At 41.2% G+C, this 288,358-nt stretch overlaps 3 protein-coding genes and 2 long non-coding RNA genes across 12 annotated transcripts in view; 2 read left to right on the forward strand and 3 right to left on the reverse strand.

Annotated features, from left to right (window-relative positions):
- The first annotated feature begins 39,677 nt into the window (after positions 1–39,677).
- On the forward strand, positions 39,678–42,454 carry gsc (goosecoid). The gene is made up of 3 exons (XM_088433651.1): positions 39,678–40,184; positions 40,868–41,091; positions 41,719–42,454. The coding sequence occupies exons 1-3, from the start codon at positions 39,875–39,877 to the stop codon at positions 41,863–41,865; spliced, it is 681 nt and encodes a 226-aa protein (XP_088289777.1). The 5' UTR covers positions 39,678–39,874; the 3' UTR covers positions 41,866–42,454.
- Positions 42,455–45,461: 3,007 nt separating this feature from the next.
- On the reverse strand, positions 45,462–47,818 carry LOC148413272 (uncharacterized). Its single transcript, XR_015867822.1, has 3 exons — positions 47,307–47,818; positions 46,148–46,256; positions 45,462–46,003 (listed from the first exon to the last, which is right to left on the reverse strand). It is a non-coding gene; the product is annotated as an uncharacterized LOC148413272 (long non-coding RNA).
- A 4,121-nt stretch (positions 47,819–51,939) lies between these two features.
- ak7b (adenylate kinase 7b) lies at positions 51,940–206,088 on the forward strand. 7 transcript variants are annotated; one of them, XM_088432441.1, is made up of 19 exons: positions 51,940–52,182; positions 52,310–52,418; positions 52,488–52,640; positions 52,713–52,821; positions 65,506–65,600; positions 94,178–94,288; positions 105,553–105,636; positions 111,766–111,854; positions 125,930–126,020; positions 130,779–130,856; positions 131,061–131,210; positions 134,765–134,893; positions 135,064–135,175; positions 195,190–195,318; positions 195,481–195,546; positions 200,091–200,288; positions 203,020–203,222; positions 205,356–205,514; positions 205,595–206,088. In XM_088432441.1, the coding sequence occupies exons 2-19, from the start codon at positions 52,341–52,343 to the stop codon at positions 205,622–205,624; spliced, it is 2,064 nt and encodes a 687-aa protein (XP_088288567.1). In that variant the 5' UTR covers positions 51,940–52,182; positions 52,310–52,340; the 3' UTR covers positions 205,625–206,088. The 7 variants fall into 7 exon arrangements, with proteins under 7 accessions (XP_088288567.1, XP_088288565.1, XP_088288566.1 ...); XM_088432445.1 differs by having other exon boundaries at positions 52,090–52,116; XM_088432439.1 differs by lacking the exon at positions 205,595–206,088 and having other exon boundaries at positions 205,162–205,508.
- A 34,964-nt stretch (positions 206,089–241,052) lies between these two features.
- Positions 241,053–250,387, reverse strand: LOC148413274 (gap junction alpha-10 protein-like). The gene is made up of 2 exons (XM_088433229.1): positions 248,981–250,387; positions 241,053–243,583 (listed from the first exon to the last, which is right to left on the reverse strand). Exons 1-2 carry the CDS (start codon positions 250,385–250,387, stop codon positions 243,545–243,547), a joined length of 1,446 nt encoding a protein of 481 aa, XP_088289355.1. The 3' UTR covers positions 241,053–243,544.
- A 24,266-nt stretch (positions 250,388–274,653) lies between these two features.
- LOC148413275 (uncharacterized) overlaps positions 274,654–288,358 on the reverse strand; it is a 77,426-nt gene continuing 63,721 nt past the window's right edge. Inside the window, exons 1-3 of one of the 2 annotated variants that reach the window (XR_015867779.1) lie at positions 286,336–286,771; positions 274,939–275,194; positions 274,654–274,832 (exon numbers count right to left, since the gene is read on the reverse strand). This is a non-coding gene — a long non-coding RNA (uncharacterized LOC148413275). Of the gene's footprint in view, positions 274,833–274,938; positions 275,195–286,335; positions 286,772–288,358 lie in introns of those variants that run through there. The other variant, XR_015867780.1, reaches the window with a different exon arrangement.

The raw sequence follows: 288,358 nt of genomic DNA on the forward strand, positions 1-288,358 counted from the left end.
AATGGGGAGTTCATATGAATATCGCTTTGTTGTGTCGGATCGCGTCATATCGCTCTGTGACAGAGGTGACTGGGTGCACACTCTATGAGCTGATGTTCGGAAGATCTCCACGTCTCCCAGTCGACTTGGCTTTTGGGTTACCGGTGCGTGAAGACCCGTCTCTTTCACACTCGCAGTATGTTAGCAGTCTTAAAGCCCGTCTCAAGGAGAGTTACAATCTTGCTTCGCGGAACGCTCAAAGGTCAGCCCAAAGAAACAAATGCCGCTTCGATCAGTGTGTTAAACCTGCAAGCTTGGAAGTTGGCAGAAGAGTCCTTGTCCGTAATGTTCGAAGCCGTGGGACGCACAAGCTTGGGGACAAGTGGGAGCAAGAGGTTAATGTGGTCATTCAATGCGCTAGTGACCTCCCAGTCTATGTTGTGAAGCCAGAGAGCCGAGATAGACCTTCCTGCACTCTCCATTGTGACCTTCTCTTGCAATGTGGGTTCCTACCCGCGTCGGTCGTCGAAGATTCTCCAGAGCCCGCTTCAACTCACAGACCACTTACTTGTAGCCGAAGTCGCCAGGCGGATGCTGCCCCTCCTGTCCAGGAGGAGGAAGCTGAAGACGACACTGCCTGGGCTGTCTCTGGCTTTTCTCCTCCACTGCCAGTAACATTTCATGTGGATGTGGCCTTTGACCCAGAATCCGATGTTGCTGATCCGAGTCATTTATCCCATGAAGTGCCTTCAACTGTGATGCCACCTGAAAACTGCTTACCTACGGATGAATTGGCTAATTAGTCAACATTCAATGATGAGTCAGAAACTCCTGTGCAAGCAGTCAAAGGTAGACAGACAGACAGCAAACAGCAAAATGAGTGCATCTTTTTTAATTGTCGTGTGGTTCTCACTCATTTATATTTTGTAAAACTGCAAAGAATATACACCAAACATCAGTATACATATGTGAAAATCACATCTTACCAAATGTAGACAACTGTGCAAATCAAATCAACCATACAACAAATGATATTCTCTTCAATCTGAAGATGCTAATGAGCTAACACGAAAATGCTAATACGAAAATGCTAACAAGCCAACACATACAAAGGCAGCACTGTATAACATGCTGATATAAACTAGCATTAGCCATTATCTATGATGACACAAACGACCAAACATGGGCATATAAACGTAAATAATATTCCACTAAAGAAAACGAATCACAGACACTTGTGTGCCAGCTCTCGTAAGGACAGACAACAAACGTGTGGCATCCACATAACTGCTTGGAAGCTGGAACACCTCCTCCTCCCCTTCAGAAATGCACTGCCGACAGCGGCCAGAAACGGCGGCAAAAAACAAAAACCAGGCACAAGTCTAACTGTTAGAACATTTATAGAACACTCATCCTGAAGACATCGACAATGTATTTTTACTGCAATGCGAGTACCAAATAGTGGCAGCAAATAAATAAATAAATGAATAAATACATTTTTATGTACTGTGCTAAGCCTGTACAAAAAGCTGCTGCAACGCAGGTGATGATTGCCAGCATCCAGGTCAGCGCTGCTGCTCCAGCTCCTGCGGAACCTCAGAACATCCATTTGGCAATGCCACCTCGTGGTCTTCAAACTGAGTGTCTGACCCTTACTTCTGTTGCACCTGGTCCCCCTGGTGTCACATACACCGCCCAGGATCGGACTGTATACTCAAGGTGTCAGACTGGTGAATACTCTGTAGGGTTTTTGTTTTGCCTTTTTGGGTGTTTGGCAAGGGATCTGGGTGGCGGGCACTAGGACCATGTCTCTCAAAGTAGGCATATTGCAATGAACCTTTGATGCTTAGAACCTGTTGGCTTTGTCTTTAATGATTTGGACAATTTTGTGCAGTTTTGTGTTGGCATGCGAAGATTAAAGATGCACACTAGTACAGTAACATATGGTTTCTTCATCTTGCCACATTTGTGGCGGGCACTAAGACCATGTCTTTCACCCAGTAAGCATGTTGCAAAGAACCTTTGATGGTTTGAACCTGTTGGCTGTCTGGTTTCTTCGTCTTGCCACATTGGTGACCCCAGACGTTAGAATGGGTGACTCCGGATGTTAGAATGTTTCAGCAACCTATTGAAAAGGTGTCTTCCTCGGCCACATTGCCCCAACACTCGCAATCAGCAGCCGTTGTGACATTCGCGAAAGTGCCTGAGTTCTGGCAGAGCGAGCCGGCTACGTGATTTCAGCTTATTGAGGCGCTGGTCCACTTGTGAGGAATCACCGCAGATGACCCGCGTAGTCATGGCGTCCCTCGACCAGACTACTACATGTTGGGTAATGCAACAGGTTGGTACCAGGTTAGCCTGCTTCCGGAGAATCTGGTGGTCCCGGCCAGCACCCCGCCAAGGGTCCTGTCGCCCAGTCCCTCGGTGCCCCCAGGATCAAGCCAGCCAGCAACAAGCTAGTACAGGTGCTGGTGAGAACGGCTGGTGCAGTCCAGTTCCGGAGTCCCAGGCCGTCGCCCAGGATCGTCCAGCCGGGCAGCCTCATCCGCCACTGATGTCCGTTTTTCCTCAGCAGTAGGCTTCAAGCCAGCATCATCCAGCTGCCACTCGGATTCACCATGCCTGCAGGTATGGTCCTGGTATACATTGGAGCGGATCAGCTGGCCCTGGTGCCACAGCAGGTTCTGGCTCACTCACAGACTGGGACACAGCAGGGACCTGCCGTCTCTCAGAAACCCACTGTGCCCGCCAGCATGCAGGTCTGCCTTCTTTGAACCTGTTGGCTTTGTCTTTACTCTTCGCATGCCATCACAAAACTTGTACTGAGATTTCAGGACTGACAACATTAATAAAATTAATTTTTTACAGTCGTGCTGGCACGAAATATTCACAAATTTATTTTTCATCTCAGTGTCAGCCTTGTGTCAGCAAAACAAGTGTCATTGTTGACGTTTTTATGTCCTGTTTAGCCCGTTATACAAATGCACCTGAAAACTTTGTAGTAAGCTTCGAGAAAACGCTTTATGCAATAACAAAACATTGCATCTCAAAGTTGCTGCATATTGATCGATATGAGATCATTCTAAGTAATATCTGTCTTCCCTGCAATTGGCTGGCAACCAATTGAGGGTGTCCCCCGCCTACTGCTCAAAGCCAGCTGTGATAGGCACCAGCAAGCTTGCGATGCTTGTGAGGATAAGCGGCACTAGAAAATGGATGGATGGATCTAAATAATAAATTTATGAGCCCGTTCAATTGTTATGGCTGAAAATTTGTCAAGAAAACCTTGTGACATGACTTATGCCCTACACTGAAAGCTGTTTATATTCGGTTTCATTTTTAAATATGTACCATATACAGTGGACCCCCGGGTTAGGACGTCATTGGCTTGCGTATTTTTCACCTCACGATTTGTTTTGTCCCCTCTTTACGCCATTTTTTCCGCGTTATGACTAAAACTCCTCCTCAAACATGGCAGTCAGTGTGCGTGCATGACACTGCGAGTCACTCCGCGCATGTATGTATATACACACATCACTGCTTTCGGCACTAGAATGCTGGTCTACTATTGGTCGGTGTCACGGTTTTCAAAATGGCAGAACGTTGAAGCTTTGTTCGCCTGCGAGTGCTTACAAAAACGTATTTATAGTCCATTTTAGTGCTTAATTCAAATCTGAATTGGTGAGGCATTGGTCCCAAGATTGCTAGTGATGTTGAAGAGAGAAGTAAGAAGGTGATTTATTTGGAAACAATGCTGGAGGTAATCAAGAAATACGAAGAAGGCTAAGCTAGGCTAGGCTACACTTAGTATGGAATATGGCCATATCAAGCCCTCACGTCACCTCAAAGGTGATGTTATGACCTAGTGTTATACGCGCATTTGCTATACTGTATAACATTGGTTTGGATTGCCTGCCATACAGCCAGTTCTTGTTACGATCCCAACCACTGAACGAATTAATCTGGTAAACCGGGGGCCCACTCTATTTCAATGTGCAGTTAATCCAACATGACAATAAAGTGTCTCGGGTTGGGAGGCTCGCAGCTCTAATTATTATTATTATTATTCGTATTACAGTGGGCCCCCGTGTTACGAGATTAATCCGTTCCGCGGTTGGGTCTTAAGGCGAATTTGTCGTATGACGGGCAATCCAAATTGTACATACATATTAAAAACTGGGACCAAAATACTATAGTAAGTGCTGCGTATATATAATAAACATGTGTACAATCAGAAAACATCATAAATAAAAATTATACAAAGGATTTATTTACCTTTGAGTGCCGCTTGTTATGCCCATATTGCCTAATAAGGGTTATCTCCAGTATTGTTTCCATATATATCATCTGTCTAATATCACTAGGAATCTTGGGACCCATGGCTAACCCTTTCAACTTTGAATTAAGCAGTAAAATGCACTATAAATACTATTTTGTAACCACTCGCAATCGAACAATGGTTTACCGTTCCGCCCTTTTGAAACAAGTGAGGCCGGCCAATAGCAGGTCACCATCTCCGTGAGGAGACACCGACTAATAGCAGAACTGTAGTGACGCGTTACAGGGACAGAAACTGAAAATAAGTGTAATTATCTAAAAACGCCTGCAGATGGAGACAAAATGGCACACACAGCCAAGCCTCTAGGGCAGGGGTGGGCAACTCCAGCCCTCGAGGGCCGGTGTCCTGCATGTTTTCCAGTTTTCTCTCCCTAACACACCTGATTTAAACCATTAGCTCATCAACAAGCTCTGCTGGAGCTTGAGAATAATCCTAATCATTTGAATCAGGTGTGTTTGAGAGAGAAAACAGGAAAACATGCAGGACACCAGCCCCCGAGGCCTGGAATTGCCCACCCCTGCTCTAGGGTCATGACAGTTGCAAAACTGGGAAAATGTCATAAAGAGGGAATGAAAAAAAACGCAATAGTCCACGTCGCAACATGAACATAATGTAAGTCAGGGACATTGTAACACGGGGATCCACTGTATTATTCTTAATATTATTATTATTACTACTACTACAAACTCATCTCAGCTATATAAGCTATATAAGAAGAAATCATTTCTAAAAGTGACCCGTTCAATCATTTTCACTCAAAAGAATTAGTCTTTTCAAAGAATCACCCATTCTCGACAAGAACACTTTGAGAAGTCAGTAGACCAAAAGCAAGAGTAAAAAATATTCATTGAAAATGGTTGCTTTTGCTTGGAGTCAAAGTTCTCTGTTTAAATGATTGCCTTATCACTGTTTTATGTTTTTATTTAGAGATGTATTTCAGTAAAAGGGCATTATAAAGTAGTTTGCACTATTACTTATACTATACTTTTTTGAATGCAAGTAATATTTAGCATATAATATTTAGCAATAAAAATATGTGTAACTAATACACAGAAATTTGGTGGGATTAATTTAAAGCTGTTTTTAATCTCAAACTGATTCAAATGTGACTGTTTTAAAGGTACTACTATAATTTCAAATCCTAATTTAATTAATCAAGATTTGGGGTAGTATTTTTCCATATCAGTCCAGGCCACTTGATAGTTGTTGAACAGGGAGATACCAAAATAGTATAGTAAGTACTACGTATATATAATACACATGTATAAAATCAGAAAACATCATAAATAATTGTTATAATAATTGTAAATATAGTGATTATACATTTGCTACAAAATATAAATGCTTGCCCTTGAGGGCCGGGACCTTCATGTAGTTAGGGATCGCTGTATCAAATAAAAGTGAGAGGGGTTGGAGAGACTGGCAGAGCGCAGTAGAATTGTCCTTGGCCAGTTCCTCTTCGCTCCCCTCATGCATGAGTTGGGAAGATTGCCTTGTCTCCTTTTTGTGTACAGTTTCTTACAAATGTCTGACAAATGAACCTGACAATAATAAATATAGAAAGGATTTATTTACCTTTGAGTGACGCTTGTTATGCCCATATTTCCTAATAAGGGTAATCTCCAGCATAATTTCCGTACAAATCATCTTCTTACTTCTCTCTTTCACATCACTAGCACTCTTGGGACCCATGGCTAACCCTTTCAACTTTGAAGTAAGCAGTAAAATGCACTATAAATAGGGTTTTGCAACCACTCACAATTGAACGAAGCTTTACCGTTCTGCCATTTTGAAACAAGTGAGGCTGACAAATAGCAGACCACCATCTCCATGAGGAGACGCCAACCAATAGCAGAATTGTAGCTATGCATTGCAGAGATGGCAACTGAAAATAAGTGTAATTTCCTCAAAACGCCTGCAGATAGAGACAAAACAACACAAATATAGCCAAGCCCCTAGGGCCCTGACAGTTGCAAAACCGGGAAAATGTCATAAGAGGGGATGAAAAAACTCAGTAGTCCACGTCGCAACATGAAAATAACGTAAGTCAGGGACGTAGTAGCATGGGGGTCCACTGTATTAGCAATCAATTCTTTGAGGTGAGACGCAAATCTCCCCAACCATTTTTGAATAAAGTTTGTGAGTGAGCTCACTCGTTGCATAAGTCTGGGTGTTGATCCCCTGTTCCCCTCTCTCCAAAGAGAGCTGCATCTTGTTCTCCAATCCAGCTGCACCCCTCTGGCGAATCTTTTGATACACCAGTAGCCTACCAATTCCAAGAAGAAGTATCCTTGTAACCAGTCGGGTTGGCCACCGATAGTCAAGTGGTACTGGGACTAGCACGTTGGTTCTCCTGGAACCGTTCAGATTTGAAAATGTCGGTGCTACATTGTCTGCCACTGCGTGGCTTAATAGACAGAGACATCACGCAAGGGAAGTCGAACCAATAGGAAAATGCGTGCTATGCGCCAGCACACAACAATTACTCTGCTTGCAAGTTTGTGCCAATGGTGGAAGATTGACAGAAATCAATGTGGCTACAGTTTGTAAAAAAGAATTTAAAAAAACCCGTCTGCGAAGTGCATCAAATGTCTCTATATCAGGGGTGCTCAATACGTCGATTGCAGTCTACCGGTCAATCGTGGTCGATCGTGAAAGTAGTATTGGTAGAGCATTAGAAAATTGTCATGACTGCGTTTCCATTGCACTAACCTCAGACCTGCCATAGGCTGGTTGATCTGGGATCTGATGTGATAACTGGCTGATGATGATAGGCTGACGGTCTCTCACCCTATCATCCATCATGTCACTTGAGATCATGGATGTGTCAACGAAGATTGCCTGTTCTATACAATCTCTTCAAAGACTCTTATCCCGTGCACATCCGGAGAAGGCTGAAAGGGACCACTCTGAGTTGTTTCTACATACTGATGTACAATGGCTCAGCCGAGGAAAATTCCTGCATAGATTTTGAGAGCTCTGTCCAGACAGAGATTGAGTTTTTGCATGAAAGTGGACATGCAGAATACAAGGAACTAAAGGCTGAGGAGTGGCTGTTAGACTTGGCATTTTTAACTGATCTGTCAAACAGGGTGAATGATTTAAATCGAGAGCTGCAGGGAAAAGGCATTACAATGATCAATATGATCAGCTTAGTTAATGCTTTTAAGCGAAAGATGAAACATGTCTCCTCAAAGCTGCAGCAATTCCAGAACCTTCAGTCAGAGCTGGAGACACAAGGGAAGGCCGTTGTGCAACTTGACAGTGCACGTGACATAGAGCAGGTTGACAATTGTCTGTCAGAGTTTGACAGGCACTTTCAAGACTTTTTGTTGCTCGAGCCAGTTGCTCCATTCATGTGCTATCCTTTTCAGGAGGATGCTGACATTGATTCACTCGCATCAAAAATTGCAACACTGTTTCACTTGAACTCTTCTAGAGAGGAAGTTGACATTTTGACTCTATGAGGCGGCATTGAGCTGAAGTCCAGAGCTCATGGACCTTTGTGAAACTATCTCTCTAGAACCATCTCTGAGGAATTGCGTTACCTGTTTGACTAAATTATTCAGTTCCATTTGGTGTGAGTCAGCCTTTTCTTACTGTACATGAAAATCATCAAGTCCAAGTACCGTACCAGCTTGACTGATGAACGTATGGAGGTGTGCTTGAGGCTGGCTGTGAGCAGCTACTGTCGAGACTACTGTGCCACTGGACTATATTTGGCATTGCCATCAACAATACTTACCTTAGTATAGCACTAGATTTGCTGTTTTGACTGGTTCCTGAGAAGCATTCTGACAGGGCCTCGATTTTGATAACATCAATAAAGTTTGAATCACTGGTAGCACTCATTTCAAATCTAGCAAAATACTAAGGTATGTAAGTATTATTGAGAATTATTGATATTGATGTAGTTGTACATCATTGGCTCAGTTTGTTTAGTGTTTTTCTTTGAACACACTGTACTGGATTCGAGTACTCATTCGTTTACAGACTACAGAACATTCAGACCCTAACTTATTGATGAACAGAAGAGTGGACACAGAAGAAAGTCTGCACACTAAGGAGCAAAATAGTAACTCAGACCAACCAAGATTGACCTTTCTTTGCTGGCAAGGGAGGACTCGGCTTCCACTCTCGTGTTTGCCCCAGAGCCGTCAGAGCCCAGCTGTCCCTGCCTGCTTTTTATTCATTCAGCAAAGCATTACACAATATAAGACCGGGACTGTATAGATGGATGCATGGTATTCTAGACAATAAATAAACACATAATGATAACAACCTAATATATATTTCCGTCACACATCATCAGTTATTGAAAATGGCAGACACATCTACCTCTAACATTACTTCTGTAAAGAGAATGTATGTGAAAGGTTTAGATTAATTGTCCCTGGAGCGATAAACAACACTACTCTATAACAGAGGTAGAGAATACGATTCAAATGATCTAAACAGTCAATTCAAATGATCTAAACGGACTCCTCATTTTTCCCCAACGTGGTGCTCGCCAGGAGTTGGTTTACACTATTTAGATCATGGTAGGGCTGCACGGTTAATTGAATTTTAATCGTGATTGCGATATTAGCTCCCATGATTATTTAAGATGATAATCGGCAATATTAACATTTAAAAAGTCGGCGATGTAGTACTGTACAGTATATGTCAAATCAAGCATTTTCAGTCATCCTACCACCAGAGACTTGGAAGAATTATGATCATTTGAATCTACTAGTGTCATTTGTATGATGTAGAGTCCATTTACCTGCGAGATTCTGTGCATCTTCTTTCACATCAAGCTTAAGACGTGATGGCAACGCTGAATTTGGTTTTGCTGGTGCTATGGCGATATCAGGTTTCAATCCCACCTTAAGAAATTTTAGATGACAATGTTTTCCACATGTTTGCATGCAAAAATCCTCTGCTTGTCTCAGCCCCTAATATACTGTACTAGCTGTCAATTGATACCCATTTTAAAAAAGCCAATCCCTCCATACCCACTTTGAATGATTCTGATACTTTTGGCAGCCTCTCATACACACCAATGTGAGAATGATTGGATAAAATTGGAATAAATTGGGTTTGAAATGACCAAAAATGACATTTTGACTGCAAAGTCCATACTCACTTCGAGTGATTCTGGTACTTTTGTACTGTTTTTTTATTTTTATTTTTTTTCTTGCAAAAAAAAAAAAATAAGGCTGTTGTAGGTGTTGTTACAGGTTTTAGTATGTGCTTGGTTTTAAGTAGGCTTCATATTTTTCATTGGTTTGCACTCAGCAAGTAAGTTAGTTGTGTTACCCTGTGTGCAAAGTTTTTGCCATAATTATTAATGACTTTATTTTAGTTTATGATTATTATTTTTCAATATCAAGTCTTGAAGCTATGTTTATATATACTGCTTGTTTTAAAAAAAGTGCAATAAATGGACATGTTTGACCAAACATGATGAATAATCGTGATCGCAAAATTAACCAAAATAATCAAAATTATTATTTTGGCCAAAATCGTGCTGCCCTGAATCACGGTATTCCTTTTCAGACACATCACAAATGTGTTTTTATCGGTAAACTTCCATAAGCAATAGTTCGTCCGTCATGTTGTCCGTTCGGAAAAATTCCGAAAGATACGCGTTGCGTAAAATCTTTTTCACGCGTACTCCGTGCGGAAGGGCAATGTTTGCTGAAATAACGTCATTTTGAGGCTAGCACCCGTGTGGAGGCTGAACCAAACCAACACTTGAAGACAAGATAAAAATAATTAAGAAGAAAGATGATGAAGCAAAGTGAAAGACATTATGCAAGAAATTGATGTGAGTATGAAAATGAATGCTTAAAGTAGATTTGGCAATTTCTTTCTTTTTTCTTTTTTTAAATGTTGGATTATTTTATTTTAACTTCAGTGAGATTGTAGTCAAGTCAAGTCAAGTCAATTTTATTTATAAAGCACGTTTAAAAAGACCATAGTCCACCGAAGTGCTGTTCAGTAAAAATAAAAATATACAAGAAAAATATTGTAGAGTGCACATCACGTGTTTTTGTGTTTACGTTATAGATATAGATTTGCTATAGTGAAAAGTCCCCTGTTGTGAACAATAATTTATGGATACACATATCATTTCGTTGTAGAGGAGTTCTACTGTATCCCAATTTAGTCAATTATTTAGTGAACGCTGTATGTGTATACTCATTAAAAGACATGAAAGCTTACAAATTACTTGAGTCCTACAACTATTTCATGTGTGAATGGAGGAAAGATGTCTAGCTTCTCTCCGTCGATGATCGGATTGTCATCATTGATAAGGTAAGCCTGACAAGGATATCGTGATAACCCTCCCTGCACACTTAAGTTAAAAGTGAATATGTAGATCTACTGATAGTAGTAATGATAAGATATTGAATTTGTATGGTGAAATATGAATGGGAACTTGCAAATTCAATATCCTTATAATTATTTACATACATGACCCTATTTAAACTAAAATTTCTATCCCAAATAGATAAATGAGATACTGTATTTTGTTAAAAGGTCATCTTACAATAACAGTGAATATTGTACTAATACAGTACTACAGTACAATACAATGTCAGCCGGTCACACCTATAGGGATTAATGCGTGAGTAAAAGACAATAACAATTGATCATTTAAATTACTCTGTGTGGACATAAAAATATGTTTTTAAGGTTGCATTTTAAAACACTTAAGTCTAAACTGTAGCAGTAGATTTTATGTATATATATATATATATATATATATATATATATATATATATATATATGGTTGGGATCGTAACACGAATTCGCCGTATGGCGGGCAATCCAAACCTATGTTAATTAGCTACTGCATATAAAACCTCAGGTAAAAAAAAAACAAAGTTGTATATACACAGGAAAAATTTATCAAATTAGTATAGTGAGTGCTACTTATATATAATATACATGTATACAATTAAATGACATCATAAATAAAAAATATAAAAAGGATTTATTTATCTTTGAGTGGCGTGACAAGCTCGTTATGGCCATATTCATAGTGAGGCTAGCCTATCTTCTTCGTATCTCTTGATTATCTCCAAAGTTGCTCCAGTGTTATCACTAGCAATCTTGGGAAACATGACAATTCAAGTTTGGGAAACAATTCAAGTTTGAATTAAGCACTAAAATTGCACTATAAATACGTTTTTGTAAGCACTCATAGGAGAACAAAGTTTTAACGGTCCACCATTTTGGAACAAGTGACGCCAACCAATAGCAGACCAGCATCTTAGTGCCTCTGGGACGCCGGCCATTGGTAGACCAGTATCTTAGGAAGTCGTGAAGGTGACCAATAGCGGGGACCAGTAATGCAGTGAATATAGACATATGAGCGCTGAGTGACTCGCAGTCACCCACGCCATGTTTGAGGTGTCGTAAGGCAAAAAAAATATATAAAAAGGGGACTAAAAAAACGTTGCGGTCCACATCGTAAGGTGAAAAAAAGACGTAAGGCAGAGACGTCGGTGTTCCCAGGGCAGCCAAGAGACATCGTGTCTACAGCATTTCGTGGGTCATCCTGGTTGGTATTAATTCTGGACACCTTCCAGGAGGAATATTAACCAGATGCCCGAGCCACCTAAACTGGCTCCTTTAAAGAAGGAGGAGCAATGGCCTGAGACTGATGTAAACCCAGTAAGTATAAATATAAATAGAACAAAAAGGGAAAAGAAATAAAACCAAACTGCCCCTCCCCCATGGAGGAAGTGGCAACACCACACCCTAATAGACAGCCTAATTGAACCAAGGCACACCTGTCCCCTGATTGCAGTCAGTAAATAGATAGATAGATAGATAGATAGATAGATAGATAGATAGATAGATAGATAGATAGATAGATAGATAGATAGATAGATAGATATAGATAGATACTTTATTCATCCCCGTAGGGAAATTCACATTTCCAGCAGTATCCTCAAGTCGAGATATAAAATATGAGAAATAAAATACACAAGATACACATAAGTCCAGTACAGAAGTATACTTAAGGTGCTTGTTAACAGTGTAAACAGAATAGTGTGAATCGTGGAGTCACAAGACAGTCAACAGCTCTGAAAGCTAACACAATTCTTTCACCGGAACAGTGTAAATTCAGATGAGATAAGACAATATTTTGGGGGGAGGGGCTTCATATTATGCCTTTGATGTTTACTTCGCCACATGTGACACAAACCTTTATAACTCAGCTTTATAAGCTTGGAAAAATCTGAAACTTCACAGACACATGAAGACTCAAGCCCTTCACACAGGTGTAAAAAAATCTTCAATTACTTATAAGGCCAAACAAAAGTGGCAAACAAAAATGTCAGTCTGATGTCTCGCCAAAACGAACAAAGTTGCTGTATTTGGACCCAGATAGTCTTATCTTTTCTAAACTTCATATATTTGATGGGTTTCCAAAGCGGAATACACCTATCAACGTATTTTTTGTGATAGGGCGAGCGCCACCTAGTGGCAGCCAAAAACATAGCATTTTTTAAACGTTTTCATGTGTTTAGCTGAGCCCTTTAAAGGAATATCGCTGAAATTAAATCTGACAAGCCTCTAGACAGCCCTGCTGACCTCCACCAAATTTTACGAAGTTTCGATAATGGGCGTGGCCTCTACATCTATTTTCATTCCGAAGCTTTATCGGTCCACTAAAAGCTGCTGTAATTTGACCCAGATGATCTGATCTTCTCACAATTTCATACAATGGATGAAAATATTCTCCTAAACACATCGACAAAAATATATTCCAGTTTAAAGCTAGCGCCACCTAGTGGCTGCAAAAAAAGTAATTCGTCGAAAGATTGCAGTCAATCCTGTTCGGTTTGACCTTTAGATATGAAACTATTTAGGCATATGTAGGATTGTAAGACCTCCAAAAAAGTCATAGGAGAGATGTGCTAGGATGTACAGAAAAATTGTTTTGAATTTTTTTAATGTGCAATTTTGCCCCATTCTTAGACATTAGCTGGTCTAAAAGTGTCTTTTTCTCTTAAACGGTTCACCCGATTAACTTCTTCTGGCATGGACTATTAGCAGATATAGCGGCACAAATATGCCAAAAATTGTGAAGATCCCATGACTTCTTCGCCAAGAGTGACAAAAACCTTAATAACTCAGCTGTTTCAGCTTCAAACCATGTGAAACTCTGCAGGGACTTTAAAAGTCATGCCCTAATACAGCTATGTGATGAACTATCAAATCATTTATAGCGCCACCTGTTAGTGGTGGACAAAAATCTCATTTTTTACACTTTCATGTACTGTGCAATGCCTGTTTGACTAAATGAACTCAAAAGTGGTCAGAAAAGCTATGACACAGTGGAAAATGAAGGTTCTCAACTTTTATGACTTTTCAATAAGTGGCCTGTATGCCAACTCAAAGTCCGATGTCTCGCGAAAACGGTAAAAGTTGCTGTAATTGGACCTAGATGATCTGATATTTGCAAAACTTCGCATATGGGAAGGGAATCTAATGTGAAACACACCTACAAGCCTATTTTTAATCATAGTACGAGCGCCACCTAGTGGCAGCAAAAAATATAGCAATTCCTTAACGTTTTTATGTACTCTGCTGAGCCCCTTGAAGTGATATCCCTTAAATAATGTCTGAAAAGCCATTGGCCACACCTAATGCCCCCCACCGAATAATACGATGTTTGGATAATGGTCGTGGCCTATACGACAGCGCAAAGTCACACAACTGTAACAATAAAAGCTGTAGTTACTACACCCACATTATCCCACCTTCTCTAAATTTTACAAATTTGATATGAGTGCTGCACTGAAGTCATTTAAAACTAATTTTTCATCCTTCATAGTCCTTGTTCATACTCCGAACTGCTCATACCCCAACATGCACAGGTCTGCGAGGGCCCTTTATAGCTGCTTGCAGCTCTAGTTTTATTTTTGTAACCTATGTTGATTTATTTGACTGTTGAATGTTGTATGGTTTGGTGATATATCAGCATTGGTACCTAATTCTTAAAGGGGCGCTATACTCACATTTCAAATTATAGTAGCCAATAGTGTATTACCTTAAAACACATAAATAACTGTTAAAAGCGATAAAATAGGACTAAAATAGGAAAATTATATATATACATTGCTGTTTACAGTGTACACTGTCTTTTGTTTGTTGATCATTTGTTGATGATTTGGATTGTTTATTAAACTGGTGGCTCTTTATTTTAACCTTTACTCCTCTGGTGTCTCACTGCCACTCCGCGAACCTGGAACTGGCCCAGTAGCTTTCCTAGCCCTGCCTGACAGCAGAGGCGCTAACACTGAGCACCTCCCTTATGACAGAGCTCCTCGCCCAAATATAAAGCATCATCCTGCAGGGGAAACCCATTTTAGCTGCTCGTATCCATGATTTCGTTCTTTCAGGTGTGATGCACAGCTCATGACCATAGGTGAGGGCAGGAATGTAGATCAACTGATAGATCGAGGGCGTAGCCTTTGGGCTTGGCTCCTTCTTTAACACACTTTAAGAGCCATGATATTAACTCAACCACAGCTGCACTTTCTGAACTACTGCCTTTCGCAACAGCTGCCTTTCCGTCTTTCATTGGTTCAGTCGATAAACTCACAAACGATTTTAATACGGTTCTTTTAAAATCCCGAAACTCTATAGCACCGTTAAGACTTAAAACTCGTCCGAAGTGGCACACGCCGTGGTTTATGGATGAAACGTGTACGTTTAAATAGTCAAGTAGAAAACGTAAATGAGCGAAAATGGCAGAGTATTTTACGATTTTTTTTTTGGTTCATTTTTATCAATAAATCTCACCATCAGAGGAAAAACTTGTGTGTTGCTCTCTCAGCAAAATAAAATTGTGTTGCAACGTCAGCCTTTCTCATCTTGAATGAAGTTTTCAAAAGATGGGTCTGTGCAAGCTCTTCCACCCCCACATAATGACCACAATTGCCTGTCTGATTCTCCCCCAACAAGATAAAGTGAGTGTGCAACTTCTCTTTTGTTCAATTTACATAACACAGTCAGCCATTCACAGGTGATTTTTATAGGTAACACATAAAGTTTTGGATAACAAAATATGGTTTTACTGGCCAGCTTAATACACACAAAAATTGTAAACCTGCAGGATAAAATAAGAACAACGAAATAAAAAGCAGCACAAGACGTTTACTCAAGTAACAACTTGAATAACAAAATCAGGAAGTTCTAGAAGGTTAAGACAGGAAAAGGCTTGAGTGCTGTGTATATAAATAGACTAATAATAGTTAGGTATAACTGTTGTGATATGATAGCCGACTTCTGAGACTGTAATATGAAAGTGAGAAGTGATTGTGTGTGTGTACAACAAGTCCACCAGACTGGAAAAACGGTGTCATCACAACACAAGGTTGTCTAATTTAAGTTTTTTTTTTTTTTTTTTTGTACATTTAGTAAGATATATTATTTTTTCTTATGGGACTTACCTGTATTATGTTTGGTGTATTTTCTTTTCTTTAATAGTTTTTCAATATGAATGAGTGAGAGCTGTTCTACTGACACAACTAAATGAAAAGAATAGTTACACTTTCTGTTTACCTAGTTAGAAGTTATTGCAACATCTAAGAAAGGACTGAACATTGGGTTTTTCATAAAAACATATATGTGGTGGATGGTCAGGGCCACCACGGCCTTCTCTGCTGGCTTAATATAACCTCACATTATCAATGATTATAATAACTATAAAAAAGTCTATTTCATTTCAAATAAATTTTTACTAGATATATATATATATATATATATATATATATATATATATATATATATATATATATATATATATATATATATAATTATAATTATTTTCCATATATAAATAGTATGTAAATATTTTCCATATTCTGCTCTTTTCGTGTCATATCATATCCATATGGTTACACTTCTCCTTAGTGCTGTAGTTTTAGTGTAGAGTTTTTAGCCAATTACAATTTAGCTAATGCGTGTAACCAGGCAGACTTCATGGCAGACTTCAGTGTGCAATTACATATTATGTACAGGCCCATATTTTGGTTAGATAGCTGCAATAGCTAATCGACCCATAGAAATGCCTTCAAGACCGTTGGAAATCTCATACCTAGGTTTCTTGTATCATAAAATGGTATTCCAAGCGTAAACACTCCATTGTTATTATGTTTGATCATGTACAGATTTGATTTTAATCAAACGTCCGGGCCAATGCTAATATGACCGCAGCTGCGCGAGACTTAAAAAGAAAGGAACCAAAAGACCAAAAGGAAAGACAGTCTGGTTGTTTGAAACGTCGGTATCCAACTATATAGCTGGGGAAAAACCCGACGCTTCGGAGTGAGGATGGCATAAAGAGCTTGTATGAAAGTTTGTGTTTGATACACAGTATACAGCATATATGACTGTACTTATAATATGATTGTATATATTATTTATGTGCAGTTTGTGCAATGTTCACTAAAATAATCTAAATTAATCTAAATTAATCAGAATGCTGTTAAAGAGAGGATGTTGCAGTTGGTAGATGATTAAAAAAAATATATATATAATTATATATATATATATATAATATATATATAAAAAAAAAAAAAAAAAAATATATATATATATATATATATATATATATATATAAATATATAATATATAATATAATTTTATACATGATATATATATATATATATATATATATATATATATATATATATATATATATATATATATATATATATATATATATATATATATATATTTTGTTGGAATTTATTTCTAAATCAACATAAACTCAAGTTAGTAATCTGACTCCCATTTGTGACCTTACCCAACTGCCACTCATCCAACAATTTGCGCGCTCATTCTGCAATAGAAAGGTATCAGGAAGCCGGCATTTTCTTACACGAGTGGATTTATTCCTAACACACAGATCTAATACAAGCACCTGGGTCTCAGGTCCCTCTCTATACAGCTCTGTACGCCTCTGTTGCCACCAGCAGACGTACTCTACATCCGAGTTGCCCTGCAATGAGTTATACTACACAATATGCAAATGGCACAGCAACAAAGGTATCATGGCATTATTCTATTGGCTATGTGTATACTGCAGTTAACTTTAGCTTGCTCTCATTGGTCTTTCTTCCCCTGCAGAATCGCTTGCTTGCTCCTCCTGGTTGTAGTTTTCCTCACAGTTGTTTTCCACCAGGTGCCTCTGTGTTAACTCGTCTCTGCATCTTCCTTGCGACCAGCACCGTTTGTTCTGCAACATTCCACTCTTGCACCCTCTTGCAAAACACATCCTGTCTTGCTCCACCAGTCACACGCCCAGCACTTTACAGTCTCACACTCTCATACACAGGATGTAGCAACATCTAATGAACTACTTTATGCTCAAACTCTTATGTTCCTTTATTCCCTCTCATGAACTCAGACGACTGAGGTCATCACTCGAATACCTTGTTTTATTGTTAAACACAAGCTAAAAATCAATAGCCATAAACTAAAAATCAGTAAACAATTAAAAATTAGTAGAAAATTAAAAATCAGTAAAATATTTCATTCTAGTAGAAAATAGGTAGAAAATTTCATTCCCTCCTCATGGCCTCAGGTCCCTGAGGCCGCCTTCACATACTCACATCCCGGACTCCCGGAGGGCCACAGCTGTCTCCTCCTCCTGGGGGTCCTTCTGAGGGATCATCATGTACTGGCCACCCGGAGGGAGTGGCCCCAACGTGCGTTCAATTGTCTTAACAGTTAATGATCTGACACATGGAATACAGCAACATCCGCATAACACCATAATAACGGCAAACACAGCGATAGAAATCAGTACTGATGCAATCAAGTTTTTGTATTTGCCAAAGACGTTTAACCAGTCAGTATACCAACTGGTGTCCACACCTGAGTGCGCCTTCATTTTGTTACTTAGCGTGTGCAGACCTTCCAATGCCTTAGTAAGGCGACCGTCAGGAGACGTATTGTTGGGAATCAGAGTACATCCGCATAACACCATAATAACGGCAAACACAGCGATAGAAATCAGTACTGATGCAATCAAGTTTTTGTATTTGCCAAAGACGTTTAACCAGTCAGTATACCAACTGGTGTCCACACCTGAGTGCGCCTTCATAACACCATAATAACACCATAATAACGGCAAACACAGCGATAGAAATCAGTACTGATGCAATCAAGTTTTTGTATTTGCCAAAGACGTTTAACCAGTCAGTATACCAACTGGTGTCCACACCTGAGTGCGCCTTCATTTTGTTACTTAGCGTGTGCAGACCTTCCAATGCCTTAGTAAGGCGACCGTCAGGAGACGTATTGTTGGGAATCAGAGTACAGCACTGGTCCCCAAAAATACCACACACTCCTCCTCTTTCAGCTAACACCATATCTAAACTCATTCTATTTTGGAATGCCATAAGAGACGTGGCTGCTAATTGCTTATGCACTGCCTGGAGTGCCGAGGTGGGGAAGTTCGCCAATCGTTGGACATTGTAGTGGACATAATTAATCCGGTCCACATTTTAGTTTACTGTATTGAACAGGAGAATACCCTCCCATCCTGCCGCCACTTGATCCACCAATTGGTATTGATCAGGGACCCCTCTCGGAACTCCAATTGGATCTATGTACGTGGGGTCTCCTTCATTCAACCATTCTTGCATGTCCCTTTTCTTCCGGGGGGATTCTTTCCCACCGTCCAACGCCTTCCCAATTTATTCTGGCCATGTCTAATGCTGTCACACTAATTGGCATGATCAGCGTTACTAGGGCACACTTACCTGAGGCATTGGTGGGAAGCCTATCGTACAACACTTTCGCTCCACACCACATCCAAACATCAGCACGAGCGAGAGGGATTCCTGCTGGCAAAGACACATTTTGCAAAGACAGGTTTTGGCAAAGACAGGTTTTGGATACAGCAGTTTCTGCTATGATTTTCAAAACTGGTCTTGCACCTAAACATACCAAACAATTCTCGTTAGTATTGTTAGTGGCCTGTTCAGCCATCAGGAGCCAATTATTAGTGACTATAGAAATACCTGTGTGAATCATAAACCAGTCATCCACTGTCTTGGCCGTGGTACCCGTTTGACGGGTATAATTATTTAACACTAGTGCTTCCCCTTTTGTCATAGTCCCATTCTCACAAATGATAATTGGAAAATATGGATCTTTTCCAGATGAATATGCCCACAACTAACTAACACTTTTTGGTGTGGTGGCGCAATTGACTTATTACCCATTGCAAATGTCAATTTCAATATCTCCCCTTCTTTTCTTAGGAGAATCTTATTATGGAAATACTTAGCAATATTATTCTTTGACAGTGTCTGATAATCACTCGCCTGTGTGGTAACCAGGGAATCCCATCCCCACATTGTCACATGTCCTGTTATATACCACCAATAACCAGGGAACATGTCTCCAGTTACTACTGACATGTCTGCCACCACTGATGTATACCACGCTTCCTGAAACCCTCTCAGTGCCTTTATTGGTATATTTACTTGGGTAGTTGTATTAGGGGCCACTGTTACGCTCACCGAATTATTGTATGCCCAGCCTATTATCCAAGGCTGGTAGCCCTTTTTCTCCCACTCATTTTCTGACTTTACCTCTCTTCTCCTTCTAGGTTCCTGTGGGCGTACCAAGGGCCAGTCCTGGTACCGTGGTTGATAAATGTCGAATTTATCTAACAAATCAAGCCATTGTTGAGTCCAGTTGAAAATTGTCACCCAAGCGTTCACCTGTGTCGGTTGTTTACACCTCAGATTTAGCAGTAGTTGTTGGGTCTGTGTCAGCGTCTTACCACCATCTTGCTCTGCTTCATACCATACCGTTCCATTACAGGAATGATACACCATCACTCGTTCTCCTCATCACTTTCCACTTCCTCCTCGCGGTGATCAGCGTCGCTGGGCGTTGCCTGCCCATGTCTCCGTGTCCCTGTCCTCACTTTCTCTAACATCTCTCTTTCCTCACTCTGCACCCTATGTCCATCAAACAACTTCCGCGATGCCTCCTCCCTCATCAGCTTCGGAGTCCTCTTACTCCCTGCACTAGTGGTGCCCCCGTCTCCTGCTAGCGCGGCCCCTGGCGTCCGCAAGGGGCGACTCCACATTCCCCTGCTGCTCTCCACGCACTCTCTTTCTCTCATTATTCACAGCCTGTTCAATCAACTCGCTGGCGTCATCCCAATGCAGTCATGTCAAAAATTGCACTTGTTGTCAGCATCACTGTAACCTGTTCACCATTCCAATTCACCAAGTCAAGTAAGATATAAAGGAGTAGTTGTTAAACAGATTTAAGCCAACTCACCAATTAATAAGTTGTCAACATATTGGATCAAATAGCGCCCTCCAGTACCTCTTACGTTTGTTGCACTTTGCGCAAAAACTTATTTCGAAAATCCCAGGGCTTAGCCTCCTGCCTTGGGAGACGTGTGTATTGTAATGTACAGCCGTTAAAACTAAAAGCAAAATATTGTCTGTACTCTTTTGCCAGTAGCAGGCAGAAAAATGTATTAGCCAAATCAATCACAGTGAACTATTGCATTGTCGGGCTCAACCTGCTCAAACAGCGATGTTTGATAGCGGCACAAGAAAGCAAGGCGTTTTCAGTAATTTTGTTAATTTTCCTAAAGTCATATGCCATATGGTAATTTACACAATCCGCTTTCAAAACTGGGAGAATGGGAGTGTTGAAGGAGGAGTCCGATAACTCAAGGACTCCGACCTCCCACAGTCCCTAAAGAGTGTTAGTAATGCGACCTGCCGACTTAGGTTTGCATGTGCATTGGAGCACGCCAAAATGATGATGTGTCACTTTGAATGGTACCGAAAGAACGGGGTGGCAAAAACTTATGTCAGCGGGGCCCCCGGACCACAACAAGTCTGGCAACTTGTCCAAAAGCGGAGCGGCGTCCTTGTGGTCCGCGGGCTCCCTGCCGTGAAATCGAGAGCATGTGACATGCTCCAGCGTCAACCTGGATACAAAAACATTCAGTGCTCTGGGAATACATTACCAAGGAAATTTCACTTTGTGTTCAATCACTGGCCAATTGGAATGACCACACCATGGGTCCCAGTTCACGTGCCTCCCAGCCTGCTCCTACAGCCAGTTATGTGTGGTGTGAATGACTCACCTATCATGAACAATTGAGATCCCTTATCTGTCAGTGATGTGTACGTCGCAATGCCTCCTCTCTCCACAACAATTTGGTGACTAGTCAAGTTCCACTCATTGCCTTTGATTGTTTTAAATGCTTCCTAATAATTAAATCATTGTTGCAGGCATACAACAGTGTGAGATGGAGAGGGTCGGCTGAGGCAGGAGGAGAACAAGTCGATTCAGGGTTTTCACCGCAGGAACGTCAAGTAGACACTCCCTCCCTCCTTTAGTTCATGTAGATGGCTGCTTGTGTCTTTGTTCATAGGTCTTGCCACATGCGATGAATAGATGTTTGATTTTCAGTCAACACCAAGCGGTGGGTGAGAGTTTGTCCAGCAATAGAAGTCATTTTGTGGTGTGGAGACAGGTGGAGTTGTGGGAAGACCAACAAAACCCATCTTTGGCCCAGTCATCGTCATCTGCATAGAGGTGGCTGATGACCGCCTGTTGGTGTGGCTTGCTCAGTTATTGCTGTCGCCAGGGTGCAGGGCCATGCTGCCCAAGTCCTTGCTTCGTGGAGGTTGTGCTGGCTTTGTTCTGGCCAAGGAAACGTGCACTGTCTCCACCAATGGTCCATACCGTCACACCTGAAGCAGCCTTGATTTGGAGATTGGCGAGAGCCGCCTTGACCTCCATTTGTGTTCCCCCTTCCATGACACGCCCCTCTGCCTCTCGCCAGCCGTCCCTCAACCATCCACATCCGTTGATCTGCCCCCCCCTTTTTGGACTTTGTGTCCTTTGCTTTTTTGCGCGCTTGTGCTAATTGAAGTCTCAGAAGCCGTTCCTGCATTTCTTTCACTCCCTCATCCGATTTGTTTTGCCTGTGAACATATAATTTTACGTGGTGAGTCACATGTTGATTAAAATAACCATCATTACCTTCCAGCAGATCAGGGTCTTCAGAAAGCTTCTCCCTGACCTCCATGGAAAGTGTGTCTAGATGCACATGTCTACAAATCACGCAAAGCAGCTTGTTGCAAGATGGATGTGAACTGGTCTTATCTGTCAATGCGGTCTGGCAGGCATTGAGGTGTGCAGCGGGATCCATGGTGGGTTTCAAGTCTGGAAGTTTTGCTACGGCTGATGCGGAAGAAGGAAAGAGATCCTGGAGCACAGCAAACAGTCGCATGGTGAAAGGAGCAAACAACCAATCGAGTACAACCATATTAAGGCTCCCGGAACGCCTCAGGACTTCGTCAGATTGGTAAATTGAGGAACAACATGCCTGGATTAATTTTACCATGTCACTGCAAGCCAAATTCATACCATCAGTGTGTCTCCTGAAAGCTTGGATCCAGGGCTTGGCACCGCCCATTAATGCGGGGAGCCTCTTCTACAAAAAATCTAAATTTTTCAACGTGTTGGAATTTTATTTCTAATTCAACATAAACTCAAGTTAGTAATCTGACTCCAATTTGTGACCTTACCCAACTGCCACTCATCCAACAATTTGCGCGCTCGTTCTGCAATAGAAAGGTATCAGGAAGCCGGCATTTTCACACACACGAGTGGATTTATTCCTAACACACAGATCTAATACAAGCACCTGGGTCTCGGGTCCCTCTCAATACAGCCCTGTACGCCGCTGTTGCCACCAGCAGACATACTCTCATCCGAGTTGCCCAGCAATGAGTTATACTACACAATATGCAAATGGCACATCAACAAAGGCATCCTGGCATTATTTTATTGGCTATGTGTATACTGCAGTTAACTTTAGCTTCCTTTCATTGGTCTTTCTTCCCTTGCAGAATCGCTTGCTTACTCCTCCTGGTTGTAGTTTTCCTCAAAGTTGTTTTTCACCAGGTGCCAAGGTCATCTCGTCCCCGCGACTAGCACCGTTTGCTCTGAAACATTCCATTCTTACACTCCCGTGCACCCCATATTGTTTTGTTCACTTTACAGTCTCACACTCTCATACACAGAATGTAGCAACATCTAATGAACTACTTTAAGCTCAAACTCTTATATTCCTTTAAACGTCATTTCTTGATAAACTAACCCACGAGGGGCTGGTATCATGGGGTAGTTTCTCATTGGTCAGGTATATCTATCAGATGGTCTAGTTTGAAATCCAGATTGTGGTCTGATCTGACTCTTTTCATAATTAGGGGTCAAACAGCAGTTGTCATTTGTTGCTTGTCTTCTCCAGTCATCCTCTGTTGAGTGCGCACGTCGCATGTATGTGGCAAAAGGTGAGTAGTCAGTTGGAGGGGGGGGGGTGTGAAATCAAACAATGGGTTCCCTCCCTCTCCTGTCTCAATGTCTGTGTCTACCCCATCCTGCTGCTGCGTGCGATCTTTTGCCATACTGGCTCTTAATTTGTCCTCTAAGGACAACCACTCTGGACCTTGGGATACACATTGTCCACAGTTTGCTTGTCTAACTGCGCCGTCAAGTTGTATGTCTTTGGGTTGGGGGGTTGTCTGGTCAGTCACCACGATTTCCTGTCGATTTCCCCCGCCTATGTCCTCTACAAGTTTTAGTCTGTCAGTCCTTTCAGTATTGGCAGTCCCTACAAAAATCTCCATCTTCTCCCTCAACTCTTTTTCCACTGCAATGACTTCCCTTTCTGCCATTTGAAAATCCTTAGCCAAATGTGCAAATGTACATTTATCTCTATTAACCTTTTTATCCTCCTTCCATTTCACCCACACTTTTTTCCACTTTGCTTGTTTTACTTTTTGCTTCTCCTTTTCCACACATGCTAACAACTGACTTTCTAGTTCCCTTCATAACTCATCCATTGTTTTATGCCATCTTCCACCATAACTTTCACAACCAAATTTACAACATTCTGCTTTCCTTTTTCTGTAACTGCCGCTCTAACTTCGACATGTCCCATGTTCCAGGTTCTCCGCGAAACAATTCATCTTTAATTTCAGAAACAACTTCTGACACCGTTCTTTTCCTTCTTAATTTTCTTACTTTCTATTCCACTAATCAACTGTGATTCCATTTTAGCGTAATGACCATTAATCTCCGACCAGACTTCAGTCCGTTCGTCTGAAGTGCCACACCCGAGACCACTATCACACTTCCTCTTATTCGCCATCTCGAAATCCACCCGTGCGTGTTCCAACCACTTTTTACGCAGAACAATTTTAGTTTTCACACTCACACCGCTTCCACACTGATACGTAAATCCCAGATTTTAAACCGTATCGTAACCACGAATAGTTCCAAACTATTCTAGTAGGTAAATCCCAGATTTTATACCCTACTAACGTCCACACTATTACACTTTTACGCCGTTCCGCTCCTCCTTCCTCTTATAATTTAGCGTTGCCAATGTGCAGAATTTGAAAAGGAATCTGCCTACCTTGTTTCACTGGGGGCCCAAGAGGAAAGACGGTCGGACGTGTGGCTTCTTTATCAGGTCGTCACCTGGTGTGGACGTGGGTCCCTGACCCGAGTCCCAGACTCTTCTGGTTTTTCTCAAAGTCCCAGACTTCTTTTACCTCTCTTGCATCACGTCGGGGTCACCATAAATTGTTGGAATTTATTTCTTCAATTTGTGACCTTACCCAACTGCCACTCATCCAACAATTTGCGCGCTCGTTCTGCAACAGAAAGGTATCAGGAAGCCGGCATTTTTTCACACAAGTGGATTTATTCCTAACACACAGATCTAATACAAGCACCTGGGTCTCGGGTCCTTCTCAATACAGCTCTGTACGCCTCTTTTGCCACCAGCAGACGTACTCTACATCCGAGTTGCCCAGCAATGAGTTATACTACACAATATGCAAATGGCACAGCAACAAAGGTATCATGGCATTATTCTATTGGCTATGTGTATACTGCAGTTAACTTTAGCTTGCTCTCATTGGTCTTTCTTCCCCTGCAGAATCGCTTGCTTGCTCCTCCTGGTTGTAGTTTTCCTCACAGTTGTTTTCCACCAGGTGCCTCTGTGTTAACTCGTCTCTGCATTTTCCTTGCGACCAGCACCGCTTGTTCTGCAACATTCCACTCTTGCACCCCCTTGCAACACACATCCTGTCTTGCTCCACCAGTCACACGCCCAGCACTTTACAGTCTCACACTCTCATACACAGGATGTAGCAACATATAATGAAATACTTTAAACTCAAACTCTTATGTTCCTTTAATATATATATATATATATATATATATATATATATATATATATATATATATATATATATATATATATATATATATATAAATATATATCCATAATAGAAGAAGCATCTCCATTTTGTTGTTGACCGAGGTCCGTCCCCTGGCAAGGTAAGTAATGCCCTTAAATGACTTGCTTATCTTTAATAGCTTCCTTGTTCTTGAGAATTGTACCGATTGTTGAGGGGTTACGGTCATACTCACTAGCAAGGTTAACTATGCGTGCGCCTCCTTCGTATTTTTTTTTATTATCTCCTGCTTCGTTTCTCTTGTCATCATCCTCTTACTTCTTCCTTTACCGCCACTTGCAATTTTAGAAGCTGTGTCTAACAGATAAAAGTTTTGCAAAGTCTTCACAACACACAGCTCATGTCATCAAGCAAGATAGGGAGTTCGGCCAATAGCATATCGGCATTTCTGTGAATGACGTGACGCCGGCCAATAGCATATCGGCATCTCCGTGACTGCCTTCATCGACCAATAGCATATCAGCATTTCCGTGACATGCGAGAAAAGTTGTTTTTGTTGATGCAGCAAAGCGAAAAAAAATAGTGCGGACACACTGTTGGATGGTTCATAAGACGAAAGGTTTGTGCGTAAGAGGGGGACAAAAAAACGCGTAAGATGAAAAATATGTGAAACAGGGGGTTCGTAAACCGTGGGCCCACTGTACCATCTTCTTATCTAAATATCTGATAATACAACCTGTGGCCTATCGTCCAGTGCGGTTTATCCATGTTTTTTTTTTGTGGTTAATTTTTGCTGCTGCAGTTTATATGCCAGTGCAGTTTATAGTCTGGAAAAAAAAAAAAAAAAAAGCCTTGTCAGTAAGACAGATATTGTACTCCGGGTTCCAGCCATAATGTTTTTTTTAGGGTGGGAACCTTCATGTAAATTAGAGACTTCTAAAATCAAATAAAAAGAGACGATTCAGAGAGACTGCTTTAGAGCACAGTAGAACTGTACTCATGCTGTCCTTCTCCATTCTCCTCGAGAAAGAATAAAATGCCTTTTCTCCTTCTTTGCGTATAGTTTCTTACAAATGTCTAACAGGTGAATCTGACAACATCACATATGTCAAAGTCATGGCCTGTAAGATGTTTTTTTATGGCCCGCAGGATGACATTAATTTCTGATTAGAATTAGCCCACATATGGACCGCAAGTATTTTACACGGATGTGACGAAATCATATATTAGGTTGTTATCATTATGTGCTTATTTCATTGTTACCCATTTATGCAATCCTAGTTTATTTTGACCCTGTCTTTAGATAGAGCTGTTGATGCACGAAAGTGTGAGCCGGGACCTTGGCCCAAGCTGTCGGTGGTGCCCAGCTGGCTCCTTTGTTGTGTCTTGTAATCTGCTATGCTTTTGCTCAATAAAAGCCAGGGGGGGGGGCGGCTGGGCGGTTGAAATTAGCGTTGGAAAACCCACGAGTTCATTTGCCCAAGCTTTTTCCCTATGCCCGGCATAGAACAGTCAATCTTGGCTGGTCTGAGTTACTCTTTTTGCAGTTTAGCAGCTAGGCTTGTCCTAGTCTTCTTTAAGAGATTTCTCTGACAACGGACCAATATGACAATTGCCACACTGCAATGGTGATGTGCCAGGATGCAGCTTCTTTTCATTAATCATCAGATGTCATCGAGGAAAACAGCAAAAGTCAACTTTCAGATATCCATAATAAAACGGAAAATCAAAGGTGAACATTGAGAACTGGGGTTTCAAACAATCGGAATCGGATTACATGTTCACCAAAATTTCTGGAAAACCTATGCATCTTCTGAGTGGAGAAAGTGTGGCTGTAATGAAAGAGTATAATCTGAGATGGCATTATGAAATGAAACATGCGAAACAAAGACAAAAATTTGGACATGAAACAAAGGCTACAGAAGGTGGAAGGATTAAAAAAAAGTTCTTATATATTGGCAGGTTCTGTTGGGAAAAGGAGCTGCTGTCAAGGTTTCGTTGTGGCAAAACATCTCATGCTGTGTGTGTATATATATATATATATATATATATATATATATATATATATATATATATATATATATATATATATATATATATATATTACACATGTATAAATACAATGTATTTGCATTATATTTTAAATATTATGTAATATAATATCATTGTTATGATCCAAAATGCTACATTATGCCTCCAATAAGTTCCCTTAATAAAATACAAATAATGCGCAACAGTCAGCTCTGTCAATTTTCTTTACCAGCACTCTATCTGTCTATCTAATTTATTTTACCAATACTCCCCGTTTATTGTGTTGTAGATATAATGTTATCACTTTTCAGTGTCTTTATAAAATATTGTTTTTCTTCTAGCACTAGTTTCACCACATTTGTGGCTGCCATGGAAACTATAACTGACGTCTGCGTTGTTGTTAGGCCAATTAGGCAGAGTGGGAGGCAGCAGAGATAAAGATGCTGAGGTTTTCTTTTGGAGTGGCCCAGATGGATCCTTGTGAACTAGCTCGCAGTGGTTACTCACTGACTTAAATATTGTAACATAAGATGGCCACCGGTGGCTGAACTTTTACTTCTCTGTATGAAAGGTCAGAGGAAAGAACATGAAGGATGGTCATTTTTCAAGAAGATAGGTTTGAATTACTTCTGGAATCTGTAGTAACAATTAGCAAGCCCCCACCTAACAGCAGAATGTCTGATATTAAGTCTAAAAGATTTTACTGTATAAAGCCATTAATGATGCAGACAGTCGAGAAATTCTAAGTAAGCCAATATGGATATAAATATGACACGTTATATAAAATGCATTACATACGGTCTTTTTAGGAAAGTAACAGAGATATAACCAAATTAGCCCATTAAGACAACCACTTTATTATAATATAAGACAAATATTTTTCTTCAATCATTGAGGCACACGTGTCAAGATGTGATCCCTGTAGCTTGAAAAATATTCGGAGCAATCCGTATTCTGCTGTGAGCCAAGATGTCATTAATTATCATAAGGCTCTATGCACAGGGTCACTACAGAGTAATCAGCACATTTTCAACTGCTAAAACATACAGCATTCTTTGATACTTCCACCTATCAGTCTCCAGTGACTGATGTCTACTGTGTTTGTTTACTGTACTGAAAAATAACTTATTGAAATAACTTTACAAATCTAATAGGCTGACTTGGAGTTCAAGTATAGTATTCTCAGTTGTCACGAGCTGCTCGTAAAATGTTCTGCTCATGCGTTGAAATTGTTCACAGTACATATCCTGAGGCCTCAACACTCCCTGTCCAAAAAACCTAGTGGACACACATCAAAATAATTGGTTACATGAAGGTCAGATAAAACAAAAAGAATACATGTAACCATCAATCCATATTCTAGAGCCGCTTATCCTCACAAGGGTCGCAGGCTTGCTGGTGCCTTTCCCAGTTGGCTTTGGGCAGTAGGTGGGGACACCCTGAACTGGTTGCCAGCCAATTGCAGGGCATATAGAGACAAACAAGTATTTACGCACCCAATCACACCTAAAGACAATTTAGTATGTCCAATACGCCTGCCATGTATGTTTTTAGAGTATGTGAGGAAGCCGAAGTGCCCAGAGAGAACCCATGTGGACTCAGGGAGAACATGCAAATTCCACACAGGAAGACCAGAGCAAGATGGATTTGACCTTGGGTCCCTTTAAACTGTGAGGCGGACGTGCTTTTCACTGCGCCACTGACCTGAGCACTCACAGAAAATTAAACCTTAGCATTTCTGCTTTGATTAATTTTGTACTTAACCATTGCATATTGCCAAGAGTAAAGACTAAATGAGATTTTTTTGGTAGTTACTAAGATCAAGATTAACTGCAAATCTTTCTATGATTATTTGTAACCAATTTTGGAATAAATGGAAGATACTTTATCATTTTTATATAAATTTAGGGTTGAGTGTATTGCAAAATGTTTGAGACTAAAAGAAATTATAAAATACATACTACAATGTTGTATGATTATGTAAATTGGGGGCTTATTTATACTGTTTAGGAATCATCCAGGTTTATTGTGATTCAATTAAGCTCTTGGTGCAACTGCAAGCTCAATTGAATCAATTGAAATTCTGAATAGTGCTAAGTATTAACTTTGCGAAAACATGGCATGTTTCAGTCCTTGTAATGTAAACGTGTTTCTGTTTCATGACATGACACACAGTCGGATGACTGGCAATATGTATGGTTGTGTTTTGTTGATCCCAACCAATGACCTGCAGTGATCTGTACTTACCAGAATTGCCTGATGGTTGCTGAGTAAAATGAGTGATTGATGAAAACTAAACAAAACCAGTGATTCATTCCAGCCACGTGACTGTACATTAACATTGGACGAAAATATATTAAGTCGATTCGACAAAGGGAGTGTGTCATCTTGTGGCAGGAGGCAGGGGAATCAACATTATAAATGTAATGGTAGATGACTGTTTGCCCCCACGTGGATATTCACACCCTGATTAATATAATAGTTTGGCCCTATTTTTTGAGGTATCTGTTATGTCTGTCCAGACCTTCTGTCTGTATTGGCTCTTGACAGTATGACACTTTTTCTGGAAATAATAGTTATCAAAAATGCTGCTCCATGGACTAAATGGTCAAGATGTCACTGTGAGTGCATTTAAAAACCTCTGTGGCTTCTCATTTTGCAATTTATTACTTGGATACTGTCTGAAAAGTGTCAAAACGGACGAGGACAATCCCTTTAAAAACCTCCCCTAATGTTTTTGTGGATTTGTGGATATTAGCTGGCTTTTGGAAACATTGATTGAGATGCTTTAATTTTAAAAACAGAATGTTGGAAGATGCCAGGTGTCACGTTCTGTCTGGGGTTTTCGGGTTTTGGATTTATTTTAAGTAGTTCCTGGTTCATTTCGTCATTCATTCGTGTTGTTTTTCCCTGCATCTGCCTTTCTCAGTCTCGTTAGTTTTATCAATCAATCAATCAATCAAATTTTATTTATATAGCCCTAAATCACCGAAGTCTCAAAGGGCTTCACAGAATGAAAAGAGGTCATACAGAGACATCTTTTCAATGTAAGGTACACAACAGCATCCCCTGTCAAAGCTCCCAGAAGGGGAAGGAAAAACTCAAAAACCCCAATTTGGGGAAAATCAGAAACCTCCAGAAGGGACCACAGGTGGGAGGAGCCCCCTTCCAGGCCCACAGGTTGAAGTGGATGCTGCATGTACCGAACACAGAAACAATATAAATTACAGAAAACATATTGTGCTATATAGTGCAGTGATGTCTTGACAGCAGGCAAAGCCATTGGGCAGGAACCATCCCGCATTCCAGCCAGGTGGACCGCAGACGGCTAGACTCCTAACCCGTGATGGTCGACCAGCGCAGGACCCAATGGAGGCGGTCAAGTCAACCCTCACCATCTAGCTAGCCCCCTCTCCCGGCCGGAAGAGGGGGGCAGGAAAAAAGAAGAAGGCTGCAGACAGGCTAATTTAACTAAATGCTTTTGAGTATAGATGTGTTTTTAGTCGGGATTTAAAGATTTCTACCGAGGTGGCTGCGCGAACTTCCATAGGTAGGGCATTCCATAGTACTGGCGCGCGAATGGAAAATGCCCTTGATCCCGCAGACTTCTTTTTAGCCCGTGGGGTCGATAGCAAACCGGCATTTTGTGATCGAAGTTGTCGGGACGGAACATAAGGTGATACTAAGTCGACGAGATAGGAAGGAGCTAAACCGTGTAAAATTTTATAAGTAATTAACAACACCTTAAAATCACATCTCACGTGTATTGGAAGCCAATGCAGGTCAGCTAGAATCGGAGTAATATGATCAAACTTTCTCGTCCTTGTCAATAGTCTCGCCGCTGCATTCTGTACACACTGCAGGCTTTTAATGTGAGACATGGGAAGGCCAGAAAACAAAATGTTGCAATAGTCTAAGCGCGACGTAACAAATGCATGAATTAATGTTTCTGCATCGCTAAGAGAAAGAATAGGGCGAATTTTAGCTATATTGCGGAGGTGAAAAAACGCCGTTCTTGTCATGTTATTAATATGTGTTCGAAAGGAGAGAGTTGAGTCAAATATCACGCCGAGATTTTTTGCAGAACTACTTTGGGAAATAATACAGTTTTCTAGGTTCAGCGTGGTATTCTTAAGCAGGTGCTGATGATGAGCAGGGCCAATAAATAACATCTCAGTTTTATTAGGGTTGAGAAGCAGAAAATTGGAAGACATCCATTGTTTAATCTCGGCAAGGCAAGCCTCCAGTTTACTGCACTTGCACGGATCCGTTATTTCTAAGGGCATATAGAGTTGGGTATCATCAGCATAGCAATGAAAACTAATAGCATGTTTACGTATAATATCGCCGAGAGGAATCATGTAGATGTTGAACAGTAAGGGGCCAAGTACTGACCCCTGCGGGACACCACATGAGACGGAGAAAGACTCAGAGATCGCGTCGCCATAAGAGACACTATGCGTCCTTCCCAGGATGTAAGATCTGAACCAAGAAAGTGCTGATCCCGAGATACCAACACATGATCTAAGACGTTCTATAAGAATATGATGATCAATAGTGTCAAATGCGGCACTAAGATCAAGCAGTAATAATATTGATGAGATGTTGGAATCCGAGGCTAAGAGAAGATCATTCGTCACTTTTACTAGGGCTGTCTCAGTTGAGTGGTTGGCCCTAAAACCTGACTGAAGGAGTTCAAATCTATTGTTGTCTATCATAAAATCACTAAGCTGTTGTGTTACAACTTTCTCAAGAATTTTGGCGATAAACGGAAGGTGTGACACTGGCCTATAGTTAGCGAGATCTTCAGGATCTAGGTGTGGTTTCTTAAGTAATGGTTGAATGACGGCCGTCTTAAAAGCTTCAGGTACAATGCCAGAGGAGAGTGACAGGTTGATAATATTCAAGACAGACGACCCCAAGATCGGGAACAACTCTTTGACGAGTTTGCCTGGAAGCGGGTCGAGCATGCAGGACGTCGGCTTTGCTGCATTAACCAGTTGTGTAAGACACTCCAGGGATACTAAATCAAACTGGGACAGGGTAGCCAGACTTTCATGAACCTGATTGTCCGAACTAGCATCAACAATCACAGTTGAGGTGGTGAGCGGCGCTGCCTTTTTTATTTCTTCCCTTATTAGCTGAATCCGCTGAGTAAAGGATTGCATGAAATCGTGTGCTGAATGGAGGGAATTTTGATTAACCTGCTGCTGCTGTGTTAGCTGCGCTACCGTCTCAAATAAATACTTTGGGTTGTTTTTATTAAGACTAATCATTTTGGAAAAGTGATTAGTTTTTGCTAGCCTAAGAGCCTCTTTATATTTCAGCAAGCTATCGCACCAGGCCTGACGGAAAACCTCAAGTTTAGTTGTTCGCCATTTACGCTCAAGTTGTCTACTTAACAGTTTACACGTACGCGTTTCCTCCGTAAACCACGGAGTGCGCCGCTTCGGACGAGTTTTAAGTTTCAGCGGCGCAATAGAGTTTAGGGAATTTAGAAGAACCGAATTAAAATCATTCGCGAGCTTATCGACTGAGCCAGTGAAGGACGGAAAGGCAGCTGTTGCGGAAGGCAGTAATTCAGAAAGTGCAGCAGTCGTTGAAGAATTAATATCACGGCTCTTAAAGCCTTGGTTGTGGACAACAAGACCACACTGAGCTAGGACTTCAAATGTTATAAGATAATGATCAGACATAACGTTAGTATGTGGCAGAATTATGACGTTTGAGGCAGTTAGGCCACGGGTTAGCACTAAGTCTAAGATATTACCATTCCGGTGTGTTGCTGCTTTTATTATTTGTGTAAAACCAAATGCATCGATTATTGCTTGAAAAGCTACAGTAAGTGGCTCTGATGGGGAGTTCATATGAATATTGAAGTCACCCATAATTAATATATTATCTGTGTGAGTTATTAAGTCAGCCATAAGTTCAGGGAATTCATCTAAGAATCCAGAGTATGGGCCAGGAGGACGGTAAATAACTACCACATAAAATGGTGGTGAGGAGCTCGATCGCATAACGAGAGCCTCAAATGTCTTGAAAGTGTGACTCGTGCTCGTGCTAAGCCTAAAATCAGATTCCGAAATTAGGGCGACACCCCCCCCTTTTTTACAAGGACGGGCAACATGTGAGCCCACAAAGTTTGCGGGTGAGGCCTCATTTAATGGTAAGAATTCATTTGGTTTTAGCCAGGTTTCGCAGAGACCAAGCACGTTAAGATTTTGATCTGTAATAAGATCATTTACAAGAAGGGCTTTTGAAGCGAGTGACCTAATATTTATGACGCCGAATTTAAACTGGGACATTTTTCCCGGACTATTCTGAGTCCTCGTGTTGGTAGTACTAATACCAACAAGATTTTTATGGCTGGGGCTTGCTCTATATTTTGAGTAATTAAAACCTCGTCGCGATGTTAGTAAAGTAGGAATTCGATTGTCGACGACTACAGCGCGCATATTGATATTAATATTTCGCCTAGGCACTTTGTCACTAGTCTTACTGATTAAAGAGGCAGGGCTGTTTTCCTTAATCAACACCACCTCAGCAGAAATCTTATCATTGGGGCATTCAGCATTAGGTATTGAAACAGTGTGTGGATTGCAGTGACCTAGACTAAGTATGCTATGTGTGTTGTAACAGTCCAGCCTAGTGCCGGTTAACTCTAGCCTTAACCTTATCTTAACCTTTATCTCGTCCACCTGTTGTCCGTGTGCCTCTGCTCCTCTCGTGTTAGCCTATCCGGTTCCCCTGCCTCCTGTCCCCGTCCAGCTGTAGTGTGTTTTCAGTATTTAGTCTCCTTGTATTTAAACCACCGTCCCTTTGTTGCTTTTGTCGGATTATTGCACATATCGTCGATTCGTGTTCCCTGTCCCGCTGTGCTCGCCCTCCACTCTTCTCCGTCGTCCGAATTTGTTTCGTGAGTTATTCCGTTCCTCATTTTATTTTGCGACTTTGTCTAGTTTTTTGTCCACCGCTTTACCTGCCTTGTTTTATTATTAAAAGTGCATTTTTGTTTGAGCACACCCTCTCCGTCCTCCTGCGTTTTTTGAGTCCCTTTCCCTCCTCCGCCTCACGTCACCATGCCACGACGTGACAGAATAATCCGACCAAAAATGGAACCAGCAGGACGCCCGCGCCGTCGTACAAAGCGCCGCCACACTGCTGGCCCCGGTCCTCAGCCTGCCGCCTGTCCTCGTTACCCCCGTGTAAGTCACAAGTCTCCTCTCTCCGCGTCGTTATCCTCCGCGTTCCCTGTTGATCCTTCCGAGCTTCCGTATTCCACCATTTTGCCCCCGCATGTTTTTCGTGATTCTGATTTCTCTGATTGTGAAGATTATTCACCTCCCTCGTTCCCGTCTGAGCAACCACCGTCACCTACACGCCCCCCTCATTACACGTTAGATTCGGACTATTCAGACTTAGATAACTGTCCCTTTGTTAAATTTCGCTCGAGCTCCAGCCCTAATTTTGTTTATCCCAGTCCAGCTCACTATGAAAATTTCGGTTTTGAAACAGGATATCCTTATTTCAGCATTGCATTTCGGAGTCAGATCGTGAGGAGTTAGATGCCGATCTGCTCTATTCTAGCGCAAGTCCCGCTGAGTCGGACTATGATGATTCTGATTTTGTTTCCGATAGTTCCTTCTTCCATGACCGAGAACCCTACTGCGGCACCCGTCTGGCCTTCTGCCCCTCCCGGGGTGGCCGGCGGGGGCGCCACAGCAAGGTTCATCACTCGCCTCGTCATCCAGCTCCTGTCCCAGTAAACCAAAATCTTGAGCCACACCCTTCACATGCACTTTCCCCCTTTCCGGTCGTTTCCCTTCCTGATGCTGTCGATAGTCACCAACCTTCCAGGCAGCAGGCAGGCTGACGCAGTTAGTTCCCCAGTTCCGGCGCCACGGCGTTTGCACGCCCCTGTTCCGGCGCCACGGCGTTTGCACGCCCCCGTCCCGGCGCCACGGCGTTTGCAAGCCCCCGCCTCTGCGCCCAAGCAATTGGAGCCTTCCGAGCTTCCCAGGCTGCGCGAGCCCTCCGAGCTTCCCAGGCTGCGCGAGCCCTCCGAGCTTCCCAGGCTGCGCGAGCCCTCCGAGCTTCCCAGTCCGCGCGAGCCCTCCGAGCTTCCCAGTCCGCGCGAGCCCTCCGAGCTTCCCAGTCCGCGCGAGCCCTCCGAGCTTCCCAGTCCGCCAGAGCCCTCCGAGTTCCCCAGTTCGCCAGAGCCGCCTCGGCCGCGTTTAGAGACTCAATCTCTGGCGCAGCCAGCACCTCCCAAACCCTCGCTCATGGTGCTGCCGCTGCTCGTTGAGTTCCTAGCCACGGCATTGCAGTCTGCCTCAGAGTCTCAGGCCGGGCTGTGGCAGCCCCCAGAGCCTCTCGTCACGCCGCATTCGGCGATCCCCGAGCCTCTCGTCACGCCGCAGTCGGCGATCCCCGAGCCTCTCGTCACGCCGCAGTCGGCGATCCCCGAGCCTCTCGTCACGCCGCAGTCGGCGTTCCCCGAGCCTCACGTCACGCCGCAGTCGGCGTTCCCCGAGCCTCACGTCACGCCGCAGTCGGCGTTCCCCGAGCCTCACGTCACGCCGCAGTCGGCGCCTCCCGAGCCTCACGTCACGCCGCAGTCGGCGCCTCCCGAGCCTCACGTCTCGGCGCCTCCCGAGCCTCACGTCACGCCGCAGTGTGCGCCTCCCGAGTCCCCATCCTTTCGGCTGCCACACCTTTCTGGAGTTGTAGTTTGCTCGCTGTTTTCACCCTCAGATTCTCCAGCAAAGCCGCTGGGGTTGCTTTCAGAATCCCGAGTCACGGCGCTGCAGCAGTCGTCGCCTGAGCTGCCGGCCGCAGCTTCACCCCCCGAGCGGCCGGGCACGGCGCCGCAGCCGCCGCCCCCCGAGCAGCCGGACACTGCGCCCCAGCAGCTGCGCCTTGAGCGGCCGGACACGGCGCCGCCGCAGCCACCTCCCGAGCGGCCCGCTGACAACCCTTGGCAGCCGACTCCACGACCGACAGTCGATGCCTCCTGGCGACTGGTGCCAGAACTGGCAGCTGGTCGCAGAGTGTCACCCCAGTCTCAGGTCAGTCCCTCAAACTCACTGCTGTCTGTGAAATGCTTCCAGTGGCCATTCCCAGTGTTCAACCTGCCGACTTCGCCCAAGTCTCTGCTCGTCTGCGTCCAGCCGACGCTGCCCGGGTCTTCCTCTGTTGGCGTCCAACAGGGGCTGCCCGAGTCTTCTTCCGCAGGCGCCCAGCCGGCGCCGCCCGGGCCTTCTTCCGCCGGCGCCCAGCCAATGTCACCCGGGTCCTGCTCTACCCGTGTTCAGCTGATGCCGCCCGAGTCCCTGCCAGTCGCGCTCCGAAAGCTGACATCGGGTGGTCTACAGCGATGCCTTGGCCGGGGTCACCTGTTGCATCTCACCTGGGGTCAAAGATGCCCTCCTGACTCGCCCCGCCAGGCTCTCCTCATCATGCGTCTAGGACGCCTGCCTGACTCGCCCCGCCGAGCTCGCCTCGTTTGGCATCCAGGTCGTCCTCCGGCCTCACACCGTCGGATCTGCTGCTTCTGGCGCCGAGGACGCCCTCCAGACTCATGCCGCCGAGTTCGCCGCATCTGGCGTCCCGGACGCCCACCTGACTTTCACCGCCGGGTCGGCCTCGTCTGGTATCCCGGACGTCCTCCGGACGCTCGCCGCCGGGCCTGCATCGTCTGGCGTCCCGGACGCCCACCTGACTCTCACCGCCGGGTCTGCCTCGTCTGGCATCCCGGACACCCTCCGGACGCTCGCCGCCGGGTCAGCTTCATTCTGATTGTTCTTCCGGCCTGGCTCGTTGAGGCTAGCGCCCGGTCCTCAGGGTCCTGCATCTCAGGGAATGCCCTGACTTGCAACAACAGCGTTTTGGACTGTTTCTTTTCGTTTTGGGTCGTTTTTGCCCTCCTCCGGTCCCCCTTCCGCCCGCCCTGCGTGGCATTTTCGACTGGTTTCTTTTTTCTGGGTCGTCTGGGATCTGACCCTTGAGGGGGGGGTTATGTCACGTTCTGTCTGGGGTTTTCGGGTTTTTGGATTTATTTTAAGTAGTTCCTGGTTCATTTCGTCATTCATTCGTGTTGTTTTTCCCTGCATCTGCCTTTCTCAGTCTCGTTAGTTTTATCTCGTCCACCTGTTGTCCGTGTGCCTCTGCTCCTCTCGTGTTAGCCTATCCGGTTCCCCTGCCTCCTGTCCCCGTCCAGCTGTAGTGTGTTTTCAGTAATTAGTCTCCTTGTATTTAAACCACCGTCCCTTTGTTGCTTTTGTCGGATTATTGCACATATCGTCGATTCGTGTTCCCTGTCCCGCTGTGCTCGCCCTCCACTCTTCTCCGTCGTCCGAATTTGTTTCATGAGTTATTCCGTTCCTCATTTTATTTTGCTACTTTGTCTAGTTTTTTGTCCACCGCTTTACCTGCCTTGTTTTATTATTAAAAGTGCATTTTTGTTTGAGCACACCCTCTCCGTCCTCCTGCGTTTTTTGAGTCCCTTTCCCTCCTCCGCCTCACGTCACCATGCCACGACGTGACACCAGGTAGTAGTTCGATACTTACCCTGAAAATATTTATTATTTATCGAAATTTATCACTCATTAAATTATTCACACATTTTAACACAGCTACAATTCCGATATAATAATCCCAATAGCGGTCGTGGTCATTTCTAAAGCATGTGGAAAATGTGTTGTCTGTAAAAACGTTTGCAAAAGTACAAAATAAAGTATGTTAATTCTAAAAACAGCGACAATGACGACCCAGGGTGTTGATCCAAAGTCAAATGGGAGGGAATCCAATTTCACACACGATTCTTATGGGGCTAAGCAAAATAGAAAATGAATGAATGTTATTTTCTGTGGCTTTGGCCCTTACATATAAATTGACTCACCAAACCACTCGCACTAACCTTATTATCGAATGTGTCGTTTAAACACGTTGTGTGACAACCACCAATTTCAACATCACTCCGAGGATTGAAAATGTTTGAATTGTCAAAATATTTGCGAGTCTGCAGTGTGTGTAAAGACTCCGTGTAGTGCCAATCAGTTATTGATTTTTAAGAATTGAACTTGGAATCTGTGTTTATGCGTACCCAAGCACGCAAATGCGCTCTCTAACTAGCACCTCTCCGTCTATGTTGATTAGAGTAGATCGCTTTCTTTCCCACTGAATAGAGGCGATAATGGGCCGTTATATTAGCACAGCCAGGGGGAAATGTTTTGCCTTGTTGACATACGGAGTAAAGCTGCCGTTTGGAAGAAATGTTCTGATATGCTCCCTGCAGAGAGGCAAGAGCAGGAAGGATAATGATATGAACCTTCGGTATTATGCACTCTTCTAACGTGATCAGATGACCATAAAGTGATGATCATGGAGAAAAGCAAATTGGCTCGTTTTATTATGTGGAGATGCTGAATTGTTCGAGGTAGGCCTATTCCTTTTTGATCTTCCAATTAATAATACATTACTCAACTCGGTAATAACAAATGAACACTGTTTACTCGATGTTCTCCAGGAGCAGTCAATGCCGCATGAAAATGTTCCTTCCAGTATAGGTGCAATTTTGTGAATGCGAAAGTCTTCTGCCGAAAGTAGCTACAAAGTGTTTAATCAGGTTTTATGAATATGTTGACGAAGATTTTAGCAAATGCTGCAGAATATGTACTATAACTACGAACTTATTTTGTCAGCTTTTAAAAATTTCATTTTTTTAAGATAACTCCAAATACGCAGGGGGTTAAACTCCTATTTAAAATCCAACTTGATTTGCGTTAACATTTGCAATTCTGGATGTGTTCCAGTAAATTTGTTTTCCAAAGGGAAAATGATGGGATTACTGCATTGTATTTACCACATCCGCACAATAGTTTCGAAAGTCTGCAAATCTATACGACTAATCTTAATTGAATTACTTCTCAATACACAGGCCTTTCACACCACTAACTCCAGTGCTGATCTTGGTGCAGCGTCTCTCACTCGTGACGTCACAAGATTATAACGTCTGCCCTTCTTACAGATGGTCCGGTTCAAAGCAACTGACTGCATTCCACAGGTCGCAGAGCCTCGCGAACACAAGGGAAAAAAGTTTCTTCCAGGGACAACATGAGGCAGTTTTTGTTATTTTTCTCAGCCGCTTGAAACCGGAAACATCGTACCCTAGTCATATCTTTTATTCCACTTGAAACATCACCGTCGTAAAGCCACTTCCCTGATCACCAGCGTGATGCCGGCCGGGATGTTCAGCATCGATAGTATCCTGTCCGGGCGGCCGAAATGCAGTGAGCCATTGCTGCTCCACCGGAGCGGCCAAATGATGCTGCCCGGGGGCCTGAATGACACAGTTTATACAGACTATAGCGGATTATACAGCGCCACATGCGCGCCCTCTGGTCCCGGAGTTCAGTCTGTTAATGGAATAAGGGCCGGATTTAACGGCTATTACTACGGGCAACTACACGTTCAAGGTGGAGGACTTCCTTGTTGTAGTGCAATGCATAGCCTGAGCTCACAGCAATGCCCCTGTATCGTTACAGGTAAGACACTCGCGCCTTTGCTTTCTTGATATGGTGCCGTTTTAAAGATCCTTTTGTCATCGTGAAAATACAACGTTGGTTTTAGGGTACTTCGGAATGTATTTTGGGGCACATCTTCCTAAAAAGTCAACTCCCAAAGTTCTTTTGGTCACTATAAAATGCTGTATTGAAACCAAACATCTTCAAGTCACTCTTTAACGGACCTGTAGATTTTCTAAATCCAGAATCGCCTCCCTTGATTGAAATAAAAAATTAAATACCTAAGGCATACGAGTTTTTTTTAAACAATAAATTGCGGAGGTGGATGGTTTGCAATTGGGCCAGAAGATTACGGAGACATTTGAAATAACAATAAGAGCATTACCACTGCTTGACGATAAATGCATGTTACAAATAAAGACCACCTCAAACTAAGGCAATGGCACGGCAGTAGCTCTCTAGGTTTCAAGGTTTCCAAGATTAGTGAACATTGCTTGAAACGGTTTGGTGCGCTAGTTAAATGATATAGTTATAAATATTATTATAATATTATCGCGTTTGTCCGTCATAAAAATATAGTCACTTTTCTTCAATAGCCCCTTTGTCCAAAATATGTCTTAATTGCACTACAAGTACAAATACCGTCGGTCAGTGTGTCGCTGTTGCAGGCTATGACAATCCGGGGTCGTTATTGGTCTCTCCAGTGCCACACCACATGATCCCCTACGTGAACATGGGCGACTTTTCACGGAGTGAGCTGCAACTCCTCAACCAGCTGCACTGCCGCAGGAAGCGACGGCACAGAACCATCTTCACCGACGAGCAGCTGGAAGCTCTGGAGGGCCTCTTCCAAGAGACCAAATACCCTGACGTAGGCACCAGGGAACAACTTGCTCGGAAGGTTCACCTCCGGGAGGAGAAGGTCGAGGTCAGAACAATCGCATTTTTCTACAATTTCCACGTGTAGTTCTACCATTCATATTATTATTTATATACTCTTTCATGCGCTTATATTGCAATATATAAACCCCGAACAGAAAAGTTCGTTTAATGTCACGATTATTACATTTAAATTCACTACATTAGACGATCATTTATGTTGTAAATAGACCAAAATTAAAGGCGCACACGGGAAAGGCAGTTCAAACACAGGTTGGTTGAGTTTTGAATCTATTCATTTTAAGGGTAAATACTGACTTGAAAATACATTTTGGGTCTATTTTTTCTAGTTTTGCCTAAAAACCTTTGCATAAGTTCGCGTATATATATATATATATATATATATATATATATATATATATATATATATATATATATATATATATATATATATATATATATATATATATATTTATATATATATATATATATATATATATATATATATATATATATATTTATATATATATATATATATATATATATATATATATATATATATATATATATATATATATATATATACACACACACAAAGGAAACACGTTTAAGAAAATAGAATCCACAAGTAATGCAAATGACAAAAGAGAATTTTAACGTTTTGCTCTCTTGTCAGGTTTGGTTCAAAAACAGAAGGGCCAAATGGAGGAGGCAGAAAAGGTCGTCATCCGAGGAATCAGAGAACACTAAATGGAACAAACCAAAAAAATCTTCCGCAGGGAAAACCGAGGAGAGCAAAAGTGAAATAGACTCGGACTCATGAACGAACCACGCACGTTTGCTTGGTTGGGCTAAGAGGATATATATTTGTGTTACCGTGTGGTACAGATGTACACATCCCAGTTGTTTTATGCGTTGTCTATTTATATTTTATTTAATGTTGAATGTGATGAGAGTCAAGAGATACAAAGCCCAGGTACTTGCATTGCTACATACGACACTGTCGTTATATTGTTGTAGGCAAACTAATTGTCAGAGAAGGCAAAACCAGGTTCAGAAAGTAAAAACCTGCCACATTATGGTTTTAGCCACAGGTACTTCTATTTAACCTGCAATCAAATGAGTTCATTAACCTGCCAGTTAATTGGAAGCACCTGTGACCAAAGCCAAACTGTGACAGGGTTTTTACTTTCTGTTCCTGAAATTCCCATGCCTAATTGTCCGTGTCTGTTGCAGATGTGTTTATTTCACTCAGAATACCAAGAAAGGAATTTGTCTTCTTCTTTAGAGTCTGTGAGGGAAAATAAGCTTTGAACAGTGTGACAATCCAGCCGGGGGGTGATATATGCCTGCAGCCGAATTAATGTTCAAAGAAAAAAAAATACTCATTGCAACGAATAAATATTAAAATATAAGTGAAGTACAAACCATGGTTGGTGCAATTTGCATTTAGATTTGGTGAACACTGTTTTGTGTTAAGATTTTTTCCCTTTTTAATTTTGAATTTAAAATATAAACGTGTACATTTTCTCTCTCTCTCTCTCTCTCTCTTTTTCTCCCCCTCTCTCTCACACACACACACTCGATTTATGTATTTAATTATTCAGAATTAAAATAATTCTCATTTGCTGTTGTTTTACCGTGTAATCAGGAGAGAACTATTGCATTTGTGCTCATCGAAAGTTTGGGTGTTTGGCTGATACATGATTGTGCAGCAAACACTTAGTGGGCTCGGTGCTCATCGTTTCCTACCGCGGCCCAAACAATTTAAATTAATTGAAAAACTGCCAATGCACGTGAGTGGATTGGTTGCTAGTTGCAGCTGCTTGTAACCCCACTCTGGGCCAAAATAAACATCCCAATAAGGACAGGCGGGAGGATAGGTTTTGGATACAAGCGCGCCCAGGCTCATCAGTCCCTCTTTTTAAAACTATAATTCGATCAGCAATTAGTGCGATTTAGGTCACAAATTTAAATCATTATTTTTTGTATATAATATGACTAAGATTTAAGAATTGATCCTCACAGATAGCTTGCAGTGCAGAGAGCATTGATAAATATCGAGTTCCATCATAAAAATATTAAAAGAAACGTGTGACCAATTATCTTAAAACGAGCTACAAAAATAAAAGAGGCAATTGTCAAATCAAGGCGCAAAGGGTACAGAAAATTGCAATGGCCGACTGACTGAACGTGCAAGGGTTATATAAATAAATACTGCAGCTATATTATATTATAAATTGTTTAGTAACTGGGTGGCTAACGCGCAAGGAGGACTGACAGGTTTCAAAAATCACAAATATCAGAAAATATGCCGAAGCCGCGTCATCCCAACAGTGACATGAAACACATTTACCATTAAAACGTAAACAATGTTTTCCAGTAGAACACACATTCCTTGAAAAACCTAATGGAACTGATCCGTCATTATTGTTCAAATCTTCCTTTAATTTTCAGTCGTTCCGTATCTCGTGACGAACTCGGCTCCTTTCAGAGTAATTCGGGGGGATCTGGCTCCCACTAATTCAAACGTCTGTAATTGCTTACTCGATTTTCCCCACTGCTGATAAATGTTATTGTTGATTGGTCACACAATGAAAAATAAACAAAAAACAAAGTATGCGGTATTTTGTTTTAACTGATATTTTTAATAATGATAATTTGCTTCGTTCAAGTGGAACTTCTATTTGTGGTTGAGTGGGTTTTTTTTTTTGGTTTTGTTTTTTGTTTCGTCTCTACTCACCAACGAGGAATGAAGCGCTGTAAGGGACATAATTCAGGATTTGAAATGCTCTCATTCACATTGGTGAAATGTTTGTTGCTTATATACACATTTGAAATGCTCACTAAATGTTTGCTGCTCACAAACACATCTCATAAATGAGAAAATGAAACGTTTGTTGCTCACAAAAACATGAAATGTGCTCACGCATCTGAAACGCTAAAAGAAATGCTCTCATAGCTGAAATGCCATCACGCATCATACTTAAACGCTTTAGATATTTATAATTTGCAGGAAATTAAAGTGTTAAAGCAGCAGTGTTGAAGTACTCCTTCCAGTCCAAATACACGTAAGTGAAATGTTCTTATACATGGGTGAAATGTTTGTCGCTTAAAAACCCATATGAAATGTACTCAGACATCCATACTGAAATCCTTTCGTATAAGTGAAATGGTCTTATGCATTTAAAGGAAATGTTTGTTGCTCAAAAACACATACAAAATGCGATTACGCATCGCACTGAAACACTTTCATAATTGTAATATTCTCATAGATAATTATAGGTGAAATGTTTGTTTTTCATATATACACATATGCGCTTACGCGTCATATTGAAATGCTTTCATACATCTCGGTGAAGAGCTCTCATACATATAGGAGAAATGTTTGTTGATCATAGTCGTAGTAGTTTCACGGAGTGAAAGTAAGTAGTATTAATTGTTTGGGCAAAAGCAACGGACGTGGGTTCGACCGACTCTGGGAATTTGGTGAGTCCGTCTTGGGCAGGGGTGTAGTGGGCATGGTACGCGGGGGTACGCCGTCCACCCACTTCTCCCGACGCCACGTTCAATTTTTATTTCGGTTCGAGTTATGCTTAGTAACGTTGGCCTGTGATTATTTTAGGAGTAGTAAAACATTAAATTTAACGTTAGTTCAACTGGCGTTGTAGCCTATGATTGATGTTCTTCTGTATGTATATATAGAACATCCCAGAATCGCGTACACCCACTTAAAAAAATCCCCACACACCACTGGGACTCTTGGGGGCTCAACAGAGCCTCCACTGCACAGGTCGAGCAAGACACACCCAACTAGCTTCAATTTGTGATGACTTCCCGCTTTGCCATAGCTGACTGCAGATGATCGTGTAACATTGCTTGTCTCTTCAGTGCAGTGGTTTTTGTGCACTAGTTAAAAAAAATTAATAAAAAGAAAAACCTAACCCTTCAATGGAATGATATACAACCCACTAACAAAGAGCTCAGTAAATGCTCGGATGAAACTGGTGGGGTCCAGTACTTATAACAATAAACCATTGGTCAAATGTATACAGTATTCCTCATAACAATTTGCACTAACTGTTTTCAAGTCAATTTTACTGCTGCAATATCAAGTGCAATTTGCCTGCCACTATCAAGTAAATGTTACTTAACCTTTATTTTAAGGTTTATGAAAATATCAAGTTAATATTTTCTTACGGGTAAATTCTAATCAAATAAATTAAGTAGAACCAATCATTCTTTAATAGTAGGTTTATATTCTATTTGAAAACATTAATTAAATCTAATATTTAAACATTTACTGTCATCAATTAAATAGATTTTAACATTTTTTTAACTTAAAATTTAATCATTGTATCAAGTCATAGAACTTGTTATTCCAATACTAGATTTTATACATCATAACCAAACAGTAAATGCAGTCCAAATATCTATTTATTTTCAAAAATCATTCAGCAAGAACAGGATGTAACAATTGATTTCAGTAGTACAGTAATTTACAAACAAATACAAAATAATTTACAAACATTTTATTCTTCATGAGGGCCCACACTCTTTCTGTACCGTTTTCAAAGTGCTTTCTAATATTGCGCAACTGCAAACAATAGAGAGTGAGCGTGTCTGTCTAACAGTGAGCAGGAAAATATGTAAATTGTCAACTGCAACATCCATCCATTCAATACACATCTTCATTCAAGACAATTTCAGTTTTAATGAACCAACGTATGGGGACAGTTTAAGGCCATTAAGGTCCAAAAGCAGTTTTTGAAACACCTCAAAAGTGTAGCGCAGCCCCGGAGGATACGCAAGTTGAAGGTATATACAAGTCTCATTAGCAGTGCACACGCCCATGCAATATTACTGCATGTAGGCCTTCAAGCAGAAGTGAAGCGTCCTTCAGTCCCATCAACACCCGGAGTCTTGAGGATGTGCTGAGGGAGCTCACTGTGACTGCCTTCCTGCATAAAAAGCACAAAAGGTCCAAGGTTCAAAAGCAGTTATTGAAACACCTCAAACGTGTAGCGCAGCCCTGGAAGATACGCAAGGTTGAAGGTATATACAAGTCCCATTAGCAGTGCACACGCCTTTGCAACATTACACACATTTAGGCCTTCAAGCAGACGTGAAGCATCACACGCAGCCTTTTCCTTCAGTCCCATCAACCCCCAGAGTCTTGAGGATGTGCTGAGGGAGGTCGCTGTGACTGCCTTCCTGCATAAAAAGCACAGAAATGACAATTCTGTTGAGAACAGATCGCGCAAATTTTGCCCTGTCGACCCAAGTTAAAAATAGATAAATAAATACATAAAACTTGGGTCGCGCATCGCTTCGCAACAGCCAATCAGCTTCGGGAACGTTCAACGTCTACGCAAAGGCTAGAATAAATTATGGCAGGCGGTTTGCTACACTCACTATTAGGCTTGCAAGCTTCCAGGAGCTATCCAAGACGGTCAGCTGAGCTTTCAGTACAAAAACGGAGCCAAGCAAGAGCACTCACCCAGCTTGTAGAATGGCGGAGGGGGGAACTTAGGATAACAGCTACAGTATGTGCAGCACTTAATTTATTTTGGTGACCTCTAGTTACTGTGCCAAGACATCTATAGTGCAGCATTGACAGCACAGTATCCGCCACTTAATTGCAAAGTTGAAACTTTGTTTTGTCAGAAGAGTGAAGCCGCTAAGCGGGGGACACGTGACATAAAAAAAGAAGAATAGACGTGCGTGCTATCAGAGAAAACATCGGCTCTGCTAAATGACAGAAAAGTGATTCCGGATCCACTGTAAAATGCACACCGTTTCACCAAAACTCACTCCCCGCCTCTCGCGCGAATATTTGAACAAGCTAAATGCCAGTATACAGTTTTCAAATGTGTATACACATGCACCGAACCGAAAGCCTACCGAATGAGCATAGCGACGAGATATTTCACATTCGGTGCAAACATAGCATTAAACATTCAAAATCATGTTGCCAGCAATAGGTAGTAATTTATGTTGGGGTGGCGGGGAAACGACATTAGATAATTCTAGCTGGACTAACTGACAAGACCTACAATGTAACATTTGAACTGCGGGTTCCTCGCTGAGACACACAGAAAATCTGTTGTTCTCGCATCTCACCAGGTGCCCCAGCGCCATGTCTCGAGTCGATGCGTTTGATTTTACGCGATGCATTTGCGTCAACCGTTGTCCAAACTACACCCGACAGACAAAGTATAACACATTTGCAGGCCAAAGGACAAAATACACGGAATGACTTACCTTTCTTTTAGCGTTTCCTGGGGAAAAGATGCTCCTGCCGATGTATCGTCTCTTCTATCCGCACTCACCATCGATTCCACCATGTCTGCCCGCTCAGCTCCGTTGTTGCACAACCGCAGTAACAGAAGCACTCCGGCGCCGACTGCTTGCGTCTGCGATCTGTAGCGATGCCGCAGCGTCACGCATTCCTAACATTCCTTGGGATGTCAAACTACACGTGTGCGGGGATCATCAACTCAGTCGTTTGTGTTAAGTTTGCTTGGACCACTTAATTGTATAAGCAAAGGGGTTTTCAGGGCTCAGAAGATGACTCTACACGGGTCCCAAGCCTTGAAGAAGACTTAAGTAAAGTTACCTAGGTAAAGTTGGCAAGATATTGGCAGATTCGGACTTTCGCGATCAATACCTCTCAGATAAAACGTCGTCGAAACACCAAAGTCGCCTTTATGCCTCCTTCGTAACACAGACTACCAGCTACAATGTCAAAAAAAAGACATTTGTAAAATATTTAAACCGTTTCTTTCGGTGAAAAGACGCAATTGATCTCTATGAGCAGCAGAGGCTGGGCGAGCGCGCAAGGGACCGTCTGCAAACTACTAGATGAGGAGGGGGGAAAAAAAACAATAACGCCACAATTTGTGATTATAAATTCAACGAACAAATCAAAGACATTAACATAATCATATTGGGACAGTGCTTTTGAATAAAAAAAAGCGTTTGTTTAATTTTGGATAATTTTTGTACTTAAAAATCATTAATAAACTGTATATTCATCTATAGCTCCAATATTGTTTAATATAAGGAGTCCAAAATCACTGGGCATTCATGACATTTTCATGATCGCACTACAACACTCGTTTTTTAAATAAATTATTTTGATAAATTTTGGGGATTTATTTTAAATGCTTGTTAATCATTTATACCCTCAAAAAGAATCAGTGGCTCCCCTTTTTGAGTTGGGGTAAACCCTCCTAAATCACTACAACCATCAATGAAGCACTCCCAATTATGCAACAACTGCTGGTTTTCTAATAAATTCCTTTGCCTAATTTTAAGGATTTTTTAAATGCATATTGACCATAATTTACCAATATATTGATTAATAGCTCTGCTGTTGGTTGAGTTAGGGACTCCAAAATCACCACAGACAACAGTGACACCCCTCGCCTTATGCTACATTCTTTGGTTTTCAAATAAATCCCTCTGCAAAATTTTAAGGATTTTTTTATGATTACTGATCAATATTTACCAATATATTGATCAATAGCTCTGAGTTTGGTTGGGTTAAAGACTCCAAAGTCACCCCACACATCAGTGACATCCCTCCCCTTATGCTACATCCTCTGGTTTTCAAAAAAATCCCTCTGCCTAATTTTAAGGATTTTATTTATGATTATTGGTCAATATTTAACCATATATTGATCAATAGCTCTGCTGTTGGTTGTGTTAGGGACTCCAAAATCACCACACACATCCGTGGCATCCCTCCCCTTAGGCTACATTTACTGATTTTGAAATAAAGCCCTCTTCCTATTTTTAAGAATTTTTTTTAAGTTTATTGATCAATATGTATCAATATAGTGATCAATAGCTCTGCTGTTGGTTGGGTTAGGGACTCCAAAATCACCACACACATCAGTGGCATCTTTACCCTTAGGCTACATTCTCTGGTTTTCAAATAAATCCCTTTGCCTAATTTTAAGGAATATTTTGTCATTATTGATCAATATTTACCCATATATTGATCAATAGCTCTGCTGTTGATTGGGTTAGGGACTCCAAAGTCACCCCACACATCAGTGACATCCCTTCCCTTATGCTACATCCTCTGGTTTACAAATAAATCCCTCTGCCTAATTTTAAGGATTTTTTTATGATTATTGATCAATAATTACCCATATATTGATCAATAGCTCTGCTGTTGGTTGGGTTAGAGATTCCAAAAACACCACACAATTCGGTGACAACCTTCCCCTTATGCTACATTCTCTGGTTTTCAAATAAATCTCTTTTCCAAGTTTTAAGGATTTTTTTATGGTTATTGATCAATATTTACCCATATATTGATCAATAGCTCTGTTGTTGATTGGGTTAGGTACTCAAAACTCACCTAACACATTAGTGACATCACTTCTCTTATGCTACATCCTCTGGTTTTCAAATAAATCCCTTTGCCTAATTTTAAGGAATATTTTATCATTATTGGTCAATATTTACCCATATATTGATCAATAGCTCTGCTGTTGGTTGGGTTAGGGACTCCAAAATCACCAAACACATCGGTGGTATCCCACCCCTTATACTACATTCCCTGGTTTTCAGATTAATCTCTTTGCCTAATTTTAAGAAAATTTTTACTATTATTGATCAATATTTACAAATATATTGATCAATAGCTCTGAGTTTGGTTGAGTTAGGGACCCCAAAATCACCACACACATCGATGACATCCCTCTCCTTATGCTACATCCTCTGGTTTTCAAATATGTCCCTCTGCCTAATTTTAAGATATTTTTTATCATTATTGATCAATATTTACCCATATATTGATCAATAGCTCTGCTGTTGATTAGGTTAGGGACTCCAAACTCACCAAACACATTAGTGACATCCCTCCCCCTATGCTACATTCGCTGGTTTTAAAAAAAAAAACCCTCTGTCATATTTTAAGGATTTTTTTATGATTACTGATCAATATTTACCAATATATTGATCAATAGCTCTGAGTTTAGTTGGGTTAGGGACTCCAAAATCACCACACACATCAGTGGCATCCCTCCCATTAGGCTACATTCTCTGGTTTTCAAATAAATCTCTTTGCCAAATTTTAAGGATTTTTTTTATATTATTGATTAATATTTACCCATATATTGATCAATAGCTCTGCTGTTGGTTGGGTTAGAGACTCCAAAATCAACACACACATCAGTGGCATCCCTACCCTTATGCTACATTCTCTGGTTTTCAAATAATTCCCTCTGCCTATTTTTAAAGAATCATTATTAATCAATATTTACACATATATTGATCAATAGCTCGGCTGTTGGTTGGGTTAGGGACTACAAAATCACCACACACATCAGTGGCATCCCTCCCATTAGGCTACATTCTCTGGTTTTAGAATACTTCCCTCTGCCAAATTTTAAGGATTTTTTTATGATTATTGATCAATATGTATCAATATATTGATCAATAACTCTGCTGTTATTTGAGTTAGAGACTCCAAATTCCCCAAACACATCAGTGACATTCCTCCCTTCATGCTACATTCTTTGGTTTTCAAATAAATCCCTCTGCCTATTTTTAAGGATTTTTTTATTATTATTATTGAGCAATATTTACACATATACTGATCAATAGCTTTGCTGTTGGTTGGGTTAGGAACTCCAAAATCACCAAACACATCGGTGGTATCCCACCCCTTATGCTACATTTCCTGGTTTTCAGATTAATCTCTTTGTCTAATTTTAAGGAATTATTTACTATTATTGATCAATATTTACTAATATATTGATCAATAGCTCTGAGTTTGGTGGGGTAAGGGACCCCAAAATCATCACACACATCAGTGACACCCCTCCCCTTATGCTACATTCTTTGGTTTTCAAATAAATCCCTCTGCCTAATTTTAAGAGTTTTATTTATGATTATTGATCAATATTTACCCATCCTTAAAATCCTTAAAATTAGGCAGAGGGATTTATTTGAAAACCAGAGGTTGTAGCACAAGGGTAGGGATGTCACTAATGTGTTTTGTGATTTTGGAGTCCCTAACCCAACCAACAGCAGAGCTATTGATCAATATATGGGTAATTATTGATCAATAATCATAAAAAACATCCTTAAAATTAGGCAGAGGGATTTTTTTGAAAACCAGAGGATGTAGCATAAGGGGAGGGGTGTCACTGATGTGTGGGGTGACTTTGGAGTCTTTAACCCAACCAAACTCAGAGCTATTGATCAATATATTGGTAAATATTGATCAGTAATCATAAAAAAATCCTTAAAATTTTGCAGAGGGATTTATTTGAAAACCAAAGAATGTAGCATAAGGCGAGGGGTGTCACTGTTGTCTGTGGTGATTTTGGAGTCCCTAACTCAACCAACAGCAGAGCTATTAATCAATATATTGGTAAATTATGGTCAATATGCATTTAAAAAATCCTTAAAATTAGGCAAAGGAATTTATTAGAAAACCAGCAGTTGTTGCATAATTGGGAGTACTTCATTGATGGTTGTAGTGATTTAGGAGGGTTTACCCCAACTCAAAAAGGGGAGCCACTGATTCTTTTTGAGGGCATAAATGATTAACAAGCATTTAAAATAAAGCCCCAAAATTTATCAAAATAATTCATTTAAAAAACGAGTGTTGTAGTGCGATCATGAAAATGTCATGAATGCCCAGTGATTTTGGACTCTTTATATTAAACAATATTGGAGCTATAGATGAATATACAGTTTATTAATGATTTTTAAGTACACAAATTATCCAAAATTAAACAAACGCTTTTTTTATTCAAAAGCACTGTCCCAATATGATTATGTTAATGTCTTTGATTTGTTCGTTGAATTCATAATCACAAATTGTGGCGTTATTGTTTTTTTCCCCCTCCTCATCTAGTAATTTGCAGACTGTCCCTTGCGCGCTCGCCCAGCCTCTGCTGCTCATAGAGCTCAATTGCGTCTTTTCACCGAAAGAAACGGTTTAAATATTTTACAAATGTCTTTTTTTGACATTGTAGCTGGTAGTCTGTGTTACGAAGGAGGCATAAAGGCGACTTTGGTGTTTCGACGACGTTTTATCTGAGAGGTATTGATCGCGAAAGTCCGAATCTGCCAATATCTTGCCAACTTTACTTAAGTCGTTTTCACCAAGGTATTAATCTGCCTTTGTCCAACTTTATTAAGTTCTCTTTGTGGAGGCGGGGATTCTCGTATCAATCGGAAACGTCACAAAAATGCTTCTTTGTTTGTTTTTTCCACCCATGGTAACGCTAAATAAGATACACTTTTGAGCGTGTGGTAGACGGGAAGATGGAGGAACTTGCAGAGACACAGAAAAGAGTTTTTATCAACGACATCGACTCATTCACATCTAAATGTATTGCGAAGGTAAAATCTTTGGCATAAGAAATTAAAACGAACGTGAAATGTGCCGTGACATGTTTTTCTTGTTGCCAGTGTCTTTCTAAACATGCAATTGAAGCTGGTTCGGCTCAGAAAGAGGGTCGGACATTGAACTCAAGTGCCTCTGGGTCACAACATTATGAGATCGTTGGAACAATTTCTGAGGTTTCAGGGGAGATCACGCCTTATGTGTCGGAAGCATACATTGTAAGTAACACTTGTCTCAACACAAAATAACGAATTAAAAAAGTGACTACAACTATTTGTATTGTTTGCAAGCGACCAAAAAAAGAAATCATTCTTCAAAAACTGATGGACTGTGACATCATCATCTACAACATTACTCAGCATCCCGACCAAGTAGATGAAGCTCACTGGGCAGTCACAGGTAGGTAATATGGCAACAAAAAACATGATTTTCAAGGAAATTTGATAAACAATTATACATATATGATGTTTAAATGGCATTTTACAATTGAATTACAATGGCTGTTTTTAAGTTTTGAGAGAAATCCTTAACATGATTGGTGCCTTTACATAAAAGGATAACATTAATCAACCCACAATAATAGCTTTACGACAGATACTTTGAGAAAGTTTGTCATTTCAGAAGTGTGAATCAAACTGGCAGCCCGTCATATTACTTAGTACCAAAGAAGTAGCTCTCAGTTTCAAAACGGTTGGTGATCCCTTTTTTTTACACTTACTTTAGAGATCATACTTTGTCCAGGAGGACAATTATAAGACTCTAGAGATTCCCCCGATATGAAACAAGCACCCTGTGAACACATTCATATTCTTAACTTGCATTCTCCATCCATCTTCCTGAAACCATGTTTTATTCATTTGCTTAGTTGCTTTCTCCATTTTTTTCTCTCAGCAAGGTAGCAAAGTTAATTACATTCCAGTTTAACACGAGACACCATTCGAAAGGCCAGGAATTTCTCTTCTGAGCACACTAAAATGTTGTAGATAGATATAGACGGATGCAGACCAAAAAGCGAAACAAATGAATAGACTTGAACTTGTGTGTGTGTGTGTGTGTGTGTGTGTGTGTGTGTGTGTGTGTGTGTGTGTGTGTGTGTGTGTGTGTGTGTGTATGTTTATGCATTTATACACACAGTGCTAATTTTACCTCTGGAAAGTGGACTCACAATACTAAAAAATGTGTCTCGACAGAAATTTATAGCGTTATGGTGTCCCAAAAATTGCAAGAAAAGGACAAAATTTAAGGTTAAAATTGTATTTACAAGATGTGAGTAAAAACCAACAACAGATATTAACAAATAAAACAGTAAAATATATTGAAATAATAAAATAAAGTTACATGTGCATCTGTCATCATCTTCTCCATCTCACAACCACTGATATAACTTAGTCGATTCATTGTTTCTACATTTGTTCCTCATCTCAATCTTCTGCCGCATTTTCCTTTCACTTTTTAATTTCTGGCTCATTGTTACCTGATTGTGTTTTGCTTGTCACTGATACTAAAAAAATATTGCACTAAAAAAATATTGCAGAGTTGATGTTGTTTCAGGCTTAAATATAGCACTGTTTGGATGCTTTTTTTCTATCATGAGATCTTGTTGTCAAAATCTAAAAAAAAAAACCAAAAACAAGATCTCATGCAAAAACAAGAAAACCTGACCTGCGAGATCAAAAACATGGTGACCAAAGTTGTAAAAAATGTAAATAAGTGGTCAAATTTTGCTGAATAAAAGAGTAAGTGGACGATGATTAATATTTTGGTATCCAAAACCGAGGAACAGGAATCTTTGACTGTCTCGTGATGGGAGACTGGTTTTCAAATGTCGAAAAAATCCCCGAGCCGAATTTGTTTATTTGGAAGTTGGCCTTCTTGACCCACAGTTTAGCTCGATGTACTGCTAGCTTCCTACCAACACCAATATCAAAAATACTACAGGAAAGTAGCATAAATATAGATGCGGTAATTTACAGTGGTAACTCAAACTGACAAACCAGGAAGTGAACGTGAGAACGTGATTTGCTAAAGCAGCCAAAGAGTATGAGTTCAAGGTCGTTCATTGAGAGCAGGCTCCAGCTGCACGCTGTCATTTCTTTGTCTGAAACAAATTTTTTCGCTACACCCCTACAAAAAAAGGTCCAGACGATAGCACTGTGTTGGTGTTTAGGACCTCTGTCCTAAACAGAGGTCTGGATCATTCCTGTGTCACAGTGTGACTGATGCTGGTTTGTCTTCTGGTCCCATCTTTTGTATTCGCTGGTCTACCAAAATGGGTGGTGCCATGGCCAGGTCAGCATGTTGTTTCCGGTCCGCTGCTGCCCCCTTTCGGGTAGAGGGTTTGAATCTAGCCACCTCAGCACCTTGGCAAATACTCTTGGAGATGTATTGGAGTTCCCCACAGTCCGACCTGCGGGCGTCAGTTGACTGAATGTCAGAGAAATCTCAGAAAAGAAGACTAGGACAAGCCTAGCTGCTTAAACAGCAAAAAGAGTAACTCAGACCAGCCAAGATTGACTTTTCTATGCCGGACATAGGGAAAAACCGCTTGGGCAAATGTAACTCGTGGGTCTTCCAACGCGTTTTCCACTTGCCCAGCCGTTCCCCCCGGCTTTTATTGAATAGAAGCATAGCAGATTACAAGACACAACAAAAGAGCCAGCCGGGCGCCACCGGCAGCTGGGCCAAGGTCCCGGCTCACACTTTCGTGCGTCAACAGTTCTATCTAAGGACAGGGTCAAGATGAACTAGGATTGCATAGATGGGTAACAATGAACTAAGAACATAATGATAACAACCTAATATATGATTCCCTTCACATATCCCCCCTGATTATCATTATGAAAACACATCAAACGATGTCAAAAGCTATTGCTTGAGTGGGAAGAAAACTACCCAAAAACCCAGTGGGAAAAAGGTAGAAACCCTTCCCAAGCAAGAGCTTGTTATAAGGAAAAAAGAAAAAGAAAAAGCAAAAGCTAAAGCTGTTTTTGGTCCAATACATGTATATACATATTGCAAACCATGGCACATCAACATCCTACGTCTGAAACCTTTTCCGTAGGTGCATCATAAATGGTTCACACAGAAGTTGAGTCGTTATCAGAGTCGGAGTCGTTGTCGGAGTCGGAGTTGGAGTCAGAGTCTGAGTCAACAGGTTGATAGCCAGTCATGGCCACGGTCACTTGCGCCGCTATTTTGAATTCGATAGCATCCATGATTTTGGTGGCACAGATCTTACACAAGGGCACACCGCAGATTATGCAGAGACATGACAGCACGAAAATCCAGGCGATGACAGAGGCAATGGCCACAGCTACCCCCTTCCAGTCGCCAAAGGAGTCTTGCAACCACTGCAGGAAGGGGTTGAGCTCAACTCCCTCCATACTTTGAGTCCTCAGTCTGTACTCCCTGAGCAATGTCAGTGTCTCCGACAACGAGCCATTGGACAAAGTGTGTAAAGGAATAAATGCACAACATTCACCTGATGGTAAAAGCTTGCACACACCATTTCAAATGGCATCACTCCTTTGGCTTCATGTCAACCCTCAGTACTCAGATGTGGAGCTGAGACCCAGTCCCGAAAAGGGTCTTACTGCCGTGGCCACGGTCTTGCCTGGTTGTCAACTCCGCCTCTGAAAACCTCAGGTGTCTGGGTTTAAGAATATGGTGGTAAACTCAGGTACAAATTGTTGGTGTCTGTTTTCCACCGTTAATTTGGGTTTACTGTCTGGCTGTGTTAGTTGCCGACAGGTTAGTGGCTGCGGTCAAATCATCATCTGCTTTCCTTTTTTTCTCGGCCACCTTCCATGGTCGTTTCGGTTTGGCTCTATCAACTAAAGCCTTGCATTTAAACCACTGTTAACCATCACTGTTTTCAATCCTTTCCCTGTCCTTCAATGACAACTTCCGCAACACTTTCTCCAATCCACCACAATCATCCACGTCTCCTGAAAAGCCGTATTGGTTTTTCCATTTTTCCACATACTTAGTACTTCCTTTACTATCTATCTCTGCCCAACGTACTTTTTCCTTCAATTCATCCACAAAACAACAACATTCCTTTTCCCATTTTGCCTCCTTGGGCCGAGTTGCGGCCTCGGAGGACTTATTTTTTTTACTCATGATTAACTATGTTTCCTTCGTCACGGGAGAAATGCTACGTGCCTGGTGTCGTGTCGGATACCGAGCTTCTACCTCGAAAGGCGGATATCCCCATGTTTGTACTCACGACCGTTTCACCAGTTTTAGATTTCCCGTCACTCAGGACAGCCACTCCACATTCATTCCACACTCATACATCACAAAAATGATCAGCAACTGTGCACCGGATGTTAAACTTTCTCTTTTTTAAGTCAGGCCGTTTGTTTAAAGTCCAATTGACTATACGTTTAAGGTCCAATGGACCAGCCAGTCTCGTCAGACTGAACCCGTCTAGACGGTCGTTTAAGGTCCGATGGACCGCACGTTTAAGGTCCGATGGACCGCCCGTTTAAGGTCCGATGGACCGCTCGTTTAAGGTCCGATGGACCGCACGTTTAAGGTCCGATGGACCGCACTTTTAAGGTCCGATGGACCACACGTTTAAGGTCCGATGGACCGCCCGTTTAAGGTCCGATGGACCACTCGTTTAAGGTCCGATGGACCGCCCGTTTAAGGTCCGATGGACCGCCCGTTTAAGGTCCGATGGACCGCACGTTTAACATCCGGTGGACAATTCAGACTCGTCAGACTGACCTTTTGTTCTTGCAATCTCTCCGCTGGTCGAGTCACTCTGGTTCGTTGGATGGTGTTTGCGTTCCTCCGGTGAGCGGTGTCCGACGTCTGGCCTCGTGGAAAGGAGGGCTTCCAGAATCCAACGGATTCCGACGGTATACCGATTGGTTCAGCTGTCGTCGATCGTCCACCGAAGAGAAGGCTTCTTAACCATCCGGCTCGAACGGACCAAGTTAGAATGTCAGAGAAATCTCAGAAAAGAAGACTAGGACAAGCCTAGCTGCTTAAACAGCAAAAAGAGTAACTCAGACCAGCCAAGATTGACTTTTCTATGCCGGACATAGGGAAAAACCGCTTGGGCAAATGTAACTCGTGGGTCTTCCAACGCGTTTTCCACTTGCCCAGCCGTTCCCCCCGGCTTTTATTGAATAGAAGCATAGCAGATTACAAGACACAACAAAAGAGCCAGCCGGGCGCCACCGGCAGCTGGGCCAAGGTCCCGGCTCACACTTTCGTGCGTCAACAGTTCTATCTAAGGACAGGGTCAAGATGAACTAGGATTGCATAGATGGGTAACAATGAACTAAGAACATAATGATAACAACCTAATATATGATTCCCTTCACACTGAAGTGTATATTCGAGATTGAGAATGGAACAATGTATATATATATATATATATATATATATATATATATATATATATATATATATATATATATATATATATAGCATATATTAGCAAATATATATATATATATATATATATATATATATATATATATATATATATATATATATATATATATATATATATATATATATATATATATTGACTGATCTGCTCTTACCGCAGTCCTGTCAGCTATCTGAGGACAACTAACAGTCCTGACCGACTCTCCGTGTAAAGGGTTAAGACGTCCCGTTAGTCCAGCACAGCTCTAACGCTGTATCGCCAGGCGACGGACATCTGCGTAAGCCGGTGTCGAGGAGGATACGTTCTGGTGCTCACAGCCTTTAAGTTTTTAAGCGTCTACCCATTTTACTTTAATCCGCCGACTCGTCGAGTAACCGTTGAGACGAGAAGGTAGAAAAAACACGCAAATTATATATTTGGCTGCTCCTCACTCTAAAAGATCATTTGCACTTGTTAAGACCAGAATAGGGTTTAGCAGTCTTATACGACCACTCGGGTACGTTTGTTTTAACTTCAACCAACTCTGAGTAACTAAACTTTAATCAAGAATGGCACTGCCGATGTAAAGGCAATATCATTATTTCACTTACAAAAGACTAGGAGGTTCTCTAATTTTGGTCTATAAAAATGACAGAGATAGAATAAAGATTGAAATTTTGAAGTATTTATTTAGCGAAAGCAAAGCGAATAATTATTCACAGTATCAAAAAGTACATGGCTGGGCCTACCAAGTACCCTTGATACATAAAACACAAAAACACATTCAATACATTTTGTCTTTCAGCTAATAAATGATTAAGATAAAACTTCGTCCAAGGCTATGAAAAACCATGCACAAAAACAAGTATAATGAAATAAAGAATTTAAAACATAATGAAAGGAGTGGAAAGTTTCTAAAAAGTCTAATACCAATTTTGGAAGAAAATCAAAGTGATCAGTTTCAATTCTCCTACATTGCGAATTAATGACATTATTAGTTGGGCTATCGGATGGATTTAGAATTTAGAATGACTTCCTTACCGGTTTGCTGCTTGAAATCCTCCGAAGGCTAACAACGTCGCAAGAATTTAAAAAGTGTCCAATTCTAAGAGTGACAGAGTCCTACTCCGACTTGGTGGTTTACACCCGAAGTCTGGAGAGGATCCTCACGCTTTTGGCAGGCAAAGGCAAAAAAGGAAGCTACGAGTTTTGGGTGTTGGCCTTTTTATAGGACCCCAATCCCATGACTCGATGTACGCGTAATGGAACATACTTTGAACGATCTTAGCCTTAAATGGAGGACTTTGAACGATCTTAGCCTTAAATGGAGGAAGTGAAAGTGTCACTGTGACACTTTGAGCACTTTTAATCGAACGATCGGACATGACTAATATCAACTCAAGGCCAGGCAGCAGCCTTTCCACCAAAAATAAGCATACATGGGCATTTGTTCCTCTTTTGGTATGCTGACCTGGCAGCTCAGTGTCTGTGCTGGCCGTTTAGTAACTTTCCACTTGAACACACGAACATTCCAATATGATTCAGCTGTATCTTGATCAAAGATACAGTTTAAAATGGCAATAACAAGTTGCATATTTCAAATCAGGCTAAAAAAGGCAATAACATATCATATGTGCACATTTACAGAATAAACATGAACATAGGTCTTAAAATTTGTGATCAACTGACACTTTTTCCAATGGCAGTTACAGAATAATATTGAGCATGACTTATTGCTAAAAGCTTGCTTTGATCTTATGGCCTCACAATGTGTCTTCATTGTGAGTTAACTTCATGGACTTCTTTAATGTTGGTTGTCTTCAGAGATGATTTGGTGTCTGCTGTCTATAATATATTTATTCATAATATATTTATATTTATATTATATTTATTCATTTACTTGTTTTATTCCAGTCGAGGTCAATTCTGACTGGTATCTTAAGCCAATAATTTACATGGTAATTTTACATCAATTTGGCTCAATGTTACATCAACATGGCGCATTATTCCATCACATCGCTGCACTACCTGCGTTCACCACTATGTGTCGCCATTGCCCTCCTCACATTACCTGACAATATATATATTAAAAAATGTGTTCAGTTATCTGATCTAATCAATTGTGGGAAGTTACGTGTTGGGATGTAATGATTTATGCCTTGGTGGAGTCATCGCCTCTGGTATGCCTCTGGCCACTTTGAGAAGGAGTCCACTATATCAATAAGAACCTCTTACCTTGTATTCGTTCACTCATGTCTGTGTTGTCAATGGTGCTTCCTTCTCTGGAAATGATGCAACATTGGTCCATTAGCAAAATGCACGGGCCCATTTGCTTCCAGTAGTCGCGCCTTGCTGAGAGGGCCCAACGGAAGTGCCACCCTTTTACTGGCTCTTCTCCACAGGCCCTCACTACCCCTTTTGGTGTGAAACGCCAACCAAAAGGACAGCTCCTCCGGTGAAACTGATACCCGTGCCTTGATGTCTCCTAGGATTAGGGCCGACAGCAAATCCAAAGCTGACCATTGAGGTTGCCTCGCGTGGGAGTCCACCCATTTACCACATGCCAAATTAAAATAATTGGTGATAACCTGTACCCAAGCATAGTGCATGCATCGTAATTTCCAATTTGGCAGTCTGTGCAGAAGTGCTCTTAACCAATAATTTGAGTACCCTGGTTTTCCAAATAATTCCCACTCGCTCGACTACCTCAAAACCCACACAAAAAGGGACCCATCAGTCAGTGAAGTGGATCAAGCTTTCCTTTAGAAGAAGAATATGCTAGTCTGGTTTGGCCCACAGCCCCTGAGAAACACGCATTTCACAGCAATGAGATTCACCTTTATCTGATACCGAATCAGCCATGTTTACGTTGCTTATGTTATGTGTGGTATTGTCAACAAGATGAACAATCAATTTTGACAGTGGAACATTGTGAATGATGATGGCGTATTGAATGAAGTCACTGAGTGTGTTGTTAAAATATACATTTTCCATAAGACGGCCACCACAGTGGCAGGATGAGCAGTTCATGATGGTTGTGTAGTTCCAATTGCATCTAATGGCATTATAGCATATGTTAGCAAATGTCTTTATCCATTTTGCTCTTAAAATGAAATGCCATTAGAGACCGTTTCGACTACTCGCATATTAAGATAGAATGGTTAATCATCACCAGGTGAGGCAGGTGTGCGGTGGTTGAGAAGGAGGGCCACAATCAAGTGAACCACTCCTTTTTTTTGCTACCAGGGTCCACTCCAACACTGCACCAAAATCCTGCCGTAGCCACACAAATCAAAAGGAGTGCATGTGTTTGAAATATGTGATTCAAGACGGACTTTCTGTGTTCAGCAGACTTAATGGTGCCAACCGCGGTGGTGTCATGCCTCAGCAAGACTACTTCTGCGCGACACATGTCTTTTCTTATTCAAGGTCTTGAAGCCTCCCCTGAGCAGTAGGAGGAGGACTAAGTGTGTCATGATGTGACAATAGACAGTGTTTTTCCCCCTGCACACAGGATGTCCTCCAAGCACTGCACCAGGAGGGCACCAATCAGTATGTGCAGTATAACTAAAGTGGTATCAGGGACTTGAGTGCACAGCCTCAAGCTGAATTTGAACCCCTGTTGTTAATGGTGTCAATTTCAATTTGAATTTTGTGTGTGTGAATGTGTAATAATTTCAACACTTCTCGGTTGGTGGCAGACAGACAAACGTTTGCCAAATGTATCATTGTGAACCTCTTAAACCTTGGATGTAAGGCTGACAGCAGTCTGAGTAGCAAGCAAGGTGTGGTGTTTACATTGACTTTGTGTTCAGATTGATTTTGCATATACCATTTGTCAGGGTTTGTAATTCACAGCACAAGCAAAGGGCATGTGATTTAGCTCTGAGCTCATTCAGTACCGCTGAAACTGTTTGTGAAGAAAAGTCACATTTGGCGGGAATGCTTAGTTATATAGTATACATCGATGGCTGAACACTGTAGAGTCCACAAATTGCCTTCAATGTCATCAAAAGCTTTTGCATCCATGCCGTCATGATTTCTATTATATAGGAGGGTGCAGTGGAAAGGGTCAAGAGGCCGAGCGAAAGATCGACGTGTCAGGACCTAGGGCTTTCAGATAAAGAAGAAAGAGTGAATTCAGGTATGTTCAGAAATTTTTGGTTTCAGGTTTGCAAAGTGGAGCGCCAAAACATGGGTCGAGTCTCAGAAGGAGTTTATCCCCCCCTTGGTTTGTGCAGAAGTGGGAGGCTCTGTTTTTTGTGAGCAAGGTCTTTCCTTATTAAATTTATTGGGTTTGCGGAACATGGGCAAACTGATGTTGCATTGACTGTCCCAGCACCTGTATTTGAAGTTGTTACGTCCATAGCAGTCTTGTGGGTGACTCAGCGAAGCCCATGAAAGTCATTGTGTTTGTAATTAGTCTATACCCCTATATATCTGTCTATATATCTGTCTGGTTGTGCAGGTATTGTTGTCCGCTGTTCATCCAGCACTTTTGCCTGGAACCGTGGCATCCTCTGGCCGTCCAAAACATGTCCAGGATACAGTGTGTCCAGTGACAGTTGCATACACACCGTTCTCCCATGATCAGTGGCAACACTCCCATGGCATCCACTCCTTCCCCTTCTCGTTCCACTCCTTCTCTATCCAGGTCCTTTCCAGCCACGCTCATGGCTACCTCCATTGGGCTGTTCAGCCACCACATCATTTTATCTTTAGCTTTTTCTCTTGTTTGGCCCTTGTAGTCTCTCCAAGTGTTCTCTTCTTTTTGAGCTTCAGCAGCTGGTTTTTCCCATTTGAAATGGTCCAGCTTTATTTTCTTATACCTTTTTTACATACCAGCTTCACTAAATGAATGACGTCGTAAATGAACTGCCGTGTCAGTAAGGTAATTGTCCCATCAGTGCTTGTGTGTCCCGGCTCATACTGCCCACATCTTTATCATTCATGTAATTCTAAATTTGGTGTAGGGACTACCCCTCTAAATTTGGACTATGATGTATCATGAAAATCCATTTTAATAGATTTAAAAATCAAATTTAGTTCTAATTGACTCAAGTGGTCTTAATGAGTCCCAAAAAGCCCACCACTTGCAAAAAACATTTTTTGTTCAACCTTTTGTTCTAATAGTAGTTTCTCCCTACATTGTCTCCTCATGCAAATCTCAATTCCCATTTGGTCTTAACGTAACTCACAATTGCCCTAGTTTACAACCTGTTAACATACTTTAGCCAGCCATTAAAGTTTGTTTCTCAAATAATCTAGTTGATTCCATTTAATAATAAACTTGTACATTTCATCTATCAATTAATCTACTTCTATTTATAATTTGCAACCCCTTAATTATCTATTTAGCTTTAATCCATCTAAAACAGCCTCTGCATGTTTTCCTGAGGGCTAGGCCCTAAACCGTTTTAAGGGGACCAGTGTTGGTCCGTGACCCCCCAGGTTTGACACCAGGCAAAATTTCTCATTTTTGTCTTTTAAGGGTGTAGATGTGATTGGGATTCTTGAGGAATTCACCCAATGTCTCCCTTTCCCTTTTTGTCCACTTGCTGTTTGGCTTTCTTTACTTCCCATTTTGCCTATACTTTTACATACATCTGTATTTTGCTTCATACTTCTAGATGCCTTTTTCATGACACAATTCCTCATCCACCTGACTCCATGTTACCACCATTTCCTCTAACTTACTGACTCCATGTTACTGCCAGTTCTTTTAACTTACTGTTTTCTTTTCACACAATTCCTCCATTTTACAGTCTTTCTTTTTCAGAGCACACAAAACATTTGACCAAATATCTGCCAGCTTCTCCTCTGCATTAGCCATTATGAAACAATTCAAAGAGAGTGTAGTTCAATCATAGTCTAGTTCACACAATTGACAACAAATCAACACACAAACAATACAATGTATGACGCACACACAAATAAGCTAACCTCACCACTAATCTAGCCGGTTTTGGGGGGCCCCAATACTCCCCAATGTATACCGAAACAATGCAATGACGCCCCCACCCCCCTGCATCTGGGGTTGCGCCAGTCTACAGTGAGGCATGTATCGAATCAGACTTCCCAGGCACATTCAAACTTTGCGCTGAATCTTCCTTCCCAGGCACAAAGCCGGTACGACGATTTCACTCCTCAATCATACCATTGTACGTCGAATCTAACTTCCCAGACGTACTTTGGTACGCCGAATCTAACTTCCCAGATGCACCCCCCTCCCACATATCGAATCTGACTTCCCAGACACTGCATACAGTGCAACCCCTGCCATATGAAATTAATCCTTTCCGGAGTTGGGATCGTAAGGCAAAGTCATTGTATGGCAGACAATAGAAACCTATGGTAATTAGCTAATGTGTTTAAAACCCCAGGTAAAAATATCAAAATTGTATATACATATAAAAAATTTGTAACAAAATAGTAAGTGCTACTTATACATAATATACATGTATACAATTAAACAATATCATAAATTAAAAAAAAGATGATGAAAAAATTAAACTTTATTTCCATACTAGTCATTGTCTTACTTCTCCTTTAACATCACTCGCAATCTTGGGACCCATAGCTAACCAATTAAAGTTTGAATTAAGCACTAAAAGTCACAAATAATATGATATTGTAAGCACTCACACAAGACCAAGTCTTTAGCATTTTGGCATCTTAGTGACACCGTGACGCTGACCAGTAGCTGTCCAGCATCAGTGACGTTGTGTGACACCTATCAATAGCAGACCAGGACCATAAGATGTCATGACACTGACCAATAGTAGACCAGCATCTTAGTGACATTGTGACAACGACTAATAGCAGACCAATATTTTAGTGATACTGAAATACGTGTGTAGTGATGTATGAGCGTGGTGCGACTCGCAGACTCATTGACCGCGTGAACACCGACTGCTAAGTGTAAATGTTATAATTGTTGATCTTGTAAAGCAGGAAAAATGTTTTAAAAAGGGTATGAACAAACTCAGTATTCCACTTTGTAACGTGAAAAAAAACGTAAGCCAGGGACGCCGTAACCCGGGGGTCCACTGTACTAAATTATTCTTAAGTGTGATTGGGTGCTGAATGGTTGTTTGTCTCTGTGTACCCTGCAATTGGCTGGCAACCAGTTGAGGGTGTCCCTGAAGCCAGCTGGGATAGACACCAGCAAGTCTTGACCCTTGTGAGGATAAATGGCTCTAAACGATAGACGTTAAAGACAAACGGCTGGATGGATAATAACAGGGTGACAGATGGAAGGCAGGTCTGCCTAATAGTTCAGAGTCCCGAGTTTAATTCCATCTTGCTCCGGCCTTAATGTGTTCTCAGGGCACTCCGGCTTTATTCGACACTCCAAAATCATGCATGGTAGGTGTATTGGACAACCTAAATTGTCCTTGGTTATGATTGGGTGTGTGAATGGGTGTCCGTCCCTGTGTGCCCTGCTGGTTGGTTGGTTGGCAACCAGTTCAGTGTGTCCCTCACCTACTGTGAAAAGACAGCTGGGAAAGGCAACAGCAAGCCTAGTGAGGATAAGTGGCTATAGAAAATGAATGGATAATAATATTACATTACATGACAGAAATTTGCAGCAGTGGTCGCTGCCTGGCCAAAAAATGTTGTTGACAAATTTATTGAACGGCACCATTCAGAGTATAGTTTTACAAGCGATAATTTCTGTTGTCTACTTGCAGCCCTCCATGATAAAAAGACACAATTTACGCGACCAAAATGGTTTATCCTCATCTCCACAGTGATGACTTGGGCATGCAGTGAGCCATTCCGTTCTGTAAGTATTTTGTGAAGTTTTTAGGATACCAAATTTTAGGATACCAAATTATTGGCACCAAAAAAAAATCGTCCAAAGTAATGCATTTTCTGTTTTTTGTCAAAGGACAAATAAAACCAAAACAATACAGCCAAAAACAAGTTGGGATGATGTCAGAAGTGTGGTGGGGTGGCAGCAAAGCTGTAAAAACTACCCTTCTCCATCATCCCTTGGTCTTTTGAATCGCGAGGGAGAGCAGTGCTTGAATAACCAAACGAGGGGTCACTTAAAATAGTTTATTAGTTGGTCACCAAATTGTCCAACCCTAAATACTAACATCCACTGCTAAAATGCATGCAAATGTCTTTTTAAAAGATTAAACGTCCAAATTAAAACACGACATGCTGTCGGCAGTTCATTTGGCGCCAAAGCATCCTTCACCATCATTCCAGGTCAGGGGGCCACACACCATTAACACCTGTTCGTGGAACAAAAAGGCAAACAGCCAGAAGGGAAAGCATGTTCCACTGGCCCAGAAAAACTCACAACGTTGTGGCAGAAACTCCAGCCTCTGCCACTTGTGTTGAAAGGTATTCAAAACATCGTTGTCAAGTCAAGGATCAGTAAAGCCCTCCACCACTCGCACCTCAGGCTTAGATAGCAACCAACTCCGATGCAGTCCTTTGTCAGGGCAAAGGTCCAGCCCAGGAAGCAGCCATCCACCACCAACCTTTTCCCATAGCCACTGTCCTTTTAAATGGGAGATTAGATCCACCCCTGCTTGTGATAGGTCCATTTGGCCAGCATGCCAAACTTTATTGGCTCTCGTGTGAGTACCTGTCCATTGTCAATTAAGCACAGGTGTAGACATGTAATCAAGGGCATGCACATAACACAATGACCAAGTCACACCACAAAGTTCAATCACTTACATTGACACAACAACCAACAAGCGACTGTCTGAGGCCTTGTCTACATTTAGCCGGGGTTCTTGCAGATGAGCAGTAAATGTCTCTGTTTTGCCCTTTTTTGCTATATGTGGCCGGGCTTTTTTTCCCATCAAAATCTATTGTCTCAATACCTCCGGCCAAAGTGGAAATTTGCCCAAGCCTCCGGTTTCGTGGTTGCGTGTGACCAGCTTCAACGGGGATTTGCGTCATCACGCTACCCTTTTTGGACACGTCAGAGGTGGAACTTCTTTCTGATTGGACAGAATTTGTGACATTACTGCCACCTAGCTACTTGGCATGTTTGTACACGAATTTGAAAGCGCACTATGCGGTTTCATATAGCCGCGACTATTTTAAATAAACACACAATGACAACAGGGGGATGTATGCAGATTTAAGTTAGCCTGGCTAAGGCTTGAATTTTATGTACGTACACAGGAGTAGAGGACACCATCTGGTAGGAAATTATTGTAAAGCACTTCAGTAGTTGAGAAAAAAAGCATTGCCACAGCTTCATCCCTTTTCCAGCAAAATAAAAAAATAAAAGACAATGCCGTGTTGTGGAAGTTACCTTCAAAAGATACTGTTTATATCAATGAAGTTGGCCCTCGTAACTGTAAGAGCAGCATGGCTAGCGTTCACTAGTTGCCACTTTACAGAGCAACCAACATCAACACACTGCGAGTGTTTCTTCAAAAAATTTTATCAGTAGTGGGGGCAGACATTCAGGAGAACTGTGGAGTGTTCCACAATAAAAATTAAATATATAAAACAAAAAGTGGTAGCAAAGGAAAACCTGAGGGGCATAGATCTGAACGATTGCAGGAAAACATTTACAAATTGAGCTTCAGTGCAATCATCACAATGTGTATTGAAAACAACATGACAGAAAATTACATTTTACTGTCAAAACAAATCGAACAAATCGAACAAATCAAACAAACGACTAGTCTAATAAATCAAGGACACTAAAGAGGTTTTGTGGGCGGGGCAGTCCTTTTCAATGGTTTATAAAAATTATCATGTGAGGCAAGAACTACTGTTTTTTTTTTTTTTAATGGGCTAGTGGCTAGTGGAGTCATGAGTGCTACACACATGCATAGATAGAAATCATATCTACACCTGCTCCATTCACACTGCAGCTGAAGTATATTGTTTGAAGCAAAAGCGACACAAACAGTGTGAAAATGTTCAATGTAGGCTAAAAGATACTAAAATCTCTGAAATGTCCCTTGCTCGTTCCCTATCATCAGCTGCCAAGGGCATAGCCTGAGTTAAGAGACAGACAGTTTAGCAATTGATGTATGACTAGTCACATGGTAACTTACTTTTTTTTTTTTAGACATGCAGTTTCCAGTTTCCAATCAACTTTTTATTACCCACTGACAACAAATAATCTTTATTTCATTCATCATGGAGAGTCTAATAAATTCTGCAAGTTATTCCTATTCTTTATTATTATAGTTATCATTAGCAGTTTTTCACATGCTTATCCGTTTCACTGGTCATCTAATTGACCTCATTCTGTCATGATGAGGCACTGTGGGGAAAATTGCGGAAGGTGTCTACCCAAACTCGGGGAGGCATGGTGTGTTTAAAAAAAAAAGATTTAATAAGAGGAGGGCAAAAAAAAAAAACTATGGACAAAAACTGCAACCAAAGTAACTAAGAAAACCCCAGAAGTAAACATATTAAAAAAAAAAAAATACACACTTTACTAGACTCGGAGGATGGCAGGAATAAACTCATGGAATCTTACACTGCTATAAAAGCAACAAACCTACATCTATATTAAAAGTGACCCAGCAGGAACTGAAGGGTTACACGAAACTGATGACTGGCAGACATGAGGTAAGCAGGTTAAGGAGTGTTCCAGTCGCTCTCCGGTGGACCCCGCTCCCTCGTTTGCCAGGTACCCCACTTTTTGGACTCTTGACACAGACACGTTTGTCTCGCTTCATTTTGTACTTTGTGATTTCTGTTGTACTTTGTCTTTTTGGGTCCATTTGTCCCATGTTTGGCATGCACTTTTTGTTAATAAACTGACTTGATAACATTCACCTGTGCATGGGCTGGGGTCCTCGCTCGCGGTTATTTGTGACACTTCAGAAACATTCCAATTTCAAAATGTTCTAAATATTCTTGCGGTTGAGACCTTTTTTTTTTAATTTGAAACATTTATGACAAGCTCAATATTTAGTACCTGCATATTTCTCATTTCAGGTTCAAAACCTTCAGCTCATTCATTTCACCTTGGAAAAGATTTTCAACATTCCAGAAATTCACGCATGACAAATATTTAAAGTTTTCAATCATTCAATTACCCAATAGATAAAATATCCGTTTTACGTTAACATCTTTACCATTTGCAATTCAAAACATTCAGCTCAGTCAATTCACATAGGATTTTTCAGATTCCTAAAATCTACACAATAAAAATATTTTCACCATTAACTTAGCTACGATAAGTCTCATCCTTCATTTGCAGTGAGACATTCAAATATGCATAAACATCTTTACAATTTGAAATTTAAAGATTCAGCTCATTCCATTAAACTTTGGAAAGGTTTTCAACATTCTTCAAATTCTTAAATACTGAAAAATCATGACATTATTCAATTACTCCCCCCAAAATTTGAATTGTCATTCCCAATGTGTCATTCCACATTGCATAGAAACTGCTTTTCTAATGTGAATTTTTAAAACATTAATTTCATTCAATTTACCTCAGGAAGGATTTTCATCCCTCCATTTTCTATAGCCAGTTAACCTTTCTGATGTTGCTGGCTAGCTGGTGCCTATCCCCACTGTTGTTCAGTAGGCTGGGTTTGCCAGCCAGCAGGACACACAAAGACAAACAACCATTCTCACAACTTAGGTCCGATACACGTATCATACATGTTTTTGAAATGTGGGAGGAAGTCGGAGTGCCCAGAGGGAACACACAGACTCAACGCAGGAAGGCAAGCTGGAATTTAACTCAGGACTCTGAACTGTGAGGCTAACCACTCATACACCAAGGCATTTAGGATGTTTCTAAAATTCACACATTAACAAAAAAAAAACAAAAAAAAAAAACTATTTGTAATGTCCCTGAGGCATGGTGGTGAGGGGTGTGGGAAAGGTGGCTCCCAAAACGCTGGACGACACGTGGAACGAATCATAAAATGCATGGGAAACTGAACAAAATCCCAAAACAGAAATAAACTGAAACCACAAACATGAATCCACAACAGAAAAGAACTGACAGAACGTGACATGAACCCCTCTCATGGGACGGATTCCAGACGCCCTAGAAGAGTGACCAACCCATAAACAAAAAACCAAGCAGGGTGGATGGAGGGGGCCTGGAGGAGGGAACAAAATCCCACAAACAAAAATAGTCCAAAAAACGTTTCTGGCGCAAGAAACGACATGCATCCAATAAGGAAAGTCAGGGGGGGTGCCCAAGGCACCAGATGAGGTGAGCACAGCGGGGTGCATCAGGAAGGCACCCGGAACGCCAGACGAGGTAAGCTCGGTGGGGTGAGTCAGCAGGACATCTGGAATGCCAGACAGGGTGAGCCAGAGAAGGCGAGTGATTAGGGCATTCAGAACTCCAACAAAGATGAACCCGACAAACCCAGGCGGGCTTGTGGCCCAGGCACTGCTGCAGGCCGGCCAATGTTATCGGCTGCCGGTGACCAGCAGAAGACCGCAGGAGACTGAAAGGCAGAGACTTGGGACGCATCGACTGGAGATCGACAAACGGAAAGTCAGGAGGCCCACTGGGAACGCCCACTGGGAATGCCCACTGCGAATGCCCACTGGGGCCATGTCGCAGACAGCGATGAGTTTGGGAGACTGACCTGAGACAAGAGCGACCGTTGGTGACTGACTGCCGGTTCTGGTGTGAGTTGCCAGGGAGTGTTGACTGCCGGCTCTGGTGACGGCTGCCAAGGAGCGCAGACAGCCAACTCTGATGTCGGCTGCCAAGGGACATTGACTGCCGGCTGAGGAGACTGTGGCATAGCCTTGACTGGCAGCCTGGAAGACTGAGGCAGATCCTTGACTGGCAGCTTGGGAAGTGGTAGGGCCTTGACAGGCGGCTCGGGAGATGGCTGAATGCGACCGCAACGTCAGTTAGGGACTCTGAACACAGCTGCTGCGTCTTGACTGGTAACTTAAAGAGTGGCTGCAGAAGACTAAACAGAGATGGCCACTGGGAACTGACCAAAGATTGAGGTGAATTCAGGAGAGTGACCTGAGACAAGGGTGATTTTTCAAAAGCTAACCTGAAGCGTTGGCTTTTGCCTCTGGAAGCTTGTGCGATGACTTCCTGCTACCGCCTGACGAGGACTGAGACTTGACAGGACTCTCTGTAAAGCTGCTTGACCGGATACAGCCCCTTCAGGGGCGTACACAGCCACGCCTTGGTGGAGGACTTGAGAGGTGGAAGCTGGACATCGATGGAAGACAGGGACCTAGATGACGAATGCTTGGCACTGATCTGAGACTGAGGCAATGCCTGAGCCTTGACTGCAGAGTATGCACAGCCCTGGTCAGGACTGTGGGCGGCTTCTGCATTTGTGCTGACTTTGCAGTCTCCGGCGCTGGGTGCCGGCTTGACGCTGAGTTGGGGGCCCGGTGGAGGCTTGACGCTGAGACGGGGACCGGGCGCCAGCTTGACACTGAGATGGGGACCAGACGCCTCCTTGATGCTGAGAGGGAGACTTGGCGCCAGCTTGACACTGAGATGGGGGCCGGAGTACTGGTATTGGAATGGTTAATCACCGGGGTGCAGGAACAGGAACCTCTCGCCTGCTAGGCTCAGAACTTGGGACAGTGGCTTTCAACCTCCAGGATGCAGGTACTTGGATGCTTAATGGGGCTGCAGGAACCTCCTAGGAACGACTTGGGACGTGAAAACTTGCCATATATTCTTGCCGCCGGGGAACTCGGGGAAAACAGGAGACACCAGGGACAGAATTGATCGAAATGGGAGGGGGTGCATGTGAAGAGTTTGACTTAAAACAAGATGAGAAAGACGACTCACAATGTGACATGGGAACCACAACAGGAGGGTGTGGCTTATGACTGGGGTGTGCCGGGACAGGTCCATTGTGACAAGATAATGGGAGGGATAGAAAGTCAAGCGTAAGACGAGCAGAAAAAAAAAACTATCCGAATCAAAATCAATGATCATGATCGGACGCGGAAGAGCAAGAGCTGGAAGAAAGAAAGTCTCTGTCAAAGTAAAAATTCTGAAAAGGAACTGCCTTGGGATAAACAAAATCAGAACCGAAACTAGAACGAAATTTAACAAAAGGCGGACAATACTCTGAGTCTGAATATACAGTATAGTTGGAGGGAATGTAGGTGAATGGAGCTGCTGGAACGGAAATACTGCGGTTGAATATTCTTCGAGGTCAGAAAAATTCTCTAGAGATGTCAGCAGGCAGGATAATGGGTTACGGGTGCTCGGACAAACACAAGGGGAACACAGAAGAGGGAAGCGCAGAAGAAGAGTACATGGCAGACAAAGAGGAAGGCTCAGACAAAAGGAAAAAAGGAATAACAGATAATGAGGGGAGCTTACACAAGTAAACAGGGTTGGCAGACAAGCTGATGGCTTTCTCAGGTGGAGCAAGAGTGTCTTCCACTATCCTGTGAGCTTCCTGCGGAATTCATTGTTGGTTGGGTCATTCTGTTACCTCTCTGAGGCATGGAGGTGAGGGGTGTGGGAAAGGTAGATCCAAAAACGCAGGAAGGGTAGGAGATAACATGTTCAGTAAAAGGAAAGATTTACTACACACAGGGAAAAGGCAACCACAAACAATGTGATCCAAAAAAACAATAAAAAACTTGAAAAACATACAAAAATCCAATCAAGGTTGCTTATGCCAATGAGCCAATACCCAGAGCCAGAGATGAGGATTAGGGTTGTCACTGCATGTGACAAACTAAAGACAAATGACCTGTATGACACACCCGTACATAAAGCCCTGCCCCAGGTTTTAGTTCTGTTCTGTTTTGTTTCAAATAATAACAGCTTTTTTTGTTTTTTGTTTTTTCTTTACAAAGCCATTCTCACTTATTTTCTGCTCCAGCATGTAGCATCTAACAAAGAGGAAGTTAAGGCTGTGTAATGCATCCCTTTTTCAGGGATTTTAAAAAGTGAAAAGCTGCTCCTGCATGTGCTTAAAGTGGTAGAAATGCTGCTGCTGCTGCTAGTACATCAGAGACAGCAGCTAGCACTGCACCTTCAGCATCTGCTAGCTCTGATACTCGTACTCCTCCCTACATCCCACCCAACAATTGCTGCCCCAAAGCAGCCTCCTCTGCTATCCAGTGACTTAAATAGGAATGCACCATCTCAGCCAATACTGGATAACTACCCAAAGCGTGCATTTGGTACAACATTGAGATTATTCAATCCTGCCTGCTACCACACATAGCCATGGCTAGAGTATTCTGTGGTGCGAGACGCCTGATTCTGTTTCCCTTGTCGAAAATATGGCAGCACTGTTAATGACACGGATGTTGATTTTACCTTAAATGATTTTAACAACTGGAGAGCAGTGCTTGATTAAGACAAGGGGCTACGAGGCATGTGTCCAGCCACAACCTTGTGCATGCTTCAACTGTATGGACTCAGCACAAAAGCATAGAGGCTAGAGGGGAAACTGTTGGTTGGTAGGACACAACTTGAAAAAAAAAAAAAACCACGTTACTATGTCAAGAGTGTGGACACTGCTGTTAAGTTTCTCTGTATAAATGAGTTGGGCTCTGTGGGACTGCAGAAACTTTAAAGCATGATGCAGCTGATGACAACATTGCTTTATGTCTCTTTCTAAAAGTGATAGAGTATACCTTAGAGAAGGATGAGAAGCTAGCAAGCATTGCTAAGGGTATCCCAAAGAATGCAACAATACACATCTAAGGATATCCATCCATTCATTTTCTATAGCCGCTTATCCCCACAGGGGTTGCAGGCTTGCTGGCACCTATCTCAGCTGGCTTCGGATAGTAGGAGGGGGACACCCTGAACTGGTTGCCAGCCAATTGCAGGGCACACAGCGACGACCAATTATGCGCCCAATCACACCTAAGCACAATTTAGTATGTCCAAATCACCTGCCATGCATGTTTTTAGGCTCGGGGAGAACATGCAAACTCCACAGAAGAAGGCCGGAGCCAGGTGGATTTGAACCGGGACCTTTGAACTGTGAGGCGAACGTGTTATTCACTGCGCCACCGAGCCGCCCTACATCTAAGGATATCCAAAATGAAATTATTGAAACACTGGCAGACATGGTGCATGGAAAGATCAAGAAAAAAAATATGAAAATGCAGATTCTGCCTCAAAAGTGATGGGACCAGAGACAGGTGCAATATAGTAAATGTGTCTGTGATGATTCACTTTGTTAGGAATTCCATGCCAGAGGAGCATCTTATTGGGTTGCTTGACTTGCATCAACTTGATGAAGAGTACATCACCTCTGAGATAATGACACACCTTTCTGATTCTGGCTACAGTGCCGAGAACATACTTAGTCAGTGTTATGATGGAGCTTCTGTGATGAGTGGGCTAAGAGGAGGTCTACAACTTATGGTCCAAAAGAAGCTTGCTAGATATGTCCCATATATAAACCGCTACAACCATTAACTGCACTTAGTCGTTGTGCATGCCATGCAGAGTGAACCATGTGCAAAAAGATTTTTTTTACCTGTGTAGTTCACTCTACAAGTTTTTTTCAGCACCACCATGTGTCCAAAACATATGATGCACCTAATCTTGAAAGGCTGCTTGAAATCCGATGGACAAGCCACTCTGAGGTGACAAGGTGCATTGTTGAAAATCAAGACCATATTCTCAGTATCCTATCTGAGATGATAGAGGAAAATGATGGTGCTTGGTTTCTTGAAACCAGCAAATGCAATTCTACAGTCTGAGTCTGTGGATATGTGCAGTGCTTCTGAGGTTGTTGGTGCAGCACTGGAGTCCCTAAAAAATATTCGTGAGGTCGAGTATTGAGCAGAGTTATCCCAGGTGGTGATGATTCACATACTCCAAAGAGAAGGAGAACATTCATCTTGGTCAAAGTGTTGTACTCTCAACTGTGGGTCACAAAGACTCTGATGATCCTGACCTTAATCCCCATCAGTCTCTGAAAAGATCTCTGCTCAGCATCCTTGACAGGGCCAATTTAGATGGAAACTATATTTTCACAGAAAAATGTTGATGTGATGAAAACCCTATGTAGTCTTGCCCCCGAATCTAGTGCATTTCTAGATTAGACCCATTTGCACCCTCTGGTTGTGCTGGCTGGCAAAGCAGCAGACAATGCAAGTCTCAAAAATGAAATTCTTGTGGCAAAACAGTTGCTGCTCAAGAAATGTCCTAATGAAACAGATCTGTCCATTGTATGTTAACACCCCCAGGAGTACAAGGAAGCCTTTTCTGAGTTGCATAAATTGTATGTAACAGCCCTGGTAATTGGTGTATCCTCGGCAGCTTCTTAGACTTCCCCACATTGTCACAGGTTTTAACCACCTATCACCGCACTACGTTTCAAAAGAAGAAAATAAATCTGGTGATCTTGGCCCATGAGAAGTCCATTACAAATAACTTGGGCATGAATGAATTTGTGAACATTTTTGCAACGGGAAACATGAGACTGTTGTTGTAGAGTGAAGAAAAAAAAAGAGCGGAGAGGAGTGAGAGAAATGAGAGGAGTGGACAGGAGTGAGAGGAATGAAAGAGAAATGACAAAGTGGAGAGAAATGATATTTTTTGAGTTGTTAAGTTGCCAAAAAAAAACAGCCAAAAGAAAAAAGAAAATAGAAATAAAATATAACATGTTCTGCTCTATATCTTCTGTGTTATATAAATTAGTTTGAGAAGATTTTTTATCAATATCATTCATAAGACTTCCTTAATACTACCTTTTAATTTTGTAAATATTTTTGTTGTATATTGTTAAATCCTACTTAAGGTTAAATGTATTTGATACTTAGGCTATCCAGTAAAGATAACTGTTATGTTGTTGGTTGTTGGCTGTTACTACAGTATAACATAAGTACAATATTGTACTGTTACTATAAATGATGCCCCCTTCACATTTCTGACTGCCCCCTTGCCCACTTTCACTGGCTGTTCTTCTATTTGCATGTACTTCAACAGCCATCCATCCATTTTCTTCCACTTATCCGGGGTCGGGTCGTGGGGGGCAGGCAACCTCAGCAGGGAAGCCCAGACTTCCCTCGCCCCGGCCACTTTATCCAGCTCCGCTGGGAGGATCCCAAGGCATTTCCAGGCCAGCCGAGAGACATAGTCCCTCCAGCGTATCCTGAGTTGTCCCCGGGGCCTCCTCCAAGTGGGACATGCCCAAAACACCTCACCAGGGAGGCGTCCGGGAGGCATCCTAACCAGATGCCCGAACCCTCTCAACACCGAGCAGCAGGGGCTCGACAACAAGTCCCTCCCTGATGACTGAGCTGCTCACCCTATCTCTGAGAGCCTAGACACCCTGTGGAGGAAACTCCTTTCGGCAGCTTGTATTTGGGATCTTGTTCTTTCGGTCAAGACCCACAGTTCGTGACCATAGGTGAGAATAGGAACATAGATCGACCAGTAAAAAGAGAGCTTTGTCTTTCGGCTCAGCTCTCTCTTCACCACGACAGACCGGTACAGAGTCCGCATAACCGCAGACACTGCACCAATCCGCCTGTCGATGTCACGTTCCATCCTATTTTCACTCGTGAACAAGACCCCAAGATACTCAAACTCCTCCACTTGGGGCAGGACCTCCTCCCCGACCCGGAGAGGGCACTCCACTGTTTTCTGACTGAGGACTGTGGTCTCAGAATTGCAGGTGCTGATCTTCATCCCAGCCGCTTCACAGTCGGCTGCGAACTGCTCCAGCGAGAGTTGGAGGTCACGGCCTGAAGAAGCCAGCAGCACCACATTGTCTACAAATAGCAGAGATCCAGTGCTGAAACTCCCAAATCGCACTCCCTCAACGCTTCGGCTGGGCCTAGAAATTCTGTCTATAAAGGTAATCAACAGAATCAATGATAAAGGGCAGCCTTGGCAGAGTCCAACCCCCACTTGAAACGGATTCGGCTTACTGCCGGCAATACCGACCAAACTCTGAAATCAGTGGCACAAAGAGCAAACAGCCCATATCAGAGCGTTCGGTACCTCGCACTCCCGAAGCACCATCCACAGAACTCCCAGAGGGACACGGTCAAACGCCTTCTCCACGTCCACAAAACACATGTAAACAGAATAAGCAAACTCCCATGCACCCTCTAGGATCCTGCCGAGGGTCTAGAGCTGGTCCGCTGTTCCACGGCCGGGATGAAAACCAAATTTTTTTACCTCAGTGACTTCAGTTCCAAAAATGGGATATCCCAACTCGGAGCCCGAAGACTCTGCTTCCTCAGAGGAAGACATGTCGGTGGGAATGTGGAGGTCTTCGAAATATTCTGCCCACCGGTTCACAACGTCTCGAGTTCAGCAGCACCCCACCCCTACTATACCAGTGTTGATGGTGCACTGCTTTCCCCTCCTGAGATGCCGGATGGTGACCAGAATTTCCTCAAAGCCATCCGGAAGTTGTTTTCGATAGCCTCACCAAGCTCCTTATGCTTGTGCCTCAGCGACAGCCAAAGCCACACATCGCTTGGCCAGTCGGTACCTGTCAGCTGCCTCTGGAGTCCCACAGGCCACAAATGCCTGATAGGACTCCTTCTTCAGCTTGACGGCATCCATTTCCACTGGTGTTCACCGGCAGGTTCAGGGATTGCCGCCACGACAGGCACCGACCACCTTACAGCCGCAACTCCAATCAGCGGCCTCGACAATGGAGGCGCGGAACATGATCCACTTGGCCTCAATGTCCCCGCCTCCCCTGGGGCGCGGGAGAAATTCTGCCGAAGATGGGTGTTGAAAATCCTTATGACAGGGGACGTTCCCAGCAGACCGTCACGATATGTTTGGACCTGTGTCAGAGAAATCTCAGAAAAGAAGACTAGGACAAGCCTAGCTGCTTAAACAGCAAAAAGAGTAACTCAGACCAGCCAAGATTGACTTTTCTATGCTGGGCATAGGGAAAAAAGCTTGGGCAAATGAACTCGTGGGTCTTCCAACGCTAGTTTTCACTGCCCAGCCGTCCCCCCCTGGGTTTTATTGAGCAAAAGCATAGCAGATTACAAGACACAACAAGAGAGCCAGCCGGGTGCCACCGGCAGCTGGGCCAAGGTCCCGGCTCACACTTTCGTGCGTCAACAGCTCTATCTAAGAACAGGGTCAAGATGAACTAGGATTGCATAAATGGGTAACAATGAATAAGCACATAATGATAACCTAATATATGATTCCCTTCACAACCTGCCAGGTCTGACCGGCATCGTCCTCCACCATCGGAGCCAACACACCATCAGGTGGTGATCAGTTGACAGCTCGGCCCGTCTTTTCACCCGAGTGTCCAAAACATGTGGCCACAAGTCCGGTGATACAATCACAAAGTCGATCATCGAACTGCAGCCTAGGGTCTCCTGGTGCCAAGTACACATATGGGCACCCCTGTGTTTGAACATGGTGTTCGTTATTGACGATCCATGATGAGCACAAGTTCAATAACAAAACACCACTCGGGTTCAGATCGGGGGAGCCATTTCTCCCAATCACACCCCTCCATGTCTCAGTCTCATTGTCATTGTCCATATGAGAAGGGAGGCAGGGAGGCCCCCCCCCCAGAACCCCGGCAGAACCAGGGAGTCCCTGGAGGGAGCGATCTCCAAGGACTCCAAACTCTTAACTGTTGTTTGGTGCATAAGCACAAACGGTCAGGACCCGTGCCCCCTACCCGAAGGCGGAGCGAGGCTACCCTCTTGTCCATTGGGGTAAACTCCAATGTACAGGCGCTGAGCTGGGGGGCAAAAATTATGCCCACCCTTGCTTTACACCTCTCACTGTGGGCAGCTCCAGAGTAGAAAAGAGTCCAACCCCTCGAGGACTGATACCAGAGCCAAAGCTGTGTGCGGAGGCGAGTCCGACTATACCCAGTCAGAACTTCTCTGCCGCACACACCAGCTCAGGCTCCTTCCCTCCCAAGAGGTGATATTCCATGTCCCAAGAGCTAGGTTCTGTAGCCGGGGATCGGAGCGCCAAGGCTCCCAACTCTGGCTGCCGCCCAGCTCACACTGCACCCGACCTCTATGGTCCTTCCCACAGGTAGTTAGCCCATGGGAAGGGGGACCCATGCTTCCTCTTTGGGCTGAGCCCGGCCAAGCCCAATGGGTGTGGGCCCGGCCACCAGATGCTCGCCAGTGAGCCCCACCTCCAGGCCAGGCTCTAGAAGGGTGAGGGAAACGTAAATCAATTATTTTTAATCATCATTAAGGTTCGCTGGACCGTGCTTAGTCTGGTCCCTCACCTAGGACCTGTTTGCCATGGGTGAACCTGCCAGAGGCATAAAGCTCCAGATAACTTAGCTCCTAAGCTCATTGGAACTCGCAAACCCCTCCACCATGACAAGGTGACAGCCCACAGAGGGGCAGCCATTCCATCTTAAAAGAAGTGCATTTCTTTTTTACTTTGGCTTGGTAAGTGGACGTGTCCCAGCTTGTTCGTTTCATGAGGAAAAGGGGTTAGCATTTGCGTCTCTTGACTCTACACTGTTGTTAGCAAGCTAACCTGCATGTTGTGTATATGCAGGGAATATTTCTGTCAGTGCGTTTAATTGGATGAGTAATGTAAGTGAAACTTATTGTATCATTGGCTGGACACTTGTCATTCGCTACCATAATGCAAAATGATACAGAAAACAATATTATTGGTGTAATTAATTAAATAAAATGAGGTCTAATATTAGATAATATTTAATATGTTTGTATTGCATTTTGTTTTATGCACAGCATAGACTTCTTGCGCGCTGAATGTGTGCGAGCAGTACGCAATTGCGCATACACGCATTTTAGAGCGTTTGGTGTATATGGTTTGTGGGAACATCCACAACAAAACTGACTTGGGAGTTAATGGCAAGAACCAGCGCATAGCCATCAAAGCTGCTTCAGAGGATGCCGTCAAAAGCAGCTCTGGCTAAAGAGGAACAACCCCATTTGGGCCCCCTAGTAGTTTGACTGGAGGTATGTGGTTGTCTTAAGCTTGACTCAGGGAATAGTATGCCCCTGAAATATATAGTCCTTTGTGATGTCCACCACAGCCCTACGTTAAAAAGTGGCTTGTAGTCCCGCGGGGCCTCACCACCATAGGCCTCTACGGCGCAGGAGCATCTGTGGTATGCCGACTTTGCCGACCAAGCAAGGCAGCATGGCTAAACCACTCAAGTCCGCCCAGTTGAGGTTGGGTATAGAGGGTTTGTGGGAACATCAACCACAAAACTGACTTGGGAATTAAGGGCAAGAACCAGCGCATCGCTGTCAAAGCTGCTTCAGAGGCTTCCGTAAAAAGCAGCTCTGGCTCAAGAAAAACCCCATTTGGGCCCCCAAGTAGTTTGATAGGAGGTATCTGCTCGTCTTACGCTTGACTCAGGGAATAGGATGCCCTTGACATGCATAGTCCCCTGAGATGTGCACCACTCATCAACAAGGTGACTAATGGCTAATTGGGCTTGGGATGCAAGCTGAGGTCTGACCAGCCTACAGCTGACTGCCTCTGGGGAGAGTGTACAGTGTAAAACTGTCATTCTCAACCTTGTTTCAGTGAAGTACCCCCTGTGAAATATGTTTTCATCCAAGTAGTCAACTAACCAGTGCAAAGCATTTTTGGGTAAAAAAAAAAAAAAAAAAAAAAGACTTAAAACATATTTTCAGTGTTTGGTTAAACTTTAGAACTCTTCAAACTTTTTTTGTATTGGTCCACAAGAAATACTCTGCATGAAGAGATCTGTTATCAAAAAGAAATAAGTTAAATATTGGTAAACATATGTCCACAAAAAAAAATCAAAGTAAAATGTCCGACCTGTTTTCAAAAATAGATAATTATGAATAAATATTTACTTAAACAACCTTCTTTCTGTCTTTAGTTTAAAATCAACTGTTGTTTTCTTCTTTGTCAGACTTAAAAAGACTTAAAAACAAAGACTTAAAAAATAAATAAATAAATACAATGTTTCCACTAACTGGAGTAGTATCCTGGAGGAGGCAAATAGACAGCAGTAGGCGTGACATTTCTGTCAAAATCTGACAGATCAGTCAGACGTGACCTTTCTGTCAAAATCTGACAGGTGAGTCACGCCTCCATGAAATATTAGCTGACAAAAAGATGAGTCACAGACCATCATGTGACAATCTGAAGAAGGCAAAAGATAACGCCGAAACATGTCGGGTAAAATCTGTTTGGGTTAGTTTTTTTAAGAATTATTAAGATTTTGAAGTTTTTATTTTTGAATTTTAAAATTTTGGTCTTGTCACTGTCTGATAAAGAGGAAAACGATAGTTGAATAAATATTTGTCTATTGAAATATATTAAACATAGTGTTATATTTTGTGATTACAGTATAGATCTGTTCACAAAAATAAATCATTAATTTAATTAATGAATCTCTGCCCACAAAAAAAATTAGTGTGAGAATTTGTCCCCCAAAAATAATTATTTTTCCATTGAAAAATATGAAACAAAGTTTCATCTTTTGGGATTACAGTAGAAATCTGTTGTCAAAAATGAAATCATTAATTTAATTATTCATAAATATTTGAGGATTAACAACAGGCACCAACACAATGCATTCAGTGGGTCCGCAATCGAAGGACGCCACAGGCTCAAGTAAATTCTTGTTGTATCATGATGTCTTTGCTGTCGTTTTCTTTTGTGTTCTGTGGGTGAACTCAAATGTGTAGAATAACTACCCATCCTAACTCCCAAACCAATTATCATGCATTGTCATGAAACTTGCTACGTGGAGCGCTCCCCCTTCTTCTTTTCCTTTAGTTTTTCCTTGAAAGACGGTGAACGTTTTCCTTCTTTTGGTTTCCATAGCTAAAAGATAAATGACTGCCCCCTTCTGAGTGGCACGCTCCATGTAATTTAAGTGGCAATTACAAGACCTACAATTACATATTCAAAATATGATGGTTGGATAGAACACACTTATTTACACCTTGTTGAAATGTATTGTGGGTTTTCAAAAGTAATAAGGGTCTAAATACTTCACTGTGCCACGTTAAGAGTTTGTCGCTTGGGGTGAAATCAGAGTGTTTAGGTCTTGAATTTCCAATTATTGACGAAAACTGTTCGGATTACGAAGGATAATTTTTTTTAAATAGTCAACTCCTCACCATAATTCAGAGAGGGATCCTTCTTAGCTTATTTAATCATCGAAGGCAAAACCGTCCTTTCAACTTGGCATCTAACACCAGAGTTGAATCTTGAATCTTTTAGTTCGGTTTTCTTTTCTTAAAACCAAGGGCATGGCACATTGTGTAATCTGACATGAGATACAGGTTTAAAAAAAATAACAAAATAACCCCAATAATAACATAGTCTTTGAAACTTTGATAGTGTAAAATCTATGTCAAACTGAGGTTGATTACATAGGCTATATGAGTAACTATTGTGGAAAAGCAAGCATTGGTTAACCACTGAGTTTTCGGAACTACTGCTTGTGTTAGATATTTAAAAAAAATACTATTTAAATTGGTTCCTACTAAGGCTGCATTTTATTAAGTTTGGCAAGTCCATGGGACTTCCAGTTGACTATGACACGGTGAGGATGTGTGTGCATGTGGCTCTCAAAGCCAGGGTTGGGAAATTACGACAATCGTCACAGTGAGATCATATTTAGACCAAATAGCACTAGGTAACATTATTGTGACTTGCGAGCGCCAAACCTTGCCAAGAAAAAGTCACAGAAAAAGGCTAATTTGAAGCCAACAATGCAAGAGGCGGTGGGCCCTGCTCGCGTTTTCAATGAATTTGATGAAGCTAACCAAGCTATTAGCAACACTAGAGAGGATCCCCCGCAAGGCAACCAACAAGCGCTGACCGCGATTTCGTCTTTGAATTCCAAATTGACCCGGATTAAGTTGGAGATATGTAACACTATGTGGGGGGAGATTGCGGCACTAAGGGCTGAAAATGAAGTGGCCGTCCCGAGACTGGAGATAGAGCAGCATAATTTGCAACAATGAACAAGGCGGCCACAAACGCTGCAAGCTCTGTGGGGGAACTGGAGAGGAAAGTAACACAATTCACGGGACAAGTGGAACAGCTATAACCGAGAAATCTGCTCCACAGGTGCGTTGTGAGGTCTTGATCACACGCTGGAGAGCCTTCCTGTCTTGTGCTGTACAGTTGCCTTGGAGGTGGAGAGGACACTTTGGATTGTACATCTGTAGAAGTTGTGGAAAGTCTTTGCTGGCATGCCAAATTTCTTCAATTTCCGCAGAAAGTACAGTCTCTGTTGGGACTTCTTGGTGGTCTGTCAGGTGTTGTGAGACCAGGTGAGATCCTTGCTGATGAAGGTGCAGAGGAATTTGAAGGTTTTCACCCTCTCCACCTCTGTCCCTTTGTTGAATAGTGGTGGTTTGTGCGGCTCTCATTGCTGCCTTGGGTCTATGATCACTTCTTTGGTCTTGTCTTGAGGTGGAGACTTTTGCGACTACACCAGGCCACAAGGTCTGCCACCTCTTTCCTATATGCTGTCTCAACCCCACCAGTGATCAGCCGATAACTGTAGTGTCATCTGCGTACTTAATTATGCTGGTGTTGTTTTAGGAGGTGACAGTCATAGGTGAAGAGTGTGTAAAGCAAGGGGCTCAGCACACAGCCCTGGGCTTTGCTGTGCTTACAGTTCTGGTGTTGGATTGTGATTGTGGACTCTGAGTAATTGGGGTCTGCCTGTGAGAAAGTTCAGCAGCCAGCTGCAGGGTTGTGGCTCCAGTGTAAGGAGTTTATCTGTCAGTTTTTCAGGGATGACTGTGTTGAATGCTCAGCTCTAATTGACGAAGAGCATTCTTACATATGTGTCCTTGCCATCTAAGTGTGTGAGCACTGTGTGGATGGCGCTGTTGACCTCCATGGACTGGTTCTGGCGATGCGCAAATTGGAGAGGGTCCATGGTGTTTGAAATGGTCTTTTTGATATGAGTCATTACAATCCTCTCAAAGCAATTCATTGTGATTGGGTGAGGGCTATGGGACGGTAGTCATTCAGGCAGGTCACGGTGCATTGCTTGGGAACAGGTGCTATGGTGGTGGCCTTGAAGCCAGTGATGACAGAGGCTTGTGCAAGGGACAGGTCAGAGATGTCCGCAAACACATCAACTAGCTCTGACGATCAACCCCTAAGTGCACGGCCGGGATGGTATCTACTGTAGACTGGCTGCTTTCCGTCAGTTTGTTTGGCTCAGAACCTTGACCACATCTGCTTGTGTCACCATGAGAGTAGCGTCTCTACGCTCAGCATCCTTTAAGTATTTGGCTGGCATAATTTTTGCCAATGTTTCAGGGTTTTTTTTTAGGATTTGTTATTTTGTAGTGTTGTTTGTGTGTTAGAATTCATATTGTACTTGTTTGGTGTGTATGTTTTGTGATTGGATTCAACCTGGGGTGGAGGCTACAATTCGTGACTGTCTAGATATTGAGAGCAACGGGTGCATTCCGTAATAAATTGGATACATACACGATACGTACACGATGAGGCAAATACGGACTGGTTAGGCTTAACCCTTTGTATGTGGAATTTCAAGGGAGTAAACAAGCCTGTCAAAAGAGGAAAGGTGTTAGCACACAAAGTCTCTCTAAGTAGACATCGTCTTTTTGCAAGAGAATCCTTTGTAGAATGAGTTTCATAATACATTTAAAGGTAAATGGGTGAGCCAAATACACCGCTCGGGGTTTTCTGCAAAGGCCAGAGGAGTGGCCATACTTATGAGGGTATGATTATTATGATGGACTATTAATTACGGTAAAGTACTCTCAAAACCATGACACTCACCGAAAGAAGTCACTTATCTACAATTGAAGACAATGAAAACATAACTCAAAGGATTAATGAAGATGTCAAATCTGGAACTCCAATCATTTAAATTTTTTGACTACAGTTCACAGGACGTGGAACATAATATAGACCCAGATAACAACTTCTTTTACTCAATAAACAATAACTGCAGCAACTATGCTGATGAAGATTTCAACGAAATAAAAAAAGATGGAAAACTTTCAATTCTACATATTATAAGTAAGAGTCTGTATGCTAACTTCACAATCATTAAGGATTATCTGAATCCGTTTACTTGCCCAGTTAACATTATTGCAATAACGAAAACTTGGATCAATACTGCAAAAGGGGCGAACTTTTGAGTTAGAGGGATATGACTTCCAGGGGTGGCCAAGTTCGGTCCTCAAGAGCCACAATCCAGACTGTTTTCAATGTATCTCTTCAACCAACACACCTGAGTCAAATCAGCGTCGTTATCAGGATTGTGCAAAGCATGCTGATGAGCTAATCATTTGAATCAGGTGTATTAGTTGAAGAGACACAATGAAAACAGGCTGGATTGTGGCTCTTGAGGACCGAACAGTGGCAAAACAAAGGTGTAGGAGGAGTTGTGATCTTTGTGGAAAAGGCTTTGAACATAAAGGTAATAAAGGACATGTCTTTGGTTGTTGACAACATATTGGAATGTGTAACAATTGAAATATGCAAAGAAAAATGTTATTGTTAGCTGCATATATTGGCACCAGCTTCTAGGATAGAACTGTTCACAGAACGGATGAAGGTATTTTCACAAATTTGACACAAAACAGCTTTCATCTGTGGAGATTTTAATATTGATTTACTCAGTACTTGGTCCCTTACTGTTCAACATCTACATGATTCCTCTCTGCGATATTATACGCAAACATGCTATTAGTTTTCATTGCTATGCTGATGATACCCAACTCTATATGCCCTTAGAAATAACGGATCCGTGCAAGTGCAGTAAACTGGAGGCTTGCCTTGCCGAGATTAAACAATGGATGTCTTCCAATTTTCTGCTTCTCAACCCTAATAAAACTGAGATGTTATTTATTGGCCCTGCTCATCATCAGCACTTGCTTAAGAATACCACGCTGAACCTAGAAAACTGTATTATTTCCCAAAGTAGTTCTGCAAAAAATCTTGGCGTGATATTTGACTCCACTCTCTCCTTTCGAACACATATTAATAACATGACAAGAACGGCATTTTTTCACCTTCGCAATATAGCTAAAATTTGCCCTATTCTTTCTCTTAGCGATGCAGAAACATTAATTCATGCATTTGTTACGTCGCGCCTAGACTATTGCAACATTTTGTTTTCTGGACTTCCCATGTCCTACATTAAAAGCCTGCAGTGTGTACAGAATGCAGCAGCGAGACTATTGACAAGGATGAGAAAGTTTGATCATATTACTCCGATTCTAGCTGACCTGCATTGGCTTCCAATACACGTGAGATGTGATTTTAAGGTGCTGTTAATTACTTATAAAATTTTACACGGTTTAGCTCCTTCCTATCTCGTCGACTTAGTATCACCTTATGTTCCGTCCCGACAACTTCGATCGCAAAATGCCGGTTTGCTATCGACCCCACGGGCTAAAAAGAAGTCTGCGGGATCAAGGGCATTTTCCATTCGCGCGCCAGTACTATGGAATGCCCTACCTATGGAAGTTTGCGCAGCCACCTCAGTAGAAATCTTTAAATCCCGACTAAAAACACATTTATATTCAAAAGCATTTAGTTAATTTAGCCTGTCTGTAGCCTTCTTCTTTTTTCTTTTTTCCTGCCCCCCTCTTCCGGCTGGGAGAGGGGGCTAGCTAGATGGTGAGGGTTGACTTGACCGCCTCCATTGGGTCCTGCGCTGGTCGACCATCACGGGTTAGGAGTTTGGCCGTCTGCAGTCCATCTGGCTGGAATGTGGGATGGTTCCTGCCCAATGGCTTTGCCTGCTGTCAAGACATCACTGCACTATATAGCACAATATGTTTTCTGTAATCTATGTTGTTTCTGTGTCTGGTACATGCAGCATCCACTTCAACCTGTGGGCCTGGAAGGGGGCTCCTCCCACCTGTGGTCCCTTCTGGAGGTTTCTGATTTTCCCCAAATTGGGGTTTTTGAGTTTTTCCTTCCCCTTCTGGGAGCTTTGACAGGGGATGCTGTTGTGTACCCTATACTGAAAAGATGTCTCTGTACGACCTCTTTTCATTCTGTGAAGCCCTTTGAGACTTCGGTGATTTAGGGCTATATAAATAAAATTTGATTGATTGATTGATTGATTTGCTCAACCCAAACAAGCATACACTGACTGAAGATTTTGTTAATACAGTGTGAACCTACTTCCAAAAAACACAAGGCCCACTAGAATAACTTCTCACAGCACTACACTTATTGATTATATATTTAAGAATTATATTATAAATAGTACAGTAAGTGACTTAATGGTCACTGATAACAGTGACCATATGCCAGAATTTGTAGTTTATGGGGACAGCTATAAAATTACTCAACCTGCTAAAATACAGAAATACAGAAGAATGAAATTAGAAGAAACAGTAAATGCATTTAAAAATGAGTTAGTCACAGAATTTTGATAAAATATACAATAGAAATGATATTAGTGCATATGAGGAATTCTTAAACATTTTCAAAAGATTATATGATAAACACTGTCCTGTAAAAATAATAAGAAATTAAAACGTGGGGATCATCCATGTATCACAAAAGGTTTACATATGCCTGCAAAAAAGAAAAATACACTTTATAGAGATTTTAGAAAATTGGGAACTAAAGAGTCAGAAAAAAATATAAGACATATAAGAATAAACTGACTATTTTAAAAGAGCCACTAGGAAAGAATACTATCATAAAATATTATAACAAAAATTATGTCAAAGATATATGGAACATAATGAACACCGTGATAAAAAATTATTTAAAAAAAATCTACTATCCTAGTTATTTTATGATTGATAACGTATAGAAATATGATATGCAAGAAGTAGCCAACAACTTTAATGCATTCTTTGTGTGTACGGGACCAAATGTAGCTGACCAAATCCCAGATCCTGCAATAGCTAGGGAGCAGTACAATAAATTAATAGACAGCAACTTAAGTTCAATGTTTCTTTCACCTGTGGATGAGACAGAAATTATGAATATTTTTTCTCAATTCAAGAACAAGACCTCAAAAGACTGTGATGATATTGATATGACTCTTATAAAAAGAGTGATTAAGGGGATTTCCAAACCATTAATGTATATCTCTGACCTTTCATTTCACACCGGCACATTTCCAGACAAAATGAAAATAGCTCAAGTCATACCCTTATATAAAGCTGGGGACAAACACCAACTCACAAACTGCAGACCTGTACCCTTAGTATCACAATTTTCCAAAATACTAGAAAAACCTTTTAATAACAGACTAGATAAATTCATAGATAAACATCAAGTACTCACTGAAGAACAGTATGGATTTAGATCCAAAAGATCGACATCACTGGCACTAATTGATTCAGTCGAGGAAATTACAAATGCAATAGATTTACATTATATTGTTGGAATATTTATTGATCTAAGAAAGGCATGCGACACGAAACATCATGAAATATTATTCAATAAACTAGAAAGGTATGGTATTAGGGGAAAAGCACTAGAATGGATCAAAAGCTACTTATGGAAAAGGAAGCAATTTGTGAAGTTGGGTGACGCCTGCTCAAAGTGTTTGGACCTTACCTGCAGTGTCCCGCAGGGATCAGTATTGGAACCTAAACTCTTTATATTATACATCAATGAAATATGCATGTTGTGACTAACTTTTAAGATGCTTTTGTTTGCAGATGATACTAATATTTTTTGTTCTGGGAATGACTTATCCACAGTAATACGACTAATAAATAATGAATTAAGTAAATTAAAGGTGTGGTTGGACAGGAAAAAATTTCCTTGAATTTGAGCAAAACAAAAATGATACTTTTTGTCAATCATAGAAAAAATATAACTAATTTAGAACTAGATACACAGCTCGAGGTGGTGCATATTGAAAGAGTAAATGAGGTTTGATTTTTAATGGTGATGATAGATGAAAAGATCAGCTGGAAATCACATGTTAAATATGTACAAGTAAAAACTTCAAGATGCAATGCAGTATTAAATAAAGCTAAACAGGTACTTGATCAGAAATCTCTCCACATTCTATATAATACTCAAGTTCTTCCATATCTCATTTGCTGTATTGAAATTTGGGGCAAAAATTACACAAGCACAATATATCCACTTCTTATATTACTAAAGAAAGCAATATGGATCAGTCATTGGGCAGGATACAAGGACCACACAAATCTATTATTCTTTCAGTCAAAACTCATCAAACTCAAAGATTTAGTGGAATTTCGGACAGCACAAATACATTTCAAAGCAAAAAACAATCTGTTGCCGATGGATATTCAGAAGCTTTTCACTGGAGGAGAAGGGGGGTATAATCTGAGGAAAGCACTTAATTTTTGGATAATGAAGGCTCGCACAAAAAAAAAAAGTTCTTTATTTTAATTTGTGGTGTTAAACTGTGGAATGGTTTAGGAGGGACGCTCAGGGAATGTTCAAACATCAACCAGTTTAAAATAAGATATAAAGAAATTATTTATACAAGGTACCTGAATGGGGATGCTTGGCATTTATTTATTTATATATTTTCAAGGATTTGCTTGTTGGTGTTTGTTATGTTGTTTTGTTTTAATTCATCATTCTTAACGATGTGGTACTTTGTGTTGTATTTGGGGTAGGCGTGTTTGTTAAGTGTTTCTTCTGAGCGTTCAGATATCAGAAGGGGGAATATGTTAGAGTATTGGTTGGTACAAGCCAGGGTAATTGGTCTTATGGCTAGGGTATTTTGGTGTTAAAAGGAGATGGGGTTAATTAAGTTTTACTTCTTCCCACTCTTTTTCAGACATGGGGACAGGACGTGAGGTTTCCTTTTTTGTTTTACTCATTTTGATGGTGTCTGCCTTGCGACTATATATATATATATATATATATATATATATATATATATATATATATATATATATATATATATATATATATATATATATATTGTGTGTGTGTGTGTTCATGTTTATTTTCCTACATGTTTGAAATAAAGATCTTAATTGATTGATTGATTGATTGATTGATGGAAGAACTTTACCACAAGTGGATACCATCATATCTGGTCACTGTCCTCTTACTTGTTTTTTTGCGGTTTCTAATTTAGACAAGGCGCAGAGGCATTGGAGGTTCAATGCACAATTACTAAATAATGTTAAGTTCCAACAATAGTTAAACTCACAAACCACTTTATTTTCTGAGGTGAATGATACCAGCGATACATTACCTGCAATATTAAGGGAAACATACAAAGCCTTTATGAAGGGATGTATAATATCATTCCAAGCCTCACAGAATAAATCAGATTCTGCGGTTAGGCTCATAAAACAAATTCACCGTATGGCGGGCAATCCAAACCTATGTTAAATAGCTAATACATTTAGAACCCCAAGAAAAAACATCAAAATTGTACTTACATATTTAAAATTGGTATCAAAATAGTATAGTAAGTGCTACGTATATATAACATACATGTATACAATCAAAAAACATCATAAATAAAAAATATAGAAAGGATTTATTTACCTTTGAGTGGCGCTTGTTATGCCCATATTCCGGCGTAAGGGTAGCGTACTTCATATTTCTTGATTAACTCCAGCTTCGTTTCTTTATGAATCATCTTCTTACTTCTTTCTTTAACATAAATAGTAATCTTGGGACCCATGGCTAACCCTTTCAAGTTTGAATTAAGCAGTAAAACGCACCGTTGGAGCCAAAAAGCTTTTTGTGTATTTTAATTTGTTTATCTTAAGAGAGTTAAACAGATTGTCAGAAGACATGCCAATCTATTATGGTGGGTGGAACCATGGTTGCCATGGTTACATAAATATGTGCCGGTTGGTGATTGCACTGCGACAGAGCAAGAGGCAAACAGTTTTCGACCGTGCGTGGTCATTAAGGTAGATTTTTGGTTTGGTTTGTTACTCGAATTATTGTTTTATCAGGATATTGAAAAGAATGTTGACAAAAATAAACGGATTGGCATATCCAACGCAATGCAAGAGACTATTGAAATTATTTGATCGACGCACGCGTCCAAACAAAACCTTACCCAGTTGCCCTGCTGTTCAGCCTATAGGCAAAGGCTGTACATGCACTATAAATAGGGTTTTGTAACCGCTCACAATCGAACAAAGCTTTACCGCTCCGCCATTTAGAAATGAGTGAGGCCGACCAACAGCAGACCAGCATCTTCGCGAGGAGACGCTAACAAATTCAAGACCAGCATTGTAGTCATGAGTACCATGGAAGCAGTTTGACTGCATTAGTAAATAAGTGCAAATACCTAAAAACGCCAGCAGATGGAGACAAAATAACACGAATACAGCCAACCCCCTAGGGTCCATAAAGAGGGGATGGAAAACCTCAGTATTCCCAATCGCAACATGAAAATAACGTAAGCTAGGGACACTAACACGGGGGTCCACTGTACATGAAAATCAGATACATGACCTGGAATTTGACAGTGCAAAAGTTTCTACTAATGATACGTATCACACTGTATGTGCTTTGAAGTATAAACTTAATGAGATACAGTGGGCCCCCGGTTTACGAACCCCGTTTTATATATTTTTCATCTTACGACGTGGACCATGGCATTTTTTGCCCCCCTCTTACGCACAAACCTTTTGTCTTACGAACCGTCCAACATGCCGGTCAGTGTGTCCGCACTATTTTTTTCGCTTTGCTGGGTCAACAAAAACAACTTTTCTCGCATGTCATGGAAATGCCGATATGCTATTGGTCGATTAAGGTCACAGTCACGGTCTCAGTCACAGAGATGCCGATATGCTATTGGCTGTCGTCACGTCAATCACAGAAATGCCGATATGCTATTGGCCGAACACCCTCATCTAGCTTGATGGCACGTGCTGGTCGGTGTGTTGTGAAGACTTTGCAAACTTTATCTGTTAGACATGGCTTCTAAAATTGCGAGTGGCGGTAAAGGAAGAAGTAAGAGGATGATGTCAATAGAAAAGAAGCAGGAGATAATAAAAAAAATACGAAGGAGGCGCACGCATAAGTTAACCTTGCTAGTGAGTATGGCCGTAACTGCTCGACAATCGGTACAATTCTCAAGCACAAGGAAGCTATTAAAGCAAGCAAGTCTTCTAAGGGCATGACTTTCCTTACCAGGGGACAGACCTCGGTCAACAACAAAATGGAGAGGCTTCTTCTATTATGGATTAAAGAGAAGGAAATCGCCGTGATATGTTCTCGTTTAAGAAAAGTTCTTGTTTAAGAAAAAAAAAAATTCTGCTGGTTCGTTTCTGCTCCCCTCCACCTCCACCCACCACCAGCTCAAGTCACGTCGCCCCAAAGGTAAATGTCATTTTTAAATGTCATTAAATGTCATTTTTCCTTTGTATTTTTATGTTATTTAATAGATAATTTAGTAGATTGTGTTACTAATTTTTAATATGTGTGTAAAGTCGTGATGGTTTTACCTAAGGTTTTTGCACGCGTTGCACGCAATTCACTAATTAACATAGGTTTGGATTGCCCGTCATACGGCGAATTCGAGTTACGAGCCTAGCCGCTGAACGGATTAAGTTCGTAACACGGGGGCTCACTGTACTATCTCACAATATTAATAGGGCATTCATATTTGTGAGACAAAAGCACATTGAATTTGGAGACAAACCACAGACGTTGCTAGCAAGACAATTGAAGAAACTGGAAAATGATAAAGCAATTCATAAGATCAAAGCTGCAAATGGGAACCTCCTAACCACACACAATGACATAAATGATAGTTTTTAGGAATTTTATGAAGGTCTCTACTCCTCCCAATTTCAAACTTGATCTAATGATATGCAGGATTTCCTAGACAATTGAAAATTGCCTACATTGGATCAAGTGGATCGTTGAACCCCCAATGCAAATGAAATTATAGAATATAGGCCTGCTGAAACGCGGAAAGAGTCCAGTCAGAGCTGGACTGGGGAGTGAGTTCTATAAGCATCTAAAGGTCAAACTTGCTCCAAATTTATTTAGACTATACAATCATGCTTACAATGTAAAGCATTTGCCACGGACATTAAATGAAGCTATTATTCCCATACTTCCTAAAAGGGCAACGATTTGGAGGAGGTGGCCTCTTACAGACCTACAGTATTTTATTATTAAACTTGATCCAGAAAATACTGACTAAAATATTTGTGCAACGCCTTAGCCTGGTAATATACAAACTGGTGCATCTTGACCAAACTGACTTTGTGCCGGGCAGAAACTCTTTTCACAGGCAATTCTGTAACGTGGTTTACTCTCTTAAAATAGAGAAGGTACTAGTAATACTGAGTTTTGATGCCAAAAAGGCAATCGACCGAGTTGAATGGCCATATATTTTTGCTGTTTTGCAGAAATTTCAGATGACATGAGATTTCATATCTAAGACTTTGTCTAAAAACCCCTCAGCCAGAATTCTAACAAACCAAACAATGTCTGCTCAGTTTAAACTATGCAGGGGAACAAGACAAGGATGTGTTCTTCGGCTGCTACTGTTGGCATATGCTCTGGAGCCTTTGGCGAAAACAAACCACACACATCCGGATATTCATGGTTACAACAAGGTCTACACTAGGAATATTATATTGCTCTATCCTGATGACAGTTTGTTTTATGTAGCAGAGCTCCAAACATCTATACCCGCAATTTTGTCGGTCATTGATACATTTGGAACCTTTTCAAGGTTCTAGAATTAACTGGTGAATTATTTCCCATAAAATTGGATGATTGGATGTAGGGTGCATCTCTCCCGTTCAGTGGTTTTTGATAAAATAACATACTTAAGCATAATTTTCTTGGTGACACGAAAATAAAACTCCCTTGCGAATGCAAACTTTCTCCCTCTCTTAGAGGGACTGAAAAGCAATATTCAATTCTGGAGGGCATTGCTACTATCATTGGTATGGAGGATGGGCATGATAAGCATGGTTTTTCTCCCGTAATACTTACACAAAGTCCAGAACATTTCAGTTGTTTTTCCATATCTCTTTTATTAATATAGATGGCATTGTCATGTCATTCATATTGAACTACAAGTTGCACAAAATAAAAAGAGATCATCTTTGCATCTATCAGGAGCCCGGCACTACGGAACTTCATACATTACTGCTGGGCTGCAAATTTTAGTGCTTTAGCTCTCGTGCATTACCAAATTTGTATTTATTTGTGTTTTCAATGTTTATACACAGTGCTGAAGAATATTCAATAATATTTAATTCTGTACATACTTGTAGTATAAATACAAATAAATTATTTATTACTTCACCTAGCATTAGCTCAGCTGACTTGCAGCCAGCCGTGGTACGATCGACATTAGTCATTCACGACAACATATTTAGACACTCCAAGTCTCACTCTCAGACACTTCTTAATCTCCAGATATTGCCCCCTCCCCCAAAGGAAATGATAAGTAAAAACATCCAAGCATCGGGAGATTTAAAGTCCAGTGTATTTGCGCATATCATCTGTGGTATGTTGTGCATGCTGTCAAAATGTCTCTAAGTGTTTAATTTTCTGTCCAGGATGAACTGGAGCTCCCTTTCACTGATGATGATTTTAGAAGAAGAAAACCTCATCCAAACTTTAAAAAGCACCTTGAGGTGGAGAAAGTGGTTGCCAAACTGGGCAAGATGGTGAGTTTTTAAAATCGTTTTTTTCCTTTTTTTTTTATTAAAATGGGCAGTAACTGTATATCCAGACTAGTGCTAGTCGATAATGGAAAAAAAAATCTCACCACGAAAAAGGCCATTTTATTTTACATCAACTGTATATCATAATATGTTTTTACTTTTAATCAGGTTTCTTTTACTTTTAACACTAGAAGGTCCAGCATTTGGCTCCACTACCTATAAAGACCACCGGGTGCCGAATGGCACCAAGGAACGGCTGTGAACGGCTAACTGTGTTATGTAAATTGAACAAAAGAAAAGTTGCAAACTAACTTTATCTTGTTGGGGGAGCTTCAGACATGAAAATGTGGTCATTACGTGGGGTGGAAGAGCTTGCACAGATCCATCTCTTGGAAACTTCATTCAAGATAAGAAAGGCTGACTTTGCAACATTTATCTTGCTCAGAGAGCAACACACACATTTTTCCTCTGTTGTTGAGATTAGTGATAAAAATAGACCAAAAGTAAAAATCATAAAAATATATACAGTATATGCGTCATCAGGGTGCAGTCGGTATTTGTGAGTACCGTATTTTCCGGACTATAAGCCGCACCGGTATATTAGCCGCAGCAGCAAAAAATGACCAAAAAAACGTGTATTGCCACGGATAAGCCACACTGGACTATAAGCCGCGGGTCATAACGTCAGATATTTATGCAAAAAGATGGTATATGAAAGTTTTTTTTTTTTAAATCATCTACTAACTGCAACATTCTCTCTTTAACAGCATTCTGTCTCCCATTGTTTAATTGATAGATTAATTTAATGCACATTGCACATACGGCACATAAATAATATATATCTATACAGTAATCCCTCGTTAATCGCGGGGGTTACGTTCCAAAAATAACACGCGCAGAGTGAAATCCGTGAAGTAGCCAGCTTTATTTTTTTACTATTTTACAATGCAATACTAAACTACAAAATAAAACCAAAAATCAAAACCTGTTTTAAAGCCCCAAATTTGTTTAAATCAATCACTTTAATATAGTGCTGTAAATTCCGAACTGTAAGCCGCTACTTTTTTCCCAAACTTTCAACCCTGCGGCTTATTCAGTGATGCGGCCAATTTATGTAATTTTTCTAACGGCCGCCAAGGGGCGCTCGAGTAGAAAAGGTAAGATTAAGACTGGTGGAATATATGCGTCGAGGAAGACTGCAACTTCTTGTCTTGTGCATAAATTAAATTAGCGTGAACATACCCTCATCATGGAAAATGCAAAAAGAAAGGCATATGACGCAGCTTTTAAGGTGAAAGCGATCGAGCTGTCCGATAAAGAAGGGCACAGAGCTGCTGCTCATAAACTTGGCATAAACGAATCGATGGTGAGACGCTGGAAACGGCAGCGGGAAGAACTGGAGCAATGTAAAAAGACAAAAAAAGCTTTCAGAGGTAATAAAAGCAGGTGGCCCGAACTGGAAAACATTCCAGCTGTGATTCCTGGGGGCACACCGAGGTATTTGCAGCCGCTTGACATTAGTGTGAATCGTGCATTTAAAGTGGCGCTCCGTGTTAAATGGGAGAATTGGATGACTAGCGGCGAGAAATCTTTCACTAAAGCTGGCCGCATGCGAAAGGCAACTTTTTCACAAGTCTACCAGTGGATCCTGACAGCGTGGGGCAGCGTAAAAAAAAATCACCAACAGGTCCCGAAAAGCCGGTCTGCTGCGTGACGGAGAGGAGGGCACAAAATCAGGATGAGAGTGCCAGCGACAGTGACAGCGAGAGAGAGGCTGAGGGAGTGTGTGACGACGTCTATATGACACTGTTTCATTCCGACACTGAGGAAGATGACTTCGATGGCTTCAGTTCAAAGGAGGAAGATGAAGACGGCTTACCGTGATTTTTACCAGTATGTTCTTTTACCAGACCTGTTTTACCAGACCTGTTAAACTGTGTTGCTAGCGTGTTGCTACCATGTTGCTACCGTTTTACTGCCCTGTCACAGGCACCGTTTGGGAAGAAAGTTATATTATTATTATTAAGTTATATTATTAAAACTTTGAAAACTCTCTCTGTGTACCGTCTTTCTTTGTAAATATGTTTACATGTTTTAATGTAGGCACATGCGGCTTATATACAGGTGCGGGTTGTGTATGTACAAAATCGGTTTTCCTCTCAAATGTAGTGGGTTGCGGCTTATACTCAGGTGCTCTCTATAGTCCGGAAATTACGGCAATACACATTTGGAAACTTTGTCACTCGAGTATTTCACAGTCCCAGCTATTCCTCTTAGTCTTGAACCCACACATTGTTTTGAGTATTTGTTTGAGTTATTTTTCTGAGCAAGAAGATTTTTATAAAATAAATATACCCGGACATCAAATTAAAGTGAAGCCTCTCACATCATAACAATACACTTGAAATTTCAATTTATTACAAAAGAAATCTAGGTAAAAGTCAGATTTCCAAAGCTGCGCATTTCTCCCTTGCTGTCTGTGTCTACATAGTGTGTGCGTTTCCTCTAGGCACGCCTACGAGTCACATGATCGGCTCCCAGAGACCAAGCTGTCAATCAATGTGCTTACTAGCACGTTCGCACACGGCAGTTGCAGGAAAGACACAGGAGAGACAAAAGCAAGCTTTTGGATCCTCTTGCCTTTTGTAATGAATTGACAAGTGAACAACCAATACAGTACAGCGTCAATATTTTATTTCGAGACAACAGTAAAGCCCCTAAGCCAATCAGGATTCAGAGCACAATGCACTGTAGTAACTATCCACGCTGTAAAAAATCTGAACAAATCAGCGAACTCGTGAAAGGTGAAATGCAATACAGCGAGGGATTACTGTAATCATAATATTATAAATACAATCCTATACTGAATACAGTTTATCAAACACAAACTTTTATACAAGATCTTTATGCCATCCTCACTCCAAAGCGTCGAATTTTTTGCCAGCTAGACGGCTGGATAACGACGTTTCAAACAACCAGACTGTCTTTCCTTTTGCTCTGCTTTATTTGAACAATGGCCATTGACCATTACCCTCTTTAGGTCCTCGTAAAACTAGAAAAATAAAACACGTAATCAGCTAATGATACATAGCACCTCTCGAGCTAACAAACAAGTTGCACAACCAAAAAATACTCTTATTTCCATGTCTCTAACGATAAACAAACAGATGAATAGCGTCATCATTTTGACAACTTGTGTACTTACAAAAAATTCTCGTCCAAGGCAAAACAAAATAAGATCAGCAATCCTGAACATTAACCTGTCATGTTTGTGTGCTGCTACATTGGAGAACTGACGTCTACTGAGAAAAACAACATTTTAAAGGAACCAGAAGAAGGTGCTCTCAGTCTATGTACAAATCTAAAACATCAAAGGTGGAACTGCACTTCTGAAGGGCAGAATAATCTTATTCGATTTAGACATTTTTTAAAAATATTTTTAATATATTTTAAAACTCTTTTTGAGCACAGCCATTGATTCACATTTTTGTAGTTCTATTTCATAGTTGTTCCATAAACTGACTTCTTGAGCAGATACACACAATTGCTTGATCGGTGGGAAAAAAAACAGCCTATGGACTATAAGCCACAGGGCTCAAATCATGAGGAAAAAGTTGCGGCTTATAGTCCAAAAAAATACGGTATATACATTTCAACATTCACAATCCAGTTGACCAGGGAAGTGCGATGTGATGCAGTTGGTGACAAATGACCATCACACATCAGAATTTGCAGCAAACATCCGTTTTGCTCATTCACTGCGGGTGGACATGTCATCAAATCGTAGTGTTGCATGAAATCTTTGAAGCGGGTTCGGGACATTATTCAAATGATCTGTGGATTTCCCAGGTTTGCTGACCAACTGTCTTTTAGTGATGGTATCCTGGTGACTCGGCGAAAGAATCCACCCCCAGAAACAAATTGGAGGCTGCAACAAGGCCCAAAACTCTTTACATGGGGCTAAGTGGACAAATAGTAAAAAAACAAAACAAAACTGAAAAACGCTCCACTTTTCCTTTTTTGCATTTTTCATCTTTTTCAAAGAAATATGAAAAAGGGAATAATATGAAACAGAATTTTACCTGAAGACAGTGGAAGGTTTATGTCTTTTCCATTTGAGTCATTGTAATTTACTTCACTCAAGATAATTTACGATGCCTGTTGAGCATTGAGTCTTCTCTGCATTTTAGTTCTTTAGGGGTTTGCACACCACAGAATTCTAGAGAATTCCTAATAGTAATGCAATCTGCATCCTTCAGGCCGTTTCAATAGATAGATCAATTTGCATGTGTTTACACCTGGTTGCAAATGCGAACAAGTCGTCTGCTTTCTACATGAACAACCCCCAACAATCTTGTTTTTATGTCTCTTACTGTGCCACAGTTAGTCTCAAGCAAGGGAAATCTGCATTTTTACAAACCTGTGGAATGATAATGTGAATCATTAAAACATCATTGAAAGGCAACCTTATCCGGATGCAAACATGACCTAAAACAAAAGTCACTAAGAGATTATTGCCTGGGTGTGTGGAAATGAAAAAGCCTCATTGGCTTCTGACACACCCATGCACATTTTTGACTGTTCTTATTTTGTGTTTTTCTACATATGCTGTATTTCATTTCTTGTGTGTTTGGCTGTATTTGTAACAAACTGTATGTTTTGTGTACAATAAACTAAACAAATCTTATCTTGAATGCAGTTTTCAAAAGAGGGGTCTGTGCAAGCTCTTCAACCTCAACTCAAAAACCCCACACAGGATGGTGTTTCATTTCTGAAATAATTCAGCTTATTTTTACACTTCACAATATTATCTCGTGGGCCAATGTAAATACTTTTGCAGGCCAGGACGTGGGCTGAATGCTTAACAACCCTGATTCAGTTGCTATATCTTTCAAATAACACAAGCTCAATGCTGCATTCTCAAAATTATCGTCAGCAAGCACCATTATGTTTCATGAAGGTACATATGGAAATATTTATATATATATTATATATATATATATATATATATATATATATTAATATATACATATATATATATATATATATATATATATATATATATATATATATATATATATATATATATATATATATATATTTTTTTTTTTTTTTATGGCCCCCGGTTTATGAACCCCCGTTTTACGTATTTTTCATCTTACAGCGTGGACCGCACCGTTTTTTTTGTCCCCCTCTTACACACAAACCTTTCGTCTTACGAACCATCCAACATGCTGGTCAGTTTGTCCGCATATTTTTTTTGTTTTTTTTGCATCAACAAAAATAACTTTTCTCACATGTCACGGAAACGCCGATATGCTATTGGTCTATTAAGGTCACAGTCACGGTCTCAAGTCACAGAAATGCGGATATGCTATTGGCCAGCGTCACGTCAATCACAGAAATGTCGATATGCTATTGGCCAAACGTGTTCATCTAGCTTGATAGCACAGCTGGTCGGTGTGTTGTGAAGACTTTGCAAATTTTATCTGTTAGACAGCAAGTGGCGGTAAAGGAAGAAGTAAGAAGTAAGAGGATGATGACAATAGAAACGAAGCAGGCGCACAAAAATACGAAGGAGGCGCACACATAGTTAACCTTGCTTGTGAGTATGGCTGTAACTGCTCAGCAATCGGTACAATTCTCAATAACAAGGAAGCTATGACATCAAGCAAGTCTTCAAAGGGCAAGACTTTCCTTGTCAGGGGACGGGCCTTGGTCAACAACAAAATGGAGTGGCTTCTTCTATTATGGATTAAAGAGAAGGAAATCACCGGTGATACGTTCTCGTTTAAAGAAAAGTTCTCGTTTAAGAAAAATAAATAAATCCTGCGGGTTCGTCTCTGCTCGCCTCCGCTTTGACCCACCACCAGCTCAAGTCACGTCGCCCCAAAGGTAAATGTCATTTTTCCTTTGTATATTTGTGACTCAATTTAACTGTACAGTAGATTAAGTTACTAATTTTTAATATGTGTATAAAGTCGTGATGTTTTTACCTTAGGTTTCTGCACGCGTTGCACACATTCACTAATTAACATAGGTTAGGTTTGGATTGCCTGTCATACGACCAATTCGATTTACGAGCCAAGCCGCTGAACGGATTAAATTCGTAACACGGGGGCCCTATATATATATATATATATATATATATATATATATATATATATATATATATATATATATATATATATGTGTATATATATATATGTGTATATATATATATATATATATATATATATATATATATATATATATATATATATATATATATATATATAAATATATATGTGTATATATAGCCATGTGTGCATTGTTTGTGTCGTGGCAGTGCAGTAGCAAAGAACCTTAATTTTCCACTGCGTCATAGCTTTTCTGACCATTTTTGTGTTCATTTAGTTTATAAAAGTATAAAAAAATGAGACTTTTGTCCACCGCTGGGTGGCGCTGTAAATGATTTGAAAGTTTATCACAGAGCTGTATTAGGGCATGACATTTAAAGTCCCAGGAATGTAGTTGTTAGAAGATCAGATCATCTGGGTCAAATTACAGCAGCTTTTACTGGTCCGATAAAGCTTCGGAATGAAAATGGACATAGAGGCCACGCCCATTATCAAAACTTTGTAAAATTTGGTGGAGGTTAGCAGGGCTGTAGTGGCTTGTCAGACTTAATTTCAGCAATATTCATTTAAAGGGCTCAGCTAAACACATAAAAACGTTTAAAAAATGCTATATTTTTGGCTGCCACTAGGTGGCGCTCACCCTATGACAAAAAATACGTTGATAGGGGTAATCCGCATTGGAAACCCATCAAATATATGACGTTTAGAAAAGATAAGACCATCTGGGTCCAAATACAGCAACTTTGTTCGTTTTGGCGAGACTTCAGACTGATATTTTTGTTTGCCACTAGGTGGCCTTATAAGCAATTGAAGATTTTTTTAATCACTTGTGTTAAGGGCTTGAGTCTCCATGTGTCTGTGAAGTTTCAGATTTTTCCAAGCTTGTAAAGCTGAGTTATAAAGGTTTGTTTCACATGTGGCAAAGTAATCATAAAAGGCATAATATAAAGCCCTGCCCCCAACATATTTGATGGCGGATCATCACAAAAATTTGAATAATGGTGCCTCACAGTCAGATAAAACATCACAGCAAATTTGAAGTCGATCGGGTCAAGCGTTTGGGAGAAAAAAGGAGCAGTTCGGGACCTGCAAATGAGCAAAAACGGGCCAAAAGTGCACATTCAAAAATTCATAACTCTCTTTCTGTACATCTGAGCACATGGCTCGCGCTGACTTTTTTGTAGGGCTCGAGGTCCTACATAAGGCTACAAATTTTTGTAGCTCTAGGTCAAACGGGCCGGGAGTGAGAGGCTAATTTCCACTCATAAGACCATTTTGGGGCCAATTACAGCCACTTTTTTCGTTTTGGCGAGTCATCTGACTTTGAGGTGGCGTGCAGACTACACCCATTATCGAAAAGTCGTAAAATTTTAAAACCTCAATATTCCATGTCTTATTGATATTCTGACCAATTTTCATTTGTTTTACTCAGACTGAGCAAAATACATGAAAGTGTAAAAAATGACAATTTAATCAACCACTAGGCGGCGCTAGTAGGTATTTAAAAAAACTTTTTTCAAAGGTGTTAAAGACATAAATTTCCATGTGTCTATGAAGTTTTAGATTTTTTTAAACTAGTACATCAAAGTTATTAAGGTTTATGTCTCTCTTGGCGAAGGAAAAATTGAACACATAATTTGAAGCCACGCCCCTATCATATATGTCAGCGGATCTGCACCAAATTTTGCCCACTTGTGCCCCTATGTGTGAATATGGACCACAGCAAATTTGAAGGCGATTGAGTAAAGCGTTTAGGAGAAACAAGGAGCAGTTTGGGACCTGCAAACGTGCAAAAATGGGCCAAAAATGCACATTCAAAAATTCATAACTCTTTTTCTGTACATCTGAGCACATGGCTCACGCTGACTTTTTTGTAGCTCTCTAGGACCTACATATGCCTAAAAATTTTCGTAGCTCTAGGTCAAACGGGCCGGGACCAGGTGCACTTTTTCGACCTTAGGTGGCGCTGCAGAGCCATTTTTTTTGCATTGTTTTGGAAAACACAAAAATATCAATTTTTCACCAGGCCCGACAAATGTGCAAATTTTGGTGACTTTTCGTGCATGTTTAGGCCTTCATAAATGGAAAAGCGCTGCACAGTAAATAATAATAATAATAATAATAATAATAATAATAATAATAGTAATAATAATAATCCGGAGAAAAACAATAATCCGGAGAAAAACAAGAGGGCTCTCGCAGCGGTAGCTGCTCGGGCCCTAATAATAATAATCCGGAGAAAAACAAGAGGGCTCTCGCAGCGGTATCTGCTCGGGCCCTAATAATCCGGAGAAAAACAAGAAGGCTCTCGCAGCGGTAGCTGCTCGGGCCCTAATAATAATAATAATCCGGAGAAAAACAAGAGGGCTCTCGCAGCGGTAGCTGCTCGGGCCCTAATAATAATAATAATAATAATAATAATAATAATACTAATAATAAGGAGAAAAACAAGAGGGCTCTCGCAGCGGTTGCTGCTCGGGCCCTAATAATCCGGAGAAAAAACAGAGGGCTCTCACAGCGGTAGCTGCTCAGGCCCTAATAATAATAATCCGGAGAAAAACAAGAGGGCTCTCGCAGCGGTAGCTGCTCGGGCCCTAATAATAATAATAATACGGAGAAAAACAAGAGGGGGCTCTCGCAGCGGTAGCTGCTCGGGCCCTAATAATAATAATAATAATAATAATAATCCGGGGAAAAAAAAGAGGGCTCTCGCAGCGGTAGCTGCTCGGACCCTAATAATAATAATAATCCGGAGAAAAACAAGAGGGCTCTCACAGCGGTAGCGGCTCCGGCCCTAATAATAATAACTAGAGCTGCAAGCAGCTATAAAGGGCCCTCGCAGACCTGTGCATGTTGGGGTATGAGCAGTTCGGGGTATGAACAAGGACTATGATTGATGAAAAATTAGTTGTAGATGACTTCAGTGCAGGACTCTTATAAAGTTTGTAAAATTTAGAGAAGGTGGGATAATGTGGGTTGAGTTACTGCAGCTTTTATTGTTACATTTGTGTGACTTTACACTGTCGTATAGGCCACGCCCATTATCGAAACATCGTACTATTTGGTGGAGGGCATTAGGCGTGGCCAATGGCTTTTCTGACATTTTATAAGGGATATAACTTTAAGGGGCTCAGCATAGTACATAAAAACGTTAAGGATTTGCTATATTTTTTGCTGCCACTAGGTGGCACTCGAACTATGATAAAAAATAGGCTTTAGGTGTGTTTCAAATTGGACACCCATCCCATATACAAAGTTTCGCAAATATCAGATCATCTAGGTCCAATTACAGCAACTTTTACCGTTTTGGCGAGAAATCGGACTTTGAGTTGGCAAACAGGCAACGCCTTTCATTGAAAAGTCATAAAAGTTGAGAAACTTCATTTTCCACTGTGTCATAGCTTTTCTGACCATTTTTTAGTTCATGTAGTCAAACAGACATTGCACAGTACATGAAAGTGTAAAAGATGAGATTTTTGTCCGCCACTAGGTGGCGCTGTAAATGATTTGGAAGTTTATCACAAAGCTGTATTAGGGCATGACTTTTAAAGTCCCTGCAAGAGTTTCACATGGTTTGAAGCTTAAACAGCTGAGTTATTAAGGTTTTTGTTGGCGAAGGAAATATTCAAAATAATTTGAAGCTCCGCCCACATCTTACAAGTCATGGGATCGTCACAATTTTTGGCAGATTTGTGCAGCTATATCTGCTAATAGTCCATGCCAATGTAGAAGTTAATCGGGTGAACCGTTTAAGAGAAAAAGGCACTAGATTTAGACTGGCTAATGTCAAAGAATAGGGCAAAATTGCACATTAAAAAAAATCATAAAAATTATTCTGTACATCCTAGCACATCACTTCTTTTGACTTTTTTGTAGGTCTTACATTCCTACATATGCCTAAAACTTTATAGCTGAAGGTCAAACTAAACGGGATTGACTCCAAACTTTCGACTAATGACATTTTTAGCAGCCACTAGGTGGCGCTAGCTTTAAACTGGAATATATTTTTGTCGTTGTCTTCAGGAATAGATTTTCATCCATTGTGTGAAATTGTGAGAAGATCAGATCATCTGGGTCGAATTACAGCAGCATTTACTGGTCCGTTAAAGCTTCACAATGAAAATGGACGTAAAGGCCACGCCCATTATCGAAATTTCGTAAAATTTGGTGGAGGTCAGCAGGGCTGTCTAGTGGCTTGTCAGACTTAATTTCAGTGATATTACTTCAAAGGGCTCAGCTAAACACATAGCAGTGGTCACTGCTCGGGCCCTAATAATAATCTGGGGAGGAACAATAGGGACCTCGCAGTGGTCACCGCTCGGGCCCTAATAATAATAATCAGGGGAGGAACATTAGGGACCTCACAGTGGTCACTGCTCGGGCCCTAACAATAATATTCTGGGTAGGAACAATAGGGACCTCACAGTGGTCACTGCTAGGGCCCTAATAATAATAATAATAATAATAATAATAATAATAATAATAATAATAATAATAATCTGGGGAGGAACAATAGGGACATCGCACTGGTCACTGCTCGGGCCCTAATAATAATCTGGGGAGGAACAATAGGGACCTCGCAGTGGTCACTGCTCAGGCCCCAATATTAATAATAATCTGGAGAACAATAATAATAATAATAATAATCCGGAAAAAAACAAGAAGGCTCTCGCAATTTCTTCAGGAATTGCACATTTTCTAGTTATTGTGTGAAGGTTCCACCTTCACACAATAAAGAAAATGGCCGACAGGAATAACATATGTGTGAAGGTTCCACCTTCACACAATAACTAGAAAATGTGCAATTCCTGAAGAAATTGCGTGTGAAGGTGAAACCGTTGAAGGTTTGGGAGTTGAAAAGTGGAATGATGTGGAACGATTGAATGGTGTGAATCTGTGAAGAAATATGAATACAAAGTTGAAAAACTGAAAAAAAGTTGAACTGTGGAATTTGAAGATGAATGAAAAACTGAAAAAAGTAGAACTGTGGAATGATGTGAATCTGTGAAAAACTATGAATCCTACAAAGTATCCTACATCTATTATTAACTTTTTTTTCCCTTAATTTGTATTCCTCAGAACTGATCTATTTGATTTTTTAATTACACACAGCAAAATTAGCATCAGCCTGCTCCTTTCTTCTTTTAGGACAGAGCATTGTTTTCCACTTACGTTGTGGTGTCAGGACTCCAGTATGGATTGGGAGAGCAGGTCTTCCATCTCTTTTTCAAGGTGTGTTCAAAACATTAATTTTCCTTTTATACCAGGTCTTGCATCTCTCTTTCAAGGTGATTGTTCAAAATATTAGTTTTCCTTTCATATCTAGCACGGTCAGGAAACCTGACGTGCTTGACGACCACAACCGATGGTGGATTTTATTCATGTAAATGAGCCATGAGTCATGTAAATGAGCAAGTACACGCCATACAGAGTGAAATATTTCTATTAGTTTTGCCTTACCTTTTTTACTGGTAGCATTGGCACTACAAACATTTCCAGTTGGTCGCACCAAAGATTCATTCGCACGCTTTCTTCAGGAACAGCATGACCATATTTACTAATGTATAGTTGTTTCAATTTAAATACCATAATTTCATGTGAGATTTGCAAAACATTTTACCGTAGCCAAAATGTCTTAAAAACAAAAGCAGCTAAGAACAAGTAAATCATTTTATATAACTTTAAAATAAAACAATATAATTGTCTTTATGTGAACATTTTTTTGTTCAACGTAGTGGCCTGCTCTTATTTTGCGATGAGTCTTGTCCAATGCAGTTTTCCATCCATCCATCCATCCATCCATCCATCCATCCACCAACCATTTATATCGGAGAGGTCCAAGTTAAATGGGTAAAAGATCCAAATGAAGAAATAAACTCTAAGTTGAGTGCTGGACTAATTAAATGTTAAAAAAAAAAAAAAAAAAACATGAAAAGGACTTGATGTAGGCTAGTTAACCTAAATGAACCTACTGAAAACCTAACAAAATATTACTAAATAATTGGATCAAATGAATAAAGCAATATTGTCTTATGGCTCTGTCAGTAATTTTTAATTTTCAACAGTCACAAAACATAAACTTCCTTTTTATAGAAATGCCCATAACATGCACATTAAATAAATGAGGCAATATAATTTAACGCGCCATCAGTATATTTTCTTAAAACACTAAAGACAGTTACCATTTTCTTAGAAGAAAATAAATAATATTGGCAATATTCTATCAGTCCCGGAAAAAAATTCTTTTAAAACATAATTGAAAAATAAATTAGAGGTACCATATTTTCTGCACTATAAGGCGCAACGGATCATAAGGCGCACCATGAATGAATGGCCGAGTTTCTAAAAAAAAAAAAAAAGCCATATATAAGGTGCACTGGATTATAAGGCCCACATAGAGGTGAAACCATAGTTCTGGCTGGGGTTGCATTATAAATCCACTAGATCACAGGTGTCAAAGTCAAGGCCCGGGGGCCAGATCCGGCCCGCCACCTCACTTTTTGTGGCCCTTGAAATGCTGATTTGACTTCAGGTTTCTGACTAAAATACGAAAATTGCAAGTTGTCTAACTGTTAAAAATTTGGGGGAAGAAAAACAAACATTATCTTTTTCTCCAAATCTCTTTTGAACAGTTTTTGCCAGCTTCTGATATCAAATCTTGGTAAATGTGTGATCAACACACTTAAAATGTATTTGAATTAACAGTCATTCCGGCCCTCTGAAAGAAACTATTACTATAATGCGGCCCAAAATAAAAATGTGTTTGACACCACTGCAATAGAGTTGCGTTAGCCACTAGATGCTGCTTTGCTAAAGGGAATGTATTAAAAACAATCAGCAAAGTCATCAAACTTTATTAATAGAATATAAACTTTATTCATACAATAAAAGTGTTGTATGGATATTATACTTAGAAATATTTGTTATTAAAAAAAATCAGATAAAACAGAGAATGCGTTATTGGTAATTGCTATTTAACTACTAAACAGGAGCCCCAGAGCGCAGAATAGATCCAGATCATGCCATGCACTTGTAAACGCTGCGCCACAATCTTTTTGATTTTCCCCTAGGCATGCATTATATATTTTTGACCAGCTTTTTCGATATGGAGCACAAAGAAGTTACTAATAAACGAAAGTCAGGGAAATTTAAACGACAAACATGCAACGGTATGAGTTTGGAGCCAAGCGCGGGTGAAGGCGTGGCGCCACTGTCGTTTTAATTTTTTCCTCTACATGCATTAAATTATTCAACCCGCTATTTCTATGGAGCTCAAAGAAGTTAGGAATAAACGAAAGTCAGGGAAATTTAAATGAAAAACATTCAATGGTGTGAGTTTGGAGCCAAGCGCGGGTGAAGGGTGGCGCCGCTGTCTTTTTAATACTTTCCTCAACGTGCATTATATATTTTTGACCCGCTATTACTATGGAGCACAAAGAAGTTACAAATAAACGAAAGTCAGGGAATTTTAAACGACAAACATGAAACGATATGAATTTGGAGCCAAGTGCAGGTGAAGGCTGATGCCGCTGTCTTTTTATTTTTTTCCTCTGCATGCATTATGTTTTTGACCCGCTATTATGATATGGAGCACAAAGAAGTTAAGAGTAAACGAAAGTCAGGGAAATTTAAACGCCAAACATGAGTGTGGGGCCACACACTCTTAAGTCCTCGAAAAAAAAAAAAAAAACGTGTTAGGCGTGCAAATCAAGTTAATTAATCACACCGTGTGGCTTTAATACCCTCGGGCCAGGTCGGTTTGAACTGGATTTTTTAGGCATAAACTATAGTTTATGCAGTCAGCACATGATTTGATCCATATATAAGGCGCCCCGGATTATAAGGCGCACCGTCGCCTTATAGTGCGTAAAATACGGTAATACCTAAGGGGAATCAGACCTTAACTTCTAATAGTAAATCAATATCATCCCGGGGGCCAGAGAAAACCTTCTTGTGTGCTGGGCCTGACTCGTGGGTTTGTGACTTTGACGTATGTGACCTACATCTCATCCAATGTTATGGGGACAGAAACTTTGTCTACAACTCTGACCTACACTTCATCTACCAACTAAGTGTTTCTTCTGGCTGGGGCTGAGTGTGGGAGGGGGCGAGGGGGAGAGAGAGAGTTCATTAGTTTAAAAGTGTTACAGTCTCATGGCCTGGTGGATAAAGCTGTTCCTGAGTCTGGTGGTGCGGGAGAAGAGGCTCCTTTATCTCTTTCCGGAGGGCAGGAGGCTGAACAGACTGTGTGGAGGGTGACTTGTATCGGTGACAATTGTGATGGCTTTGCGGCTGAGGTGGGTAGTGTAAAGGTCTTGAAGGGAATGGGAGTGGAGCACCAATAATCCTCTCAGCTGTCCTCACGATGTGTTATGGAGCCTTCCTTGTTAATTGTTTAAACAAGTGCTTAAAAAGGACAAATTTTAAAGTACTCCAGTGTTCTGTAGTAAGTACTACCACTCAATTATATCTTTGAAAAAGCATGTTTTTTTTTCCCTATTTTGGGTCATTGACTTACCAACAGAACACTCGGTGGAACAGTGATGAGTACGTGCACCTCACAGTTTTAAAGGGACCCAAAATCGTATCTAGCTGGCTCTGGCTTTCCTGTTTGGAGTTTACATGTTCTTACCAAGGCTGCGTGGGTTTCCTCCAGGCACTTCCTCCCACATTCTAAAAACATGCGTGGCAGCAGCTGTATTAGACACTCTAAATTGTCCTTAGATGGGATTGGGTGCGTGAATGTTTTTTTTTTTCTCTGTGTGCCCTACGATTGGCTTGCAATTACTCAGTGTCTCCCACAAACTCGCATGAAGTCAGCTGGGATAGGCACCAGCAAGGCTGCGACCCCTGTGGTGAGGATAAAAAGCGACTATAGAAATCAACATAACAACCTGCAAGCACGTCCACCTCATATTTAAGGCACCCAAGTTCGAATCCAGCTCGCTTGTGTGGCGTTTTCATGTTCTCCCCGAGTTCTCTCCAGTTACTTTGGCTTCCTATCACTCTACGAAAACATACATGTCAAGTGTGTTAGACAGACTACATTGCCCTTAGGTGTGATAGGGTGCATGAATGGTTGTTTATCTCTGTGTGCCCTGCAATTGGTTGGCAACCAGTTCAGTGTTACCCCCGCATACTGCCCGCCAGCTAGGATAGGCTTCAGCAAGCCCGTGACCCTTGTGAGGATAATCGGCTTTAGAAAATGGATGGATGAATGTCAGCACTGTTCGACAATTAAGGAACACAATTAATCATAAATTGACGAAAATATTCACCCAAAATCAATGAAAACAATTGTGATTAAGACTGCTGTGGTAGGAGGCAATCATTGGTCATCACAAGTGCTCCCTCTAAGCTGCGTGTGTGTGCAATTGCGCACTGCTCACCCATTTTCAGCACACAAGAAAGTTTATGCTGCGCATAAAAACAAAATGTAATACAAACATATTACATGATATCTAATATTAGACCTCATCTAATCTGATTAATTACACCAATAATATTGTTTTCTTGTACCAGTGAGCGATAAGTCTCCAGCCAATGATACAGTAAGTTTCAATTACAGTATTCATCCAACCAAACTCATTGACAGAAACGTTCCCTCCATATACGCCCTGTGCAGGTTAGCTAGCTAACAACAGTGTGGAGTTAAGAGATGCAAATGTTAACCCTTTTTCCTTGTGAAACAAACGAGCAGCGATACGTCCACTCACCAAGCCAAAGTAAAAGAGAAATGCATTTCTTTTAAGTTGGAATGGCTGTCAAAGGATGTGCAAATAGAAAAACAAGCGGTGAAAGTGGGTGAGATTTTTTTTTCTTTTTCACAACTTGTAATATGTTTATTGCCATGGTGACAAGTGCAATATACATTACACTGTCATGTCTAAAACACTAATTGCTCAAGATATAAAAATAAGAATAAAAATAATAATAATAAACTTGTTGAAAACTAACAAAAATAGTTGTGATTTCTTTGGCAACATTGTGTTTTCTTTGGCAACATTGTGTGAGTTGAGACTTCTGGCCACCTGGTTTACTTGTATGCTTGACCAGGTCAAAATAAAATGAATAAAATATAAATTTCCACAGGTCTATCTTCGATTCAATAAAACGATAACTTTATTTCCACAGTAGTTCCATCGAAATAAAAATACTTCAAATAAAAGGCAACAATTATGGCAAAGAAACCTTGTGCTCTAATCTGCAATCAAATTGTCTTTACATCTATACTTAAGTAGCAAAGTAGAAGTACGAAAAAATAAATGGGTGCAAATAGTCATACACTGACAAAAATATTCACAAAAAAAAAAATGTTTTTTCTTCTTCTGATTGCTGTAGTAGAAGGAAATCATGTGGGTACAACCTAACCTAAATTGTCTTCAAACCTATTCTTTTGGAAAAGTAAGACACATTTAAGAGACATACAAAAATAAACACAAATATTCACCAAAAGTAAATGAAATCATTTTTTCTCCCAATAGGACAGAACTGAAGATGATTTCTGTGATAGTAGGTGATGACCTACCATTGCCTTCTACTACAGCTATCAGGATGAGAAAATGGGCTTTATTTATTTTATTTATGTATTTATTTTTTTATTGCATGAAAAAACAAAACAAATATAAAACATTTGATGCTAGCCGATGGTGAGTAGAGTGTCAACACCGAGCCTGGATGTTGGTTGGTGCTGGAAATTGATGTGAATCTTAGTTGGACTGGAGAATCAAATTATTCATTGTATACATCTACTCCTTAATTTCTCGCTACTTCATTTTGTACTGAACGCAGGCTTGTGATGCAAGACATGGGAAGCCCAGAAAATAATACATTACAGTAGTTAAGGCGGCACGTAACAAACGCATGATTCAATGTTGGAAGGTTGAAACATGGCTAACCCGAAACCATTACATAAATTACGAATATGATGAGAAATTATGAACAGTTTACAAAGTTTACAAAGATGAGATTTATTCGGTTTTATTCTGTTTTGCTATAGGTTGCCAAACTGTGCATCTTTTTCACAGAAACATAGAAATTACCAGAATTTGACCCTGAAAATAAGGGTGATTCCAAAACACGGTTGTGTCCTATATTTGGGGAATTAACATATTTTGTTTGTTTGTCATTTTATGTGATAGTTAGTCATGTTGAACTGCTGCTGATAATGTTTGTGACACTGTCGAGTACAATTTTTGTGTTTTTGTATAGTATTGATAATTTCTATAATGGCAAGATAATGGAACAATTATATTATTTAATATTTGTTTTTCATTACATATGAAGCAAAATTCTGAAAGTGTTTGAATTTGTTTAGTTATTTATAATGTTATCTAATTAACCTGTATTGTATACTTATAGATGTCGTGGCTGGGACAGGAAGATGAAATACCAGTCTTTGGAGAGGGCAACAATATTGTTCCTACAATACACGTCAGTGACCTTGCAAGGTTGGACACAAGAGTAATACTCTAGGCTGTCCCTGTCCCTCTGTGGGGCGAACTTTGGAAAATGTTGGCTCTTCTGATTTTGTCAGGCTTCTTTTAAGGTTGCAATTGTTCTTTTAAGACGTTCTTTAGACATTCTGGAAACATTCTAAAACATTGTTTTTCTCGTCACAATCAAAATTTGCCATTTTAAAAAATTCCTTGCCACGCGGAAAACAATTAGGACCGTTTTGGAATGTCTTATGAACATCACAAACTATTGAGATGTTGGACAAACGATGATATGAATACATGAATTCATCAAAACTAGCAAATGTTCTCAGTAGGAAGAGACATTTTTCCTTAATATTTATTTGTCTGGTCTATCTGTTGTTTGATAGATTAAGCTTAATTAAGAGTTGGACAGTTCCATTCTTAAATTTATCAAATTTATTGTCTGTCCGTGCGTTTCATACTTATGCCTTCATCGTGTCACATTCTGTTGGCGTTTGCGGGGTTGTGTTTATTGTGGGGATTCTGTTAATTTCTGTTTTGGGGTTTTGTTGCGTTTTCCTCATGTGTCTGTTTTTCTGTTAATTTCTGTTTTGGGGTCTTGTTGCGTCGTGTGTCTGTTTTAGTGTGGTTAGTTCCACACCTGTCATCCAGTATGTTCCAGGCCCCCGTGCCTCCTCAAATCCACTTTGACTGATGTCACTTTGTGTTCCATTCCAAAGAATTCCATGTCTTCCTGTCACTCTTTTCCCCCGTGAGTTTGGTTTTGTTTTTTATTTCTGTTGTTACTATTTTAGCATGACATGTTTGCGTGTGAATAATAGTCTCTGCGTGTGAATAAAATCCTCTTTTATTTGAGCACCTCATCCCAGCTTGCCTGCATTTTGGATCCACCTTTCCCACACCCCTTACCAAAATGCTGCACAATCATGACAGAATGACCCGACCCAACACCGGATCCCATGGGGAACTCACAGGATCGTGGAAGACGCACTCGCTCCACCCACATAAGCCATCAGCCTGTCTGCCAACCCTGTTTTCTCCATGTAAGCCCTCCATCTGTTCTTTCCTTTTGTTTTCATCCAAGACTTTCTCTTAATTGGCTCTGTAATTTTCCTCTGCGCTTCCCTCTTCCGCATCCCCCTCGTGTCGGCCCAAGCTTCCATATCCCACTATTCTGCCCCCTCTCATCTTTAGAAATTCAAATTTTTACGTCCTCGAAGACTATTCACCCTTCGCATTTCCATCTGAGCAGCCTTTTTCACCTGCACGTCCTCCTCAATATCCATTAGACTCTGACTATTCAGATTTCAAAGATCGTTCTCCTTTTGTTAAATTTCATTCTCGTTCCGGTTCAGTTTATTTCTGTTTATCGATTTTGATGGTTCCTTTTACCAGGACCGTGAGCCTTACTGTGGAACCCGGTTAGCTTACTGCCCCTCACAGGGTGGCTGGCAGGGGCACCTCAGTAGATCACCCATTATCTCACCACAATCCACCTTTCCCGTTTTCCTCACCCTGTCTTGAGTCACCACCACCATGTGCAAGCACCCCTGTTCCAAGCACCAAACCCAGCAGGCAGGAGGTCCCTGTCCCTGCCCCAAGGCAGCGTGTGCCTCTGTCCCTGTGCCAAGGTGGCAGTATCCTGCACCAATGCTGCTGTGCGTCCCTGTTCCCGCGACAAGGTAGCTGTTAACCTCCTGCGGCAAGCAGCAGCTCTGCCCCCGTCCCACAGTCCTTGCCAAGGCGGCCTGTATTCTCCAGCTTACTCGACCTCCAGTCAGGACCCTGCAGCTGCTTCCTTATCAGGTCAGTGCCAAGCGTCTCACCTCTGTCCCTGTCTCCTGCCAGTGACCAACTGCCACCTCCCGAGTCCCCAGCCAAGGCATGACTCAGCCAAAGCGCTTCTACGCACACCTTCCATGCCTCCAGTCAAAATGCGTCCGCACACGACTCCGATCCCATCCGATGGCATTAAGAACCTATCTTCCAAGTTAACAGTCATCACTCTGCGGCCGACTTTCAAGCCTCCAGTCGGCGCCTCGCACACAACGCCTTAGACTCCAGTCAGCAGCCAGCAGTCACCTTTGTCTCAGGTCAGTGTCCAGAAATCACCTTGGTCTCTGGACCAAGTGGTCATCTACCTCCAGTCTTCCGCAGCCGCTGTCTGACTCACCAAGTCAAGTTGCTTCAGCCATCTTTTGAGTCTCCAGTCAGGACGCTGCAACCGATCTCAGAGTCTCCAGTAATGGCACAGCAGACACTCTCTGAAGCCTTGGTTGAGCCGCTCCAGCTACCCTCCGAGTCCCTGGTCAAGCCACTCCAGCCACCTTCAGACTCATTAGATGAACTGCTCCAGTTATACTCCCTAGTCCCGCTGCAGCAGTCTCCTGAGCGTTGGAGCAGTATCCCGAGACGCCAGTCCCGGCGATGTAGCGGTCTCCTAAGCCACCAAGCCCCGGCGCTGCAGCAGTCTACCGAGCTGCCAATCACGACACCACAGCAGGCCCCCAAGCCACCAGTCGATGCTCCACGGCAGCCGGCGCCAGAGCCACCAGTTGGACACCTACAGTTGCCTCAGTCTCAGATCAGTCTAATGAACTCACCGCTGTCTGTGACATGGCCACACCGGACGTTGTGGCAGGGACATTTTTTTTTCTATTTTTGCCAGGCCCCCTTCTGCCCCCCCCCCTCCCCCCTTTCCGCATGAGTCTTTGGTTTTGAGTTTACCTTTGTGGGACGTCTGTGATTCACCCCTCGAGGGTGAGTTATGTCACGTTCCGTTGGTGTGGGGTTATGCATTTATTATGGGGATTCTGTTTGTTCCTGTTTTGGTGTATTTTTGCGTTTCCTTCGTGTCTGTCTGTTTTAGTGTGATTTGTTCCACCTGTCGTCCAGTGTGTTCCAGCCTCCGTGTCTTCCCCTGCCTCTTGTTCCATCCAGCTAATTCGTTTTTGCCCAATCATTGTCAGTTGATTTATATTCGATGTTCGCACGTTTGAATGACTTGTCGGGTCACTTTCAAACCTTGTTGTTTTTGAGATATGATATCACTTTGTGTTCCACTTTCAAGATGTACATGCCTCCCTGTCGCTGTTTTTCCCTATGAGTTTGCTTTTGGTTTTTATTTCTATTGTTACTTTTGGATCTTGAGTTGTCTGCATGATGCCTAATCTCTGTGTGTGAGTAAAATCCTCTTTGTTGAGCACCTCATCTTAGCTTTTATGCATTTTGGATCAACCCTTCCCACACCCCTCACCAACATGCTGCAATCTGACACAGTAGTGTCTGACTTGAATAAATACTCCTCAGAAGCACATGTACGCATTATAGGGGCATACACCTGAATTGTGTATAACACAGGCTTTTCTACCAAGTTGTATTAAGTCTACCAAGAGCAGGCAAGCTTTAACAAGGTTGTATGCTAAACATAATTTTATTTATTTGAATATGTTGCATAGTGAGAAAACTATATTGCAGCCAAGGAAACTGCATTGGAGCAATTCATCCACACAGCAGGTCAGACCAATGAGCAGTCAGACAACATATGACTCAACAATGTCACTTTATTCCTCTTACAAATTCCACTGCCGAACATGGCAACTCCAAGGCACTCAACTGAATAGTTTCTCTCTCAATGTCATCGTTTCTCACGGCAACTGCCGCAATCGCCCACTAATACAACATAAACAAGTCTAATACGCGCCCCCTCGTAGGACCCATTAAGCTGCCTAGCAACATGCCTGCCACAACCAGTGTGCAAATATGGACCTCCCCAAGTATACACATGCATGAACTAACTCTACCTTATGCACTCCCAATCTAGCGACAACAAGGATTTTATAAATGAATATAAATGAAATATGACAAAAGCATATTAAAAATGAAAAACAGGCATCAATAAAATGTTTGCACTCATCAAAACGGTTGTCTCTCGAAATACTTAATAAACACAAAATCCATCTATCCATTTTCTTCCGCTTATCTGGGGTCGGGTCGCGGGGGTAGCAACCTCAGCAGAGAAGCCCAGACTTCCCACTCCCCGGCCACTTGATCCAGCTCTGCTGGGTGGATCCCCAGGTGTTACTAAGCCAGCCGAGAGACACAGTCCCTCCAGCGTGTCCTGGGTCGTCCCGGGGCCTCCTTCTGGTGGAACATCCCAAGAATCCCTCACCAGGGAGGTAGCTCCAAGGGAGAGCCCGGACACTCTGTGGAGGAAACACATTTCAGCTGCTTAAATCCAGGATCTCGTTTGTTCGATCACAACCCACAGTTTGTGACCATAGATGAGGGCAGGAATGTAGATCGACTGGTAGATGGAGAGCTTTGTGCTTTGGCCGAGCTCTCTCTTCATCACGACAGACCGGTACAGAATCCGTATGACAGCAGACGCTTCACAGATCTGCATGTTGATCTCACGTTCCATCCTACTCGTGTACAAGACCCCAAGATACTTGAACTACTCTACTTAGGGGCAGAACCTATTCTCCATCCTAGTGAGGCCCTGCTCCCTTTTCTGACTGAGGACCATGGTCTCAGATGTGGAGGTGCTGATCTTCATCCCAACTGCTTCACACTCGGCTGTGAACCGCTCTAGTGAGGGTTGGATGTCACGGTCTGAAGAAGCCAACAGCACCACATCGTCTGCAAATAGCAGAGATGTGCCCCCTACTCCGAAGCACCCCCTACAGAGCTGTATGGGCAAACTCCCATGTATCGTCAAGGATTCTACTGAGGGTGTAGAGCTGGTCCACTGTTCCAAGGCCCGTACGAAAACCACATTATTCCTCCTTAATCCAAGGTTTGACTTCCAGATGGACCCTCCTCTCCAGCACCCCTGAATACACTTTACCGGGGAGGCTGAGGAGGTTGATCCCTCTATAGTAGGAACACACCCTCTGATCCCCCTTCTTAAAAAGGGGGATCAGTCTGCCAATCCAGGGGTGCTGTCCCTGATATGCCGCGATGTTGCAGAGGCGTGTCAGCCAGGCCAGCCCTACAACATTCAGAGCCTTCAGAAACTCCGGGCGGATCTCATCCAACCCCCGGGCCTTTTGACCCTCAGTGACAGCCCCAGAGATGAAAGAGCCCACCTCGGAGCCTCCAGACTCAATGTCTCCTGCGACGTGGGAAAATTCTGCTGCAGATCGGTGTTGAAACTCCTTCTGAAGGGGGAACTCTGCCCGACGTTCCCAGCAGACCCTCATGATATGTTTGGGCCTGCCAGGCATCCTATCCCATCATCGGATCCAACACACCACCAGGTGGTAATCAGTTGACAGCTTCACCCCGCTCTTCACCTAAGTGTCCAAAACATGCGGCCGCAAATCCGATGATACGACCACAAAGTCTATCATCAAACTGAGGCCGAGGGTGTCCTGGTGCCAAGTGCACATATGGACACCCGTATGTTTCAACATGGTGTTCATTATTGACAATCCGTGACGAGCAGAGAAGTCCAATAACAAAGCACCATTTGAGTTCAGATCGGGTAGGCCGTTCCTCCCAATCACACCCCTTCATATCTCAATGTCATATGTGAGAATCGAAGTCCCCCAGCAGAACAGGGCAGTTCCCTCACGCCCAAAAACAGAGAGAGGCTTCCCTCTCATCCCCTGGGGTAAACCCCAATGTAAAGGCGCTGAGCTAGGGGGCAATAAGTATGCCCACACTTGCTCTGCGCCTCTCACCTGGGCAACTCCAGAGTGGAAAAGAGTCCAACCCCTCTTGAGAGGACTGATACTGGTCACCGCATCATTAAGGGTCGATGGACCATGCTTAGTCCGGTCCCTCACCTAGGACCTGTTTGCCATGGTTAACCCTGCCAATGGTATAAAGACAATTTAACTCCTAGGAACATTAGGACGTCACCACTCCTCCACCACAAAAAGGTGACGGCCCACAGAGGGGTAAACACAAAATCCACTTGTTTTCCTCAAGAAGACTTCACTGACTTGCTTGTACATTTTGTCTGTGCATTTCAGTTCCAAGAAATTATTTTATATCATATGGTTTAATTTGCTTTAAAAAAGCCTGAAGAGAAGCCTGGAGAATGACAGCTCTAACAGAAGCACAGGACACAGGGATTGTCACAGCCAAATGGCCAAGTTTGCTTAACCTGCATAATGCTGCCTCCCATGCCGAGTATCCAATCACATCATGGACATGTCACGTTGAACATGAGGGTATGTAGATGGCCTTAAAGTAGCCACCTTGTGAACTGGTTGGCTATTGCAACTGTCTATTAACTCTATGCGCCCGTTCACTCACAGTGCACAGACGCTCACAACTGTTGATCGTGAAGGCCTCGGGCAGATTTCATACAACCTGGCCTGACTGTAATAATAAGAAAGAGAGAAAGCACGTGTTGCGGCTACCAGATCCTATTGTTTGTTTAGCGCCGCTGTAGGCTAAGGAGGGGAAATCTATTTGTCTTACGCGCTTGGAATGACGACACGTCCACACACTTGCTCCATTTCTTCCGGTTTATTGCTCGCCATATCACTGGTGACTCCAATAGTCACCTTTTGACTCCAATAGTCTTTCTGATGCCAGGTCGGGTAATTTCTGGGGTTTAACAGAGTTTTGTTAGTTAATGCGACGTGCGGTGTGCAGTACGCCGTGCGGCGTGCGGTAAACAAAAGGATAGCCTTCCCCAACCTCACCCCACGCCAAACTGAACAAAGGTGCAGGTGACAGGTGAGCACTAATTAAAGGCTTCCAATTGCGCACCACACACACCCAGCGCCACACCCACGTCCACCATAACCAATAAACAAAAAACTCAAATGTAAAGTGAACCAATATAAAAGAAAACATTATGGCTCCTACAGCACGTATCTGAGGAGAACGAGACAGGACCACAAAGGCTGCAGTACTGCCACGCTCTGAGGCCCTTCCCTCGTTCCCCTTGTTTGATTATTTTAGAAATCCCTAGGTTACATGAAGGTTCCAGCCCTAAAGGGTAGAAATGCAGTCAATCTGCCCTGCGCTCCTGCAATTTATTGGTCTCACCTCTCCCACGTCCTGCACCTCCTCACGTTGCCATACTCCGCCATGACATCTATGGTATAAAATAAGATCAAACAAAAAATGTAGAACAAGGTATGTTGTCATTTCATATTCCAAGATATTATTTTATTATGCTCATTAACATTATATTTTTAAACTTTTACCTAAATGAAAACTATTGATATTTACCAGTACATTTATGATAAATAAGATATAAATATGAACTTTTTCAAGTGAGCAGCTTAATTGCTCATACGAGTAAAGGTAAGGGGAAAGTGTCAGTATTGTCAGTCACAATTGTTTGTAACATTCTTTAGTACAGTAGAGACAGTATTTTGATTCATTTGCATGCATGTGAGTAATTGATTTGAATTAATTTGGAGTTTGCATACATTGTTTTGTATTGATTACTATGTTTTATGTTCTGTATGAGTAATTTTACTAGGTCAGCTCTTGTTTTTCAATATTTCATTCCTTAACAGCGAAGTGACATAATGTCCTTACTGGGACGAGTATAAACTTAGTCTGAACTAGACAGCAAGCTAAACACTGAAATGATGACGCAAGACATCCTAATAGTACTTTGTTGCTTTGAATGCACATCTTGGCATCAACATCAACAGAGTGAAAAATGAAGGAGGTAAACTCAAATCAGCCATGTTCTTTCATTTAAAGCAAACAGATCCCATTACCCTCCCCTCTGGCTTCTTTAAAATATGCCACTATATGTATATATGACCTGTCCAAAAATGGGTTGAGTTTGAGAATAGGACTGTTCTTTGGCAGACTTCTTGCCTTTTTCAATGCAGTTACTTTTTATAGGTAGCATTCTTGTTGTACTGCATGCATGATCAAGCGCTCTGCTTTGTCCATTTCTGAAGGCGAGACAGTAATGCCAGCCAGTACAACTGTCGCTGTTTTTGTTGGCGAAACATTGAGCAATAAGAATGAGTCTAGCGATATGTATGTGACAGCTGAGATTGCTTGGACTGACGCATCTGAGAAAACACAGCTTTATTGTCTTGGCTTGTGTAATTGGAAACGAGACATATCTTCGTGGAATTCAGTTCCTGCAGTTTCTTGAGTACTGAAAGTGATTCCTGCCATCTTCTCCATTCTTCATACTTTGTTTGAGGCAGAGGGGCATCCCACTCAACATTTTCAGTCATAATGCCCCTTAGTATCATTCTTCCCTTTATCGTGATCGGTGCTAGGAAGTACAAAGAGTCAAACTGTTCACTGCGGACAGCACACCATGTCTGGTGAATGGTTTAGAATTCTCAGGGACATTGGAGTTAAAGGTGTCAGTCATAATGTTCCAGATAACACCTGAGCTGCGTTGTACAGGAAGGTCATCCATGAACTGGTCCGAGTCTATAATGTCCTTGGCTCTGTCTTCAACTGAGAAGTGATTGATAACATCCACACTGTTTGACACAATCTTGTGTAATCGTAGATTGGAGGTGGCTAGCATCTCTTGAAGCTGGTCGACCAATTTAGTAGCCTCCGTTTCAGATGTGATTGACAACACAGCATCATCCATGTAGAAATGTCTCTCCCACTAGTTGAGTTATTTGGCTGTTGTAAAACGGCTCCATCTCCTTTGCTGCTCTCCTAAGTCCATATATGGCGATTGCAGGGAATGGGCTGTTTCCAGATATGTGGACTCATGTGGTATTCGACCACCTCGTTTTCCGGATTGTTGTCATGATACCACAGAAAAACGGAGCATGTCTCTGCAGTCTTCTCGAACCACGAAGCAGTGAAACATCTGCTCTTTGAGAGCTAGCACTCCTATGGGTCCTGTCCTGCATCTCATTAGGACTCCCAGAAGGCTGTTGTTGAGGTCTGAACCTTGCAGTAGAATGTTGTTAAGGGAGACACCATCATATTTTTTCGGATGAATCAAACATTTGGCTTGGTTTTGTGGATGATACACTCCGAAGGTTGGTAATTACCATCGCTCTTTTCCCTCTTCGAGTGGTGGTGCAAGCTCAGCATGATGATTATCAAACAGCCTTTGCATGAACTCTTTTTTTCATCTCAGATTTTGTTTTTTGTTCATTCTGCTCCAGTGAGGCAAAACATTTCATGGCGTGTACTCTGTTGTCAGGAAGCTTGCGACGAGGATGTCTGAATGGCAGGAATGGGACCCAACTATTAGAATCATATTGGAAAAAGCTTTTTTCCATTATTTCCAAAAAGAGCTTGTCTTCAATAGAGGGCGCGTAGAAGGTAGATCGTAGATGGTTCTTAAGAAGGTTGATGAAGTGTCAGATTTGTCTTCGTGGAAGTCTTTTTTTTTTATTTTGTTCTCACACTCTGAAAATGTGGATGGTCTTCCATTGTCAAGTGCACATGTTTTCATGTTACTCACTGTTGGAGGGCTGTGCATGCCATTAATGGTCGAGCTTTTGTGCGAACGGTTCATTGTTCAGTCCATTTATCTGTTAACGCACATTGTGCACGCTGAGCAGATCTCTTCCAATCAATATAAGAATCTCAGCATTGGGTTAGAGAGGAGGGATTTCTGATGCTATTACCTTCAGATGCGCATGACGGTAGGCTGCTTGAGGTGTTGGAATCTCTGTCCTATTGTTAGGGATATTGTCAGATTCAATCAACGTTGTAAGCTGTAAACAGATGTTCCTGTCCTCTTCTTCCATAAGCCTTAGTAGCACCCATAAAAGTTATGTTATAAGGGGCTTCAGTCCCATGGACATCAAACATGTCGAAAAAGTCACTTCTGGCCAATGAGAGGTTGCTCTGGTCATCCAAAACTGCATACAGTTTTGACCAGAGGGGTACACATTAATTAGATAAATCTTGGAGCATGATTTACCACTCCTCCCCGCTGTCCTCTGTGCACGGGGGTAGACTGAGATGGAGCTTGAACAGAGTTGTTGCTGGAGGGATGCATGGCAGCAATGTGTCTTTCACTTGCACATTCCAAACATTTGATCGGAGCTTGACAGTTCTTTGCATGGTGGCTTGTAGAAGCACAACACCTATAGCATATCATGTATTCCTTGAGGACTTTTTTGCGATCATCCAGAGTCATCCAGAGTAGCAAATTCAGCTGACATGAAGTGATGTAAGAGAGAAACAGATTCATTGGTCGAAGGTACATACTGACTGAAGTTAGATGACTACTGTTATTTATAGTCTTCTGTCCTTTTCAGTGTTTGCGTGGCTAAGGGTTCCAGATTTGCTGGCTCTTGATAGCTTTCTGTATCTGTCTGCTGCTGCTGCCTCTAGCACAGCTGCTTTTGGATTAGCTGCTTTAACTTCCTTCTGCAGATTAAGTGAATGTAACAAAGCTTCAAGTTTTGCCTTTTCAATTTGAATGCTAATCCCTTCGTCCAAAAACTGTAATTTAGCTTTAGCATCCTCTGCCTTTGCTCTAGCTTTGGCTGCAGCAATGCTAGCTGTGGAGCTTGCACATGTGTGTGAGCCTTTGGAACAATCAGTAGCCTACTGAACGTGACGCAAACATGTCTTTAGTTGCTTGATATGACTCTGCATCACTTGCCTTTTGTGATTTATCTTTATTATCCATGGTTCACAAGTTGTCCTTTTTCCTTGTGTCTTCTGCATGGAGCGTCTTATTACTGTCCTGGCTTCGCTGAGCACTGTAGTGTTGACAATAACCCAGCTTTTCAGGTCGTTAAACACTTTGCATGGGCTGCATCCGAAATAATGTTTTGGAGATGATTTAGTTTAACGGTTACGCAGCGGTCCGCAACATAAATCTAAGGCGTTGACCGGTCCGTGGTGATAAAAAGGTTGGGGACCGCTGCTTTAGCAGATTTTAATGAGATACGTGTAAAAAGACGATGTCGTTCTGCCCTTAGCCCAAAGGAAAAACAAGGAACAATGCTGAGCACATAACGACTACAGAGCTGCTTATTTCTAGCAAATTCTGTGCTGTATTAATTTTCACCACTAGATGGGATCATTGAAGAACATTTAAAGCAAACAGATCCCATTACATTCAATAGCACACACTCACTGCGGGTGTTAAAGAGAAACGTAAATTAACTGGCAATTCGACAGCAATTACCTTATAAATCACTTAAGCTTTTAAATATGATCTTAACAATTTAACAAAAAACATTATGCATACAGGCGTTGACCCTGTAGGAGTTGAATACGCGTCTCAATTGGCATGGATTCGATCATGATCTTTTCTCCAGTTGTGTAACTTCCAAGGCTCCAAAGCTCAACAAGCTTCCTGTTTGCGCAGTTTGCGGCAAAATAAGAGCATAACAAGGCAGAACAGAAACATTTAAACTCGCAACTGTGGGAAAGAGACAAGACTGCATTCAAACAGCACAAGCTTGACAATCTTAGAGGCTGCGTGGTGACGTCATAAAACAACGCTTAGGATGGAGCTGACAAAAAGTGTATTGATTTCTGTTTTATTTAAAGATCGATTCAATTACCTTTTGTATAGATTTAAATCACAGTAGATGACGATCGTGATTCCGAATAAAATCAATTTTTTTGGCACACCCCTAGAAGTTACTGCAAACATATGAGGATGCTTGTGCAAAACGGTTAGTGCAAAATATTATTTATTTAGCAGGTTTCCTGCACTCTGCAGGGTTTGTAAGGTGCATGTGTGCATGCGGTGAAGTGACTGGTGATAAGGCAGATCGTTGTGTGAGGGATTTGGGATTTGTTCAGAATCTTAATGGCCTGTGGGTAGAAACTGTTTGCCAGCTTGGCAGTCCTGGCCATCAGGGTCCTGTAGTGTCTGTCTAATGGCAGCAATTCAAACAGGTTCTATTGTGGGTGAGTGTTGTCCATGATGTGTTTGCGTGTCCTCCACAGAACCCTGGTGTGGTAAATGTCCTGTAGTGAGGGGAAGGCTGCTCCACAGATGCACTGTGAGGTCTTGATCACATGCTGGAGAACTTTCTTGTCTTGTGAAGTCTATAGAAGTCGTAGAGAATGTTTACTGGCATGCCAAATTTCTTGGGACTTCTTGATGATCTGTTGTGGGACCAGGTGAGATCCTTATTGATGTAGGTGCCGAGGAATTTGAAGGCTTTCACCTCTCCACCATTGATGAATAGTGGTGGTTTGTGCTGCTCCAGTTGCCGCCTTGGGTTTAAGATGAGTTCTTTGGTCTTGTCTGTGTTAAGGTGGAGATTGTTGCTGTCACACCAGGCCACAAGGTCTGCCTCTTTTCTATATGCTGTCTTGACCCCACCAGTGATGACTGTAGTGTCATCTGCTTACTAAATCATGCTGTTGTTTAGTGAGATGACACAGTCACAGGTGAAGAGTGTGTAAAGCAAGGGGCTCAGCACACAGCCCTGGGGTGTCCCTGTGCTTACAGTTCTGGTGCTAGATGTGCTTTTGTTGACTGACTAATTGGGGTCTGCTTGTGAGAACGTTCAACGCCCAGTTGCAGAGGCGGGGTCCCAGACTGAGTGTAAGGAGTTTGTCAGTTTGTCAGGGATGACTGCTGAGCTGCAATCGACGGAGAGCATTCTTACATATGTGTCCTTGCCCTCTAAGTGCTGTGTGGAAGGCAGTGTTGATAGCATCATTCGTGGACTGGTTCTGAAGATATACAAACTGTAGAGGGTCCACGGTCTCTGGAATGTGGTGTTTTTGATATGAGTCATAACAATCCTTTCAAAACACAACATTGTGTTTGGGATGAGCGCTATGGGATTGTAGTCATTCAGGCAGGTCACAGTGCGTTGCTTAGGGACAGGCACTATTGTGGTGACCTTGAAGCAGGTGGGGACAGAGGCTTATTCAAGGAACAGGTTAAAAATGTCTACAAACACATCAGCTTGCTCTGACGAGCAAACCCTGAGTGCACGGCTGGGGATGTTATCTGAACTGGCTGCTTTCTGTGGGTTTGTTCAGCTCAGAACCTTCAGCGGGTGTCACCATGAGAGTAGGGTCCTGTGCACACTCCACGCCTAGCATCCTTTTCTGCTGATTAGGATTTTTAGTTTCAAAGCAGGTGTAGAACTCATTCAGCTCATCTGGCAGTGTGGCTTGCCTGGATATGACTGCACTGCTCCTCTGTCGATAGTCCGTGATGTGTTGAAGTCCTTCCCACATGCGTCGAGGGTCCGCAGTGGAGTAATCACCCTTGAGCTTCTGCTACTATCTCTTGGCCTCTCTGATGGTTCTTCTCATATCTGGCCTTTTTGTAGTCCGCAGCTGTGCCTGAAAAAACAGCAGATGCATGATTGATTGTGAGTGGTTACAAAACCGTGTTTATAGTACATTTTACTGCTTAATTCAAAGTTGAAAGGGTTAGCCATGGGTCCCAAGATTGCTAGTGATGTTAAAGAGAGAAGAGATGATTTATATAGTAACGATGCTGGAGATAACCCTTATTAGGGAATATAGGCATAACATGCGCCATTCAAAGGTAAATACGTCCTTTCTATATTTTTTATTTATGATGTTTTCTGATTGTATACATGTATATCACATATACATAGCACTTACTATGCTATTTTGGTACCAACTTTTAACATGTATGTACAATTGTGATGTTTTTACCTGGGGTTTTAAATGCATTTGCTATTTAATACAGGTTTGGATTGACCGTTATACGGTGAATTCGCCTTATGAGCTCAACCGCAGAACGGTTTAATCTCGTAACACGGTGGCCCACTGTATATATTTGTGTATGTTAAAGGTTCTGTGTATTTTATAGGCTGTAGTTTGCTACATTGCCACATCATGCAACAGTGATTCTTATTTTTCATCAGTGAGAAACTGGTGACTAAGACTCACTACTTGAAAAATCTTCAGGCAGAAGTCCACTTGAAGTGAGTATGCAGGGGAGGCTACTCATTTAAAGTACCTAAATCTCATCCCAGTCCTATTCCTTTTGATTGGTACCTGTTTATAACGAATAAGCAATGAGGGCAAGGACATGCCAAACAAGGCTGGTGTGTGGTTCACGAACGTGCGACGGAATCGTTGCTATATATCACATAGTCAAAGTATGATGGTGTCGAGGAAATATTTGAAAGTTTGGTGTTCTATTCATTGTAATTTCCTTTTTTCTTCTTTTTTTTTTTGCATTATAGTGTCATTCAAAAGATAATAGAGCACCAGCCCAAACCATATTACCTGGTAGCTGTGGACTATTCCAACAACACCATGGAGGACATTGTAAAGGTATGTTTGTTGCATATTGTAGCTATTGAGCAGAATCCTTGTGCTGTCAAAATAACATTAACATGAAAATGACAAATACAAATAACATTAAAAATGACACCATCTTGTTTGAGTTTCCAGCCACCGCTTTGTTCATTGTTGGTGCTTCTCTGTCATCCTCACTCCACAACAAAATGACCCCCTTATCTTGGATAAACACACACAAAAAAAACAAAACAATTTGGTTCTCCTTTTTGGTACCAAGTTGAGTTTATGAGGGCTTCAAAGCCTGTGTCAAATAATGGAATGGATGTTTCTGCGACGCGTGTGCCAAGGCTTGATTCATTGGAGGAGGGGCTGAAAATGAACACAACTGAAGCCTCGCTGCCCAGTTGTAGCACGTGAAAGAACTGGTTTGGTGGTTTTGCATGTTCTTTGATCGCAATATAAACCTTTGAGTTGCGATATTCTAAATGTTTGTTTTGTTGAGTTGCAGTCATTTGACAGTGGAAAGTTTGGAAGCATAACAGCTAAATGGAGCCAGTGAGGAAGGGGAGGAACATTTTCATTTGAGAACTAACAAAGTAAAACACATTGAACATTATTTTGTTTTATTTATATCAAGCATATTCAATTTGCTTATGAATAACTTTATTTAGGTTGTTTAAAAAAATGCTTGAAACCCATAACTGCACTTTTTTTTTCTTTTTTTACAGTTGCATGTTTCAGGATGTTACAACAGTCTTGGGTTTAAATCTATTTAGTGCACTGATGGCTCTTGGGATGAAAATATCCCTCTGTCTGTTTGTTTGTGTTTTGTGGGCCCTGTAGCGTCGCCCCGAGGGTAAGAGTTCAAAAAGGTGGCTGCTGGGGTGGGAGGAGTCCTTGATGATATGTTTAGCTCCGCTAAGGTAGTGAGAGCTGGCGATGTCCTCCAGGCTGGGCAGGGGGCAGCCGGTGATGTTCTGGCCTGTTTTTATCACTCTCTGCAGCGCTTTCCTCTCAGTAGATGTGCACCCTGCGTGCCACACCAAGATGCAGTATGTCAAAATGTGCTCTATAAAAGCCCTGTGTAAGGACACCAGCAGCTTCTCCTTTAGGTTGTTTCTCCTGGGTCTTCTTCACGGCTGCTGAGGTGTTGGCGGTCCAGGAAAGGTCCTCTGATAACTGCATCCCCAGGAAACAAATCAAGTGGACCCTTTTCACGCTGTCCCCATTGATAAGCACCAGGGCGGTGTCCGTGCTTTCCTTCGTGAAGTGCAGGATGACCTCTTTTGTCTTTCTGGTGTTCAGTGAGAGGTTGTTCACTGTACATCACGCTGCCAGTCTGTCCACCTCATCCCTATAATCCGATTCATCCTCCCCTGAGATGAGCTTAATCACGGTGGTGTCATCCGTAAACGTTGATGGAATTTGAGGGATGGGTTGGAGTGCAGTCGTGTGGGTATAATGTGAAGAGAAGTGGGCTCAATACGCAGCCCTGTGGAGAGACCGTGGTGAGTGTAATGGTGGAGGTGAAATGTGGGCCAAGCTTGACGGATTGTGGTCAATCTGTGAGAGTTTTTTTTTATCCAGGCGCAGATTGATGTGGATGGGACCAAGGGCAGAAGTTCCTGCTCAAGGATGTTAGGGATGACGTTGTTAAATGCTGAGCTGAATTCCAAGAAAAAACATTCGGACATAGCTCCCTCTGTGTTCCAGGTGACTCAGCGCAATGTGGAGCGCTGTGGTAATAGCGTTATCTGTTGATCTGTTTGGCCTGTAGGCAAACTGATGGGGGTCCAGAGTGGATGGAAGACTGTCCCTGATGTATTTCAAAAGCGGTGTTTTGAAGCACTTCATGACTACAAGTGTACGTGCCACAGGCCTGTAGTCATAGAGGCTGTCTGCTGCTGACATTTTGGGGACAGGAATGACGGTGTAAGTATTATGGTAGTCAGGGATGTTTCCCCTGTGCCAGGCCCTGTGCCTAGCTCCCTCTGTGTTCCAGGTGACTCAGCGCAATGTGGAGCGCTGTGGTAATAGCGTTATCTGTTGATCTGTTTGGCCTGTAGGCAAACTGATGGGGGTCCAGAGTGGATGGAAGACTGTCCCTGATGTATTTCAAAAGCGGTGTTTTGAAGCACTTCATGACTACAAGTGTACGTGCCACAGGCCTGTAGTCATAGAGGCTGTCTGCTGCTGACATTTTGGGGACAGGAATGACGGTGTAAGTATTATGGTAGTCAGGGATGTTTCCCTGTGCCAGGGACTGGTTGAAGATTTTTGTGAAAACTCCTGTTAGTTGGTCGGCCCACGCTTTGAGGACTTTTCCCGGTACTCCGTTGGAGCCTGCTGCCTTCCTGGGGTTTACCGTCTTCAGCACAAGTCTTACGTCATACTCCTGAAGTGTTAGTGTGCCCATGGTGGAGGGTGGAGACTTGTACATTTCAGCAACCATCTGGTTCCGGCTACTGTAGTTGGTGGTATGGTCTAATTTTTGCCACATCTTCCTGGAGTCATTTTCAGAGAAATAGTCCTCAATCTTCCTCTTGGAGGCTAAGTTGGCCTCCCTAATGCCCCACTTGAGAGCCAACCTGGCCTCAGTGTATACTGTACAGGCCAGTTTCTGTTTCTTGTTTTGAAGGCACTGTCCCGGTTCCTTAAGAGGTTTAGTACTTCACTGTTCATCCGAGGTTTTTGATTGGGGAATGTCCTAATCTTTTTCTCAACTGTGACTGCTGATACAATTTCTGATAAAGGGGAGTACAGTGTCCACATGCTCTTGTAGATCTTGACTGAAAAAAATGTCCCTAAGCGTGTTGGAGAAACAGTCGTGCCAGATTGTTATTGTCTTTGGCTTATTTAGCCTTCTCTGGGGGATGTACAGTAGGTGCGAGTGAAAGACAGGCAGAGGTAGTCCGAACCAGCAAAGTGGGGGAGGGGCATAGCTTTGTAGGCATGCTTGATGTTGGAATAAACATGGTTCTAAGTTTTCTCACCTCTGGCGGCAAATCTCACTTTTTTTTTTAATGTGAAGTCTTCATACTATACATGTTTAAGACAAATATTAATCTCAACGTTGAACTAAATAAAACCATTTTAGATGTAGAAATTTTGTTGTTAGTTGGTATATCATCATATCATTGATGATCGTTTAAATGTATGCCTACATTGCTCATTTTCATTTATATGTACAGTGAACTCTCACTACTTTGCGTTTTTTTGTTCCATTCCATTTTGTTCCATTCCATCCGCAGATTCACAACTTCATGGATTTTTTTTTCATTACATATTGAGCTTTTGCAATCGCCCCCAAATGTCCTGCTCCCGCGAAGGCTTGTACTGAGCCTTAGCGGCATCAAAAAATTATGACAATTGCTGAGAAGGGGAAAGTTAGGCGGCCGTGGCCCGCAATTTGGGAGAGAACAAATCCACTGTTCGCTACATTCAGGAAGAGACGAACATTAGAAGACGGCTGCCATCACCTTTTGGCAATTCAGCGAAGCCAGTTGTTACGGCTCATAATAAAACAATCATCCGTAGGGATGCTAAGCTGCTGTTTGAAAATAAAGGATATATTTATTTACATGACAAAAGGGTTACTGAAAGATAGGAGCAATTAACTCAGGGTGAACGAAGGCCAAAACAACAAACAAAACAATCTGTCGGTGTAATAACCAAACTAACCTAGCAAACAAAACAACCAAAAGACAATAGGTTTACCTCCCTAGCTCCAAAAAAACAGGAGGAAAGAAAATGTACAACAAAAACGGCGGTTCACCCCTACTGCTCGGTTTCGATAACTATTAGTACAAATGCGTGGCTGGTTGGGAGCGAAGGAGGACGAGAGAGTTGTCTGCCATCTTGGCTCAATATATAGCAGGTGTGCGACCTGCCAATCAGCAGCAGCCAATCATGGGCCTTCCTGGATCCGACCAATCCTTGCACTGCTGGGGCACACCTAAAAAAAGATGCCAGGAAACACAGGGGAAAAAGAAACAAAGCAGGCCGGTACCGGAGAGCAAGACCCCTGAGGGAACCCACCCGTAACAATCATTTAATGTCATATATGTATTTTGTATTTTTAAGTAATGGACCCCAGGAAGACTAGTTGCTACCTCCGTGTCAACTAATAGGGATCCATACAAACAAATAAATGAATTAAAATGTCAGGTTACATTAGGCCAGCAGAGAAGACCTTGCTGGCCCTGATGGCCCACTACTGTCTCCAACACATACACATGCATGCACACCCCTACACACACACGCACACATCGCGAAGTGTTTAGGTACACCCCAGATTACTGCCCCTGCACCCTCTTTCAGAAGGGTATTTTTTTTTCTGAACAGCTCAACATCTTCGTGGGAACGGGGTGTCAAAAGGTGTGCTTTTCTAAGATTTTGTTAGAAAATCCCCAAGACGTGAATGATCCTATTTTCTCAAAATTTCACATAGACTATTTGATGAGATTACAGTTCAAAAGAACATCTACAAACTTATTTTTCAACGTGGTAGTAGCTCCATATTCTGGTCAAAGAAAATGTTTTTCTCAAAATGATTTTACCACAGCTACAGCTTATTTGCTCGGAAGGATTTTAAGGCCTTCATACTGTCAAAACAAAGTTTTTGAGTTTTCGTAAAACGACTTGGCATAAAAGTCGACCACGATCATCTTATATTTTCCAGAATTTAAACATTTTTTGTAAATGTATGTAATTCCTGACGTTTATATTATGGTGAAAAGAAAAAGAAAGTGAATAAATGATCAAATAACATTTAATTTTGCTTTTCATCAGTCTATTGCGTGTGCACTTGGAATGGGGAAGATCCAGAGAAAGCCATTTGAAGATGCCTTCCTAAAACAGGACTTGAGTGTAGGTTGCAAACAAATGTTTATTTTTAATTTACTTCAAATGTCTTTTGGCCAAAAACCGATTCCAATTTTACAATAACAGTATATATATATATATATATATATATATATATATATATATATATATATATATATATATATATATATATATATATATATATATATATTTGCTACTAATATGTTTTTTTTTCCATGTTGCCCTAAGATCATGGACATTGATTTGTTGCACATCAACCTTTGCATGGAGGGGGTCCATCTCAAGGAACTGTTATCTGTCTTTTGGTTGTGTGAGTTTGGTCTGGTGGAGAACATAGAACTGGTGGTCGAAGAGTATCGCCAGATCAGGGGACTGCTGGTACGTCCTTAATATGGAGAGGACAGAAAATGAGCATATTACAGTATATAATATCAAACCACTGCTGCATCAACACACAGATGTACCTCGAAGTTCTACCACAATACTCATCCTATCAAAAAAAAAGTTTTTTTATGGAGGTCAATTGTAATATGTCTTTTTCTCACTATTTAAACCACCTCCCAGGTATAGTAGTAGATCTGATTTCTTTAAAATGACCAGAAAATTTTGAATAATACATTATTCATCCTATTTACTGTCATTCACATTTCAAATGAGTATGCAGTGTTTACAAGGTGAAAATGAAGTAAGTTACACTTTGTTGAGAGTTTTCCACATTTCCAAATAAGAATGGATGTATTTGGAAATATATTTTGCTTTTTTCAAACACTTCCAATCCAAGAGAGCTAATTCAAAATTCAGTCAGCATTCAACAGTCATGCTTCTCCTCAACGTCTAGAATAGTTGAACTAAAAATTCAGAGTTCCTACTGTCCAAAAACAGATAGGATAGGCTTAAGCATTCATGCAATCCTTGTTAAGAAATTTGAGCTAACTAATCCAATTTTAATCTCACCCCCAAAAGTTTTTTTTTTCTTTTTACTTCATATACGTTGTGTTTATTTCTGTCAGATAAAAAAACTAACATACAAAAAAGAGGAACCATCCATCCATCTTCTACCGCTGTGTTCCGGGGTCGGGTCGCGGGGGTAGCAGCTTGAGCATGGAGCCCTGACTTCCCTCTCTTCGGCCACTTCATCCAGCTCCTCTGGAAGGATCCCCAAATGCTCCCAGGCCAGCCAGGAGACATAGTCCCTCCAGCGTGTTCTGGGTCGTCCCCGGGGTCTCTTCCCTGTGGAACATGCCCGAAACACTTCACCGGAGAGGTGTTTGGGGGGCATCCTAACCAGATGCCTGAACCACCTCAAATGACTCCTCTCAATGCGGAGGAGCAGCGGCTTGACCCTGAGCCCTTCTCACCCTATCTCTAAGGGAGAGCCTGGACACCCTGCGGAGGAAATTCATTTTGGCCCGCTTGTATCTGGGATTTTGTTCCTCTAGATGACGGCATGACCAGGTGGAAATGGAGGAAAAGGAGGGAAATGGCAAAGGTGATGGACAAGAGAAGGAAAGAGGTGTGGAATGAGAGCCAGCCTGACTTACAATAATGCTCAGTTCCTAAGGAAAGGGAAAGCAGAGGAAGTTTTTGTTATGGGACCAGCATTGTTATGCACCTGTTTTTCAATGTACGGTAATATAAAAAGTTGCTAAATGCATGCTATTTAATTTCCCATTATACATGATTTGGCTATTTTATAATTCACCATATCTTTAAATTTGAATGCCCTAGATTTCCTACACTTTCAAGTGTTCCAAGCTTTCCTTTCATCAAATTGCACCTCTCGTCTACTACACCCCTTTATGGTACTGACGAGAAAATCATGTCTTTACATAACCTATTTACCTAGTCAAACAGACCACTTTTCTTCAAGCATCCCCAGACTTGTCCTTAAATCTTCTAGAATGCAGTGCGCTATAAAGCCAGTCTACCAAGACTCTCCTAACAGCTAACTTCACTAAATAACTATTTGAGCCACAGACATCCTCATTTTCTTCTGTATTGTCTTAACAGATCACTTAATTTAAAAAGTGGCAGGACTTGTCCCTGAAACATCTTACGTGGCTGTGCCATAAACCTAGCCAACTAACACCCCTCTTAATACCTCAAACCCTTTAATAGGTTTAGAGTTCTGTGTCATGTCAAATGAATTCACCTTTAATCCATCTGCGACATTGGCATGGACAGTAAGACCTGGAACTAACAATCCATACAGTACGTCTTATGCATAACAGCATCCCTTGAACAAAGCTCCCAGAAGTGGACGGAAAAACTCAAAAACCGCATTTTGAGGGGCGTGATTAGGAGCAAAACACGAATACAAATCTGAAAACACAGATCCAAATCTGAAAACACGCAAATGTCTATTTGAAAACACGGATACGACTTTTTGAAAGCGATCTTACTCCATAAAGCTGCAGTTTGATGATCGGCTTTGTCATCGTGTCATTGGAGTTGTGTCCACACGGTTTGGACACATGGGTGAAGAGATGGGCAAAGCTGTGAACTCATCATCATCTGGTGGTGTGTGTGCTCCAATGAGCACGGAGGATGCCGGTTTGACCTGGCAGACCCAACTGTATAAGGAGGTTCAGAAAAAGAAGAGCTCAGGAGTTTCAACCCCCACATTGGGTAGAATTTCTCCCATGTCAACTCAGAAGGAGTTTCCACCCCCACATTGGGTAGAATTTCTCCCATGTCCTGGGGCTGGTGGGGTACATTGAGTCTGAGGTAAGTCATAAAGGTCATGCCTGGCCATAAAGGTGATGCCATTAGTGCCATTTTGTGCCATTTGTGGTGGCAATCCTCAAACCAGCTGTTTGACATTAGTGGTAATGGATGCTGTCAAGCTGAAGAAGGAGTCCTATTGTGTTTTTTTGGCATGTGTGAATCTGAAGGGAATGGACAGGTATCGAAAGTCCGAACGGTTTTGGCAGTTGCCGTGCCAAAATCTCGAGTTTGGTGAGGCAACAAGAGGTGGAGTTTAGTATCTCAGGATCTTGTTCACAACAGAGGGAAGAATGGAACGTGAGACAGGGGATGCTGTTGTGTACCTTACACTGAAAAGATGTCTCTGTACGACTTCTTTTTTCGGAAGAGGTCTTCACATGGCCTCTTTTCATCTGTGAAACCCTTTGAGACTTCGGTGATTTAGGGCTATACAAATAAAATTTGATTGATTGATTGGTTGAGATCGACAAGCAGATCCGTGCAGTGTCAGCTGTGATGCAAACTCTGTATCGGTCTATTGTAGTAAAGAAGGAGCTCAGCCAAAAAGCAAAGCTATCAATTTACTGGTCGAAAGACGTTTCTCCCCTTCACATATGTGGGTCGTGACAAAAAGAACGAGAACTGGAGACAAATTGGATGTAATGAATTTCTTCTCGCTTACAAATAGGGCTCATAGTTATGCTGCTGCTCCTCCGTGTTGATCCAGTTGCAATGGCTTGGGTATCTCGTTAGGATGCCTCTCTGGTGATGTGTTCCAGACATGTCTCACTGAAAAGAGTCACTGGGGACGACACTGGACATTTTAAAAAGACCATGTTTCTTGGCTCGCTAAGGAATATCTAGGGATCTCACTAAAGGAGCTTTATGAAGTGGCTGAAGAGAAGAAGTCTAGGCTTCTCTGCTAAAGCTGCTGCCCCCGCGGCCCAATGATGGGTGGATGGACAGACGGACTTATCTTTATCATAAACGTAATACTTTATGACAGATATTTATGAATATTTCATGACCTAAATATTTTTTTACGGTCATAAATCCCACTGCTCCTGAAAGTGCCCTCCCATCCAAAACAGGAGTGTATCAAATTATGACAAGCACATGTTCATGCTCATGTTCATATCATTGTACATTTATTAATTATTATTGTCATATTTGTTTGACAACAAAAACTGTGATTTTTAAAGCTATCTACTTTGTACGCCTTCTAGCCCATTCGCATGTGTGTTCTGGGTCCTCCTGCAGTAGGCAAAACCAGAGTGTCGAAACAAATATGTGAGCACTACAAGCTTCATCACATCAAACTGAATGAGACCATCTCTGAGACCATCTCACACCTGGTTAGAGTCTCTGCACTGTTAACGAAAACATTGTTGAATTGTTTTCCCTATTTATTTCCCCTATTCATTTTAATGTGAAAGAAACATTACTAATCTATTACATCATCACATTTTCGTGATGTTACAGTATTGTCCTAATTATATGTTTTACTGTTTCCTGTTTCCATAAGGAATTTATGGTGAAGCACACTCCTTCAGACACAGATAATGAAGATTCCTCATCAGCAACAGAAGCCCAGGAACTGCTGAATATTTTAAAGGACAATATGGAACAGAATGGAGGTATAGACTTTGAAGGGGTAAATGGTAAATGGACTTTCACTTATACAGCGCTTTTCTACCTTGGGTAGTCAAAGCGCTTTCCACTAACTAATAATAATAATAATAATAATAATAATAATAATAATAATAATAATGAGAATATGTGCTATTCCTGAAGAAATTGCGCGTGAAGGTGAAACACCTGAAAGGAGAGGGTTTGAATGATGTGGAATGGTGGGAATTGGGTGAATTGATTAAAGTAGGAACGGTCGAAATCGGATGAAGAATGGCAAAGATATAAGTGAAAAATTGAAAAAGTGGAAATGTGGGTAAATTTTGAATTCTGGGAAGAAAGTGGATACCACCATGGAATGGCGGGACATGGGGGAATCGATTAAAGTTGGAACAGTAGGAATCGGATGAAGAATGGCAAAGATATAAGGGAAAAACTGTAAAAGTGGAATTGTGGGTAATTTTTTAATTGTGGGTAAAAATGCATTAGCGGGCATTGGGGTAATTGATCAAAGTAGGAATAGTCGAAATCGGATAAAGAATGGCAAAGATATAAGTGAATAACTGAAAATGTGGAATTGTGGGTAAGTTTTGAATTCTGGGAAGAAGAAAATGGATATCACCATGAAATGGCAGGACTTAGGGGAATCGTTTAAAGTTGGAACGGAAGGAATCGGATGAAGCATGGCAAAGATATAAGGGAAAAACTGAAAAAGTGGAATTGTGGGTAATTTTTGAATTTTGGGTAAAAATGGATGGGCGGGCATTGGGGGAATCGATTAAAGATGGAACGGTGGAAATCGGATGAAGAATAGCAAAGATAGAAGGGAAAATCTGAACAAGTGGAATTGTGGGTAATTTTTTATTTGTGGGTAAAAATGGAATGGCAGGCATCGGGGAATTTGATTCAAGTTGGAACGGTCGTAATCGGATGAAGACTGGCAAAGATAGAAGGGAAAAATTGAATGAGATGTCTGATCAGAAATCCATGATGGCCGCCCCTGAGGGTTGATGGGAAATGGAGTCTCAGTGTATGTAGACAAGTGTCCAAGATGGCCACCTGACCACCCCATGGGAAACGGAGTACTTTGTCTACCTAAACAGTAGTCCACGAAGGCCAAACGCCCACACAATGACCTCATTGAAAATGAATTGGTTCATTAAAGGTACAGTATGTGGAATTGTGGAAAAAATTAGAATTCTGGTAAATGAATACACCAATGAATTGGCGGGGATGAATGGAATCAAATAGAGTTTGAACGGTCGGTTTTGGCAAGAACAATTAACTGAGGGATTATGGGTAAAAAAAAATAGTAAAAATTGAACATTTTTCATGCAAGGGTGTTCTTGGCAATCTAACCCACAATGGGAAACACCTAAAGTTGGAACGATAAGTATAGGTCGGACGCAAATGGAGATATCACAAGAGGAAACATAAAAAATTGGATTTTTCGCGAGTTTTAGGGGGCTATTACTTATGCAAAACAGATGGCGTCACAAGATGGCGGCGCGTGTAGACGCAGCGGCCACTCGCTCTTCCGACAATGCGTTGTTTTGTTCATCAAACAAGTGTTTGTCTGAAAGTTTTTCCGGTCAGTTTACGCCAAAATACGGGTACAGTCGACGGGTCTTCCTACAAATCCGGAGAATCAACATTTGCCAACTTTTAAACGCGGAACTGGAGAACTCGCTAAGGAAATTGGGACTGCTACGCCGGCCTGCTAATTCACCGGACTCGCCTGCTACCCATCCCCCGGAAAGGAGGCGTCGGAAGCGGTGCGCCAGGACGAGGAAGCGGGGCAAGCACGGAGGTATTCGAGCTAGGCTAGAGGCTAACCCAACTCGCCCGGCCATACCATCTATCCTTTTGGCGAACGTTCGTTCACTGGACAACAAAATGGACGATATCCGACTTCTGAGATCAGCAAACCGAAAAGTGAGTGACTGTTGTGTATTAGTTTTCACGGAAACCTGGCTAAATAGTAACATTCCGGACTCCGCTATACATCTAGAGCAGCTAACATGCTACAGATCGGACAGGGCTCTTGCAGAGGGAGGGAAGTCGCACGGTGGCGGCGTGTGTGTTTACATCCGCGAAGCGTGGTGCCGGGATGCCACTGTAGTATACAAACACTGCTCACCTCTGGCGGAATTCATGATCGTGAAGTGTCGCCCCTTCTACTTGCCAAGGGAGATAAGTTCAATACTGCTGGTCGCTACTTATATCCCCCCAACTAACAACAGCAACAGAAGTGCGGCGCTGAACGAACTGTACCAGGCCATCAGTGAACAACAAACAGCGCAACCAGACGGCTTCATCATCCTCGCGGGGGATTTCAACCATGCTGAACTCAAAACTGTTCTCCCGATGTTTCATCAACAAATCCACTTTGCAACAAGAGGACATAACATTTTGGACTGTGTTTACACTCAGCACAAAGGAGCGTACAAAGCCACCCCCCTCCCCCACATCGGCGCCTCTGACCACCTCACTATTATGCTAATGCCGGCATACAGACCAAGAGTGAAAGCCATCAAACCTGCACTGAAAGAAGTAAGGGTGTGGCCACAGGAGGCGACCTCAGCCCTACAGGACTGCTTTGAGTCAACAGACTGGGAAATTTTTAAGGAAGCAGCCACCTACAACGGCATCACAGATATTGAGGAGTACACATACACGGTGACCTCCTACATCACCAAATGCATGGACGACGTGACCCACATCAAGAGGATAACCACACGGGCCAACCAGAAGCCATGGCTAACAGGAGATGTCCACAGGCTGTTGAGGGCCAGAGACAAGGCCTTCAAAGCTGGGGAGAAATCAGCCCTGAGAACAGCGAGAGCCAACCTGTCCCGTGGCATCAGGAAAGCCAAACAAGAATACACAAACAAGATAACTTCTCACTTCAAGGACAGCAAGAATGCACACAGCCTATGGCAGGGCATTCAGGCTATCACAGACTACAAACCTGCACCACAAAGCTGTGAGAGTGACATCACTCTGCTCAACAACCTAAACAGTTTCTTTGCACGCTTTGAGGAACAGAACATCACCTTCCCACAGAAAACACCACCACCTTCGCACGACCAGCCTCTGTGCCTGTCTGCTGCCAGCGTGAGGAGGACACTCTCCGCCATCAACACCCGGAAAGCAGCAGGTCCAGACAACATCCCTGGCAGGGTGCTGAAAGACTGTGCAGAGGAGCTGAAAGAAGTTTTTTACAGACATCTTTAACACCTCCCTGAGGCAAGCCATTGTGCCATCAGGCTTCAAAGCTGCCACCATCATACCTGTGCCAAAGAAATCCTCCCCATCCTGCTTCAACGACTATCGTCCGGTGGCACTGACACCCATCATCATGAAGTGCTTTGAACGACTAGTTCTGTCACACATAAAATCCATCCTGCCCCCCAGCCTGGACCCGTATCAGTTCGCCTACAGGGCAAAGCGGTCCACTGACGACGCAATCTGCTCTGCCCTCCACCCGGCACTCACCCACCTGGACAAGAAAGACTCATATGTGAGAATGCTGTTCATAGACTTCAGCTCAGCGTTCAACACCATAATACCCCAACAGCTCACCTGCAAACTGGACAAACTGGGCCTCAGCACCTCACTCTGCAACTGGCTGCTGGATTTCCTCAGCCAGAGGCCTCAGGCGGTGCGAGTTGGCAACAACATCTCAGGCAGGATCACCCTGAGCACGGGGGCCCCACAAGGCTGTGTGCTCAGCCCCCTCCTCTTCACCCTACTAACACACGACTGCACAGCAACCCACAGCTCCAACCACCTCGTGAAGTTTGCTGACGACACAACACTGGTGGGTCTCATCTCCAACGGCGACGAGACCCACTACAGGAAAGAAGTGGAGCTTCTGACCGGATGGTGTAAAGACAACAACCTCCTGCTAAACATCAGCAAGACCAAAGAGATGGTCGTCAGCTTCCAGAGAGGCCGCACCCAACACCCCCCGCTGACCATCGATGGTGCTGCAGTGGAGAGGGTGAGCAGCACCAAGTTCCTGGGGGTGCACATCAGCGATGACCTCTCCTGGACCACCAACACTGCATCTCTGGCCAAGAAAGCACAGCGGCGTCTCTACTTCCTGCGCAAACTGAAGCGGGCAAGTGCCGCGCCGCCCATCATGACCACATTCTACAGAGGAACCATCAAAAGCATCCTCACCAGCTGCATCACTGTGTGGGGCGGGAGCTGCACACAACAGGAAGGCTCTACAACGCATCGTGAGGACAGCTGAGAGGATTATTGGTACTCCGCTCCCCTCCCTGCAAGACCTGTACACCACCCACCTTGGCCGCAAAGCCGTCACGATTGTCACCGATACAAGCCACCCTGCACACAGTCTCTTCAGCCTCCTGCCCTCCGGAAAGAGGTACAGGAGCCTCCGCTCCCGCACCACCCGACTCAGGAACAGCTTCATCCACCAGGCCGTGAGACTGCTGAACTCCCCCCCCCCTCCCCCCTCCCATCCGTGAAACTGCTGAACTCTCTCTCTCTCTCTCTCCACTCCTCTCTCTCACATTCAGCCCCAGCCAGAAGAAACACCTAGCTGGCCCCCCCACCTAAACTCAAACTTTACTCATGCACTTGCAAAATTTGCACAGACTTGATGCTGCCATGTTTATTTATAATTATACTTCTATTGCACTAGCGATTACACTTAGAACTATAACAACTACCTCAAATGCACACAACTGGGACAACCACAGCCAGAGTTGTCCTGCTTTGTCTCGTACTGTTGGATTGTCCTGTCATATGCTGCTACTTATGTCTTGTCTTGGGATACTCTTGCCATACCTGTTTTTTTGTATTCAGTTCTCAGTTTTAGTTGTTAGTTGTTAAGTAGTTTAGCAACACTAGGCAAAGTAGATCAAACATACTGCACTTTACATTACTATAGATAAGTATCTAGTTTTTAGGTTTGTCTCATCTTGCGCACCTGCACTTTGTTATTGTACATGTAAAACGCAGAGGATAGTGAGAAACGCTATTTCGATTCCTTTGTATGTTAAGCACATGTGAAGAAATTGGCAATAAACTTGACTTTGACTTTGACTTTGACTTTGAAATATGGGTAAGTGACACTCTGAGGTCATAGGCAGGGTCAAAATGAATGGTTAAACGCTGAATCGGACACACAACTGTAGTCATTAAAGTGAAAAAAAATATACTTTTTCTATTTTTGTAAAATATCACAAAATTTCAAAAAGTGAGAAAAAAGTACACTTAAAGTTTAAATTCTGAATTTTGGGGATTATATTTCATAGCCCCTGAGGGTTGATGGGAGATGGAATCTCAGTGTATGTGGGCAAGTGTCCAAGATGGCCGCTTGACGACCCCATGGGAAATGGAGTACTTTGTTTAGCGAAGAAGTAGTCAACGAAGGCCAAACGCCCACACAATGAATGACCTCATTGAAAATGAATTGGTTCATTAAAGGTACAGTGTGTGGAATTGTGGAAAAATTTTGAATTCTGGGAAGAGGTAAATTGATACACGATTGGAATGGCGGGCATCAGGGGAATCGATTAAAGTTGGAATGGAGGAAATCGGAGCAGGAATGGGAAAGATACAAGGGAAAAACTGAAAAAGTGGAATTGTGGGTAATTTTTGATTTCTGGGAAAAGGAAAATGGATACCACCATTACCAGTAATACCAGTAATTGGGGGAATCGATTAAAGTTGGAATGGTGGTGAATTGGAGCAGGAATGGCCAAGATAGAAGCGTACAAAGTTTTGGTGAGGAAAATGGGAATGAGGAATTATGGGTAAAATTATTAAAATTCTTATGAATTACTGGAATGTGTGAATATGTGTAATGATGACAATGTGAAATGTATTAGTTGAATAATTTGAATGAAAAATGGGGAAGCTTCAAATAGGAAAAGTAAAATCTGCCATTGGGAATAAATAACAAATAGTTCTGGGTGAAAAATATGGAATTATGGGAAATTATTAATAATTGTGAATTATTGGATTGATGGGAAGGAGCCATAAGGTGAAATGAATGAGTTAAATATTATGAATATGAAATGGGAAACATCAAAATGTGAAATGTTAAATGTCCCATTGAGAATGAATGGCAAGCCCTCCCATTGGAAATGAATTATGAATTACTGAAGGTGGGAAAAATATGGAATTATGGGAAATTATTGGAAACTATGAATTATTGGAATGATGGGAATGATCCCTAAGGCAAGCTGAATGAGTTAAATTTTGAAAATATGAAATGTGAAAGATGTAATAATGAAATGAAAAATCACCCAATTTAAGTCAATGGCATTTTTGGCACGGAAAACAGGCAATTGTGGAAAATATATGAATAATTAAAATTATAAAAATACACGCGCCCTGAATGGGAATAAGTGGAATAAGATGAAATAGGAACGGCTTGAATCGGATAAACTGGGAAAGAGAAGAAACTTACCGAAAAACGGCAGAATAATAATAACTAGAATATGTGCAATTCCTGAAGAAATTACGTGTGAAGGTGAAACACATGAAAGGAGAGGTGTTGAATGATGTGGAATGGAAGGAATGGGGGGAATCGATTAAAGTAGAAACAGTCAAAATCGGATGAGGAATGGCAAAGATATAAGGGAAAAACTGAAAAAGTGGAATTGTGGGTAATTTTTTAATTCTGGAAAGAAAAAAATGGATATCACCATGAAATGGCGGGACTTAGGGGAATCGTTTAAAGTTGGAACGGTAGGAATCGGATGAAGAATGGCAAAGATATCAGGGAAAAACTGAAAAAGTGGAATTGTGGGTAATTTTTGAATTGTGGGTAAAAATGGATGGGCAGGCATTGGGAGAATCGATTAAAGTTGGAACGGTGGAAATCGCAGCAGGAATGGCAAAGATACAAGGGAAAAACTGAAAAAGTGGAATTGTGGGTAATTTTTTAATTTTGGGAAGAAAATGGATACCACCATGGAATGGTGGGACTTGGGGGAATCGATTAAAGTTGGAACGGTCTGAATCGGATGAAGAATGGCAAAGATATAAGGGAAAAACTCAAAAAGTGGAATTGTGGGTAATTTATGAATTGTGGGTAAAAATGTATGGGTGGGCATTGGGGGAATCGATTAAAGTTGGAACGGTGGAAATCGGAGCAGGAATGGCCAAGATAGAAGGGAAAAACTGAAAAAGTGGAATTGTGGGTAATTTTTTAATTCTGGGTAAAAATGTATGGGCGGGCATTGGGGGAATCGATTAAAGTTGGAACGGTGGAAATCGGAGCAGGAATGGCCAAGATAGAAGGGAAAAACTGAAAAAGTGGAATTGTGGGTAATTTTTGAATTCTAGGGGGAAAAAAGTCACCATGAAATGGCAGGACTTAGGGGAATCGTTTAAAGTTGGAACGGTAGGAATCGGATGAAGAATGGCAAAGATATAAGGGAAAAACTGAAAAAGTGGAATTGTGGGTAATTTTTGATTAGTGGGTAAAATTGGAATAGCGGGCATAGGGGGAATCGATTAAATTTGGAACGGTCGGAATCGGATGAAGACCAGCAAAGATAGAAGGGAAAAACTGAATGAGATGACTGATCAGATATCCGAGATGGCCGCCCCTGTGGTTTGATGGGAAATGGAGTCTCAGTGTATGTAGTCAAGTGTCCAAGATGGCCACCTGACGACCCCATGGGAAATGGAGTACTCTGTCTACCTAAAAATTAGTCCACGAAGGCCAAACGCCCACACAATGAATGACCTCATTGAAAATGAATTGGTTCATTAAAGGTACAGTGTGTGGAATTGTGGGAAAACTTTGAATTCTGGTAAGAGGTAAATGAATACAACGATGAATTGGCATGGATGAATGGAATCAATTAGAGTTTGAACGGTCGAAATTGAATGAAGATTGGCAAAGACAGAAGGCTTCAAAGCCTAGGTGAGAACAAAGAAATGAGGAATTATGAGTAAAATAAATTGGAAAAAATTGAACATTTTTAATGCAAGGGTGTTCTTGGCATTCTTACCCATCATGGGAAAACACCTAAAGTTGGAACGATAAGGATAGGTTTAACGCAAATGGAGATATCACAAGAGGAAACATAAAAATCTGATTTTTCGCGAGTTTTAGGGGGCTATTACTTATGCAAAACAGATGCATTGTGGGTAAATGACACTCTGAGGTCATAGGCAGGGTCAAGATGAACGGTTAAATGCTACATCGGCCTGAATCGGACAAACACCTGTGGTCAATTAAGTGAAAAAAACAATTTTTTTGAATTTTGTAAAATATCACAAAATATCAAAAAGTAAGAAAAAAGTACACTTAAAGTTCAAATTCTGAATTTTGGGGGATTATATTTAATAGTTTGGATGTTCAACATTAGGAGAGTGTTGTTTTTTTTGTTCTGAGTTAACCAAGATGGCCGCCATCTTGGGTGGAAGTTGGGCTGAGCGCTCATGAGATGTCTGATCAGATATCCAAGATGGCCGCCCCTCAGGGTTGATGGGAAATGGAGTCTTAGTGTATGTGGGCAAGTGTCGAAGAACAATTACGGGAAACACCTAAAGTTGGAACGACCAGTATAGGTCTAACGCAAATGGAGAAAACGCAAGAGGTAATCTAAAATAGCTTATATTATACAGGTTAAGCGGGCGGCCATTATCGAACTTCGGAAAATCGGCTCTATTCGCTTATCGGAATGTCGGAGCATCGCGGCGTTATCATTAAAAATCCACAACGATGGTCCATGAGTTAGGTGGTTCCGCTCATTTCCACGTGAGGGTTTCAAAAAAAACTTTTTTTTCCCACTTTTTTCCACTTTTCCCCATTCAAAGTGAATGGGCTGCGGCGAGAGCTTGTCAAATGTCCAAGATGGCCGCCTTACAGGGGTGTATGGGAGCTGTAGTATTTGATGTAGGTCAGAGTTCATCCAAGACGGCCGCTGGGTGGGGGTACCATGGTAAATAGAGTACAACGTGTACCTGAACAGTAGTCCAAGAAGGTCACATGCTCACAGAATGAATGACCCCATAGAAAATGAATGGACTCTTTGTGACTACAGAATGAGGAATTGTGGGTAAAATTTTGAGTTCTGGGAAGCTACCCCTTTGGAATGCCGGGATTTGGGGGAATCCATCAAAGTTGGAACGGTGGGAATCGGAGTAGGAATGGCCAAGATAGAAGGTTACAAAGTTTTGGTGAGGAAAATGGGAATGAGGAATTATGGGTAAATTTATTAATATTATTATGAATTACTGGTTTGTGTGAATATTTGTAATGATGACAATGTGAAATGAATTGGCTGAATGAATTGAATGCAAAATGAGGAAGCTTCAAATAGGAAAAGTAAAATCTGCCTTTGGGAATGAATAACAAATTGTTATAGGTGAAAAATATGGAATTATGGGAAATTATTAATAATTTTGATTTATTGAATTGTTGGGAATGAGCCATAGGGTGGAATGAATAAGTTCAATGTTATGAATATGAAATGGGAAACATCAAAATGTGAAATGTTAATTGTCCCATTGAGAATGAATGGGAAGCCCTCCCTTTGGAAATGCATTATGAAATATTAAAGGTGGGAAAAATATGGAATTTTGGGAAATTATTGGAAACTATGTATTACTGGAATGATGAGAATGATCCCTAAGGCAAGCTGAATGAGTTAAATTATGAAAATATGAAACGTAAAAGATGTAATATTGAAATGAAAAATCACCCAATGTAAGTCAATGGCACTTTTGGCTCGGAAAACAGGGAATTGTGGGAAATCTATGAATAATTGGAATTATAAAAATACACGCGCACCGAATGGGAATAAGTGGAATAAGATGAAATTGGAACGGCGTGAATCGGATAAACTGGGAAAGAGATGAAATGTCCCAAAAAACGGCAGAATAATAATAATAACTAGAAAAAGTGCAACTTCTGAAGAAATTGCGTGTGAAGGTGAAACCGTTGAAGGTTTGGGAGTTGAAAAGTGGAATGATGTGGAACGATTGAATGGTGTGAATCTGTGAAGAAATATGAATACAAAGTTGAAAAACTGAAAAAAAGTTGAACCGTGGAATTTGAAGATGAAAAACTGAAAAAAGTTGAACTGTAGAATGATGTGAATCTGTGAAAATTTATGAATCCTACAAAGTTGAAAAACTGAGAAACTAAAAAAAAACGAATGTTTGAATCATAAAAAAGTGTGGATAATCCCAAGTAAAAGCAGAAGAGAAAAAAGCAACTGTCAACGTGACACTTGATTTGGCCGAACCGGGACTCGAACCAGGGTACGGACATGTTGAAGACGACAACTCTACCGCTGGGCCACGGGGGAGCGATGGCAATTTACACTGTGAAAGCTTTATATAAAAAGAATGAAGCATGTTTGATCGTGAATCTATGAAGAACTACGAATAATACAGTTAAAAAACTGAAAAAAGTTGAACTGTGGAATGAAAAGTAAGATGAAATGAAAGTAAGAACAGTTTGAAAAGGCTAAATACTTTAAATGTGCATAGTATAAAAAAACGTAAATTGTAGGAAAACGATGAATAGTTGAACCTTGAAAAATACAAAAGCACTTCACGTGAATATGTGGAATGATATGAAGTTTGAACGGCATGAATTGGATGAACTGGGAAGGAGTTGAAAGCAAAAGAAAATACGGAATTAACTGAAAAAAAAAAACACTGAATGTGCGAAAAGACGCAGCCTGGGATTGAACCCACGAACATGAAGTGCGAATGCAGTACACAAATCCCATGAGCCACTGGGACATAGGAAATGCGGAAACCGTTAAAGTTTAAAAATAAAGTACGAAGACCACCCCATTCACTTAACATTAGGCCATTTTTACAGTACAAAAACTTAAATTGTAGGAAAACGATGAAAAGTTGAAACTTGAAAAATAGACCCGCACTAAACATGAATATGTGGAATGATATGAAGTTTGAACGGCATGAATTGGATGAACTGGGAAGGAGTTGAAACGAGCCTAAAAAACGGTCGGAATAAAAAAAATAATAATAATAACTAGAAAAAGTGCAATTTCTGAAGAAATTGCGTGTGAAGGTGAAACCGTTGAAGGTTTGGGAGTTGAAAAGTGGAATGATGTGGAACGATTGAATGGTGTGAATCTGTGAAGAAATATGAATACAAAGTTGAAAAACTGTAAAAAAGTTGAACTGTGGAATTTGAAGATGAATGAAAAACTGAAAAAGTTGAACTGGAGAATGATGTGAATCTGTGAAAAATTATGAATCCTACAAAGTTGAAAAACTGAGAAAAGTTGAACTGGAATAGTGTGAATCTGTGACATTAGGCCTAATGTTAAGTGAATGATGTGATTCAAAAACATGCAGGATATCAGCCCTCGAGGACTGGAGTTTTAAACTCCTGTTAATGAGCTTATCATTTGAATGAGGTGGATTGAATGAGGTGGATTGTGGATTGATGTGAAACAGTGAAGAAATGTGAATAATACAGAGTTGAAAAACTGAAAAAAACTAAAACGTATGAATCAAGCTGAGTTAACCAAGCCAGATGCTGTACTAGGTGGAAGCACTAGTGAGAGGTAATGAGACGTCTAATAAAATGTCCAAGATGGCCGCCCATGAGGGCAGATTGGAGTTGGAGTCTTCAGTGGTCTAAGATGGCCGCCCGATGGCAACATGGGAAATGGATTACTTTGTGTAACTAAACTATAGGTGTCAAACTCCAGTCCTCGAGGGCTTGTATCCTGCATGTTTTTGAATCACACCTGTAATGGAGGTGTCGGAGTAGCGTCCAAACTTGTGACCTCCTTGAAAGGACTGTACTTGACTGATTCAGAGGATCCTCAATCTTATCAGGTTGTCCGGCCAGAACATAAAGACGATGCACACTCTCATGCCACTCTTTATTTGTATATAATGTTCTATTTATTTATCTGGGTTGGTGTGTGTGTTTCTGTGTTTGTGTGTTCTGTGTGTGTTCTATGTTTGATTGTGGGTGTGTGGTCTCTGCAAAGGAGAGCAGAGAACATTCACTAAACATTGATAACTAACATAACTAACATTGTACAATATGTTACATCATATGCTCACATGACTCTATATTAGCTTAGAATAACATAAACAACACAGGCAAACATACCGTACAATGATAGGAAGAATGAATTCAACCCAATCGTTCCAAAATGTGCGTTAGGTAGGAAAGGGTTAATGGAGCCGAATAGATTTGAGTGGGCGGTGACGTCACTCCCTTACGGCGGAAAGATCACATTGGCACACACGGCAAACATGCGACAAACATGCACATTTTGTGGATGAAACTTTAACGTGAATACTAAAAGTGAAGTATGAAAAGTACGGTATATTTGCTTTTAGCAATTATACCAAACTTAGGTGCAATAACAACTTAGACATTAATGGACAAAGTGAAGCAGTGCAAACGTAAACATGTATCCAAAACCACGAACGGACAACATATTCAAACTGTACTTACATTCTCATGGACGCACGGAATAATAATGAAAGGAATGAGATAATCCACAGAATGATTGAAAGCAGAAAAAATGACTGTCCGTTACAACGATACCTGCCGACTACCGGTGAAAGAGCAAAACAACCTATGATAGTGTAAACAGAGTCCTGATTGGTAGTGCAGGAATGAAACACAACTTGTGATTAGTTGCTAGGCGGTTGCTAGGAAGATCACATGACCACAGGAGAAACATGTCCAGACGTAAATAGTAATAACAGAACGATTCAAACACGAAATCGTTAAGTATAATCAGAAACTTCTTAACAACACCATTCACTTAACATTAGACAATTTTTACGGTACAAAAACTTGAATTGTAGCTGAAAGTTGAACTGTAAACGTGAAACGCGATTTGCCCGAACCGGGACACGGACATGTTGAAGATGACAACTCTACCACTGGGCCACTGTGGGGCAGTGTAAGACCACACTGTGAAAGCTTGAAATATAGGGAATGAAGTATTTTTGAACGTGAATCTATGAAGAACTACGAATAATACAAAGTTCAAAAACTGAAAAAAGTTCAACTGTGGAATGAAAAGATGAAATGAAAGTAAGAACAGTTTGAAAAGGCTAAATTCTTTAAATATGAATAGTATAAAAAACGTAAATTGTAGGAAAACGATGAATAGTTGAACCTTGAAAAATAAAAAAGCACTTCACGTGAATATGTGGAATGATATGAAGTTCGAACGGCATGAATTGGATGAACTGGGAAGGAATTGAAACCAAAAAAAAAATACTGAATTAACTGAAAAAAACACTGAATGTGTGAAAAGACACAGCGGGGATCGAACGCACGAACATGTAGTAGATATACGTCATCAGAACTTCTGAGCCACGGGAAATGACGAAACCGTGAACGCTTTAAAAGGAAGTAGGAAGAACGCTCCAATCACTTAACATTAGGCCGTTTTTACGGTACAAAAACTTAAATTGTAGGAAAACGATGAAAAGTTGAAACTTGAAAAATAGACCCGCACTAACTAAAAAAGACTCACACAACTAAAAAATGACGCAGCCTGGGATTGAACCCACGAACATGAAGTGCGAATGCGATACACAAATCCCATGAGCTACGGAGACATGGGAAATATCGAAAACGTTAAAGTTTAAAAATAAAGCACGAAGACCAGCCCATTCACTTAACATTAGGCCATTTTTACGGTACAAAAACTTAAATTGTAGGAAAACGATGAAAAGTTGAAACTTGAAAAATAGACCCGCACTAAACATGAATATGTGGAATGATATGAAGTTTGAACGGCATGAATTGGATGAACTGGGAATGAGTTGAAACGTACCTAAAAAATGGTCGGAATAAAAAAAATAATAATAATAATAAAGGTGGAGAAAAACATAAGTGTGAAGGTGAAACCTTCACACAATAATAAAGTCAAGGAATAACATATGTGTGAAGGTTTCACCTTCACACAATAAAGTCAAGGAATAACATATGTGTGAAGGTTTCACCTTCACACAATAATAAAGTCAAGGAATAACATATGTGTGAAGGTTTCACCTTCACACAATAATAAAGTCAAGGAATAACATATGTGTGAAGGTTTCACCTTCACACAATAAAGCGGTAGAATAACATATGTGTGAAGGTTTCACCTTCACACAATAATAACTAGAAAATGTGCAATTTCTGAAGAAATTGCGTGTGAAGGTGAAACCGTTGAAGGTTTGGGAGGTGAAAAGTGGAATGATGTGGAACGATTGAAAGATGTGAATCTGTGAAGAAATATGAATACAAAGTTGAAAAACTAAAAAAAAGTTGAACTGTGGAATTTGAAGATGAATGAAAAACTGAAAAAAGTTAAACTGTAGAATGATGTGAATCTGTGAAAAATTATGAATCCTACATAGTTGAAAAACTGAGAAACTGAAAAAAAAAACGAATGTTTGAATCATAAAAAAGTGTGGATGATCCGAAGTAAAAGCAGAAGAGAAAATACATTATTTATTTTTCACAAGTCTTCACTGTTTCACATCAATCCACAATCCACCTCATTCAATCCACCTCATTCAAACGATTAGCTCATTATCAGGAGTTTAAAAATGATCCCTAATCCAACTTTTTCAGTTTTTTTACTGCTTGAAATATGAATAATACAAAGTTGAAAAACTGAAAAAAAAGCTGAGTTCACCAAGCCAGAAGCTGTACTAGGTGGAAGCAGAAGTGAGAGGTAATGAGACGTCTAAGAAAATATCCAAGATGGCCGCCTATGAGGGCAGATGGGAGTTGGAGTCTTCAGTGGTCTAAGATGGCCGCCCGATGGCCTCATGGGAAATGGTGTACTTTATGTAACTAAACTATAGGTTTCAAACTCCAGTCCTCGAGGGCTTGTATCCTGCATGTTTTTGAATCACACCATTCACTTAACATTAGGCCATTTTTACGATAAAAAACCTTGAATTGTAGCTGAAAGTTGAACGGTGGAATAATGTTAATGTGAAGAAATATGAATAATACAAGGTTTCACCTTCACACAATAATATTAATAACTAGAATATTTGCAATTTCTGAAGAAATTGCGTGTGAAGGTGTAACCTCTGAAGGCAAAGGTGTTGAATGATGTGGAATGGTGGGAATTGGGGGAATTGATTAAAGTTGGAACGGTCCGAATCGGATGAAGAATGACAAAGATAGAAGTGATAAACTGAAAAAGTGGAATTGTGGGTAATTTTTGAACTCTGGAAAGAAGAAAATTCAAACTACCATTGAATGGGGGGAATTGGATGAATCGATTAAACTTGGAACGGTCGCAATCGGATGAAGAATGGCAAAGGTAGAAGGGAAAAACTGAAAAAGTGGAATTGTGGGAAATTTTTGAATTGTGAGTAAAAATGGAGTGGCGGGCATTGGGAGAATGGATTAAAGTTAGAACGGTAAAAATCGGATGAAGAATGGTGAAGATAGAAGGGAAAAACTGAAAAAGTGGAATTATGGGTAATTTTTGAATTGTGGGTAAAAATGGAGTGGCGGGCATTGGGGGAATTGATTAAAGTTGGAACGGTCAGAATCGGATGAAGAATGGCAAAGATAGAAGGGAAAAACTGAAAAAGTGGAATTATGGGTAATTTTTGAATTGTGGGTAAAAATGGAGTGGCGGGCATCGGGGGAATTGATGAAAGTTGGAACGGTCAGAATCGGATGAAGAATGGCAAAGATAGAAGGGAAAAACTGAAAAAGTGGAATTATGGGTAATTTTTGAATTGTGGGTAAAAATGGAGTGGCGGGCATCAGGGGAATTGATTAATGTTGGAACGGTCACAATCGGATGAAGAATGGAAAAGATAGAAGGGAAAAACTGAAAAAGTGGAATTGTGGGTAATTTTTTAATTCAGGTAAGAAGAAAATAGATACCACCATGTAATGGCGGGAATTGGGGGAATTGATTCAAGTTGGAACGGTCGCAATTGGATGAAGAATGGCAAAGATAGAAGGGAAAAACTGAAAAAGTGGAATTATGGGTAATTTTTGAATTGTGGGTAAAAATGGAGTGGCGGGCATCGGGGGAATTGATGAAAGTTGGAACGGTCAGAATCGGATGAAGAATGGCAAAGATAGAAGGGAAAAACTGAAAAAGTGGAATTATGGGTAATTTTTGAATTGTGGGTAAAAATGGAGTGGCGGGCATTGGGGGAATTGATTAAAGTTGGAATGGTCAGAATCGGATAAAGAATGGAAAAGATAGAGGGGAAAAACTGATAAAGTGGAATTGTGGGTAATTTTTGAATCATGGGAAGAGGAAAGGGGATACACAAATGAAATGGTGGGAATTGGGGGAATCCATTAAAGTTGGAACGGTGGGAATCGGAGCAGGAATGGCCAAGATAGAAGGTTACAAAGTTTTGGATGAGGAAAATGGGAATGAGGAATTATGGGTAAAAATATGAAAATAGTTATGAATTACTGGAAGGTGTGAATATGAGTAGTATTCAAATTGGGGAATGTATTAACTGATTAATGTGAGTGTGAAGTGGAGAAGCTTTAAATAAAAAATGTTAAGTCCGCCACTGGGAATGAATTATGAATTGTTATACATGAAAAATATGTAATTATGGGAAAATATTGAAAATTATTAATTGTTACAATAGTGGGAATGAGCCAACAGGCGAAATGTATGAGTTAAATGTTATGAATATGAAATAGGAAAGCTCAAAATGTGAAATGTTTAATCTCCCATTGGGAATGAATGGGAAGCCCTCCCATTGGAAATGAATTATGAATATTTGAAGGATGAAAAATATGGAATTATGGGAAAATATTGGAATGTATTAATTACTGGAATGATAGGAAGGATCCCTATAACGAGATGAATAAGTTAAATATTGAAAATATGAAAAGGGAGAGCTGTAATAATGAAACAAAATATGACCCAATGTTAGTCAATGGGACTTTTTGGGGTGGAAAACCGGGAATTCTGGGAAAACTGTGAATACTTGGAATTCCAAAAATGGAAACGCCCTTCGGGCGCTTTACTGGAATAATGTGAAATTGGAACGGTGTGAATCGGATAAACTGGGAATGAGCTGAAACCCGTCGAAAAACAGGCAGAATAAGAATAATAATAATAACTAGAATATTTGCAATTTCTGAAGAAATTGCGTGTGAAGGTGTAACCTCTGAAGGCAAAGGTGTTGAATGATGTGGAATGGTGGGAATTGGGGGAATTGATTAAAGTTGGAACGGTCCGAATCGGATGAAGAATGACAAAGATAGAAGTGATAAACTGAAAAAGTGGAATTGTGGGTAATTTTTGAACTCTGGAAAGAAGAAAATTCAAACTACCATTGAATGGGGGGAATTGGATGAATCGATTAAACTTGGAACGGTCGCAATCGGATGAAGAATGGCAAAGGTAGAAGGGAAAAACTGAAAAAGTGGAATTGTGGGAAATTTTTGAAATGTGAGTAAAAATGGAGTGGCGGGCATTGGGAGAATGGATTAAAGTTAGAACGGTAAAAATCGGATGAAGAATGGTGAAGATAGAAGGGAAAAACTGAAAAAGTGGAATTATGGGTAATTTTTGAATTGTGGGTAAAAATGGAGTGGCGGGCATTGGGGGAATTGATTAAAGTTGGAACGGTCAGAATCGGATGAAGAATGGAAAAGATAGAAGGGAAAAACTGAAAAAGTGGAATTATGGGTAATTTTTGAATTGTGGGTAAAAATGGAGTGGCGGGCATCGGGGGAATTGATGAAAGTTGGAACGGTCAGAATCGGATGAAGAATGGCAAAGATAGAAGGGAAAAACTGAAAAAGTGGAATTATGGGTAATTTTTGAATTGTGGGTAAAAATGGAGTGGCGGGCATCAGGGGAATTGATTAATGTTGGAACGGTCACAATCGGATGAAGAATGGAAAAGATAGAAGGGAAAAACTGAAAAAGTGGAATTGTGGGTAATTTTTTAATTCAGGTAAGAAGAAAATAGATACCACCATGTAATGGCGGGAATTGGGGGAATTGATTCAAGTTGGAACGGTCGCAATTGGATGAAGAATGGCAAAGATAGAAGGGAAAAACTGAAAAAGTGGAATTATGGGTAATTTTAGAATTGTGGGTAAAAATGGAGTGGCGGGCATCGGGGGAATTGATGAAAGTTGGAACGGTCAGAATCGGATGAAGAATGGCAAAGATAGAAGGGAAAAACTGAAAAAGTGGAATTATGGGTAATTTTTGAATTGTGGGTAAAAATGGAGTGGCGGGCATTGGGGGAATTGATTAAAGTTGGAATGGTCAGAATCGGATAAAGAATGGAAAAGATAGAGGGGAAAAACTGATAAAGTGGAATTGTGGGTAATTTTTGAATCATGGGAAGAGGAAAGGGGATACACAAATGAAATGGTGGGAATTGGGGGAATCCATTAAAGTTGGAACGGTGGGAATCGGAGCAGGAATGGCCAAGATAGAAGGTTACAAAGTTTTGGATGAGGAAAATGGGAATGAGGAATTATGGGTAAAAATATGAAAATAGTTATGAATTACTGGAAGGTGTGAATATGAGTAGTATTGATATTGGGGAATGTATTAACTGATTAATGTGAGTGTGAAGTGGAGAAGCTTCAAGTAAAAAATGTTAAATCCACCACTGGGAATGAATTATGAATTGTTATAAATGAAAAATATTGAATTATGGGAAAATATTAATAATTATTAACTGTTACAATGGTGGGAATGAGCCATAAGGCGAAATGTATGAGATAAATGTTATGAATATGAAATAGGAAAGCTCAAAATGTAAAATGTTTAATCTCCCATTGGGAATGAATGGGAAGCCCTCCCATTGGAAATGAATTATGAATATTTGAAGGATGAAAAATATGGAATTATGGGAAAATATTGGAATGTATTAATTACTGGAATGATAGGAAGGATCCCTATAACGAGATGAATAAGTTAAATATAGAAAATATGAAAAGGGAGAGCTGTAATAATGAAACAAAAAATGACCCAATGTAAGTCAATGGGCCTTTTTGGGGTGGAAAACCGGGAATTCTGGGAAAACTGTGAATACTTGGAATTCCAAAAATGGAAACGCCCTTCGGGCGCTTAACTGGAATAATGTGAAATTGGAACGGTGTGAATCGGATAAACTGGGAATGAGCTGAAATCCGTCGAAAAACAGGCAGAATAAGAATAATAATAATAATAATAAAGAAAATGGCCGAGCACAATAACATATGTGTGAAGGTTCCACCTTCACACAATAATAATAATAAAGAAAATGGCCGAACACAATAACATATGTGTGAAGGTTCCACCTTCACACAATAATAAAGAAAATGGCCGAGCACAATAACATATGTGTGAAGGTTCCACCTTCACACAATAATAATAATAACTAGAATATTTGCAATTTCTGAAGAAATTGCGTGTGAAGGTGTAACCTCTGAAGGCAAAGGTGTTGAATGATGTGGAATGGTGGGAATTGGGGGAATTGATTAAAGTTGGAACGGTCCGAATCGGATGAAGAATGACAAAGATAGAAGTGATAAACTAAAAAAGTGGAATTGTGGGTAATTTTTGAACTCTGGAAAGAAGAAAATTCAAACTACCATTGAATGGGGGGAATTGGATGAATCGATTAAACTTGGAACGGTCGCAATCGGATGAAGAATGGCAAAGGTAGAAGGGAAAAACTGAAAAAGTGGAATTGTGGGAAATTTTTGAATTGTGAGTAAAAATGGAGTGGCGGGCATTGGGAGAATGGATTAAAGTTAGAACGGTAAAAATCGGATGAAGAATGGTGAAGATAGAAGGGAAAAACTGAAAAAGTGGAATTATGGGTAATTTTTGAATTGTGGGTAAAAATGGAGTGGCGGGCATTGGGGGAATTGATTAAAGTTGGAACGGTCAGAATCGGATGAAGAATGGCAAAGATAGAAGGGAAAAACTGAAAAAGTGGAATTATGGGTAATTTTTGAATTGTGGGTAAAAATGGAGTGGCGGGCATCAGGGGAATTGATTAATGTTGGAACGGTCACAATCGGATGAAGAATGGAAAAGATAGAAGGGAAAAACTGAAAAAGTGGAATTGTGGGTAATTTTTTAATTCAGGTAAGAAGAAAATAGATACCACCATGTAATGGCGGGAATTGGGGGAATTGATTCAAGTTGGAACGGTCGCAATTGGATGAAGAATGGCAAAGATAGAAGGGAAAAACTGAAAAAGTGGAATTATGGGTAATTTTAGAATTGTGGGTAAAAATGGAGTGGCGGGCATCGGGGGAATTGATGAAAGTTGGAACGGTCAGAATCGGATGAAGAATGGCAAAGATAGAAGGGAAAAACTGAAAAAGTGGAATTATGGGTAATTTTTGAATTGTGGGTAAAAATGGAGTGGCGGGCATTGGGGGAATTGATTAAAGTTGGAATGGTCAGAATCGGATAAAGAATGGAAAAGATAGAGGGGAAAAACTGATAAAGTGGAATTGTGGGTAATTTTTGAATCATGGGAAGAGGAAAGGGGATACACAAATGAAAAGGTGGGAATTGGGGGAATCCATTAAAGTTGGAACGGTGGGAATCGGAGCAGGAATGGCCAAGATAGAAGGTTACAAAGTTTTGGATGAGGAAAATGGGAATGAGGAATTATGGGTAAAAATATGAAAATAGTTATGAATTACTGGAAGGTGTGAATATGAGTAGTATTCAAATTGGGGAATGTATTAACTGATTAATGTGAGTGTGAAGTGGAGAAGCTTTAAATAAAAAATGTTAAGTCCGCCACTGGGAATGAATTATGAATTGTTATACATGAAAAATATGTAATTATGGGAAAATATTGAAAATTATTAATTGTTACAATAGTGGGAATGAGCCAACAGGCGAAATGTATGAGTTAAATGTTATGAATATGAAATAGGAAAGCTCAAAATGTGAAATGTTTAATCTCCCATTGGGAATGAATGGGAAGCCCTCCCATTGGAAATGAATTATGAATATTTGAAGGATGAAAAATATGGAATTATGGGAAAATATTGGAATGTACTAATTACTGGAATGATAGGAAGGATCCCTATAACGAGATGAATAAGTTAAATATTGAAAATATGAAAAGGGAGAGCTGTAATAATGAAACAAAATATGACCCAATGTTAGTCAATGGGACTTTTTGGGGTGGAAAACCGGGAATTCTGGGAAAACTGTGAATACTTGGAATTCCAAAAATGGAAACGCCCTTCGGGCGCTTTACTGGAATAATGTGAAATTGGAACGGTGTGAATCGGATAAACTGGGAATGAGCTGAAACCCGTCGAAAAACAGGCAGAATAAGAATAATAATAATAATAATAATAAAGAAAATGGCCGAGCACAATAACATATGTGTGAAGGTTCCACCTTCACACAACTAGAATATTTGCAATTTCTGAAGAAATTGCGTGTGAAGGTGTAACCTCTGAAGGCAAAGGTGTTGAATGATGTGGAATGGTGGGAATTGGGGGAATTGATTAAAGTTGGAACGGTCCGAATCGGATGAAGAATGACAAAGATAGAAGTGATAAACTAAAAAAGTGGAATTGTGGGTAATTTTTGAACTCTGGAAAGAAGAAAATTCAAACTACCATTGAATGGGGGGAATTGGATGAATCGATTAAACTTGGAACGGTCGCAATCGGATGAAGAATGGCAAAGGTAGAAGGGAAAAACTGAAAAAGTGGAATTGTGGGAAATTTTTGAATTGTGAGTAAAAATGGAGTGGCGGGCATTGGGAGAATGGATTAAAGTTAGAACGGTAAAAATCGGATGAAGAATGGTGAAGATAGAAGGGAAAAACTGAAAAAGTGGAATTATGGGTAATTTTTGAATTGTGGGTAAAAATGGAGTGGCGGGCATTGGGGGAATTGATTAAAGTTGGAACGGTCAGAATCGGATGAAGAATGGCAAAGATAGAAGGGAAAAACTGAAAAAGTGGAATTATGGGTAATTTTTGAATTGTGGGTAAAAATGGAGTGGCGGGCATCGGGGGAATTGATGAAAGTTGGAACGGTCAGAATCGGATGAAGAATGGCAAAGATAGAAGGGAAAAACTGAAAAAGTGGAATTATGGGTAATTTTTGAATTGTGGGTAAAAATGGAGTGGCGGGCATCAGGGGAATTGATTAATGTTGGAACGGTCACAATCGGATGAAGAATGGAAAAGATAGAAGGGAAAAACTGAAAAAGTGGAATTGTGGGTAATTTTTTAATTCGGGTAAGAAGAAAATAGATACCACCATGTAATGGCGGGAATTGGGGGAATTGATTCAAGTTGGAACGGTCGCAATTGGATGAAGAATGGCAAAGATAGAAGGGAAAAACTGAAAAAGTGGAATTATGGGTAATTTTTGAATTGTGGGTAAAAATGGAGTGGCGGGCATCGGGGGAATTGATGAAAGTTGGAACGGTCAGAATCGGATGAAGAATGGCAAAGATAGAAGGGAAAAACTGAAAAAGTGGAATTACGGGTAATTTTTGAATTGTGGGTAAAAATGGAGTGGCGGGCATTGGGAGAATTGATTAAAGTTGGAATGGTCAGAATCGGATAAAGAATGGAAAAGATAGAGGGGAAAAACTGATAAAGTGGAATTGTGGGTAATTTTTGAATCATGGGAAGAGGAAAGGGGATACACAAATGAAATGGTGGGAATTGGGGGAATCCATTAAAGTTGGAACGGTGGGAATCGGAGCAGGAATGGCCAAGATAGAAGGTTACAAAGTTTTGGATGAGGAAAATGGGAATGAGGAATTATGGGTAAAAATATGAAAATAGTTATGAATTACTGGAAGGTGTGAATATGAGTAGTATTCAAATTGGGGAATGTATTAACTGATTAATGTGAGTGTGAAGTGGAGAAGCTTTAAATAAAAAATGTTAAGTCCGCCACTGGGAATGAATTATGAATTGTTATACATGAAAAATATATAATTATGGGAAAATATTGAAAATTATTAATTGTTACAATAGTGGGAATGAGCCAACAGGCGAAATGTATGAGTTAAATGTTATGAATATGAAATAGGAAAGCTCAAAATGTGAAATGTTTAATCTCCCATTGGGAATGAATGGGAAGCCCTCCCATTGGAAATGAATTATGAATATTTGAAGGATGAAAAATATGGAATTATGGGAAAATATTGGAATGTATTAATTACTGGAATGATAGGAAGGATCCCTATAACGAGATGAATAAGTTAAATATTGAAAATATGAAAAGGGAGAGCTGTAATAATGAAACAAAATATGACCTAATGTTAGTCAATGGGACTTTTTGGGGTGGAAAACCGGGAATTCTGGGAAAACTGTGAATACTTGGAATTCCAAAAATGGAAACGCCCTTCGGGCGCTTTACTGGAATAATGTGAAATTGGAACGGTGTGAATCGGATAAACTGGGAATGAGCTGAAATCCGTCGAAAAACAGGCAGAATAAGAATAATAACTAGAATATTTGCAATTTCTGAAGAAATTGCGTGTGAAGGTGTAACCTCTGAAGGCAAAGGTGTTGAATGATGTGGAATGGTGGGAATTGGGGGAATTGATTAAAGTTGGAACGGTCCGAATCGGATGAAGAATCACAAACATAGAAGTGATAAACTGAAAAAGTGGAATTGTGGGTAATTTTTGAAGTCTGGAAATAAGAAAATTCAAACTACCATTGAATGGGGGGAATTGGATGAATCGATTAAACTTGGAACGGTCGCAATCGGATGAAGAATGGCAAAGGTAGAAGGGAAAAACTGAAAAAGTGGAATTGTGGGAAATTTTTGAATTGTGAGTAAAAATGGAGTGGCGGGCATTGGGAGAATGGATTAAAGTTGGAACGGTAAAAATCGGATGAAGAATGGTGAAGATAGAAGGGAAAAACTGAAAAAGTGGAATTGTGCGTAATTTTTGAAATTACGTAAGAAGAAAATAGATACATCATGGAATGGCGGGAATTGGGGGAATTGTTTAAAGTTGGAACGGTCGCAATCGGATGAAGAACGGCAAAGATAGAAGGGAAAAACTGAAAAAGTGGAATTATGGGTAATTTTTGAATTGTGGGTAAAAATGGAGTGGCGGGCATCGGGGGAATTGATGAAAGTTGGAACGGTCAGAATCGGATGAAGAATGGCAAAGATAGAAGGGAAAAACTGAAAAAGTGGAATTATGGGTAATTTTTGAAATTACGTAAGAAGAAAATAGATACATCATGGAATGGCGGGAATTGGGGGAATTGTTTAAAGTTGGAACGGTCGCAATCGGATGAAGAACGGCAAAGATAGAAGGGAAAAACTGAAAAAGTGGAATTATGGGTAATTTTTGAATTGTGGGTAAAAATGGAGTGGCGGGCATCGGGGGAATTCATGAAAGTTGGAAGGGTCAGAATCGGATGAAGAATGGCAAAGATAGAAGGGAAAAACTGAAAAAGTGGAATTATGGGTAATTTTTGAAATTACGTAAGAAGAAAATAGATACATCATGGAATGGCGGGAATTGGGGGAATTGTTTAAAGTTGGAATGGTCGCAATCGGATGAAGAACGGCAAAGATAGAAGGGAAAAACTGAAAAAGTGGAATTATGGGTAATTTTTGAATTGTGGGTAAAAATGGAGTGGCGGGCATCGGGGGAATTGATGAAAGTTGGAACGGTCAGAATCGGATGAAGAATGGCAAAGATAGAAGGGAAAAACTGAAAAAGTGGAATTATGGGTAATTTTTGAATTGTGGGTAAAAATGGAGTGGCGGGCATCAGGGGAATTGATTAAAGTTGGAACGGTCAGAATTGGATGAAGAATGGCAAAGATAGAAGGGAAAAACTGAAAAAGTGGAATTATGGGTAATTTTTAAATTGTGGGTAAAAATGGAGTGGCGGGCATCGGGGGATTTGATGAAAGTTGGAACGGTCAGAATCGGATGAAGAATGGCAAAGATAGAAGAGAAAAACTGAAAAAGTGGAATTATGGGTAATTTTTGAATTGTGGGTAAAAATGGAGTGGCGGGCATTGGGGGAATTGATTAAAGTTGGAATGGTCAGAATCGGATGAAGAATGGCAAAGATAGAGGGGAAAAACTGAAAAAGTGGAATTGTGGGTAATTTTTGAATCATGGGAAGAGGAAAGGGGATACACAAATGAAATGGTGGGAATTGGGGGAATCCATTAAAGTTGGAACGGTGGGAATCGGAGCAGGAATGGCCAAGATAGAAGGTTACAAAGTTTGGTGAGGAAAATGGGAATGAGGAATTATGGGTAAAAATATGAAAATAGTTATGAATTACTGGAAGGTGTGAATATGAGTAGTATTGATATTGGGGAATGTATTAACTGATTAATGTGAGTGTGAAGTAGAGAAGCTTCAAGTAAATAATGTTAAATCCACCACTGGAAATGAATTATGAATTGTTATACATGAAAAATATTGAATTATGGGAAAATATTAATAATTATTAACTGTTACAATGGTGGGAATGAGCCATAAGGCGAAATGTATGAGTTAAATGTTATGAATATGAAATAGGAAAGCTCAAAATGTAAATTGTTTAATCTCCCATTGGGAATGAATGGGAAGCCCTCCCATTGGAAATGAATTATGAATATTTGAAGGATGAAATATATGGAATTATGGGAAAATATTGGAATGTATCAATTACTGGAATGATGGGAAGGATCCCTAAAACGAGTTGAATGAGTTAAATATTGAAAATATGAAAAGGGAAAGCTGTAATAATGAAACAAAAAATGACCCAATGTAAGTCAATGGGCCTTTTTGGGGTGGAAAACCGGGAATTCTGGGAAAACTGTGAATACTTGGAATTCCAAAAATGGAAACGCCCTTCGGGCGCTTAACTGGAATAATGTGAAATTGGAACGGTGTAAATCGGATAAACTGGGAATGAGCTGAAATCCGTCGAAAAACAGGCAGAATAAGAATAATAATAATAATAATAAAGAAAATGGCCGAGCACAATAACATATGTGTGAAGGTTCCACCTTCACACAATAATAATAATAATAATAAAGAAAATGGCCGAGCACAATAACATATGTGTGAAGGTTCCACCTTCACACAACTAGAATATGTGCAATTCCTGAAGAAATTGCGTGTGAAGGTGAAACACCTGAAAGGATAGGTGTTGAATGATGTGGAATAAAAGGAATTGGGTGAATTGATTAAAGTAGGAACGGTCGAAATCGGATGAAGAATGGCAAAGATTTAAGGGAAAAACTGAAAAAGTGGAATTGTGGGTAAATTTTAAACTCTGGGGAAAAAGTGGATACCACCATGGAATGGCGGGACTTGGGGGAATCGATTAAAGTTGGAACGGTTGGAATCGGATGAAAAATGGAAAAGATATAAGGGAAAAACTAAAAAAGTGGAATTGTGGGTAATTTTTCAATACTGGGAAGAAGTAAAAGGATATAACCTAGAAATGGCAGGACTTGAGGGAATCGTTTAAAGTTGGAACGGTAGGAATCGGATGAAGAATGGCAAAGATATAAGGGAAAAACTGAATAAGTGGAATTGTGGGTAATTTTTGATTAGTGGGTAAAAATGGAATAGCGGGCATAGGGGGAATCGATTAAAATTGGAACGGTCGGAATCGGATGAAGACTAGCAAAGATACAAGGGAAAAACTGAATGAGATGTCTGATCAGATATCCAAGATGGCCGCCCCTGAGGTTTGATGGGAAATGGAGTCTCAGTGTATGTAGTCAAGTGTCCAAGATGGCCACCTGACGACCCCATGGGAAATGGAGTACTCTGTCTACCTAAACAGTAGTCCACGAAGGCCAAACGCCCACACAATGAATGACCTCATTGAAAATGAATTGGTTCATTAAAGGTACAGTATGTGGAATGGTGGGAAAATTTTGTATTCTGCTAAGAGGTAAATGAATACACCAATGAATTGGCGAGGATGAATGGAATCGATTAAAGTTTGAACGGTGGGAATCGGATGAAGAATGGCGAAGACAGAAGGTTACAATGTTTTGGCAAGAACAATTAACTGAGGAATTATGGGTAAAAAAATGGGGAAAACTTGAAATGTTTGGTGCGAGGGTATTCTTGGCAATCTAACCCATAATGGGAAACACCTAAAGTTGGAACGATAAGTTTAGGTCGGACGCAAATGGAGATATCACAAGAGGAAACATAAAAAATCTGATTTTTCGCGAGTTTTAGGGGGCTATTACTTATGCAAATTAGATGCATTATGGGTAAATGACACTCTGAGGTCATAGGCAGGGTCAAGATGAACGGTTAAACGCTGAATCGGCCTGAATCGGACAAACACCTGTAATCATTAAAGTGAAAAAAACAGTATTTATTTGAATTTTGTAAAATATCACAACATTTCAAAAAGTGAGAAAAAAGTACACATAAAGTTCAAATTCTGAATTTTGGCGGATTAGATTTAATAGTTTGGATGTTCAACATTTGGAGAGAGTTGTTTTTATTGTTCTGAGTTAACCAAGATGGCCGCCATCCTGGGTGGAAGTTGGGCTGAGCGCTCATGAAATGTCTGATCAGATATCCAAGATGGCCGCCCCTGAGGTTTGATGGGAAATGGAGTCTCAGTGTATGTGGGCAAGTGTCCAAGATGGCCGCTTGACGACCCCATGGGAAATGGAGTACTTTGACTACCTCAACAGTAGTCACCAAAGGCCAAACGCCCACACAATGAATGACCTCATTGAAAATGAATTGGTTCATTAAAGGTACAGTGTGTGGAATTGTGGCGCAACTTTGAATTCTGGTAAGAGGTAAACAAATACACCAATGAATTGGCGGGGATGAATGGAATCATATAAAGTTAGAACGGTGGGAATCGGATGAAGAATGGCAAAGACAGAAGGTTACAATGTTTTGGCGAGAACAATTAACTGAGGAATTATGGTTAAAAAAATGGGAAAAACTATAAATTGTTGGTGCGGGGGTGTTCTTGGCAATCTAACCCATGATGGGAAACACCTAAAATTGAAACAATAAGTATATGTCGGACGCAAATGGAGATATCACAAGAGGAAACATAAAAAATCAGATTTTTCGCGAGTTTTAGGGGGCTATAACTTACGCAAAACAGATGCATTGTGGGTAAATGACACTCTGAGGTCATAGGCAGGGTCAATATGAACGGTTAAACGCTGAATCGGCCTGAATCGGACAAACACCTGTAATCATTAAAGTGAAAAAAACAGTATTTATTTGAATTTTGTAAAATATCACAACATTTCAAAAAGTGAGAAAAAAGTACACATAAAGTTCAAATTCTGAATTTTGGCGGATTAGATTTAATAGTTTGGATGTTCAACATTAGGAGAGAGTTGTTTTTATTGTTCTGAGTTAACCAAGATGGCCGCCATCCTGGGTGGAAGTTGGGCTGAGCGCTCATGAAATGTCTGATCAGATATCCAAGATGGCCGCCCCTGAGGTTTGATGGGAAATGGAGTCTCAGTGTATGTGGGCAAGTGTCCAAGATGGCCGCTAGACGACCCCATGGGAAATGGAGTACTTTGACTACCTCAACAGTAGTCACCAAAGGCCAAACGCCCACACAATGAATGACCTCATTGAAAATGAATTGGTTCATTAAAGGTACAGTGTGTGGAATTGTGGCGCAACTTTGAATTCTGGTAAGAGGTAAACGAATACACCAATGAATTGGCGGGGATGAATGGAATCATATAAAGTTAGAACGGTGGGAATCGGATGAAGAATGGCAAAGACAGAAGGTTACAATGTTTTGGCGAGAACAATTAACTGAGGAATTATGGTTAAAAAAATGGGAAAAACTATAAATTGTTGGTGCGGGGGTGTTCTTGGCAATCTAACCCATGATGGGAAACACCTAAAATTGAAACAATAAGTATATGTCGGACGCAAATGGAGATATCACAAGAGGAAACATAAAAAATCAGATTTTTCGCGAGTTTTAGGGGGCTATAACTTACGCAAAACAGATGCATTGTGGGTAAATGACACTCTGAGGTCATAGGCAGGGTCAATATGAACGGTTAAACGCTGAATCGGCCTGAATCGGACAAACACCTGTAATCATTAAAGTGAAAAAAACAGTATTTATTTGAATTTTGTAAAATATCACAACATTTCAAAAAGTGAGAAAAAAGTACACATAAAGTTCAAATTCTGAATTTTGGCGGATTAGATTTAATAGTTTGGATGTTCAACATTTGGAGAGAGTTGTTTTTATTGTTCTGAGTTAACCAAGATGGCCGCCATCCTGGGTGGAAGTTGGGCTGAGCGCTCATGAAATGTCTGATCAGATATCCAAGATGGCCGCCCCTGAGGTTTGATGGGAAATGGAGTCTCAGTGTATGTGGGCAAGTGTCCAAGATGGCCGCTTGACGACCCCATGGGAAATGGAGTACTTTGACTACCTCAACAGTAGTCACCAAAGGCCAAACGCCCACACAATGAATGACCTCATTGAAAATGAATTGGTTCATTAAAGGTACAGTGTGTGGAATTGTGGCGCAACTTTGAATTCTGGTAAGAGGTAAACAAATACACCAATGAATTGGCGGGGATGAATGGAATCATATAAAGTTAGAACGGTGGGAATCGGATGAAGAATGGCAAAGACAGAAGGTTACAATGTTTTGGCGAGAACAATTAACTGAGGAATTATGGTTAAAAAAATGGGAAAAACTATAAATTGTTGGTGCGGGGGTGTTCTTGGCAATCTAACCCATGATGGGAAACACCTAAAATTGAAACAATAAGTATATGTCGGACGCAAATGGAGATATCACAAGAGGAAACATAAAAAATCAGATTTTTCGCGAGTTTTAGGGGGCTATAACTTACGCAAAACAGATGCATTGTGGGTAAATGACACTCTGAGGTCATAGGCAGGGTCAAGATGAACGGTTAAACGCTGACTTGGCCTGAATCGGACAAACACCTGTAGTCATTAAAGAGAAAAAAACAAAAATTTTATGAATTTAGTAAAATATCACAAAATTTCAAAAAGTGAGAAAAAAGTACACTTAAAGTTCAAATTCTGAATTTTGGGGGATTATATTTAATAGTTTGGATGTTCAACATTAGGAGAGTGTTGTTTTTATTGTTCTGAGTTAACCAAGATGGCCGCCATCCTGGGTGGAAGTTGGGCTGAGCGCTCATGAGATGTCTGATCAGATATCCAAGATGGCCGCCCCTGAGGGTTGATGGGAAATGGAGTCTCAGTGTATGTGGGCAAGTGTCCAAGATGGCCGCTTGACGACCCCATGGGAAATGGAGTACTTTGTCTACCTGAACAGTAGTCACCGAAGGCCAAACGCCCACACAATGAATGACCGCATTGAAAATGAATTGGTTCATTAAAGGTACAGTGTGTGGAATTGTGGTAAATCTTTGAATTCTGGTAAGAGGTAAATGAATACACCAATGAATTGGCGAGGATGAATGGAATCATATAAAGTTGGAACGGTGGGAATCGGATGAAGAATGGCAAAGACAGAAGGTTAAAATGTTTTGGCGAGAACAATTAACTGAGGAATTATGGGTAAAAAATGGGAAAAACTATAAATTGTTGGTGCGGGGGTGTTCTTGGCAATCTAACCCAGAATGGGAAACACCTAAAGTTGGAATGATAAGTATAGGTCGGACGCAAATGGAGATATCACAAGAGGAAACAAAAAAAATTGCATTTTTCGCGAGTTTTAGGGGGCTACTACTTATGCAAAACAGATGCATTGTGGGTAAATGACACCCTGAGGTCATAGGCAGGGTCAAGATGAACGGTTAAACGCTGAGTCAAACTGAATCGGACAAACACCTGTAGTCATTAAAGTGAAAAAAACAACAATTTTTTGAATTTTGTAAAATATCACAAAATTTCAAAAAGTAAGAAAAAAGTACACTTAAAGTTCAAATTCTGAATTTTGGGGGATTATAATTATTAGTTTGGATGTTCAACATTAGGAGAGTGTTGTTTTTATTGTTCTGAGTTAACCAAGATGGCCGCCATCCTGGGTGGAAGTTGGGCTGAGCGCTCAAGAGATGTCTGATCAGATATCCAAGATGGCCGCCCCTGAGGGTTGATGGGAAATGGAGTCTCAGTGTATGTGGGCAAGTGTCCAAGATGGCCGCTTGACGACCCCTTGGGAAACGGAGTACTTTGTCTTCCTAACCAGCAGTCACCGAAGGCGAAACGCCCACACAATGAATGACCTCATTGAAAATGAATTGGTTTATTAAAGGTACAGTGTGTGGAATTGTGACAAAATTTTTAATTTTGAGAAGAGGTAAATGGATACACGAATGGAATGGCGGGCATCAGTGGAATCGATTAAAGTTGGAACGGTGGGAATCGGAGCAGGAATGGCCGAGATAGAACGTTACAAAGTTTTGTTGAATAAAATGGGAATGAGGAATTATGGGTAATATTTTTAATATATTTATGAAATACTGGAATGTGTTATAATGTATAATGATGACAATGTGAAATGCATTAGCTGAATGATTTAAATGTGGTATTGGGAAGCTTCAAATAAGAAATGTTAAATCGGCCATTGGGAATGAATTATGAATTGTAATAGGTGAAAAATATGGAATTATGGGAAAATATGAATAATTATGAACTCTAGGAATGATGGGAATGAGCCATAAGGCAGAATGAATGAGTTAAATGTTATGAATATGAAAAAGGAAAGCTCAAAATGTGAAATGTTCAATCTCCCATTGGGAATGAATGGGAAGCCCTCCCATTGGAAATGAATTATGGATATTTAAAGATGGAAAAATATGGAATTATGGGAAAATATTGAAATGTATTAATTACTGGAATGACGGGAAGGATCCCTAAGACGAGATGTATGAGTTAAATATTGAAAATATTAAAAAGGAAAGCTGTAATAATGAAACGAAAAATGACCCAATGTAAGTCAATGGAACTTTTTGGGGTGGAAAACCGGGAATTCTGGGAAAACTGTGAATATTTGGAATGTGAAAAATGGAAACCCCTCATTCCCGAATAAGTGGAATAACATGAAAGTGGAACGGGGTGAATTAAATAAACTGGGAATGAGTTGAAACGTGCCGAAAAACAGGGCGGAATAATAATAATAATAATAATAATAATAACTAGAATATGTGCAATTCCTGAAGAAATTGCGTGTGAAGGTGAAACACCTGAAAGGATAGGTGTTGAATGATGTGGAATGCAAGGAATTGGGTGAATCGATTAAAGTAGGAACGGTCGAAATCGGATGAAGAATGGCAAAGATTTAAGGGAAAAACTGAAAAAGTGGAATTGTGGGTAAATTTTAAACTCTGGGGAAAAAGTGGATACCACCATGGAATGGCGGGACTTGGGGGAATCGATTAAAGTTGGAACGGTTGGAATCGGATGAAAAATGGAAAAGATATAAGGGAAAAACTAAAAAAGTGGAATTGTGGGTAATTTTTCAATACTGGGAAGAAGTAAAAGGATATAACCTAGAAATGGCAGGACTTGAGGGAATCGTTTAAAGTTGGAACGGTAGGAATCGGATGAAGAATGGCAAAGATATAAGGGAAAAACTGAATAAGTGGAATTGTGGGTAATTTTTGATTAGTGGGTAAAAATGGAATAGCGGGCATAGGGGGAATCGATTAAAATTGGAACGGTCGGAATCGGATGAAGACTAGCAAAGATACAAGGGAAAAACTGAATGAGATGTCTGATCAGATATCCAAGATGGCCGCCCCTGAGGTTTGATGGGAAATGGAGTCTCAGTGTATGTAGTCAAGTGTCCAAGATGGCCACCTGACGACCCCATGGGAAATGGAGTACTCTGTCTACCTAAACAGTAGTCCACGAAGGCCAAACGCCCACACAATGAATGACCTCATTGAAAATGAATTGGTTCATTAAAGGTACAGTATGTGGAATGGTGGGAAAATTTTGTATTCTGCTAAGAGGTAAATGAATACACCAATGAATTGGCGAGGATGAATGGAATCGATTAAAGTTTGAACGGTGGGAATCGGATGAAGAATGGCGAAGACAGAAGGTTACAATGTTTTGGCAAGAACAATTAACTGAGGAATTATGGGTAAAAAAATGGGGAAAACTTGAAATGTTTGGTGCGAGGGTATTCTTGGCAATCTAACCCATAATGGGAAACACCTAAAGTTGGAACGATAAGTTTAGGTCGGACGCAAATGGAGATATCACAAGAGGAAACATAAAAAATCTGATTTTTCGCGAGTTTTAGGGGGCTATTACTTATGCAAATTAGATGCATTATGGGTAAATGACACTCTGAGGTCATAGGCAGGGTCAAGATGAACGGTTAAACGCTGAATCGGCCTGAATCGGACAAACACCTGTAATCATTAAAGTGAAAAAAACAGTATTTATTTGAATTTTGTAAAATATCACAACATTTCAAAAAGTGAGAAAAAAGTACACATAAAGTTCAAATTCTGAATTTTGGCGGATTAGATTTAATAGTTTGGATGTTCAACATTTGGAGAGAGTTGTTTTTATTGTTCTGAGTTAACCAAGATGGCCGCCATCCTGGGTGGAAGTTGGGCTGAGCGCTCATGAAATGTCTGATCAGATATCCAAGATGGCCGCCCCTGAGGTTTGATGGGAAATGGAGTCTCAGTGTATGTGGGCAAGTGTCCAAGATGGCCGCTTGACGACCCCATGGGAAATGGAGTACTTTGACTACCTCAACAGTAGTCACCAAAGGCCAAACGCCCACACAATGAATGACCTCATTGAAAATGAATTGGTTCATTAAAGGTACAGTGTGTGGAATTGTGGCGCAACTTTGAATTCTGGTAAGAGGTAAACGAATACACCAATGAATTGGCGGGGATGAATGGAATCATATAAAGTTAGAACGGTGGGAATCGGATGAAGAATGGCAAAGACAGAAGGTTACAATGTTTTGGCGAGAACAATTAACTGAGGAATTATGGTTAAAAAAATGGGAAAAACTATAAATTGTTGGTGCGGGGGTGTTCTTGGCAATCTAACCCATGATGGGAAACACCTAAAATTGAAACAATAAGTATATGTCGGACGCAAATGGAGATATCACAAGAGGAAACATAAAAAATCAGATTTTTCGCGAGTTTTAGGGGGCTATAACTTACGCAAAACAGATGCATTGTGGGTAAATGACACTCTGAGGTCATAGGCAGGGTCAATATGAACGGTTAAACGCTGAATCGGCCTGAATCGGACAAACACCTGTAATCATTAAAGTGAAAAAAACAGTATTTATTTGAATTTTGTAAAATATCACAACATTTCAAAAAGTGAGAAAAAAGTACACATAAAGTTCAAATTCTGAATTTTGGCGGATTAGATTTAATAGTTTGGATGTTCAACATTTGGAGAGAGTTGTTTTTATTGTTCTGAGTTAACCAAGATGGCCGCCATCCTGGGTGGAAGTTGGGCTGAGCGCTCATGAAATGTCTGATCAGATATCCAAGATGGCCGCCCCTGAGGTTTGATGGGAAATGGAGTCTCAGTGTATGTGGGCAAGTGTCCAAGATGGCCGCTTGACGACCCCATGGGAAATGGAGTACTTTGACTACCTCAACAGTAGTCACCAAAGGCCAAACGCCCACACAATGAATGACCTCATTGAAAATGAATTGGTTCATTAAAGGTACAGTGTGTGGAATTGTGGCGCAACTTTGAATTCTGGTAAGAGGTAAACGAATACACCAATGAATTGGCGGGGATGAATGGAATCATATAAAGTTAGAACGGTGGGAATCGGATGAAGAATGGCAAAGACAGAAGGTTACAATGTTTTGGCGAGAACAATTAACTGAGGAATTATGGGTAAAAAAATGGGAAAAACTATAAATTGTTGGTGCGGGGGTGTTCTTGGCAATCTAACCCATGATGGGAAACACCTAAAATTGAAACAATAAGTATATGTCGGACGCAAATGGAGATATCACAAGAGGAAACATAAAAAATCAGATTTTTCGCGAGTTTTAGGGGGCTATAACTTACGCAAAACAGATGCATTGTGGGTAAATGACACTCTGAGGTCATAGGCAGGGTCAAGATGAACGGTTAAACGCTGACTTGGCCTGAATCGGACAAACACCTGTAGTCATTAAAGAGAAAAAAACAAAAATTTTATGAATTTAGTAAAATATCACAAAATTTCAAAAAGTGAGAAAAAAGTACACTTAAAGTTCAAATTCTGAATTTTGGGGGATTATATTTAATAGTTTGGATGTTCAACATTAGGAGAGTGTTGTTTTTATTGTTCTGAGTTAACCAAGATGGCCGCCATCCTGGGTGGAAGTTGGGCTGAGCGCTCATGAGATGTCTGATCAGATATCCAAGATGGCCGCCCCTGAGGGTTGATGGGAAATGGAGTCTCAGTGTATGTGGGCAAGTGTCCAAGATGGCCGCTTGACGACCCCATGGGAAATGGAGTACTTTGTCTACCTGAACAGTAGTCACCGAAGGCCAAACGCCCACACAATGAATGACCGCATTGAAAATGAATTGGTTCATTAAAGGTACAGTGTGTGGAATTGTGGTAAATCTTTGAATTCTGGTAAGAGGTAAATGAATACGCCAATGAATTGGCGGGGATGAATGGAATCATATAAAGTTGGAACGGTGGGAATCGGATGAAGAATGGCAAAGACAGAAGGTTAAAATGTTTTGGCGAGAACAATTAACTGAGGAATTATGGGTAAAAAATGGGAAAAACTATAAATTGTTGGTGCGGGGGTGTTCTTGGCAATCTAACCCAGAATGGGAAACACCTAAAGTTGGAATGATAAGTATAGGTCGGACGCAAATGGAGATATCACAAGAGGAAACAAAAAAAATTGCATTTTTCGCGAGTTTTAGGGGGCTACTACTTATGCAAAACAGATGCATTGTGGGTAAATGACACCCTGAGGTCATAGGCAGGGTCAAGATGAACGGTTAAACGCTGAGTCAAACTGAATCGGACAAACACCTGTAGTCATTAAAGTGAAAAAAACAACAATTTTTTGAATTTTGTAAAATATCACAAAATTTCAAAAAGTAAGAAAAAAGTACACTTAAAGTTCAAATTCTGAATTTTGGGGGATTATAATTATTAGTTTGGATGTTCAACATTAGGAGAGTGTTGTTTTTATTGTTCTGAGTTAACCAAGATGGCCGCCATCCTGGGTGGAAGTTGGGCTGAGCGCTCAAGAGATGTCTGATCAGATATCCAAGATGGCCGCCCCTGAGGGTTGATGGGAAATGGAGTCTCAGTGTATGTGGGCAAGTGTCCAAGATGGCCGCTTGACGACCCCTTGGGAAACGGAGTACTTTGTCTTCCTAACCAGCAGTCACCGAAGGCGAAACGCCCACACAATGAATGACCTCATTGAAAATGAATTGGTTTATTAAAGGTACAGTGTGTGGAATTGTGACAAAATTTTTAATTTTGAGAAGAGGTAAATGGATACACGAATGGAATGGCGGGCATCAGTGGAATCGATTAAAGTTGGAACGGTGGGAATCGGAGCAGGAATGGCCGAGATAGAACGTTACAAAGTTTTGTTGAATAAAATGGGAATGAGGAATTATGGGTAATATTTTTAATATATTTATGAAATACTGGAATGTGTTATAATATATAATGATGACAATGTGAAATGCATTAGCTGAATGATTTAAATGTGGTATTGGGAAGCTTCAAATAAGAAATGTTAAATCGGCCATTGGGAATGAATTATGAATTGTAATAGGTGAAAAATATGGAATTATGGGAAAATATGAATAATTATGAACTCTAGGAATGATGGGAATGAGCCATAAGGCAGAATGAATGAGTTAAATGTTATGAATATGAAAAAGGAAAGCTCAAAATGTGAAATGTTCAATCTCCCATTGGGAATGAATGGGAAGCCCTCCCATTGGAAATGAATTATGGATATTTAAAGATGGAAAAATATGGAATTATGGGAAAATATTGAAATGTATTAATTACTGGAATGACGGGAAGGATCCCTAAGACGAGATGTATGAGTTAAATATTGAAAATATTAAAAAGGAAAGCTGTAATAATGAAACGAAAAATGACCCAATGTAAGTCAATGGAACTTTTTGGGGTGGAAAACCGGGAATTCTGGGAAAACTGTGAATATTTGGAATGTGAAAAATGGAAACCCCTCATTCCCGAATAAGTGGAATAACATGAAAGTGGAACGGGGTGAATTAAATAAACTGGGAATGAGTTGAAACGTGCCGAAAAACAGGGCGGAATAATAATAATAATAACTAGAAAATGTGCAATTTCTGAAGAAATTGCGTGTGAAGGTGAAACCGTTGAAGGTTTGGGAGGTGAAAAGTGGAATTACGTGGAACGATTGAATGGTGTGAATCTGTGAAGAAATATGAACACAAAGTTGAAAAACTGAATAAAAGTTGAACTGTGGAATTTGAAGATGAATGAAAAACTGAAAAAGTTGAATTGGAGAATGAAGTGAATCTGTGAAAAATTATGAATCCGACAAAGTTGAAAAACTGAGAAACTGAAAAAAAAACCGAATGTTTGAATCGTAAAAAAGTGTGGATGATCCGAAGTAAAAGCAGAAGAGAAAATACAAAGTTTTTCAACTTTGTATTTCTCACAATGCTTCACTGTTTCAAGCAATCCACAATCCACCTCATTCAAATCCACCTCATTCAAATGATTAGCTCATTATCAGGAGTTAAAAAATGATCCCTAAGCAAACTTTTCAGTTTTTTTAGTGCTTGAAATATGAATAATACAAAGTTGAAAACTGAAAAACTGAAAAAAACTGAATGTATGAATCAAGCTGAGTTCACCAAGCCAGATGCTGTACTAGGTGGAAGCAGAAGTGACAGGTAATGAGACGTCTAAGAAAATATCCAAGATGGCCGCCCATGAGGGCAGATGGGAGTTGGAGTCTTCAGTGGTCTAAGATGGCCGCCCGACGGCATCATGGGAAATGGTGTACTTTGTGTAACTAAACTGTAGGTTTCAAACTCCAGTCCTCGAGGGCTTGTATCCTGCATGTTTTTGAATCACAGCATTCACTTAACATTAGGCCATTTTTTACGGTAGAAAAACTTGAATTTTAGCTGAAAGTTGAACTGTGGTATAATGGTAATGTGAAGAAATATGAATAATACAAAGTTTAAAAATTGAACAAAGTTGAACTGTGGAATGATGTGACTGTGTGAAAAAATATGAATAACACAAAGTTGAAAACTGAAAAAAATCCGAATGTTTTAATCTTAAAAAAGTGTGGATGATCCGAATTAAAAGCAGAAGAGAAAAAACAACTGTAAACGTGAAACGCGATTTGCCCGAACCGGGACACGGACACGTTGAAGATGACAACTCTACCACTGGGCCACTGGGGGGCGGTGTCAGACCACACTGTAAAAAAGCTTTATATAAAGGGAATGAAGTATGTTTGAAGGTGAATCTGTGAAGTATTACGAATAATACAAAGTTAAAAAAACTGAGAAAAGTTCAACTGTCGAATGAAAAGTAAGATGAAATGAAAGTAAGAACAGTTTGAAAAGGCTAAATTCTTTAAATATGAATAGTATAAAAAACGTAAATTGTAGGAAAACGATGAATAGTTGAACCTTGAAAAATACAAAAGCACGGCATGAACGGCATGAATTGGATTAACTGGGAAGGAGTTGAAAGCAAAAGAAAATACGGAACTAAATGAAAAAAAAAAACACTGAATGTGCGAAAAGACGCAGCCTGGGATTGAACCCACGAACATGAAGTGCGAATGCAGTACACAAATCCCATGAGCTACTGGGACATAGGAAACGAGGAAACCGTTAAAGTTTAAAAATAAAGTACGAAGACCACCCCATTCACTTAACATTAGGCCATTTTTACGGTACAAAAACTTAAATTGTAGGAAAACGATGAAAAGTTGAAACTTGAAAAATAGACCCGCACTAAACATGAATATGTGGAATGATATGAAGATTGAACGGCATGAATTGGATGAACAGGGAAGGAGTTGAAACGAGCCTAAAAAACGGTCGGAATAAAAAAAATAATAATAATAATAAAGGTGGAGAAAAACATAAGTGTGAAGGTTTCACCTTCACACAATAATAATAATAATAAAGCGGTAGAATAACATATGTGTGAAGGTTCCACCTTCACACAATAATAAAGAAAATGGCCGAACACAATAACATATGTGTGAAGGTTCCACCTTCACACAATAAAGGTGGAGAATAACATAAGTGTGGAACCTTCCACCTTCACACAATAAAGCGGTAGAATAACATGTGTGACGGTTCCACCTTCACACAATAATAATAATAATAATAATAATAATAATAATAATAATAATAATAATAATAATAATAATAATAATAAAGTGGTAGAATAACATATGTGAAGGTTCCACCTTCACACAATAATAAAAATAATAAAGCGGTAGAATAACGTGTGAAGGTTGAGTCTTTCTCCGTCTCAAGTGGTGTCCCGCAGGCGTCAGTACTTGGTCCCTTACTGTTCAACATCTACATGATTCCTCTCGGCGATATTATACGTAAACATGCTATTAGTTTTCATTGCTATGCTGATGATACCCAACTCTATATGCCCTTAGAAATAACAGATCCGTGCAAGTGCAGTAAACTGGAGGCTTGCCTTGCCGAGATTAAACAATGGATGTCTTCCAATTTTCTGCTTCTCAACTCTAATAAAACTGAGATGTTATTTATTGGCCCTGCTCATCATCAGCACTTGCTTAAGAATACCACGCTGAACCTAGAAAACTGTATTATTTCCCAAAGTAGTTCTGCAAAAAATCTCGGCGTGATATTTGACTCAACTCTCTCCTTTCGAACACATATTAATAACATGACAAGAACGGCGTTTTTTCACCTCCACAATATAGCTAAAATTCGCCCTATTCTTTCTCTTAGCGATGCAAACATTAATTCATGCATTTGTTACGTCGCGCCTAAACTATTGCAACATTTTGTTTTCTGGACTTCCCATGTCCTACATTAAAAGCCTGCAGTGTGTACAGAATGCAGCAGCGAGACTATTGACAAGAACGAGAAAGTTTGATCATATTACTCCGATTCTAGTTGACCTGCTTTGGCTTCCAATACACGTGAGATGTGATTTTAAGGTGCTGTTAATTACTTATAAAATTTTACACGGTTTATCTCCTTCCTATCTCGTCGACTTAGTATCACCTTATGTTCCATCCCGACAACTTCGATCACAAAATGCCGGTTTGCTATCGACCCCACGGGCTAAAAAGAAGTCTGCGGGATCAAGGGCATTTTCAATTCGCGCGCCAGTACTATGGAATGCCCTACCTATGGAAGTTCGCGCAGTCACCTCAGTAGAAATCTTTAAATCCCGACTAAAAATACATTTATACTCAAAAGCATTTAGTTAATTTAGCCTGTCTGCAGCCTTCTTTTTTCTTTTTTCCTGCCCCCCTCTTCCGACTGGGAGAGGGGGCTAGCTAGATGGTGAGGGTTGACTTGACCGCCTCCATTGGGTCCTGCGCTGGTCGACCATCACGGGTTAGGAGTTTGGCCGTCTGCGGTCCACCTGGTTGGAATGTGGGATGGTTCCTGCCCAATGGCTTTGCCTGCTGTCAAGACATCACTGCACTATATAGCACAATATGTTTTTTGTACGACCTCTTTTCATTCTGTGAAGCCCTTTGAGACTTCGTTGATCTAGGGCACAGGTGTCAAACTCAAGGCCCGGGGGCCAGATCCGGCCCGCCACCTCATCTCACCCGGCCCGCGAAAAGCCCATTCCAATTCATGTTTCCTTTCAAAATATCACATTTGTAAGTCAATTTGAAATTGTTTTGGGGAAAAAGCAAGCACTTTTTGCCTTCACCCTCTCTCTGATTTAAAAACTAGTAGGAAGTGTGACAAATACACCCAAAATGTATTTTATCACAGTCATACCGGCTTTCTGACAGAAACTGTAACTGCAACGTGGCCCTCGATAAGAATGAGTTTGACACCCCTGATCTAGGGCTATATAAATAAAATTTGATTTGATTTGAAGGTTCCACCTTCACACAATAATAATAAAGCGGTAGAATAACATATGTGTGAAGGTTCCACCTTCACACAATAATAATAATAAAGAAAATGGCCGAGCACAATAACATATGTGTGAAGGCTCCACCTTCACACAATAAAGAAAATGGCCGATCACAATAACATGTGTGAAGGTTCCACCTTCACACAATAATAATAAAGCAGTAGAATACCATATTTGTGAAGGTTCCACCTTCACACAATGAAGGTTCCACCTTCACACAATAATAAAGCGGTAGAATAACATGTGTGAAGGTTCCGTCACACAATAAAGAAAATGGCCGAGCACAATAACATATGTGTGAGGATTACATCTTCACACATTAATAAAGTCAAGGAATAACATGTGTGTGACCTTCACACAATAACAATAATAAAGCGGTAGAATAACATATGTGTGAAGGTTCCACCTTCACACAATAAAGCGGTAGAATAACATATGTGTGACATTAATAAAGAAAATGGCCAAGCACAATAACATATGTGTGAAGGTTCCACCTTCACACAATAAAGCGGTAGAATAACATATGTGTCAAGGTTCCACCTTCACACAATAAAGCGGTAGAATATCATACATGTGAAGGTTCCACCTTCAGAAGAATCAGAATCGCCTTTATTGTCATTGTATAGCATACAACGAAATTTGAATGCTACTCCTTAGTGCATTTCATTAAAAAACAGAATAAATAGAGTAAAATAACTGTTTTATAAATACAATGTTTAAAACAACACACAACAACAGCATATGTAGTAGTAGTGTGGTCTGAGGCTTTTCTCGCACGCAGTACACATATTGCACATGGATGAATGGCTCAGATAATGCTCATTATTGCACAAGTGAGGAAAGTGAGTATGGTTTAAAATGCAGTACTTGATTATATCCCGTGATTATTTATTGCAGTAATAGCTCTAGGAAAAAAACTGTCTCTAAATCTGCTTGTCCGGGTTTTGTGTGCTCTGTAACGCCGGCCTGATAAACAGGTGGTTGCCGAGATGGGATGCATCCTTGATGATGTTGCCGGCTCTACTGAGGTAACGTGTGCTGGCAATGTCCTCCAGCCTTAGCAGAGAGCAGCCCGTGACCTTCTGGGCCAGATTAATCATCCTCTGCAGCGCTTTTCTGTCTGCTACTGAGCACCTCGCGTACCATGCTGTAATGCAGTACATTAAGGTGCTCTCGATGGTAGCTCTGTAGAACATTACCAGCAGCTTCTCCTCCAGGTTGTTCCTCTTGAGCACCCTCAGGAAGTGGAGTCGCTGCTGGGTTTTTTTCACCACCGCCATGGTGTTGGCTGTCCAGGAGAGGTCCGCAGAGAGCTGCACACTCAGGAACCTAGTGGAGCTCACCCTTTCCACACAGTCCCCATGAATGTAGAGCGGCGCTGGGTCTGCTCGTCCCTTCCTGAAGTCCAGAATAATCTCTTTTGTTTTTGTGGTGTTCAGTTTCAGGTTGTTTGCTGAGCACCACACTGTCAGTCGGTTTACCATGTCTCTATAGTCAGACTCATTTCCCCCTGAGATGAGTCCGACCATGGTCCTATCATCCGCAAACTTAATTATGGTGTTTGAGGGATGGGTCGGAGTGCAGTCAAATGTGTAGAGAGTGAACAACAGGGGGCTCAGTACACATCCTTGAGGAGAACCGGTGCTGAGTGTGATGGTGGAGGAGGAGTGGCGACCCAGTTTGACGGACTGTGGGCGGTCCGTGAGGAAATTTTTAATCCACTGGCATATGGAGGTGGAGATGCCCAAGTGAGTCAATTTTTGGACCAGGATATCTGGGATGATGTGGTTGAAGGCTGAGCTGAAGTCCAGGAAAAGCATTCTCACGTAGTTTCCCGGATGCTCCAGGTGACTCAGCGCCGTGTGAAGTGCTATGTTTATAGCGTCCTCGGTGGACCGGTTAGCTCTGTATATAAACTGGTAAGGGTCTAGAGTAGGAGGCAGGCAGACTCTGATGTGCTGTGAGATCAGTCTTTCAAAGCATTTCATGACTACAGGCGTAAGTGTGACAGGCCTGTAGTCATTGATCCTATCAGCTGCTGATTTTTTGGGGACGGGGATGATGGTGGAGGCTTTGAGGCAGGATGGAATGATGGCCTGTGACAGAGACCGGTTGAAAATTCTGGTGAAAACTCCAGCCAGTTGGTCCGCACATGCCCTTAGTACCTTACCGGGTACGCCGTCCGGGCCAGCCACCTTTCTGGGGTCTACAGACTTCAGCGCACATCTCACCTCGTGCTCTTGAAGTGTCAGTGTGGAAGTTCTGGGAGGAGGTGTATGTGGCGTGACTGCTGGGGTTCTGGCTGCTTCAAAGCGGGCAAAGAAGTTGTTACGTTCCTCTGCCAGCGAGGCATCAGTCCGAGCATTCACCGTGTTCCTGCTTTTGTAGTTCGTGATGTGATTTATTCCCCGCCACATCTTCCTGGGGTCATTCACAGCGAAGTGATCCTCTATTTTCCTCTTGTAGGCCATTTTGGCCTCCCTAATCCTTCTTTTCAGGCCTGACCTGGCCGCGTTGTACAGGGCCCTGTCCCCTGACCTGAAGGCGGTGTTGCGTTTTTTTTAGAAGAGAATAGACTTCTCTGTTCATCCAGGGTTTCTGGTTTGGAGAAACCCTGACCCTTCTGTTGACGGTGACAATGTCAATGCAGTTTTTGATGTAGGAGAGTACGGTGTCAGTGTACTCCTACAGGTTGTGGTTGGAGAATAAATCCCATTCAGTCCTTGAGAAGCTGTCCTGTAGCTGAGAGAGGGCTCCCTCGGGCCACGTTTTTATAGATTTTATCTGTGGTTTTGTCTTCTTCAGAAGTGGAGTGTAAGTGGGGATGAGGGATAAGCAAATATGGTCAGATCCAGCAAGATGGGGGAGGGGAGTTGCTCTGTAAGCCTGTTTAATGTTGGAGTAAACGTGGTCCAAAGTATTGTCACCTCTAGTTGCAAACTTCACATATTGGGTGAATCTAGGAAGCACAGACTTTAAGCATGCTCAGTTGAAATCGCCTGCGATAATTCAGACGCCGTCCGGGTGAGCAAGCTGCAGTTTGTTTATACTGGCGGCCATGTAGCCAAGGGCCGTGCTAGTGTTAGCATCGGGTGGGATATAAACGGCGATCACAATAACAACCATGAACTCCCTCAGAAGATAAAAGGGTCTGCACAGAACTGTCCGAACCTCTAAGTCAGAGGAGCAGTGCGTGTCTATGATCCTGTTGTTGCTACACCACTCGTTGTGCACGTAAACACAAAGTCCCCCACGTCTGCTCTTGCCGGAGTCGCCATTTCGGTCCTGCCGGTGAAGCGTGCGACCCGCTAGCTCGACTGCCGCGTCGGGGATCAGCGGGTGAAGCCATGTCTCAGTGATCAAGATAACGCTGCAGTTCCGCACGAAACTGTTTGTGGCCAAATGTAATTCCAGTTCGTCGATTTTGTGATGGATCTGGCGTTGGAAAGGAAGAGACTTGGTAATGCTGGCCTGTGAGGTTGGTTAAGTAGCCTAGCATTTGAGCCCGACCGGCAGCCTCGCTTTTGCTTCCTCTCTTGCCGCCTTCTCCGCCTCCTGAACGGGCCGGTAATCCACGGAGAGCCCGGTGGTCTTGCTATGTCTTCCGGGATGTTGAATTTGAAGGTGAAACCTTCACACGTTATTCCTTGACTTTATTATTGTGTGAAGGTTCCACCTTCACACAATAATAATAATAAAGCGATAGAATAACATGTGTGAAGGTTTCACCTTCACACAATAATAAAGTCAAGGAATAACATATGTGTGAAGGTTTCACATGTGTGTTTCAAGGTTTCACCTTCACACAATAATAATAATAAAGAAAATGGCCGACAGGAATAACATGTGTGAAGGTTCCACCTTCACACAATAATAAAGAAAATGGCCGACAGGAATAACATATGTGTGAAGGTTTCACCTTCACACAATAATACATGTTATTTGTGTAGCGCTTTTCGAGACGCTCAAAGACACTTTAAAACGTATAAAAATCGTAAAAGCAGTACACTTAAAAACAATCAAAGATGATTGTAGATAACAGTAATGTAAAAATTGTAAAAGCAGTACTTATAAAACAGTTACAAGACACAGGACAGAACAAGAGGACACTACATGACACGGTACAGTAATCACACATTAAAAGCTGTTCTAAAAAGGTGAGTTTTGAGATGGGATTTGAATAGTGGGAGGGCTGTACAGTCACAGATGTGTTTGGGGAGGGAATTCTAGTAGGTGGGGGCAGCGATGGAGAAGGCTCTGTCACCCCAGGTCCGGTGCTTGGTTCTGACTGGAGTGGACAGGAGGTTGGCGTCAGAGGAGCGGAGGCTGCGGGTAGGGTGTGACGGTGGAGCATGTTGGTGAGATAACAGGGGGCCTGGTTGTGGAGGGCTTTGTGGGTGAGGAGGATGATATTGAAGTGAGGGATGGGGAGCCAGTGGACTTCTGGAGGACTGGGGTAATGTGGTCACGGGAGCGGGTGTGGGTGAGGAGATGGGCGGCAGAGTTTTGAATGTGATGAAGTTTATTGAGGACTTTGGAAGATGAGCCATAAAGGATGCTATTGCAGTAGTCGAGTCTGGTCGAAGTGATGAACGCATGGTTTCAGCGGCAAAGAAGGAGAGTGATGGACGGAGCCAGTAGATATTTTTGAGATGGAAGAAAGCAGTTCTTGTGATATGGTTGACGTGGTGTTGGAAGGAGAAGTTGCTGTCCAGGATAACCCTGAGGTTACGGATGTGAGTGGAGGGAGACAGAGTGGAGTTGTCGACACTGAGAGTGGTTGGGAATGGTTTTGGTGAGGGATTTGGGGCAGATAATGAACAAGTTAGATTTATTTTTTATCTGTGACAAATACACCCAAAATGTATTTTTATCACAGTCATCCCAGCCGTCCGAGGAGTGTCCGTGGCAATTGCATCTATAGTCCCCTCGTCTGTCTGGCGTGTAGGAAACCTTTATACCAGCGTCTCTCAGCAATAAAGATTTTTTTTAAACGAAAAAAAAAAAAAATCCATGGTGAACTGAGGGCGCAATAGGCGAGGCGTGAAGTTGTGAGGGATCACTGGGGTGGTCAAGATGGTGCCAGCCAGTGCAGCTTGCCGTCTACGGGCTCTGCTATTTGGCTACTATATTTCTCAGTTCTCTTGGCCAAGATTGCTCTGCTACGCTGGTGTATTATCGACAAGCACTATTTGATATTAATGCATTTGCAAATTCTTGGAAAACACTTGATCTGGATGTTCAAACCTCGAGTCTCCCTCCACACCTGGCATCCATTCCAGCTTATCGTTGCACTCAACCGACTGTGACCTAATGGAGGAAGTGCTCAAAAAGATGCGGAAAGAGGGCAGGTCTCTTGGTGAAATACGAGCTCTTCAGGTGATCCACTTATTCGAAGGATCCTTGCTCTTCTGAACTCCGTGTGTTTCGACGACCTCAATGTCTGCGTTGTGTCCCGCCTGTTGCCCCTCTTGGCCAGGTGGTTGAGCCTTCACCTGCCAACGCAGGTGCCATTTCCCAAACGCTGGGTCCACAACGGTTGTGTGGACTTAAATACTTCGGCTACTACCCTGCGTGTCCTCCCAGGCCCGCGAGAATTTTTTTCTTTGCTTGGCTCTTCGCAATGCTCAACTGCTAGCAAATAAGACTTTCATTCTAAATTACTCCAAGTCACACAAACGGGATTTTTTGTTTCTGACTGGGATGTAACTTCAAGCCAATGAGTTCATTCAGTTTTCCGAACTGGTCCCCCCGATCTGGCATGTTTTGGAGGTTTCTGTCCGCCTAACACACCTGATTCAAATGATCAGTGGAAGCCTGACAACAAACCTGATCATTTTAATCAGCTGCATTGCATGACGGAAACATCAAAAACATGCAGGATAGGTGGCCCTCGAAGACCGGGTTTGGACATGCCTGCCTTATATTAACCTGTGGTTTGCAATCGACTCTCACAGATATCTATCATACACACATTTCTGATTATTATGCTATTTTCTTCTATACTTTTCTGCCTCTCTTTTTTGTTAAACCACACGCCATGGACTGCCGAGTGCACACATTTAACTCCTTAACTGCCTCGGAGTTTTCGGCAGCCTCCTATCATTCTGTGCTGTGAACAGAAGATTACTACAGAACCCTCACTTCTGATGAAATGGTTGATATTTTTAATATCAATCAATCAAGTCAATCAAATTTTATTTATATAGCCCTAAATCACCGGTCTCAAAGGGCTTCACAGATGAAAAGAGGTCATGTGGAGACCTTTTTCGAGAAAAGAAGTCGTACAGAGACATCTTTTCAGTATAAGGTACACAACAGCATCCCCTGTCTAAGCTCCCAGAAGGGGAAGGAAAAACTCAAAAACCCCAGTTTGGGGAAAATCAGAAACCTCCAGAAGGTACCACAGGTGGGAGGAGCCCCCTTCCAGGCCCCACAGGTTGAAGTGGATGCTGCATGTACCAAACACAGAAACAATATAAATTACAGAAAACATGTTGTGCTATTTAGTGCAGTGATGTCTTGACAGCAGGCAAAGCCATTGGGCAGGAACCATCCCACATTCCAGCCAGGTGGACAGCAGACGGCTGAACTCCTAATCCGTGATGGTCGACCAGTGCAGGACCCAATGGAGGCGGTCAGAGGGGGGCAGGAAAAAAGAAAGAAGAAGAAAGCTGCAGACAGGCTCAATTAACTAAATGCTTTAGAATAAAAATGTGTTTTTAGTCGGGATTTAAAGATTTCTACTGAGGTGGCTGCTCGAACTTCCATAGGTAGGGCATTCCATAATACTGGCGCGTGAATGGAAAATGCCCTTGATCCCGCAGACTTCTTTTTAGCCCGTGGGGTCGATAGCAAACCGGCATTTTGTGATCGAAGTTGTCGGGACGGAACATATGGTGATACTAAGTCGATGAGATAGGAAGGAGCTAAACCGTGTAAAATTTTATAAGTAATTAACAGCACCTTAAAATCACATCTCACGTGTATTGGAAGCCAATGCAGGTCAGCTAGAATCGGAGTAATATGGTCAAACTTTCTCGTCCTTGTCAATAGTCTCGCTGCTGAATTCTGTACACACTGCAGGCTTTTAATGTAGGACATGGGAAGTCCAGAAAACAAAATGTTACAATATTCTAGGCGTGACGTAACAAATGCATGAATTAATGTTTCTGCATTGCTAAGAGAAAGAATAGGGCGAATTTTAGCTATATTGTGGAGGTGAAAAAACGCTGTTCTTGTCATGTTATTAATATGTGTTCGAAAGGAGAGAGTTGAGTCAAATATCACGCCAAGATTTTTTGCAGAACTACTTTGGGAAATAATACAGTTTTCTAGGTTCAGCGTGGTATTCTTGAGCAAGTGCTGATGATGAGCAGGGCCAATAAATAACATCTCAGTTTTATTAGGGTTGAGGAGCAGAAAATTGGAAGACATCCATTGTTTAATCTTGGCAAGGCAAGCCTCCAGTTTACTGCACTTGCACGGATCCGTTATTTCTAAGGGCATATAGAGTTGGGTATCATCAGCATAGCAATGAAAACTAATAGCATGTTTACTTATAATATTGCCGAGAGGAATCATGTAGATGTTGAACAGTAAGGGATCAAGTACTGACGCCTGCGGGACACCACCTGCGGGACAGCACCTGCACTGACATATTAGAATTGGTGTCTCCTTTTAGGTGCAAACGCTCCAAACCAGTCTCAGAGCCATGGCTTAATGACACTTCTCACACTTTAAGATGTGTACAGTATGTAGACGTGCCGGGAAAAAGTGAAAAAAAATATAATCTCCAAGTTTCTTTAGACATCTTAAAACTGAGTCTATTGGAGTATCAAAAAGCTGTTGAAGCTGTTAAATGCGACTTTCTCTCCAATCTTGTGCCAGTCAACAGCTGTTATGTGTGGTATTATAGTACCACCTATTGGATGTTTAGTGTATATGCACGTGATGTTAGTCGGGCAACCTCCCGACATGCTTTGCAGTAGCGCCATTGCCGATATACTGTGAGCTGAGTAGCAACAGTAAACCGATGCATAAACAAGCTATAAGTGTGTTGTGCATCATTAATACAACACACACAAACACGGTGTCAGAAGTGGACGTACTTCGGCGCTAACGACTGCAAGACACTAGTGAGTGAGTTTATCGTGTTTGACTGTTAATATCTGATACACCGGAGCAGAACCAGGAAATAGACATGGCTGCAAACAAACCCCTACCAACTCCGATGACACTCAACGGCAATCTGAGTGTGAATTGGGATATTTTCCGAGCGGAATATGAGGATTATGCTTTAGCAACGGGGCTGGTAAGCAAGCCCGAGGAGGTCCAGGCGGTGACTTTGAGGAGCATTATGGGAGCAGAGTGCCGGCATGTCTACAAACACAACCTGACGCTGACTGACGCGGAGCGGGCGGACGTGTTTGTCATCCTGGACTCACTGGAACAGTACTTTAAACCTGCAAAAAATGTGATCTATGAGTGCTACATGTTTGGCTGCTGTAAACAAGATGAAGGTGAGACAATAGACTGTTTTGTGACTCGACTCAGAGAAAGCTGCTACCTGTGATTACGGCGCCTTGAGGGATGAGTTGATCAGAGACAAAATAGTTATCGGCATTGCTAATGAGAGCACACGCAGACGGCTGCTAAGGGAGAAGGACTTGACGCTCGCCAGCGCTATCGAAGCATGTCGAGCAGCTGAACTGAGTGATCTGCAGTTGAGAGCTATGGAGCAGGAAAGATCTCACTTGGACAGTGTCAACGCAGTAGGAAAACATCCCTACAAAAGACAATCTAGCACTGCAGAGAGAATGAGTGCTCATCCCAGATTACAGGATGAGAGCCCCTCCACATGTGAGTACCCTGGCACATTGCATGGGTGGGGAAAGGAACACTGCCCAGCATATGGCAAGAATAGTAATGCTTGTGGAACAGCTAATCATTTCGCAAGAGTTTGCAACAAAACTAAGAGAATTGAAGGAAAACTACACATAGCTGAAGGACTGAACATTGACAAAGATAGTTCAGTGATGGAAACAAAAATGCAAATATGTATGCTGTGGAAAGCATTGGAGCTGTGAGGACAAGAGGCAAAAAATGGTTTGTCAATCTTCGACTGAACGGAGCATTACAGAAATGCCAGATTGATTCAGGAGCTACTCGCTACGTCATGAGTCTCAGAGATAAAAAGACTGGCTCCAAAAGAAAAACAGAAGTGGAGCAACACCACCCGAAAGCTGTATTCAAACCATGGACTTCCATCATTTGGAGTTTCTACTATGGACTGTGAGGTGCAGGGCCGCACATACAAACTGGAGTTTGAGATTGTTAATGCATGGCAGCTGCTATTGCTGTCAGGCTCTATGTCAGAAAAGATGGGGTTCATACACTTCACCATTCCAGAGGAGCTCAGAGTGGAGGAGCTAAACACAGTTATGCACAGTCTCGCCAAACCTCTCTCCAAGGATACAGTCATTGCAGCATATCAGGATGTCTTCACGGGTCCGGTGGAGGCACTCTCCGGAGAAGTTCACTTTGATCTGGATCCAGCGATTCAGCCAGTGCAGTGCGCGCCATGCAATGTCCCTGTGGCTTTGAAGGACGCTGTGAAAGCTCAGTTGGACAAGCCAGGGCCGGACATGTTTGTGAGTGACACGCTGAGCAGGGCTGTTGCACCCAGCTCGCACCCCAGGGTTGTGCAAGCGGAGCACACAGTATCTAGTATGGTGGATGAGCAGCGTGCGATTGAGCACATAAATATGGCTGACTATCTCAACGTCACTGACAAAAGACTGGTGCAGATACAGCGGCACACAGACAAGGGCGCAGAGCCGCTAGCCGTGAATGGCTATCATTCTGAATGGCTGGCCAGCCATTAAGGACGACACTGAGATGGCAGTGAAAGAATACTGGCCCATCAAAGAGGAGTTGAGTGTTCAAAATGGGGTTTTATTCAGAGGGCAGAGAGTTGTGATCCCTAAATCACTGCGAGCTGAAATGCTAGCCAGAGTGCACTGCAGTCACATTGGGGGCAACGCCTGCTACAGACAGGTATGGGAGACATTATACTGGGATGGCATGCAATTTGACATTGAAGACTTTGTCAGTAAGTGCACAATATGCAATGAGTACGCTGTAGAGCAACAGAAAGAGACCAGGCTGAGCCATGAACTGCCTACGCGCCCCTGGCAGATTGTGAGCCTAGATCTGTTTCAGCACAGTGGGAAAGACGTTTTGCTGGTGGTTGATCATTACTCAGACTATTGGGAAATTGATGTACTGCCGGACCTCAGTGTGGAGACGACGATTAAGTGATGCAAGGCTCAGTTTGCCAGGTATGGTCAACCTGACAGGGTCATCACTGATAACGGGCCTCAGTTTGCCTGTTCACAGTTCCAACAGTTCTCAGTGGAGTGGGAGTTTGACCATGTCACCTCCTCGCCGAGACATCCCAAGGCCAATGGGAAGGCAGAGGCGGCTATTAAAATCGCTAAGAATCTGTGCAAGAAAGCCCTTTGTGAAGGCAAGGACGCCTGGAAAGCAATATTACAGTGGAGAAACACCCCGACAGAGGGAATGGACAGCAGCCCTGCCCAGCGTCTAATGGCACGGCGCCTGAAGTCGGCTTTGCCGGTGACTTCTGCTCTGCTCGAACCACGGGTCATTGTGGGCGTGGTTGACAAGTTGCGCCACAGGAAACAAGTCTCCAAACTCATATATGACAGGTCTGCAAAGGACTTGCCTGAGCTCTCAGTGGGTGAGGCGGTTCGAATGAAGCCACTGCCGAGTGACAGGACGGGCATTTGGCGCAGGTGGGGGGGGTGTCTGCGGGAAGTCGCTCCACGGTCCTATCTGGTGGAGTTCAAGGGTGCTCTCTATTTCCGCAACCGTGTCGACGTACGTATGGCGGAGCCGTTGTCATCGCAACACCCGGTGACTGGCTTAGAGGAGTCTGCATCTGGAGGCATTGGGGTTCAGGCACCGAGTGAAATGACTGAGGGTCAGATGGCATGCATGTTGTCTCCTCAGGTGGCTCAGGGTGGGGTTCCCAGCAGTTCGTGTGCGCCGGGTTCTCCTAGCGGCTCCGAAACGCCAACTGTTCCATCATCATCACCATCTCATTCCCCTGCTCTGTCGCGTTATGGCCGCCAGATACCGCCTCCCAGCAGACTGAACCTGTAGGTTCACATGGACTGCAATGGCATCTGGGGGGGCATTCTGAGGGTAGAGGGGGGGATGGAAGGGGAGCTGTTTTACTGTTACAATGAAAAGTTTATTACTTGTCTGGTTTTTTAATGTTATTATAAAAGAGTTTTGAGTTTGGGGTTACTTAAAGAAAAGAGAGATGTTATGGGTGGTATTATAGTACCATTGGATGTTTAGTGTAACTGCACGTGATGTTAGTCGGGCAACCTTCCGACATGCTTTGCAGTAGCGCCATTGCGGATATACTGTGAGCTGAGCCGCAGCAGTAAACCGATGCATAAACAAGCTATAATTGTGTTGTGCATTATTAATAAAACACACATAAACAACAGCCATAAACCCCAGTTTCTTTTTAATACATTGACTATACTTTTTTAAACCCCGTCGACCAAAATGGTGTTGTTCCTTCACATAAACTTTTTGAAAACTTTTTGAAAACTTTGAAAAGTTTTTTAGTGACAAGATTTTTAATATTAGGGCTTCTCTATCACTATCAATATCAGATTCTGATGTCTTTCCTATCATGCCTTGCTATTTTTGAGTCAATGGCTGTGTTCCAGCTGCTTTTAAACATGCTGTGATCCAGCCCCTCATCAAAAAACACAACGTTGACCCCACGGTCATTTTTCACTTTAGGCCCATCTCCAAGCTTCCATCTCTTCCTAAAGTCCTGGAGAAGGTTATGTATGACCAACTACTGTCTTATTTTAAGTAAATGGCATTTCTGAGAAGTTCTAATCCGGTTTTTAGCTGCGCCACTGCACAAAAACAGCGATCTCTTTAACAGTTGGTAATTCTGCTGTCTTGGTCCTTCTTGATCTGTCAGCTGCTTTCGAGACAGTTGATCATAAAATTCTCCTGTCACAAACACTTGCGTAGGCATTGATGGCACTGTTCTTGCATCCTTGCACTGGCTGCTCATTCGTTTTAGGATACAGGTTGTATTGATTGTTTTTAAATGGTTTGGTACCATCATACTTGTCGGAGCTTGTTCAGCCTCACATGAGAACCAGGACACTTAGGCCCTCAAATCAGCTGGTCTTTGAAGTCCCTCGGTTAAGGCTTGCTACTCGAGGTGGCCCCAAAGCTATGGAACAGCTTACCTTTTCAGGTTAGGGCTGCTCAGTCAGTTGAAAATTTCAAAGCGCTGCTAAGAACCTATCTATTCTCTCTGGCATTCACTCCATGCTAGGCAGGTAACCTTGGCTCTGTCTGTTTTACCTCCCTTTTTATTCTAATTCTGTGTTATATTGTTTTTATCACTGTTTTACTATTATATTTGTAGTGACAACTTGTTTTGTATTTTCGTAATTTCACTTCGGTCAGCCCTTTCAGGTTGTTTTTAAATGTGCTTTATAAATAAACTTGACTTGTATATGCAAATTGCTATTATAAAAACTGAAAGAGCAGACTTTGTGAAAATTAATAGTTGTGTCATTCTCAAAAACCTTTGGCCATGACTGTACAAAGTTTAATGTTTAAGATTTAAGAAAATATATGTGCTGCTGTAATATTTGTCTTAAATATGTATAGTATGAAGACTTCACATTTCATAAATATCAGTTACCCATATAACACATGAAAATCCAGTCGGGGGGGTGACTCTACTTTGTGGATTTTCACTTAACACGGGGGGTTCCAGTCCCCATTAACCGCAAAAAACGAGAGATCACTGTATTTTATAGTCATGGTGACAAAGTGACAGTGCGTTAGCAAATGTAGTTGTTGACTACATGTAATGAACAAAAGCAAAAACTGTTTTGCTTTCATTTTTCATGAACTGGATTATGTACTGATCCCGTTTTTGTATATATAAACTGGAAGATACAAAAAAAAATACATATGCAAAAGACTTTTTCCCCTCAAATATTTAAAAAGCATGTCTACATCTGCATGAGCGAGCAATTCTCCTTTGTTTAGAATTGTTTTCTACCTCACAGGTGTGGCGTATGAAGTTTATAAAGATAAAAATAAAATGGCTCTGTAGTGACACTTAGAAAAAAAAAAGTTGTTTCACCTAGACTTACAAAATTGGTGTGCCTCTCTTACACTCAAGACAATAAAGTCCGTTTGAAGTTATTTTCAGCCATAAGATTTAACAGGGGTCACCTGCCTGAGGGCACCAGGTAGCACGTCAATAATTTAGGAAGCCCCTAAGGATTACATGAGTAGGCCGCAGGCCTGTTCTGCAAATTGCTTACAAGTGATGGAATGTTGTGATTTTGTACAAATCTTAAAATTACACACATATTACATTTACCTTTCATAATACATTTGATTTACTTATTTCCTACATCTGCTTATTAATTATTGTATCATTAGCCTAATCTGTGTCTTCACATAATAGGATATAAACAATAAATAACCTATTACAATAACATAATTACCAATTATAATACATCTATTACATTACATATTAGTTGATTTACATAATTATAACAGGTCTTTATTAATTAATATAAATCATTAACATGCATTCATCCATTTTCCACCACTGTATTTTGGAATTGAGTCGCAGGGGCAGCAGCTTGAGGAGGGAAATCCAGACTTCCCTCTACCCGGCCACATAGTCCAGCTCCTCCGAGAGGATCCCCAGGTGTTACCAGGCCAGCTGAGAGACATATTCCCTCTAGTGTGTCCTGGGTTGTCCCCAGGGACTCCTCCCTGTGGGACATGCCCGGAGCACCTCACAAGGCATACCGGAAACATCCTAATCAGATGCCCGGACCACCTAGCCTGTGTTCCCTCAATGCAGAGGAGCAGCAGCTCGACACTGAGTCCCTCCTGAAAGATCGAAATTCTCACCTTATCTCTAAGGGAGAGACTGGACAGGCTGCAGTGGAAACTCATTTCGGCCGCTTGTAATCGGGATCTTGTTCTTTCAATCGCTACCCACAGCTCATGACCATAGGTGAGGGCGGGAACATAGATCGACTGGTAAATAGAGCTTTGCCTTTTGGCTCAGCTATGTCCATTTACGCACTTGTCACGTTTTTGGGTAGTGGGTTTAATTTGAGGGGTTCTGTTCTTTTCTTTTTACATAGTTCATGTTTCAGCTCCTCTCTTGTCATCCTGCATTGGTCTGATTTGGTGCACCTGTCTGCGTTTACCTGTCTCTCGTGTGTCCGCCAATCTGCTTCTCCTGCCTATCGTTTCCTTCCCAGCTTTTGTGCGTTCACCTAATTAGTGTCTGTGTGTCTTTTTAAGCCCCATGTTTGTTATAGCCATTGTTGGATCATTGTTCCTCTCATCTGTATATCCCTGTACCCACCTGCCCATTCGTATTTTCTGGTTGCCTGCCGGCCTGTGCCTTGTTAGAGTTTTTTCCACCCTGCTTTTTGTTGCTGTTCTTGTCTGCCTGTTTCCGATTAAAGATGGACAATTACCCACTCCCTCGACCCCACCACACTCTCCCGTGACACTTTGTGGCAATGTCGGTAAATTTGCAGCTGAATGTTCGGGTAAAGAGGGGCAGGGCTGTCAAGTGGTCATCACCTGATGGAGTGTTGGCACCGATGGTGGGGTAAGATGATATTCAGACCTGGAAGATCCAAACATATTGTGAGGGAAACATCTAGAAGAAGCCCCTGTCTGAAGGACCTGTAAAAGCTTAAGAAGGGAGTCCTATCGGGACTTTTTGGCCTTTGAGACTCTGGAGTCAGCTAACAGGAACCGACTGGCCAAGCAGAGTGCAGCTTTGGCAGTTGCCGAGGCAAAAACTCAGATGTCGGAGGAGTTTGGTAAAGCCATGGGACAGATTTTTGGATGGCTTCAAGATAATTATGGGCCACCATCCTGCATCTCAGGTGGGGGAAGCAGTGCACATTTAGCACTGTGTACAGTGGAGATGGGGTGCTGCCGACCTCAACTTTTGACTTTGTAAACCGCTTGGCAGAAAACTTTGAAGACCTCATTAATTCCACTGTCATATCTTCTTCTGTGGAAGCATAGGAATTATTATTATGCAGTATATTATAACATACAATCCTAAATGAAAGAAATGCCTTTTTAGAAATCTTAGAAAAAAAATAAATAGAAATATAATATTTTTGATCAGAATCCTATTGGGGATGGGCAGATTTACAGACAAGGTTACAGAGAAATCTCCATGGATTATTATGTTTGAAGATATTGTCACAGTTCGCAAGTTCAGCCACCTCACTTCCAGCCTCACCTGCTCATCCCTCCTGCTAATCAGCCCCAAACACTAACACCTGCAACCATTCACCCGCCCAGTATAAAACCCGGTCACTTCCCTTCACAACGTGCCAGATTGTCTCTATGTGCCACGTCGAGCTTTCCAGCAATTCCTCCTGCCAGCCTGCCTGTTATCCAACCCTGTTTATTCTGACCACCCGATTGCCTGCCAAATTGACCGGATTTTTGGTATTTCGACCCTGCCTGCCTTTGACCGCCCGCTAGCTTGCCGCCTTAACCTGTCTGCCCGAGCCCCCTTCCCATCTGCCTTCCTTCGCCCGGCTCCCAGCCAAACCCCAGCTCTCCTGACTCCGGAAACCCCAGACCTCTTTGCCACGCTCTTGTCAGCTCCCACGACTACCTGCACCTTCTGTTTAATAAACGCTCTGCCTTTGCTCTTACCAGTTTGTGCGTGCTCTTGGGTCCTCTCTCCTCCCGCCGTAACAGTACAATATGGCCAGACGCAATGGACCCAGCACGCCGACCTTCTCTCAGCTCAACCTCCCAGCCAGCACCCGACCCCCAGGTTGGGCTTCCGGAACGGTACGAGGGCGATCCTGAAACATGCGAGGCATTCTTAACCAATTACTCTTTGCTGTTCGCTCTCCAACCGAGGACATTCACCACGGAACAAGTAAAGGTAGCGTTCGTTGTCAATCACCTTACAGGCCGTGCCCGCTAGTGGGGAACGGCGGAGTGGAGGAGGCAGTCTCCAGCTTGCACTTCCTTCCAAGCGTTTGCGGCGGAGCTCCAGAAAGTTTTTGGGCTCAGCTATGCCAGCGCTGAGTTGGGTAGGGGCCTGCTTGAGCCGCGGCAAGGAAATAGGTCAGTAGCCGATTACGCGATCGACTTCCGTACCAGAGCTAGTCAAAACCGCTGGAACGAACCGGCTCTCGTCGATGCCTTCCTGCACGGTCTGTCTAGTCGCCTAAAGGACGATTTGGTTTCCCACGAGCTTCCCACCACCCTGGACGCGATAATCGCCTTGGCAACCCGAATAGATATCCGACTTCAGTAAATCCCGAGGCGAACGAGAGAGAGACTAGAGATAGGGGCGGTCCCTCTAGCCAGACACGCCTTCCGACCGCCTGTCACGCCAGCGCCTTCTGGGGTTGGAGCCGAGCCCATGCAGCTTGGCCGCGCCACTTTGACTCCAGACCACGGCAACAACGCTGTGCAGGCAACCTTTGCCTCTATTGTGGTCAAGAGGGCCACTACGTTGCTTCATGTCCGATAAAAGCCAGGGCCCAGCCGTAGATAAGGGGATGTGGCTGGGCCAAGCTCTCTCTTCCTCCCCTCGTTCAAAATGCCTTCTCCAGGTGTGCTTGGTCATCTCTGGTGGCACGCATGTCCTGGGGGCTCTGGTTGATTCTGGGGCCGACGCAAACATCATCAGCAGAGAGCTGGTCACCCAATTTGGCCTTGCACATACTCCCTTGCCCAAACCAACACCGTCCTATACTCTGGATGGCCGCCCTCTCGGGCTGATTAGACACCAGACAGTCCCCGTCCCCATGCATCTGTCTGGGAACCAGGAGGAGAAGATCCAATTCCACATTCTGAACAAACCAAACATCCCCTTGATCCTGGGCCTACCCTGGCTCTGTCTCCACAACCCTCACGTAAACTGGGAGACAGAAGTCATTCTTAGCTGGTCTCCGTCCTGCCACCGGTCCTGCCTCAAACGAGCTTCGACGCCCGACTTATGCATTCCTCCACCGGCCCAGGCGGACATGGCTGGTGTCCCTCCTGAATACCATGATCTCTGCCAAGTTTTCAACAAGGCGCGAGCGACGTCCCTTCCTCCTCATCGGCCATATGGTTGTGTCATCGACCTTCTCCCTGGTACGATGCCCCCCAGGGGTCGCCTCTACTCATTGTCTGCTTCAGAGCGACGAGCCATGGAAGAGTACATAAATGACTCCCTATCGACAGGCATTATCCGTCCGTCTTCCTCCTCTGCGGGGGCTGGATTCTTTTTTGTCAAAAAGGAGGACCAGATGCTCCATTCCTGCATAGATTACCAAGGCCTCAATGACATAACCATTAAAAGCCGGTACCTTCTCCCCCTTATGACTTCTAGGTTTGAGCTTCTCCAGGGTGCCTCCTTCTTCACCAAGCTGGACCTGCGCAGTGCTTATCATTTGGTTCGGGTCCGGGAAGGGGATGACTGGAAAACTGTATTCAACACCCCCCTGGGACATTATGAGTATTTGGTCATGCCCTTCGGTCTCACAAACGCCCCAGCAATGTTTCAGTCTCTGATCAATGATGTCCTACAGAATATGCTGGAAAAGTTCGTCTTCGTATATCTTGACAACATCTTAGTATTTTCCCAGACCCGGGAAGAACACACATCCCATGTCTGCACAGTACTCCAACGGCTGCTGGAAAACTCCCTATTTGTGAAAGCAGAGAAATTTGACTTCCATAAAATATTGGTCTCCTTTCTGGGATACATCATCTCAAAGGACAGCATCGGTATGGATCCTGCCAAGGTCTCGTCTGTCACCTCCTGGCCTGTCCCCGAAACCTGCAAGCAGCTTCAGCGTTTTCTCGGATTTGCTAACTTCTACATACAATTCATCAGGAACTACAGCACTCACTACTCACTACTCCACTCACTACCCTGACCAGTTCAAAGATCAGATTTCAATGGAATCCCGCGGCAGACGAAGCCTTCTGGACGCTTAAAGCCCGCTTCACTTCAGCTCCAATCCAACTGATGCCTGACCCGTAGCGACAGTTCGTGGTGGAGGTGGATCCCTCCAACGTTGGACCAGACAATAGAGGCCTTGAGACAATGCTTTTGGTGGCCCACCTTAGAAAAGGATGTACGTGAGTTTGTCAACGCCTGTTCGGTCTGCAATCAACATAAACCCAGTCATCGACGCCCTGCTGGCCTACTGCACCCCTTCCGATCCTCCATCGGCCCTGGTCCCATATCTCGTTAGACTTCATCACTGGTCTACCCCCTTCAAATGGCAACACAGTCATTCTGTCGATAGTGGATCGGTTTAGCAAAATGGTCCACTTCGTTGCACTCCCAAAACTCCCATCCGCCAAGGAAACGGCAACTCTTCTCTTAAATCATGTCTTCCGACTCCATGGGTTACCCCTCGACGTCGTCTCCGATAGAGGTCCCTAGTTCGCCTCCCCTTTTTGGAGAGAATTCTATCGGCTCCTTGGGGCAATTGACAGTCTTTTGTCCGGGTTCCATCCCTAGACCAATGGGCAGACTGAAAGGATCAACCAGGAGCTTGAGAACGCTCTCTGATGTCTGTCCTCACGGGACCCGCTGTCCTGGTCCACCCACCTCCTATGGGCTGAATATGCCCATAATTCACAGACCATCTCTGCGACAGGCCTAGCTCCCTTTGAATGTGTGTTTGGATACTTACCTCCGCTGTTCCCTGCCCTGGACACCTCCTGCCCTTCGCTCTTGCATTCGCCCACCGGTGTCGGTGTTGAAAGACCATTGTTAATTATATTTCAACAACAGGTAAGGGCATCATTTAAACTGAGTTGTTTATTTATATTTTCCTCTTAGGTTTTGTGGATGACCAAGTGTTGGTGAAGGTGATGACAGATAAACTAATGTCCAACCCCTGCAAAAATCAGGGCTTTGTACTGGATGGATTTCCAAAGACATACGAGCAAGCCAAAGAGCTTTTCCATGGTAATGAAATCAAAGATGATTGTGTCATATTATATATTCAATGATTTTGGCATATTTTATGGTCTTCAAAATGTGGGAGTGCGCACACCCATATGCACACACAATGTACACACAAATTTACAGTTCATAAAATACTAATAGTATCCTAACTTTCTTTTTTAGTTGATGAACATGAATCAGACGAAAGAGCATCTTTGACTTTCTTTGACAAAAAGAAGATAATGCCAGGTTTGACCACCACCAAGTCATTATCAAAGTGGGAAAGTACTGTTGCATATATTTCATATAAAAACACAGAAAAAGCCACACACTACACAGACAAAGCCACAGCACAGCGATCAGGTAACAGGAAATAGCTCAGGGAAAAAAGGTGAGCCTTGATTGGTTGTTACCCGAGCCCCGAGCAACTGAAATGTGATTTTCTGACAACTGACAGTGATAATTAGGGATATTCCCTAAAGTAAAAAATAAATAAATAAATAAATTAAAAAAAAAAAAATTATATATATATATATATATATATATATATATATATATATATATATATATATATATATATATATATATATATATATATATATATACAGTGATCCCTTGCTCTATCATGGTTCATCTTTAGAGGATTCGCTGCTTTACGTTTTTTTTTTACAGTGTGGATAATTTTTACAATGCATTGTGGTCTGAATCCTGATTGGCTCAGGGGCTTTACTGTTGTCTAGAAAAAAAATATTGATGCTGTACTGTATTGGTTTTTTACTTGTCAATTTATTACAAAAGGCAAGAGGATCCAAAAGCTTGCTTTCTTCTCTCCTGCGTCTCTCCGATAACCGCCTGTGTGCGCTCAGCTCACCGCACACGTTATGAACGTGCTAGTAAGCACATTGATCGATAGCTTGGTCTCTGGGAGCTGGTCACGTGGCTTGTAAGCATGCCCAGAGCAAACGAACACACAGTATTGCATTGTAAAATAATAATAATTTTTAAAAAAAGCTGACTACTTCACGGATTTCAATTTGCACATTATTTATGGAATGTAACCCCCGCGATAAACGAGGTATCACTGTGTGTGTGTGTGTGAACATATGTGTATATATATATATATATATATATATATATATATATATATATATATATATATATATATATATATATATATATATATATATATATATATATATATTGATATATATGTACAATTTTGCTCAGAATGTCGTATTCCGATGAGTGGTTGAGAACATTTTACTACTTAAGAAAATCTTTGGGTTGACATCCACTTCAAAACATTTTACAGTGATTACTCAGCTTTTATTGTATGAGGAGCAGCTGGGAGATCATTGTTTTGCTCAAAGACACGTCACCATGGTCTCAATGGTTGGGGATCAAACCCACAACCAAGTGGCATGCTTTTACACAAGCATACTGAAAATGTTGCTTTATCCAGGCTGTCAATGTCTTTCCACAAAAGCCATTTTGCTTTTCTAAGGAGTGACTCTCTGATCTGGTTACAGTACAAAGTGAGTGGGGCTTGGTATTATTTGGTCGATCTTTGGATTTTACTAATTATTTATGGTATATGCTTCTTCTTTTCCATGTTGGTTGTGGGTAATTTCCATGACCTTAATCGTCTTTGTTGTTGTTTATGACATTGATAATCACTTTTCTTTTTACCATTTTTAGTATGTAACTGTTGTGGGAATAGAATATATCTTAACATTATACAGACTACAATTCAGATTGTAACTGTAATTTGTATCAGTTTTCTTAATTTGTTATTTATACAATAACTTTTACAGTATATATATATATATATATATATATATATATATATATATATATATATATATATATATATATATATATATATATATATATATATATATATATATATATATATATATATATATATATTATTTTATTATATATATTTTATATATATTATATATATTATATATATTTTTTTATATATATTTTATATATATATTTACCACTTCTCATTTTTTTTTGAGTTAGGTCATAGACTTTAACAACCTGAGATATGTTTCGTTTCCTGATCTCTGAGCAACTCTGATATTACTTTCAGTCGATAGCAAGAGGCAAAATGGCAAACCCCTGAAATGGTTGAGGTGGATTTCGATTTGACCCTATATGAGATGTGAGATGTGAGACTATGATTAAGTTTTCTTCTTCCCATTCCTCTTTTGAGTGTTGTTTTGCCTTGGTGTTTGTCTTGTTGCGGCATGGCTCTGTGGTAGTATGATTCACACCCGCTTGGAGGCTGTCGGTTCGAACCATGACCCTTGAGACCATGTTGAGGTGCCCTGATACTGTTCTATTTCCAAACTAAAATATTTTCAGCAATTAAATAGCCTCAAAAAATATAATACAGAAATTAAATATTTTTATGCTACACTTTCTTTATTCTACCTTAACTTAAACTTATATATATATATATATATATATATATATATATATATATATATATATATATATATATATATATATATATATATTCATCTGTTCCCACAGATGCCAAACATTTCCACAGCCAAATTCCAACCAAATCACCTTTAAAATACCCACCAAAAATCCATCCATCATCTACACCTTTATCATTCAAAGTACTCACCAAAACCACATCCATCCATGATCTACTGCTTTATTCAGAGTCAGGTCACAGGGGCCGCAACTTCAGCAGGCAACCACAGACTTCTATCTACCTGTCCACTTCGTCCAGCTCCTGTGGGAGGATCCCCAAGCATTCCCAGGCCAGTCAAGAGACATAATCACTCCAGGTTGCCCTGGGTCGACTTCTGGGCCTGGGTAGGACATACCCAGAACATCCCACCAGGGAGGCATCGGGAGGTATCCTTACCAGACGCCTGAGATACCGTAACTGGGTTCTCCCAATGCGAAAGAGCACCAACTCAACACTTTGTCTCTCGCAGATGACCGATCTTCTCACCTTATCTCTAAGGGAGAGCCCAAACACTTCGGAAAAACTAATTTGTCTCTCCCGCATGACCTATCTTGTCACCTTATCTCTAAGGGAGAGCCCAGACACTTAGGAGAAAATTAATTTCATCCGCTAATATCCAGGATCTTGTTCATACAGTCAGTAGACACAGTGTTCCCTCTAAGCTGTGCATATGCGCAATTGCGCACTGCTCGCACATTCTCAGCATACTAGAAAATCCGTAATGCGCATAAACAAAATGTAATATAAACATATTAAATATCTAATATTTGACCGCATCTGATTAATTAGACCAATAATATTGTTTTGCATTTTGCACTGTGCCAACGAGTACAGCCAATGATACGATAAGTTTCCGTTACACTATTCAGCCAATCATATACATTGACACTGCTCGCATGTGTTCTTACACTGATGGCTGATCCTAGTTTAGACAATCAGGTTGATGAAAGTCTGGTAACCCTGTCTCAGTTTGATTTAGTATGCATGGAGTCTCTTACACAGTTGGTGGGAACAGGTGGTAAGTTAATGGGAGGACAAAAATTATTTATTTCTCATGCCATTTCAAAACATTCAAACTATAAATGTCAGTTTATTCCTACAGATGCTTAACATTACAATTGAATAAAAATTCAACATTTCCACCATTTACATTTCCACAACTAAGAAAATTATTTTCTGTTGGTTTTTCTTTCATTACTTCTATGTTTTTGACCAGTTCACACCCTTCAAAACTCTTAACTGTTCAGCCTATACCTAACAGTACCAAAGATTCTCACTTCCCAAAAATTCTACATTTCCACTTTTGAAATACCCATACAAAGTTGAAAATGTGGTAGAAGGGTTTGTGTGTCCCAATGATCCTAGGAGCTAAGGTGTCTGGGACTTTAAACCCCCGGTAGGGTCACCCAAAGCAAACATGTCCTAGGTGAGGGACCATTTTTGACAAGCATGTCCAAAATGGTAAAAACTCCACAACATGTCTTCCTCTGAGGAAGCAGAGTCTGGAAACTCCGATGTGGGCTCTCCCATCTTTGGGGCTGAAGTCACCGATGTGGTCAAAGAATTCTTGATGGCAAGGTCCTGGGGTAGATGAGATCCGCCTTGAGTTCCTAAAGACTCTGGATGTTGTTGCGCTGTTCTGGCTAAAACACCTCTATAACATCACATGAACATTGCAGCACAGCACCTCTGGATTAGCATCCTCCTCGGTAAAGTCCATTTAGAGGTGCTGGAGAGGAGGGTCACATCAGACTCAATTTAATGGGCAATTTGTTTGTATGATAGGATTTGTCGTAGCATGACGTCATTGGCCACCGAAACTCTCCTGCTCAGAGATTGATTTACATTTTCCTGCATGACCTCCATTAAGAGACAATTTAGTCAATTTTATAGTAAATGATGTCATGGAAGGTTTTCTCATTTATATTTGGAGATTAATTTTGTCGTGTGGTCCCAAAATCGTGAAGCGTTATGACACTCATTAACCAACCAATTACAACAATAATATTATAATTAAGTCGTTACTCGTTACTGGCTCATTGCAATGCAATACTTTTGTCGCATGTTACCCTTAACACTATTCATGAGGCCTGGGTCAAAATATTCAGGAACCCAACAACAACCTTTGTTGCTGACTTGGATATCAGACCAAAATTATGTGCATTCCTGCAAATACTGAATACAATTTATACTGTGTATGCAACCACTAAAAACAACTTTACTAACTGTTTTCTATTTTTTTGTGTTCATGTTTGTGTGTGTTTGTCCATGTGCCTACACTTGTATTGCTTTGCAGAATTTATTTTGTGCCTTGACGCGTCAGATTCCTTTCTGAAAGATCAGGTGATTAATCTCTCTGAGAAGTTGGTGCAGGAGCGAAAGTACGAGCAAGAGCACTTCCTGCAAATTTTAATCAAATACAGAGAGAAAAACATGGAAGAAGAATGTGTTCTCAATTACTTTGAGGAATTGGACATCAACCCGTTACTTATTGGTAACATTTCCAAACATTTTTTATTCATGCACCCCTGTAAACAATTGGGTTATTCCATGTCAATTCATGCAGATCCCCATGACCGCCCCAAAGACACTTTTCCAATTTGCCTGATGACGTCAAATGAAATAATCCAAAGTTTGAGCCCCCAAGCTCAAACTGTTTCCGATTTACATCCATTCATTAGCTACCACTTTATTGGTAGGTCATGGGAGCAGTAGCTTGAGCAGGGATGCCCAGAGTTCCCTCCCTCTGGCCACTTTGTCCGGCTCCTCTGGAAGGATCCCCAGGCATTCCCAGGCCAGCCAAGAGACGTAGTCTCTCCAGCATGTCCTGGGACGACCCTGGATCCTCCTCCCAGTGGGACATGCATCTGGAGGGAGGCGTCAGGGAGGCATCCTAACCAGATGCCCGAGCTACCTCAACTGGCTCCTCTCAATGCGGAGGAGCAGTGGCTCAACACAGAGTCCCTTCTGAGTTACAGCACTTCAAATCTTGGTGACCTACCCATTCATGACATCTAAGAATGACATACTACTGTGAATATGGGAGCATATTTGGTGGCCCTCATTTTTGTCTTAAGTTAGGTCCAGATGGCTTCAAATATTGCTATGGGGTAAAATAACTGACTTCAGGCTATTTGTTGGCCCCATATTGGCAGTTGATGAAAAGAATAAACGTTTTACTCTGTCAACATTTTAAGCTAATAAAAATGTTGACTATCTAACTTGTTAACTTTGAACTACTATTACTAATACGGCGATTTTTTTTTTTTAATCTGAAGGTCGAAAAATAGGTTAACTTCTCTTTATATGTAGTTGATTTTTTGGGGCGTAAAAACACACATACTTTAATTAAATAGAGATCCAAACAATATTTGTATAAAATATTTTTACACAGTTATTGTATTAACCTTTTTTACACTGTACACCAGAGGTGGACAATTTCAGGAACTCGAGGGCAAGCTTTCTAGTTTTTTTCCAATAAAAACCTCTGATTCAAATGATCTCAAAAGATCTTTTTCAGCTTATCATTTGAATCAGGTGTGTCAAGAGAGAAAACGGGAAATTATACAGGACATTGCCCCTTGAGGCCCAGAGCCCACCCATGCTGTACACAACCCTGACAATAAAAGGATTCCTTGATGATTGAAAGCCACAGGACCTTCAGGATAAACCACTCCTTCCACGATGATTACATAGTTGCTTGTAGTGGTATCGTTCGCATCCCATCTCGCCCATCCCATCTCGCCCTGACTAAACCCAACAACTTCCAGGCAAATTATTTGCCAGGCAAATAGAGTTAAAAATGTGTTAACTCTGTTTCTAGACTTAGGATTTTTCTGAAAATACCCCAAAAAAATGCCATATGCAAAAACTGAGTTTATCGTGAAGGAGTGTGAAAGTCAAGTTTTTATTGGCTCAAAACCTTGATCAAAGGTGACTGTTAAAGTGAAAAACTAATTCCCATCATCATGTGCTTTCACAGCCACTGAGGAGGCTCTGAAATGGGTCTTTTTTTCCCCGTAGCCATTATCTGAGGTTACTCCAGCCTCACCAAAGGCCAGAGTGCCTTAAAACGTTCTAAACACATTGTTGAGTTCCTAAAATATGATAAGAGCACTTATCACAGACTCCGCCAACACAAAACATATGAACAATATATGGACCAAAACTTTTCATGGCTGAAGATCTCTCAAAATAGTTCAATAGGGATGAAAAAAACACATCCCACAAGACAAAATGTCTCACAAGATTAAGAACGACAAGATTTTTTATTTTTAGATCCAACCATTTTTTAGAGCTGCTTATCTTCACAACAGCCTCACAACTTGCCTATCCCAGCTGATATCAGGCAGTGGGTTGGGGGGGGGGGGTAACCTGAATTGGTTACCGGCCAATTGCACGAACAACCGTTCATGCACCCATCACACCTAAGGATAATTTAGTATGTCCAGTACACCTGCCATGCAAGTTTTTGGAGTGTTTGAGGAAACCGGAGTGCCCGGAAAGAACCTACGCAGGCTCGGACAGAACATGCAAACTCCACACAGAAAGGCCAGAGAGAGGTGGATTTTAACTCTAACTTGAGGCGGACGTGTCAACCACTGCCCCACAAGCCAACTCTTTTGATATCCTGTATTTTTAATAAAAATAATGTCTACATAAATTTTCAGATTTTTTTTTCTTTTTGAGGAGACTGCAACAAAATGAACATTACACATAAAAGTCATCATCAAGAGTCATACCCATTTTCCAGCTGCAGGAGCAACTAGGAGTTGAGTGTCTTGCTCAAGGACTCTTCAACATGGTCACGGGATAGAACCGACAGCCTCTCACTGGGACATGATCACGCTACCACTGAGCCATGCCACCCCTCATTAATTATTTAGTTGCTTTCAATTGTGCTCCTGTGAATGACATACATTTTCGCTCAAATTAGTATTTACAATATCAATAGTATCTGGATTTTCAGTTGAGAATTATTTTACAGAAAATAGCTTTTTCTGAGGACCACTTGCTGACAATTTTCTGGGGTGAGAGGTCGAGGCATGAGTTTGACAGCTTCTTCTTTTGCCCATATTATCCTCTGAATTCTCTCATTACACAATTGTGATTGGGCCTTAGCATAGAATCATTCTCATGGGATGTAAAGATGAATATATCAGATTCATATTAGGTCATTTCCCCTAACTCCTCTGACCTTGTGTGTCCGTTGTTAATATTTACAGAGATTACAAGTTTTAATACACCAGACAATCAAACGCTGATGAATACAGTCTGTGAAAGAGTTGGAAAACCCAGAAATTATGTCCAGTACAACCAGAAGGCACAGGAAAAAGGAAATAAGTCGATAGAGACCATAGAAAAGGCTGAGAGAGAGCAGAAAGAGGTGGAGCAAGCCAGGCAGAAATCTACACATTGGGAAATATGGGTATGAATTTTTCCTTGACTTAAGGATATGGAATTCACACTACATGTTGGCAATGCTCTGTGTTGTAATGCAATTTTCACATTGGATGTTGTATCAATGACAGATTAGTTGTTAGCTTGGTAGAGCTTTGAAAGAAAGAAAGAAAGAAAGAAAGAAAGAAAGAAAGAAAGAAAGAAAGAAAGAAAGAAAGAAAGAAAGAAAGAAAGAAAGAAAGATGTCAGTAAGGGCATCTTTCTTCAAACTTGACAAAACTGAGTGTTAAAACTCATTTGTGAAATCAACTTGAGTGCTCTAGCCTGAATCTCTGCGTCCCCGTGAGACTCATAATTTCCATTCAAAGTGCATCCCCGGGATGCAATGTTTTTTATTTTTATTCTTTTTTTTTGTAAGGGCGTTGCCAACACAATTGATACACATGAGGCAAATGCAGCCTGCAATGGGGTATCCTCTCAATCTGACTCATACTATCTGGCTGCCTTAACCTGAGACAATGGATAGTGAAACAGAATTTCCCTGAAGACCTCCGGAAATTGTTTTCCATGGTCTCACTGAATTCCTTCAACACCCGAGTTTTTGCCTTGGGGATTGCTGCCATGACAGGCACCGACCACCTTATGGCCAGAATTCCGATCAGCCGCCTCGACAATGGAGGCACGGAACATAGTCCACTCGGTTTCAATGTCCCCCACCTCCCCTGGAATGTGGAAGAAATTTTGCCAGTAGTGGGAGTTGAAATTCTTTCTGACTGGGGATTCTGCTAGGCGTTCCTAGCAGACCCTCAAAATATGTAATACGTTGGGTCTGCCAGGTCTGATCGGCATCCTTCCCCACCATCGGAGCCAACACATCACTAGGTGGTGATCAGTTGACAGCTCTGCCCCTCTCTTCACCTGGGTGTCCAAAACATGCAGCCGCAAATCTGATGACACAACCAAAAAGTGAATCATTGACCTGTGGCCTAGGATGTCCTGGTGCCAAGTGCAAATTTGGATACCCTTATGCTTGAACATGGTGTTCATTATGGACAATTCATGATGAGCACAGAAGTCAAATAACAAAGCACCAGTCTGGTTCAGATTGCGGAGGACATTCCCCCAAATCACGTCCCTCCAGGTCTCACCGTCATTGTCCACATGAGCAAGTCCCGCAGGAGACCGAGGGAGTCTAAGAGGGTGCGGTCTCCAGCTCACCTATCAAGGACTCCAAATAGGGTGGGTCTCTGATCTGCTGTTTGGTGCATAGGACAAAGAACAGCCAGGACCCGTCCCCCCACCCGAAGGCAGAGGGAGGCTACCTTCTTGCCCACCGAGATAAAGCCCAATGTACCCCGGTAAGGGGTACATCCATTCTGTCATTCATTGGTCTTATAGAAGACATTATCGTGACCTGCAAGACACTCAAACTTCATTTCAAGAGGGAGATTGGCACGACTAAAAGATACCCATTTGGTTCCCGGCACGACCATTGGCCATGAGGGCAGGAGTTCTAATCTACTCTCGCTTGTTATTCACATCTGGACGTGCCGGGCTCATTGGTAAAACATGTGGGCTGTTTCTCCTCCAAAACAGAGGAGCAAAGACCTATATATATATATATATATATATATATATATATATATATATATATATATATATATATGGTTTTCTTTCCAGTTCCTTGTATTGCCACATTTCAAAGGGTGGTATGTTAACTCAAGACTCTAAAAAAATGTACATAGGTGTGAATGTAAGATTATTCGTCTGTTTGTTCCATGTCATCAGCTACCAGTCCAGAGTGTTTATACACCTCTTGCCCAAAGTCGGCGGGAACAGGCTCCAGCACACCCACAATATGCAGGACGGACAATTGTGACAGTTTTTTTATTTTTTATTTTGTGTGTGTGTGTGACATTGTTTTCTTGGCAATATGATAATATGAAGTTATTTTGTGTTTGTGAAAGACTAAAAGTTTAGACGAGAAGAGGCAATGGGAAGTTCAGCAAATGGAGGTTCTGTCTGTACCAATGAAGACGTACGCACACCCACAATATGCAGGACGGACAATTGTGACAGTTTTTTTTTTTTTTTATTTTGTGTGTGTGACATTGTTTTCTTGGCAATATGATAATATGAAGTTATTTTGTGTTTGTGAAAGACTAAAAGTTTAGACGAGAAGAGGCAATGGGAAGTTCAGCAAATGGAGGTTCTTTCTGTATCAATGAAGACGTACTTGATGGAGCACATCATAACCACTCTGTCTCAAGGCTTGATTGCATGTAGCTCAGCATGGCCAGAGGATCCAATAGACTTCCTGGTAATGTACTGGTAATGAGTGAGTTTGTCTGTAATGTTTGCCTTGAAATTTTGATTTGATTTTGTTCTCTGTCATTACAGGCAGAGTATTTGATAAAGAACAACCCCTGACACATTTTGGGATCACCGTCTTCCCTAGTCTTCCACAGGCACCCTTGATTGCATTCGCAGAGATCCAGGATTTACTGAATTACGTTGTTTTCTGAGCTTTCACGAAAGGGTTTCAGTCAAAATTTTAAATGAATGGAATTGCATAACCTAAGTGGTCATTGGCACACTGTTTTTAACTTTACATTGATTAAGACAGTGTAATTTTGGCTCTACAGAGGACGTTCTAAAGAAAATAGAAAATAGAATAGTTCTTTATTATATATTGTTGTACATGGTACATGTTAATACCATGTATATGTACAGTACAGTTGTCATTTTACATGGTACGTGTAGGTACCATGTACAACAAAAATGTTAAAACGTGCTAGACATTCAGTGCAATCAGAAAAAAAAACTAAAAAGTTGTCACGGGGTGGTATTCCAGGATCCAAGAGCAACCTCAGCAAGTAACAGGTTTCTACTATAAACTATTCCACTTCACAGAAGGAACTCAATTTACTATATATATATATATATATATATATATATATATATATATATATATATATATATATATATATATATATATATATATATATATATTGGTGTAGAGGACCCAAAAACTTAGTCACTTACAAACACAGTCTGGTTGAACAAATGAGAGTGAGAGCCCCCCTTTATTGTTGAAAGTTAAGCTTATATAGTTTTGGTTACACAACAACATGGGTTGGAACTTTCCATTATCCTGATAAGACATCACCAGACAGTGAAATTGAACCATATTAGGTCAACCGACTGCCAGTTGGTGAACTTTATGTACTCATGGCAGTCAGCCCAACCAGTCAGCACTCCGGGTTGGGCCCGTCAATATATATAACCCTATACTTAACAATATAAAGGACTTAATAACAAATAGTGACATGCATTCCCAAACAACGTTGAATATCATGGATAACTGACATAAAATCCTTAATGACACTTAGTGATGCAAAAGGTGACATGTGCAATGCAAATGGTGACAGTTTTACAAACAATGACATGCACACTTTTCGACATGCACACTCATAATATTTATTAATAAAAGTACAGCGGGCCCCCGTGTTACGACCTTAATCCATTCAGCGGCTAGGCTCGTAACTCGAATTCACCGTATGACGGGCAATCCAAACCTATGTTAATTAGTGAATGAGTGCAACGCGTGCAAAAACCTTAGGTAAAAACACTACGACTTTATACACATATCAAAAATTAGTAACATAATCTACTGTACAGTTAAATTAAATAACATAAATATACAAAGGAAAAATGACATTTACCATTGGAGCAACGTGATTTGAGATGGTAGTGGGTTGAAGCGGAGGGGAGCAGAGATGAACCCGCAGATTTTTTTTTTTTCTTAAACAAGAACTTTTTTCAAACGAGAACTTTTTTTAAACAATGACTTTTTTGTTTAAACGAGAACTTTTTTAAACGAGAACTTATTCTTAAATGAGAATTTTTTTTAAACAAGAACATATCACCGGCGATTTCCTTCTCTTTAATTAATAATAGAAGAAGCCACTCCATTTTGTTGTTGACCCAGGTCCGTCCCCTGGCAAGGAAAGTCATGCACTTAGAACACTTGCTTGCTTTAAAGACTTCATTGTTCTTGAGGATTGTACCGATTGTCGAGCGGTTACGGCCACACTCACTAGTAAGGTTAACTATGCGTGCGACTCCTTCGTATTTTTTTATCACCTCCTGCTTCGTTTCTATTGTCATCATCCTCTTACTTCTTCCTTTACCGCCACTTGCAATTTTAGAAGCCGTGTCTCAAAGAAGTTTGCAAAGTCTTCACAAAAAAACGGACCAGCTCGTGCCATCAAGCAAGATGAGGAAGTTCGGCCAATAGCATATTGGCATTTCTGTGATTGACGTGACGCCGGCCAATAGCATATTGGCATCTCCGTGACTGCCTTAATCAACCAATAGCATATCAGCATTTCCGTGACGTGCGAGAAAAGTTGTTTTTGTCAATGCAGCAAAGCGAAAAAAATAGTGCGGACACACTGACCGGCATGTTGGATGGTTTGTAAGACGAAAGGTTTTTGCGTAAGAGGGTGACAGAAAAACGCCGTGGTCCACGTAGTAAAATGAAAAATACATAACACAGGGGGTTCGTAAACCGGGGGCCCACTGTACATTGAATGAACACACCAATTCACACACTACATTCTGCTTGTCACCATTTTGCACAATCCCGTTGTGTTAATGTGTAGCTATGATAAATTACTGATTGTTTTGTCTTTTATAGAATTCACTGTAATTGTTGCCCTTAAATAGTACATTCTATGCCAAGTAGGGATATGTTTTTCTCTGTGAATTACAAGAAAATAAAATAAATAATGTCACATCGCTTGATTTGGTGCAGCAAATAACAATTGAAACTCGGCACATAACTTTTCCATGTTGTGCTATTTGTAAAAGCACACATGCCATGTAAAGGAGTCATTGTACTTTCCGTTTGTTCTATTTACGATTCTGAAACAATAATCAAAAAACAAATTTCGTGCTGGTTTTTCCTTTTTTATTTTTAAACCAAAATTTGGGTAACACTTTTCACAGCCCTTTTTTTTTTTTAAGTGAAAAATATGTGGACTTGAAAAGGGCTCAGAAATCAAATACTCAAATAGTTTAGTACCTGCAAACATCCAAAAACGGTTCAAAAAGGCACAAAAAAATTCATAACTCTGGTTCTGTACATCCTAGCATATGGCGCTCTATATCTATTTTGTAGGTCTTGAGGTCCTAAATATGCCTAAAAAAAATTATATCTAGGTGAAACAAGCCATGACCCAGTAGATTATTTTATTATTATTATTTTATTATTTTTATTATTTTTGACCCATTTAGATTTCATACAGCAGGCCCGATGAGTGTGCAAATTTTGGTGACTTTTCTTGCATGTTTAAGCCTTCTCTTAATTTCTCCTAAACGGTTGACCCGATAGACCTCAAATTCGACGTGCTCTATTATCAGATATGGGCCACAACTTGGCGAAATTTCGTGAAGATTGGTTAACATATATGATAGGGGCGGGGCTTCAATATATGTGTTTCAAATTCCTTCGTCATGAGCTACAAATACAATGTGCAAGCTTCGAAAAATCAGAAAACTTAAAGAAAATTTACTTGTCACTGCTTTAGAACATCTGCATGATACATTTTCAAATTAATTATAGCTCCACCCAGTTACAGACAAAAATGTCATAATTTACACAGCCTGTAAAAGTAAATTAACTAAAAATTTGTCAGAATAGCATCGAGACATGGAAGATGAAGGTTACTAATTTTTACAGCGTTGTGATAAAGGGGGAGTCTGTACTCCACCTCAAACTCGTATGATTCTAAGTTGCTATAATTGAACCCAGACGATTCTAAAATTACAGCCAGTTCTGACCTGTTTGACCCGGAGCTACGAATTCTTGTAGGTATATATAGGACCCCAAGAACTACAAAAACGTTACAGCACACCATATTCTAAGATGTACAGAACGAGTTATCAACTTTTGAATGTGCCATTTGGCTCGTTTTTGTACATATTGGTGAGACAGCGGATTTTGAGGCGACGTACTGGCCACGCTCATTGGTGAAAAGTCGTAAAGTTTGAGAACATTCATGTTCCATATCTCAAAGCTATTCCAGCCAATTTTCAGGTAATTGCTCAAACAGGATAAGCACAGGACAAGAAAGAATTTTTGTCACTCACAGCAAAAGAAATTTGAAACGTTTTTTGAAGCCCCGCTCCCATCATATATGTTTGCTGATTTGGGAAAACATCAGAATTTGAGGTGACGTACAGACCACCCTTTTGTCACAAAGTCGTATAATTTAAAAACATTTATCCTTCAACTCTCAAAGCTATTCTGACAAATTTTTAGTTCATTTACTCTCATGAGCTTAGCACAATACATCAAGTGTAAAAAATGACATTTTTGTTGTAACTAGATGGCACTTTAATTAATTTGAGAATTTATCATGTAGATATTTTCAGACAAAAACTAGTAAATTTTGTGTAAAGTGTCAGGGTTTTTTTTAAATTGCACTTTGGAGTTATGGTTTTTGTTGCTCATGACAAAGGAAATTTGAAACACATATTTTAAAGCCCTGTCCCCATCATATTTGTTAGCTGATCTTCACCAAATTTTGCCCAGTTGTGGTCTTATGTCTGATCATGGAGCACGCCGAATTTGAAGTTGATCGGATCAACTATTTAAGAGGAGTTTGGTACCTGAAAAAAATCACTTATTTTTTTTGTAGATCTTGGGGTCCTTCATATGCCTAAAAAATGTCATAGCTCTAGGAGAAACGAGCCAGGACCCAGTAGAATTTTTCCACTCTAGGTGACGCTAAAAATCAAATTTTTACATTTAAGGTGTGAAAACACCAAAATATCCATTTTTACAGCAGGCCTGTCGCGTGTGCAAATTTTGGTGACTTTTCATGCATGTTCTGGCACTCAAAATAGCTATTCATTTCCTAGAATAATAATAACTAGAGCTGCAAGCAGCTATAACGGGCCCTCGCAGACCTGAGCATATTGAAGTATGAACAGTTCAAGGTATGAACACATTCGGGTATGAATGTATCTGCATATGCAGGCAAACAGTAGAAGTCAATGTTTTTGAATAGGTAAAATTTTCATGAGCATTTGTTCAACAGGCTCAACGAAGTAATTGGAATCGCAAAATCGGTAATATATTATTTTCAATGGAATGCCTGTTTGTTGATGTCTGTAGGAATGGACTTTCATTCATCATGTGAAGTCGTGACAAGATGAGATCATCTGGGTCAAACTACAGCAGCATTTATTGTTACGATAAATCGCCGTATTGAGCACTGCTGTATAGGTCGTAATATTTGGTGGAGAAAATTCGGCGTGTCTGAAGGCCTGTCAGAAAAAAAATCAGTGATATTACTTCGACAGGCTAAACAAGGTACATAACAAAAATATATATTATTTTTGCTGCCACCAGGTGGCGCCCGATGTACAAGGAAAAAAAGTGTGTTGAGCATTGGGCTCCAGTGAAATTAAATTTAGAGAAGATCATTTTGATCCAGTGACACTCAATTTTACCGTCCTGGTCAGACATCGCATTTTGAGGCGGTGTAAAGTTCACACCCAAATTTGAAAATTCATAAAATTTGAGATCCTTATTGTTCCACATCTCTAATTTTCAGTTAATTTACTAAAACAGGCATAGCACAGTACATGAAAGTGAAAAAATTAACCTTTTTGTGTCCCACCAGGTGTCGCTATTAGTAATTCAGAAAAGCGTCATGTAGAAGATTTAGATCATGAGTCTTAAGGATGCTGTAAAGTTTCAGATTTTTGAAAGCTTGTTCAGCTGAGTAATAAAGGTTTTTGTCACTGTGGGCGAAGGAAACATTGACTTCATATTGATCACGTCCAACATATATTTCATGGGATGGTGACTATTTTTGGACCAGTTGTGCCTGTAAGTCTGATAATGGTCCACGCCAAATTGAAAGTTGATGGGGTTTAAAGTATAAGAGAAGGCGGCAGCAGTGGAAGACTTAAAAATGGCCATAAATGCATCAAAATTGCAAATTCAAAAATCCGTAACTCTTTTTACAAAACGGGCCAAATGGCAGATTCAACAGTTGATAACTTCTCTTAAATTTTCTCCCTGCAGACAAAGCTGCTGTCTCCGTCCCATCGTCTACCTCACCCCTATGACTAAAAGAGCAGACCATCACAATTCTTCCAGTACTTTGTTTTTAAGAGGGGCTTCTCTTGCTTAGTCTGCCCAAGACCTTAACACACACACACACACACACACACACACACACACACACACACACACACACATATATATATATATATATATATATATATATATATATATATATATATATATATATATATTCAAAGTTGAAAGGGTTAGCCATGAGTTCCAAGATTCCTCGTGATGTTAAAGAGAAAAGTAAGAAGATGATTTGGGCGGCATGGCTCGGTGGAAGAACGTTCATTGAACCCAGCCAAAAGGCCATGGGCTCAATTACCCGACCATCGAGACCATGTCTAAATGTCCTTGAGCAAGACACTGAACCCCCAGTTGCTCCTGATGCTGCATCACAGTAGGTAAATGACTAGTTAGTGTAAAACGCTTTGAGTATCTAAGGTAAAAAAGCGCTATATACGTGTTTAACCCCCAGTTTTTGTCTAGCATTTTGTTGGGTCATTGTATTTTCCGCCCTGTCATGCTGCCACTCCATACGAGTCCCTCAACCTTCCCATTTTGTCTCTTGTGAGTTTGTTTTCTTTTCAAGTGTTTTTGTTGTACTTTGTGTTATTTTCATTTCAGATCATCCTGCCTCAGTTTTTGATTAAATCATTTATGTTTGAGCCTCATCAATCTCAGTCCCTGCAGTTTTTAGTTCCACCTTTCCCACGCTCCTCACCGTCATGCCGCACAAGCGTGACAGTTTTTTATTCCCCTTCTTATCACAAAAATTACTTAGTACGTAATAGAATACAAAACGAAATAAAACAAATTAAAACTTGACATTTCAAAATCCCCAATTGAATTAAACGCAATATGATATTCTACTGCTTGCTAATATGGCTGCTCAGATATTATTGCACTTCTCGGGAACATATATAAGAGCTTACTGCAGATAAATTGAACAGAAGAGTTTCTCCTCTGCTGCCGCCAGTTCAGTGAAAGTTAATGATTAATTGTCCGACACTCTTCCAGGGCCAGAGTTACCTTCTGGGGTAGAAGGCCCTCAAATGGTAGCTCGAATTGGAGCGCAACAGCTGACAAAAAAGCAGCTATTATTTTTATTACATTAAAAAAAAACATCAATCTACTTGCCTCTCTCCCCACACATGTGCCTCCTCATTCTCTCTCTCTCTCTCTCTCTCTCTCTCTCTCTCTCTCTCTCGTTCACTTGCATTACCAATCTCTCGCTCTCCAGTCACACCATACAGGTAAACACTATTGTAACATTTAATGTCATATTTTTTAAGCACTTGGAATGATTTAAATGTAAAACACGATTCATAGTACAGTACATAGAACTCCTCTCCAACAAAATCGTATTTGCAGCCAGAAATTTTTCACAAAGGGACTTATCACTATAGCAATTACCCGGCAATACATTATCAAGGACAAGACTTTTTTTGCTGCTGTCGCTGTTTTAGCCTTAGTTGGAGAGACGAACGATATTTTTCATTTTCTATTTTTCTATTTTTACCACCACCTGTCGAACCTGTGTTTGGTGTTTTTTTTTCTTCTTTTTCCTTCATTTTTGAGGACTGCTTCCATTCTTCGATAGCGAGTGATTCGCCGTTTCTCTGAACAGCTCCTAGCTCCGTTCGTCCTCGTGCAGCTCTGCTAGCGCAAGTATGTCGCTTGGCTGTACTAAGGTAAGCATGGCTCCGTGCACCTCCACCTCATCTGTCACTTGCAACACCTGCGTTATTCTCATGGAGAGGCTTTCTCTCCTAGAGGCCCGTGTCCATCAGCTAGAGCAGAGTAATCTGATAATCGTAGATCAGACGGACACATCTGATAACGACAATGCGGGCCAGAGCCCTCCCGCAATGCCGCTAGCGTCGGCTAGTGCGGGTCGTAGCCTACCCGCTAGTCCGGCTAGCATTAGCCCTAAGAAAACTGCTAACCGCGGTGAGCCTGTTCAGACGCATAATCGTTTTAGCCCCCTCACTAGGCAAACTCCTCCTCAGTCTACTGGCTCCCGCACATTAGTTATAGGGGACTCCATCACCTGTAACATCAAGCTTAAAAAGCCAGCCACCGTAATGTGTATCCCTGGGGCCAGAGCACCCGAAATTGAAGCTAACCTTAGGGAGCTGACACGCAAGAGGGCTAGACACCAGTCTAGTGCAAACAACACTAGCTACTCGGACATAGTGATACACGTCGGCTCCAACGATACTAGAATGAGGCAGTCTGAGATTACAAAGAAGAACATAGCTAGGACTTGTAATCTCGCTAGAAAGATGAGTCGGCATCGAGTTATTGTCTCTGGCCCTCTGCCTGCAAGAGGCAATGATGAGAGGTTTAGCAGATTATTCTCACTTAACCGGTGGATGGCTAGTTTCTGTAGAGAGCAGGGTTTCCAGTTTGTAGATAATTGGCCCTCTTTCTGGGGCCGGCCCGACCTGCTGAGGATGGATGGCCTTCACCCTAACTGGGAAGGCGCCATCACTCTTTCGAGAAACATATATTACTGTTTGAGCCTTCCATGACTTCCCACATTAGAGCATGTCGGGTCGCAGGCGAGTAGCGAGCTTGCTAGAACGGGTGTGGAGTCGTTAAGGCTAGAGTTAACCGGCACTAGGCTGGACTGTTACAACACACATAGCATATTTAGTCTAGGTCACTGCAATCCACACGCTGTTTCAATACCTAATGCTGAATGCCCTAATGATAAGATTTCTGCTGAGGTGGTGTTGATTAAGGAAAACAGCCCTGCCTCTTTAATCAGTAAGACTAGTGACAAAGTGCCTAGGCGGAATATTAATATCAATATGCACGCTGTAGTCGTCAACAATCGAATTCCTACTTTACTAACATTGCGACGAGGTTTTAATTACTCAAAATACAGAGCAAGCCCCAGCCATAAAAATCTTGTTGGTATTAGTACTACCAACACGAGGACTCAGAATAGTCCAGGAAAAATTTCCCAGTTTAAATTCGGCTTCACAAATATTAGGTCACTCCCTTCAAAAGCCCTTCTTGTAATTGATCTTATTACAGATCAAAATCTTAACGTGCTTGGTCTCTGCGAAACCTGGCTAAAACCAAATAAATTCTTACCATTAAATGAGGCCTCACCCGCAAACTTTGTGGGCTCACATGTTGCCCGTCCTTGTAAAAAAGGGGGGGGTGTCGCCCTAATTTCAGAATCTGATTTTAGGCTTAGCACGAGCACGATTCAAACTTTCAAGACTTTTGAGGCCCTCGTTATGCGATCGAGCTCCTCACCACCATTCTATGTGGTAGTCATTTACCGTCCTCCCGGCCCATACTCTGGATTCTTAGATGAATTCCCTGAACTTATGGCTGACTTAATAACTCACACAGATAATATATTAATTATGGGTGACTTCAATATTCATATGAACTCCCCATTAGAGCCACACACTGTAGCTTTTCAAGCAATAATCGATGCATTTGGTTTTACACAAATAATAATAGCAGCAACACACCGGAATGGTAATATCTTAGACTTAGTGCTAACCCATGGCCTAACTGCCTCATACGTCACAATTCTGCCGCATACTAATGTTATGTCTGATCATTATCTTATAACATTTGAAGTCCTAGCTCAGTGTGGTCTTGTTGTCCACAACCAAGGCTTTAAGAGCCGTGATATTAATTCTTCAACCACTGCTGCACTTTCTGAATTACTGCCTTCCGCAACAGCTGCCTTTCCATCTTTCACTGGTTCAGTCGATAACCTCGCGAATGATTTTAATTCGGTTCTTTTAAATTCCCTAAACTCTATTGCGCCGCTGAAACTTAAAACTCGTCCGAAGCGGCACACTCCGTGGTTTACGGAGGAAACGCGTACGTGTAAATTGTTAGTTAGACAACTTGAGCGTAAATGGCGAACAACTAAACTCGAGGTTTTCCGTCAGGCCTGGTGCGATAGCTTGCTGAAATATAAAGAGGCTCTTAGGTTAGCAAAAACAAATTACTTTTCCAAAATGATTAGTCTTAATAAAAACAACCCAAAATATTTATTTGAGACGGTAGCACAGCTAACACAGCAGCAGCAGGTTAATCATAATTCCCTCCATTCAGCACACGATTTCATGCAATTCTTTACTCAGCGGATTCAGCTAACAAGGGAAGAAATAAAAAAGGCAGCGCCGCTTACCCCCTCGACTGTGATTGTTGATGCTAGTTCAGACAATCAGGTTCATGAAAGTCTGGTTACCCTGTCCCAGTTTGATTTAGTATCCCTGGAGTGTCTTACACAACTGGTTAATGCAGCAAAGCCGACGTCCTGCATGCTCGACCTGCTTCCAGGCAAACTCGTTAAAGATTTATTCCCGGTCTTAGGGTCATCTGTCTTGAATATTATCAACCTGTCACTCTCCTCTGGCATTGTACCTGAAGCTTTTAAGACGGCCGTCATTCAACCATTACTTAAGAAACCTCACCTAGATCCTAAAGATCTCTCTAACTATAGGCCAGTGTCACACATTCCGTTTATCGCCGAAATTCTTGAGAAAGTTGTAACACAACAGCTTAGCGATTTTATGATAGACAACAATAGATTCGAACTCCTTCAGTCAGGTTTTAGAGCCAACCACTCAACTGAGACAGCCCTAGTAAAAGTGACGAATGATCTTCTCTTAGCCTTGGATTCCAACATCTCATCAATATTATTACTGCTTGATCTTAGTGCCGCATTTGACACTATTGATCATCATATTCTTATAGAACGTCTTAGATCATGTGTTGGTATCTCGGGATCAGCACTTTCTTGGTTCAGATCTTACATCCTGGGAAGGACGCATAGTGTCTCTTATGGCGATGCGATCTCTGAATCTTTCTCCGTCTCATGTGGTGTCCCGCAGGGGTCAGTACTTGGTCCCTTACTGTTCAACATCTACAATCCTCTCGGCAATATTATACGTAAACATGCTATTAGTTTTCATTGCTATGCTGATGATACCGAACTCTATATGCCCTTAGAAATAACGGATCCGTGCAAGTGCAGTAAACTGCAGGCTTGCCTTGCCGAGATTAAACAATGGATGTCTTCCAATTTTCTGCTTCTCAACCCTAATAAAACTGAGATGTTATTTATTGGCCCTGCTCATCATCAGCACTTGCTTAAGAATACCACACTTAACCTAGAAAACTGTATTATTTCCCAAAGTAGTTCTGCAAAAAATCTCAGCGTGGTATTTGACTCAACTCTCTCCTTTCAAACACATATTAATAACATGACAAGAACGGCGTTTTTTCACGTCCACAATATAGCTAAAATTCGACCTATTCTTTCTCTTAGCGATGCAGAAACATTAATTCATGCATTTGTTACGTCGCACCTAGACTATTGCAACATTTTGTTTTCTGGACTTCCTATGTCCTACATTAAAAGCCTGCAGTGTGTACAGAATGCAGCAGCGAGACTATTGACAAGGACGAGCAAGTTTGATCATATTACTCCGATTCTAGCTGACCTGCATTGGCTTCCAATACACGTGAGATGTGATTTTAAGGTGCTGTTAATTACTTATAAAATTTTACACGGTTTAGCTCCTTCCTATCTCGTCGACTTAGTATCACCTTATGTTCCGTACCGACAACTTCGACCGCTAAATGCCGGTTTGCTATCGACCCCACGGGCTAAAAAGAAGTCTGCGGGATCAAGGGCATTTTCCATTCGCGCGCCAGTACTATGGAATGCCCTACCTATGGAAGTTCGCGCAGCCACCTCAGTAGAAATCTTTAAATCCCGACTAAAACCACATTTATATTCAAAAGCATTTAGTTAATTGAGCCTGTGTGCAGCTTTCTTCTTTTTTCTTTTTTTTCCTGCCCCCCTCTTCCGGCTAGGAGAGGGGGCTAGCTAGATGGTGAGGGTTGACTTGACCGCCTCCATTGGGTCCTGCGCTGGTCGACCATCACGGGTTAGGAGTTCGGCCGTCCGCGGCCAACCTGGCTGGAATGTGGGATGGTTCCTGCCCAATGGCTTTGCCTGCTGTCAAGACATCACTGCACTATATAGCACAATATGTTTTCTTTAATTTATATTGTTTCTGTGTCTGGTACATGCAGCATCCACTTCAACCTGTGGGCCTGGAAGGGGGCTCCTCCCACCTGTGGTCCCTTCTGGATGTTTCTGATTTTCCCCAAATTGGGGTTTTTCAGTTTTTCCTTCCCCTTCTGGGAGCTTTGACAGGGGATGCTGTTGTGTACCTTATACTGAAAAGATGTCTCTGTACGATCTCTTTTATCTGTGAAGCCCTTTGAGACTTCGGTGATTTAGGGCTATATAAATAAAATTTGATTGATTGAGCAATTCTATGTCTCGGACGTAAACATAAAACATTTGTTGTGCACCCTACAATCTGACTGAAGTCAAAAACAAAACCATCCAACATTTAAAACAAGAAAAAAGAAAGAAATTGCCAAATCTACAACTACCATTAATTTTCATACTTACATAAATTTCTTGCATAATATCTTTCACTTTGCTCTTGCAGGACACTCAAACTTGATTTCAAGAGGGAGATTGGCACTTCTATTAGACACGTGATTGGTTCCTAGTGCAACCATTGACCAATAAAACTCAGCAAAAGATCAGCAATGGCAGCTCTGAAAGCCATGCAGCAATATACAATTTCCGAAACCTTTTCCGTTCTTTCCTTTACAGCTTCTCTGATATCAAAGATGCCAAAAAGGTCCAGTGTAATATATTCTAAGGGGCTTGCTCGACTGGCACACACTTGAAGAAGGGTGCTTATCAATCGCACAGTTCGCACAGTGGAGCCTTTCGTTTCTTGCAAGTAAGACATCCATTGATTACCTTCTTGACAACCCTGCAACATTGTACCAACCAGGTCCTTTTTCTAGTGTGCAACAAAGTGGCAAGCAACACCATAATGATTTTGCTCATGAGCTTCTTCAGCAAGTAAGGTTGCTTTTCACAAATGGAATTAATGGGATGGCTGTCCCTTTGGTCCAAGATTGTACCTTATATCCTTCCCCCATGCTCTGACAACTGCAAAGACCTCAATTTCATCTTCAAGGTTATCTCTCCAGAGGAAATGATAAACAAGCACTTCTTTATTCCAACCAGACAGAGTTGTACATCTTCACATCACCCAGAGTAGTGTGCAATCCAGTCCTAAATATCAAAAGCACACCTCTTAATCTGATTCAAGACAGCAGGATCTTTGTTTAGTAGATTATTCAAGATGACTCTTATGTATTCTTGGCTGTTTTTCAAAATGATTCTTACCGGGGTAGTAATTGAGTGTGGATTTGGACAAACGAAACGGCAAATAAACCATTTTGGACCCTCTCAGTTGTCAATCTCATCGTTGGTGCGTTTGATAGTCACTCCTTTTGAGATCGTTTTATGGATTTTTGACCTCTGCATGCAGCCATTCACTCTGGTTCCCTCTGAGGCAAAAGTTCACCTCCACCACATGTCGGTTAACTGGTTGCTAAAGGAACATAAGAGTTTGAGCTTAAAGTAGTTCATTAGATGTTGCTACATCCTGTGTATGAAAGTGTGAGACTGTAAAGTGCTGGGCGTGTGACTGGTGGAGCAAGACAGGATCTGTGTTGCAATGGGGTGCAAGAGTGGAATGTTGCAGAACAAGGGGTGGTGGTTGCAAGGAAGATGCAGAGACGAGATAACCCCGAGGCAGCTGATGGAAAATAACTGAGGAAAACTACAACCGGGAGGAGCAAGCAAGCGATTCTGTAGGGGAAGAAAGACCAATGAGAGCAAGCTAATGTTAACTGCAGTATACACATAGCCAATAGAATAATGCCAGGATACCTTTGTTGCTGTGCCATTTGCATATTGTGTAGTATAACTCATTGCTGGGCAACTCGGATGTGACGTACGTCTGCTGGTGACAACAGAAGCGTACAGAGCTGTATTGAGAGGGACCCGAGACCCAGGTGCTGTGTGTTAGGAATAAATCCACTCGTGTGTGAAAATGCCGGCTTCCTGATACTTTTCTATTGCAGAACAAGCGCGCAAATTGTTGGATGAGTGGCAGTTGGGTAAAGTCACAAATTGGAGTCAGATTACGAACTTGAGTTTATGTTGATTTAGAAATAAATTCCAACAATTTATGGTGATTAATGGTCATTACGCTAAGCTGGAATCACAGTGGATTAGTGGAATAGAAAGTAAGAAAATTAAGAAGGAAAAGAACAGTGTCAGAAGTTGTTTCTGAAATTAAAGAAGGATGAATTGTTTCGCGGAGAACCTGGAACATGGGACATGTTGAAGTTAGCGCGGCAGTTACAGAAGAATGGGATGCAGAATGTTGTAGATTTGGTTGTGAAAGTTATGGTGGAAGATGGCATAAAACAATGGATGAGTTATGGAGGGAACTAGAAAGTCAGTTGTTAGCATGTGGAAAAGGAGAAGCAAAAAGTAAAACAAGCAAAGTGGAAAAAGTGTGGGTGAAATGGAAGGAGGATAAAAAGGTTAATAGAGATACATGTACATTTGCACATTTGGCCAAGGATTTTCAACTGGCAGAAAGGGAAGTCATTGCAGTGGAAAAAGAGTTGAGGGAGAAGATGGAGGAAAGTGGATGGATAAAGAGGAGAAATATAACCAGAGAAATAAAGGAGTATGATATGTTGAGCCGCAATTTGCATGAAATGAGTTTGATGATAACTGCTGTGGCTGCTGGTCAGGAGGAAAAAGAGGGTCACTTTGACCCACCATTGGAGGTTGCAAAACAGGGTGGGATCGCTACACCCCCCCGAGCACACTGAGCCATTCCAAACTGCATCTAATGGTCAAAGAGTAACTTTGCAAGCCTCAGTTTTCGAACTGGGTGGGGAAGGAATTTTTCTTAGGGACTGCCAATACTGGAATGACTGACCAGACAACACCCCAACACAAAGACATACAACTTGACGGATCAGTTAGACAGGCTAACTGTGGACAATGTGCATCCCAAGGTCCAGGGTGGTTGTCCTTAGAGGACAAATTAAGAGCCAGTATGGCAAAAGATTGCACGCAGCAGCAGGAGGGGGTAGACACAGACATTGAGACAGGGGAGGGGGGAACCCATTGTTTGATTTCACACTCCCCCCCCTACAACTGACTCTTCACCTCTTGCCACATACATGCGACGCGCGCTCTCAACAGAGGATGACTGGAGAAGACAAGCAACAAATGACAACAACTGTTTGACCCCTAATTATGAAAATAGTCAGATCAGACCACAATCTGGATTTCAAACTACATCATCTGATAGATTAACCTGACCAATGAGAAATTACCCCATGATACCAGCCCCTCGTGGGTTGGTTTATCAAGAAATGACGTTGAAAAATTTAGATATTTTGCCTAAGAGGCTCCCCGGATTAATGGGCGGCGCCAAGCCCTGGATCCAAGCTTTCAGGAGAGACACTGATGGTATGAATTTGGCTTACGGCGACATGGTAAGATTAATCCAGGCATGTTGTTCCTCAATTCACCAATCTGAAAAAGTCCTGAGGCGTTTCGGCCTTAATATGGTTGAACCCGATTGATTGTTTGCTCCTTTCACCATGCGACTGTTTGCTGTGCTCCAGGATCTCTTTTCCTTCTTCCGCGTCAGCCGTAGCAAAACTTCCAGACTTGAAACCCACCATGGATCCCGCTGCACACCTTCAATGCCTGCCAGACCGCGTTGACAGATAAGACCAGTTCACATTCATCTTGCGACAAGCCGCTTTGCGTGATTTGTAGACATGTGCATCTAGACGAACTTTTCATGGAGGTCAGGGAGAAGCTTTCTGAAGACCCTGATCTGCTGGAAGGTAATGACGGTTATTTTAATCAACATGTGACTCACCACGTAAAATTATATGTTCACAGGCAAAACAAATCGGATGAGGGAGTGAAAGGAATGCAGGAACGGCTTCTGAGACTTCAATTAGCACAAGCGCGGAAAAAAGCAAAGGACACAAAGTCCAAAAAGGGGGGGGCAGATCAACGGATGTGGATGGTTGAGAGACGGCCGGCGAGAGGCGGAGGGGCGTGTCGTGGAAGGGGGAACACCAACGAAGGTCAAGGCGGCTCTCGCATAACTCCAAATCAAGGCTGCTTCAGGTGTGACGGTATGGACTATTGGTGGAGACAGTGCACGTTTCCTTGGCTAGAACAAAGCCAGCACCAGGGCCCTCCTCCCCAGAGGGGAGACAGAGGAAGACAACCTACACGAGGCAAGGACTTGGGCAGCATGACCCTGCACCCTGGCGACAGCGATAACTGAGCAAGCCACACTAGCAGGCGGTCATCAGCCACCTCTATGCAGATGACGATGACTGGGCCAAAGATGGGTTTTGTTGGTCTTCTCACAACTCTACCTGTCTCCACACCACAAAATGACTTCTATTGCTGGACAAACTCTCACCCACCGCTTGGTGTTGACGGAAAATCAAACACCTATTCATCGCATGTGGCAAGACCTATAAGCAGCCATCCACATGAACTAAGGGAGGGAGGGAGTGTCTACTTGACGTTTCTGCGGTGAAGACCCTGAATCAACTTGTTCTCCTCCTGCCTCAGCCTACTCTCTCCATCTCACAAAGTTGTATGCCTGCAACAATGATTTAATTATTAGGAAGCATTTCAAACAATCAAAGGCGATGAGTGGAAATTGACTAGTCACCAAATTTTTGTGGAGAGACGAGGCATTGCGATGTACACATCACTGACAGATAAGCGATCTCAATTGTTCATGATAGGTGAGTCATTCACACCACACATAACTGGCTGTAGGAGCAGGCTGGGAGGCACGTGAACTGGGACCCATGGTGTGGTAATGCCAATTGGCCAGTGATTGAACACAAAGTGAAATTTCCTTGGTAATGTATTCCCCGAGCACTGAATGTTTTAGTATCCAGGTTGACGCTGTGGATCCTGGTTGCTGGAGCATGTCACACCCTCTCGATTTCACGGCAGGGAGCTTGCGGGCCACGATGACGCCACTTCGCTTTTGGACATGTTGCCGGACTCATTGTGGTCTGGGGGCCCCGCTGACAAGTTTTTGCCACCCCGTTCTTTCGGTATCATTCAAAATGACACATGATCATTTTGGTGTGCTCCAATGCACATGCAAACCTAAGTCGGCAGGTCGCATTGCTAACACTCTTTAGGGACTGTGGGAGGTCGGAGTCTTTGAGTTATCGGACTCCTCCTTCGACACTCCCATTCTCCCAGTTTGAAAGCGGATTGTGTAAATTACCATATGGCATATGACTTTAGGAAATTTAACAAAATTACTGAAAACGCCTTGCATTCTTGTGCCGCTATCAAACATCGCTGTTTGAGCAGGTTGAGCCCGACAATGCAATAGTTCACTGTGATTGATTTGGCTAATACATTTTTTCTGTCTGCTACTGGCAGAAGAGTACAGACATTATTTTGCTTTTAGATTTAACGGCTGTACATTACAATACACACACGTCTCCCAAGGCAGGAGGCTAAGCCCTGGGATTTTCGAAATAAGTTTTTGCGCAAAGTGCAATGAGCGGAAGAGGTACTGGAGGGCGCTATTTGATCCAAAATGTTGACAACTTATTAATTGGTGAGTTGGCTTAAATCCTACTCCTTTATATCTTACTCGACTTGGTGAATTGGGGTTCAAAGTGTCACAGAACAGGTTACAGTGATGCTGACGACAAGTGCAATTTTTGACATGACTGCGTTGAGATGACGACCCGAGACTTAAAAGCCAGACAGGACTTTCGTGGTGTCCTCTCCGAGGGAATAGGGTTTCTTTCACCAACGGCTGTTGCTGAAGGAAAACTTTAGGACCCTGCATGCCAACGCCGCGGGTGTGGAGGCCCCTGACCCGGAGGAACCGATCTCAGACTTCTAGACCGTTTCGACGATCAGCAACTTCCGGCAATGGAATTAAAGGCCGTGTGGGTAGCCCTTGAATTGGCAGAATGGTAAAAGGTGACATTTTTTCTGATTTGACTTGTGTAGTTGGTTGCCTATATATATGGACCTTTCCGCCTGGCAAAGTCAAGTGTTTGTTACAGCTACCAGGCATCTAGTGGCTCACATGAACTTGGTTGGACAATATGAAGGACAGACCAGCAGAGGTGGCAGTCATCGAATGCACAGGACGTGAGGACAAAGCCAATACGCCAGTGGCACGGGGAAAACCTAATCTACCGATGCAGAGGCTAAAGCAGCTATGAGTCACCAGTCTGAGGTGTCAGGACTTGGTGTTTAAAGATGTGAAAGTAAGTGGAATGTAAAGTGGTTATGTATCGAGAACAGATGAGGCTTTGGTTCAGCCTGTCGAAAGGGCCAAAACGTGTGGTGCTGCCGCTTGGCGACTGCATGGTTCTGTCTTGGACAAGACCCGTTGAGTGACCCACAAAAGTAATGCGTCCATATTGTCTAGACTCCGTCACTGGTGGCACCCTGATCTGCTCGCTAAAAGTTTTAGTTAAAGAATTAGGTATGATTTATTATTATGATTATTATGGAGTAGTATTCCTGCAATTGAATTATGTTCATGTAACGTTTTCAGTGCTTCTATGCATTTTGTGTTTGGCTGTGGTGTGGAGCGAAAGTGTTGAACGATAGGCTTCCCACCAATGCCTCACGTAAGTGCGCCTTAGTAGCCCTGATCATGCCAATTAGTGTGACAGCATTAGACATGGCCAGAATAAATTGGGAAGGCGTTGGAAGGTGGGGAAGAATCCCCTTCCTTGGAAGGAAGAAAAGGGACATGCAAGAATGGTTGAATGAAGGAGACCCCACGTACATAGATCCAATTGGAGTTCCGAGAGGGGTCCCTGATCAATACAAATTGGTGGATCAAGTGGCGGCAGGATGGGAGAGTATTTTCCTGTTCATTACAGTAAACAAAAATGTGGACCGGATTAATTATGTCCACTACATTGTCCAATGATTGGCGAACTTCACCACATCGGCACTCGAGGCAGTGCATGAGCAATTAGCAGCCACGTCTCTTATGTATGTGAAGTATGTGAGTATGTGAAGGCGGCCTCAGGGACCTGAGGCCATGAGGAGGGAATGAAATTTTCTACTGATTTTCTACTAGAATGAATGTTTTTACTGATTAATTTTCTACAAATTTTTAATTGTTTACTGATTTTTAGCTTATGGCTATTGATTTTTAGCTCGTGTTTAACAATAAAACAAGGTGTTCGAGTGATGACCTCAGTGGTCTGAGGTCATGAGAGGGAATAAAGGAACATAAAGAGTTTGAGCTTAAAGTAGTTCATTAGATGTTGCTTCATCCTGTGTATTAGAGTGTGAGACTGTAAAGTGCTGGGCGTGTGACTGGTGGAGCAAGACAGGATGTGTGTTGCAAGGGGGTGCAAGAGTGGAATGTTGCAGAACAAGCGGTGGTGGTCGCAAGAAAAATGCAGAGACGAGATAACCCCGAGGCAGCTGATGGAAAATAACTGTGAGGAAAACTACAACCAGGAGGAGCAAACGAGCGATTCTGCAGGGGAAGAAAGACCAATGAGAGCAAGCTAAAGTTAACTGCAGCATACACATAGCCAACAGAATAATGCCAGGATACCTTTGTTGCTGTGCCATCTGCATATTGTGTAGTATAACTCATTGCTGGGCAACTCGGATGTGACGTACGTCTGCTGGTGGCAACGGAGGCGTACAGAGCTGTATTGAGAGGGACCCGAGACCCAGGTGCTGTGTGTTAGGAATAAATCCACTCGTGTGTGAAAATGCCGGCTTCCTGATACCTTTCTATTGCAGAACAAGCGCGCAAATTGTTGGATGAGTGGCAGTTGGGTAAGGTCACAAATTGGAGTCAGATTACGAACTTGAGTTTATGTTGATTTAGAAATAAATTCCAACAAGCTGAAAAGTAACAAATATACATGTTGCCAAATTGAATATGTTGCTGATGTTATTGATATTGAATATGAATACAAAGGGCAAATACGTTTTACTTTTTTTTTTCCGCAAACAATTTCAATGGAGGTCCTTGGAAAATGTGCTTTCTAAAAGGGGTCCCTATCTCCAAAATATTTGAGAATCTCTGCACTAAAGGACCGTTATTTATTGAGGCTTGTGGGTCACCTGTTAGTGGGTTGTGTTGGGCGTTACTACCCACATAGCAAAATTGGTTTGGCAGAGTGCTGGCTCACACCAGTCACTCACAGATAGTCCATACCTCAATGAATGACGGTGCTTTAGCGGGTCACATCCGGTATCCACAACTTGGGACACATAATGCCCACATCTGAGCCGGATCGTACAAACATAGCTTGGCACAAATCTGGCCCTATGTTGATCTCAACCGTAATTCAACTTTAGCGAAGCCACTTTATTCATTTGTTATATTTGACCCAACTTACTTGAAAAAGCCACAAAACTACAGTATTACTAAATTTATTTATTTTCAGACCATGTAAACATATGGAGGTAAATTAAGTGCAAAAGTAACTTGTACAGTGATAATTTGTACTTGTATAAGTTGAATAAATTTGGCGTTGTAAAAAATGACTTGTAGCCGTGGAAAATATGTTTGTATTTTAGCCAAGTGATTTGTACTTTTATACAAAATTATATACTTGTATGTTGAGATAATTGCTTGTACTGTTATAAAATAATTTTGGAGCTATAGCTAAAATGACTTGTAGTGGAACTACACGTCCCCCACCCCAGTCAATTTGCCACATCTAAAATTCAGTTCTTACAGGAACACTAACATTTTCTGCAGATGTGTTTTCTTTTCAATAGCAGTACTAATTTATTGGGTAAAAAATGTAAATATATTTTCGATAGCTACATGTCATTTTTCAACAACTACAAATGTATTACATCTCCATACAAGTCCAAATGACGAATTTGTTCAGGTATAGTTATTTGAGCACCAAATTTACCTTCAAATGATCCTCTACACCATAGGTGTCAAACTCCATCCAGTCTTCTGATATCCAGGCTGGTATCCTGTATGTTTTTGATGTTTCTTTCTCAAACACACCTGATTCAAATGCTTAGCTCATCAGAAAGCTGACCAGGAGCTTGAACATAATCCTAACCATTTGAGTCAGGTGTGTTTGAGAAAGAAACATGAAAGACATTCAGGATATTGGCCCTCGAGGACTGGAGTTTGACACCTATGCGTCTACACCTTTTTTTCTTTTTATCTCTACTTTCTGCGACCATCCCCATCAAGATTGAGATGTAGCGTATTTTGATTGTGGCATCAATTTCTGATCTGTGGGCCCAGATGTTACTGTATGTGGTCATGCAGCAGCAGCTGAAAAATGCAAACATGGTTTTAATTTAACTTTTTTTATCATCAAGTAGTATGACTACTCAAAATAATAATTCAATTAAATTTCACATAATTCAGTGTGTAGTTCAGATCACTGTTGGGCAAGTTACTTAAAAAATTTAATGCATTATTTAGTACTTGTTACTGTCATTTTAAGGTAATTAGTTACATTACAATATTACTTTGAAATGTAATGGATTACACTACTATTGAATTACTTTTACATTACTCTCCCTGCCATTACTGGAAATGTGGTTTCACCATTCTAAATTATTACACTCATTACACATCCAGTAAAAGATAGGCTTAAGCCTAAAACCAGTACAAATCCATCCCATCCATTTTCTAGAGCCGCTTATCCCCACAGGGAGCACAGGCTTGCTGGCGCCTATCTCAGCTGGCTTCGGGCAGTAGGCAGGGGACACCCTGAACTGGTTGCCAGCCAATTGAAGGGCACACAGAGACGAACAACCATTCACGCACCAATCACTCCTATGGACAATTTAGTGTGTCCAATTCACCTGCCATGTATGTTTTTTGGAGTGTGGGAGGAAGCCGGTGTGCCCGGAGAGAACCCACGCGGGCTCGGGGAGAACATGCAAACTCCACACAGGAAGGCTGGAGCCAGATGGCTTTGAACCGGGACCTATGAACTGTGAAGCAGACATGCTGTTCACTGCGCCACCGAGCCACCCCCAGTTCAAATCATTTACCGTTTTTTCCGCACTATAAGGCGCACCTTAAAGCCTTTTTTTAACTGATGGTGCGCCTTATGATCAGGTGCACCTTATATATGGATCAATATTGAGATTGGGATTCGAAGATGGGGAATGAACTGATAAAGTAAGCTTATCCTGTTTCTTTTGTGTGTTTAGAGTTGAACAAGGTTGTCATATTGACATTGAGTTATTATGCTATTGAGAGTTGAGAGTTATTATTTGAGTTATTATTGTTATTACTTTGAGTATTACTAGATTGTGATTGAAAAAGTTTTAAACTATGTCATTAATTGAGGGTTCGCTTTATAATCTGGTGCGCTTTATAGTGCGGAAAATACGGTAATCTGTATTGTGTTGTAAACCTTTAAAGACAAGATACAAAATATATTTTGTATTTTAATCCCTTTAATACTTGGTTTCATACCATAGTGATTAGAGATGGGATTTCCGGCTCTTTGAGGGGATCTCGATCTTGGCGATCAGTTTCTTTCAAAGAGCTGTTTAAAAGAATCACTTTTTTGGCTCTTTTTAAATATTTAGTCATTTTAAGAACCCTGCTGGGGGGCATCTCTGTTTTACCTGGAAATGATCACTGGGAGAAATGAGGAGGTAATTTGTAGTCAAATAATTAAAACTCAGATAACAAATCAATATCTGAATATGAATTATTCTGAAATATTAATTATTAGCCTACCTCATCCCAAAGGGTGGTACAACATCCCTCTGCTTGGGCAGCGACATCACTGATTTGGATTTACCTTTAGTACTGTTGGAACTTTCACATTTGTTCGTAGTTTTGATTGCGGCCCCAATTGAATAATAGTATATTGTTTACATACCTTTGTGAAAGATTCCTGCGCGTTCGGGTATGAGCCGGGATAAACACACATGCACACGCTCATCGCGTCAACAACACTTCAAAGATTTATTATTACCAAATTGTCTAATGCAGTTTACAAGCCAATTGTCCAAAACAGAGATTTCTGGATCATTCCCGTGTCATGGTGAGAATGATGCCGGTTCCTCATCCGCCGCCCTCTTTTATATTTGCCGGTCCACCGAATGGGGGTTGTCGCCGGTCCATGTCATCATGTTGGGTTGTTTCCTGTCCTCTGCTGCCCCCCTTCGGTTGGAGGATTCCAGTCCAGACATTTCAGCAACTGTTTAGATGCTTTTAAACATACTCAAGTACACATTAGAAACATTCTTCTTTTTACACCATTATATAGCCCTGACTTTTATTGTTACATTAATCTGATCTTTTAACTCCTACATCGTAAGGTACAATATTTCAGTATTTTTATTGTTTGCGCCAATGTGTGTACGTGTGTGTGTGTGCGTGTGCGTGTGTGTGTGTGTGTGTGCCCCGAACGTCCCAGACCTCTGGACGCCAACCACATCTGTGTGTTCGAGGTTGAGCATCAAACAATGCGTTCTGGAGGACTTTACCCCCACTCCTATGGCGCCCATCTCTTTTATTATTGCCCCAAGTAAGTCCCTGACTGTCTAGTCCTCAATACGTATTATAATTTGTGCCCAATTGATACTTTGTGTCTTTGTTTTACTGATTGTATCACAAAGACAAATGATTGCATTAGGTGTTGACCTCCCGGGCTGGCTCTACAGAAAGTTGCTCTGAATTTTACTTGCCAATCAACCTATGTGAAACTACATTCCTTCAGTACAAAGAGAGTGTAAGTGTAAAACCATGTTGACTTGTTGACATGTTATTCATACTATACCTACTCACATATGAAGATTAAAAACAAAGCCGGCTGCTATGACTTTCTGTGCAAATAAGCTTTTACGACACTTTCACACAAGAACATTATTATCACACAAAACCAAAAAAAGATATTTTGAAAATTAGATAAAAATAAAATTTGAGAAAAAAAATAGTCCACTATTACCATGGGCTGTAAAGAATGTACAAAACAGCTTTTAGAGAAAAAATGTCAACAAGAACAAGAACATTTTGGTAGGAAAAAATAATTATTAGCCATATAGTGTAGATAAAATGAGCATAAATTATGTTTTGGGAGGGATGTTTAGTTTTTTAATTGTGACGGCCACGTGCACAAGTCATGGCTCTGCTCCTACCCAATAAAAGCGGCACACAGGGCTTTTTTTCCCGCTGGAGCACTCACGTGAAGACTGCATGCACAACACAGGCACGCCTCTTGTGCTGGGTGCGCCCCTCTCCCTTAACTGTTATTTCTAACGGAGGACCAAGGTGCGTAGACACAGGATTTAATTTCTGTCCAATGCATCAACCATGGGACAATCTCCCGGTAAACAATGCCAGACAGAAGAAAACGCCATCAACATATTGATTCTGAATTTGAACTGCAACTATACTCGCCACCAGGGGGCAGGCTCTGCTAAATCATTCAATCTGATTGTCAATGATGATACAGTGCCCTAACAATCCGAATGTGTTGGTGTTGGCGGTGCTCATTTTTCTTAACAAGCGGGCATTTTCTGTCTGTATTGACAGCAGGATGTTGCTCTAACCAGGCAGTTAAAAAAATAAAAGTAAAAACAAACATTTAAAAACTTCAATGTACCTGTCATGGGGTGGTGTCGGACTCAGGAGCTCATGAAGCAGGTAGGAATTTATTGTGGGTATTTATTACTAACACAGGCCGGCTTCGGGCAGGCCCGACAAATGTGCAAATTTTGGTGACTTTTCGTGCATGATTAGGCCCTCAAAAATGGAAAAGCGCTGCACAGTAAATAATAATAATAATAATAATAATAATAATAATAATAATAATCCAGAGAAAAACAAGAGGGCTCTCGCAGCGGTAGCTGCTCGGGCCCTAATAATCCGGAGAAAAACAAGAGGGCTCTCGCAGCGGTAGCTGCTCGGGCCCTAACTAGAGCTGCAAGCAGCTATAAAGGGCCCTCGCTGACATGAGCACATTGAAGGATGAACAGTTCCGAGGTATGGACACATTTGGGTATGAATGTATTTGTGCATTTGCAGGCGAACTGTAGAGATCAATGTTCTAGAAAAGGTAACATTTTTATTCGTATTTGTCCAACGGGTTCAACTAAGTAATTGGAATTGCAATTTTGGTCATATATTTTCTGCCACGAGGTGATTCTAGCACTACGATGGAATATATGTTTGTTGATGTCTGAAGGAATTGACTTTCAATCAACGTGTGAAGTCGTGAGAAGATGAGATCATCTGGGACAAACTACATCAGCATTTACTGTTACGATAAATGGATGAGCACTGCTGAATAGGCCACGGCCATGATCAAGACATCGTAATATTTGATGGAAGAAATTAAGCGTTTTTGAAGGCCTGTCTGAAAAAACTTCAGTGATATTAGTTTGACAGGCTCAACAAGGTACCTATAAATGAAAATGTAATTTTTTTGCTGCCACCAGGTGGCGCCCGCACTACGAGCAAAAAAAGTGTGTTTGGCATTGTACTCCCAAAATGAAATTTAGAGAAGATCATCTTGTTCCAATTACATTAAGTTTCACCGGTCTGGCTAGACATCGGACTTTGAGGCGATGTAAAGGCCAGGCCCAAATTTGAAGTAATGAAACTTGAGATTCATAATGTTCGCTTTGTCTCAATATTCTCCTGACTAATTATCTGTGAATTTGCTGAAAGCAGCAAAGCAGAGAACATGAAAGTGTAAAAACTATCTCTTTTGTCAGGCACCAGGTGTCGCTATTGGTACCATTAAATTGCTCAAACAGGATTAGCACAGTGCAAAAACTGAAATATTAAGCTTTTTAACACTGGTGGCATAGGAAATATGATTCAAGTATTTTGAAGCCCAGCCCCCATCATATAGGTTAGCCGACCTTGATGAAATTTTGCCCAATGGTGCCACTCTGTTAGGTAACGGAGCACCTCAAATGTGAAGTTGATCGGGTCAAGGGTTTTGGTACCGAAAAATGTAGTAAATCGGGCCAAATGCTACATTCAACAATTGATAACTCTGGTTCTGTACATCCTAACAAATGGCGCTCTATGATGTTTTTGTAGGTCTTGAAGACTTACATATATATATAAAATTTCATAGCTCTAGGTCAAACGGGTCAGAACTGACTCTCGTTTTCTGATCACCTGGGCTCAATTACAGTAAGTTTAGATGACTTGAGCAAACTCCAAATTTGGGGTTGCATACAGACCACCCACTTTATCACAAAGTCATAAAATTTGGATACCTTTAATCTCTAAGTCTCAATGCTATTCAGACAAATCTTCAGTACATTTACTCTGACGGGCTTAGCACAACACATGAAAGTTTAAAAATAGACATTTTTGTCTGTGACTAGGTGGCGCTATCATTAAGTTGTTAATCAACCATGCAGGTATTTTAAAGCTATGATGAGTAAAATATCTGTAAAGTTTCAGATTTTTTAAAGCTTGCACATTGGAGTTATTAGGGTTTTTGTTGCTCATGGCGAACAAAATTTGAGTTTGAAACACGTATTTTGAAGCCCCACACCCATCATATACGATAGCCGATCTTCATGATATTTTGCCTAAGTGTTCCCCTATGTCAGATGATGGGGCACGCCAAATGTGAAGTTGATTTGGTCAAGGGTTTCGGTACCGAAAAATGTAGAAAATCGGGCCAAATGCTACATTCAAAGATTGATAACTCTGATTCTGTACATCCTAACATATGCTGCTCTATGATGTTTTTGTAGGTCTTGAGGTCCTACATATGCATAAAAAAATTCGTCGCTCTGGGTCAAACAGGAAAGAAGGGGCTGCCCTTTGAAGGATCATCTGGGCTAAATTACAGCAAGTTTTGCATATTTGGGCAAACTCCGAATTTGAGGTGGCATACAGACCATCCCCCTAATCACAAAGCCGTAAAATTTGAAAACCCATTTTATCTAAGTCTCGATGCTATTTGTACAAATTTTCAGTCCATTTACTCTTTGGGGCTTTGCACAATACATGAAAGTTTAAAAAATAACATTTTTGTCTTTAACTAGGTGGCGCTGTAAAAAAATTTAAAATTTATCATGCAAATATTTTGAGGACATAACTAGTAAATTTTCTGTAAAGTGTCAGATTTTTAGAAGCTTGCACATTGGAGTTATTAAGGTTTTTGTTGCTCATGGCGAAGGAAATTCGACACACATAATTTAAAGCCCCGCCCCCATCATATATGTTGGCCGATCTTCACGAAATTTAACCCAAATGTGGCCCTAAGCGTGATTATAGAGAACGCCAAATTTAAAGTTAATCGGCTTATTTGTTTAGGAGCTATTAAGAAGAATTTGCTACCTGCAAACATCCAAAAATGGTCCAAAAAGGCACATAAAAAAATTCATATCTCTGGTACTGTACATCCTAGCATATGGTGTTCTATAAGTGTTTTGTAGGTCTTCAAGTCTTATATATGGCTTAAAAATTTCAAAGCTCTAGGTGAAACTGGCTGTTACCCAGGAGAAGTGTTCGACCCTAGGTGGCGCTAAAAATCCATTTTTTACATTTTATGTATGAAAACACCAAAATACCTAATTTTACAGCAGGCCCAATGAGTGTGCGATTTTTGGTGACTTTTCGTGCATGTTTATGCCCTCAAAAATGAGATTCATCCGGGAGAAGAATAATAATAATAACTAGAGCTGCAAGCAGCTATAAAGGGCCCTCGCAGACCTGTGCACGTTGGGGTATGAACAGGTCGGGGTATGAACAAGGACTATGAACGATGAAAAAGTAGTTGTAGATGACTTCAGTGCAGGACTATTACCAAATATGTAAAATTTAGACAAGGTGGGACAATGTGGGTGGAGTTACTGCAGCTTTTATTGTTCCAATTTTGTGACTTTCAATGCCATATAGGCCACACCCACTGTCGAAACATCGTACTGATTTGTGGAGGGCATAAGGCATGGCCACTGGCTTTACAGAAAACATTTAAGGGATATCGCTTCAAGGGGCTCAGCAGAGTACATAAAAACATTAAGGATTTGCTATATTTTTTGCTGCCACTACGCCACCTCAAAGTCAGATGACTCGCCAAAACGAAAAAAGTGGCTGTAATTGGCCCCAAAATGGTCTTATGAGTGGAAAATAGCCTCTCACTCCCGGCCCGTTTGACCTAGAGCTACAAAACTTTGTAGCCTTATGTAGGACCTCGAGCCCTACAAAAAAGTCAGCATGAGCCATGTGCTCAGATGTACAGAAAGAGAGTTATGAATTTTTGAATGTGCACTTTTGGCCCGTTTTTGCTCATTTGCAGGTCCCACACTGCTCCTTTTTTCTCCCAAACGCTTGACCCAATCGACTTCAAATTTGCTGTGATGTTTTAGCTCACTGTGAGGCACAATTGTTCAAATTTCGGTGACGATCCGCCAACAAATATGTTGGGGGCGGGGCTTTATATTATGCCTTTGATGATTACTTTGCCACATGTGAAACAAACCTTTATAACTCAACTTTACAAGCTTGGAAAAATCTGAAACTTCATAGATACATGGAGACTCAAGCCCTCAACACAAGTGTTTAAAAAAAAATCTTCAATTGCTTATAAGGCCATCTAGTGGCAAACAAAAATGTCAGTCTGATGTCTCGCCAAAACGAACAAAGTTGCTGTGTTTGGTCCCAGATGGTCTTATCTTTTCTAAACTTCCTATATTTGATGGGTTTCCAATGCAGAATACAACTATCAACATATTTTTTGTTATAGTGCGAGCGCCACCTAGTGGCAGCCAAAGATATAGCATTTTTTAAACGTTTTTATGTGTTTAGCTGAGCCCTTTGAAGTAATATCGCTGAAATTAAGTCTGAAAATTCTCTAGACAGCCATGCTCACCTCCACCAAATTTTACGAAGTTTCGATAATGGGCGTGGCCTCTACGACCATTTTCATTCCGAAGCTTTAGCGGTCCAGTAAAAGTTGTTGTAATTTTACCCAGATGATCTGATCTTCTCACAATTTCACACATTGGATGAAAATATTCTCCTGAACATATCGACAAAATAATATTCCAGTTTAATGCTAGCGCCACCTAGTGGCTGCAAAAAATTTCATTAGTCGAAAGAATACAGTCAATCCTGTTTGGTTTGACCTAAAGCTATGAAACTTTGTAGGCAAATAAAGGACTGTAAGACCTACAAAAAAGTTAATAGAAAAGATGTGCTAGGATGTACAGAACAATTGTTATGATTTTTTTTAATGTGCAGTTTTGTCCCATTCTTAGACATTAGCTGGTCTCAAACTAGTGCCTTTTTCTCTTAAACGATTCACCCCATTACCTTCAACTTTGGCATGAATCATTATCCAACTGAGGAGCACACAGAGTCCAAATATCGTCAAGATCTCTTGACATAAAAGATGGGGGCGGAGCTTCAAATTATGTTTAATATTTACTTCGCTAAGAGTGACAAAAATCTTAATAACTCAGCTATGACAGCTTCATACCATCTGAAACTTTCCTGGGACTTTTAAAAGTCATGCAATAATACAGCTATGTGATAAACTTTCTAATCATTCACAGCGCCACCCAGTGGCGGACAAAAATCTCATTTTTTATACTTTTATGTACTGTGAAATGCCTGTTTGACTAATTGAACTCAAAAATGGTCAGAAAAGCTATGACACATTGGAACATTAAGGTTCTCAACTTTTATGACTTTTCATTAAAGGGCGTGGCCTCTATGCCAACTCAAAATCCGATGTCTCGCGAAAACGGTAAAAGTTGCTGTAATTGGACCTAGACGATCTGATATTTTTAAAACTTCATATATGGGATGGGAGTCCATTGTGAAACACACCTACAAGCCTATTTTTTATCATAGTACGAGCGCCACTTAGTGGCAGCAAAAAATATAGCAAATCCTAAATGTTTTTATATACTCTGCTGAGCCCCTTGAAGTGATATCCCTTAAATGTTTTCTGAAAAGCAAGTGGCCATGCCTTATGCCCTCCACAAATCAGTACGATGTTTCGACAGTGGGTGTGGCCTATATGGCATTGAAAGTCACAAAATTGGAACAATAAAAGCTGCAGTAACTCCACCCACATTGTCCCACCTTGTTTAAATTTTACATATTTGGTAATAGTCCTGCACTGAAGTCATCTACAACTACTTTTTCATCATTCATAGTCCTTGTTCATACCCCGACCTGTTCATATCCCAACGTGCACAGGTCTGCGAGGGCCCTTTATAGCTGCTTGCAGCTCTAGTTATTATTATTAGGGCCCGAGCAGCTACCGCTGCGAGAGCCCTCTTGTTTTTCTCCGGATTATTATTATTATTAGGGCCCGAGCAGCTACCGCTGCGAGAGCCCTCTTGTTTTTCTCCATAATATTATCCTTATTATTATTATTAGGGCCCGAGCAGCTACCGCTGCGAGAGCCCTCTTGTTTTTCTCCAGATTATTATTATTATTATTAGGGCCCGAGCAGCTACCGCTGCGAGAGCCCTCTTGTTTTTCTCCAGATTATTATTAGGGCCCGAGCAGCTACCGCTGCGAGAGCCCTCTTGTTTTTCTCCAGATTATTAGGGCCCGAGCAGCTACCACTGCGAGAGCCCTCTTGTTTTTCTCCAGATTATTATTCTTATTATTATTATTAGGGCCCGAGCAGCTACCGCTGCGAGAGCCCTCTTGTTTTTCTCCGGATTATTAGGGCCCGAGCAGCTACCGCTGCGAGAGCCCTCTTGTTTTTCTCCAGATTATTATTCTTATTAGGGCCCGAGCAGCTACCGCTGCGAGAGCCCTCTTGTTTTTCTCCAGATTATTATTATTATTATTAGGGCCCGAGCAGCTACCGCTGCGAGAGCCCTCTTGTTTTTAGCCCTCTTGTTTTTCTCCAGATTATTATTATTAGGGCCCGAGCAGCTACCGCTGCGAGAGCCCTCTTGTTTTTCTCCGGATTATTATTAGGGCCCGAGCAGCTACCGCTGCGAGAGCCCTCTTGTTTTTCTCCAGATTATTATTATTATTATTAGGGCCCGAGCAGTTACCGCTGCGAGAGCCCTCTTGTTTTTCTCCAGATTATTAGGGCCCGAGCAGCTACCGCTGCGAGAGCCCTCTTGTTTTTCTCCAGATTATTATTATTATTATTATTATTATTATTATTATTATTATTATTATTATTATTATTTACTGTGCAGCGCTTTTCCATTTTTGAGGGCCTAAACATGCACGAAAAGTCACCAAAATTTGCACATTTGTCGAGCCCGGTGAAAAATTGGATATTTTTGTGTTTCCCAAAACAATACAAAAAAAATGGCTCTGCAGCGCCACCTAAGGTCGAAAAAGTGCACCTGGTCCCGGCCCGTTTTACCTAGAGCTACGAAAATTTTTAGGCATATGTAGGACCTAGAGACCTACAAAAAAGTCAGCGCAAGCCATGTGCTCAGATGTACAGAAAAAGAGTTATGAATTTTTGAATGTGCATTTTTGGCCCATTTTTGCACGTTTGCAGGTCCCAAACTGCTCCTTGTTTCTCCTAAACGCTTTACTCAATCACCTTCAAATTTGCTGTGGTCCATATTCACATGTAGGGGCACAAGTGGGCAAAATTTGGTGCAGATCCGCTGGCATATATGATAGGGGCGTGGCTTCAAATTATGTGTTCAATTTTTCCTTCGCCAAGAGGGACAAAAACCTTAATAACTTTGATGTACTAGCTTAAAAAATTTTAAAACTTCATAGACACATGGAAACTTATGTCTTTAACACCTTTAAAAAAAGTTTTTTTAAATACCTACTAGCGCCGCCTAGTGGTTGATTAAAATGTATTTTTTTACACTTTCATGTATTGTGCTCAGTCTGTTTGAGTACAACAAATGAAAATTGGTCAGAATATCAATAAGACATGGAATATTAAGGTTTCAAAATTTTATGACTTTTCGATAATGGGCGTAGTCTGCACGCCACCTCAAAGTCAGATGACTCGCCAAAACGAAAAAAGTGGCTGTAATTGGCCCCAAAATGGCCTTATGAGTGGAAAATAGCCTCTCACTCCCGGCCCGTTTGACCTAGAGCTCCAAAAATTTGTAGCCTTATGTAGGACTTCGAGCCCTACAAAAAAGTCAGCGCGAGCCATGTGCTCAGATGTACAGAAAGAGAGTTATGAATTTTTGAATGTGCACTTTTGGCCCGTTTTTGCTCATTTGCAGGTCCCGAACTGCTCCTTTTTTCTCCCAAACGCTTGACCCGATCGACTTCAATTTTGCTGTGATGTTTTTTCTGACTGTCAGGCACAATTGTTCAAATTTTCGTGATGATCCGCCATCAAATATGTTGGGGGCGGGGCTTCATATTATGCCTTTGATGATTACTTTGCCAAATGTGAAACAAACCTTTATAACTCAGCTTTACAAGCTTAGAAAAATCTGAAACTTCACATACACATGAAGACTTAAGCCCTTAACACAAGTGTTTAAAAAAATCTTCAATTGCTTATAAGGCCATCTTGTGGCAAACAAAAATGTCAGTCTGATGTCTCGCCAAAACGAACAAAGTTGCTGTGTTTGGTCCCAGATGGTCTTATCTTTTCTAAACTTCATATATTTGATGGGTTTCCAATGCGGAATACACCTATCAACGTATTTTTTGTTATAGTGCGAGCGCCACTTAGTGGCAGCCAAAAATATAGCATTTTTTAAACGTTTTTAAGTGTTTAGCTCAGCCCTTTGAAGTAATATCGCTGAAATTAAGTCTGAAAAGCCTCTAGACAGCCTTGCTGACCTCCACCAAATTTTACGAAGTTTCGATAATGGGCGTGGCCTCTACGACCATTTTCATTCCGAAGCTTTATCTGTCCAGTAAAAGTTGCTGTAATTTGACCCAGATGATCTGATCTTCTCACAATTTCACACATTGGATGAAAATATTCTCCTGAACATATCGACAAAAATATATTCCACTTTAAAGCTAGCGCCACCTAGTGGCTGCAAAAAATGTCATTAGTCGAAAGATTACAGTCAATCCTGTTTGGTTTGACCGACAGCTATGAAACTTTGTAGGCAAATGAAAAACTGCAAGACCTACAAAAAAATCAATAGAAGTGATGTGCTAGGATGTACAGAAAAATTGTTATGAATTTTTTCAATGTGCAGTTTTGTCCCATTCTTAGACGTTAGCTGGTCTCAAACTAGTGTCTTTTTCTCTTAAACCATTCACTCCATTACCTTCAACTTTGGCATGAATCATTATCCAACTGAGGGGCACACATAGGCCAAATATCGTGAAGATCTCTTGACATAAAAGATGGGGGCGGAGCTTCAAATTATGTTTAATAATTCCTTCGCCAAGAGTGACAAAAATCTTAATAACTCAGCTATGACAGCTTCAAACCATCTGAAACTTTCCTGGGCCTTTAAAAGTAATGCAATAATACAGCTATGTGATAAACTTTCAAATCATTTACAGCGCCACCCAGTGGCGGACAAAAATCTCATTTTTTATACTTTTATGTACTGTGAAATGCCTGTTTGACTAAATGAACTCAAAAATGGACAGAAAAGCTATGACACACTGGAACATTAAGGTTCTCAACTTTTATGACTTTTCATTAAAGGGCGTGGCCTCTATGCAAACTCAAAGTCTGATGTCTAGCCAAAACGGTAAAAGTTGCTGTAATTGGACTTAGATGATCTGATGTTTGCAAAACTTATAACCCTATATATGGGATGGGAGTCCATTGTGAAACACACCTACAAGCCTATTTTTTATCATAGTACGAGCGCCACCTAATGGCAGCAAAAAATTTAGCAAATCCTTAATGTTTTTATGTACTCTGCTGAGCCCCTTGAAGTGATATCCCTTAAATGTCTTCTGAAAAGCCAGTGGCCATGCCTTATGCCCTCCACAAATCAGTACAATGTTTCGACACTGGGTGTGGCCTATATGCATTGAAAGTCACAAAATTGGAACAATAAAAGCTGCAGTAACTCCACACACATTGTCCCATCATGTCTAAATTTTAGATATTTGGTAATAGTCCTGCACTGAAGTGATCTACAACTAATTTTTCATCATTCATAGTCCTATTTCATACCCCGACCTGTTCATAGCCCAACGTGCACAGGTCTGCGAGGGCCCTTTATAGCTGCTTGCAGCTCTAGTTAGGGCCCGAGCAGCTACCGCTGCGAGAGCCCTCTTGTTTTTCTCCAGATTATTATTAGGGCCCGAGCAGCTACCGCTGCGAGAGCCCTCTTGTTTTTCTCCAGATTATTATTCTTATTATTATTATTATTATTTACTGTGCAGCGCTTTTCCATTTTTGAGGGCCTTAACATGCACGAAAAGTCACCAAAATTTGCACATTTGTCGGGCCCGGTGAAAAATTGGATAATTTTGTGTTTCCCAAAACAATGCAAAAAAAATGGCTCTGCAGCGCCACCTAAGGTCGAAAAAGTGCACCTGGTCCCGGCCCGTTTGACCTAGAGCTACGAAAATTTTTAGGCATATGTAGGACCTAGAGACCTACAAAAAAGTCAGCGCGAGTAATGTACTCAGATGTACAGAAAAAGAGTTATGAATTTTTGAATGTGCATTTTTGGCCCATTTTTGCACGTTTGCAGGTCCCGAACTGCTCTTTTTTTCTCCCAACTGCTTGACCTGATCGACTTCAAATTTGCTTTGATGTTTTATCTGACTGTGAGGCACAATTGTTCAAATTTTTGTGACGATCTGCCATCAAATATGTTGGGGGCGGGGCTTTATATTATGCCTTTGATGATTACTTTGCCACATGTGAAACAAACATTTATAACTCAGCTTTACAAGCTTGGAAAAATCTGAAACTTCACAGACACATGGAGACTCAAGCCCTTAACACAAGTGTTTAAAAAAAATCTTCAATTGCTTATAAGACCATCTAGTGGCAAACAAAAATGTCAGTCTGATGTCTCGCCAAAACGAACAAAGTTGCTGTGTTTGGTCCCAGATGGTCTTATCTATTCTAAACTTCATATACTTGATGGGTTTGTAATGCGGAATACACCTATCAACGTATGTTTTGTTATAGTGCGAGCGCCACCTAGTGGCAGCCAAAAATATAGCATTTTTTAAACGTTTTTATGTGTTTAGCTGAGCCCTTTGAAGTAATATCGCTGAAATTAAGTCTGAATTACCTAGAGACAGCCCTGCTGACCTCCACCAAATTTTACGAAGTTTCGATAATGGGCGTGGTCTCTACGACCATTTTCATTCCGAAGCTTTATCTGTCAAGTAAAATTTGCTGTAATTTGACCCAGATGATCTGATCTCACAATTTCACACATTGGATGAAAATATTCTCCTGAACATATCGACAAAAATATATTCCAGTTTAAAGCTAGCGCCACCTAGTGGCTGCAAAAAATGTCGAAAGATTACAGTCAATCCTGTTTGGTTTGACCTACATCTATGAAACTTTGTAGGCAAATGAAGGACTGTAATACCTACAAAAAAAAAGTCAATGGAAATGTTGTGCTAGGATGTACAGAAAAATTGTTATGAATTTTTTTAATGTGCAGTTTTGTCCCATTCTTAGACATTAGCTGGTCTCAAACTAGTGCCTTTTTCTCTTAAACGATTCACCCCATTACCTTCAACTTTGGCATGAATCATTATCCCATTAAGGGGCACACATAGTCCAAATATCGTGAAGATCTCATGACATAAAAGATGGGGGCAGAGCTTCAAATTATGTTTAATATTTCCTTCGCCAAGAGTGACAACAATCTTAATAACTCAGCTATGACAGCTTCAAACCATCTGAAACTTTCCTGGGACTTTAAAAGTCATGCAATAATACAGGTATGTGATAAACTTTCAAATCATTTACAGCGCCACCCAGTGGCGGACAAAAATCTCATTTTTTATACTTTTATGTACTGTGAAATGCCTGTTTGACTAAATGAACTCAAAAATGGTCAGAAAAGCTATGACACATTGGAACATTAAGGTTCTCAACTTTTATGACTTTTCAATAAAGGGCGTGGCAGCAAAAAATATAGCAAATCCTTAATGTTTTTATGTGTTCTGCTGAGCCCCTTGAAGTGATATCCCTTAAATGTTAAATAGGCCCTTTATAGCTGCTTGCAGCTCTAATTCTAGGTGTAATCGCTAGTGCAATAGAAGTACAATTATAAATAAACATGGCAGCAGCAAGTCTGTGCAAATTTTGCAAGTGCATGAGTAAAGTTTTAGTTTAGGTGGGGGGCCAGCTAGGTGTTTCTTCTGGCTGGGGCTGAATGTCAGAGAGAGGAGTAGGGAGAGAGAGAGTTCAGCAGTTTCACAGGTGGGAGGGGGGGGGGGTTCAGCAGTCTCACGGCCTGGTGGATGAAGTTGTTCCTAAGTCGGGTGGTGCGGGAGCGGAGGCTCCTGTACTTCTTCCGGAGGGCAGGAGGCTGAACAGACTGTGTGCAGGGTGGCTTGTATCGGTGACAATCGTAACGGCTTTGCGGCCGAGGTGGGTGGTGTACAGGTCTTGCAGGGAGGGGAGCGGAGTACCAAAAATCCTCTCAGCTGTCCTAACAATGCGTTGTAGAGCCTTCCTGTTGTAGTCAGTGTGCAAATAAAATACTTGGTGTGTCACATAATTTTACATTTCTGCCTGCAAATTACATTTAGTTAATAATTCATAAGTCAAAATACATTATAATGAATACATTACCTTATTTCTATGCCAAACCGAAGTAAAAACTTAAAAGGCTTATTACTCGGTTGAAGGAAATTCAACAAAATTGCACTTGAGAAATATGAAACAAAAACATCAAAAGCTATGCATTTGTTTCTTTGATTTGTTGTTCTCTTTCTGTAATAGTGAAACCAGTAAACCAGTGATGCACTCAGAGGTCCAGATAGAGAAGGAACATGTATGTTTTTCTTTTGTTTCTCATTGAGCTGACTACTTAGCCATTTTCTGTTCTCAGTTCATTATTACATGAAATTGTGCCATCAGGAGTCATTCTTCAATAGTAATTCTGCTCCAAAATAGTAAATATTCAGTCATACACTAAAATAATTGTATGGCCCTCTGTGCGCATTCATGCTCATATTTTGTTTCCAAGGGTTTAGAACCACTGATAATATAATGTATACCGGTAGTTCTTGAATAGTCAAATGAACAAGCTCTGAAAATGACTGGCTGATTTAGGTTTGATTTGAGATTTATTGCTTAAAAATTGCAGTATTTATTTTATTTGCTGTGGTGTGCCATATCAATAATACAGTTTACTGGGAGCTGATGATCACAATGCTTATACTGTTGTAAATTCAATACCTCTAATTGCAGCAACACAAATAACGCCTTACTCTTAGTGATGACAAACCAGTGTGGGATAGAAATGAAGTATGTACTATGATGATTTGTTTGCACTAGGATTACTTTTTGTGACTCAAAACATATCTACCTGAAGAATTTAGCATACCTCACTTTTGATGGGTACGAACTGTTGGATCAACATGAAGATTTTGTTTCAATCTTTATTTAGTAGTTCTCACATTTGTGTATTTGTAGGTTTTTGTGGTTCATTTTCTGTTCCTTTTTATTACAAATAACATGACTGTTATGTGCAGTTTCATTATTGATTTGTTTGTTTACCTCTGAATGTTCAAATGCCACGTATAGATATTATTTGTACCTGTGGAACATGTCATATTCCTTTGATATCAAATCATGTTTTAAAGACGAACAAACTTTTATTGTCAAGGCTGTTTTTTGTTGAGAAATAAAACAAAATCATGCTAATTATGTTGTGTATTTAATGTCTTATTTGAGTGCCCTTGCCATTTGTTTTAGTAATTAATCATGGATCCACCGTATGTAGATGGTTTTACAGGATTACAAAGATAATATGAATACTAATTTGAAATATTTACAGAAGCAATTAAACATTTTATGGAATGTTTCATAGTTCAGATGTTTGTTCAAGAGGCCACAATCACACACACACAGTTTATGGATGGAAAACACACACAATCCTGCTTCATGCTCACAATCCTGCTTCATGCTCACAATCCTACTTCATGCTCACAGACATGATGTTTAAGATGCCTCTGATTAATAATAACACTGTCAAATGTTCAGGCACTGCATCAATCTGACCAACAGTTGTACATTTTGAAACACATGCTAAGTTGTTCAGCATTGTTGATGGGGGAATCTTTGATAACCAGTTTGTGATGTTGCTGAGGTGTAGAACGCAATTTCTGTGATGTTGGGATGTTGACCCCTCCTTTTCACTTCTTCATGATCGATGAAATATCCAGAAATACACTCTATGGAGGAAAAGAGGAAGGTTATTGCGCCTTAACGTCCCTGTAGAGATTATAAACATTGTGTGAAAAAGAAAAACATTTCAAAATTAAATCCACTTTTACTTCACCATATTTTGTAACTGAATGCACATCATACAATTTGTACTGAAATCTAAAGACAAGTGCATATGTGTGTGAATATGGAAGTGATGATACAATGAGATTAAAAAAAAAAGTGGAAGATTATAAATATTTAGGGTCAACAGTCCAGAGGGATGGAGAATGTGGAAAATCAGTGAAGAAGTGTGTGCAGGTATGCTGGAACAGATGGAGATAAGTGTCAAGTGTGATAGAAAGGTTTCGGCTGTGCTAAATCCCTTCTTAAAGGTCATATAACACCATTTTGTTCTCTCTCTTTGCCTTCTTCAGCTTCTTCAGCATCACAAGGCAACGAAATTCTGACCTTCTGATCTTCTATTTCTATCTTTAGACACGTCACTATAGGATACTCTTTTAACCTCCAGTACATTCCCAACTAGCTCCTCTTTCAAGATAACTCCTCCTCCATTTCTCTTTCCAACTACACCATAATAAAAAAACTTGAAGCCTGCTTCTAGGCTTCTTGCCTTGCTGCCTTTTCACCAGGCTTTGTGGAAACACAGTATATCTACCTTCCTTTTTTTGCGTTATGTCAACTAACTCTCTACCTTTTCCTGTCATAATTCCCACATTTAAGGTCTCTGACCACAGCTCTTGGCTCTTTGTATCCCTCTTCTCTCTCTTCCTACGGACACATCTTCCTCCTCTCCTTTTTCCACTCGCAGAGGCCAAATTTCCTCTAGTGTAGCACTCTGGGTTAGGGTTTAAATGGTGTCTTGATACATCTCAAACTCATTTGCTACTGTTAAAGTAGAATGAAAGTCATAGGTTTGATTCGCATATTTCATTTGATGTATACGGACTTGGGACCAGCACAAAAGGCACTGGCTGTAATGATCAGGGAGTAAAACAAAGACTGAGCACAAAGTATCAAATCAAAGATAGTAAAGTAACATAAGGAGCATGTAGAACATGAAGACAAAAAACAAGTAACAACAAAAGAACTAACTAGGAAATAAACGCAGAAATCCAACAGCAAACATCAGAAGAGCAACTATAGCAAATACGAAAAATTAAATCAGGCTAGAGTCTATGCTCGAAAAAGTAACAATCAAAAATCAACATTGCTGGGGAACCAACACCAGCAGAGTTAGGCATGTTAACTCAGAATAAGTGTGGTAATAAAATATTTTAGAAGAAACAAAGACGATATTGAAGTGAGGCTTGGAACAATGATTGCCTAATAACCTATGGTGAGCGGCCAATATACATTTTATGATATAATAAATTACAATATAAAAACATTGATAAACTAATTTTCTCCTATTTTGCTGTGATATCACTAAACAAATTGTTAAAAAGGCCCAGGCAGGAAAGACACATTTACCGGGTAGTTACTAATAGCAACAAACCAGAAATGCCCTAAAATACGTATACAGTGAGAATGCGCTGCCTCCCGCTCTTCTCCATTTTAGGAAAGCATCCAAACATTGTAAGAAAGCCAGTCATTGTTTCAAATTGTACTATAACCATAAGTAAAATAAGTAGTGTAGGACATGAACAGCCTTGCTACACTCTTATTTTGAAGATCCACCCAGAAACACGGTATTGATTGCAGTCAACTTGATATTTTTTTGCTAATTTCCCTTTGCAATGTATGCAAAATTATACTAAGGCATTTGTACTAAGAATGACTGCAAAGACAGAACACATTTTAAGATAATTTAGAAATGCTAGTTGTTATATTATTTTTCGGAAGCAGTACATCATTTAGACAACACTCTTTTTATTCTTATTTTTTTAATAGCAGCATTTTTAAAAATATTTTTAATATTAAGCCTGCCCTTGAAGGCATGAAATTTGATTGTGAATATATATAGAAGTTATCAGTGCTCAATTTACCTCTGAAAACTATTGAGCTCCCTGGACTCATAATACTAAGATCTCAATTTTCCCTCGAGGTCTGGGGGTTGCCAAAAGTGTGGCCAAAGACTAACAGGATGACCATGGCCTGTTTTGGTCACTTTTGTTACCTACATTTGGTGGTCACGGGGAGAAGCAGGCTCAGCGGTGAAGCCCATACCTTCTTTGTCCCTGGCTACTTCATCTAGTTCAGGGGTGGGCAACTCCAGCCCTCGAGGGCCGGTGTCCTGCATGTTTTCCAGTTTTCTCTCCCTAACACACCTGATTTAAACCATTAGCTCATCAATAAGCTCTGCTGGAGCTTGAGAATAATCCTAATCATTTGAATCAGGTGTGTTTGAGAGAGAAAACAGGAAAACATGCAGGACACCGGCCCCCGAGGCCTGGAATTGCCCACCCCTGATCTAGTTCCTCTGGGAGGATCCCCAGGCATGCTTAGAGTCTCTCGGCATGTTCTGAGTTGTCCTCTCTGCTTCCTCCTAGTGAGACATGCCTAACCACATGTCCGAACTACCTCAACCGGCTTCTCTCAATACAGAGTTGCAGCGGCTCAACACTGACTCCCTCCTGGATGACCATGCTTCTCACCTTATCTTTAATCGAGAGCCTGGACACCCTGCGGAGGAAACAGTTTGTGATCATAAGGGAGGGCAGGATCCTAAATGATCCAGTAAATAGAGAGCTTTGCCTTTTGGCTAAGCTATTTCTTCACCATGACAGAGCAGTGGAGAGTCCTCAGATGCTGCACCAATCTGCCTGTCGAGCTCCTGTTTCATCTTATACTCACTTGTGAACAAGATCTCAAAATACTTGAACTCCACTCACTTGGGGCAGGACCTCATACCCGACACAGAGAGGGTCTTCCACCCTTTTCCAACCAAGTATCATGGTTTTAGATTTGGAGGTGCTAATTTTGTCACAGCCACTTCACATTTGTCTCTGAACTGCTCCAGTGAGAGTTCGGGGTTACGGCTTTAAGAAGCCAAGAGCACCACATATTCTATAAATATCAAAGATGCAAAGCTGAGACTCCCAAACCAGCGCTTCGGCAGCGCCTGGAGATTCTGTCCTTAAAAGTGATGAACAGAATCTGTGACAAAGGGCAATTGAACCTCCACTGGTTTCATCTTACTGCTGGTAATGTGAACCGAACACTGACAACGGTGGTACATGGTCCAAACAGCCCATATCAGAGCGTTCGGTACCCCATACTCCCGAAGCAGCCGCCACCACAGAAGTCCTCAAGGCACACAGTTGAACGCCTTTTCCAAGTCCACTAAACACATGTAGACTGGTTGTGCAAACTCCCATGTACTCTCAGGGATCCTGCTGAGGGTGTGAAGTTGGTCCACTGTTCCACGGCCTGGATGAAAACCACACTGCTTGTCCTGTATCCGAGGTTTGACCTCCTGAAGAACCCTCCTCTTCAGCACCATTTCATAGAATTTAGCAGAGAGGAGCATGATACCTTTATAGTTGGAACACAGCTTCCTGTCTCTCCTTGAGGAAGGAGGACTACCAGCTCAGTTTGCCAAACCAAAGGTGCTGTCCTCAATGTCCACATGTCGCAGAGTTATGTTAGCCAGGACTGCCCAATAACATCCAGAGCCTTGAGGAACTCCAGGCGGATCTCATTTACCCCGGAGCCTTACCACCAATGAGTTTATTTGACCACCTCAAGTGAGAGTTGGATATAAGGAGGTCCTTAAAATATTCTGCTTATCAGTTCACAATGTCCCAAATTAAGGTCAGCAGTGCCCTATCTCCACTGTATATAGTGTTCATTGTGCACTTCAACCCTCTCCTGAGATGTCAGATGGTGACCCAGAATTTCCTCAAAGCTGTCTGGAAGTCGTTTTCCATGGCCTCACCCAACTCCAACAACACCCAAGTTTTTGCCTTTGCAACCACTCAAGCAGCACTCATCTTAGCCAGTTTGTACCTCTCAGATGCTTCTGTAGTCCCACAGGTCAAAAAGGCCTGATAGGACCTGCTTCAGTTTGACGGAACTCAATGTCCCCTTCCTCCCTAGGATGTGGAAGAAATTCTTCCAGTGGGAGTTGAAACTCCTTTTGACAGGGGTCTATGCCAGATGTTCCCAGCGGATCCTCACGATATGTTTGGGTCTATCTGGCATCCTTTTTCATCTTCTGAGTCAACACACTACCAGGTGGTGATCAGTTGACAGCTCTGCTCCTCTCTTACCCTGTGTGTCGAAAACATGCAGCTGCAAATTCGATGGTACAACCTCAAAATCGATCATTAAACTGCGACCTAGGGTGTCCTGCATATATGGACACCCTTATTTTTGAACATGGTGTTTGTTATGGACAATCTGTGATGAGCACAGAAGTAATAACAAAATACTGTTAGGGTTCAGATAGGAACGTGGAGGGGGAGCATCCCCCCTCACTTCCCTCCATGTCTCACTGTCATGAGCATTGCAGTCCCCCAGTAGAATGAGGGAGTCGCCAAACGGAGTGCTCTCCAGCACACTCTCAAAAGACTATAACAGGAGTGGCTTCCCTGAGCTGTTGTTTGGTGCATAAGCACAAACAACAGTCAGGACTTATTGTCTGGATGCAGAGGGAGGCTACCTTCTTGTCCACTGGGGTGAACCCCAATGTACAGGCGCCAAGCCATGGGGCAATCAGTATGCCCACACCTGATCTGCACCTCTCTATTTGGGCACCTCCAGAGTGGAAGAGTCCAACCCTTCTCAAGAGGACCCAGAGCCCAAACTGTATGTGGAGAAGAGTCCGTCTATATGTAGTCGGTACTTTTCCACCTCACTCACCAGCTGAGGTTCCTCTCTTCCAGAAAGGAGATATTCCATGTCTCAAGAGATAGCTTCTTCAGCCAAAGATCAGAGCGCTGCCCAGCTTATCGACCCCTATGGCCCCTCTCATAGTTGGTGAGATGATGGAAAATGGGGACCCATGGTATCCTTTTGGGGTGAGGCCAGCCCGGCCATATAGGTGCAGGCCTGGTCACCGGGCACTCGCCAATGAGCTACACCGTTAAGCCTGGCTCCAGAGTGGGGCCCTGGGGACCCCCATTCGGGCAGGGGAAACTCATATCCAAAGTTTTTACTCATCATCAGAGTCACTCTGTCACTATGTCACTCTGCCAACTTTTTTTTTAATAAATCAACCTTTTGTATGTTGATCTGCATTAAAATGAACTGTGTTACTCACACTATCTAGTTGTTTTGTAATCATTACGCTCAGTAGTTGTTTTTGCAAAAAAGTAAATTTTCAGATGTCTTGGCAAACACAATTTATATGCATTATACCATTAAAACAGTCCACAATCATTTCACATGACATTTACTGTCTATTTCAAAGATTTGGATGAAGCATGCTTTTTTTGGTATGTTGGATTTTTGTTACTTGCCATTGACATTCTTCGCCCTGCGGCAGGCGGCATCATGAGCATGTCCCCCTGCAGTGAGCCCAGTTCGTCTGATTCTTCTGAGGAATGTAAGGAGGAGCTTGTGGAACGACTGACTGAGGACAAACTTGCAGATGGTGGTCTGAACATGAAGCTGTTTTTTCTAGTTTTGGGTAGAGGGATCTCACTCCCCAATGAGTCCTTGCAATCATCTTCAAAGTTGTATGTAGGCGATGGTCTATTGCACAGAACGTGGCTGCCATCACTGTGTTCTCTCTGATGTTTATCCTTGTGAGGGCTTGATGCGCTTTCTTCTGCTTTTGACATGACGGAGTCCAAATCATGATGTTTACCCACTTTTGCTCTGTGCACCTCTGGACCTTGATGAGTTTGGGAAATTATAAAGTTGTAACTTGATTGGTGTTGTTCTCTGGGTTGGGAGCAGATGTTGTTGGTCGGAATATGCCCCAGATGAGTCCTGCTGAGGTTCCATAGAGCCTCATGGCTTATTTCGAGCCCAAGGTAATCAGGAGTGTTTAAGTCCTCTTCTGGTATTACATTGAAGGTTTGAGTAAAAGGTCCATTAAAAGATGACACATGTTTCTTTGGACAATGATGTGAAAATGATACTTTCCGCTTGGACTTTAAAATTAAACCATCATCTTCCATGTATTTCTCTCCAGAGAGAACCATTTTAATTTGTCTGATGCCAAGATGTGATATTTCCAAAATGTTGAGGAAAAGTGAAACACCTGCTATGGCTATCATGAAAACCATGAAGATGGTCTTCTCTGTTGGCCTAGAAATGTAACAGTCCACACTGTTGGGGCAAGGCATCCTTTCACATTTATAGAGTGGGTTAAGTTGGACACCATATAGAATGTATTGTCCAAGGATAAAAAACACCTCCATCACAGAGCGTGTAAGGATATGAATGATGTAGGTTCTCAAGAGGGATCCTTGAAGAGGTGCCTTTTTTACCTTTCGCTGTTCATCCAGCTTTCTCAGCTCCCTCTCTAAGTGTTTATGTTCATCCAATGCCAATTCAACCTCATCCATCTCCTCCTTCAGCTGTATCCGTTTTCTATGGCGCTCCTTCTCCAAAGCTCGGATGCAGTAGAGGGCATGACCCATGTATACCAGTGAGGGTGCAGAGACAAAGATGACCTGCAAGACCCAGAAGCGGATGATCGAGATGGGGAAGGCACGATCATAACAGACTGCCTTACAACCTGGTTGGTCACTGTTGCAAACAAATTCAGACTGCTCGTCATCCCATACATCCTCAGCTGCAGCGCCCAGGATCAGCATGCGGAAAATGAAGAGAATAGTGAGCCAGATCTTGCCTACAATGGTTGAATGAATATGGACCTCTTCCAGGATGCTGCCCAGGAGGTTCCAGTCACCCATCGTCAGGTTCTCAAGAAATTATTGCCACATGTTCTCAAGCTGAGGAGACAAAGGATGGAGATCTTGATAAGGTTTAAGAAATGTAATAACAGTGACCTCTCATCGTCAGTTCTGATAAGTTTCCACGAATCAAAACTCACATTAAAAAATAAATACAAAATAGGCCTTATCCACTCAGAGTTTAAGTCATGGGTAAAAGGATTTTCCTGATCCAAAGGTAATATATCATCATATGTCACGAGCTCAGAGGTGGTACTCTTCACTCCCTCTGCCATGCCGTCCATGTGAGGTACTGAGATTAACAAAGCAATGCCAACATCTCCGTCACGTCAAGTCATGATAATTATTTCATTATTGTTTGTCTTTTATGTGTTGCATACGCATCATAGAATGTAACAATAACTGCTTTTCTTTTCTATTATTATGGCCCGTAGAGCGACTGCTGGGAGGTTCCTCTTGTTCTTCCCAGAGTATTATTATTATTAGGGCCCGAGCATCGCCCGCTACAGAATCAGGCTTCTGAATTTTTGAATGTGCCATTTTGGCCCGTTTTTGGACATTGGCAACTCCCAAACTCCTATTTCTTTCTCCTATACAGCTATCCCGATCAACTTCAAATCTGGCATGTTCTATTATCAGATTTAGGGGCACAACTCGGCCAAAATTGTGATCTGATGACAAAGAGTATATGATGGGGCAGAGCTTAATATATGTAATTAATCTTTTCTTCACCACGAGTGACAAAAACCTTTAAAACTTAGCTGTAAAACCTTAAAAAAAAAATCTGAAACTTTACAGGCAAATTAAGACTCATGGCCCTAATACATCTACATGATAAATTTTTGGATTAATCATAGTGCCACCTAGTTGCAGACAAAAATGTCTGCAAGAATGTCTGTATGAGCAAATTAACTTTAAATTCATCAGAATAGCATTGAGACATGGAAAATGATGGTTACCACATTTTACGACTTTGTGATAATGGGCGTTGCTTGTACGCCACCTGAAAGTCCGACGTTTCCACAAATCAGTAAAGGTTGCTATAACTGAACCCAGATGATCCTATCTTCTAAAAATTTCATATATTTGATGCATGTCCAATGCGGATGTAATCCATGGAAACTAGAGTCCTGTCTCTTTAAGAGCTCTGCTCTTGCCGTTTCAATTGCCTGGTACCTGTCCCTTTAAGAGACTACAGCTCTCTCGTCACTTCCTGATTCTGCTCAGCTGTTCTTGCTGTGGAGCAACTCGTGTTGTTCCACATTATTCACGTTATCCTTATCATATTGTATATGATACAATATGTTAATAATAATTTAAAAGAAGGAATAATACATGAATGAAAAGCAGTTTTGTTGTGCGTCTTATATTTGCACCACGTGGCTCCATAGTCATTCCTATTCTGTGTTGTCTTACAGAATCTTACTATCTTGGTGGTTGTCAAGCCCTAAACAAGCGTTACACGGAACACTTCTACAAAGCTTTTTTTCATCATGCGAGCACCACCTAGTGGCGGCAAAAAATATGGCAGTTTTTTAAACGTTTTTATGTACTTTGTTTACTAGTAGGCTGCCCAGGCGCTACGAGCCGATTGAACGCTGAAGTGAGTCTGTTAGAGTCTGATAGACTCTTTATACCTTATTGGACTTGGGGGGATAAGAGGTTAGTCTGCCCTACGTTAGGGGCCAGATTTCAATAAGTACATTGTTACTCAGAACAGGACCACAGAGCAAAGAACAAAGAGCCAATTGTCTCTGTGCCACATTCGACACAGAGGAATGTTTATGTTGTAGTGGTGTGAACTCTAGTTTGCCCATTCTTATTGTGAGCCTATGCTCTTCCACCTCAGTAAAAAGGGACCCGCATTCAAATTCACCTTGCTCCAGGCTTTGTTGTGTGGCATTTGCATGTTCCCCCTGAGGCTGCATGGGCACTCCGGCTTCCTCCCACACTCCAAACACATGCGCAGCACACATACTAAATCTCAAATTAGAGCCTGCTGGATTGGGTGTGGAGTCGTTAAGGCGAGAGTTAACTGGCACTATGCTGGACTGCTACACCACACATAATGAACAGTCAAGGTCACTGCAGTCCACACACTGTTTCGATATCTAATGCTGAATCCCCTAGTGCAGTGGTTCTTAACCTTGTTGGAGGCACCGAATCCCATCAGTTTCATATGCTCATTCACCAAACCCTTCTCTAGTAAAATATAAAATATGATTTTTTTAGACTGAGGGGTGGACCTCTGCGGCGGAGGCTCCACCGAGCCCCAGGTTAAGAACCACTGCCCTAGTGATAAGATTTCCGCTGAGGTGGTGTTGATTAAGGAAAGTAGCCATGCCTCCTTTACCGTTCCGATTAGTGACATAGTACCTAGGTGGAATATTAATATTAATATGTGTGTTGTAGCCATCAACAATCGAATTCCTACATTACTAACATTGCGATGAGATTTTGATTACTCAAAATACAAACCAAGCCCCAGACAAAGAAATCTTGTTAGTATTAGTATTACCAACATTAAGACTCAGAATAGTTCAAGAAAAATGTCCCAGTTTAAATTCGGCTTTATAAATATTAGGTCACTTTTCTCAAAAGCCCTTCTTGTAAATCATCTTATTACAGATCACAATTTTAAAGTACTTGGTCTCTGCGAAATCTGGTTAAAACCAAATTATTTTCATCATTAAATGAGGCCAGAATGGAAACAGGTGACAAGCCTGCAACTTTGAAGAAAATGACTGCTTTTAATAGGCATTACCAAGGGTTAATAAGGATGTGAGTGCTACTTAGTCCAAAAAAGAACCCACAAACTGATTAGTATTATTTAGATGGATTTTCTACCTTATTGTTATTGAACCAGATGAGCTTGCAAATGGCGGCAGCCTCAATAGTATTTTCAAGGCTCCCGATGTCCCATATTTGTGAAGAAAGACACAAGTTCAGGGTTCCCGTTATTTTGGTGTTATTGGTAAGTTCTTGTTTTACATGCACTTGTATTCACCATTCAACCCCAATCGACAATAATATTGTCAAGCGTTGATCTGGCCACACAACCCCTTCTCCCCGGTTGGTCCACGATAAAACTAACAAGCGTTGACTGGTCCATGGATATAGAAAGGTCAAGGAACCCAGCTTTGGAATTCGTTCCCAAAAAGGGTTGGGCTTAACTCAACAAAAGTAGAGTATTTTGCTGCAAGCATCCCACTTTTATTTTCTCTGATGTTAAGACCAAAATTATGTCAATACTTTGAAATACTAATGAACTTTGAGAGTTGTTGTAAAACATTGTTGTCATTGAAAACAAAACTAATTTTGAGGGTCTCAACATGCATGAAACATCATGAAACTTACACATACAGTCTGGAAAATCATCCATCCATTTTCTGTTGTCACTTATCCGCATTAGGGTCGCAGGCCTGCTGAAGCCTCTCCCGATTGTCTATGAGCGGTAGGCAGGGAACACTCTAAACATATTGCCAGCCATTTGTAGGGCACAAACAACTATTCACACATCTAAGGACAATTTAGAGTGTCCAATTTACCTGCCAAATATTTTTTTTTTTTTTTATGAATGTGGGAGGAAGCCGGAGTGCCCAGAAAACCCACACGGGCTTAGAAAAAACATGCAAACTCCACACAGGATTTTACCGGCATGGTGGATTTGAACTCGGGTCCCTGAACTCTGAGGCGAACGTGCTTTCCTCTATTTCACAAGCCGCCTGGCAAAATCATTGATATCTTGAATAAAAATGTCTGAGAAGCGCTCCGCTACAGGTTATTAAGGTAGTTTAATGTTTCATCTAGCTACACAAAAATCAGAAGGCATTTGTAGCACCTTGATACAAACAAAAACTATTGCAGTTATATGTTAGGCTGTTTGGAAAATGAGCTACGATTTCAGGTCTAGAGCTTAATTGATGATGGTTAGGTCCTATATTGTTGGAATACGTGTTAATATAAACATATACTTGTAAATGTAGTTATTATACATTTGCTACGAGATATCAATGCTTGCATTGAAGAAATGCTCTGCTGTGAGAATGATTATTGTGATGATAAAGTTGCTACAAAATATAACTGCTTGCAAAGAAGACATGCTGAGAATGCTGAGAATGAGTGCACTGCGAAAAGAGAAAAACTGTTTTATTATTGTTTTGTCTCAAGTAGATGGAAGGCTGCTCCAGCCTGCCTGCTAGGGCGCTCTGCAGCTGTGATTTTCAAAATATCTTACAGTTAAAATATTTTGCAGAATGTCTTGCTACGCGTAATATTTTATCATACATGTATTAGTTTTTCACTCACATGCTCACACATAATATCATATATATATATATATATATATATATATATATATATATATATATATATATATATATATACACACACACACGTGGACAAAATTGTTTGTACCCCTCAGTTAAAGTAGGAAAAACCCACAATTCTCACTGAAATCACTTGAAACTTACAAAAGTAACAATAAATTAAAAAAATTGAAAATTAAATAATCAAAATCAGCCATCACTTTTGAATTGCTGATTAACATAATTATTGAAAAAAACAAACTAATGAAACAGGCCTGGACAAAAATGATGTTACCCATAACTTAATATTTTGTTGCACAATCTTTTGAGGCAATCACTGCAATTAAGCGATTTCTGTATTTGTCAATGAGCATTCTGTAGCTGTCAACAGGTATTTTGGCCCACTCCTCATGAGCAAACTGCTCCAGTTGTCTCAGGTTTGATGGGTGTCTTCTCCAAATGGCATGTTTCAGCTCCTTCCACAGATGTTCAATGGGATTCAGATCTGGGCTCATGGAAGGCCACTTTAGAATAGTCCAACGCTTTTCTCTCAGCCATTCTTGGTGTTTTTGGCTGTGTGTTTTGGATCGTTGTCCTGTTGGAAGACCCATGACCTGCGACTGAGACCAAGCTTTCTGACACTAAGCAGCACATTTCTCTCCAGAATGCCTTGATAGTCTACAGATTTCAGTTTACCTTGCACACATTCAAGACACCCTGTGCCAGATGCAGCAAAGCAGCCCCAAAACATTACTGAGCCTCCTCCATGTTTCACCGTAGGGACAGTGTTCTTTTCTTTGTATAATTGTTTTTTGAGTCTATGAACATAGAGTTGATGTGCCTTACCAAAAAGCTCCAGTTTGGTCTTATCTGTCCAAAGGACATTCTCCCAGAAGCTTTGTGGCTTGTCAACATGCATTTTTGCAAATTCCAGTCTCGCTTTTTTATGATTTTTTTTCAGCAGTGGTCATCTCCCATGAAGTCCACTTTGGCTCAAACAACGACGAATGGTGCGATCTGACACTGATGTACATTGGCCTTGGAGTTCACCTTTAATTTCTTTGGAGGTTGTTCTGGGCTCTTTGGATACAATTCGAATGATCCGTCTCTTCAATTTGTCATCAATTTTACTCTTGCGGCCACGTCCAGAGAGGTTGGTTACTGTCCCGTGGGTCTTGAACTTCTGAATAATATGAGCCACTGTTGTCACAGGAACTTCAAGCTGTTTAGAGATGGTCTCATAGCCTTTACCTTTAAGATGTTTGTCTATTTTTTTTTTTTCGGATGTCCTGGGACAAATCTCTCCTTCGCTTTCTGTTGTCCATGTTCAGTGTGGTACACACCTTTTCACCAAACAGCAGAGTGACTACTTGTCTCTCTTTAAATAGGCAGACTGACTGATTATGAGTTTGGAAACACCTGTGATGTCAAAGGACACACATGAGTTAATCATGTCAGTCTGGTCAAATAGTTTTCAATCTTTTATAGAGGTACCATCATTTTTGTCCAGGCCTGTTTCATTAGTTTGTTTTTTTCAAATAATTATGTTAATCAGCAATTCAAAAGTGATGGCTGATTTTGATTATTTAATTTTCAATAATTTTTTTTTTATTGTTACTTTTGTAAGTTTCAAGTGATTTCAGTGAGAATTGTGGGTTTTTCCTTCTTTAACTGAGGGTTACCAACAATTTTGTCCACGTATATATATATATATATATATATATATATATATATATATATATATATATATATATATATATATATATTATTTGTATTTATTTGTATATATATATATATATATATATATATATATATATATATATATATATTTATTTGTATATATATATATATATATATATATATATATATATATATATATATATATATATATATATATATATTTATTTGTATATATATATATATATATATATATATATATATATATATATATATATATATTTGGTGCACTGCTTCCACCTCCTGAGACGCCCGATGGTGGATCAGAATTTATTGAAGCTGTCCGGAAGTCATTTTCCCCAGCCTTGCCAAACTCCTCCCACACCCAAGTTTTGCCTTGGCGACTGCTGAAGCCGCACACCGCTTGGCCAGATGGTCCCCGTCAGCTGCCTGTGGAGTCCCACAGACCTAAATCACCCGATAGGACTTCTTGTCTAGTCAATGTGTAGTGCTAGCGCCACCTAGTGGCAGCAAAAATGTCATTAGTCGAAAGATTACAGTCAATTCTGTTTAGTTTAACTTACAGCTACAAAACCTTTTAGGCATATGTAGGACTGTTAGACCAACAAAAAAGTCAATGGGAGTCATGAGCTAGGATGTACAGAAAAAAAAAAATATGATTTTTCACACATTGAATGAAAGTCCATTCCTACAGACATCAACACACTTACATTCCATTTACCAAAGGAATTTGAGTGACCGATTTGGTGAATCTGTCTCAATCTACCATCATCATATGTCAACAATTTGTGATTTACCATTGATATTTCATCAATTATGAGAATCTGCAAATCGCTATAATTAGCATGCAATGAATTCAACTTTTCTTCACCCAGTGGTGTGTAAGGTAAACGGGAATCTTTGCTAATACCAAAAGTGTGGTGAATAGTTGATGCATGTAAATCATTAGGCGTGTGTGTTATTGTTAGTAGCTTGCTGAAGTTTTAAACTTTGTATTTGCACATTAATTAATTTAAAAGTAGTTAGTCTTAACTTTAAGGAGAACTGGTAGTTTAATGTCAAAGGTGTACTGAGTATTTTGATTATGTAGTATTGTGTACCTGTTTTTATAAAGAATGTGGAAAGTGTTAATCACAACACACTACCTCACAACAATCTAAAACTACTTTGAATTAGTAGCAATTCAAATCTCCTCCTTGCTCATTTTTTTCCCACCCCACTAAGCTGTTCATATCAACTTGCTTTGGTTTTACAGTACACATGCAACGATACTGCATTTAATCGCTGCAAACTGTACTAATGCAGCATAACTGTCAATTCACGTGACATGAAACACTTGTTCCACTTGACACGTCAACTTTGCGCGGTGCAACAAGAACTAGCCTTCAAAGAGCAATAGCTAGCAGAAGTGCAGGCAATACTGGAAATATCAGACATAGGCAAATCATTGTTCTATGATGTAAGACATTACACAAACACCAACATATATAACTCTAACACACAATACTTCCCACTCTAATGTTTCTTCTGAACTACTGTTTTACATTCACTTCACCAAAAATAAATCGTCTGCTCATAACCACATCAACATTTGTTGATTATACTTCTTTTTAATTTAATTCCTACCTGATGCATCAACCCAAACAGAGGAAGAAGCACACGAAAATCTACTTGATTACATCTACGGCCAAGCACACAAAATTCAACTTTGACGTCAATGACCAATTCCCGACAGACAGCAACTAGAATACATACAAACACACACATTACACATACATACACTTCTTTTCATGTACATGCCAATAAACTTCTCTTTGCTGTGCTAAACACTATACTTTTACTTATTTACATTCACCTTCTGCTTACATCTACATTTTTTCAGATTTATTGCACCCATTGTAAACAAATGCTATTGACACTTTGACCTTTTCTGAAACATTGCCTTCTACTTTTCACAGTTTATGCCATGAAGCACATGGACAACCTACCCCTGTGAGGGCCCATAATAACTGCTCGCAGTTATAGTTATTATTATTATTATATTTATTATTCAACCAGAATCACATTTTTGAGGGCTTAAACATGCACAAAAAGGTACCAAAATTTGCGCACTCGTCAGGCCTGCTGTAAAATTAGGTATTTTGGTGTTTTCATACATAAAATCAAAAACTTTTATTTGATTTTTAACGGCACCTAGAATTGAACACTTCTACTGGCTCATGGCCCGTTTCACCTAGAGCTATAAATTTTTTTAGGCATTTGTAGGACCTCAAGACCTACAAAAAAGTTAAGAGTGCCATATGCTAGGATGTACAGAACCAGAGTTATTGTTTTAATGTGCCTTTTAAGACCGTTTTTGGATGTTTGCAGGTACCAAACTCCTCTTAATATCTCTTAAAACGATTGACTTGATGGACTTAAAATTTGACGTGCTCTATTATCAGACATAGGGCCACAACTGGGCCAAATCAAAATCAAGATCAACAAACATGTATGATGGATGCGGGGTTTCAAAATACAGTATGTCTTTCAAATTTCCTTCGCCATAAGCGACAAAAACCTTAATAACTCCAACGTGCAAGCTTTGAAAATGTGACACTTTACACAGAAAATGTAGTTATCACTGCCTTAAAACATCTGCATGATTAATGTTCAAATTAATTATAGCGCCACGCAGTTACAGACAAAAATGTCATTTTTTTACACGTTCATGTATTGTGCTAAGCCCGTTAGAGTAAATGAACTGAAAATGTGTCATTTTGTAAACAATGCAGCATGGAAGCAGAAAAGGGCATTGGCTGAGGCCATCTACGGGCTCAGTCCTCGAGAGCTCCGCATAGGACAGAGGTTTTATCGTAAGAGTGATGTGAAAGGGGGAAAACAATGAAAAGAGGAGACTTGACTCGGCATTGTTCATGTCGTGTTGTGCTATTTAGTAGGAAGACAGCAGATTTTGGACTTTCTTCCCCTTCTCAGGTTTACAGATTGCACAGCTTGAATAGGGTATATCAACTTATTAGTATAAAGTTAACAGAACTGAAAAAAAAAAAAAAAGTTGATTAAGCTCCATTCTCATACAGTGTGGCAGCTTCTTTAGTTCATCATCCTGCTTGTCATTCAACATTTTAGTGACAGGAGGGAAGGAGGGAGCAAATTCCACCCCCGCTTTATGGCATCAGTCCAGTTTCAATAAGCTGCCCCTTTCGCTGTCCTTCGGTATGAACGGAAACTTGTGGGCTGCCAATGAGTAACTATGGACCCTGAACTTCCATGACCAGGAACTCAGAGTTCGTGGACTCTTTGGTGTGAAAGGTATTTTATTATGGTTTTGTTTGTTGAAAAAAAATGAGGTCTGTTACCCAATGTAACAAAAAGTTTCGCATTTTTGAGCACCTAAACATAAAAGAAATTCAACTTGCTCAATTTGGATGCTCGTCAGACCTCATATTAAGTTATTTATGTACTGCCACCTTATGGTGACAAAAGAACAACTTTTTACATTTTTATTTGCTGTGCTTATCCACCTTATTTTTTTCAATCCAGACCTAAAGATGTCCATTTGTTTTATGTTCAGTGACACATACTGCCACAAGGAGGTGTAAAAAAAATTGTTTTACTTTCTATGTGATTGTGCTGAGCCCATGAAACAAATATATCTGGAAAATTGTCAGAAAACACTCAAGGTCTTGCGCATGTTCTATGCCGAATCACCACAGAGCCTACTCTAATCCGCCTGTCGATATTCCATTCAAGATTCACAATTCTGGAGATTTATTGTCATATGTGTAGTTGTACCATACAATGAAATTCTTATTCCGTTCACTTCCCTGAGTAGCAGACAACATTTCATAATTGAGCAATAAATAAATAGCAATAAACAACAGAGACAATGGTGCTAATATTGGAGTGCAGAATATCATATAGTGAAAAAAATAGTGCAAGATGTTGTTTATGCATCAGTAGGAGGCAGATTTGTTGAGAATCCCATTTTACACTCACTTGTGAACAAACAACCTATGATAATTGAACTCATTTATTACAGGGCCTCATCCCAGACACAGAGAGCACCAACCTTTTCTGAATGAGAACCATGGTCTAAGAATTGGAGGTACTGAGCTTCATACCTTCTACTTCACACACGACTGTGAACAGATCCAGTCAGAGTTGCATATCAAGGCTTGAAGAAGCCAATAGCACAACATCATTCGTAAAAATCAGAGATGTAATGCTGCTCTCCTCAACGCTTTAGCTCGTTATATAAATTTGTTCCATAAAGGTATTGAACGGAATAGGTGACAAAGGAAAGCCTTGATGGTGTCCAACCCTCACTGAAAACGAATTCAACACACTACCAGCAAATGTGACCAAAACTCCTATATTGGTGGTACAGGGACCGAACACCCTATTTCAGTGTGTTCAGCACACCATACTTACAAAACACCACCCTCTATTCTCCCAGATGGACATGTTCAAACATGTTCTCCAAGTTTACAAAACACATGTAGGCTGGTTAGGTGAAGTTTCATGCAGGGCCGAGAATCCTGCCAAGGGTTTAGAACAGGTCCACTGTTCCACTTCCAGGGTGAAAGCCTCACTGCTCCTTCTGAGGTCTGACTTCCCGACAGACCCTTATTTCCAGCACCTCTAAGTAGAAATTACCAGGGAGAATGAACAGAGTGAACTGATGGAAGAGAAAATTCTGTGGCACTATCTGTGATGTTGACTGAATAATGTAGAGGCATATCAACTAGGACAGCCCCACACCAACCAGAGCCTAATAGAACGTATCCAGCACAGAGGCCTTGTCACAGAGGAGCTTTTCAACCACATCGGTGACTTCGATCTCAGAGATAGGAGAGCCCACCTCAGCATTTCCAAACACTGCATCCTCAAAGGAAGTATCTCGATCATCTCAAGTTGTGGTCAGTATGCACCAGCTCCATTAAACTGAGTGTGAAAAACACACTGCTTCCATCTCCTGAGATGCCGATAGTTCACAATAATTTCTTCAAACCCGTCTGGATGTTGTTTTCCATGATCTCTCCTAACACATCCCACCTTCAGTCAGTTTGTCCATCACCATAGAAAACAAGAAGGGCTTAGAGCTGATCTCTGATGCAGTCCAACCTCATCCTTGAACTTTTCTGTTAAACCTAAAGCACATCTTACCACTGTCAACTGTCCTCATACATGTCCTGCACCATTCTAAAATACTTTCTTGCTAGTCCAAACATCCTCATATAATACAACACCCACTCATAAGTTTTTCCAGATAGAGATTCTACAAAGACACAAGGCAGCTCACTCTGACCGTCTCTATACTTTTCTATCAATATCCTCAAAGCAAATGCTGCATCTTTAGTGCTCTCCTTTGGCATGAAACCCTACTGCTAATCACAAATGCTTACTTCTGCTCTTTGTCTAACTAAAACTTCTTTCCAAGAACTTCATAGTACTGTAACTTCATTCATCAACCATATTCCTCTGTTGTTACCACAACTCTACCCATCCGGCTTGCTCTTAAAAATGGGCACCAACATGCTTCACCTCCATTCCTCTGGCATCGTCACACTATATAAGATCAAGTTACAACCCAGTCAGAAACTTTACTACTACCTCTACAAGGCACTTCCATACCTTTACTGCAGTGGTTCTTAACCTAGGTTCGATCGAACCCAAGGGATTCGGTGAGTCGGTCTCAGGGGTTCGGTGGGAACTGGTACTTTTACCCACGGTGATGACACGGTGTAAAATGGCTGTAAAGGAGTGGAAGCACTGCCAGCGTATCACTTCATTTCGTGCACCAGTAAAGAAAAAAAAAATCATATTTTATTTTTTACTGAAGAATGGTTCAGTGAATGAGCATATGAAACTGGTGGGGTTCGGTGCCTCCAACAAGGTTAAGAACCACTGCTTTACTGGTATAGCATCAGGGCCAAGTGCCTTCCACTCTTCATCAAAGCCCTGCTCACTTCATCCTTACTAATCTTTGGTACTTCCCATTCCTTCTACTCCATTCTCTCTCATTTTCCTCTTTCATCAAGTCTTCAAAGTATTCTTTCCATCTTCGCATCACAGAACTGGCATCAGTCAGGACGTTTACATCTCTATCCTTGATCAACCTGACCACTTGCATGACCATCCCATCTCTGTCTCTTTGCCTTGCCAACCTGTATGGTCTTTTTGGCCTTTGCCACCTTCATTCCCCTTATGTTGCATTTCCATGTACTCCTGTCTTCTCTTTTCAGTACACTCTTGCAGCTCCTCATTTCACCACCATGTCTCCATACCTATTTTGTTTCAAGATGACACGTCAAGTACTCTCCTACCTGTCTCTCGGATCACCTTATCTATGGTTGTCTCGTCAATGGGAAGCACCTCTTGGCCTGTCTCAATTTCTTCCTGACGGTCATACAACACTCTTTGACGCTTTAGACTTGCTTAAGCTCCAGAACATTCCCAACTAACTCATTCTGCACTACAAGAGAATATTTTGAGTCCTGCCTCCGAGGGTTCTAGCCTTGCTACCTTTCCTGGACACACTCATTTGCTTTTCTTCTTTGCATCATGTCAATCAAATGCTCTCCCTGTGTTTCCACATTCAAGACCCATAGTTTCAGCTGTATGATCTTCATTTTCTCTTCTCTCTCTTCCTGTTAACAACCCTTCCTTCTCTCTTTCTTCTGTGAACAGAAGCCAAATTTCCTCCGGCACCCTGTAGGTAACTATCACCAGAGATAGTCGTTGTTAACCCGGGCTTTGACCGATTTGGGTGGAAGTCAGAGGTTTGATTCGCATTTTTGAATTCTCTGAAGTTTTACATCACCCTTCAAGACACAAACCTCTGTATTTATCTGGGCTTGGGACCGGTGCAAAAACATACAGGCTTGTACCCCCTTGTGGTTACATTATGTGTTCATATGAAGCATACAGTACATATCAAGTAGTATATCAAAAACAGAGATGCGATTCCACTCTTTTTGGGCCCTGCATACAAATGTACGTATGCTAGAGCTCTGTATGCTATAGAAAATAATATTATCTGGGTTAATTCATTGGTGTGTTGACTCATTGTTATACTGTCCAGAGCCGCTGCCTGTTACACGAGTCACCAGTCGAGGCAAACCACCGTGCCAGGCTGGGCAAAAGCATTCACCCTGCGAACGTAGACTGCTGCCGCAGCAGGCCTGGGTGGGCACTGTTCCTGGGAAGTTTCGCTCTCTACCATGCAGCCGCTGCATGGTGCATGGTGAAGCTAATTGTCACATGCTGCATGCCGCTTTCTACCGGGTGTGTTCCCAGTGCCAATGCCTGTTGGAGAGCAGTGCCAACTAAGAGAAGCAGCAAGCGGGGTAAAGCGCTGCCATGTGTGGGCGAGTGCAGAGATGGACTACAGCCTTGGGCCCTGGCACTGTGCGTGCATGGTCTTCTTTCATTCATGCTTCCTTGGCCTGGGTAACCAGGAATTGAAACAGAATCGGAAATTTTAGTCCCGGATCCACTTGACTCTTAAACTGCAATTAATGTTTGTGTATTATTAGCATATTATTTACTGTCCATTTAGCATAGGCAAATTTTATTGGTGTCAAATAAGTCATATATGGAGAATCTAAATAATAACTATTTAAATCCATTCACTTCAACTCCAGTTCAACCTGAAATGTATTGTTTTTTTGTTTTGTTTTTTATTTGGAGGCAGCATAATTGATAAGATAATTGATCTTAAAATGATTAGATCAAGACAGACATACAATCCACACATTGTGAAACAAACAGTGCTTTCTCCTAAATTGTATATTACATGCTGATGTTATTAGCAGGATAAACTGTTGAACCCTTTCACTCCCATTGGGACAATGCGTCCCACAGCTTTTCAAAAAATGGCAGTGGGTATAGGAATGGTAGCAATAAGGTGAATCGACACCCCAGCGGTTCATTAAACACCTATCTACAGATTCTAATGGCACTCAACAACATTACCAAACACAACAAGGCAGTGCTGAGCCCACATTTTTTGTACCAGTATCGCGGTCTATGGGATATAGTGTCCCAGTGCTATTTGAATGCAAGTGGGAATTTTTATAACCAATTTTCCAAGCATCCTAGATTCATAAACAAGTAATACATGATACATAAATAAAAAAAAGAATTTGTAGTGAAAGGATTAAAATACTACAACATGAAACCTGTCAATTTTTGAAACCTGGGAGTTGTGCACTTTTGTCTCTTTTTGTATCCTTGTCAGAAAAAAAAATGTAGATAGGAGGATTGCCCAATGCTGCAATATAGTCAAACAAGAATTCACACACAAATTCATATTTTTTGAGAATTTGGAGTTTTGCTGAACCAAACATGCAAATTTTCAAATGCGGAATATAACCCATGCACGCACCAAAGAACACATGAACACCACACAGAAGGCCGGTACTTGGATTAATAACTCCAATATCAAAACTATGGTGTACTTCAGTTTTACCATCAAGACAATATTGTATGCTATTTGATGTCAGTCATGGTCAGTCATGGGTCTGCCAACTACACTGATAAAAAAAAAAATGTTATACTGACAAAATCAAAAAAGAGATTTTTTGTCTTTAAAATATTCAAAGTAACACTGGTATTTTTTTACAAGATGTGTAAGGTTACTGTTATTTTTAGATAAATGCAAGAGGAAATAATATTGGCAAAAATTCTGAATAAAAAAAAAAGAGATGTAATACCATAACCCATGTAATAAATATCCAGATTAGCCCAAGTATATGTGGATTGTTTCTTACCTTCTACCATTCAGTATGTTACCAAGTCATCTATCACTACCAGTCCTCTGAAATATATTTTTGCCAACAGTTCATGGTTGTAAGGTTGGACTGACCTGATATTTTCTTTCCAGCTAGAAAAGGCTTCAAGTGTACAGAGACGGCACCAGTGTCTTGTTAGCTTCTTTATTAAAGCCAATGTACAACTGACAAGCTAAGTGATTTAACAACTATGAGGAGGTGTTACGCTTCCCTTTACAAAGATGTGAAAATAAAATTAAAATGTACTAAAATGTTACATGTATCTTGCCTGGCTATGAAAGCCTCAAACCTCAGTTCTGCCTCAAAACCTGCTCCTGATCATTTTAATTTATTTAGAGGTAATATTGAATCTTTGGAACTTAAAACTAAATAAAATAAAAAATAAAAAAGCTGATCAAAATAAAAAAACAGGATAAATAAAAAAACATGCAATAATCATGTTAATCTATGTGATTCAACAATAAATCATTGTAATTTATCATTCTTAAACAATACTTACCAAAATGTGATCCCTTTTTGCATCTTGCTCTACTTCAAGATGATCATTTTATTGTTGCATGTAATCCACTGCATCTGAATGGCTAACCCATGGAGGTCAACTTTGGCTGACTATAAATTGTAGTCCACAATATTTTGCTTCCTGCTCGCTGTGTATCTGCGTTTGATGACAGGCTGTTGGTTGGGAGTGCTTTCCTGTGTTGCCTGCTGGGCTCATAGGATGTGTGCATTGATTGCCCCTTGATGGGACAATGTACCCAACCCCCTTTCATCTCCCACACCAGCAGTTGCAAATTGCAACCAGTGGCAAATGGGATTAATTATGGTTTATCTTTCACATGGAGTAGGATCCTGGTCTGTTGGTTGTAAATTAATCAGTCAAAGATGAAACAATTTCGTCAATAATGAAGAGGCTCTTGTTATCACAGTCATACAAATCACCACTGCTTTTATATCCGTGTTTTGATTTGTTGGTTGGAAATGTGGCGTTTTGCTGACTGACCACCAATGATAGACTAGGCCTGATGGAAGTCTAGATTTTGTCCATTTTCACGGGAGTTGTTTACTCATTGATCAATGGTAGGAGGGAAGGGCAGGAGTTGTAATCTACTCCCGCTCCAACTCCCATTATCACGCCAGGAGCCAATAAGAGTGTCTTGTAATAGTCCTCAAGAGCTGTGCTGCCTCAAAGCCACACATGCTGTGACAAAGGCTCGAATCAAAAGCGCTGTAAATCTCTTACCTAGAATTGATTCGTAATGAATTGCAATTTCAAGTGTAAACTCCAATTATTATCATGTTTAGTCAGCTACAAGCTTCACTCTAGTTAGACTTCCGGGCGCCATTAATATAAATGCCACTCTCCAGGAGAAGTTACTTCATAAGGTTTATTAATTTAGCATCTAAGTAAATATGTGTACTGCAGTAATATTTGTCTTAAATATGTAAAGTATAAGCACTTTTCATATTTAAAAAATGCAGGTACCCATATACACATGCTTAAAAACTCCGTCCATGGGGTTGATACTAATACACAGTTTTTCACTTATCATTGGAGAGTCTGGTCCTCATTAACCCTGAAAAACAAGGGATCACTCTTGGGTTAGGGTGTATGAGCTAACTCGTAAATATTGCTACTGATAGTGAATCCATGTATTTTAAAGTGTGTTTAAATTTTGTAAGCATTGTATGTTTAATTCATATGTGAATAATGTAAAGATTTGTAAAGTGATCATATTTTATTTTACATGTCTATTACGGTTTTACTAGAAAAATGAGTATTAAGATTGGATGTAATTAGCTGTTCAAGGCTGGATATACAAATACAGACCTTAAACTTCCAATCCTCAGGCTTTCATTGGGCGACCTCAACTCAGGCATTACCTACCTGTCTAGTTTGACAGCAGTCTTAAATGAGGACCGAAGAGTCAATAATATATAGATTTTTTGTTTGGGAATTCTCCTTGAGAACTGTAAATATATTGTTGAAAAAAAAAAACAGATAAAGCATAATAATCTCCTTTTTGGTCCTCTTAATCCCAAAACTGTATAGTATTTTTTTTTAAATACATTGAATGAAGGTTTCTTTGAGTTTTTTTTTTCCCATTTGTCCATAAAATACAAATTTTGTGGGTGTTGGGAGGAAATGAAATAAATGAATACAAGTGACCATAATCAAAAGTTGTGGTTCAACTTCTTTGCAAGGAGTGCAGTCAAGTGCGAAGAATTACAGAATATATAGCGAATATAATTACCGAATAACCCGACTAAAAACACATTTATACTCAAAAGTATTTAGGTAATGGGCCTGTCTGCACCTTTCTTCTTTTTTTCTCTGCCCCCTTCTCCTGGCTAGGAGAGGGGTCTAGCTAGATGGTGAAGGTTGACTTGGCCCAGCGCTGATCGATCATCGCTGGTGAAGGGATCAACCGTCCGCAGTCCACTTGGTTTGACTGCGGGAAGGTTCCTGCCCAATTGCTTTGCCTGCTGTCAAGTCATCATTGCATTATATAGCACAATATGTTTTCTGTAATCTATATTATGTACCTGAATTTGTCTGTAATGTGTATCTATATGTCTGTATTTGGTACATGCAGCATCCACTTTAACCTGTGGGCCTGGAAGGGGGCTCCTCCCACAAGTGGTCCCTTCTTAAGGTTTCTGATTTTCCCCAAATTGGGGTTTTTGAGTTTTTCCTTCCCCTTCTGCTGTTGTGTACCTTACACCAAAAGGATGTCTCTGTATGACTTCTTTTTTCGAAAGAAGTCTCGACATGACCTCTTTTCATCTGTGAAGCCCTTTGAGACTTCGGTGATTTAGGGCTATACAAATAAAATTTGATTGATTGATTGAATTGAACAAAATAAAATGGTGCTATACAGTCTCATTTTGGACAATGGAGAATGATATACATGAAAATATGTTAGAAGCTCTCAAAGAAGAACTCATAATGTCGAATCCATGTCAAGCTCGATGACGAATCACTGTGCACACTGCTGGGCTGCAAAGTAAATTTAAAAGAAAAACAAGACTGAATGTTTATAATACCACACGGACTAAAGCCGAATGTCTGAATATGGCCCAGACGGCAACCTCCATTCATTGTGCAAAGCATCCACTTTGTGGCAATCGAAGGATTTTACCTGTAGTTGCACAAAAAAGCTATATGCTAATGTAAATGTTAGTGCTCTACATTCTGTCACTGAAGCTATCAGCAAGCTGTTTTGTTCAATTGTGGCAACTGGTCATTTCTAGTAGTAAGTTGTATTTGGGCATTGCTTACAAAAGTAAAGATTTTTGTTAAATGTAATGTTTGTTGTTGTCTGCTCATGAGGAAGACTGCAGAGAAGGGCTGAAAGAGTTAGTTGCTATCTGGATCACTGTGGCTAACAGCAACTCGGTACTAGGTCCCTGTTAACAGTTTTATTTATTTTCTTTCATAAAGAGAAAATCTGACAGAACCATGACTGAGCAAATCATGTAGCACATGCAAAGGTTTGATTCTATTCATTATTGTAATTCCAAAATGTTTGACCCCATTTCATAGGCCTCTAGTTTTGACAATTTTTCTTGAAATAACCTCAAATTTTCACAGCTTGTGTAGAAGCGTTTCATGTTTTTGTGTGTAACGTCTGTTAGATCTATCTTTTCAGGTAGGAAATGCCATGTACAGTGGGCCCCCGGTTTACGAACTCCCTGTTTTACGTATTTTTCATCTTACAGCGTGGACTGCGGCGTTTTTTTTGTCCCCCTCTTGCGCACAAACCTTTCGTCTTACGAACAATCCAACATGCCGGTCAGTGTGTCCGCACTATTTTTTTCGCTTTACTGCATCAACAAAAATAACTTTTCTCACATGTCACGGAAACGCCATTATGCTATTGGTCTTATAAGGTCACAGTCACGGTCTCAGTCACGGAGATACTGATATGCTATTGGCCGGCGTCACGTCAATCACAGAAATGCCGATATGCTATTGGCCGAACGCCTTCACCTAGCTTGATGGCACAGCTGGTCGGTGTGTTGTGAAGACATTGCAAACTTTATCTGTTAGACATGGCTTCTAAAATTGCGGGTGAGGATGATGACAATAGAAACAAAAAGCAGAAGATAGTTAAAAATATACGAAGGAGGCGCACGCATAATTAACCTTGCTAGTGAGTATGGCCGTAACCGCTCGGCAATATGTACAATTCTCAATAACAAGGAAGCTATGATAGCAAGCAAGTCTTCTAAGGGCAAGACTGTCCTTGTCAGGGGACGGACCTCGGTCGACGACAAAATGGAGAGGCTTCTTCTATTATGGATTAAAGAGAAGAAAATCGCCGGTGATATGTTCTCGTTTAAGAAAAGTTTTCATTTAAGAAAATAATTAAATAAATTCTGCAGGTTCGTCTCTGTTCCTCTCCGCCTCCACCCACCACCAGCTCAAGTCACGTCGTCCCAAAGATAAATGTCATTTTTCCTTTGTATATTTATGTTATTAAATTTAACTGTAAAGTAGATTAAGTTACTAATTTTAATTTACTCATTTTAATAAGTGTATTAAGCCGTGATGTTTTACTTAATGTTTTTGCACATGTTGCACGCATTCACTAATTAACATAGGTTTGGATTGCCCGTCATACGAGCAATTTGAGTTACGAGCCTAGCTGCTGAACGGATTAAGTTCGTAACACGGGGGCCCACTGTACTTTAAAAGAAAAGGCATTTTGCGTGTTAGAGTATGCTTGGAGTCAGTCATCGAAGACGATGCTGCGTGCCTTCTTCACAAAATTTTGGAAAGAAGAAACCAACTACAAAACAAATTAGGACTTGGTCCAATAAATTTCAAGAAAAGAGCTGCTTATGCATGCCGAAATCGCCAGGACGGCCATCAACATGTGCAGATTCACAGGCGATACTCATATTGGACATTTATGTAAATTTGTCATAGAACCAACAATTATGTCTACCTCTCTTTGTAAATTTAACCAATAAAACTTATGACCTTCAATATAAAGTGTCTTTGGTTTCATTAAGATCCATCAAGTACGGTATTTTCTGCACTATAAGGCGCACCTAAAAGCCTTAATTTTTTTAAAAAGCCGATGGTGCGCGTTATAATCAGGTGCGCCTTATATATGGATCAATATTGAGATTGGGATCGGTAGATGGGGAATGAAGTGATGAAGTAAGCTTTACCTGTTTCTTTTGTGTGTTTACAGTTGAACAAGGTTGGTCATATTGACGTTGAGTGATTATGCTATTAAGAGTTTACAGTTATTATTTGAGTTATTATTGTTATTACTTTGAGTATTACTATATTGTGATTGAAAAAGTTTAAAAATGTCAGTGATTGAGGGTACGCCTTATAATCTGGTGCACTTTATGTATGAAAAAGTTTTAAAATATGTCATTAATTGAGGGTACGCCTTATAATCCCGTACGCCTTCTAGTGTGGAAAATACGGTAGTTTCTGAGATATGGGCATTTAGAATGGGGTCAAACATTTTGCAACACCCTGTACTTCACAAACCGCGGGCCAGATTTAACTGGGCCGGATCTGGCCTGTAGGCCATAGATTTGACACCACTAACCTCAAGAAAGGCTTGCTTATCCAGAATTTTAGCCAAAATCAAATTGAACTATCCATACAAAAATACATTACATTTAGGCTGTGTCTGAATGAAAACACTTCAGCATAAAACACCAACAGCTGCTACTAATGATCTACTCGATATGTAACCGAGTCTCTCCCCTCCAGAACTTGCCAGATTTCTTAATGCTGTCCAGCACTTTTCCTCGCCTGCTTATGAGTGTCCCAATCCAGACTGTCGCCAACCAATCACCAACTCACCGAATATCATTGCTTGCCCATGTTTTGACCCAGCCCGCACTCAAACATCCATCAGCCTGCCGATCAATCTTGTTCCAGAAAATCTTCTGATTCAGCTATGCCAGTGTGGAATTGGGTCCTGCCATCCTCAAGCGACAACAACAAGACAAAATGGTGGAAGATTACATCTTCAACTTCTGGACCAGAGCAAACTAGAATCTGTAGAACATTTCTACTCTTGCATTTCTCCTCCTAAATTTCCTTCTTGCATGGACTCTCTAGCCCTCTGAAATTCCCACCACCCTGGATGGAGTACCGCAATTGATTTGGCAACACGCCTCCAGCACTGATGACGCGAGTAATAAAGAGAGGCACCGCATAGGTGGGCGGCTTCATCAGTGGGGCGGGTCTCTATCAGACAGTGGTGCCAGTGCCCTCTGGGGGTGAAAGCGAGTAAATGCAGCTGGACTGCATCTCCCGACCCCAGATGAATGGTAACGGGGCCATGCCGAAGATCTCTGCCTGTATTTTGGTGGAAAAGGACATTACATTGTGACCTGTTCAGTAAAAGCTAAGGCTCAGCCATTGGCAAGGGGATATGGTTGGGTCAAACTGTTCCTTCCCCCTCGCAGCTAAGACATTACATCCAGGTCCATCCGATCTTGCCGGAAGGCACACACATCCTGAGTACTCGAGTCGACTCAGGGGTAGATGCAAACATCATCAGCTGAGAGTTGGTGGTTAAACCTGGCCTTACAGACGCTCTTCTGCCAATACCAATCCTAACCCACGCCTTGGATGGGCACCCTGAGGGACTGATCACACACCAAATGACTCCATGCACCTGTCAGGGAACCACCAGGAAAAAATTCAGGTCCACATCCTGGATCAACCCAACTTTCCCTTGATGCTGAGAATTTCTTGGTTACAACGCCACAACCACCACATTAACTTGGAGACAGGAAGCATCCTCATCTGGGGCCCCTCCTGTTATCTCACCTGCCTCCAATGAGCATCGGTACCAGATTGCTTCGCAATCTTGCCTCCCTGTTTTTTGTTGGAGTACCATGAACTTTGCCTCAAGGCCCGAGCCACTTCCCTGCCTCCTCATCTGCCATATGACAGCACAATTAACTTGGTGCCAGTAACCATGCCCTTGATGGGTCGTTTATACTCTTTGTCTGGGTCAGAGCAAAAGGCAATGGAAAGCAGCATTAATGACTCTTTAGCAGCAGGCATCAGTTGCTTTTCACCCTGACCAGTGGGGGCAGGATTTTTGGTTGTTGAAAAGAAGGACCACAGTTTGCACCAGTGTATTGACTAAGGCCTAAATGACATTACAGTCAACAATTAAAACCCACTTCCTCTCATGACCTGTGACTTCTGTGAGTTCTTTCAGGGTGCTTCATACTTCACAAAATTAGCTTATGCAATGCATATCACTTGGTGAGGATCAGACTAGTTGACAAATGGAAGACAACATTTAATTTCCATCTTGGACACTGAATACCTTGTCATACCTTTTGGGCTTACCAAAGCCCCTGTAGCCTTCCAAGTGCTTGTAAAGTATGTTCTGTGAGACCTGCTTGTTGTCTTTCTGAACCTTGATGCTAGTTTAGTGGTCTCCCGAACCCTGGATGACCATGTTCTCCACAACTGCTCCGTTCTGCAACATCTACTACAAAACTCTCTGTATGTCAGGGCAGAGATATGCAACTTCCATTCTTCTTCAATCTCATTCCTAGGCTACATCATTTCCAAAGACTGCATCAATATGAACCCTGCAAAGGTCTGGCCTGTGCCCAAAACTCGGAAGCAGCTGCAGCGATTTCTTGGATTCGCCAACTTCTGTAGGCACTTCATCAGGAATTACAGTGCTGTAGGTCAGCCACTCATGGCTCTCACCAGTTCAAAGATCGGGTTCCAGTGGACATCTGTTCTGGACCCTCAAAGACCGTTTCACCTTGGCACCCATCCTCCAGATGCCTGAACCAGAATAACAAGGTGGATGCTTCTGATGTCGGGTGGGCCCGGTCCTTTCTCAATGGTCCTTGAAAGACAAAAATCTTCACTCGTGCGCCTATTTCTCCTGTCCCCAACCCCGTGGAGAAAGAAATTATGATGTTGGGAACCCTGAACTTTTGGCAGTCAAAATGGCTTTAGAAGAGTGGCAACACTGGCTGGAGGGGACTCAAGTCCCTTTCATGGTGTGGACTGATCATAAAACCTTGCAATACTTCCGATTGGCAAAAAGACTGAACTCCCACAAAACTCGTTGGGTGATGTTCTTTACCCAGTTAAACTTTACCCTCTCTTGCCATCCTGTAATTCGGGATAAAAAACCTGATGTCCCAGATGGCCCAGCCTGTACTCCACCATTCGCCAGCCTGACGATCAATCTTGTCTGCCTGTGTACCACCCCAGCCTGGACCAGACCACTCACCCGCAGGCCGTCAACTCTTGCTTCAATCAGTGTAGAATAATGAGCATGCGTCAACCATCATTGCAAGTGTTTGAAAACATGTCTGGGACGCTATAAATGTTGCAGAGGTGACTCTTTAGCTAGGAGGTGGATAGTACCATCCAGGGCTGATTGTTTCGCTGGCTGGACAGCTTCTCACCCAACTCACACTTCAGAGTCCCGAATTCAATTCCAGCCCATTCTAGCCTTTTTTTGTGCATTTTGTATGTTCTCACCAAGGTTTCTCGCCGCACGCTCTAGTTTCCTCCCACATTCCAAAAACAACTATGGTAGGTGTATTGGACATTCTAAATTGGTTGAAAGAATGGCTGTTCATCCCTGTGTACCCTGCAGTTGGCTGGCAACCAGTTTAGAGTGGTCTTCGCCTACTGCCTGAAGACAGCTGGGATAGGTACTGGTAAACCAGCGACGCAATTAAGGATAAGTGAAAATAGAGAATGGCTACCCAGCTGGATGTAGAATTAACCAGGAGAGGCCCCTGAATGATTGTCATTCTATTCTTATTCCTCCTCTTAACTGAACTCTGCTGATTGCTGACTTACCCCTAACCCTGTTCAAAAAGTCTCTCTTTCAGCATCATATATCCTAATTTCCTACTGTAATCTACATTAAAACATTTAATTCTAAACAAATCTACTTGCAACACCGAGTTACCCAATCTGACTCCTCTGACTGATTTGGGTTAGTGATTGCCCTTTCATGTGAGGTTGTTGACTCCTTCGTAAAATTAAGTGTCCTATTGTTTGTTATTTTACAAGCACAAGTGACCTTCCTCATGACTTTGCACCTCCTTCTCCTCCAGTCTTACACTAGGATTCCATATACTACATTGCATCTCTGTTCCGACGAGTTAATGAAAGAGAGCTATTACCACATGCTGCACGTCCACTGCGCTGCATTGTGGCTACATCGTTGCGCTGCGGTCCACCAATTTTACGCAGGATTTGAAAAATCTGGTCCCTCGCTGTCTGCCGTGGTCAAGTCCACTGTTCAGACAGCACCAAATAGGAGAAAGAATTTCATCTCCATTTGCATTGACAAAGAAAAAGCACTTCATGTGAACAAGCCTGTGTTTATCTTTGCTCATTTTATTTTATATTTTTAATTTCAAGAGTTGGTGGTCACCACACAAGCGCAGTATGAACGTCCTGGGACTCTGTGACAAAGCACAGCAGAGCAGGGATGCAAGCAGTGGGTGGGGGTCTGCTGAGTCGTTGTGAAGGTGCACCACAGTGGAGTGGAGATGCAACTCAGGATGTGGAATCCCCATGTCAGTGTTCCAATATTGCGATAATGACGGCGATGGCCCCACAGTCGCCACATGTTCCCCATGATGCCACAGCAGCTATCACAGAAGCCACAGAAAAGGGATGCCTCAGGCACGTTGGGTATTTTCTAGGCCTTTTTTCAACATTGTACCTTATGTGACTTGCCTGCTGCTGCTGCCTTACCTCCCACACCTGTGGTGACCTTAACTCCTGTTTCTCTCCACACCTGCACGCAATGAAACCCGAACAAGCATTGACCACTGTGTTAAGAAAGGACCCTAGAAGTCTCTGGAAAAGCAGCATCTGGGCGAAGTGGAGAGGGTTCCCAGCAGCAGGGTCAACTTTTGCAGAGTCAGGAGTCTTCCCAGCAGTTCCAGTTCAACTCCTGGTGCGAGGTGGAGGAGGAAGAGCAACCGACTGAGACAGAACCTCAAGCCTCCTGCATTTGAAAAAGGAAGTGTCTCACTCACACACGCACATGCACACACACACACACACGCACACACACACACACACACACCTTAGCATACTTTTATCATCACATGCCAACAGAACTCACGATCAGACGCCCTTTCCAAGTTCACAAAGCACCTGTAGATCTATTGGTCGACCTTCTATGCACCTATGAGGATCCTGCTGAGGGTGTGGAGCAGGTCGACTGTTACACAGCCAAGACGAAATACCACTGCTCTCCTGAATGTGAGGTTCGACTTTCTGATGGACCCTCCTCTTCAGCACCCCCGAATAAACCTTCCCGGAAAGGCTGAGGAGTATGATCCCTCTGTAGTTCGAATATATCATTTATCCCGCTTCTTATAAACATGAACCTCCACCCTGGTCTGCCAGTCCGGGGGCACTGTTCCCCGTAGTCCACCTATGCATCCATTTGTTTTCCACTACTTAATCCAGGTTTAGCTCATTGTCCAGTTTTAGTTAATGTATTAAGTTGAACTCCCTCTGGAAGGTTAAATGGAACTGGGACGGCGGATACAATTCAACTTTTTTATTGCCTTCATGCCGGCTTTGTTTACAAAAAGGATAGACACCAAGGTTCTTTGCACTGATGTTTACTGATGTTCACTTGCTTGAAACAGTTCACACCGTAGAACTGACAGATACGAGAGAGATGTCAGCTACAGACAACATTGTACACATTTAACGCAAGCACATAAAAAACAAACTCATACGTACCACTTTGGGCTGCTAAAGTTAGACATAGCTGGAAACACTTTCTTAAAGTATCTTTCTTTGTATATCTTTGGTGAATATGCACATGCAGTTGTGTCTGACGCGATGACAGCGAGAGTGTTAATCACCTTCCCGGAAGCACCTTTTGCGACCTTAAATAAACTCGAATAAGTTACAGGTTGAAAATCGTCCATAAATAAATAGTATTGCTCTGATGGACTTTGAAATAATATGTAGCCATTTCAAGTCGATTAAGTTGATTAAGTGTCAATGCACCATCGCCCTCTTCCGGCGTTTCCAACCGCTACAGCCTTAACAGGCATGCATGCACTCATGTAACAGCTATTTGGCATATCAGCAAAGACTCTTGACAACTTCTGCAGATACACAATCCAGAGTGTCCTCTCCACCTCCATCAAAGTCTGGTACAGCAACTGCACGGCACAAGACAGGAAGGCTCTCCATCGTGGAATCAAGTCCTCACGGCACATCTGTGGAGTAGCCTTGCCTTCATTGCAGGACATTTACCACACCAGGGTTCTGCGGAGAATGCGCAACATCATCAAGAACAAGACACATCTACTAAACTATCTGTTTGAAACGCTGCCATCAGGCAGATGCTACTAGAGCCTGAGGGCCAGGACTGCCAGACTGGCAAACAGCTTCTACCCACAAACCATCTCAACAAATCCCTCCCTAATCTGCCTCCTACTGCATGCATAAACAATATCTTGCACTAAATGTGTGCTCTACATGATATTCTGGGCTACATTATTGGCACCATTGTCTCTGTTTTTTTATTACTATTTATTTATTTATTTATTGCTTGATTATGGAATGTACTCTGCTGCTCGGGAAGTAAACACAATAAGAATTTCATTGTGTGGTACAATTATACAAATGACAATAAATCTCATGAATTTTTTAGCAATAGCAACAGCACCTCACAAACCATCAGTTCATCCCGGTTCCAAGGTTGATTCAGGTGACCGCCTGCAGCTGGACACTGATGTGCTTAAATAGAGCCCAACTCACCCCATAATGCACAAACCTGAAATCAATTACCCCACCCACAAGAAAATCTTTATCTAATAGTCTTTGGTAACACAAATGATCAAAGTAACAAAATAAATATACTGTAAGTTCAGTCATGGCACTACACTCATGGCAGCAGCTTCAGCAGGGAAGCCCAGACGCCCCCTCTCCCTCTCCCCGATCACTTTGTTCAGGAGACATGGTCTCTCCATCATGTCCTGGGTCATCCCCGGGGCCTCCTCCATTTGGAACATGACCAGAACATTTCACAAGAGAGCGACCCAGGAAGCATCTAAAACAGATGCCAAATTCCATTATTCCACTGCTGATCCAGGGTGCATGTGGCAGGTTTCACAGCATATCACAGAATACAGGAACAGCACCAGTATCATCAGTGCAAAAGACAGTCTGCCCGATGACCGCAGCAACTTTACATATGATTTGAGTCCTCCAGCCCCCACACAGAGAGGGGCGGCAGATGCTTTATCCAAGACAAGTGTGAAAGAATTTGTAAATTAAGTTTATTCCATGCTTGTAAGTTGTTATCATTATGTGTTTTTCACATACTTCTGTTATCGCTGTAAGCTCATTCTGTGCTTGAAACCAGACGGCACGAACTGCACTCAACCCCCACAGCTAAAAAAAAAAAACATGCACTCTATTTTCTTGAAGTGAACTTTGCCAAGAGAAACAGGAAACTTGGGACTTCGTTTGACTTAATGTGAAATAGCTGTCTAGCACTAGACTGTAATAGACTTGTGGTTGGGCTGTGGCTACCTTCTGTATTGTTCAATGCTATTCTAAGGCAATAAAAGAGCAGGCAGGGGACAGAGAGACCTTGGAAGCAAAGGTGAGAATGGGCGCTACACTGTCCCTTGCCAGCAAGGAACATCAGCTTGCCATCTTGACTGGTCTGAGTCACTATTTTGCTGCTCAGCAGTTGGGCTTGTCTTAGTCTTCTTTAAAGATTTCTCTGAAACACAAGTGAGATGATAGTGGTCAAGAGGGAGAAGAGGAAGACTCATCAGCACAACTGAAGTCAAGGTTGGAAAGTGGAGAGGGTGAGGAGCTTTAAATATCCCGGCATCCTTATCAGGGAGAACCTCCCCTGGACACTCCACACAACACAGCCAAAAAGGCTCAGTAGCACCTGTACTTTCTGTGAAGGCTGGGGAAGTTTTAGTGTGTCATGAAGATTCCTCAGCAGCTTCTACCTCTGCCATTCTAAATATCTGAATAATTGTCTAGTATGGCATCTCCACTCCTATTGACTCAGCAATGGACACTTAGGTGAGGACAGGAACGTCGTTTGAACAATAGAGAACTTTGACCTTTAGCTCAACTTTCTTTACAATGACTTACAGGTACAGAGTGTGCAGAGAAGCCTGTTGATTTCCCATTCCATCCTACCCTCACTAATGAACAAGACCCCAAGATACCTAAACCCCGCTACTTGGGATGATGAAGAGTGTGACCCGTCTATAAATGGAACCCAACCCCTTCTTAAAAGGGGGAATACCCCCTCGTTCTGCCAATCCTGAAGCGATGTACCTGTTGACAGTGGAGGCAATGTCAACTAGGACAGCCCTTCAACTTCTTGAAACCAAAGATCATTAAAGTGGTTGAGTGTTGTCGTGACTTCATTTCTGGAAAAGAACTTATAAATAAAAGTGTAGCAATGCTGTTCATATGTTACTTGTACCATAAGTACAATTTATTATGAAAGATCGGCTGACTTTCTCACAAAGTTTGGCCTTGACCCTGATCCCGTGGCTTGACAGTTATGGCATTGTCTGACGTCAATCTTGAAATAAAAGTTGGGCAGCCCTGGTATACTGTATAGTACTGATGTTTGTGTGTGTTGGGCAAAACATCGGTTTGGCTTAGGAGTCAAACCTTTGAAAATAACACCTACAAAGAGACACGCTTACTTTAAACTGCAAGCTATTGGCTACCTCGAGCAATATGGGAATCTAGCATCTGCATGAGCATTCAATATCAAGGAGTCCATGGCTCAACATTCCAGTAAGCCACACTGTAGAAAAGAAAGGGACCAGCACACTGGCAATACTAACAATAGGCCATGAGGTCAGCTTTTACTGTTGTTATCGTTTGCCATGTTAATGGACAAAAAACGCTACCTATGGTGATTGTTAAGTTCAAGCAACCCCGAACATTTAATAAACAACAAACAGGAGGAAGATAAACAAGGTTTTCTTGCAAGAACGGAAAGGGACCTGACCTTCTCAGATCTCCGTCCTTTCTGGTTACAGATCGTTTTCGCTCCCTATTTATTCATTTGGGGTGGCCCTGGGTACAAAAGCCGTTGCTGTCCTCAAGGATTTGGGGTAGAGGTCTTGGCAACAATGCAAACGCACTCGGCTTGTGATACTGGGTGGTATAACGTGCTCTTCCATGCTGTGATCTTCTTTGTCAGGAACACAAAGACCAACCCCCATGCTTTGTAGGGGGTGCAGGTAAGAGTCCAGGCAACCCCCATGCTTTGTAGGGGATGCAGGTGAGAGTTTATGCTGTTCTGCCCCTGGAAACGTGTCGTCTCCTCACATGCGCTTCACCAACAGCTCCAACAGAAAATATCCATGTCTACTGTTCCAATATACATACTGCAAGAACAAATATGGGATAACATAGATACAGTTACTCCAACAGTGATTTTTAAATGGAAGACTCAGCCCAAAGAAATTCAGCAATCCATCCATTGTTAAGGCTAATCAAGAGGTCAGGCCCTGCAAGGCAACGATACGGACTCGGACATTGACGAGAGGGAACTTGGCATGTTAAATGGGTAACTTGCCCAGCTCTTATCAAATATGAGGGTTGATGAAAAGAAAAAAAAAATATATGTGAGTCCATTGTGGATACTTTAATAAAGTACAGTCAAACTTAATTAGTTGGGATTGCCATGCTGTGAGAGTTATTGTAAAAAGAGAAAACACGGTAACACACAGCTTCTCATTTGGTCTGCGTGCCACAACTTATGTGAATGAGGAGTGTCAGGTTCATTTGTCAGACATTTGTAAGAAATTGTACACAAAAAAGAAGACAAGGCAATCTTCCCAACTCATGCATGAGGGGAGCGAAGAGGAACTGGCCAAAGACAATTCTACTGCGCTCTGCCAATCTCTCCGGCTCCCCTTACTTTTATTTGATACAGAGATCTCTAACTACATGAAGATCCCGGCCCTCAGGGGGCAGGAAAAAACGCAAGTCTATGGCCGGGACCTTGTGTACTTGTCCTTCTATGTGTGAGCATGTGGGGGAGAAACCAATGCATGTATGAAAAAATACGTAGCGGAACATTCTGATAATACATAGCAAAAACATCAATAAGAGTCACAGCTGCGGGAACGCTCCGACTGGCAGGCTTGAGCGGCCTTCCTTCTGCTTGAGAGAAAACAATGACGAGACAGTTCTTTTCCCACAAACAGAGCACTCATTCTCCCAGCGTACCGTCAACATACCTAGCAGTACATCAGCAGTTTATATTTTTCATTATCATTCAGTATATATTTATTCATTCACACAGCAAAGCATTTCTTCATCGCGAGCATTAATATTTTGTAGCAAATGTATAATCAATATATATACAACTTTTCTAACAATAATTATTCTAACAATTTCCCCCTTTTGGTTCTACATTTGCCCCAAAATATTATCATCAAGGAGGGCCCACCCCTCTCCAGGCTTAATCCAATTGAATTACTAGTCTGATGGCAAAAGTCCGAATCCACAGAACAAATTTGGTCATAAAGATGAGAATAGAAGAGAAAAAAACCTCCTCACCATCAGCAGCAGGGGTACCAACGTCAAAAAAAAACAGTGCCATCTGTCTGTAGAAGTAGAGGGTACATTTCTTGTAATCTCAAATTAGTTGGGGCTATAGTAGTTGAGATAAACCGGGTGAATGCGCAAATGCAGGGAATACAACAACAACCACACAATGTAAGGATAGCTGTAAACACTGCAACAGAAACCAGGGCAGAAAACACCAGAGCACTATATTTACCAAATATGTTGGTAAATATGTTGGTAAACGGCTGCTTGTTTTGCCACCTTATCAGCAAAAGCATTGCCCAATGTTATGTGATCTGTCCCGGTTGCATGAGCCACACACTTACAGATCGCAATTTGTTTTGGCATCTGAACTGTATTTAACAAATTAGACAGTAATTCAGCATGTGTCACAGCTTTTCCCGTGGAGGTTACCACCCCCCTATTTTTCCATGTGTCACAGCTTTTCCCGTGGAGGTTACCACCCCCCTATTTTTCCAATATCGGGCAAATATATGATAAGTAAAAAATGCATATTGACTGTCAGTGTAGATCAGAGGTGTCAAACTCATTTTTGTCGCGGGACATTATGTAGCAAAAATTTCCTTCATTGGGCCGATATGTTGAAGAAACCAAGTTAAGTTGTCCCATAGTATTATTATTTTACACAACTAATTGATGGCTTAGTTGTTTTGAAATCAGAAGTAAAGCAGCCTAGTTTGTTCATTTATTGTTTACATTACTGTAACAGAACAAACCAAAAAATCTCAACTTTATTTTTCATTATACACGACAAGCTAAAGTTTTCGAACAGAGTTTAGCAAGGGTCATGGAAACTTACATGATTTGCTTTTGTGGGCCACATAAAATGACGTGGCGGGCCGGATTTGGCCCCGGGCCTAGAGTTTGACACCTGTGGTGTAGATTGTAACTACTTTCCCTTGCATCAATTTGCATGCTTGTGTTGTGCTTGAGCTATTAGCGCAGCGGAATCTTTTCTTTAAATTTTCAGAATTTCCAGAAAATAATTTTTGCTTTAGGATCCAAACAATTTATGGTGAATATAATGTATTTATATAGTTCCTTCCACACCATACGGCATACAAAGAGCTCAACAAACCTCACATTCACCCATTCACACACACATTCATACCGTACACCAATGGAAGCTGCCGTCACACAGGGCACAGTCAGCCCCACTGGGAGCAAAGTTAGAGTTCAGTGTCTTGCTCAAGGACAGTTTGACATAGTAGCCGGGGTTGGCAGTTGAACCCACAACCCCCTGCCACTATGGATGGTCCATGCCAATAATCTAGCAATACCTCTTCTTTTGCAAATCTTTAATCGCCGATTTAGCCTTTGACCTGGCATGGACAATATTCACTTTTAAACTCCACGCCCAAATGCCAATGGACAATTGTAAGTCAAGAACAAACCTAAATCTAAATATGAAATCAGAAGTTACAAAAACAAAAACCCTTGACTTTTGCATAGCTTTCTCATGCTAATTTTCAAGAAACACATTTGGTCGCCAGAGTTCTCATAAACTTAGGGAATATAAACAAATACAACAGATCAAACATGCTCTCATTTTTATAACATTATTATAACAATCATACGTAACCCTGAATTAAAATAAACTATCAAAATAACTCTTTATCCCTAAAATATATCATTATTAACGAGTAATCCATCATCCTCTGGCTATCCATTAGGATAGTCACACAACAATCTCGTGTATTTTATTTATATGTTGATAACTAATTCATCATCAGTCAATTTAACATTTGCATTCTCCTAATCCACAATATAATCTCACTTTATCCCATAATATACTTTTCCATTTTTACTCATCATCTCATCATCTGACTAACCCTGCGGGTGGACCACTTTTCCCACAAACCTCAGGTTTGACACCATCTAAAATTTGCAATTTTGACTTTAAATCAATTAAACTACATAAAGCATCATCCAGCAATGCTTTTTAGCACACTTTTAACCAATTTTATTGTTTATTTCTAACACAAAAACATGTAAGAAAAACAGTCAAATACACACAAACAAACAAACAGACAAATGCACACGGGCCCACATCGCACAACACACAGCACACACAGTAGAAAAGAGCTGCCATATCAACCTAAATCAATGATAATCACAAACTGAAAACACCCTCTCAATGTGTTATTTTCACCACCATCAACCTATTATTACATTACAATACAATACAATTCCATTCATTAATTCTTTGTGAGCATATCCTCACCACCTCATGCTCATATTTGTTATCAGAGTCATGTAATTATTATTAATTTTCTCATTGCATCTTACTGAAACAACCACAATGTTTGGTGTTATAATCTCTACCTGAACCCCAATTTGCTGTGTAGCCACTACACAATATGCTCTGATATAATTTCCTATTTCTAAATCATTAACTATTGACTTTCTCATAGTGCCTATATTTATTATTTCTATCATGTATAATTTTCATTTATTATGTTATATATACAAATTCTCTAGTAAATACTGTAAATCAATTATTAGTATCATTGCGATCTATTAAATATTATTCCCAGTTCCCTTATCTAGCCACTTTTCTCAGACCTGTCTGTCTTAACTTCACCTGGTTTCCTTACAACCCCCACAGGACCTGTCTCATTGTCCTCCTTTCTATGAAACATAACTGAATCCTCCTTTTTCTCCTTTGGCCCCTCTGACACATTCTTTCCGCCTCCCCCTCTTCTGCGCTACTATCAACCAAAACTCAGGTATCCACATATCCATCTTTGTCCAATTTATTTTTATTATTTTTCCTTGTGATTCTTATTTTATCTCGTAAATCTACAATTTTTTGTGTATTAAGCTGGCCAGCGAAACTATATTTTGTTATCCACAAATTCAAGTGTTTTATTTTAGATGGACATTGCTTTTCAACACATTTCCAATCTCTGCATACAAGCTGTTGCTCTACCGATAGTATTCCCTATTAACGCAAATTTAGCTCAGTCTATGAACCTAGGGTTACCTAAAGACTGATATTCAACAAAAAGCGGGGAGACAATAAATTTCTCAATGTGGTAATACTCAAGCTTCTACCCAACAGGGCGGAGTATTCTTGCCTCTGCTTCCACAAAGAGTTGTCACTTACAATCCCGTTTAGTTTATATGAGATCGGCGTCTCCTTTCACCCAATTCATATTCACACAACTGACACTCACACAACGCTTGGCGCACAGCGTTTAAGCGGACTCTATTAAGTATGTACAGGACACCGCTGCCCTATTCCAAATTTCCTGCGCACACCATTTTAAATGCGGACTCTATTAAGTATATACAGGACACCGCCGCCCTTTGTTTATCGACTACTCGGTCTCTTCACTTGACATGGACTAGTATTCTCAAGGTTTTCACAACACCACAATATCACAACGTCAGCATGCGAGTTCACCTACCCACCCCGTGATGCCTTCTCCTTCGGCTTCAACCCTCAGTCCCCAGATGCGGAGCCGAGACCCAGTCCCTGAAAAGGGTCTTACTGCCGTGGCCACGGTCTTGCCTGGTTGTCGACTCTGCCTCTGGAGACCTCAGGTATATTGTGATCCGGCTCGAAGGACCAAATAAATGTCAGGTTCATTTGTCAGACATTTGTAAGAAATTGTACACAAAAAAGGAGACAAGGCAATCTTCCCAACTCATGCATGAGTTGGGAAGACAACTTTTTTTGTGTACAATTTCTTACAAATGTCTGACAAATGAACCTGACAAGGAGCAACCATTTATTGATTGCACATACTTGTGTAACCCCACCCATAGCCCATATATCACAACAATTAAGGACATTCATTTAGCACAGGCGTGCATCTTTAGACTGAGAAAATATGGTATTGTATATTTATTGATTTAATTTGAAAAGCAACTTTGCAATGTCGTGTAGCTTTAATATAACTAACTAATTTAATGTTCACCATGCAAACAGTACTTACCAGATGACTGCATTATATCCATTAAAGTACCTTATTTTTCGGACTATAAGGCGCGAGTTTTTCCTCATGTTTTGAGCCTTGCAGTTTATAGTCCAGTGTGGATTATCTGTGTGTTTTATATGTGTGTGTTTTGTTCTGTTTGTTTTTTGTGCTAGCCACCAGCAAGCAAATGTGTGTATCTGTTCAAGGTGTCAATTTATGGAACAACTATCAAATAGAACTGAAAAGATGTGAGTCACTGGCTACGCTCGACAAGAGTTAAAACAATATATTATTACAAGTATATACATGTCTAAATTTAATAAGAGAATGTATAAAATTTGGGGTAAATTTGTGATGTGTAAATATATACAATAGACAGTATATGTGATTTTATTTATGTACATATGAGTTTATATAAATTATGTATAATATGTTATTATGTTCACTAAAACAAACTATCAAACAAATGGAGACAATAAAGATATTATTGAAGTATTGATTTTGATTTTGAACTGCTATTTAACTATTAACTATTAACAGAGATTCATCCATTTTCAATAAATATGTTGGGACTAAACATGCACCCATGTTCAATCTGTTAAAGAGAGGATGTTGCTGTTGGCAGACAATTACAAAAATATTAAATAACTAAAAATAATCATAAACGTCATATACCTCCAAACCTCCAAGACTGTTATGACCCGCAGGTCATCTGTTGTTTTTGTATGTGTTCTGCTGTGTTCTCCCCTTGGTTGGTGTGTGTATGTGTGTGTGTCTTTTTGTTGGAGTGAGTCAATTTTGTGCAGAAGGTGTCCTCACATTGGCTGGTTCTCCTGATTGCTGTCCTATTTAAACAGCCTACAGACAGAGCTCTGTCTCTCTCCAGTCATCCCACCACCAGAAAACGCCATGTTTCAGGACTGTTACGAAACGTGTGCATTAGTGTTGTTCGCTGCGTTTGTTAGGTTTAAAGAATCTGTAAATAGAGCAGTAGTAGGAGGGAGACGCCATTTCTGTTTAACCCTTTTTCTCCTGTTTATGTGTTAGGTAGAGGCAATTGTCATTCATTTCCTTTTTGTTCGGCTAGCTAGTTAGGGATTTAGAAAATTTTTTGTTTTTTATTTTGTTTGTTTGCTCTCCCTCTGAAGACAATAAAACTGCTGTTTTTGTTCAATACTCTTTAGTTTCACGGGCCTATTCTGGTGGTGAGAGTACTGACGGGGGAGCACACACATTATATCCCAGTTTCCCTAGGCTGAGTGTAACAAAGACGACTAGCTTAGTCCTCCAGCGCTTCTTAAAAAATCGCTTCAATGTAAAAGAAGAAAAGTCCGATTTCATACCCTTTTTGTCTAACTTGTGGGGTTCATAGTGGAGAAGGGTCAATTTCGTGCCAATCTGGCCAAGGTCCAGGCTGTGGTCTATTGGCCCTCTTCAACAACACCCAAGCAGCTGCAGATATTCTTTGGATTTGCTAACTTTTACTGGTGGTTTGTTTGCAATTACAGTGTGGAGGTGGAACCCTTAACTATGTTGACATCCCCAAAATAACATTTACATGGACCCCAGAGGCTGAACAATAAATTTCCTCGCGCACCCGTACTCATGCATCCTAATCCTGAGTTACAGTTCGTTGTTGAGGTTGAGGGCTCAAACTCAGGAGCGTGCTGTCCCAGCGCTCTCGGTCGATGAGAGGTTGCAACCTTGCTCCTTCTTCTCACGTCGCCTTGGTCCAGCAGAATGTAATTACGACGTGGGCAATAGGGAACTGTTGGCGACTATCCTCGCATTACAAGAATGGAGGCACTGGCTGGAGGACACAAAGATTCTGTTCCAGGTTTTCGGCCCCGTACACTGTTCAGGCCCTCATAGACTCCAGGACCAGTGGCAGGGGTGTGCAATGTCTCATCAACTGGGAGGGGTATGGCCCGGAAGAACATTCGAGGGTCCACCACTCCTGGGTCTTGGATCCTGCCCCCGTCCATGACTTCCACTTATCCCACCGCCAGAGGAAGTGTGGGGGGGGGGGGGGGGGGGGGCGCTGTTTCTGCTGTGTGGTTGACAGGACTAGTGTCTCCATGAGTGGAGGTGGCGGTGCAACACCTGCGCCTGGGCGGCCAAGACCACAGAAGGATGCCGGGCTACTGTTTATTATAACTAGTGCTGTTACCCGTGAAATTTCCACAAAATTGCATCCGTGTATTCCTCATGTCCTTTTGTTTTGTTACTTGGCTTGTAATCCGAGTTTTTGGCAGTGTGCCTTCTCCCACTGCTAGTTTGCAGAGGAAGTTCTCTGAGTCAGTCCCACGTGAGTGCCTGGAAGAGATCGGCAAGGGAGAACGAGAGCTTATTATCTTTTGTAATAAAGTGGATTCTCAAGTGTAAACTCTGTTCAAGTGTAAATTGGTCAGGGCAACTGCGGCTCACCATGATCCCTATAACGTACATTCTAAACATGAAAACAAGAAGGAATAACAGTAATAAGTTTCCGTACATATAAGGTTTAATAATTTATGATTTAAATAAATATGTGTATTGCAGTAGTTCAGCGTCTGAGGAGTGCCGTGCCATAAGCATTTACAGTTAACTCGTCTGTCCGGGATGCAGGGACCCTTCACAGCATGACTCTCAGCAATATTGTTTCTTTTTTTTTCTTTTTGATTTTTTTTAAGGGACAGTGTGTAATATTTAGACCCTTTTTCCTTACAGACAACAAGAGGTGCTGCAGGTGCTGCATTTACCATTGTCCGTAGCTATAAAAAACATGGCAGCCTCCGGCAAAGTGCCCCCCCCCCCCCCCCCCCCCCACACACACACACACACACACCCCCATGTAATATAATGTAAACATTACTAGATTATATTTAAAATATACTACTGGTCATTAAGAAAATATTCATTTGCAAGTTTTTTAAATTTAAAGTCATTTAATTTATTCCTTTTTATTGATAAACGTTCTAATTCTTACACACTGTCCCTTTAAATAAAAAAAAAGTATCTGTAATGCTCTGAGGGTGTGATAGTGGAGGGATCACTATACTTATTTAGATCAGCTCTGCATTCTGTTCTTGACTTTTTAAACACATCAAACTTTCCTGCAAATAATTATACTTGCATAAAGTAGGATACACGATTTATAACAGTGTGCAGCTCAATGTATGTTTGCAGACTCCCTAGATAGTAAGGCAGTAGTAACTATTACTGGCTTGAAATGAGACCCACAGTGGCGCAATAAAATGAGCAGCTATGCCCCGAGGGCCTTTATTTGGGTTTCCACAGTTTACTGACATAGTCAATGGAGCATCGATATGATTTTCCCTTCAGATGGTACTGCTGTGGTTGCTGAGGCCGTGTAATAGATGCCATACTGGGATCATTGGGTTCTCTTGTCATAAGCACTGATCAGGTGACTGCGCAGCAAAGGAAGGAACATCTGTTCTTCTTTGTGGCACAAGGTGTATAAAATTTCCACCACTAAAAATCCAAAATATTTCTCCCACATTACACTCTAGTTTGCTATTGCATTTTAACTTATTCACCATGCTCAATCGAGAATACTGTAAATCAGTGTTGCACATATTATTTTGCAAAGGGGCCACATGAGAATATGACCTCTGTGC

This window comes from Hippichthys cyanospilos, chromosome 14 (assembly GCF_059441005.1).
Source record: "Hippichthys cyanospilos isolate Australia breed blue-spotted pipefish chromosome 14, RoL_Hcya_1.0, whole genome shotgun sequence".
NCBI classification, from domain to species: Eukaryota; Metazoa; Chordata; class Actinopteri; order Syngnathiformes; family Syngnathidae; genus Hippichthys; species Hippichthys cyanospilos.

Excerpts from the sequence above, each read along its gene's own strand:
- gsc (XM_088433651.1), top strand. The coding sequence starts at position 39,875 with ATGCCGGCCGGGATGTTCAGCATCGATAGTATCCTGTCCGGGCGGCCG. Across the intron at positions 40,185-40,867 it reads ATGCCCCTGTATCGTTACAG|TGCCACACCACATGATCCCC; the intron begins GTAAGACACTCG and ends TGGTCTCTCCAG. Across the intron at positions 41,092-41,718 it reads TCCGGGAGGAGAAGGTCGAG|GTTTGGTTCAAAAACAGAAG; the intron begins GTCAGAACAATC and ends CTCTCTTGTCAG.
- ak7b (XM_088432439.1), top strand. The coding sequence starts at position 52,341 with ATGGAGGAACTTGCAGAGACACAGAAAAGAGTTTTTATCAACGACATC. Across the intron at positions 52,419-52,487 it reads CATCTAAATGTATTGCGAAG|TGTCTTTCTAAACATGCAAT; the intron begins GTAAAATCTTTG and ends TCTTGTTGCCAG. Across the intron at positions 126,021-130,778 it reads CCATGGAGGACATTGTAAAG|TCTATTGCGTGTGCACTTGG; the intron begins GTATGTTTGTTG and ends GCTTTTCATCAG.
- LOC148413274 (XM_088433229.1), bottom strand. The coding sequence starts at position 250,387 with ATGGGTGACTGGAACCTCCTGGGCAGCATCCTGGAAGAGGTCCATATT. Across the intron at positions 243,584-248,980 it reads CAGGGCGAAGAATGTCAATG|AGTGTATTTCTGGATATTTC; the intron begins GCAAGTAACAAA and ends TTTCCTCCATAG.